The 266,969-nt window shown below is 46.5% G+C and overlaps 5 protein-coding genes across 6 annotated transcripts; 2 read left to right on the top strand and 3 right to left on the bottom strand.

Annotated features, from left to right (window-relative positions):
* Nucleotides 1-50,074: 50,074 nt before the first annotated feature.
* LOC146049424 (uncharacterized) lies at nucleotides 50,075-58,378 on the bottom strand. Its single transcript, XM_083165949.1, has 4 exons — nucleotides 56,774-58,378; nucleotides 56,059-56,158; nucleotides 52,965-53,019; nucleotides 50,075-52,364 (listed from the first exon to the last, which is right to left on the bottom strand). Exons 1-4 carry the CDS (start codon nucleotides 56,964-56,966, stop codon nucleotides 52,056-52,058), a joined length of 657 nt encoding a protein of 218 aa, XP_083022075.1. The 5' UTR covers nucleotides 56,967-58,378; the 3' UTR covers nucleotides 50,075-52,055.
* An 11,035-nt stretch (nucleotides 58,379-69,413) lies between these two features.
* Nucleotides 69,414-106,781, bottom strand: CCDC9B (coiled-coil domain containing 9B). The gene is made up of 11 exons (XM_083166532.1): nucleotides 106,652-106,781; nucleotides 96,385-96,428; nucleotides 91,367-91,409; nucleotides 85,313-85,426; nucleotides 83,947-84,051; nucleotides 81,733-81,843; nucleotides 80,158-80,298; nucleotides 77,705-77,848; nucleotides 72,740-72,820; nucleotides 70,367-70,530; nucleotides 69,414-69,622 (listed from the first exon to the last, which is right to left on the bottom strand). The coding sequence occupies exons 2-11, from the start codon at nucleotides 96,405-96,407 to the stop codon at nucleotides 69,520-69,522; spliced, it is 1,029 nt and encodes a 342-aa protein (XP_083022658.1). The 5' UTR covers nucleotides 96,408-96,428; nucleotides 106,652-106,781; the 3' UTR covers nucleotides 69,414-69,519.
* Nucleotides 106,782-115,088: 8,307 nt separating this feature from the next.
* GALNS (galactosamine (N-acetyl)-6-sulfatase) lies at nucleotides 115,089-143,957 on the top strand. The gene is made up of 14 exons (XM_083167560.1): nucleotides 115,089-115,255; nucleotides 118,498-118,621; nucleotides 119,284-119,358; nucleotides 124,684-124,786; nucleotides 125,424-125,567; nucleotides 128,075-128,141; nucleotides 131,746-131,873; nucleotides 132,999-133,138; nucleotides 133,252-133,355; nucleotides 134,555-134,691; nucleotides 136,595-136,697; nucleotides 138,011-138,132; nucleotides 141,145-141,262; nucleotides 142,834-143,957. Exons 1-14 carry the CDS (start codon nucleotides 115,094-115,096, stop codon nucleotides 142,918-142,920), a joined length of 1,614 nt encoding a protein of 537 aa, XP_083023686.1. The 5' UTR covers nucleotides 115,089-115,093; the 3' UTR covers nucleotides 142,921-143,957.
* A 1,791-nt stretch (nucleotides 143,958-145,748) lies between these two features.
* Nucleotides 145,749-257,843, top strand: TDRD9 (tudor domain containing 9). Its single transcript, XM_083167662.1, has 36 exons — nucleotides 145,749-145,966; nucleotides 169,759-169,838; nucleotides 173,539-173,630; nucleotides 175,162-175,383; nucleotides 176,236-176,358; nucleotides 184,213-184,293; nucleotides 188,548-188,712; nucleotides 189,652-189,755; nucleotides 194,864-194,925; nucleotides 216,355-216,409; nucleotides 216,972-217,056; nucleotides 217,165-217,222; nucleotides 217,589-217,693; nucleotides 222,179-222,276; nucleotides 222,730-222,861; nucleotides 224,032-224,194; nucleotides 225,356-225,419; nucleotides 226,778-226,841; nucleotides 226,927-226,971; nucleotides 227,422-227,475; nucleotides 228,139-228,252; nucleotides 229,549-229,656; nucleotides 230,215-230,315; nucleotides 231,234-231,413; nucleotides 232,223-232,328; nucleotides 233,855-234,067; nucleotides 235,180-235,269; nucleotides 237,497-237,757; nucleotides 240,789-240,938; nucleotides 242,640-242,710; nucleotides 244,001-244,110; nucleotides 246,149-246,245; nucleotides 247,268-247,403; nucleotides 247,489-247,601; nucleotides 249,816-249,888; nucleotides 257,564-257,843. Exons 1-36 carry the CDS (start codon nucleotides 145,830-145,832, stop codon nucleotides 257,660-257,662), a joined length of 4,011 nt encoding a protein of 1,336 aa, XP_083023788.1. The 5' UTR covers nucleotides 145,749-145,829; the 3' UTR covers nucleotides 257,663-257,843.
* RD3L (RD3 like) lies at nucleotides 152,282-167,048 on the bottom strand. Of its 2 annotated transcripts, XM_083166637.1 has the most exons (4): nucleotides 166,769-167,048; nucleotides 165,167-165,253; nucleotides 164,715-165,026; nucleotides 152,283-154,263 (listed from the first exon to the last, which is right to left on the bottom strand). In XM_083166637.1, exons 3-4 carry the CDS (start codon nucleotides 165,011-165,013, stop codon nucleotides 153,972-153,974), a joined length of 591 nt encoding a protein of 196 aa, XP_083022763.1. In that variant the 5' UTR covers nucleotides 165,014-165,026; nucleotides 165,167-165,253; nucleotides 166,769-167,048; the 3' UTR covers nucleotides 152,283-153,971. The 2 variants fall into 2 exon arrangements, with proteins under 2 accessions (XP_083022764.1, XP_083022763.1); XM_083166638.1 differs by lacking the exon at nucleotides 165,167-165,253 and having other exon boundaries at nucleotides 152,282-154,263.
* Nucleotides 257,844-266,969: the final 9,126 nt, after the last annotated feature.

Here is a 266,969-nt window from a genome sequence, read left to right as displayed (position 1 = left end):
CATAAACCTGCCTCCACCTCTGCACCTAACCCTAGTGGCGTAAGTAGATATTTGCAGGCCCCACAGTTAAAGTTTGTAAGGGCCGCGATGTACGAACTGGTGGTGTAAAATGTATATAGCACATGTAACTGTGACAGGGAAGGTGGTCCCCTCTCAGCTCTGGGCCCCGTAGCACCTGCACTCCCTGCACCTAACGCCCCCCCCTAACATTACTCCCCCAATGCCTAAACCCCCTACTAACCATAATCCCCCCCCTAAGGTCAAAACCTAAATTCCCCCCCCCCCACATACCTTACGATTGGAATGCCGCCTGATGGGATGTGGCTGAAGGTTGGGGTTCTGGCACTAGTATTTTTACCATCGGCTTATTGATTGTTGACATAATAATTATATCCCTCTGCCGTACACTGACACACAGTTTTATTGGATGCCAACGTTTAGTATACATACACCAGCTGTGAGGAAGGATGGGAATGTATACTGCACATACACTAATGAGGCAGCGTATGTATGAGGCAATAGTGAGAATCAATTTTTAATTCAGTGATTTACAATTAGAATATTACATAATAACATTATTAATGGTACGATCTAGCAGGTTTCCCTACATTTAGTGCTTTTCAACCGGATAACAAAACCTATAATACAGCACATTGCAGTGTTAGTACTCAAGTGTGTAGATGACTTAAATAACATATCTGTCAGGTAATCCTGCCCTCTAGTGGCCACTCAACAACATGCACTGTACCAGAAATCCAAAACTATGGGGAAAAAATACTAAGATCAAATGGTTACAGCTGTACAAATGCACATATTTGTACCCATTTGATGTAAAATACGAGATTAGCATTAGATAATCTCCTATCACTCGCTAATTTACATGGGCGCCTATGGTGGGAACCGCCCATAGACACCCATGTTAAAAATTCATAACATGCGCGTCTAAGGAGCCACACAGGCATCAATCAGATGCAGAGCTCCCAGGGAGCCCACTCCTGATTGGCTGAGGGAATTCCCTATGACTTCTGCTACGGTGAATTCCCCCAGTCTCGGAGATGGGTTGCTTGTGTAAACAAGCAGCCTCTCAGTGTCCGCTTGGATTCGGATGAGATGGTGAGTAGGATTTCTTTTCACAGGTACACTATGGATTCTACAAGGAGAAGAGGACAGGTCTACCCGCCACCCACAGCCCTGCTGATTCTCTCAGCCAATCAGCGTCCAGCCAGTCTTTTAAAAATCGATTACGCTAATGCCTGCCCCGCAGAGCATTACTTGGAGACTCTGGGAGGGGATGCTGCGGTTGCACCAATGACTTGTGGCAGGAGGCGGGAACCCAGCTTCCGTTCTGCTGTTTATGTAGTGAGCAGTGGCGTCGGATTAGTGTGTCCCGACTAGCCTTCGCTGTCACTGTCTGTGTCCGGCAGCAGTGCAGCATCTTAATTCAAAGTAAGCAGAAGGGACGGGGGAGGGGGTTGAAGTGGACTGGTGAGCGCACAAGGAGGGCTCTTACCAGGACTGTGCGGAGAAATCACTGTTCCTCCTGCTGAGCTGCTCCTGGCTACATTGAGCAGGCAGCCTGACCTGACCAACTTACAGCTACTGAGTCTCGATCACTGTGGCCAGCCAGCAGTTATCAGGCAGCCCCTAGCAACCTCAGGCTCACCACACCAGCAGCAGGGTGGCCCAAAGGGGGGGTTTCTGAGTCCTGAAAGACCAATTTTAAAATGTTTTAAAGTCCCCTGCCGTGTCCCGTGAATAAGCCCCGCCTCCTAAACATTAGCCCCGCCCCTCAAAACACCCTGGAATAGATAGATACTGATTATTGCATGGCCCCTTCCCTCCTCCACTCTCCTAGCATCCAATAATCCTGCTGCTGTTGCTGCTGCCCACACATCCTATAGGCACTTGTGTGACAGGAGCCCCTGAAACGGTGGAGTGAACGATGACCTACCTGAATCGGGTGACGGAAGTGGATTCTGGGTTTCTTCACGGCCCTTGTTAGCTGACGAAAGACACTGGAGGCAGGAGATAGGACACCCCGGGGAGGACCCACAAAGAAAAGAGGGCAACCACGGCTAGCAGCAATGAATATTTATTAATAGGAGACATAGTGCAATTGCTGCGATACTTTGCAAGTATTTGTGACCACATCAGTAATAGTCAATGGCCAGGCTGCAGTGGTCTTTTACCACCTCTTACCACGAGATAACAACATACACCTGTTGCAAACCAGATGATATAGCATAATGACTTCAGAAAGATATTACAATAGAACGAAATTAAAGAAGACGATCTGAGAAAGAATGATATCAAAGAAGATAAGACTGTTACTTAAACACTACTGTAACTAAACTGCTTTACCACCAAATGTCCACCAGGTGGCACTACACCTTATACATATACATGCTACACTGTAGTCCCAGATGCAACACAGTTCCTGAAGGTGAATAAAGGTCCCAAAAAGAACAAGTCCTTACTAGTGAAGGAGGGCCCTATTTTTAGTGTGCACACTACTATTAAATAGACCAATAAAGTTAATGGTCCTCTCTAAAGAGGGGCAGGTGAGTTCCCGTTACCTAGGGTAACTCCCTGATGGAAATGCAGCAGGCTGTAAAGGAAGTCTAAACAGAACAATAACCTCAGGAGAAGGACAGGCGAGCACCCGTTACCTAGGGCAACTCCCTGTGGGAAATGCAACAAACGGGCCGTAAGGGGTAGTCTTACAGCAATACCCTGGCAATGGGGTCAATGGCCCTGCAAGTGGCTGGTGGAAGTGATGGGGTAAGGGTGCCCGCGTAACTGGAGGTACTGGGGAGGTTTTCCTTGGATGGGGCCACAGGATTGCTGGGTGGAAGGCAGGCCCTTAGTAGCAGGTTCCTCTGGGCGTCAGTGTCTCTGGCTGAGGTGGCAGGGGTGTGGGACAATCGCTGGGGTATAGGCTGCCCTGTACCTGGTATACTGCTGCAGGTGCCGGCTCCCGCCAGTCGTGACTCTGGTCCTGCTGGTTTCAGGGTGTGCCCACTCCGTTTCTCCTCTCATCCGTGGCTCCCGCTGTAGTGGCAGGCTGGCTCCTCTGTGGTGGCTCTCGGTGATTGTGGTAACGCTGCCCGGCTGTCTGGGAGCTTGCGCAGCCCACTCCCGTCCTGCCGCTTCGCTCTGCTCACTGACATCAGCCTCCCTTCTCCTTTGCGACTCCCAGTGGCAAACGCAGGATTTTCAGAAGGGGGTTTCCAGAGGGGCGGAGCAAAGCACGGAGATGGACACTTAGGTGACCCAGTATATGCCGGGTCAGTTAAAGTATTATAGATAGACCAAATGTATATAAATAATAATACACACACACATATATACGTACATAACAACAGTGTAGACCCCTGGGCATAGCAATGTATTGGGGCCCCTACCTATCCTCCAGCGGTAGGGGTGGGGGACATCAAAGTTTCATATACTGGGTCACCTAAGTGTCCATCTCCGTGCTTTACTCCGCCCCCCTGGAAACCCCCTTCTGAAAATCCTGCGTTTGCCACTGGGAGTCGCAAAGGAGAAGGGAGGCTGATGTCAGTGAGCAGAGCGAAGCGGCAGGACGGGAGTGGGCTGCGCAAGCTCCCAACCACTCTGCATGTAGGGCCTGGATCAGTAATTTCCATTAATTGCCCATTTACTGCACAGATGGTGGGAGAAGGGGACATTGGGCTGAATGAAGGGGCCCTGATACATAACTTCCAGGGTGGTAGAGGATGTTTAATATGCAGAGGAGGGGTGTATAGTGGAGTGGGCTTATTATTCATAATTTTCTGGTGGGAGGACAGCTTGCTTGACTGCAGATATCTCCAGTTCCCAGAAATAGATTTATTAGATTTTAATGGAATTAAAAACTAGAGAATCCCACCTACCAAATGGTATTGGGGACTAGGGGATCAGAATTCAGGAGGCAGAGCAATCTGCCCACGAGTATATAATACTACATACCAGGTGTGTGGAGCTGGAGCAGTAACCAGCTGCTGGAAGGCTGATATCTCTGGTTTTGGGAACAGTAGAGACAAGCTACTAGTGTCCATCAAAGGGGAAGAGTCCCAGCTTTTGGAATATACCCTCAGAAAAACTCTAAGTCAAACAGAACCTGAAATATCTGACTGGGAAGAGCAATTAACAGGCTTGGATGGGGACCACTGTTTTGAAGTCAGATATCTCCGGTTCCCAAGGGCCAATTTTTAAAATTATTGTACCCATGGAAAGAGGGGACCCTCAGCTTTCAGGCTAGAGCCCTTAGACTCCTGGGGGGGTTTCTGGGTACTCAGAAACCCCCCTGTGTGCGCTACTGGCTCCCGCGGTGCACTGGCTGTCAATCACCGCTGCTCACTCTCCGCCACCACGCACGTGGGTCCTTGATTTGTCACCTTTAAAGAGGCTCAAGAGCCTGTAAAACAGGGGCACAGCTGCAGTGGGGTGCAACACTTGTGTAACGATCAGATCAGGTGATCGATCAAATTAACGTATGCCTCCTGTTATGATTATCTGTCCGGTCAATGTATGTCTGATATTGGTGTAATAGTTATGTCTCCTGTGAGTATTGGAATCAGGACATGTCTTGTATGTAAACTGTAGGTGACCCTGGTTTGAGTTTGAGGCCTGTATCCCCTCAGTGTGACATCTGTGGACTCCTCCGGAGTCAGGATGTAAGATAAGATCTGAGCCCCTCATAAACCATGGTCCAGGAGAAGAGGTTAGAGTTTGTCCCCTTCCTTCACATCTCTTATCAGTGGGTCTGCTATGCAAGGAAAGAGGATCAATCACTTTGAAAACAGCAGACTGTAAAAAAAAAATTGCCAGGGACCTTCCACACTCCTTCAGCATGGAAAGAGTGGAATCCCAAGGGTGGGAGGGAGGAGGGAGTCTGCAAGGTATAACTAAGACTTCTCCCTATAGTCAGTGTCACTACCTGGGGGTCTAGCAAAACAGGCTGTAGGCGACGAGAGATTTCTTGTGGAGGACCCCCCCACGTCAGGATCTGTATTTAAGTGTAAGATAGGTTCTGTCTTTTTTCCCTTTTTATTTTTGAAATTGCATTTAAAACTCGTGTGTACTTTTAAAATCACTGTAAAATCTTGTAACTATTTTTGTCTAAAGCTCTGTAGTATTTCTAGGAATAAATAATACATATTCCCAGTTCTGGTTCTGTGTTCCTAAGACTCATTAGCCTCGGAAGAGAACGGCTGAAAAACGTTACCATTGTTATCTTGTATTGTGTGGTCAGGGGCGAGCCAAGCCGCCCCTTGCGCAGTTTCAGGCGCTAAAATCAGGTTTTGGCTGGTGGCAGTGTACCTCAAGGAAAGGACCCGAGTGTCCTGAGTGAACCCCAGTCACGGCCGGCGCTGCTCAGATTGACGTATCGGAGCAGGCGACCGGTGGGTCCGTGACATTTGGTGGCAAGCGGTGGGGTGGAGAATTCATTTTTCTCTTTAAGAACTTAAGTGAGTGTGGGTAGAATTTTGTGAGAAATACCCACATCACCAGAATCAGAACTCAGAGCTTTACTATAGTTTTAAAAGTCACACAGTGGATGCAATTTCTGTTCCCTCCCTTCTCTTGTTTTTCTTTCCTATCATTTTATTTGACAAGTGTGAGACTCCGGATGGCTGATTACCAGCAGATGAGGAGAGATGACCTGGCGGTCGTGTGTGTGCAGAGGAATATCCCTTGGTCTGGCCAGAGTAGAAAACGTATGATTCAGGCACTAGTGGATGCCGATCGGACTCTAGCTGCTGGAGGAAACCAGTCCATGGACAATCCTACCCCAGGGGCTCAGTCAGCACTGGACAGTACAAACGATTCCGCGCCAGGGTCAAACACTTCTGCTGGACCCAGCAAGTCTACACTGCAGAGCGACCTTCTAGCTGCTAGCAGGCAATTGAAGGATGTGAACCCCGTATTCGCTTTGCAGCTGGTGCAGTTCTGCCAAGGCATTGTCGACAGAGAGGCTGCGGAGTGCAAAGCCGTACGAGAGGCTGCAGAGCGTCATGCCGAGCGTGAGTACCAGTTGGAACTGGTGAGGCTCAGGGGGCTGATCGCTGTTGGTGAACCAGTGGAGGATGATACAGGGCATCATGATGGCGAACCTTTACGTGAGACTTTATCTGCCGTGGCTACTGAGTTAGCAGGAGATGGGCTTCGTACTGAACTTTTACTGTCTGCGGAAGTAAATAATGTGTTGGATCATGGTGTGGACTCTGTTATCAATCATGGGGAGCCTAACAAGGGACAGAGGTCCCAAATGACCGCTGACGCGAATTTCACCGGACCGCGTCATGCACAGTTCCCTGTCTTGGAAGCAGACAGAGGAAGCCAAGTGAGTGTCAGCTTGGTTGTGAGTAATGAGCTGGCCCTGGACACTACAGCCGATGCTCAGAGAGGTGACATCTCTGCTAGCACCAGGGAGACTGTAGGATGTGTGGCAGTCAGGGAGACTGCAGAGTACCAATCCCCTACAGCACCAGAAGAGCCCAGTGAGTATTCTGACCCATATGGTGATGATTATCCGTTTAGGCTTATGAGCCCAGAAGAACTCACTACAGAATGTCAGCTGCAAGGTATCTCCTGCCCCAACAATTCCCGCTGGGAGATGATCAAGCGGCTCACCCGTGCACGAAATGATGAGCGCAATGTTTTCGGCATGTATCGCAGTGAGTTTCTAACCTGGGGTCCCGATGCGACTCCTTGGTTACTGCTGAGAGACCTGACGGACTGTTTTGAAATAGCGCAGCAATATGCTTATGATTGTAAAAAGCTCGATACTCCATGGTGGAAAGAGCAGTGCCGCTGGGCAGAGGCAGAAAGGAATCGCCTGGAACAGCTTCTATCACCAGCTATGGATCCAACGACACAGCCTACCGGGGTTTCCCTCATGGACATGGTACCCGGGCCTGCTACAATCGGTGTGGAACCTGTTCCAGAGACCTCACATCACAAGGTCCAGTTTAAACTGCTGGAAGATGTGAGCAGCATGTTCCCTCCCGTTGCTCCAGATTTGTTGCCGGAAGCGGCTGGCTGCATAGTGAAAGTATGCAGGGGAGAGACTATGTCGGAAATAGGAATGGGACTTTCTGACTGTATGCACACAAGTATGTGTGGGACTACTGATGTGGGACTTTTATTAACTCCACACATATCTGTCGCTAACCCTTCTGAACCATATGATGCATCTCAGGTAGTATGTAACCATGCTGAACATTGCAATGTTGTTATTTTGTGTGAAGCCCCTGGGATGATCTGCGATAGTGCCGTACCTTCGGTACAGGTGGAGGGTGAGTTAGAGACAGGTATAGTGGGTACTCCTTGCCAGTTTGTGGGGTTAAATGAATGCCCTAATCTAGTTGGGAATGAGACACCCTCACTCACCAGTGGTAGGAGTGCTGATGGTGATGTCATTAAGGTTGCTGTGCTAGAAGTTAACCCTGTTCCTCCAGTGATGTCTGGTTGTGACATCGGGCATGGGGTCGCTAACTGCACGAATGGGACCGATCTGAGTTGGTTGCAGGCAGCGCATGTACCTGCCAATAAGTTACTGGTGACAACATGCTCAGATAACCCCATTCCTGCTCAGAGACAATGGGATCCAGATATAGTGGTTTTGCCATGGTGCAATTGTAAGCCAGCAGGATGGGCCCCATGTGTTGTGGAAGACGCACAGGCTAATTTGCAGGTATTGCAGGATGTCTCCCCAGGTTATGATAGTGATGTTGCTGTTGATAATGTGATGTCTTGCGCTACTGTGGGAACTGTGGTACCAGGTATAATAAGTGACCTGGTGGGCCCTGTGTGCACTGTAGACCTGTCAGATAGGGAGAGAGTGTCCCTTACTGCAGCTCTCCCCCCAAACCCCCCTCCTTACTGTAGCCACACAAACACATATACAGGAACACAGCAGGGGTTCCCTCCAGACACTGAGAATCCTCCAGAGAGTGCATTTTTCCAGCATCACTGGATAACGGATGCCTCTCCTGAGAACCTCAGTGGCACCACCCCAGCCACAGAACCTGCGGGTCTGGGAGGGAAGGTCAGGCTCAGGAAGGTGTCCTGGACTGCCATGGAAAGCTCGGCTTTCCACGCAGAACTGAGAATCGACCCTGCACAGGCTGCCCCATACCTGGGAAGTGGGAAAGATACCCCTGGGTACAGTGAGAGGGTTGTGTCAGGAATAGAGCCAGTGGCTAGTAGGGAAGCTGCTGTGTGTAACCAGAAGGGTGGGAGGGCCCGTGAAGCACAGGTAAACTCAGCTCCATTAACCTCAGAAAAGCTGAGCTGGGATGTTCCCAAGACAGGGGACAAGGACCTGCTGGTATTCCCCCTTGCAGAAACGTGCCCCCCTTCACAATTCACACACACAGACACAGAGGGCGAATCTCCTCACAAAAGGATGAGGTGTGAGGTGTTGAGTGAGTGGACCTTCCCCCCAGTGAAGGGGAGGGGGGGTCAGTCAGCTCAGGAGAGGTGCTGGGAAGACATTTTTAAGTCTGTATATAGTGCTGGGAGAATGCCCCACACCTGTGGTATAGTTAAACGTGCCGAGTTACGAGTCCCAGGGGGATGGCCGTTTGGGGTGTGGAGGAAGGGTCTGGTACTGATCTCAGTGAGTAAGGCCAAACTGCCAGCTGCAGGGGAGAATCCGTGCCCAGGAGTCCGACGCACAGCTGTGGTGGGCTGTGTCAATATCAGCCGGGATGGACACAGCTCCCACTATATCAGTGTGCTCACAGACTATGGGTTCGAGGACACCTGTGTGCTTTTAGTTTGCCATCTCCTGCGAGAGGGACAGGGACTATGCCCATTGCCCACCCTAGCCACGGCTATGGCGTCAGGTGGTGCCATGACAGACGTCAAGTATAGTGAAGTGTTAGTACAGATCCCGCAGAATCAGTGGCAGTCTGTCTCAGCACAGAGACCACTGCTACCTGTCCAGGTGATGTAGTTAATAGCGCACTGATGAGACGGTGACGTGGGTCACCGCCTCTGTGCGCCATTTTAAAAGGGGGAGGTGTAACGATCAGATCAGGTGATCGATCAAATTAACGTATGCCTCCTGTTATGATTATCTGTCCGGTCAATGTATGTCTGATATTGGTGTAATAGTTATGTCTCCTGTGAGTATTGGAATCAGGACATGTCTTGTATGTAAACTGTAGGTGACCCTGGTTTGAGTTTGAGGCCTGTATCCCCTCAGTGTGACATCTGTGGACTCCTCCGGAGTCAGGATGTAAGATAAGATCTGAGCCCCTCATAAACCATGGTCCAGGAGAAGAGGTTAGAGTTTGTCCCCTTCCTTCACATCTCTTATCAGTGGGTCTGCTATGCAAGGAAAGAGGATCAATCACTTTGAAAACAGCAGACTGTAAAAAATACATTGCCAGGGACCTTCCACACTCCTTCAGCATGGAAAGAGTGGAATCCCAAGGGTGGGAGGGAGGAGGGAGTCTGCAAGGTATAACTAAGACTTCTCCCTATAGTCAGTGTCACTACCTGGGGGTCTAGCAAAACAGGCTGTAGGCGACGAGAGATTTCTTGTGGAGGACCCCCCCACGTCAGGATCTGTATTTAAGTGTAAGATAGGTTCTGTCTTTTTTCCCTTTTTATTTTTGAAATTGCATTTAAAACTCGTGTGTACTTTTAAAATCACTGTAAAATCTTGTAACTATTTTTGTCTAAAGCTCTGTAGTATTTCTAGGAATAAATAATACATATTCCCAGTTCTGGTTCTGTGTTCCTAAGACTCATTAGCCTCGGAAGAGAACGGCTGAAAAACGTTACCATTGTTATCTTGTATTGTGTGGTCAGGGGCGAGCCAAGCCGCCCCTTGCGCAGTTTCAGGCGCTAAAATCAGGTTTTGGCTGGTGGCAGTGTACCTCAAGGAAAGGACCCGAGTGTCCTGAGTGAACCCCAGTCACGGCCGGCGCTGCTCAGATTGACGTATCGGAGCAGGCGACCGGTGGGTCCGTGACAACTTGTAAGAGCTTTATTAAATTTTTTATTTGTTATCATTCATTCCTTAAACATATATATGTGTATACTGTACATACAGTATATATCTATATAGATATATGTATATACACACAGTGGTCAACAGTGGGCCGGTATGCGGTAGTGTGGCATACCAGTACTTCTTCTGCTGTGCTGTAAATGTTGTGCAGCGTCCTGTCGTACATCCAGGACTCTGCTCTGGGGTACCGCCGCCGGTCCTCTTTATGCTCCCTTTGCTGCCGGACCCCTGCATCCATGTGGGACACGCCCGGCAGTCATCGCCCCTGCCGCGGGGGCCACTGCTGGGTGGCTCTTATCCACACTGGACCCCTCCTGGTCGCTCATGGGGGGTGTGCCCAGCTGTCATCCCCGCTACCACCACACTCATGGTATTGTATCTGGCTCTCATCCTTGATGTTGCTGGAGCCCACACCCACCACTGCTGGAGAACCACTAAACCCCTGCTGGAGTCAGGTAGGTTTGCACAGTAAATTTGCTGTAGTACTTCGCCCCATCGTCACTGTCCCTGCATCACCCCACTGTCTGTCCCGGCTTCCCTGCTGTCTCTGTGTCACCCCACTGTCTTTTTTCCTGCATCTGCACTGTCCCTATGCCCCCCCCCCATCATTGCCAATGTCCCTGTGTCACCCCGCCATCTCTGTCCCTACATCCCCGCCATCACTGTCTCTGTCCCTGTGTCCCCGTCATCACTGTCTCTGTCCCTGCGTCACTCCGCTGTCTCCGTCCCTGCGTCACTCCGCTGTCTCTGTCCCTGCGTCACTCCGCTGTCTCTGTCTCTGCATCACCCTGACGTCTCTGTCCCTGCATCCCCGTTTTGAAAATTACAGTTTTTGATTGCTTCTGTAGGTGGGGGGCCCACTGCACTGCTTTGTCCGGGGGCCCATAAAACTGTTAAGATGGCTCTGCCGCCACCGGCAATGTCCCACTGCGGGAGGGGGGGCAGTTGGGCATCCCCGTTAGTTGCTGGTGAGCGGAAAATAGACGCTGTGCGCATGCACACAGTATCTATCCCCCGCATCCAGAGGGGCTGGGGGCTTGGCTAGAGGCTCGCAGAGTCTCAGGGCTATGCCCCCACAGCGCAAAATTTCAGGGCGCAAGTGTCCCTCCTTGGACCAACTGAAAGTTGGGAGGTATGGTATTGGGGGGGAGGGCTTAATTTTCTGCCCAGGGGCCCCCGCCAATGTTAAGACGTCCCTGGTTTTAACCTCTAAGTAGAGCCCTTATCACCATTTTTCACCCTTCGCACTGCGGGATACTGGTAGGACCGCAGGACAGACCCCCAAAAAACTGGACTATTCCGCGAAAATTGGGACAGTTAAGTTATGTGAAATGCAACACTCTTCGCAACACAATTCCCCTCCAAACCTCCCACCCCAGGATCGCTCAGAACTCCAATAATACAATTTAGTGTCAGCTGAGTCAATATTCAGTCTGCTCCACTGACGTGTCTATAATGGGTGCAGGCAGCGCGCGCACCCAGAACCCACTGAATATACCTTCCTGCAATTAGCCTAATGACTGCACTAAACGCCTGTGTGCTGTGCAAGCTTTATAGAATGACTGCAGTAAATGCTTCCACGTCATTGCCCCTATTTCCTGTTACAGTTGTGCATCGGTGTAACTGCGTCACTGCCTTGCAGCCTGCAATGCTCACAGCTCACACAAGTGTGCTGGTTAGTGCGTACAGCTGCTGGGAAGATGAGGACATCGCCACTTCCTTGCTTTGGCAAGTTGTCAGTGTTACCATGACAACGATCTTCCACCTCACAAAGATCTGGATGTGCATTTCCCTTTTAAGAGCGCTCATCTTTGCTTCTTCCCCACCCTTTGTGAGCTGTCAGTTTATATTCTTGGGGGCTGCCCACATCTCATCTCCGAAGGAAGCAGCTTTATTTCCGAGAGACAGGCAGACGGGTGAGAAATCCATTGTAATCGGCTCAAGATAATTTGTCCAAGCGGAGAGAAAGGAGAGAATTAGCTTGAATCGTCTGAATCTTAAGCAGCAGCTGACGTGGATCTTGGAGAGGCAGGATGAGGAGGATGAGGAGGATACGGCGTCGGTGATGCAATGCATGAAGTCTGCAGGGAGATGATTCTGCTGGGAAGTGCGGCAGCTGTATCAGGAGACTGAGCTGCTCATTTCTGCCTATTGTCCATATAAAGTCGGTGCCGTAGACTGCCATAACAACGGACGGCACAGTGGAGCACAGAGTGAAAGCCCGGGGCGCTATGAAGGAGAAAGACTTCATGCCCAATACAGAAAGGGGTAAACCTGCGACATACACCGGTGATAAGAAAGCAAAAATGGCAGCCAAGACCAACCAAAAATGGATGAGACTGGCAACAGTTTTTGCATACGTACTGTCTGTATCGATGGCCGCCATCATTTTGGCTATTTATTACAGCTTGATATGGATGCCGGTGAGAACCAGTAGCGGCAACAGCAGTAATACCAACCACAGCCAAGCGGTTCCTGTTCTTGCTCATAGCGAAAATGCGTCCCACAGGCCTCAGGCCTCGGTGATCGGCAGCACAAGTCCAGCCGCAGAGACCATGAGTGGACCCAGCCGCGTGAGGAGGTCACATGAGATCATACTAGGCCACAATGGAGCAGATGGAAATGACCTGCCCATACAACCAGTCGTGGAGATGGCCTATGGCGAGCCAGACCTGCAAATGAAGCAGTTTGTGGGGGCACCGGATAACTTCATCGCTGAGGCGGCTCAGGGTCCGGCTACGGCGGTGGAAGCTGATTTTGAAACACGACCAGAGAGGAGGTCCACAGATTCGGGGCAAGGCCATCGCGGCAGATAACCAAAGAGACATGACGTTATCTATGAGGCATCTTGTAGCCATGTATGCATGGGAATATGGATATTACTATCAGCCCCTGTTGTACCAGAAAGGTCCGCAGCGCATTATATTCCTGGATTACAGTCACAGACACCTCTTTGCACCAAAGTGAGCTAATGATAACACTAGGCCAAGCTCGTTGTTTGCCTTACATCATGTCAAGCCTTATCCCTCTTTGTATTACCACTTGCCCTGCCGGCTTAGAGAAGGCGTTCATACATACACTACTGTGCAGGGGAACGGCAGTGGTAGGCAAAAAACATATTATGCAACATCACCCCCCCCCCCCCCCACATCTTACATCACTCTCCAGAGACGGCATCGTACAGCAAAGAGGACACTAACCTGCTCTATTCACAATAATACCGTTAATAATACAAATTTGCTTTGTAATGTCATTAAGAAGCCTGTGAGCAGATAGGGTAGAGATGAGATTACGATCAGATTTATGTTACAGTTTGTTGTTTCTCTAAAGTGGAGAGAGATAAAGTATCAGACAAACAACTCCTACCTGCCTTTTTTACAGGCTGCATTTAAAAAAATGGCAGTTATAAGATGATTGGTTGGTACTAAGGGGCAGATGTATAAAGCTTCTAAAAGTGATAAAGTGGAGAGTGATAAACAACCAGCCAATCAGCTCCTACTTGTCATTTTCCAAACCCAGCCTGTAGCATGGCAGTTAGGAGCTGATTGGCTGGTTGTTTATCACTCTCTATTTTGTCAAGATTGAACAAATGGCAGTGAGCCGTTTACACAGATGCACCTAGCCTTGGAGAGTGATAAATTGTGGAGAGATAAACTACCATCCGTTCAGCTCCTGACTCAAACAGCCTGTAACATTGCAGCTAGAGGCTGTTTGGCTGGTAATTTATCTCTCTCCAAGGCTTTAGTACATCTGCCCCACAGGGAACATTTGTTGTATTTTGAAGATCTTAGTTGTAGGAAAGGAAAGATCTACAGTTGGGGTAATTTAACCAACGTTTCTGTGAGAGATCCTCAAAATATCCGCAAAAAATGCCAGCGACGGTTCTTATTTGGGTGCAATATTTAACTAAACGTCAATGAACTGACTCGGCTGTATGTGTATTTAGTTATACTAAAAGAACAGTCACTGTGGGCGGCGCTGGCATTTTTAGCGGATATTTTGAGTATCGCTCACAGCAATGTTGGCACTGAAAGGGTTAAGAACACCATGTAAGTACTGATGTGCAGTAACCCTTGGTAACCAATCAGGCTTTTGCAGTAAATAAATCAAAGGCGATAGCTGATTGGCTGCAAAGCATTTGGCATATTTGCACTTTCTTAGTAAATAGCATTCGGCGTCTGGATGGCTTTTTTGGGTGGGGCTGATGAGGGGCCCTCCAGCTGTTGTATAACTACACATCCCAGCATGCCCTGCTACAGTATTTATTTTTGGCCATGCTAAGTTTGTTGCATGGCATGCTGGGATTTGTAGTTTCACAACAGCTGGAGGGCCAGTTATTGCCCACCCTGCCTAAAGGTGCTTACAGACTGGCCGATATATCGACCGTTCTATTGAATGGCCAATAAATCGATGCACTATCGGCCAGTGTGTACAAGCGATATATCTGGGAATGGCGTCGTTGACAGATATATCGCATCGGCTGTGCAACATAGCCATAGCCCGCTAAATCTGCCATCCGCCCGTACAGCCGCGCCGGAAGCTGCAGGTGATTGACACCTCAGTGGGTGGGCTCTAGCAAATGCGTCCGCCCATTTGTGATGTCAGTAGGGTTACCAACTCATCCCTTTAATCCGGGACACATATTAATTAAACAGGTTCTGTGGCAGTTTAAAACCAGGTGAAAGCCAGCCACAGAACCTGTGTAATTAATATGTGTCCTGAATTAAAGGGATGAGTTGGTCACCCTAGATATCAGTCCCGCGTACGGAGAACACGCTGCCCGATCCGTCTGTAGATATGTCTGCAGATCTACCTTAAGCGCAATGGAATATGCTGCGCTATGTAAGACACTGTTAATAAATAAATACATAGTATATACCCAGTTTTACACTGACATTATACAGCAGGCAAAAAAATCTGTTCTATACAACCTTCACACAAATATAATCACATTATTTTAGGTTTGTTTACGTAATAATCATCCTTTGTATAGACGGCACTTCTTTCACTCAAATCTAAATATTTTGTCCCCTGATTGGTTGAATCTATGCAAGACTCTGTTCATCCCACTGAGTGCTGGCGAGACCAGGCCTCCCCCCACCATGGCTGTGCACACAATCTAATTGCAGCAGCTTGCTTTCAATGAGCTTGCTAACCCTTTCATCGCCGGACGGCCCATCCTCGCTTTTCTACCTGAAGACAAAGGGTGCGTTAAACAAGCGTTACTGCTGGATGACAAAACAGTTTTCATTTTGTACAAAACTAGAACGATATAAAAATCGCCCAGAAATGTTATGTTATTTTTTTTTGATACAAATGAATTTCTACAGGTTGTGGAGCTCAGGTATTTAAACAGTTAACGTGTACACGTGTATACAGAAAGTGTATAGTGTATATACTTTGCATATACAGTATGTAGAAACGGTTACCTTTTTATCATATGTGTCCAGTAATAAATGAATGATGAAATGAAGCGAATGATCTGTGATCGATTACTGGATATTGTATATTTTATGTATAAGGAAAGACAAATAATCACCGTGTCTAATATGGCAGAATTATTTGTGGGGTATGGCAGCGGATATTGGGACTAATTCCGCATGGATCGCGAATTCAAAATAAGCAAATTGAGCGATTATCAAACAACTGCGCATTGCCTACCCCTCACATTGCACATGTGTAAGGCATACTTGACGACTTCTTCAAACTCCTCTCCGGGAGAAGCCCGGAGAGGAGTGAGAGGGAGGCGGGAAGAGTCTACGTTTTGGGGGCGGGCGAGGCTGACGTCACTGAGCCCCGCCCCCATGACTGGCAGCTGCAACAATTTGCGGGTCCGTGGATGGTGGGAGGGGATAAAATGACACGAATAGCCCCGCACCCTCCCCGCGGACCCGCAAAATTCGGGGGTTTCTATCGCGGGGAAGGGGTGAACCAAGGCTGTGGGTAAAATGCGGGAGACTTGCCCCCCTTCCCAGGGGGCCGGGAGGGGGACCAAATTTGCGGGACCCTCACGGCCATTCTGGGAGGGTAGGCAAGTATGGTGCAAGGGGAATTGCGGCTAAAAATGTGTATGGATTGTAGCTGCAGTTTGACTGACAGGGAGCCGGTGTTTAGGCATACCTCGCAACTTTGACTCTGATGCTCCTGCGAGGCCACACCCTTGTTTTGCCACCTTGAGGGTATGGCCAGAGCTCTGTGAGCTGCTGGCCATGCCACCAGTCCCCCTGCCTGCTGTGAATAGACGCTGTGTGCATGGGCTGTTCCCTGCTGTTCTGCTTAGCAGGTGGGACTCCCAACTGCCCCCCCCCCCCACAGTGGGACACAGCCAGCCCCGGGCGGGACAGGTAACATCACAAAAAAAAAGGGGACGGTGATGCGAAATATGGGAGGGTTGGGAGGTATGGTTCAGAGGTGGTAACATGCCATTTTCTGGGCAGGTGTGCCTCACTTCCAGCCTGTCTCAGTGATCAGTGGTAGCCTAAAACGGCAAAGTCTCTTCGATGTTTCCGGATTTCTGATTAGTTAGCAATCTGCGATCCGGATGATTCTTCTTTCTGTCTGGTGGCGGCTTCCTTCTCGTAGTCAACTGCAACTTCTAAGATTAGCGGCCCATGTTGAATTAGGCCCATAACAGGAAACCTCCATCAATGTTTTTTCTTTGTCCTATCAGTGCAGAGACCGAGAGCTTAGCTCCGCCCCAGACACCTACAAACCTTCATTCTCAGTTTGCGCTTGGTCTGCGGTCAATCAGTTAAGATCAGGGATGACAATCAGTGGGGCGGCCCATGACACGGGGGGGGTGAACGCAGGGGACCGCTCAGCATTTCATGGGTGTCCCCCAAAAAAAACGGCCATGTCCAGCCAGAATAAGGGGGTTGTTCTGGTTGATTTGCTCAGATGCGAATTTGCAGCCTTGCGAATCAAACAAATCCCACCGAACGAATGATTAGCTGTCGCCACCCATTCGCAAGGGCGACTCACTCGCAGGGGCCTGGATGTGATACAGTAATATCCATTCGCGGCCTGCGGGGTAGCACCCTCATCATTCGATGTAATCATCAGGTAATTTACCTATTCGCTCGGCTGTGGATGTACTCAGCGTAGCTTACAGGTCTGAATCAGGCCCTTAATGCAGCATGTACCAGCAATGAAGGCTTTTCTTAGAACACAAACGGAACCCTTTCTCCGCACCTGCATCTCTGTAATGCCGCAATGGGTTTAGATTTGTTTCTCAGTAACGTTTACCTGTCATCCTCATTCTCCGAATGTTAACATAATGGGGTCATTCAGTTAGCTGCGAGGAGAGCACCGCCCCTGTCTCTCCGTGCGGTCTGATCTCACCCCAGATTTGTAGATTTGCGTAATCAGCGCTATGGAGTTGTGAAGAAAAATCTGCACGTCTGGAAGTAATGTAGAGTGAGTACAGGGCCATAACTTGGGTGGTGCGGCACAAAGCTCAGCTAGTCAGGGGGCTTAGTTCTGCTGAACTGGTCATTTTGTGTTATATTTTTACCAGTCAAATCTATGCAATTTGGTGTTTTTAATATATTGTTAGTTATCTGTATATACTTGGGCTGTTTATTCTGAGTTGCATGCACAGTGTACAGTATGTCTTGAGTCGCCTGATTTTAAAAAAAAAGACAGTTATGGAAAAGTTCCGTCTTACCACTTGTGCCGGTGCACAGAGATCCGTCCCACTCAGAATCAGCACCACTGGAGGCAACTTCTGATTCCAGAAGCTATGAAGAACCACGGGTCGTCCAAGCCAGACATTTGTCAGGCAATGGTCATCCCAGATGTTCTCTAGTAGAGACCAGTGGATGGTTCTATGGCCGGGTAACATATGAGTGGTAACAACCGTTTATTTAGCTCTTCGCAAAATTGCATGAAACCCATACAAGCATTAGGTTGACATGGTCTAGGACGACAGTCAAAAGGTCGACAGGGGGGTTTTCACTGTTTTTGCAGCCGACACATGCCGACAGGCGGTATTTCATGCCCTACCATCCACTAGGGCATGGTGGGAGAATAAAATAGTGTGCCGAGCGCAGCGAGGTACCGTGCCCGAAGCATGGCGAGCACAGCAAGCCATGCAAGGGGTCACGGTGCACTTAAAACTGTGTCCATGTTGACTGTGTCGACATTCGGGTCAAAAACAGTGAAAAACCCCATGTTGACCTAATGCTTGCGGCCTCCTGTAGCATCCTCAAAAACTCCCATATGGGGGCGGACATTTTGTGATGGTCCGTTTTTAGCAGGAGCCAGGAGGGGAGCCGGGACCTCAGACAAGATCTGCGGGTCCCTGACACAGAAGCGGCATGTGGAGGGGTAAGGCGGGTGAAGGGGGTGTTTAACTTTACTTTAGGGGGGCCCTGCTGAAATATTTGGTGGGGGTGCAAATCTAGTAGTTACACCACTGGACCAAGTAGTCCCCGCGAAGGAGATACTGAGTTCTATTAAAGATTAGATGTTGCCCATAGCAACCACTCAGATTTTACTTCTTCTTTGTTTAGCTACTTCTAGAAGATAATAGATAACATCTGATTTGTTGCTATGGGAAACATCCCATTTTCAATAGACTGTGAATGCGGGTGAGAAATTTAAAGTAAGTCACCCTTTCACTATCTATACCCTTGACGGCTGACCTTGACACTCCAGCTATTGTTGAACTACACATCCCAGCATCCTCTGCTTTAGTTTTGCTATTTGGCCATGCTAAATCTGATGCAGAGCATGCTGGGATGTGTAGTTCAACAGCAGCTGGAGTGTCGAGGTTATCCATCAAGGGTCTATACCAGGGCTGGGCAACACCGGCCCTCCAGATGTTGATGAACTACACATCCCAGCATGCCTTACATCAGTTTCAGCATGGTCACAAAACTAATGCAAAGCATCCTGGGATGTGTAGTTCATCAACATCTGGAGGGCCGGTGTTGCCCAGCCCTGGTCTATACTGTACCCCTGATGTCTGGAGTTACAGCGGGATAATAAAGATACCGTTATACCGTATGTATACGGGTCAGAGTGCAGCCGTCATTGTTTCTCCAGCTCTGCAGTATTTTCCAGAGACGCAAAGATACCATTACGTACACACGCGGGTGAATAACCGTAATACGAAAGTGTGGTGCCGAGAGGTGCCGTTGCTTATTTGACCACCTACAAGCAATATACCATTCCAAGCGCAGCTTTTTCCTAATATTTTTTCTTGTTTGCCACTTTTTGATCTGAGTTTGATGGTCTCTGCAGGAATCCTCCAGCTGCACGTTATTTATTTCACCCCACGGGCGCTAGTTTTGAAGTATTCTGTTTGTATATGAGTTCCTGTGTGACGTATAGAATTACATTGGCTTTATGTAGGTGGTACAAAACTGTCTGTAGGCCTGGACAACACAACACAGACGTTATCAGTAGGCCAGACATTGCATCCCCCGATGTAGGTGCAGTCCCAGCAGTGGCAGGTAGCGCATGTTATACGGTACAGTAATCACACCGATCACACAGTGGGTGAGTACATGCATCTGTTACCTGATTACATGAGTAACGCGGCTTAGTCCAGCCGCAAGCAGTTCCCAGGCCTAGTACTGAAGTGATAGTAGGCCGCAGACACCAGGACATTGGGCCTATTGTTTGTAAATATTGCATCTAAATATCAGTTTGTAAATATTACATCTGCCCCACTGCAGGTGGGGCAGATGTAACATGTGCAGAGAGAATTAGATTTGGGTGGGGTTTTACTTCAAAGTGAGATCTATATTGCAGTGTAAAAATAAAGCAGTCAGTATTTTCCCTGCACAGAAACAAAATTACTCACCCAAATCTAATTCTCTCTGCACATGTTACATCTGCCCCCCCTGCAGTGCACATGGTTTTGTCCATCTAAGAAGGATTTTGTCAGAAAGAATGAACCAAAATAAGGCCCATTGTTACTATCACATTGATCCCAGCACTTACTGTATAACAACAATACAAACAAACTGCAAAACCAACATATTTCCGGTCATATTACTACTTTCCACACCGTCATAATGCATCAAAGGTTTATTACTAATGCAGTTAGTCAGTAAAAGTGATACAAGTCAGTAAATATGGCTTTCCTTATGTCCGTCAGCTACTGGGACTCCATGTTCTTGTACACTAGAGCTGTATTCAGTGTCCCCGGTGCTGCCTCTGTGTCATGGCCGTCTTCCCTAGATGTACCCGAGAAGGGGCGGTTCCTCCTCATACGGAACATAACAGCCCGTGCGCAGTATCGGCTTCCTCCTCCGGCCGCTGAGGTCGGTATCAGAGGGATCCGGAAGTGAAGGCTGTTGGTTGTCGGATGTCCCGGATGCCTGTGGTCCTTCTCTGGGGTTTGGGGGTTGTGGCTTAGTCCAAGCCATGTGTCTGAGCTGCGCGGTGTCCACCAGAGAACTGTAGGAGCTGGAAATGGCGTTGTGCGATGTGAATCTCGCTGCATACTTTGTCAGACGTCTGGTTATTATGGCGTTTGCAATGTCACATACACAAGTCTTCTCCCGTACTTCCGTGTGGATCTCCAGCAGCAGACCGTAGGCATGGGGTCCTTTTAAATTTTTCATCATAAACATCAGTGATGGGCAATCTCTATTTCCAGGGCAAGATCTGAAAGCAACGCTCTCAGGTTGGGTGGGCCCCCACTGGATGGGCCCCCTTCTTTTCTCCATGTTCAGTGTCCTCTCAGCTACAAATTCGGATAATTAGTAAAGCTGCTCCTCTCACACTTCCTATCTGTCCAACAGACAAGAAACTCTGGAACCACAGCAAGGCCTCGTGTTCCATAAGCATTATGATGTCACAGCAGCCTCCAACTGCCACTATGACCACATCAGGCCATGCTGGGCTGTTGCTGTGATATGTGAAAATCAGCTTAAAATGTCTACATCCAGTATTAAAGTTGTTTTACAATATAGTAACTAAAGGGCCCCATATATCAGCAATTGATTGTGACAATTTTCAGATATGGAGATGATTGCCACAATGAATTTTAGATGCGTGGGCTCCCCCTTTTGGCAATCCCAATCAAAATCGCCAATCGATTGCTTAATCAGGTTTTTAAACATGTTTAATAATCTGGTATTATCTGCAGATCTTTTTTATATGTGTGGGCATTCCCAATTCGTCTTCTTCATCTATTTACATTATGAACAGCTGAAATGACAATCGATTGGGGCAATTTCCAGATATGAAGATGCAATCTTTAGATGTAAAAATCTGCCGATCACTGAAATAAATCTGTAATGTGTGGGCAAAGTCAGATAGATTGTAAAATCCATTTATCTGGCCAAAATATCCCTATATCTGAAAATCCATAAATTGTGATTGCTGATGTATGGGGCCCATTACACATTATTATTAGAATACAGTCATTTCCAATTATTTCCCATCAGTACAGTATACAATACATAGTTGTGAATTCATTGTTTGTAAAGGTTTCATTGTTTTTTACAATTTCTTTATAGAACACCATCCACATTACATTACACATATCTTATTCATTTTTTGGTACTTGTTTCCTAGCACGGCACCAGCGATTAAAATTGTATCTATCGGATCAAAAAAAATCGCGTCGATCACATCGCATGCAACCAAATCGCATGCGATCGACACGATTTTTACATTGGAACCAATGTAAAATAGTCCCTGAGACCCGATTTTACATTGGCCCCAATGTTAAATGCCCCCCAGACCCCAATTTTCATTGTATCCCCACCCTGATGGGTCAAATGCCCCCCCATTGTTAACGCCACCCCACGATGAAAGCCAACCTGAAGTGTGGCGAGCGCAGCGAGCCCACGAGGGGCGGCGGTACGCGTCCTCCGACCTTTTCATACCCCCACTATCCACGTCAGTGTGGAGTTGATGTGTGGCGAGCGCAGCGAGCCACCGAGCCCGAAGCGCGGCGAGCGCCGCGAGGGGACGCGTAATACCTGTGAAGTAATGTGCGTCCGCTCGCCACGCTTCGGGCTCGGTGGCTCGCTGCACTCGCCACACTATATACCATCAACTCCACGCCGACGTGGATAGTGGGGGTATGAAAAGGTCAGAGGACGTGTACCGCCGCCCCTTGGGGGCTCGCTGCGCTCGCCACGCTTCGGGTTGGCGTTCATCGTGGGGTGGCGTTAACAATGGGGGGGCATTTGACATACAAATTACCCATCAGGGTGGGTATACAATCAAAAATCAGGTCTATTGGGCCATTTAACATTGTTCCCTATGTAAAATCAGGTCCATCACATCGGTCGCATTGTATGCAATTATAATGGCATACAATGGACCCGATTTTACATAGAAATTTAACATTGAATACAATGCATTCAATGTTAAATCGCATCGGTCGCGACGCATACCTTAAGTTAAGGCATGTGATGGACGCGATTTCTTAATTGTCGTGGAAAAGGCTAAAAATAGCCCAAAAATCGCGTCGGTCTCATACCTTAACTTAATGCGATGACCCACGACGGGCGCCGTGCTAGGAAACAAGTACCAATTTTTTTCCTAAATAAATTACAAAAACACCAAAATGAAATACACATAATATACAACATTCATAACCAATATGTTATTTTACTTTCCATTTCAATCCATGTTTTATTTTATGATTATTTAGGTTTTAACAATTTCAGCTAGGAATTTATACCAATTTATATCAGAGCCAGCCCTAACCAACTTGATGCCCTAGCTAGATTTTGGTAGGTGTCCCCTAGATTGGACCTTGTTTTGTCTCTGTCCCAGCACAGAACCACATAATCATCACAGCAGCAGCCACTAACACCCATCACCCCTCACCCAATAGCAATCCCAATTTTGGTGCGTGTGTCAGCAAGAACATTAGCACCCCCATCATTCAAAACATGTGTTCTTGCTGGTAAGGGGAGTGGCCCAGTGGTGTAGCTAGGTGCCATGGTGCCCGGAGCAAGGGCATGTTTTGCGCTGCTGGTGGTGATCTGTCTCCGGCTTCTGTTCGGCCGCGCTGTGCTAACTTGCGGCTGAGATTTCTCCCGGCAGGTGACGTCATTTGGCTTCTCCATCTACATCGGAGATGGGCAGTCAGCTGTCGTGCGAGTCACTGTCTAAGGAGTGATGGCTGACTGCCCATCTCCGGAGACGGAGAAGACGAATGACGTCACCCGCCGGGAGAAATCTCAGCCGCAGACGGAGACAGATCACCATCCAGCCGCTCCCACGCTGCAAACCACTATCACGGCAGCAGTAACGGAGCAATCCCCAGCATGCGCGGACAATCTGCAGTTATATCTATAATCTCCCCGGCAAAACTGTAGGTAGGGACAGCTCTGCGGTACCCAACCTCTCCATAAAGGAGCTGGGCGGGTGGGGGAGCAGGCACGACTCCGGTGCCCTGTACTCCCCAGGAGTGGCCACACATCAGTACCCCCAATTCAAATGCTGTCACACTGTAGTGCAATCTTATTCCCATTATATTCTACAATAGTGTTCCCTATTCAGATTATGCCACACCATAGTGCTCCTTTTTCACATTACGCCACCCCATTGTGCTCCTTGTTCACATTTTACCACCCCGCAGTGCTGCTTGTTCACATTACACCACCCCGTAGTGCTCTTTGTTCACATTACGCCACCCCATAGTGCTCCTTATACACTTATTGCTACACAGTAATGCCCTGATATCCATAGTGCCATGCAGGGAAGCCCTTATACTCAAAATGCCACAGTATGTGCGTGTTCTGTATACACACAATTTCTAAGCATGAGCAAACACCTACTTTTACATGTATTAAAGTGTATATGTGACTAAGTACTTCTGATTCTGTGCTTGGCTCTAGTTTGCCCCTATACTGTTGCAGATGTTAGGAGGGAAATTGCTCACTGTATATATTCAGACTGACTCCATAAAGAGCCAAGCTAAGAAGAGCCACCGCCGAGCATGCACAGCGTCCCTCCTCCAGGACCAACGGACGTATTTGTTAGGGAAATGCCCACCACATCGCATCACCGGCAGCACCAACCATAGGGTTATCCACAATCCACCAGTGTTATCTGAGCTAACCCCTAGGAATAGGCAAATACCCTAGACCAGTGGTTCCCAAACTGGGTGCCTCAGGACACTTGCAGGGGTGCCTTGGGTTAGTGGACCAATATCAATTCATATTATTTATGGTCAATGTACCAGGCAAAACCAGTGCTGGCGGCTGCCAATCATAATATAGGTGGACAAACAGAAGCAAATCCTGTCCCTCACCAGATAACTGTGACATATACACACAATGCACTGACTTTAATATTTTTGTTTTCTGAATTTCTCTATAAGAAGCATTTGGCCTAGGGGTGCCATGATTCAAAAAAGTTTGGGAACCACTGCCCTATACTCTACATACAGTACACTACTTGGGCTAATTAAGAGCCCCAGCCCATCTGGGTACAGTACATATACAGCATAGCTCCCAAACGGTCCCAATATACAGCGTGACAGTCCCATTAATTGGATACTATCCTGCTGTCTGGACATCTGTTAAAATTTTCATGACATTGACATTTTTTGCTGTCAACATTTTAGCTATGTCGGCATCATAAATGTCTACAATAAGACTTAAAATAAGCTAGCCATGCACAGACCAGCATCGGGCCATAGTGTTTACCTAAATCAAATTTTGCCCATTAACGGAGACTGCTTTTGGCTTGCACAATATTTTGCTTTATATTCAACGATCTGTAATCCGGAACGCAGAGAAGAGGAATGTTTTTTCTCATCCACTGATTACGGCCAGAGGTCCCTGCGCCTCCTCCTCCTCCTCCGCTGCTCCACTGCAGGACAGGAAGCCGATGATTACATACAGTACAAATGTAGCTTTTAGGTTAATGTAAAGTTACACAATACCATTTACATTATGCAGCAATAGGTTAATAGCCTCAGCAGCAACTGCCTGTAAGGAGCTTTATTAGACAAATGTATTGCAGCTGGTGCAGTCCGCGCACAGATACCTTTGCAGATTCTGTGCCCTAGAGGATATTTAACAACATTTGGACATGATTTTCATCCATTTGTTAATGAAAAACGGCACTTTCCCATGTTACACACAGTGGGCCTGATTCGGGACCAATTCGCTAGGCTACGTATGTTTGCAGCCTACCGAACTTGTAAACGCGCCCCCCCACCATCTAACGTCTCCACATTTGCATGCGAGGGGATGCGTACGCTTACACATCCCCTCACATGTGGCTGCAAGGAGGAGACATTTTTATGGGCACACCCCAGTGGCATAACTACACAATGTGCCCCCCCCCCCCCCCCCGCGCCTTACCCCTCCGCTTGCCGCCACCGTGTCTGCGGACCCAGTGCTCCTCCTGGCTTCTGCTAAAAAATGTCCGCCCCCCTTACAGCAGACAGTTTTTGAGGTTGCTAGAGGACGGGGCCGCGGACATTTTGTGAGGGCCAATTTTCATTAGCTGGAGCCGGAAGGAGCCCCGGGATCGCAGACAGGTAGATCTGCAGGTCCTGGCCACAGGCGCGGTGGCGGCAAGTGGAGGGGACGCCAGCGGTGCAGAGCAGCGATAGTCCCCGCAGACCCCCGCCACCTCGGGGCTATTGTTATGCCACTGGCACACCCATAAAAAATGGGGTTCTCCTGCTCCTTCTAGCACAGCAGCCCCTCCTGGAGCAAAACTTTCAGTGGTGGCATGGCCTCATGGTGAGGGGCGTGAGCTTCAAATTGCGTCACTTGGGTGAGGCTACGTCCCCATTTTGCAGCCACTGCCCCTCTGCCTGCGGGGCATACGCACATCGTATATTCACCGCTGCCCAGTGTGGACTTCCAACTGCCCCCCTCCCCCTGAGCCACGGGACCCGGACGGGATGTGGGAACGTCCCCAAAAACTGGGACATTCCCACGGGAAACAGTACAGTTAGGAGGTATGAGAAGGTGCTAAATAAATAATAAGAAAAATCTAATTGGTTGCTATGGGCAACTCCCATCTTAGTAAATTTACCCCAATTCTCCAGGGACTCTAGACCTGGCCTCTGTGGCTCTGTATTTGGGAACATAACAATGCTCATTTGCATGCAAGTGTCACCCCTAGGCATGTCTCTAGCTGTGACACTTGCTGGGGGGGGGGGGGCACAAAGTGCCAGCTTGCATGAGAGCCCTTCTAGGCCAGGTGAGCAGGAATCCTGATGATGGGTCACACTAGTATTGTTGTATAATTTGTCATTCATTATTTATTTGACACTTGGCTTCCCTGTATTGCAGTATTTGCATTTTTACAGCAAAATGTTACACACAAACTGATTTTAAGAAAGGTTCCTTATCCTATAATGGTAACGTTCATTTCCCCCACAAGGACAGCCTCATATAACAATTCAAATTTCCCTCCAACCTGTCAATTGCATGATTAATAATGAATACCCATTGAATTGGTGTATAAACACGCACAATACAAAGTGAATGCAATATACAGTTCTGCACTGTCACTGCATTGTCTGTGCACACAAATCTACAGCCCCTGTCCTTCCCATAATTAAAGGATTGGAAGCAGTGACTCGAAAAGCGTCTTCCTCCCCAGGGCCAGCTCTGTGAATTATATTCCAATGTCAGATGACATTTTTTTCTCTCTATATAGAGCACTTTAACCACTTCACTGCTTGTGGCTTTAGGGAGAATACAGGAAATCGTACATCCTAAAAATCATTGTTGGGTTATACAATGCCTTTTCTAGGCATATACAAAGTGGCATTGCTTTTGCGGTAATGCTGAAGAGGTCAATTGCTCAGGGTCTAATGTTCTGCTTACACAAGTGGTAATTATCCATTCTGTTCTTGCTTGAAGGTATACATGACAACAAGGGAGATGAGCGGAGACTTGAACAATAAAGGCAATCATCCGCACAGGTTATGGAAACATAGAAGCACTCTATGTAAGTGAACATTAGCGTCTGCAGTATGTGTGAGCAGATTTTAGATTAATACAGAACTGCAATAGAGTGAAATATAACTTTTATTGTTGGTGTATAATGCCAACCTTTACCATGGAAGATGTGTGGAGCAGAATTTCCCAAACTATGACATTACAGTCCAGGTGCCAAATGTAGTAGTGTCCGAGTTCAGCGGCCGTGTGGGTTGGCGGACAAACTTGGATGTTTTTGTAAAGGGGCAATCATTTACAAGGCATGGTTTTGCTTGAAAAGAGGACAGTGCTTGAAATCCGCGTTATTCCTCTCTTAACTATGATTGCCTGCAAGGAAATGTCTGCAGTCATTCTCACTTTGCACAAAAAGGGCTTCAAAGGCAAGGATATTGCCGCTAAAAAGATTGCACTTCAATCAACCATTTACCGGATCATCAGGAACTTCAAGGAGAGAGGTGCAATAGTTGTAAAGAATTCCCAAAAATGTCCAGCCAGCGAGGGGTGGGCGTATTGTTGACAGGACTTCGACCTTTAGGATGAAACTCATTCATGTAGTTAAAGAATTTTCACACAAAGCATAAACAGAGCATTTACCCACAAAATGGCCGCCTCCACTGTACGAACATGTCCATTCGGGGAATGTTCCCAAACTGCTTCAGGCTGTCCTTCAAATTGGTGACAAACACAGCTTGGGAAAACCAAAATCATTTTATTTCTAGATTTCTTAATTTCTACCATATGACCTGAATGTAATCTAAAGCAGGATACAGCAGGCGGCAGATGGAGATATTTTGGATAAGTCGTCCCTGGAGGAGTAGACTAGTACTCTATGGACCCAGCCTGTTATTCATTATCTGCTCAGTCGCATCGTACAGTTTGCAAATAGAACGGAAGAATGATATATATTCTATTTTCGCCCCTGATCTTAATTAGTAATCATAATCAAAATTACATTTTGGCATCTGAGACAAATCTGCTGTTATCTGAACGGATTAAGTTTTGTGCATTCCCTTAAGTACTATTCCGTGTGTTTTAAATACACACAAAATGTGATCTCGCTGACAGTTAGGCACTGCTGGCTCTGAACAGGAATTTTCCCTGGGTGCCCATTCTGATTGGACACTCAGGAATACGAGGTGTAACAATTAAATAACGAGACTGTACTTGTTACATAGCGTTTGATAAAGTTGCGTTTCTCCCGTGTGTTGTCCAAATAGTTATTTCAGAAGTAGAGCAGAGCAGTGGCGTAACTACTGTAAGGCAGGCCCAGCTGCCGCTTGGGGGAGCAAGCCACAGTGGGGTCTGTGTGGGCGCTGGCACCCGCTTGACGCACTGATATGCTGCTGCCTGCCGCTGCCCACTGTCTGAGTACCGGAGGCTAGTCAGCCGCAGCACGGGTGCGGCCATGGTAGAGATGACAAATCCCTCCACTGATTCAATTTTGACTGTACACAGAGCCGGCTATTGGCTACTGTGTACAGGATGGGCTGGCGGATGGATGTGTTGGGGCGGCCTGGGATGTGTCGGAGCCAAGGGAAGCACATCACACACTGGGGAAACACGCTGGAGAGGAGTCCGGGGGGGGGGGGGGGGGGGGGGGCGCCTCAATTTTTTGGGCATGGGGGAGCAAAATTTATAGTTAAGCCACTGGAGCAGAGCAATGTGTTAACTGCAAATTATTAAACTGAAAATAGGCCTTGGTATTTAAAGCAAACATGCCACTTGTAGACTCCTCCCCTTACTGTTCCTGACTCCTCCTACTTAGTCCATGCTCCTCCAAATATAAATATTAGAACAACATACAAGTCGTACATCATATACATGCGAACATTTAATATCTCCTCTCCAGGAGAAGCCTGGAGAGGAGACTTTCAGCTGACATTAGGGGGGCGGGGACAGAGCCCAACAGAGGGAGCAGCTCTCATCTGAGCGGCTCCCGGTGCTCCAACCACCAGCCAGCGCCAGCAAATGGGGTGCGCATTTACCGGAGATGCTTGCCCACCCCATTCTCGGCAATGGACGCGCAAGAGATTCCAGCTCGCCCTCTGCCAGCAGCCGCCAGATACCGATATCTGGTGCACTGGCAGCAACAGGGAGAGTATAGAAAATAATTAGGTGTAGGGTAGGGATAAGAGGTGGTTATAGTAACTGCTCAATAACGAAATCTCCTGTGAGCATGACTGTCACTCCTGCTGTGATATATACTGTATATATAAAAATATATATATATATATATATATATATATATATATATATATATATATATAGATATAGATAGAGAGAGAGATTTCAGGGAGGGTGTGTGACGTCAGCCTGACCCTAACGCTATAGATTCTGGGTTACGCACAGAAAGAAAAAAATCATTTGATGGCCAGTGAGTTGTGAATGGATTTAAAGGTAGCCGCCAATCACAGAGACATTCGCAAGCCATGTTTTGCTCTTGCTGGGCTCTGCAATTTCACAGAACAGTGATCAGAAGTGGCGTTAAAAGGGTGGGGGAATCGGATACTTTTTACATGGGCCCTGGCTACTGGAGGGGCCCAGGTCCCGCTCCCCCCTCCCCTGTTGCAGGGAGCCGAGCAGTGGGGAGAGAGAGACAACAGGCTGCTGTCGCAGCACAGCCTCTCTCCCCACCCAGCTCAGTGGCATGTGTTTAGCTGGGGAGAGAGAAACCTGCAGCGGGCAGCCTGTCATCCCTCTCCCCCTTGACCACATCCCCTCCCGGAGGGGCCCAGCTGACCTGTTGGCGCCCCTGGCGATCAGGTCTGAATGACCCCTGTGGACAGAGCTATGGAACACTAGTATTGCCATATAAATAAAAGCAAATAATAGATTATTTTATATACAGAAAGCTCGGTGCATTATTTCCCTTGAGGAGAGGCACTTCAGTAATCGCCTACTTGGCCACAACAGACATCTTGGCATCAATACTGAATGCTATATTCCTCTTATCCATATCCATTATGTACATATTTATTATATCAATTAGAAACCATTTAATTTCACCAGAATATCAATGTATGTGATCTCTGTAGACAATGATGATACTGTAATATTGTGTCCTGTTTAAGCTGCCATTGGACTGCTGCCAAAACTTCATCGCATTATCGGACTCAAACAAGTGCATCCGAGTCTGACGCAGCAGCATTTAGGCAAACCTTGGCGCACTACAACTACCATCAGGTCACATTAACTTGACGTGCTCACTATCATTATGCATGTATTAAACAATCATCTTAACATAAAAAGACAACAAAATGATTGGATAAGAATATTAATGAGGAAAACATTTGTTATACACAATAAGCAAAACAACACAATCCAGTTAGTCAATGTTAAAATTATTCTCATAATCCTGGGCTGTCATTAGAAATTAGGGGTGGGGGAATTATGGGACGTCAACCGCCCGCCCTGTGCAGGCTTCGCCAAGCCTGTGATCACTTGGGGACGCCCAGCTTTTGTCTGCGCACACACCGTTTTTGCTGGGCATCCCCATGTGCCAGCCTCCTGCCCGCCTTGATGTGTGCGAACCCCTCAGCGACTGTGATAGCATAAACACGCATGCGCAATCCCCTAAACATTGGATTGAAGCCCAATTTGTAATAAACAGAATGAAGCAGAATCACCCCCTAGGTGTAGTTGGTACCTATGCCAGGGAATAGTATGGGGAAAATGTAGTTGGTTTCCCTCTGTCCACCACTAGATGGCCCCAGTTCAATTATTGTTGCTTGGGCCCCCACCATTTAACTGGCAGCCTCCAGGGGTAATGAGCTGAAATGTACAAAAAGTGACCCTTTTCTATATACTGTATAAAAGTCCAGTTTATTTCTTTATCCTCACTTAGGGGGTTATTTTGGTTCACTCTTTCTGACAAATCCCTTCTTAGATGGACAAATCCATGCTGCACTGCAGGGGGGGGGGGGGGGGCAGATGTAACATGTGGCAAGCTACCTCTGGAATTGGAGTGCCCGGGTTTACCCACTGTGGTATGTAGGTATATATTTATATACATACCACATGAAAAGCCTGTAGGATACCTCACAAGCTCAGCACTGCCTCTGATTACAAACCCTCCCATGACAAGGCTGCTGCTGTCCTCCATGGTTCTGAGAAGCGTGTAATAAGCTTTTGTGGTATGATCGGAAATCTGCACTGCCGACACTGACCACCTCGGACGTTTTCTGTTCATACCACTTTAACTAGTTGTGTGCCAGTAGTGACTTGCCCACAGCACATCTGCACTGTGGGCGCATCATCTGGCAGCACCACCCGCACTGCCAGTCCCTATGATCACCTCCGTTGCTCGCCGCTGATTGCCCGAAGGCTTAAATGCCCACCGCTCAGCTTCAGCTGACACACGTTTCAAACATGGCGGCTGCTTGTGGTTGCCATCGGCTGCTGGACCGCGAGCTCCGATTGCCTGAAATGTCATGTGCCAATTTAGCCTCTCCTCTATACAAATTTGCCCCAATCCCCTAATTTCCCTCACCCTGTCGCCTACCACCAGCTTCTCCTTTCTCGGCATCTCACGGAGAGAAAAGTGTTCTTGTAGGTAATTCAGAAGAATATGTTCCAGGGCTTCCATGTTAGTGTTTCTTACTCTAGTATAGAGCTATCAAGTCAATACAAAATGTCAATACATAACTGGAAACAGGTGAAAATTATCATTGTGTATATTTTGATGCAAACCTTAAAAAAAAAATGACAGATCTTGCATCCTGAGTGCAGGCAGGGACATCACTATTATGTACATATAGGACTGGAAGCTTTTTTGAGCGTTATTATTGGACCCATGAGGTAATGGGTAAATGATGAAATCGCACAATTGCTTTAGACGCCCTGTGTGCCGCACTGTGGGAGATGTTGGCAGTTCGCACGTCCGTGATAATAACATAATAACACTATGGAAATAGCATACAGCATGGGTGTATATCAGACAATGCAGTCAGTGATAATATAATAACACTATGGAAATATCATACAGCATGGGTGAGTCAGTGAAACAGGTTTCAAATGTAAAGTGGAAAAATTACTTTATTTGAAAGAAAACTATTTAATCTAGAGTAGTTTCTTTAAAAAGTATGATGTGGCCGTAATTAAGGTTTCTTTATTCAAAGCAGCCTGTAGCGCTAATAGGTGGAATGCAACCACATTATTGTGATACTACTGAAGAAATGGGGAGATCTATTAGGGCATTTATCGTGCCATGTACGGTGCTCCTGTATTTCCCCTCATCTGGACAGAGCAGGCAGCAATGAGTTGTATCCGCTGCCGGAGTGGGGGAGAGAACGCTACAAACCGCCAAAGGTGACGTCAACCGGAGGCGAGGTCTGGTCGGTGCTGGGAGATGAGAGCATCTCACAGTGGTGGCTTCTTTATTGCAGTGAACGGGACCTTGGTCACATGGATACCCGTTTCCACTGCCCCTGGACTAAGGACGATCCCAGGTTGAAGTCCCGGGTCAGTCCCCATGCATCGACCCAGGTAATTTTTGCTAGTGGAAAAGGGTTATGAGTGATGCGTGTACTTTTATTTCAACATGTGTACATAGTCTTTCATAGGCTTTTAGAAAATGGATCAGTGGTGAAGTTGCCCGAAGCAACCAATCAGCTTTGAGGAAGCATTTAATCAAGTACTTGCTATAAAAAGACAGGTACATACTAGTTGGTTGCTATGGACAACTACTCCCACTCTATGCTGTATGCTGTATTCATTATTTGTTATTGTTACTTAAGGCACATGTATCCAACTCGGGAGAGAGACCAAGTACCAGGTAATCAGCTCCTAACTGCCATGTTAAATATGACAGTTGGATGGCTGGTATTTATTTCTCTCCAGCTTATCTGGTCCCAGGGTTTGATGCCATAGCACCAAAAACCTAAAAAATAAAAATAAACATATACTGTATAACATATAAGAAATAATTGTAGAATATTTGGGGGATAATGCCCAGTGGTAGGTAATGTACCAGCTAAAGGGCTGGCAATCTATCAAAATCACACTCAGCAATATTCTCAAATCTCACAGAGCAGATAAAGAGATCTGTGGGATATGATGAAGAGATTCACAAACAAAAGATCATGGTCAAGGGATGGCCATCGGTTGTCAAACCATCAATGGCAAGAAACATTGCTGTCAAAAAACCATCATCCAGGTTGCCCAACCCTTGTGGAAATCGTTTAGACTCAACAAAAACTTGTGAGACTCACAGATATAACGTAAATAAAGGGGGGGGGTGAATACATTTTTATAATGCAGGGTAAATACTGGCTGATTTCGCATGTAGCTAACAAATAATGTGCAGGCTTGATTCTTGCAGCACAAGTTAGAAAGGAATGTTCTGTGCAAATTAGATTTTTTTTTTTTACTGCGACGTTTGATTCCTGGCCACTCCTCTTCCTCCCACTGTGCACAGATCTGTTCGATAATCTGGTGTGTTTTTTTACAGCATTCAACACAATCGCATTCGATCATGCGATCCCGCCCGATTATTTTATCACAAGGGGCATTCGATGAATCGCATAATTGTATGCACAATTGCACCCCAAAAATAGCATTTTCAATGCTATTTATTGAAAGGTGAGCTTCAAGGGAAATCCCACCCGATATTGCGTCGAATGCAAATCGCACAAGTGTATGGGTAGCATTACGTGGATATGCGTTTGTTAGACATTAGACACACACAAAAAGGTTAATGGCCAAATGTCGACACCAGCAAAAGGTAGACATGCAATTGGTCGACATGAAAAAAGGTCAACACAAGTTTTTCACATTTATTTCTCTAAAAAACTACTTGTTCATACTTTAACATCCCAGTGGACGTGGAGGGGAAAATAATAGTGCCCGATGCAAGGGGACGCGGTACACTTACAGTGACCATGTCTTCCTACGTCAACATCACCAATTGTTTTTTAAACCTCATGTTGACCTACTGTTGACCAACAGTGGTCGAGCTAACAATCCATACCCCTTATATGAGCACGCCTTGGTGACCCTCCAACGCCACAAGCAATGCCAGAAATTCCTGCAGAGAAATGGTATCATCTCTGCACCATGTTCACTATCACCAAAATAAATAGGAGACCGTAGATGTATACGTAGATTTCCAGCACATTTCTAAGCCAAAAACATTATATTGTAATTGTGATGAAGCGGTTGTTACAATGAAAGATCCCGAAATCATGTTGCGTTAATAAACGAAGGACAATTATATAACCTGTGTTAAAAATGTCATCAGCCCTCTGTGCTAGATCATGACATATATACAGTATGTACTTATACACTGGCACCAGGAGGAAACCATCTCGGTCTCAGCCTTTGTATTAATGATACAATTCTAAACTGCTGAAATCTGACGGAACATCACTGTAGGCACGACAGGTAAGAGAACGCCTGGACTTTATCACATGGTCACCAACCAGGAATAAAGCGTTATTTACTGTACTACATTTGATAGATTGAGTGAGGGATCTATTTACTAAGCCTGAGAGAGAGATAAAGTGGAGAGAAAGAACCGGCCCAAATTTTTTCCAACAAAACCTGTAACATGGCAGTTAGGAGCGGTTTGGTTGGTACTGTATTAGAGAGAGATAAAGTTCCAAACAGTCCTTCTGCCATGTTACCGGCTGTGTTTGAGAAATGACAGGAGCTGGTTGGTTTGTACTTTATCTCTCTCCACAGCTTAGTACATTTGCACCAAAAGCCCGGCGTTACTTGGGACACGCATCATTTTGAGGCTATTATGCCATTACGGCTTCAGACTCAGCAAATCTGTGTATTAGTAATAATTATTACTGTTTTCTGCAATCAAAACTAATGGGATTAGTGTCTGCACAATAACTTGAAACTGTCCTGAATTAGCTGTAAAGATGGTTTACAGCAGGCATGTCCAACGTTGGCCCTCCAGATGTTGTTAAACTAGACATCCCAGCATGCTTTGCCACAGTTTTGCTATTAGTGAATGCTAAAACTATTGCAAAGCATGCTGGGATGTGTAGTTTGAAAACATCTGGAGGGCCAAGGTTGGACATGTCTGGTTTACAGGAACATCACCTGTACGCTTATTTTACAGGGTATAATATAGTCACTAGGTCGACATGCATTGTGTCAACCAATGATGATCAACAGGGCCGAGCGCAGCGAGCCATACGAGGGGACACCGTACCTTTTCCTTGACTATGTCGACATTCTGGACACAAAAAAAAACACATGAAGAACTCAGGTCAACCTTTTGACTGTCGACCTTTCCATTGTCGTCATAATGCTTGTGTCGAACTTCCAGCCATGTCGAACTAATGAATGTCGACCTAAATGGGGGTCGAGCCAATGGCCCTTTTGCAGTACTTGTGTATAGAAGAAGGGGAGGAACACGTTTCACACTGATCAGCCCAATAATGTCCTCAGACAGCAATAGAACCAGTTCCACCAGCGCGCGATAAATGTACAACTAGGGGTATACATGGGGTTGCATTCAGTGAAGCATTCTTCCACAAACCACTGATATACAGGAGTTTATTACTAAACAGAATAAGGTTTTGCCTTTTGAAAAACATATAAACCATACTGTACTTGCCGACTTTTCAATGTCCCTCCCAACCTTTCACAACAAAATGTGCAGGTCGGGGGGCGGGGACAGGGCTGCCGTATCAAAGCCCTGCCCCCAATCCACGCAAACGCTGCGATTCGCGGTCCGCGAGTAGGGGGCAGGGCTAAAATGACTCAATTTGCGGGTTTTTAGTGCCGCCCCCGGACCCGCGATTTGCGGCACTTCTTTCCCCAGCTCCGGGGGGGGAGCGGGGGCTCTGGGGGGAACGCGGGAGCTTTGCCCACCTTTCCAGGGGGCCGGGAGAGGGACACGATTTTCGAGAGACTCCCGGCCATTCCGGGAGGGTAGGCAAGTATGATCTAAACAAATAACTGCATAAAATCCTGCGGCAAAACCACCAAAATGGACAGTTTCTAAATGTGCTGTATAGTAATTAAACTCCATAGACACATAAGCCCATTCGGAATGTGGTGCGGACTACTGCCCTCTAGTATACAGCTTACACCAACACATGTTCAGCTTAAGCCAAAGAACAGACCACAACCATACAAACATCACAACAGAAGAGGACGGCTGCAGTTATTTGAAAGAAAATATTTAATTACTAGTCATGCTGCGTGTCAATAGCCCTTAAAATAATATGTTCTTATGCATCAAACCCTGATTTAAAACAAAGTAACGGACATTTATACAGCGGTTGTACGTGCAATCTATTAACATACCTGAGGCCCCTTCCTGGTGAGTTTTATGGTCACATAAATACGTCATATCTGTAGCTATTCTAAGCAAACTCCCATTCCCAACAACACAAACCTGCTTTATTTTAAACAAAAATAAATATATTTAGTTTAATCTGATAAAGTGTACAAAGTCCCCAGTTCTTCGAATGCTGAATATTAATCCCAGAGCCAGTTAGAACATGATTTGAGCAGTAAAACAAAGGGAATCTAAGAAAATATTCCTGCCCTACCACTAGGACAACATATTTGGCTGTAGTAGAAGTATACGGAGTTAGAGGAAAGGGAAGTGGCAATAACCAGACCTAGAACTAGCATTAAAAGGTGCACAGATCCCCTCAGTCTTCCATTACGTAAGAAAAAAGGCTTTGTACGTTCCCTGAAGAGTCATTGTTCCGGACTCCTATAGGCCCCCCGCAACAGACGTATGTGGGGTGCTGTCTGTGTAACCTGGGGGGCCATGGCTGGTTTCAGCTTCACTGATTTGACGCTTTAATGATTCCGTACTCGTTCCCTCATTGGCATGAGCAGTCAGTGAGTGGTCTACGGGATCTGTACTGTCTTGTGCAGAAGCGAATGCTCGGGAATCTTCAGGAATTCCTGTTGTATATGTGTCCGTCTGAATAAGTGGCACCTCCACAGAGGGTGGTGTGACTGTTTTTGTGTGGAGTGAATGTATAGAGGCAGCGCTGTCTGGTGCAACGTCTACAAAGCCTGCTGTTAAGGCCTCCGTTCCAGCACCGGTGTCTATGTCGGTAGATGAAGTCACAGTCTCTCTGTTGCCGAAGATCTGGGCCTTCGTCGACGGTGTGTCACTTAAGGTTCCCACAGATACCTTGTGCTCAGCAGCAGATACGTCATGAGCTGCAGGTGTTGGGGTACCTAGGTCATCGGTGTTTTCGGAAACCATCGCCGGCTTTGCTGGATCCAGGCCGGCCCTGGCACTCAGATTTGTACTGCTGTTGGCTAGTGTTTCATCCGACAGAACCGTTGCGTTGTTGGAGGCAGAAGTGAAGGGTGTTACGGGGCTTGGGCTACTATGAGCCAGCTCTCCGCTTGTTCGTACAGGCTTCCATATCAAACTGTAATAGACAGCTAGTATTATAGCGGCGAGAGAGACCGACAGCACATAGGCAAAGACGGTTGCCAGTCTCACCCATTTCTTGTTGGTTTTGGCTGTCATTTTTGCTTTCTTGTCCCCAGTGTACGTAGCAGGCTTCCCCCTCTCTACACTGGCAACGAAGTCTTTGTCCTTCATAATGGCCCGGTTTTTCCCTCTGTGCTCCACCGTGGCCTCTGCTGCAGGGAGATCACCACAATGAACACAATCCTACAGCAGGCACAGGTCTAGGAATCGAAGGATTACTCCTGGTGTCTTTGCTTTAGGTCATAGCTGTGATGTAATGTGTCACAGCATTTCATCGCAGCAAATGCAGGTTCCCTGCGACGTGCCAAATGCACCTCTGTGCAAGCAGCTCTCCTGTGTCTGTTTTAGCAAATGTCAAATGAATGTCAGTTCTGTGCCTGGGTCCATGACGGGCGGATTCTTGCCCGGCTGCTTGTGAAGATGCGAATCCATCTCTATGCTGGGTCTCTTCACTCCTGGTCTGAACGATGCTGCTTACTTCAGCAACACACACAAGAGAACAGCAGATGAGGAGGGGCAGTGAGGTGCTTCTTAAAAGGGCAATCAAAAGGATGCTGGGATGAGGTAGCAAATTGTTGCTATAGCAACAAGCCTATGCCAAACCTCCAAAAAGGAGTGATACAGGCTAAGCCACACTACGGAATGAAAGGGAAAGAAGTTTTTGTTGCTTTTATACTGAATGAATGTTTTGTTTGCTTTTTTTTTTAGATTTAGTCTATTTGCAGCATCAATTAAAGATGAGATTTGCTCAAAGTCATGCGATATGATGAAAGGTGGATTTGACTGATACTATTATGTAAATATTTATAGATCGCAGACAGCCGTCAAGACAATCAGTAAGTGCAATAAAATATATGACGGCACATTGGCATGCATGGTAATTGCCCAGGATAGCCAGAACCAGCAGCGCAGCCCGGAAGTTTTGCAGACATACCACTGAATGGGTGAAGAGCCGGATACATTACATCTAACTAAATAGCTCCGGACTCACTGCCGGCACTTTGCAATAAAGCATTTAATAGAATTCTCCTTCAGGAATTTAGGTCTGGTCGGAGGCTCTCGCTGCCACTGAGAGGGGAACGGGAACACTGACGTATAACTAGAATCCAAGGAAAGGGTTAAATCACATGCAAACGGCAATTTGGTCGTGATAATAAACAGCGGGGTTATATAATAACCTAACTATTATATTGCAGATAACACATGGGACTAATTAGTATCTGGCTGCAATCCCCATGATTAGGATTATTGGAATCAGGGTCATAGGGTCGATAGTCAAAAGATCGACCACTATTGGTCAACAGGTCATAACTCAACACATGAAATAGGTAGACAGACCTTAGATGGTCAAAAGGACCGAACACGTAATAGTTCAAGGTCAGAGAGTTTTTCACGCTTTTTTTGGTGTCTGTCAACATGAACATGATAAGTGAGCCGCGTTTCCTCGCTGAGCTTCGGGCACTATTATAATCTGACTCTGGGGTGTATTCAGTGATTTCTGTGAGCTGTGACAGTGAGGAGTGCTGACCGCTCACTGGGTATTCAACTGTCCCCCTCACTCGGTTTTTGAAGCGATGGTAAACGGCGCGTGTGGCCGCTAAAACAGTGAGGCTCGCGGCTAAACGCAGCGGCCTCCCTGCATTAGCCGCGAGCCTCGCTGTTTGGGGGAATCCTCACTGTTCTCTGACAGCGAGGATTCCCCCGGAACATGGAATAGGGTGAGCGACCGGCACGGGGGTTATACGGCGAAGATCGATTGTTGTTCTATGTCCACTTGAATGGTAAAAGTAGGAAGTCACCTTATTTAGAAAAAAAATGCAAAAAACGCAGGTCGCCCTTTACCATGCTATGGCCTGTCGACCAATTGACTGTTGAACAAATCCCTCTTCAGTGCTTTGTGCATAAGGAGATATTCCCCAATTCCTCTTCTGAAGACTCGAGCTTCACAAGACAAGGACAGGAGGGACAGCCACATGCCAGCTAAAGCACTAAATCCCCGTACAAACTGGACGCCATTCCCCAGGAGGGTGCTCCTGCGACCAGCCGCTTCCACTGGCAAACTGTATTGTTTTCATCAGCAACCACCGCTGGTTGCTGATGACAACAGGACACTGGGTGATCTGCTCTTTGTGTACGGGGTTCAACAGTCTCTGCTTTACAAATTTGCACGATACCAGGCACAATATCAAGTTTGTTTTACCTGCAATTTCGGTAATCAGTTGAAGCAATCAAGCACAGAAAAAAGAACCCAAATTGCAGGTGACTGCACGGCCCATGCGCATCGCACCGGACCCTCTGATTCGCCTCTGCTGCAGAGGCAATCTGTCAGATTGCTTCTGAGCCGTGCTGGGTTGGCTGGGATTGCAGGTGCTATATAGCATGCAAAAGGACCACATGCGATCCTGCCACCCGGAAGGTAATACACCGCATTCCGACTGCGCCCGCCCAGTTGAGCTGTCTATCTCCGACGGCTCCTGTGCAGGTGTAATAAGAATTTGCGTAGCTAAAATGATGAAACGCCCGATTTTGCTTTTAGTATTATTGCCCGATTCATTTCTGGTGGCAAAAACTGCTGACAATTGTGTCTTTGAAATGACACTGCTAAATAAACATACCCATCAGTTACGGTCCATGGATTCCTGCGGAATATTTTTGAATTCACCAACCCAATTCTGTTCTTATGGTACTGGAACATAGTTTCTGAATGCCACCTTATACCCATAGACTAGGTATAAGTGGTAACGTTTGGGGATACGGTCACCAGGTCGACATGCATTAAGGTCTACATGACTGAAGGTCGACATGGGGTTTTTCGACAGGCGGTATTTTATGCCCTACCATCCACTAGGGTGTTGTGGGAGAATAAAATAGTGTGCTGAGCGCAGCGAGGGGGCGTGCCTGAAGCACGGCTAGCGCACAGAGTCATACGAGGGGACGCGGTGCTACGTTTCAGTGTCCATGTCGACTGAGTCATCATTCGGGTAAAAAATTGTGAAAAAAACCCATGTCGACCTTTTGACTGTCGACATCCCATGTCGACCTAATGGCCCAGTCAACCTAACCCATGTCGACATTCAGTCATGTTGACCTTAATGCATGTCGACCTAATGGTGTCGAGCTAATGCTCGTCGACCATCATGCTGTAGCCCAATGATCCATACCCACAGTTTGATGCCTCTATTGAACGTACTAGAGCCAGGCTGCTATTCTTCCCAAGTCATTCTGCCCTCCAGTCAGCAGACTGCTGTTGGTTATATGCTGTTTAGCTGGCATTGGGGTAGGGGCACTGGTGGTCGGGAATGCGGCAGTAGTAATACCAACTGCGGAATACAAACACTTATCAGAAAACCGGGATCAGGATCCCACCCCTGCTCAGAATGCCAACTCTAGGACAGCCCAATGGTTAGTATGTTTGGGAGGGTTATGCGGTGGGGTTTGGTGGGGGGGGGTCAGCAGGTTTGGTTCGTAAGCACCAGAGCAGGCATGTCCAAAGTCAGGCCCAGGGGCCAATTGCGGCCCGTGCTGTTATTTCAAGCGGCCCTCAGCCTCCAGCTGGAAGCGGGCAGAGCATCAGATGTGGGAAGCACAGCACAGGACACTAAAGGTGGGGCCCCGGCGAGCGCGCCTTTACCTTGCTGTCTGCTGCAGTGAGGAGGTGCCGGCCGCCACAGTCAGATGTTTGGCGTCCTACCCCCTGCTGCTGCAATCGTATATATCACCCTACTCCACAATCACAGTGACAGCAGTGTTTGGGGAGGGGGGCAGCAAGGGGAAAGCTTGCTCCCGTAACATGCAGAGGAGAGGAGGGCAGCAGCGGGAGCCCAAGCATCTCCTGTCCTTGCAGTGCCTGCTTTGCCTCTCCTTCCTCTGGCTAACACAAGGGGCTGGGAAACATACAGAGAAGGGAGGGGGCAGAGTGGGGGACATACAGTGAAGGAGGGTCAGGCTGGGGGACATACAGTGAATGGAGGCAGTGATGGCCATTTAGAGAAGGGGGAGCAGGGGCAGGCTGGGGGACATACAGTGAATGGGGGCAGAGTGGGGTACATAGTGAATGAGGGTAATGCAGTGAAGAAGGGTCAGGCTTGGAGACATACAATGAATGGAAGCACTGATGGACATTAAGAGAAGGGGGCAGGCTGGGGGGCATAGTGAATGGGTGCAGAGTGGGGAACATACAGTGAAGGAGGGGCAGGCTGGGGGACATAGAGTGAATGGGGGCACATTCTGATGTGATTAATGATTCAAAGAATGTCAGACTGAATGGTCGGCCCCCACACATTTACACTTCACCAAATCTGGCCCTCGTTGCAAAAAGTACGGCTGCTGGCAGTAGAGGGTAGGGTTAACATACATACATACCCAAAAGGTGTAGGAATACTGACCATTGGGATACCGCTGTCTAATGCTGTGTACACACGGGGGCGATAGGGGCTAGAATCGCTGGGAATATGGTCGCAGGTGACCATATTGCCAGTGATGTAAGTGATAAATCGCCGGGTGCGCGCTCCTGTTTCTGCCCCATTGTAATTGCTGGTCGCAGCAGCTTGCTCCTGCGACCAGCTAATTACCTCTGCGGCTCCCCAAGCAGAGGTTCCTTTTCATCAGCGACCATCTCTGGTCGCTGATGAAAAGGAGACACTGAGTAATATATCTCCCCCCCCGTGTGTACGCACCTTTACTTCCGACAGAATCCCGATAACATCCCGTTTAGCCAATAGATTAATATTTATGCTAATATGCCGACATATTGAATTATTGTACATTCACAATCTCTAAATGTAAAAACACTTTTACTTTCTTGACAAACTTTATTTAATAATGCAAAAGATACCTCTTTATTGCTCTGCCTAACTTATGTACTTGGTTGGATGCACCCTCCACATACATACAGTACATAGTCTCTCACCTGGAGGATTACACGCAGCGCTGTGCATATTCCCAGCCCACACCACTGCAGCCCCTGCCCACTGTACGTTGGCTGCCTCGCCTCCCCCAGACCTGAAACACTTGGCTGTGCACTCTAGGTGAATTACGCACACAATCTACAGTATATGTAATGGCTTCATCCAGCACTTACTAGACACGTGACGCGGTTATTGATTATGCAGACAATTACTAAGGGAAGACTGTTTTATCCAGCAGCAAATGCACAATCATAAAATCATATTGAATTTACTTAAAATGTAATTGCAGTTCTGAAATATAAATATTTAATTATTCCGGTTCCATTTACAAATGAAACACAGACCATTGCCGAAGTTACAGGAACACTTACACATTTTTAAAGAGGTAAATTAGGTTCTAGAGCAGGGGTAGGCAAGTAATTTTTGATGGAGTCCGGAATTTTGAAATGATTTTGGTCGAGGTCCAAAAAATGCTGCCAATACGGGGACAATGCTGCCAATACGTGCACAATGCTGCCAATACAGTCACACTGCTGCCAATACAGTCACACTGCTGCCAATACGGGGACACTGCTGCCAATACGGGGACACTGCTGCCAATACGGGGACACTGCTGGCAATACAGGCAATACGGGGGCAATGCTGGCAATACGGGGACACTGCAGGCAATACGGGGACACTGCAGGCAATACGGGGACACTGCAGGCAATACGGGGACACTGCAGGCAATACGGGGACACTGCTGGCAATACGGGGACACTGCTGGCAATACGGGGACACTGCTGGCAAAACGGGGACACTGCTGGCAAAACGGGGACACTGCTGGCAAAACGGGGACACTGCTGGCAAAACGGGGACACTGCTGGCAATACGGGCACACTGCTGGCAATACGGGCACACTGCTGGCAATACGGGGACACTGCTGGCAATACGGGGACACTGCTGGCAATACGGGGACACTGCTGGCAATACGGGGACACTGCTGGCAATACGGGGACACTGCTGGCAATACGGGGACACTGCTGGCAAAACGGGGACACTGCTGGCAAAACGGGGACACTGCTGGCAAAACGGGGACACTGCAGGCAATACGGGGACACTGCAGGCAATACGGGGACACTGCAGGCAATACGGGGACACTGCTGGCAATACGGGGACACTGCTGGCAATACGGGGACACTGCTGGCAATACGGGGACACTGCTGGCAAAACTGGGACACTGCTGGCAAAACGGGGACACTGCTGGCAAAACGGGGACACTGCTGGCAATACGGGCACACTGCTGGCAATACGGGCACACTGCTGGCAATACGGGCACACTGCTGGCAATACGGGCACACTGCTGACAATAAAGGCCGGCATTGTCCCTGTATTGCCAGCATTGTCCCTGTATTGCCAGCATTGTCCCTGTATTGCCAGCCTTGTCCCTGTAATGAATACAGGGACAAGGCTGGCAATACAGGGACAATGAAGGCACATTCTGCTCACCTTTTTAAAAATGCCAACTCTGCATACGGGTGCGGCGTCAGGCAGCTCCTTCAATCAGCGTGGGAGAACGGCCGGGCAGCTCCTTCATTCAGCGGGAGGGAGGGCGGCCGGGCAGCTAGTTCATTCTGCCGATGGGAGGGCGGCTGGGTAGCGCCGGGCGGGAGGTCGGGCAGCTACTATAATCTGCCGGGCGGGAGGGAGGGCGGACGGACTTGGCGCGCGTGGCGTCTCTAAAGGACGCTGGCCGCATCTTCAGCCCCCGCCCACGTGAGGCGCCGCGATAGGATGCTCGCTAGTCAGGGGAAGGAGACGTCACGTCTCCTTCCCCTGGCATATTTGGCGAAAACCTGTGAGGTCCGGAACTCTGGCTTCTGCGGTCCGGAGATGGACCGCGGTCCGCCAGTTGCCGGACCCTGTTCTAGAGCTTACAATCTCTCATGAGCATGTGTGGGTCTTCACTGCGGGCGCCCTCGGAGACCTGCATAGCATCCGTGTCGCCCCCGAATTTCCTGGGCATACCCACAAAAATGCTGAATGCGCCCAGGAAAACGCTGAGCGTCCCCATATGAACAGGGATGTCACTGCTCGCCCTGTTCTTGGAGCGGAGCACCGCTAAACTTAGACACCAGAGAGTGACTTAGATATCATTTGCTGGATGGAGAGCATCAAATAATGCCTGTAAGCAAACAAGGGGGGTTAAAATGGCACGGCGGGTGGGCTATTTTACACTACCAGACCGGTTGTGAACTTGGAGGGGATCTCCAAGCCATTTGTTTTTGTACACTTTTAATGATTATTACAATTTTCAACATAATATCCTTCACGGCTACAGTATATGTGACTAACAGAGGCAATGCCACGAAGCACCATAAAGATATTGGCAACCATCAGGTGCGAGATGCTGTCTGATTTTTTTGATACCCGTTTCCTAGCACGGCGCCCCCGATTTTGATCGAAGTGCATCTTATCGCATGCAATATAGCGGCATGCAATGCGATTTTTACCTGATGGGTGCTTACAATGTTAAATGCACCCCCATTGTCAACGCCACCCCCAGGGTTCGCAAATACTCGGTATACCGCGTTTTTTACCCACTTTTGATGTGCAGGGACTCATTTTTTTTAAATGGCTGCGTCCCCTGGGACGCGCTCCTCCCTGTATGGCGTGCGCAGTATTCTTGCATATTCTCTGTGCAGGGATACTAGTCACAGTGGTGTGATGCGGTGCGCGGAGGGCTAGACCATATAGCCGAACAGTGAGGCCAGGGCGGAGTCAGTGCAGCACGTGAGAGGAGAGTGAGACCTTCTGCTCTTCTATCTGCCGCGGAGGACACCACCCAACCCGGCTGGGAAGCAGACAGACCGTGTGGATGATACAGCTGCCAGACACCTTGCTGCCACCGTGACCGCCCGTCGCTGCCAGAAGGAAACAGCTGCCGCCGGGGAGGACATCGCGACGGATGCTAAATGCATTACACCCGCCTGCTCCAGATCGGGATCATATGTAAGTGCATTGCTGGGGGAGAGGAGTGGCACTGTGGGACTCTAGTGAGGTGCAGGCTGAGGTGTGCAGCATGTCGGGAGAGAGGCGCAGGTGGGAGATAACTAACTAACTATGAGCTCTTCACAGCTGACAATATGTGAGTCAGCAGTGCAGCCGCCTCACCTCATATTGTCATCGAAGGTGACTAGTAGCACAGTCACAGCGGCACCTCATGTATTACATAATTTGTACTGCATGAATAAATTTCTGCTCCGATGCTACTAACTAATCCCGCCCCCTGACCTGCCGCCGCTGTGCTCTCTGCCGTTATTACTCTGTAACGGCAGAGAGCACAGCGGCGGCAGGTCAGGGGGCGGGATTAGTTAGTAGCATCGGAGCAGAAATTTATTCACATACCTCCCAACAGTCCCGATTTTCAGGGCCTGTCCCACCCGCGGGCGGCAGTGTCCCGCGGTGTGGGGGGGCTGTTGGGAGTCCCCCATGTCAGCTGCTAAGCAGCAGGGAATAAACGCTGTGTGCATGCGCACAGCGTCTATTCCCGTAGCCAGGGGGCTGGGGGCATGGCTAGAGGCTCACAGAGCCTGTGGGTCATGCCCCCATAGCGGCGAAATGGGGGCGTGGCCTCGCGGGAGAGCCGCGATTATAGGCCACGCCCCCTGAAAATTTCGGCGCGCCTGCGGCGCGCAGCAGCGTCCCGTCTGCTGGTCAAACAAAGTTGGGGGGTATGTATTCATGAAGAACAAATTATGTAATACATGAGGTGCCGCTGTGACTGCAACTAGTCACCTACGATGACAATATGAGGTGAGGCAGCTGCACTGCTGACTCACATATTGTCAGCTGTGAAGAGCTCATTGACAGCGGGCCAGCAGTGAACAAGTGTGCCCCCCTCCCCTCACACCCACCGCCGGAACACCCCCACTGCACAGTGACCCTGCTGCCAGTACGGAATAGAGTGTAAGCTTGCAGCAGGGCCCTCTAACCTCCAAGTCTGTCTGTCGTTACCCAGTTTGTCTACCATTGTAAAGGCGCAACGGAATCTGCTGCACTTTATAAGAATGATAATAGAACCTTCATTTCTGTTGGGACTCAGAAAAGGTCAGGTAGGACCCCAAATTTTAGATGTGAAGGGTCCCCGGGACCCACTTTTTTGGCTGGTTTTCGCGAACACTGCACCCCCACTATCAACGGGAACCCGAAGCGTGGCGAGCGCAGCGAGCCCACGAAGGGGGGCGGTACGCGTCCTCCGACCTTTTCATACCCCCACTATCCACGTCGGCGTGGAGTTGATTATAGATAGTGTGGCGAGCGCAGCGAGCCACTGAGCACGAAGCGTGACTACGGGACACTGATTACTTTGCATGTATTCCGCGTCCCCTCGCTGCGCTCGCCACGCTTCGGGCTCGTATTCCGAGTGTGCTCACCATGGTTCGGGCTCGGTGGCTCGCTGCGCTTGCCACACTATCTAGAATCTACTCCACGCCGACGTGGATAGTGGGGGTATGAAAACGTTGGCGTTGACAATGGGGGTGCATTTAACATTGTAAGCACCCATCAGGGTGCTTGTACAATTAAAAATCACATCGCATGCAATGCCATTTGCTGGCATGCGATATTTCATTGTACAAGCACTCCTGTTAATTTAACGGGAATATCGCATCGCATACCACTAAATACGGTATGTGATGGGCGCCGTGCTAGGAAACAATTACCTTTTTTTTTTTTTTTTTTTTAAAGGGCCATTAATAAACAAGGTAAAACTATGACTAACACTTTAAAAAGTCATCTGAAAACATCCAGAACCCTGCACGCACCTCCAGCAAACTCAGACCCATTATATTGTGAATTGCTTATTTTTGTACTTTTGGGACATAGTTAATATGCTGACAGTTGGGATCCAGGCACACAGGGTCTATCCTCCCTCCTGGGGGTCCACAACCATGCACGCAGCATGGCAAGCGCAGATCCGGACTGTTGGTAAAACACACTGAGCCCGTTCTTTCCATTGCCATACAAAAGCCACTGGTCAGTTCACGTTTGTACATGGAATACTGTTCAATCGTACGAAACTGGAAGCAGATCACTTACCGGCATCGAATGTTCTGTGACAGGACCTGAAAAGGTTAAACAAGCCGCGTGTTGCTTAGAATAACTGTACCCACCTACACACACAATTATCCAACCTGATCTTTTGTTGAATTCGACCCTCCTAACTAGTTATTTGGACTAGGTACACAGCGTAGTTTAAACAATTTCACAGTGGTACCCAACTTTGAGAAAGAACGGCGTAGGCTTAAAGAGCACAGCGGAACAATTTGCACACACATAAACCTTCCTGAAGTATCTCTTGTCCTGTTGCTACAAACAATGGCACAATGTTTCCAGCCTTCCCTGTGATGAGTCAGAGACGCTCTCTGCAGACTCGCTTAATCTATCTAGGGAATTATGACTCTGCCAGTTCCAAAGCACAAGGCCACATGTATTAAATTTTCCAGAGAAGTGCACAGCTGGTAAACTACAACCTCATTTACTCCGGCAGAAGTAGCGACATAGGGCAGCGGCTGGCTGGAACGTAAGGAGGCCAATTAGTGTGGATCTTATTAGTGCCTTAACATATGCGGATGCGTTCCACATTAACATGTGCTGCATTGTTTTCCAAGCTGGATCACTGATCAGCTACCGTGTATCAGTTCTGTAAACGGCAACGTGATGAGAAAACGTTACAGAAGGACCTTTCATTTCTGTCCATGTTATACATTATAATTGCACATAAGCATTCCACAGACACATCTGATTGGCTGATTTTACATTAAGACTACCACTAGCTGGGAGTAGTCACAGAGAAAACATCACATGAATCATTAACGTCTGTGCAGATAGCACTGCGGTTAGGATACACTACAGGGATAATGGGCCTTATTCTAGTTCACTCTTTTTGACAAAATCCTTCTTAGATGGACAAAACCATGTGCACTGCAGGGGGGCAGATGTAAAATGTGCAGAGATAATTCGATTTGGGTAATTTTGTTTCTGTGCAGGGTAAATACTGGCTGCTTTATTTCTACACTGCAATATAGATCTCACTTTGAAGTAAATCCCCACCCGAATCTCACTCTCTCTGCATAAGTAACATCTGCCCCACCTGCAGTGCACATGGTTTTGTCCATCTAAGAAGGATTTTGTCCATCTAGAAGGATTGAAGAGTGAACTAGAATAAGGCCCAATGTGAGGAAATTTTACCTTTATCATTAAGGCGCCGCTTTCAGTTCCAGACAACTGAATTCCCCCCCGTCCCTTTATGTTCTGAGGCTCCATGTTGCACAGAATCACATGTATAGTCCTCTTAAGGAATAAAATACCTGTACTATCTGAGCTGGAATCATTTTATTAGTGGCCACTGGGATGGCTCAAGGAACGGCACCATATTTTGGGAGGGGCTAACACAACTGTAATTAAATAAATATACAGACTGCTTTCCCAGTTTCTAAACTAAAGGTGCATACACAATGACAGATTGTCACCCGTCTAAGCAATGATCAGGAGGGTGGCCGGCATTCCATAACAGGACGCTATGGAAAGCTGTTCACCCCCGTAATACCAGCAGCATTGGCGGCCATCGATGATGCAAGAGCGGGCATCAGCGCTCAAGACAGGCCGTACACACTGGGCGGATTTTGAGTTAAAAGCAGCTTAAACGACAAAACTGAGCTGCTTTCAGCTCAAAGTCGCCCAGTGTGTGTGGGCCTGAAGTATAAACTCTTCAACCAAAAAAAAGGGCACCGGGGACGAATTTGGATCCAAGCGAATGGGCCTGAATCGACCCCTTGGTTAGGATTAGTGCTTTGGATCAGTGCTGTGTTGCGCAAAAAAAAACAGCTATTGGCGTCTGTATTTAACATTATTGGCGTCTGTATTTAAAGAACGTATTTCCATTTCAACATTAAAGCAATAAATAATCTACTATGAAACATGAGCATATGTAGGTCTGTATTTATTAAGTCACACATTAATTAATCTGATAAAGTTGTTGCCAGGACGTCCGCACCGGGATGGCCCAGTCAGCCAATCACAGAGGAAGGTTATAGCACTTGGACACGCAATATGCAGAGGGGATTTACCAAAACCTCTTTCACAATCTGTTGCCATTTCCTTGCAAACGTCATTGTATTCCTGGGGCACGCAAATACTGCACATGTAACAGATGCAGCCCTATCACACATACAGAGATATCATTATCGGTCAATAAAGTTAACAAACAAAACAGAGGTCTGGTGGCGTTAAATACAATATAATCTAGTTCATAATAAAACTGAAAAGAACGCAAAGTAAAATAAATATTTTATGTAATTGAAAATATATGTATATATATATTTTTTTAAATATTGGGCTAAAGTGCACATAATTTCCAACATCAATCACATACAAACATACTATAGTGCTCTGTAACTTAAAACAATGTGTTGAAAATAGTTTTATGATGAGATCACATTACAGTACTGTGTCTCCTGAATAAAGTCCGGGATTTTGCCAGCCAGAGATTCATATTCCTCAGTAAGGGCCTTATTCAGATCTGAGCTCAGTACAAATTTGTTTGGCAAATGGGCAAAACCATGTGCACTGCAGGTGGGGCAGATGTAACATGTATAGAGAGAGTTAGATTTGTGTGAGTTATTTTGTTTCTGTGTAGGGTAAATACTGGCTGCATCATTTTTACACTGCAATTTAGATTTCAGTTTCAACACACCCCACCCAAATCTAACTCTCTCTGCACAGGTTACATCTGCCCCACCTGCAGTGCACATGGTTTTGCCCATTTTTCAAACAAATTTATACTGCAATCAGGTCTGAATAAGGCCCTAAGTGTAGTTTTGATCCTTTTGCTTTAGTGGTTAAAGCCCCATACACACTAAACGATGGAGGCAGTGGCCGATATGATTAATATAGGCTGAGGCCACAGGGAGCGATATTGCGTGTATCTACTGAACAATATCGGCTGCCAATATCGTTAAGTGATGTTACCAGGACCCGCTGAACAGGCAGGTTGTTTGGCTATGTAGCCAAATCGATCTGCATGTTCAGAAGACATCAATCATCGTCAAGGTTAGCGATATTGAGTGTAAACACTAGATCAGTGATGGAGAACCTTGGCACCCCCAGCCGTTAAACTACACATTCCCAGCATGCCTTGCAAAAGTTTAAGCATGGCCAAATAAATGTTAAAGGGGATGCTGGGATGTGTAATTCAACATCTGGAGTGCCAAGGTTCTCATGCCTGGTACACAGAAGGTGGTAAATCTGCCAATATGATAAAAGCCGGTGCAATTATCGATGAGTGTGCACTTGTACACACTCAGCACATTTTCACTTCGGACTCGGACCCCCACCTGGCGTCAGGAAGTGGGGATCGCATGCGATGTATCGCAATACGTTAGCAGTAATAATGTGTCACTTGCTGCTTTCAGACCGCAAAACTGGCTTTGACCCGGTATTTTAAAACGTTTCTAAAAACGGGTCTGAAACCCCTCTCACACCGCATGTCTTTAAATGGTATTTCAGTGCAGTTTTTGTTCCTTCACAACACTGATCCCGTTTTAACCCATAGAAAACAGTGGATGGAAAAAAAAAAACGGGTCTGAAAGGGGTAGGACCCTGCTTTATTACCCTTTAGAAATACCAGTTCTATAGAACCGGTAAATTCACTCTGACCTTTCAGTTTGCACAAATTACCGTTATAACCTGGCAAAATAACAGGTAAAAAGTGCGGTCTAAAAGGGGCAACTGTTACTTTTGAAAATAACGACAAGCATTTAGCATCATTTTCTGGGGACCAACCAACATGAACGCAGTTCGACCGGTCAGTTCGCTCACAATGCTAACTTCACACACAGCAGATTTTTTTTACCCTGCCTACAAAAAAACTGGGCCCCAGTGGAAAAGTCAGCGCATTACAGCCCGGGGGGGCCATTTATTATGTAATATTTGCAGCTAAATCCCTGAAAAATCCTGTTTTTGGTGGTTAGTCACAAATATTAAATATCATCTGAATGTATCAGGAGGGACCGGAGCAGAAATCTCCAATTCCTGCCGCGCTCCCTCCTGCACCGCCTGCCGGCCGCATCCTCCATAGGTTACTATGGGGGATGCAAAGCTGCCCGTTGTATTAACATTGGGCAGCAGCACTTCACATCCCTGGGCTACCGGCAATCTGAAATGGCAATAGCCCATTGTAGTCTATGGGTACATATTGCACTGCTGCGGTGCAGTGCGTTCAGCGCTAAGCATGTGCAGACCCCACGGCGCCTGGCTCAGCACATCGCAGGGACAGGCTCCTTACATGTGCACGGTGGTACATCCGTGCGATATCATATCGGATCGCATATTACAATGTGAGCCATTGTAAATGTGATCCTTAATAAATGGGCCCCTTACCAGGCGGTAAAAATAACTAACACAGGGCAATAATGCCACCGGCAGAGACAAGTTTGTATGACAAATATTCTCATCGCAATCAAGACCGGAATTCATGTCCAGAGTGCTTGCACCTCAGACCCCTGTAATCTCCCGCTGGCCTTCACATCAACATCGCGATTCCCTTACCAGAATCTATGCAGCCAGAACCTTCATTATTTTTACCTTTTACAGTTTCTACACCGTAGCAGGAGATCTGAAAATCTACATTATGAGGGTAGGACCTGACAATCACACAAACCCATTGCTCACATTGGATTACAAACTCGCACCCAATTATTCTCATGTATGTATTTTTGTTCTGACACTTCTGCAGCAGAACTTTGTCACCAGGATCACGCATGTTCTGTGTGCGGCTCAGCGGGTATGGTCACCTGGCCATCATAGCGCAGCACAGACAGATATTCCACCGTCTCCGTGTCCTCTGAGGGTAGAGCGCCGCGGGCGGCTTCCATTTCTCCCAAACAACAGGGAATATCCAGTTTATTTTTCAGCAATTCACTCTCATTTGCCAGCAGTCCAATTTCGTCTTGATTGTCCAAGGACCTATTTGGTTTCGATCGTTTTGGGTTTTCTATATTCAAAATCGGATGCTTTGAGCTTCCTTCTGACAGTCTAGTTGTGTCTCTGTAATCTACGGCTTTCTGGGGGAAAAAAAAGCCAGACTCAGTCTAACATTCAGTCAAATTCTATTCTATATAATAAAAGTCTAATATTGCTCCTCACCTCCATGGGGGATATTCAAGCATTGTGCGTGCTGTCAACCACTAGAACAATTTTAGTGGCCGCCAACGTTACTGTTATGCTGTTCTGTCAGTTTGATTGTCTGGGAACCAGTTTACCAGTAACCATAGTACTGGGATTACTTCCTTAGAGGGTTAGCAATAGGAAATGCGTCAATTCCTCAATAAACGCCGGAATCTTGATTACTACACGAGCTGAACCGCAAAGGTTGCATTTACCGCAGATTACTGCAGGCAGGTCCCGAGCCCGTGATATTGTACGGGGTTTGGGGAGAACCTCATTGAAAAGGCTGACAAGCTGCAGCGGAGTAAGCCCCATAGCTATTTGTATATGCCCCTATCTGTATAATTTACTAGTTATAGCTACCAAATCCATTACTTGTACGAGAGTCATTTTTTCATACATGATGTTAATGAATCTATTACCACCATCTCTTGATAGCACAACACTTTTATAGTGAATAAACTGTATATTAATGCCGTTGATATTGTTCGGCTCACCAGCATGGGAAAGTCCTGGGATAAATGAAATTCAGCATCCTCTACGCTATTCCATCTAAAAAAATAAAATAAAACTCCATTGTAACAATTAATACAGCATACTACAGTATAGAATCCTCACTGTGCCCAGCGAGCGGAGCAGAATCCCCCAACATGTTCGGCATACAGAGCATCACCCCCCCAACAATTCACAATGTCTTTGCTTATTATCCCCTGGACAGTGAACCCAGAAGCTACAAGCCAGCAGTAAGCACCTCAGGTAAGTGAATATGGCCCTTTCGTGTAGATTTACTAATACTTCTAAAAAGGAGAAAATGGAGGGGTTCATAGCTACTAGTGGGGTCCTAGATATCATTTGGTAAATGTGCTGGATAAATGATAGATGAAATAAGACCGGTTGAAACAGCCAACAAATAGAATTGCCTTTTGAAAGCTTTATTAACTCTTCGAGTGCCAACATCTCTGAACATCTCTGCAGGAGATGTTCACAATATCCACTAAAACCGCCGGCGTCACTCACATTTGTTAAATAAATTCAAATAAAAAAATGTTGGGTAAAAAATAATAATATATGTCCTATATAAAAAAGGTAAATATTACAGGTCATTGTGATGAATACAAAGGTTTGCTTGGCAATTTTCACACCTATTTTGATAAATTCACTTGAAACTCAAAGGGTTAAAAAGGCTTCCTCTTAGGATTCATTCACACCTGTCTGAGGTTAATGCAGGCAAGCCTATCATATTTAAGTTCTACACGCATAACCCTCTGAGGCCCTTATGTGTTATATAGCTTCCCTTCTGGACTTGTAACTTGGTGGGACTGCTATGCTATTACTGGTGCCTGTCCTTGTGTTTCCCTCCTATATCCCTATAGATTGTAAGCTTGCAGCAGGGCCCTCCTACCTCCAAGTCTGTCTGTCGTTACCCAGTTTGTTTTATCACTGTCTACTATTGTAAAGCGCAACTGAATCTGCTGCGCTATATAAGACACTGACAGAATCTGCTGCACTATATAAGACACTGTAACGGAATCTGCTGCGCTATATAAGACGCTGTAACGGAATCTGCTGCGCTATATAAGACACTGTAACGGAATCTGCTGCGCTATATAAGACACTGTAACGGAATCTGCTGCGCTATATAAGACGCTGTAACGGAATCTGCTGCGCTATATAAGACACTGTAACAGAATCTGCTGCGCTATATAAGACACTAACAGAATCTGCTGCACTATATAAGACACTAACAGAATCTGCTGCACTATATAAGACACTGTAACGGAATCTGCTGCGCTATATAAGACGCTGTAACGGAATCTGCTGCGCTATATAAGACACTAACGGAATCTGCTGCACTATATAAGACACTAACAGAATCTGCTGTGCTATATAAGACACTGTAACAGAATCTGCTGCGCTATATAAGACACTGTAACAGAATCTGCTGCGCTATATAAGACACTAACAGAATCTGCTGTACTATATAAGACACTGTAACTGAATCTGCTGCGCTATATAAGACGCTGTAACGGAATCTGCTGTGCTATATAACACACTGTAACGGAATCTGCTGCGCTATATAAGACGCTGTAACGGAATCTGCTGCGCTATATAAGACACTGTAATGGAATCTGCTGCGCTATATAAGACGCTGTAACGGAATCTGCTGCGCTATATAAGACACTGTAACGGAATCTGCTGCGCTATATAATACACTAACGGAATCTGCTGCGCTATATTAGACGCTGTAACGGAATCTGCTGCGCTATATAAGACACTGTAATGGAATCTGCTGCGCTATATAAGACACTGTAACTGAATCTGCTGCGCTATATAAGACACTGTAATGGAATCTGCTGTGCTATATAAGACACTGTAAATAAATAAATAAATAAATAAATAATTAAATAATGCACTTTTCCAATGCAAAAAAATAAATAAAATGCTTTCCTACAAGAGCACCCACAGCATTAAAAAAAAATTGAAGACTTCTATTTAAATAGGCTTACCGTACTACTAGAGAACCTGTGTCATTTGTTACCTACTGTACATTTAAACCTTTTACTGTGTGGCGCTGCTTATTCTCCATGCATGGTGCACCGGTGAAAATCCAGCACATGAAAGGCATGGGGGACAAAAAGTGACTTTAACATGTTTCTACCCTTTTGCCCTGCGTGTATGTGAATAAACCCTAAATATCCTATGGGCTTTGCTAGGCTAAAACAAGTATATATAAAATAATTATGGAGAACCCGATGCACTGCTAGCAGAACACAGAGTTCTAGCATAAAAATATTTCAGCATTCAACAGATTTAGCATTTAAAAAAAATGGTTCACTCTGCGCCCAGTGAGGGGAAAAAAGTCGACTTGTTTGTTATGTTCAATGCACTTGCACCCCGAGGAATTCACATAAGTCCCACAGAGACTGAAAGGTATTCCGTTGTGAGCTCGTCAGCTCCGTGCAGCATGAAACGTATTGCTAATTATCTGTGAAGTGAAAAACGACATCTTGCTTCTGCCTTCTCAACACGTAATTTAATTTCAACTGAAATGTACGTTCCCAACGTCAAATAAAAGGGGTGATTAATAAATCAAGTGGAAAAGGGACATGCAGCATTTTATGACTGGTCTAACATAAGGCAAAGGTTCTAGAGCAAGTGTTTCCTGAGTGTCGTTGTAACTGCACGTTATACAGATTGCTGAGTTGGTGCACAGGTGTATTACGGTCTGACACTTCATAATACACACAGGTGGTGCAAATTCTGTCACTTGTGCTCCTGAGTAGGACATAAATTGGGGGTGGGGGGCTTGTAGCAGACACTGCCTCTTCCCTATAATGAAGACTGGACTTGGATCGCTCAACCCTGGTTACCCGTTCACACTGCACAGCAACCCAGGCCTGACCCGGGTAAAAATATTTTTTCAACCTGGGTCGGAATGTTGTGAAACTTCAAGTCCCATCATGCCTTGCCACAATTTTGCTATTAGGGAGGGCTAAAACCATGACAAGGCATGCTGGGATGTGTAGTTTCACAACCGCTGGAGGGCCACAGTTTGGACATGCCTGATCTAAGTACTGGAAAGGCGTTTACCTTTGGGCTCGGCCGGTCAGGCGTTCCCTTCCCATTGCCCTGCTGCTCACAGTCTGTACAACTCTCTGGAGGTTCTCATTGCGGATCGGTTTTCCAGAACCTAGGAAGACGTCGGAATCATTATTTCTTGAACTGTAGAGTTAAATTCCATCTTGTAGGTTTTTATAGAATTGTACGCTGGGAAGTCTGAAGTTCGCAACTTCATGGTTATAAAATATGTATGAAATACTTTCACACTGGTTGATAAATCTTTAGATTGCATACTTTATTGGAACGTTTATCCTGAACCTTTCCAACCAATGGAGCCGAGTCAGAGATAGCAGCAAATAGAAAACGGAGCAGTTTGCACCTGGAACAAACCATATTGCAATGAAAGGGGTGGAAAGGTGTTTATGTTTTTAAATCTCTGTTCACGTGTTATCTCCCCCACACGCATTGTAAGATGGTGCTACCAAGGTGTACCTGTAAACTGCTCCTTGGTGTGATATTCTCCACAATCAGTACCTACCTGCATGCCTGGCCAACCTATGGCTCGCCGTGTGTTGTGAAACTACAAGACCCAGCATGCCTTGCCACAGTTTTGCTATGTGTTAATGCTGAAACTGTCGCAAGTCATGCTGGGATATGTCGTTTTGTAACAGCTGGAAAACACCAGTTTGGCCAGACCTGAACTACTGTGTTTTATAGCTGCCATTGTGATCTGCAAGTTGCTCACCTTTATGGTTGGGGACATTTGCGAGAGTCTGCATCTTCCTTCCATGGTCGCCTGAAAGACAGAGAGATCGCAATATTTGATTGGGGACAGGATTACCATGAAGGGTCTGGTTCTGAATCACGCATACTATATCTTGTATACAGCACATTCTATGCTTCTTTATGTCCGATGTACCTCGACCACTTCTCTCCATGGGCCAGAAAAGTGATAAAATGGAGAGTGATAAACCACCAACCAATCAGCTCCTGCCTGACATTTTTCAAACACAGTCTGTGACATGACAGGTAGGTGCTGATTGGCTGGCTATTTATCACTCTCGAAGCTTAGTGCATCTGGCCCCATATGTAAAATGGGTGTTTATGGAGGGCAATCCAGCAGAAGAGAACAGTCTCATGGACTATGCGTATGCCGACGGACACCTATGTCAGGTAGACAGCATGAGGTCGGTGTAAGGGGCAGCAGGAGAACAGTGGGGTACTTTATACGTAAACACGCAGATGCGCATTTAATGTCATTACGAAGATATCTGACTTGGAATACATACAGGACTGTATGTGCCGGAGTCAGGCCCAAAAGGTTAAAACAGGCATGTCAAAACTATGGCCCTCCAGCTGTTGTGAAACTACACATCCCAGCATGCCTTGCAATAGTTTTACCTTTCCCTAATAGCAAAACTGCGGCAAGGCATGGTGGAACTTGCAACAGCTGGAGGGCCATCGTTTTGCCATGCCTGGGTTATAATGTCCACCTTCAGCTGGCCTACACATACTCTTTTATACACTACATTGGAAAACTATTCAAACAAGGTAAATACTACTTACATTATCCATGCTTACCTGGACTTCAAATCCCCAAAATGCTTTACTCTGCCTACTGGGAGCGGCCATATCTGTTCCTGCTTAGAATTAGCTGTCCCAGTTCCTTGATTCTATGCTGCAGTAACTACAGTATATGATCAGGTCAGTGATCGCTAGGGAAGAAGGCTTAATGTAATAACAAAGAAATACTCTAGAAGTGAAAACTATTTTAATCAAACAAGTAAAAAATTCAACCTATTAAATAGCTTAACCGCTGTGGGACACTGTGCCCTGCCGGATTTTAATTATTAAATCACCTAAGGCAGTGCCTAGTTGTACTCTCGCTGACCTTCGCATGACCAAGGTGCTCCGCCTACCATATGTCGCGGATATGGGGGGGGGGGGGGGGGCTTGTGCACCTCTCCAGGTTCTGCACACGGAGAGCTTGTTGAGCAGCCCAGCATCTCCGGGAGTGTTAGGAATGGAGGTGTGCGACGAGGACAGGCAGCCTTTGCAGACGTGAATGCAGAGGTACCCAGTTGTTCAGCACCCTAATTAAACCTTGGAATGAACATGACTAAATTGTTTTTGTACTGACTGTTCCGCTCAGATGTGTACTTTCACGAAACTGCGCAAATAAGTTTTTACAAGCTTCAAAATTGTACCCACAAATGAACATAAGATTTTGTTTTTGCAACCCTGGGAGGCATATTCAATTAGCCTCAGTGCTTGCCTTGCGGTTAATTACGGCACCAGGCCGATTCAATTAGTGGGGGCAAACCTTCAGCAGAGATGAAAAGTCTGGGCAAAAAAGTGGTCAAAGCACAGAGGGGGGGGGGGGGGGCAGGAGGAGATAGAAATATTTTCGTTCTTTCGTGAATTCAACGTCACTGAAGTTCATTCTCAAAAAAAGAACTCAAAGATCTCGAGAACCCAAAACATGCATTACAAGCTTACAGATAAATCCTCCGACATCCAGCATCAATACGCCATGCAGCGCCGGATGTCTTCTTTTCAAGATATTGCGTCAACCACAATGCAATGAAGTCGCATGATGAGACTGTGCTGGGAACTGTGATATATGACACTTGTAAGAAAGCTGCGGCTGCTACATTCTAACACTCTGTGCACAGACTCAGATAGAAACGCGTCATATGAAGTTAATGAGTAGTCTCCTTGTGTTGCAATTAAGATGTATTTGTCCGTCCCCCCCCCCCGCAACACTATAATATTGTTAGGCAACATGGTGTGCGAAGAGGGCTGTTTGCAGTGTACGCGGGCACTTGTAAGTTGAACGTGTCCTTGTACATTGTTACTGCAGCGCTTCTTTACCCGCCAGGTCCTGTGAGACAGTTGCAGATTTTTTCCCTCTATTTAAATGTAAAATGTATATTTGTCACAATAGAAAGTGACTAGGACGCACCAGGAATCTCTCTCTACGTGTGGGCAATAAGAAGCCCTCCAGCTGTTGATGAACTACACATCCCAGCATGCTTTGCTTTAGTTTTGCTATTGGCCATGCTTAAACTGATGCAAGGCATGCTGGAATGTGTAGTTCATCAACAGCTGGAGGACCGCTTATTGCCCATCTCTGCTCTAGAAGAACCTGGTTATCACTTCCACTTAGGGTGGCAGTCTAATGTCAGGCAGCATCTGAGCACCCGCTTCCAGCTGTTCTGAACCCCAGCGTGCGTCCTGTGCAGCGTGACCTCTGACTGTCACGCTGCGCAGGCTGCAATGCCGTATCCCTACTCCCGGCAGCACCTCTCGCCCTGCTGATGCTGCCGCCACTCGCCCAGAGGCACCAGTACATCGCTGCTCTGTGCCCTGCTCCCGGCTGCCCGTCCATGTTAGTAAATCTGCGGGGTGTGTTTTTTTTTTAGGTATGCCAGGGATTGAAAAAATGCCCTGAGATTGGCATCCGTACTTCTACTGATGAAAGACCAAATAGTGAAGGAAACAAGCTAGGACATTCTAACCCAAGAACCTGATTTGGAAGGAGAGACACCCGCTTCCATCTCCGTGCAGCTGCAGCCGTGGATCGAGTGCGGCACAGACAGCTCCGTCTCCCAGCTGGTGAGTAACCGCGGCTTATGTCAGAGTTCCCGTCAGATCTGCGCTAATCCTACGGAACAGCACTGCAAAGTCTGACTGGTGCCAGTTAAGGGGAGCGTTCCCAATCTATACATATTTCATCATTGGGACACAGCAGCAGCCTCTGCTATTTGGGCATTTTTAACCCTTTATTGTTTTAACCTGGCTAACGGTGTGAAAAAACCCCCAATAGTCACAAACTACTGATGTCTGCTACAATTTAACATTTGATGATCACGTTGCAAAATTGTTTGCCATTCTCAAGTCACTAATATCCCCTGTCACACCGTACAAATAACCCAGGTCTGACCCGGGTCTGTGTGTGTCGTGAAAGGGCCTTTTGAAAAATCCCGGGTCCAGCAACCTGGCAATCCAACCCGGGTTAAAAGAAGGGTTTTACCTGGCTCAGACCCCGGTTACTGGGCAGTGCCAGTTCACACTATAGGTAGGAGGCAACGTCAGCTCCAAGTGCTACCTCTTCACCAGCCACCCGATGATGTGCCGCCGCTCCATCGCACCCCCTTACTGCCTGGTCGCTATGGGGAGCCGGCATTTGTGATGGGAAAGGAGTATAATTGTGCAATTCTGGGCCACAGAAGTGCAGGAGGTTCTGCATCCTCCGTAAAGGCTGCCTTTGGGGTAATCTGCATCCACCTATACAGCTATTTACCAGTGAGGCCAGACAACAAACAGAATACCACCGCAACTCACAAAAACCAGCTGGTTCAACAATACAGTATCCTATGGACCTGTAAGATCAGTCACAATAGTTTATATGTGCTTTGTTTTTCTTTGTCAATTTATTACTAATTATTTTATTAATATTAACCATTAAATTACCCATTATTGGTACTGGCAATACATAATTATTTCTTCCATTAGTGCAGTCACTTTCTTTTTTTCTTGCGGAATTCTGCAAAATGTGCCAACATCTGGAACGTGTACCTTTAATACCCCTTTCAGATCGCAACTATAACCCGGTTATATATTTTGTGTTTTGCAAATTATTCTTTTACTCCTTATTAATTGCTGATTTATCTCCGTGCTCCCAGTATTTGCGTTTCTATGTCGGTCCCATTAACCCTTCATTAGCTCTCTCCCATGCAGCTCAGTCCTTTCTCAATGACACAAGAAGACGAGTCCCTGTCTCCTACAAATGTGTCCTCCTACACCAGTGGTTCCCAAACTCGGTCCTCAGGACCAACCAACAGTGCACATTTTCCAGGTCACCCAGCAGGTGCACTCCGTATTCGTACACATTTTAAAAGATCCGCAGGTGAAGCTAATTATGTCACTTGTGATTCTATGTGGGGACCATGACTGGGAACCGCTGTCCTACACCCTCTTCCTTTGTCGGCGTGACCTGTACCATGTGACTCTGCTTGTGGCTAAGTGTCTTTTTCACTCCAATGTGTATCTTTATCACAAAGTGATGTGACAACTCCACTTGACGAGACAACGGATTATATTAGATGGGCCAAGTGGTTCTTATCTGCTTTCAAATTCTATGTTTCTATTTTTTATATCTGCGTGTGTCCGAGTCTGACGTTTCTTCCTAGGTCAGTGTGAGTATGGCAGATATAGGTAGGTATGTGTGATGTATGTATACAGTCACGTCAGTGTGTTTGTGACAGATTTATGTATGAGCAGTCTCATTGGGCATGCTTTGTTCAACATATAGCTGTCCCCTTGTCACCGCCAACACTCGGGGGAGACAGCTTAATGTTGGACATGGTTGGAATGGGTTGTAAAGCATTGTAACATGTCGGCTTTAACACTTTAAACATGATGCGGCACAAGCAGGTCCGTGTTTGAGTTGAGTTACCAAACCATGGGGCATATGTAATGGTGTCCTCGTTTGCCGGAGGCCTGGATTGCTGGCAGAACTCAGGAGCTTTATACACTGGCAGTCATTTACAACGCATGGTTCTGCATTAGTGGCGGTGGTATCATGCGGTGATAGTGGGCATACCGGCAGGCCCGGATCTAGTAGGATCCATTCTCTACCAGCCATTCTTCAGAGTTTGGCAGCTCGAAACATTTCAAAAAAGAGGGTGCCTCGGAGTCATTATTAAATATAAGATGGGCACCGCGAGCCAATTACAGCTTGCTATGGCTGGTGTATATGAGCCTGCACGGGACAATGCTTGGCATTCCGCCATCAGGGAAGGAGCATTCAAGAACACTGATTCTTGGATGGAGGATGCCCGGAAGTCCTGGTGGGTGGGGGCCAAGAAAAACAGTTTAAAGGCTGTCACCCCCCAGGTGAAGACACCAGAAGCCCTGGTGGAAGGCAACCTTGCAAAACAGCTTAATAGCCACCGCCACTGAAGATGCTGTATAATAAACTCTTCACACATCACGGGTGGTATTCAGTTGTTATATCGCGCACAGATCTCCTGTCTAAAATGACAGGAGATCGTGTTGTGATATTCTGCCTGGCATTCTCTGGTACCAACTAGTGAGAGCATTCTATGGCAGGGCTGGATTTGTCCGAGACAGGTTACTTGTGCAGTATTTGGGCAAAAAGATTTAAACACTAAACGTCATTTTGTTGCAAAGACCCTCAACCTGGCTACTACTTCATGCCACCCAGCTGGAAAACGTTTCTGGGGAAAACATTTTTTTTTATTTTTTATTAAAACACCTGTCAATGCAATGAAAATGGTTAAATAATATATTTTTGAATGACCATATACATCAATATACATATATGTCATTATAAAGGATTTATTTTATTTAGGTTAACTTTATTTAACCCCTTCCCGACATTTGACGTATATATACGTCATGGCCGGGATGTACTTCCCGACACATGACGTATATATACACGTCATGACTTTAAACTGTCCCCGCGTCTATAGACGCGGTGACAGTTTAAACATGTCTACTGTCCCTGACAGCAGACATGTCCCTGCATGCCCAGGGGGGGTGGCGATGCCTCCCCCCCGTCGGCGATCGCTGTGATTGGCTGTTCAATGTGAACAGCCAGTCGCAGCGTTTTCCTGTGTTACCGGCGAATCAGACGCTCGGTAACACAGGTGTCAATCACCGCCGGGTGTGAGGGGGCATGAGGGGGTCACCGGTGATGACCACACCTCACCCCACCTCACCCCACCTGCCCCCAAGGCTGTGATTGGTCCGTCGGACCGACGGACCAATCACAGCCAAGGCGCGTCATTTAAACTAACGGTGACTGCGCTGCAGACGCCATTCCGGTCTGGAATTGCGTGCAGAGCGGTCACCGGCCACTCTGTCGTGCTATACATACCTGAACCTTGCCTGATACTTACCTGATCACCGCTGGTAGCGTGCTGCCAGCAGCTGGATGCTTCCTGGATCTTGTGACTTCCTGTGTCCTGCTGCTGCAGTGTCATAGAGTCACAGATCGTGAGAGATAGTGACAGAGAGTGATAGAGAGTGCTATATTTTGTGTCTGCTGCACCCCTTTTGTGCTGATCAGTATATCTGTGCTGATCAGCAACTTTTTGGGTTTTTTTTTTTATATATATACCTGTCAGTTGCACCAAAGGTTGTGCTGCCTGTGCAACTGACTGCTGCCCCCCCTTTTGTGCTGATCAGTTTAAATTAATTAACTGATCAGCAACTTTTTGGGGGTCCAGGGTTTTTTTTTTTATATATACCCTGTCAGGTTGCACCCACAGTTGTCTGCCTGCTGCCCCTCACTGCTAATCAGTGTTGCATCACTGCATCACTGATCTGCAGTTTTTTTGGGGGGATTGCAGTGGGGTTTTGTTTTTACACCCACGTTGCTTTTGTGGGTGCTTTTGTGGGTGTCCTGTGGCCGCTGATCAGTGACGTACATCACTGAACAGCATTTTTGGCACAGGGTTGATATTTTTTTTCTGCAGTTTTTTTAAATTGTTTTTTTTTTTTTGGAGAGTGCTGTGGTTTATTACACCCACGTTGCTTTTGTGGGTGTCCTGTGGCCGCTGATCAGTGACGTACATCACTGAACAGCATTTTTGGCACAGGGTTGATATCATTTTTTTTCTGCAGTTTTTTTTAATTGTTTTTTTTTTTGGAGAGTGCTGTGGTATTTTTTTTTTTTTAAATTGTTTTTACACCCACGTTGCTTTTGTGGGTGTCCTGTTGCCTTTGAGCGCTGTTCAGTGACGGACGTTACTGACCAACATCTGTGCTCAATTTTTGGCGCAGGACCTTTTTTTTTTTTTTTTTTTTAACCCCTTCAATTTTTTTTTTTTTTTATTGGGATCAAATTCCTGTATAAAGCATTTTTTTTTCTGCACTACATACACACTACATACCCCCCGTGTTGAAATAAAGTTTGTACCCCCCTACACTATACACGTGTTGAAACATTACACTTACAGAAACACAAAAATAAAAATGTCATCCCAAATGTCATCCCAAATGTCATCCCAGTCATCCAGAAGAATGTATTCAGCGGAGGAGGCATATGCCATGCTTGCCTCTGACTCTGACACAGCCAGTGATGCAAGCGGGGAATTTGAAGGATTCGTCTTAAGCTCCTCTTCCTCCTCTAGTGATGAGGGACCCCCTCAAAGACGCCCCCGTAGAGCAGCTGAGACCCCCCCCCCCCCAAATGATTGATCCCGTATGGACCCCACCACCAGACAATTTTGAGCCCCAGGTTCCTGAGTTTTTGGCCATCCCAGGAATCCAATTTGATTCAACAGGTCTCAGAGAAATTGACTCTCAAATTATTTTTCTCTGATGATTTTATAAATTTAATGGTGGACCAAAGTAATTTATATGCCCAGCAGTTTATTGCTCAAAACCCCACGTCATCATTTGCTAGGTGGACCCCTGTAGATGCAGTAGAGATGATGACGTTTTGGGGTCTGGTGTTACATATGGGCATAGTAAAAAAGCCAGAAATTAGGCAATATTGGAGTACAGATGTTCTGTACAGCACCCCATTTTACCGTATGGCCATGACTCGGACTCGTTTTGAGACAATCCTTAAATTTTTACATTACACCGATAATGCACAGTGCCCACCCAGAGATGATCCCACCTTTGACCGGCTATTCAAAGTCAGGCTGGTCATTGATCATTTCAGTGCCAAATTTGCAGAGATGTACATCCCTGAAAAATGTATTTGTATCGACGAGTCCCTTATACATTTTAAAGGAAGGGTTAAATTCCGCCAGTACCTTCCCAGTAAGAGGGCAAGGTATGGCATAAAAATGTATAAACTGTGTGAAAGCACCTCAGGGTACACCCACAGGTTTAGGGTATATGAAGGGAAGGATTCAAGAATTGAACCGCCAGAATGCCCCCCCTCCCTCGTAGGTGTTAGTGGAAAAATTGTCTGGGATTTAGTGCACCCCTTCCTGGATAAAGGTTATCACCTCTATGTGGATAACTTTTACACTAGCATCCCCCTGTTTAAGGCCCTTGGTTCAAGAGGTACAGCAGCTTGCGGTACTGTGCGCAAGAACCAAAGAGGCCTCCCAAAAACGCACATTGCCCAAGTACTGAGAAGGGGTGAAAGCAGGGCACAATCCACCGAAAATATGTTGTTGGTCAAATATAAGGACAAGAGGGATGTCCTTATACTGACAACAATTCATGGAGACAGTACCACCTCCATCCCTGTACGAGGTACCAGTACCCACACCTCAAAACCTAATTGTATCCTAGATTACAATAAGTACATGGGCGGAGTGGATCTTTCAGATCAGGTACTGAAGCCGTACAGTCCCCTGCGGAAAACAAAAATCTGGTACAAGAAGCTGGCCGTGTATATCATCCAGATGGCACTGTATAACGCTTACGTGCTAATCCGTTCTACCAGCCAGAGGGGGACATTTATGCACTTTCAAGAGGAAGTCATAAAGGGCCTAATATTTGGGAACCAGCAGGCAGAGGGCCCCAGTACTTCTAGTACTGGCCCCCGTATTGTACCAGGGCAGCATTTTCCTAACGAAATCCCCTCCACTGCAAGAAAGGACACAAAAAAGGTGCAAAGTTTGCTATAAAAAGGGAATAAGAAAGGATACTATTTTCCACTGTGAAACTTGCCCCGACAAACCCGGCCTATGTATAAAGGAGTGTTTTAAAATATACCACACATCTATGGATTATTAGGTTCATCATTTCACCGTGCTTCGGGGGTCTTGCTAATGCCACATAGCACCCACCATTCATTCCACCAGAATCTGAGCTGCAAAATCCAAAAATCACTCCTTCCCTTCTGAGTCCTGCCATGCACCCAACTGGTATTTTTTGGTCACATATGAGGCATTGCCATACTCAGGAGAAATTGGGGCACAGATTTTGGGGTGCTTTGTCTTCTTCATTCCTTGTGAAAATGAAAAATTTTGAGCCAGAACTGCATTTTTGTGTAAAAAATGTAATTTTTCATTTGCACAGCCCAGTTGTATCAAAATTGGTGAAACCCCTGGGGGTTTGAAATGTACACTATACCCCTAGATGAATTCCCTGAGGGGTGTAGTTTGCAAAATGGGGTCACTTGTGGGGGGGGGGGTTCTACTGTATTGGTGCTTCGGGGGTCTTGCTAATGCGACATAGCACCCACCAACATTCCACCAGAATCTGAGCTGCAAAATCCAAAAATCACTCCTTCCCTTCTGAGTCCTGCCATGCACCCAAATGGTATTTTTTGGTCACATGTGAGGCATTGCCGTACTCGGGAGAAATTGGGGCACAGATTTTGGGGTGCTTTGTCTCCTTCATTCCTTGTGAAAATGAAAAATTTTGAGCCAGAACTGCATTTTTGTGTAAAAAATGTAATTTTTCATTTGCACAGCCCAGTTGTATCAAAATTGGTGAAACCCCTGGGGGTTTGAAATGTACACTATACCCCTAGATGAATTCCCTGAGGGGTGTAGTTTGCAAAATGGGGTCACTTGTGGGGGGGGGGGTTCTACTGTATTGGTGCTTCGGGGGTCTTGCTAATGCGACATAGCACCCACCAACATTCCACCAGAATCTGAGCTGCAAAATCCAAAAATCACTCCTTCCCTTCTGAGTCCTGCCATGCACCCAAATGGTATTTTTTGGTCACATGTGAGGCATTGCCGTACTCGGGAGAAATTGGGGCACAGATTTTGGGGTGCTTTGTCTCCTTCATTCCTTGTGAAAATGAAAAATTTGGAGCCAGAACTGCATTTTTGTGTAAAAAATGTAATTTTTCATTTGCACAGCCCAGTTGTATCAAAACTGGTGAAACCCCTGGGGGTTTGAAATGTACACTATACCCCTAGATGAATTCCCTGAGGGGTGTAGTTTGCAAAATGGGGTCACTTGTGGGGGGGTTCCACTGTATTGGTGCTTCGGGGGTCTTGCTAATGCGACATTGCACCCACCAACATTCCACCAGAATCTGAGCTGCAAAATCCAAAAATCACTCCTTCCCTTCTGAGTCCTGCCATGCACCCAAATGGTATTTTTTGGTCACATGTGAGGCATTGCCGTACTCGGGAGAAATTGGGGCACTGATTTTGGGGTGCTTTGTCTCCTTCATTCCTTGTGAAAATGAAAAATTTTGAGCCAGAACTGCATTTTTGTGTAAAAAATGTAATTTTTCATTTGCACAGCCCAGTTGTATCAAAATTGGTGAAACCCCTGGGGGGTTTGAAATGTACACTATACCCCTAGATGAATTCCCTGAGGGGTGTAGTTTGCAAAATGGGGTCACTTGTGGGGGGGGTTCTACTGTATTGGTGCTTCGGGGGTCTTGCTAATGCGACATAGCACCCACCAACATTCCACCAGAATCTGAGCTGCAAAATCCAAAAATCACTCCTTCCCTTCTGAGTCCTGCCATGCACCCAAATGGTATTTTTTGGTCACATGTGAGGCATTGCCGTACTCGGGAGAAATTGGGGCACAGATTTTGGGGTGCTTTGTCTCCTTCATTCCTTGTGAAAATGAAAAATTTGGAGCCAGAACTGCATTTTTGTGTAAAAAAAGTAATTTTTCATTTGCACAGCCCAGTTGTATCAAAACTGGTGAAACCCCTGGGGGTTTGAAATGTACACTATACCCCTAGATGAATTCCCTGAGGGGTGTAGTTTGCAAAATGGGGTCACTTGTGGGGGGGTTCCACTGTATTGGTGCTTCGGGGGTCTTGCTAATGCGACATTGCACCCACCAACATTCCACCAGAATCTGAGCTGCAAAATCCAAAAATCACTCCTTCCCTTCTGAGTCCTGCCATGCACCCAAATGGTATTTTTTGGTCACATGTGAGGCATTGCCGTACTCGGGAGAAATTGGGGCACAGATTTTGGGGTGCTTTGTCTCCTTTATTCCTTGTGAAAATGAAAAATTTTGAGCCAGAACTGCATTTTTGTGTAAAAAAAATTAATTTTTCATTTTCACTGCCCAGTTGTACCACAATTGGTGAAACCCCTGGGGGTTTGAAATGTACACTATACCCCTAGATGAATTCCCTGAGGGGTGTAGTTTGCAAAATGGGGTCACTTGTGGGGGGGTTCCTAACTTTTAGCATCTTATGGTGCCTAGAAACCTACATGGTGCCTAAAAAATAATCTCATAAAAAGGAGGCTCCAAAATCAAGTAGGTGCTCCTTCTATTATGAAGCCTGTGGTTTGGTCAACGTGCACACTACGGCCACATATAGGATATTTATGAAAACAAAAGAATTGGGGGAATCAATTTTTAGTCACATTTCTCTAGTAAAATCTACTGTGTTCCTTAGAAAAATGTATTAAAATTGCAAATCTGCAAAAAAAAATGAAATTTTGAAATTTCACCTACACTTTGTTTTAATTCCTGTGAAACACCTAAAGGGTTAACAAACTTCCAAAATGCTGTTTTGAATACTGTGAGGGGTGCAGTTTTTGAAATGGCATCATTTATGGTGGTGTCTCACATACAAGTCCCTCAAAGTCACATCAGAACTGAACTGGTCCCTAAAAAAATCAGTGTTTGAAATTTTCTTGAAAATTTGAGAATTTGCTATTCATATTTTAAGCCTCCTAGTGTCCAAAAAAATTAAAAGGAGGCTGAAATAATGATGGAAACATAAAGTAGACATATGGTCTATGTTAGTTATTAACTATTTTGAGTGGTATGATTATTTGTCTCACAAGCAGAAAATTTAACATTTTGAAAATTGCTAAATTTTCCATTTTTTTACGACATTTTGGTATTTTTCACAAAAAAACAGACTGTATCGACCCAAATTTACCACTAACTTGAAGTACAATGTGTCACGAGAAAACAATCTCAAAATCACTGGGATAAGTAAAAGCAAAAAAAAGTTATCCCCACTTAAGTGATACATGTCAGATTTGAAAAAAGGGCTCTGTCAGGAAGGCAAAAACATGCTGCGTCAGGAAGGGGTTAATCCATAGGTGTAGCCAAGAAAAAAAAAAAGAATCTCTTAGATAGACAATGGGGGTGTGGGGTTTTTTTTGGAGTGCTTATTTCGCTTTGGTACATTATATAAAAAGGAAATTCGTTCAGAATGAAACCCCAAAAATATGAAAAAGAAATTGCACACTGTGGTACTCTACAGAACATAAAACTCCGCATCTGTAGTTGCGCTCACCTTTTTCTTTTGGAAAATAAAGTATTGACCAGAATTACACCAACTGCGCTTGTGGTGATCTTGGGCTACGAAGATCACCCATCAACAACTTGTGTAATCTCTTTTAAAAAATGGTTATTGTTAAAAATATAAAGATGTAAAAAAAACACTAAATGAAAAAAAAAAAAAAAAAAAAAGGTAACAGTGACCACTTGAGTTAATTAGAGAAAAAACACATTTATTGCTGAAATATATAACCTTTAGTATATTAACTATTTTTAACAGTATTAATGATATTGCGGGGTGAAGATATTCTCAGTCGCTCAGTTTCTAGATGGTTTCTTTAAGGCCTGCTTAGGGTTCTCACCTCTCCTGGCGCAGTATCGGCTCGGGCCTGTATCAGCAGGGACGTCGCAGTCTTTAAACCTACAATAGCACAGGGTAAGCGATGGAACGCGCCAACACATCAGGGAAATAACTACACGGCCCAATCATCTGCTTCAGAAAGAAGGACTAGAATTTCCCAATCTGGTCTCTCCTCTCTACGGGGAAACGTATCAAACCTACATAATAATCGGGAGGAGTATCTTCCCCATCCACTTGTAATAGGATACGGTCATTAAGTCAGCACCTGAAATAGGTCAACATGGGTAAGTTCGACAGGGTCGGAAATTCGACGCAAGCAAAGGTCGACAAGTTTTTTTTTAACTGACATGCAGTATTTCACGAGAGAATAAAATAGTGTGCTGGGCGCAGAGAGGGGACAAGTAGAAGGTGTACATGTTGACTATGTCGACATTCAGAACGAAAAGAAAAGTGAAAAATGAATGTCGACCTAATGCTTGCGTTAACCTTCCGACCCGGTCGAACTTACCCATGTCAAGCTATTTCAGGTGTCAACCTAAGGCCCGTCGACAGTCAGTGGCCGACCCAATGACCCATGCCCCACTCCATAAGGGTATCATCCAGCCTTCTCTATTCTCCCCTCATTTCCACCCATTTCAGATACAGATTTATGTGCTTGTCCCAGCAGGTTTTCTAGCCGTGGTCTTCTCTACATCGGTTACGCTAATTGCTCAATATAATTATGGATTAAGGTCACATTCTTTACATATTTGTATTGGTCTATTTATGTAACTTCTGGTCAATTGCAAAAATTGTTGGCCTTACATATCCTCAGTCTTCTCAAAGTCCCAGGGTCGTCGCCATTCCCCTTTTGAATTCTTGTGTCGCGCTAGACGTTCAAGGTCAATTTGTTCACGCTCCTTCTTCCACTGTAGGTACTCGTTACGCTCAGATCTCGGCTTCGCCAACGGTTGGTCTGAGCAGCTCTCCTGACATTATTCCAAAACAAGGAGAAAATTATGAAAACTCAGCCCCCCCAAAATAAAACTAGCATTGAAAAGGTGGTAGGAAATCCCGGGGGCTCCTATACAAAGTTGTTTATACCATGTTTTATCTCTTTATAAGTCATCTAAATAATAGAGGGATTGGCTAGGACATCCCAACAGTCGGGATTTAGACACGGAGAAGACCAAGAGCAGGGACAGACTCATCCCGATAAGAATTTTTACCCTACCTGTAATCTTCCTCCTCCCAGTTTTACCACCCCCCACACCCTCAGATATCTGGGTATGTATTATATTTCACTTATATTGGATAATGAATTATCACTTACTCATCAATGCTCTTATAGATTTACAGTTTTTGGTTATAAAGGGGAGTATTCAATGATTGATTCAATCTGTCGGAACATTCTACAGTCAGAATCACGATCAATTCGACCATCGGTAGTCAATGTTTGTCTGAATAAATGTGGATTGTCCAATTCCACATGTATTTGGTCGAAAACCGATGTGGATTCGCCAAACCATCGGCCGTTTTTGACCATGCAGATGAAACTTTTTAGAAAGTCTAATCAGACAGGCTACATGCGCTCAGAAATGGCCACATTGAATAGATGTGTGATCAGCACACATTGAATAACCCCCAAAGGCCTGAATGTCCCCTTATTTGACGGCTGACAATGAATTTGTATAGTACCATAGCACCGGGTCTTTTTGTCTTTATAGCTGGGTCGTCCCTGTTTACACAAGTTGCTTGGAGTTGCTCCTGAACCTGCCAATCAGCAAACTGGACCATGCTTATCAGACTGCAGCTGACCCGGGAATAACCCTGTTGGTGACCTCAATAGCCGACCCAAGGTTCACGACCCAAAGCGACACACACAGAGCTGGGACCTAGGTAGTGCTGGCTTGTCCCAGCAATAACCTGGGTTCTCCGCTCGGTGTGAAAGGGGTATTGGTTACTAGGACAGGACTGATCACAGTGGACAGACATGCGGGCCTAGGGTATTTTATAGAGGCTTGGTTCTCTTGTGCAGCGAGCAGCAGCCATGTCTATGGTCATCCCCATGTACAGAACACAAAATCAGAGCTCTTACACACACGCGCGCGCGCGCACACACACACACACACACACACAGCACCAAAAGCTGCTGATACGGTCTAGTGAGGTACATGGTAATCATCCCATCCAACTCCATTGTAAAATAGTAAATGTATACATAATTATGTAGGGTCTATGGAGACCTCTGGGCAACAGAATAGCAAATGCACATTTGTATACAGCACTTAAAGCTATATATATTCATATAAATGTAGAACAAGAACAATAATTGACAAGACTTGCACTGAGCAGTGTGCGTGTGATAATATAGGGATATCTGGCAATGTGGCGGGTTGGTGAAGTGTCCTGTTAGATAATGTAATACCGTATATAGAGTCGTTTAAGATATAAGGAAACGTGCCAGTGATATGTCCGCCCTTATCGCTGCTGCGAGCACGGTCACATGACTAGTTCAGAGTGCGTTTACCAGTACCGAACGGCTTCCTATGCCATTTCCCCCGAAATTATGTCACACAAGCAGATTAAAATATGCAGCAAGCGTATATTGGTCCTTATTCAGATCTGATCGCAGTACAAATTTGTTCTCAAAATGGGCAAACCCATGTGCACTGCAGGTGGGGCAGAGAGTGTTAAATTTGGGTGGGGTGCATTGAAACTAAAATCTAAATTGCAGTGCAAAAATAATGCAGCCGGTATTTACCCTGCACAGAAACAAAATAACTCACCCAAATCTAACTCTCTCTATAAATGTTACATCTGCCCCACCTGCAGTGCACATGGTGTTGCCCATTTTGAGAACAAATTTGTACTGTGATCAGATCTGAATAAGGGCCATTGTGTGTGCAGCTGTATCTGCGTATGAAATGCTATGTTACGGTGTTTTGTGCTGACATTGTAACTTAGTATTACGTAAGCAGATACAGCTACATTTAGAAGTTTAGGGTAGTGCCCTGTTTGCAGCAACTCAGGTGTAAAGGACTGACCAGGGAAGGGTGGGGTCTGCGTCCGTGTAGGAAGTGTGGGGTGTGCGTCCGTGTGGGAAGTGTGGGATCTGCGTCATATCACTTATGGACTATTTGTATTAGGCCGGGTTCCAATACTAGTACACTGCAGACACATAATCTTACAGCTCACCTGCTTGTTTTGTTCTCCGGAAGAGCTTTTCTCTAGTCCCACTTTCTGCGGCTTACTTTCTACCATCCGCATGGCGCCTTCCTACGATAACAAAGGAACAATGTATACGACTGGGCAATCTCCACGTCTGTGCCTAAAATGTACACAGATCTGTCCTGGCGATTTGCATAATTTGCAATGGGGCAGATTCAAAAGCCTTGTAAATGTCCAAATGTATTTGGCGCCCAACGGGGTTAACCAATTGTTGACCTTGTTGCCCGTGAATGCCTGGTATGTGCGCCTATTAGATACCGGATGTTCAGGCTGCACAGCCAACTCCATACCTGCCTAGGCAATGCCCGCACCTTCCACACGATTACCAGCGATGGCTGCATGTGTGATCCAATGACTGTGTATGCGCAGTGGCCCCTACATCAGTGGCTCCTACACATAGTGGGGGCCCTGCTGTTTTCATTACATGCCAGCGATACTTAATTTCTTATGGCAGCAATTAGAAACGGTGATTACTGGGATTAATTAATAAGACCCTAAAAGCACAATACACACAACAAAGTCACTGACCTAGAACCCAATTGTCCCATATTCTATTCTATTCTCAGTACGCAGAACAGGAAAACAGAATCCTATGGCTGACAGACAATGTCATTAATAGGTCGACAGCACATGAAAAAGTTGACATTTGTGTTTTTTTCTTCTTCATTATTTTAACTTTTTAGAACTTTACCATCCAAGTGTATTCCAAATGGGAAAGGTAAAGTGGCCCTGGCCGGAAGCATGGCGAATAAAGGGATGAAGTACACTTATTGGGGCTCCATGTGCTCAGGTGTCGACACTGACACCAAAAACCATGAAAAAGTCATGTCAACCTTGTGCATGTGACCTTTTGGGGTGAACCTAGACTGTGAACCTACTATTTGTGGCACCAGGGGGGGGGACAGGCACTTTTTACCTGGGCCAGATGAGGGTCTGGGTTCCCCCCTTACTAGACGGGCAGTGTGAGTAGAGAGGACAGGCTGCTGCAGCACGGCATCTCCCCCTAGCCCGGCAGACGGCATCTCCCCCTGGCCCCGGCACCTCCCCCTAGCCCCCGCACACGGCATCTCCCCCTAGCCCCCGCACACGGCATCTCCCCCTAGCCCCCGCACACGGCATCTCCCCCTAGCCCCGGCATCTCCCCCTAGCCCCGGCATATTATGTTTTAAAATAGGTGTGACCACGCCCCCTCAGCTGGCCATGTCCCTCCCTAATATACCACACCACATGCACAGAGGGGAAATCTTCCTAGCCCCTCCCTTTTTTCTTAGTTGTATCAATTACAGCGACCTATAAATGTCATACATTATGTGTATCCTCTAATAAGCTGGAATCAGGGGGTGCAGAGGTGTTTTGTGAAGTGTACATGTGTCAGCGCAGAACCATACCCTGGAAGGCGACAATGCCAATGTGCGCAATGGGGTGATCCGGCCACAAATATCTAAACATCTCAATATACAGAGTTTGATCCATGCATGCAGTTGGGGACCAATCACGTCAGACTTGTGTTCACCTCTGAGGTTTCCGTTTTTAGTCCTTTTAGGCCATTTGTTCGGTACACAATTGGGTAGTAAGCTAGCCAATACACCCCCCAAGCTACAGATCTTACTAGTAAATACGTAACAAAGCTAAGAAATGATTAAGGGATTCTAAAATAAGAAAATGCCCCTCAGTCGCTGGGGGGGGGGGGCATAGCCAATGACAAGAGTGCTTAAGCAGAGGCAGCTGCCCATCCCCCTAGCAGTGTGACCGCGGAGTTGACCAGTGGCAACATAGAGCCGGTGCCAGGGGAATGCCCAGTGTATTGTGCCCACACTGAATTCAGCCATCTCCAGCCAACATAAATGTGTATACACTGACTTATCTGTAAACTGGAAAAAAAAAAAATCATGATTTTTCACCCGTGCGGACGCATGCGAATGCGGTGATTCGTCCGGGAGGTGTTCGCCCAGACGGGGTTAACCTGTTCGCTAGGCCTACCAAACACAGACGAACAACCATGTCTGAATCAGGCCCTATCTGTAATAACGTATCAGGAGGCATTTAAAAAAAAACAAAAAAAACCACATTACATAAAAAGCAAATCTGATTTAAAAAATGATGGCGCAGGGGGCCACCTGCTGGCCATTACTAACATTACAGCCATATTTATGTATTAGTAACTAGGTGATTCATCGCGCCCTGCGGGCGCTCTTCACACCGGCGTACACCCCCTTAATTTGTGAACGTTTGTATTGTGAGAAATATGGTTAGAATTGTATGAAAGATGCCTGTATTGCAACTTGAGTTATAGGTGAATAGCATATGATTGGAAGGGGGTGTGTATTGTTTTGTTTAATTAAAAAGCAAATACAGAGTAAGATGTACATTGATAGTGTGGCATTTGTGGGTGTGTGTGGGGGGGGTGCGTGCGTGTTGTTTAGGTGTGTGTGTAATAGTATAGTAGGGTGTTTTTGAGTCAGCGGCTCCCCACTGGCGGAGGTCACAACACAGGAAAACAGGAGGCTGGGTAGTGATAGGGGTGTGTGGGCATACGGGGGACTAAAGAGGAGGGTGGGGGACACTGTGCAGCTTCTGCCAGTGGGTGAGGGTCCAGCATGGCAGCACAGGAGTACAGGACGGTGCCCCTGAGTCAGTGTCTCCTCCTACTGGGTGGGAGTTCGGGTGCATGAGAGCAGGAGGCTGGGCTATGAGGCATGATAGGGGCATGTGGGCAAAACAGCGTCAGCGACTCCCCAGTGGTGGAAGTTACGGTTCAGGAGAGCAGGAAGCTGGGTAGTGATAGGGGTGTGTGGGCATACGGGGGACTAAAGAGGAGGGTGGGAGACACTGTGCAGCTTCTGCCAGTGGGTGAGGGTCCAGCGTGGCAGCACAGGAGTACAGGACGATGGCCCTAAGTCAGTGTCTCCTCCTACTGGGTGGGAGTTAGGGTGCATGAGAGCAGGAAACTTGGTGGTAAAGCATGATAGGGGAATGTGGGCAACACAGGGTGAGCGGGTCCCCACTGGCGGAAGTTACGGGGCAGCAGAACGGGGCAGGGCAGTGATAGAGGTGTGTGGGCATGAGGGGTAGTAAAGGTTTTTGCCTGTTGCAGAGTAGGGATGGGCATTGGTGCAGACGCCATCGATGGTTGGCATTGATGGCGATTTTGCACCCTGCCATCGATAGTAGTAAAATATTACTTGGATAACCATCAATTGTTGTAGCTATCGATGGTCATCCATTATATCTGACTGAATAGGCCGTGGGGCAATCAGAACTCGTTGCGGGACTGTTGGGTGTGTGTGTGTGGGGGGGGGGCGTGAATCGGGGGGGGGGTTTGCGGGCAGACCTGCCGCGCACCTGGTGGCTGTGGAGTAGCAGTGTCTTTGCCTGGCAGCATGGGGAGGCAGAGGGTGTCTGGCATTGTGGGCTGGTTCTCTGTCACTATGTGAGTGTGTGTGGGCGGAGTCAGAGGCTCTGATAGGCTATTAGCCTATGACTCCACCCAGCGTTATAGACACACTCACACATTGAGTGACAGATGTAGCCAAATATGTAAGAGATTGGGGAAATCAGGCTAGCTATGGCATTTTCAAGCTAGCAACAGTTTTCGCATTTGTATTCTAATACTCCAGTACACTCCGTTATCAAATACACCTGTAACACGGACTAGTGCCCCACATAGGAGGATATTTGGACGTTACGGATTTTGTTGTGCAAGTATCATTCTATTTGCATACTCAGACTTCCTTTGTTCTCTTTTCGCTACACACACACACACACACACACACACACACACACAGAGCTTAAAGGCAAAATATAATATTTGATCATTAGAAAAATCCTTGTGTTTGCATTAAAAACAAAAATGTACTTTTGAACTTTCTCCCCTTCACAATGTACAGTGAGTTGTGCCGTGTGCTTGCAGTCTGTGGACAGGACACTGTAGGTGAGCTAGCATTATTTATGCCGGGGTTGCAGTTCCGTGTGCTCACTGCTGTAAAGCCTCTTGTTCAGTGTTACTGTGGAAAGCTCCTGCCTCCTGACATTGCATTCTTCTGGTCTGTGTGCAGCCATAAAAGGAAACAGCGCAGCTCTGACACTGTAATCTAACATTCATCATGAGAAACGGTACAGGCCAAATACATAGTGCAAAGAACGAGACCTCGCCGCAGCGTAACCCAAGCCCATTGTACGGAGACATATGTCTGATTACATAGTGCACATATATTCTGCAGCGCCTTACATAGACTGTATCAGGCACTCACATCGTTATTAGTCCATGAGATGTTTCTGTGTGTATAATATTATTATTGTCCTCCTTTATTTATATGGCGCCACAAGGGATCTGCAGCGCCCAATTGCAGGGTATATAAACTAACAAGCAAATCAGGAAACGGTGACTTAAGCCGGCCGTACACTACTGCAGTGTATAGCGTCAGTGTATGGCTGGGACCTTCCCAGGCAGCAGGATCGCATGCAGTCCTTTTGCATGTGATGTATCGCGTGCGACTCAGTTCCCTGGTGCTGGGAGGGGGGTCCGAGTCAGAGGTTGTGGGTCCAACCTCCCGATGCACACAGAACCGCATTGGATTGAATCGGACATTAAACACATCTGATTTATTGGCCTAGTGTATGGGGGGCCTCTACAGCTGAAGACAAAGAACAAGTACAGGTCGAGTATCCCTCATCCGTATATCCGAAAATCGAACTGTCCAGGCTTTTGTTTTGTGTGCCCCCCCTCTGGTTCCTCAGTATCCATCTTCAGAGGCATTCCGGTCCCAATGATGCATCGCACAGGTGCGCCAGTGATTTCACCCACACAATGCATCATTGGGACTGGGGATTCCTCCCAGGATGGACGCGAGGGATGCCTGGAATTTTCGGATTTGGGAACTTATTCCCAAATCCAAAATAGAGCTATTCAATACAATCTTACAATATACTCACTTTCTCCATTTCTATTAAAACCAGCCGACGTCGCCCTCGACCAAACGTGTACAGGTCATCGATGTCTGCCATGCACATACTAGTCACTAGATCCCTCAGCGACAGGGATTCCGAGGTCATCTTCTTACGGACCGACCTCTTGTCCTATAGAAAAGAAACAAGAGAGTTTGAGCTTACGGCACTATAGAAAAACCATAAAGATGGAAACATTTTAGTGGGTACAAATGGCTGTATACGTTACCGCCTATTATAAAACATTGGCGGGCAGTGGTGCTTAACTAAATATACATTGGTGGCAGTGGTGCATATATATATACATTGCTGGCATATATTGTGGGCAGTCAGTTACATTGGTGGCAGTGGTGCATATATATACATTGCTGGCATATATTGTGGGCAGTACATTGGTGGCAGTGGCTATTCAATTGTACCGACTGCCTTTAGGGGGGAGGGGGGAGGTGGGCCAGCGGGCGGGGCGGACTGCGTGAGAAAGCTTCTTCTCCTCCCTGCTCGGTGCAGTGTCACAATACGGAGCAGGAGAAGAAAAAATATACTTCCCATTCCAGTAATGCTCTTCTTCAGGACTTGAAAACCCCCCAAAAAAACACCTTACAGTACAGGCCATTATAATAATGTCCATGTGCTATTGATGATGATGTCCATCTAGAACACGGGTGTCAAACACAAGGCCCGCGGGCCAAATCCGGCCCGCCAGACCTTGTCATGTGGCCCGCGCGAGGAGATAGCACGCAGGGCAGTGTGTCCAGGCTCCTGCCTAGGCCACCTCCTCTCACCCACCCCACCGCGGCCGCCTTACCTGTTCCTCCACTGTCGGCGGCCATGTTCCTGTAGGCACATATGTATGCGGCTACAGAAACATGGCCGCCGGCCTCCACGGCTACGTGAAGGAGGGCCCGGCCGCCTGTTCCCTCTGATGCCCGGCAGTGACAGACACTGGGTGGGGACGTCATGACGATGACGCCGCCCGCCCATGCGTCTGTAGAGAAGTAGGAGCAGGCAGGGAAGCTGGACCAGGAGTCGGGGACAGTGTGGCCGCAGCAAGCAGTGAAGAAAAGCTGGAAGCCGCAGCAGCTGCAGGACAGACGGAGAAACAGTAAGTGAGGATGAGGATCACACTCACAATAAAAAAATATATATATATCTGCTGTTTCCTGAGGTGTCCCCGTGTATAATAATAATGCCATGACACCACAGGCTGCTCCTCCTGTATAATCATTTATGTGTCATGGCATTACTTTTATTATACAGGGGGAGCAGTCTGTGGTGTCATGGCATTATTATTATACAGGGGGAGCAGCCTGTGGTGTCATGGCATTACTTTTATTATATTATACAGGGGGAGCAGCCTGTGGTGTCATGGCATTATTATTAAACAGGGGGAGCAGCCTGTGGTGTCATGGCATTATAATTATACAGGGGGACCTACAGATACAACCGGCCCTTTGAGGGTGACCAAACTGCTGATGCGGCCCCCGATGAATTTGAGTTTGACATCCCTGATCTAGAACAATGAATGAGAGACCTGATGGCCTTCTTCCAGTAACCTACATTAAGGATCTTAACACTTCCTCCCTCGTATGACACCAAGGGTGTGCCGTCACTGGGTAGACAATGTCTACGTTGACCACTAACGGTCGACCAATTGAAGGTTTCAATCTACACATGGTCTACTACTTATACCGACACCAAGTGGGTGCGCTAATAATACAGTAAGGGTGTTTTTGCTTTTTTTTTCACACAAGCTGAATATGTTCTTCCTATAAGGAAAGTGTCATCTGGAGGAGCGGCTCAGAATATATAATCATGAAATAGAGCTTGTTCCTGGCACACAATAGCACTAGTAGAAGTGGTTCCTATTTCCTTGCTGGAAGCACCAGGCTTCTCTGAAGTGATGGGAATAATCCATCCTTTTTTTTTTAAAAACATGCGACTAGCGAGCCATGTCCAAACTCTTCTAACGAAAGTCACGAGCGCACTGAAATGCGCTGCGCCTCGGTTCTTTACTGAACGCGCACCGTGTCACAGAGGTCTCATGCCACATTGAGACCATTACGAGCACACGGTTACCATCACGTCCTGTAAAAAACAGAGCATTACAGGGAACGATATATAACCAGGACGAGGCATCAGAGACAGAGGGGGAAATGTATTAGGAAGAGAGATTCGGAAAGTGGGAGATTTGGTAAGAGATCTCCACTTTTTCAAAACCAGTTTGATTTTGTAGTGTAAATGATGATACTTTATAATCTCATGATGACACACAATGGGGTTTGGTTGGATGGGATGGAACGGACGCAGTACTTACCCCTCCCTGTTGACATTAGCCATGTCGACCTTCATGCAGTTGCCCCTCTGACCCATACCCCCTGGTGCTAAATGAAGCAATCTCTACATGATCTACTTGATCCAATACAGACGGATATCGTACTCACTTTCTCAATGTCAACTAAAATTTTGTTACGCCACCCGCGACCGAAGGTGAAGAGGTTATCCATGTCCTCCATAGATGTATTGGACACTCTACTTCTTAGTGAAAGCTTCTCTTGTTCAGACCTGATGAGCGACTTATTGTCCTACATAAAAAGGGAAATATTAGATGATAATAGGGTTAGACACTTAGGGCTATTTCACACGCTCCGGCTCCTGCTGGACGGCGAAACCCCGCACGGCCAGGAAGCCGTGCCGCACACTGTAGTTAATAATGGACACAAATGTGTCCGTTCACACGGGACACCCACGGCCCGGCCGCCCGGTTGCAGCCGGATCCCACCACTGGAAGGGACAGCTGCTGGGCTGTGGCCATCCCCACCATTGTAAACTATGTGCGGCACGGTTCAATGTGGTGGCCGCAGGTATCAGGATCACAGCTGTATTGAACACGGCTGTACATGTGCGATTCAGGGACACTTTCTATTCCATTTGGATTATATATAGTAGATAGACTAATAGAAAGTGACCCTTAATCGCACAGTGTGTACGCAGCATTAGACGGAATTGACACTGTGCCATGTTGCAGCGCTGAGGTGGGAGGCCACGAGGAGACAGTTTCAGTCGGCACAGGGGAATAGGAGAGCAGAAGAGCTGGGAGGCCAGCGCTGGTCAGCGGGAGGTCAGTGTCCTCTCCCACCCACTCCTCTTCCACCATCACCTCACACTGCCCTTCACCTCGCCCCCCATCACCTCACCTCCTCTCACCCCTCCTTCAACTCCCCCCATCATGCTCCCCGTCACCTCGCCCCATCACCACTCCCACTTTTGCCTTACCCCCTCATCTCACCTCTCCCCCACCTACATAGTTTCCTCTTTTTTGCTCCATCTCTGCCCAATTTTCCCTGTCCTCTTTTTTATCAGGGTCCCTCATATTATGTGCTGGGACACAAACAGTGAAGTAGGACCCCAACTTTATAAAATGAGGGTCCCCCAGTACATTTTGTAATGAAGCGCGATCACTGTAGGCACACGTATGTGTGTGTGTGTGTGTGTCACATCGTTACAGAGATACTGGATTTATCAGGAGTTAGTAGGATGCATAATGCATTTATGTGATAAACAGGAGTACCTACACCAGACACAGGCCCGGCAGCTGCATCCTGGTACAGTACACAGTGTAGGTGTTCTCTGCATTTTTCTGACCATTGGAACAAATAACTTGTCCAGCTACCAGTCTTCTTCATAACACAATAAACAAACATCAGCGCTGCCACCCTGTAATGTCGTACTTTCCTTTTCATGTCTATTGGTACGAGGACGTACAGATGTGTCCTGTCTACTGAGTAGAACAGCTTGCTGTAGCAGAATCGCAGCCGGCTCCTATTAGACTCAATGAGAGACAGATGCACGCACACGCGGCTCCCATTGCGGGGAATGCAGACGCCAGCTTCCTTGTTATGCCGCGTCCTGTGTACTGCAATGCCGTACACATCACCGTTACACCAGGAGAGGACACATCTGTATCTTACAGGTTTCAGAAAGTCAATGCTAAAAAACATAAAGCAATTAACCCGTACTTTAATATTCACTGGTTCGGCCTTCGGCAATTCTCGTCCCTTTATCATAGTTGGCTTCTGCTCATTATCACCAGCAGCGATTCTGCGACTCTCGTTTACGATTCTCTTCTCCTGAAAAGAAAAAAAACTTAAAAATCCAATATACAAAACCGTTATTCTACTCACTAGTACCCCTTTCACACTGAGCTTCTGTCACGGGATACAACCCGGGCCAACCTGGGTCCAGTCCCAGGTAATACCCAGGGTTAATTTCAGGATCGACCCGGGTAACAAGGAAGTGTTCCTGGGTAACTCAACCAAGTCTATGTATAACGAAGCTGAAAGATCTCCTCTAAACATAGACCAGGAACCCCCCTTTAGGCTCAGATATAACGTATCGAACCTTTCACTGACATAGGAACTGGGTTATTCCCAGGTCTATGCCTTAGTGTGAATCTGGTTAAAACACTGTTCTGTATTCCAGGTGAGAGCCGGGATGTCAGTAAAGGAGTCTAAAAGGCCATGTGTAATGTGGGCGTATCTTGTACTTTTTTCAAACTCCTACAGATTCCCACACAAGTCAGTCAAATCCCCATTTTTGCATGAAGGGGTAACAGTAGTAATGGGGATTTTGTATAAAAAATAAAATAAAGATTTTCTGATAGAATTGCTGATTCGGACTGTGCAGTTGTGGATACGAATAAGAATACCTGTTTACAGATCATTCACACCAGGCACATGTGCCCTTATAATGATAGCTGCCAGTAACCAAAAGTGCCCAGATAGAGGCGGCACTCTGGCTGCAGACACGCCCACAACGCTGCATAGAGAAGCAGATGTGCGCATGCAGCGTGAAAGCAACCGCAGCCAACTTGCATTGAACTATGCATCAGGCCAGAATCTTAAGCTGGGCAAACACTATACAATGATTGTTAGAAGTCAAGAAAAACCAGAACACTACGCTATAGAGCAGGCATTCCCAACCGAGGTCCTCAAGGACAACAGCAGCGCAGGCTTTAGTGACATCCAGTCTTTAGCACAGACGGTTTAATCAAAGTCACTCAGGTACTAATTAAATCACCTGTGCTCAAGCCTCGATATCACTAATATCCCTTTCACACCAGCCTAATTTCCCGGGATAGGCACGGGAACAACCTGCGACTAGCGCTGGTTTGTAAGGCCAAAATCTCGGGAAAATTTGCCAGGATTTCAACCCCACTCTGGAGCAGGGTTGTTCCCTGGTTCAACTCAGGGTCCTGGCCCTGTGAAAGGGGTAGGGGGTATTTACCCGGGTTGCTGGTCCACAGTGCGGGTGGTCAGGCCGGGGATCCATACAGGCGGCGGGCGCAGATCGCAGGACAGGCGGTGGATGAAGAGGACGCAGCTCTCCGGTGCCCTCAATCCTGCCGGAGAGTTGCCTCATCTGCACCGCCGTCTGACCGGTCATCTGCGCCCGCCGCCTGTGTCAATCACCGGCCTGCACCAAGGACCAGCAACCCGGGGTGAGTACTGTACACTGCCTCCATCCCAGCTCCTGCCCACACCAGAAAATGCAGGGACTTTTCTGGTGTGTAAGGGGTATAAAACCTGCACTGTAATACCCCTTACACACAGAAAATTGAATTCTCGGGTGAAGCAGTTTTCTGTGTGAAAGATTCAATCCGGATCTTAAACTCCGGGTCCCCGACCCTGCAAAAGACCAGAGTTTAAGATCCAGATCAAAACTTTCACACAGGCGAAGACCCCGTGTAATAGAGGAAATCTCCGGGTCTAAATTTAAGACCCGAAGATTTCTTCTCCTGTGTGAAGATTGCCTGCCGCTGTCTGACCCAATAACTCGGCACTTTAAAAGCCAGGTAATTACAGGGTTAATCAGCCATCGCTGTCTGGAAGCGGTGTTAGTGTGCCTTGAGCACCGAGGCTGGGAATGCCTGCTATAGAGTATTCACATTATGCCATCTTCCACAAGAGAGTGAGGGGCAGATTTATTGGTGAAGTGATAATGTGGCTGGTACTTTATCATCGGCCAATCAGCTCCAAGCCTGAAGTTACAGGCTTGGTTTGAAAAATGACAGGTAGGAGCTGATTGGCCGGTGATCAAGATCTGACACTTTATCACTTCACCGAGCTTAATAAATCTACCCCTGAAAGACAGAAGCACACGTCCTTTCACCGTATGACAATCCCAGGCCTCCGATTCATCACTTGCTACAGAGAGAAGTTCCATAGCCTTACGTTAGGAGACTTTGTAATGGTAATAGTGAGACTGTCCTGCTTCGGTCGCTGAGAGGGGGCCGCGATGACCGTTTTATCCGCATTGCGCCGATCTTCTTCAATTTCCTAAAACAAGAAATTCTTCAGTTATTTCATCAGAAATACAATGCAGCTAGGCAGCAGCCCCAGGACGTGGAGAACACGGTACGGCTCCGGAGAAGACAACATCCTTAGGTAAACAATCTAGAAGAAATGTAAAAAGCCCAGATCGAGCTTCCACTAAGCGACTATATAATGACGGTGGTAGATATACAGTAGGCGAATCAGCCACCAAAGAAAAACTCTTAACCTCATGGATAAAAACTTAGAGATGTGCAGGTTGCTTGAGACATCTTAGGGCTGACGGTACGGATATTTGCACTGTATCGGTCGAGACTTGAAGGACTGGATAATTTGGGAAGGGTCACGCAGACTTCAGCAGCCCAATGGAACACTTGCCCCGTGTACTAGTGATAGAGAAGCAAGGATTTCTAGTTTTACTATTGTGTGGCCAACCATTTCTTCAAGATCCGTGACATAAAATGTAGATTCCCTGAGATGCATGTGAATAAGACCCTTTAACAGAAGATCTAACGTAAAAGAAAAAAAAGCCCTTAGTACTCAATTGGACGCATGAGAGAGGACCCATGTACCACCCTTGGATTGCACCGTATAGAGTTAGTAGGAAGCTCAGAATTTCTAGTTGTTTTTGTGGACCGATTAAGAAGAGCACAGGAAGGGAAGACCCCACAGAATCGAAGGACGAAGGGATCATCATGGTGTCAGTCCCGAATCGTTTGTGGACCTTAAGATGAAGTTAAATATATAATAGTGGAACCTTCTGGTTCATTCAAGGTCATAACATGCTGAAAGATTGCAAGCACACTTAGAGCAGTCTCTAGACCTAAGCCCTATTCATCAAGTATGGGATGATATGGACTGAAGTAACCTAAAGCTGGCCATGCGCTGCTACTATACATCACAGCCATATGTGGCCTGCCGAGCCTCACCAAATCACCCTAGTGTATGAGGGTCTTACGGTTCTCCCAACTTCTGCAAAAGTTTCCTGAAGAACAATAATATTTAATCTCCAAAAACAAAACAAAAAATGCTTCAAATAAGTTCAGTGGTTACATTTGAAAATGTTTTTACTTTGAGGATTAAACATTTTAAAAACAAAATAATTCTACCTTTTCTTTACCTACGTCATAATCGGCTGTGAACGACGCCATTCCCAGACATGTCGCTTGTACACAATGGCCGGCAGTGCATTGATATATCGACAATTCAATTGAACAGCTGATGAATAGGCCACTGTGCACGTGGTCTTACTTTATCTCTCGCTTACCTGGTGTCTTCGCAAAATAGCTTCATTTTTTATCCTTAAAGCTTCGATCCTTTTATCCAACTCGGCGTCCTTCTGCTCTTTCTTCCTGATTTCTTCATCAGAAAGGGAGGCCTGCTACAGCAGTACAATTATAAACATGCATTACGGCAATGTGCTTGGTGCGGTAAAATCAATACACACACACACAGACACTTTGAGTATCCCTTGTCTGAAATGCTTGGGACCACAAGCATTTTGGATAAGGGATTTTACGGATTTTGTAATATACAGTACATCGTCGGACCCACTGCCCCACTGAATACATTAAAATCGAAAATTTGCAGAATTTTGTGAGAAAACTAGAAATACAATTGTAATACCTATGCTTTATGGCTGACAGCTTGGCCAGCTAGGTGGGTGGTTATCATCCTACTGTGAGGATTATGGCCTTAACTCTATCTGCACCATTTTTAACCTTGACCTGACCGTTGGGTGTCCGTGAGGACCGAGTTTGTGAACAACTGCTCTAGATCAGGGGTCCTCAAACTATTTTGCTCTGGGACCCCATCGGACAATAAAAATAATGACAGGACACCAGCAAGTTACTGCAGAAGGTCATCACATCACACGTGTAGTCAGCAGACCGCACATACATGGCAGCATTGTGGAGGCACAGAGTGATGGGAGGAGTCTAATATACCATAACCCATCACATCACACGTGTAGTCAGCAGATAGCACATACATGTCAGCATTGTGGAGGCACAGAGTGATGGGAGGAGTCTAATATACCATAACCCATCACATCACACGTGTAGTCAGCAGATAGCACATACATGTCAGCATTGTGGAGGCACAGAGTGATGGGAGGAGTCTAATATACCATAACCCATCACATCACACGTGTAGTCAGCAGACAGCACATACATGGCAGCATTGTGGAGGCACAGAGTGATGGGAGGAGTCTGATATACCATAACCCATCACATCACACGTGTAGTCAGCAGACAGCACATACATGGCGGCATTGTGGGGGCACAGAGTGATGGGAGGAGTCTAATATACCATAACCCATCACATCACACGTGTAGTCAGCAGACAGCACATACATGGCAGCATTGTGGAGGCACAGAGTGATGGGAGGAGTCTAATATACCATAACCCATCACATCACACGTGTAGTCAGCAGACAGCACATACATGGCAGCATTGTGGGGGCACAGAGTGATGGGAGGAGTCTGATATACCATAACCCATCACATCACACGTGTAGTCAGCACATACATGGCAGCATTGTGGAGGCACAGAGTGATGGGAGGAGTCTAATATACCATAACCCATCACATCACACGTGTAGTCAGCAGATAGCACATACATGTCAGCATTGTGGAGGCACAGAGTGATGGGAGGAGTCTAATATACCATAACCCATCACATCACACGTGTAGTCAGCAGATAGCACATACATGTCAGCATTGTGGAGGCACAGAGTGATGGGAGGAGTCTGATATACCATAACCCATCACATCACACGTGTAGTCAGCAGACAGCACATACATGGCAGCATTGTGGAGGCACAGAGTGATGGGAGGAGTCTAATATACCATAACCCATCACATCACACGTGTAGTCAGCAGATAGCACATACATGTCAGCATTGTGGAGGCACAGAGTGATGGGAGGAGTCTAATATACCATAACCCATCACATCACACGTGTAGTCAGCAGACAGCACATACATGGCAGCATTGTGGGGGACACAGAATGATGGGAGGAGTCTAATATACCATAACCCATCACATCACATGTGTAGTCAGCAGACAGCACATACATGGCAGCATTGTGGAGGCACAGAGTGATGGGAGGAGTCTGATATACCATAACCCATCACATCACACGTGTAGTCAGCAGACAGCACATACATGGCAGCATTGTGGGGACACAGAGTGATGGGAGGAGTCTGATATACCATAACCCATCACATCACACGTGTAGTCAGCACATACATGGCAGCATTGTGGAGGCACAGAGTGATGGGAGGAGTCTAATATACCATAACCCATCACATCACACGTGTAGTCAGCAGATAGCACATACATGTCAGCATTGTGGAGGCACAGAGTGATGGGAGGAGTCTAATATACCATAACCCATCACATCACACGTGTAGTCAGCAGATAGCACATACATGTCAGCATTGTGGAGGCACAGAGTGATGGGAGGAGTCTGATATACCATAACCCATCACATCACACGTGTAGTCAGCAGACAGCACATACATGGCAGCATTGTGGAGGCACAGAGTGATGGGAGGAGTCTAATATACCATAACCCATCACATCACACGTGTAGTCAGCAGATAGCACATACATGTCAGCATTGTGGAGGCACAGAGTGATGGGAGGAGTCTAATATACCATAACCCATCACATCACACGTGTAGTCAGCAGACAGCACATACATGGCAGCATTGTGGAGGCACAGAGTGATGGGAGGAGTCTAATATACCATAACCCATCACATCACATGTGTAGTCAGCAGACAGCACATACATGGCAGCATTGTGGAGGCACAGAGTGATGGGAGGAGTCTGATATACCATAACCCATCACATCACACGTGTAGTCAGCAGACAGCACATACATGGCAGCATTGTGGGGGCACAGAGTGATGGGAGGAGTCTGATATACCATAACCCATCACATCACACGTGTAGTCAGCAGACAGCACATACATGGCAGCATTGTGGAGGCACAGAGTGATGGGAGGAGTCTAATATACCATAACCCATCACATCACACGTGTAGTCAGCAGACAGCACATACATGGCAGCATTGTGGGGGCACAGAGTGATGGGAGGAGTCTGATATACCATAACCCATCACATCACACGTGTAGTCAGCACATACATGGCAGCATTGTGGAGGCACAGAGTGATGGGAGGAGTCTAATATACCATAACCCATCACATCACACGTGTAGTCAGCAGATAGCACATACATGTCAGCATTGTGGAGGCACAGAGTGATGGGAGGAGTCTAATATACCATAACCCATCACATCACACGTGTAGTCAGCAGATAGCACATACATGTCAGCATTGTGGAGGCACAGAGTGATGGGAGGAGTCTAATATACCATAACCCATCACATCACACGTGTAGTCAGCAGTCAGCACATACATGGCAGCATTGTGGAGGCACAGAGTGATGGGAGGAGTCTAATATACCATAACCCATCACATCACACGTGTAGTCTGCAGACAGCACATACATGGCAGCATTGTGGAGGCACAGAGTGATGGGAGGAGTCTAATATACCATAACCCATCACATCACACGTGTAGTCAGCAGACAGCACATACATGGCAGCATTGTGGGGGCACAGAGTGATGGGAGGAGTCTGATATACCATAACCCATCACATCACACGTGTAGTCAGCACATACATGGCAGCATTGTGGAGGCACAGAGTGATGGGAGGAGTCTAATATACCATAACCCATCACATCACACGTGTAGTCAGCAGATAGCACATACATGTCAGCATTGTGGGGGCACAGAGTGATGGGAGGACTCTAATATACCATAACCCATCACATCACACGTGTAGTCAGCAGACAGCACCAGTGGCGTAAGTTCATATGAGGCGCCCGGAGGCGGATTAGATAGTGGTGCCCCCAAACATCCCCCCCCCCCAACCCAACAGCATTTATGACATACATTTCATACTGCAACTTAAATAAAAGTCAGCCAGTCTTACTTTACATTTGGCAGCTGTGACAGAGTGGGATCTGAGCTCCAGGGATCCTTCCTGCCTCTGGGCAGCCTGTGCACCAGCCAATCAGGGTGCCGCAGGCTGCAGCGTCACATATCATTGGACGGCTGAGCCGTCGCTCACTGGCCAGAGACTAGCTCTCTCTGCAGCAGGCACCTGACGTGAGCTGTGGGAGGGCAGCCGCGCGGATCGGATACATTATAGAGATCCGATCCGTATTGGTTGGCAGCCGCCAGGGGCTCTATTGGTGTCACCCCAGTGGAGGGTGACACCCGGGTGCTCGCTGAACCCCCCTAATGACGCCACTGTCACACACTGACATAAGCTAATATACCATAACCCATCACATCACACGTGTAGTCAGCAGACAGCACATACATGGCAGCATTGTGGGGGCACAGAGTGATGGAAGGAGTCTAATATACCATAACCCATCACATCACACGTGTAGTCAGCAGACAGCACATACATGGCAGCATTGTGGAGGCACAGAGTGATGGGAGGAGTCTAATATACCATAACCCATCACATCACACGTGTAGTCAGCAGACAGCACATACATGGCAGCATTGTGGAGGCACAGAGTGATGGGAGGAGTCTAATATACCATAACCCATCACATCACACGTGTAGTCAGCAGACAGCACATACATGGCAGCATTGTGGGGGCACAGAGTGATGGGAGGAGTCTGATATACCATAACCCATCACATTACACGTGTAGTCAGCAGACAGCACATACATGGCAGCATTGTGGAGGCACAGAGTGATGGGAGGAGTCTAATATACCATAACCCATCACATCACACGTGTAGTCAGCAGACAGCACATACATGGCAGCATTGTGGGGGCACAGAGTGATGGGAGGAGTCTGATATACCATAACCCATCACATCACACGTGTAGTCAGCAGACAGCACATACATGGCAGCATTGTGGAGGCACAGAGTGATGGGAGGAGTCTGATATACCATAACCCATCACATGTGTAGTCAGCAGACGGCACATACATGGCAGCATTGTGGAGGCACAGAGTGATGGGAGGAGTCTAATATACCATAACCCATCACATCACACGTGTAGTCAGCAGACAGCACATACATGGCAGCATTGTGGAGGCACAGAGTGATGGGAGGAGTCTAATATACCATAACCCATCACATCACACGTGTAGTCAGCAGACTGCTCTAGATAAAAATGTGGCTTCAGGTGCGGCTTAAAAAAGGTAAATACCAAGCGACTACATTGTTCTCTCACATATGTAGTCAAAGTTGCACCCAGGGGCGAATTTAGGGGTCAGGCCGCCCCTAGGCACAACATTTTTGTCGTCCCCCCCTCCTATTTTAATGTAATCATATATGTATATACAATATTATTTATATATTTCATTAAAATTTAACTGTAGCCCACCTTAATATTTTTTTAAGCACTGTGGACTGCTCACTGTACGGAGGACTCGGATGGAGGGAGGCACTTATTAGTACAGTGATTAGCACAGTGTCTCCGTCAGTCTCTCTCACACTGTGACTGACTGAGCGCAGGGAGGATCTGCGCGCCGCTCAGCTGCTGGATACACAGCAGCCAATAGACTGTGGGGGGTATTCAATGTCAGGGGCACGGCTGTCGAGCTAGCGCGACAGCCGTGCCCCTGTCCCGTTCTCGGTGAGCTCGCCTGGAGCTCGGCAGTCGGGATTCAATGTCCCGGCCGCCGAGCGGCGAGAAGGGGGCGTGGTCGCGAGTTGCGGCCGGGAAGTGACGAGCTGCAGCCGGCAGCTCGTCACTTCCCGGCTGTTCTCGGCAGAACGAGCCCGACAGCTAGAGATGTCGGGCTCGTTCTGACAGGAAACCCTGTTCAATGCTGTCGGGGAAGACAGCATTGAATAGGGCCCGTCGAGCATCTCCCCCACGGGAGATGCTCGACGGCGATTGAATTTCCCCCTGTGTGTGTATAGAGTAGCCAATGGGGGGTGCCGGCAGCAGTGAGTCTGAGACATTTCCGGACGCGCAGGGGGACCCTCGGACCCAGCCACTAAGAGATGATGTAATGTGCATGGCACAGCGGGTGGGCAGTGGCGGATGACTAGCGGCGCTGCCGCCTACACATGAAAATTCATGTCTGCGGCGGCGGCGCTCGTCACTCGCTGCTGCCCACCCGCTGTGCCATGCTGCTATTTAACAGAATGTCAGCCTGCCTGCCGCCCTTGATTGGTGCCGCCCTGAGGCCGGTGCCTCACGTGCCTAGGCACAAATTCGGCCCTGGTTGCACCCCACATATGAAATATTTATCACCGTCACTTACCTTTTGCTTCCTATCTCCCATTGAAAAATATTCAGATTCCACACTATGAAAAAATACATCTTTTTAAAATGAATACAATGTAGCGGTTTCCTTTATACAGTATAGCTCCTACCACTTACATAGAGCTAGATAGACAGTCCCCCCCCCCCACACACACACACGTCTATATGCCTTATTCTAACTAATGAAGGGTTGAGAACCAACAAAAGTTAATTTAGTTATATAGAAATACAATGAACCACCCATTATTGTATGGACAGTACAAAGCCGCACTTATGGCAACAGGGAATTTACTGCCCCATAGGCAGTGAGCAGTGAGAGGCAAATCCAGCATTCAGACGGCAGGAGCAGCGGGCGAATTGTGCTGCTGTTGCCGGACTTCAAATGCTGACTTGCCCCCTTGGCATATAACTGAATTCTCCTGGTATGGGTCCACTTGACAGTAAAAAGGTTGACAATCCTTAGGTCGAGAGGCTAAAGGTCGATGTGCATTAGCAAGCAGAGGCATTAATAAGGGGGGCAGAGACGAGTATGGCCAGTGCTTCACCAGCCTAACAGCTTAATGTGACCGCAAATGCAGGCAGGGGGTGGTGGTGCAGGCGATGGTGGTGGTGCAGGCAGGGGGGGGGGGGGTGGTGGTGGTGCAGGCAGTCGGGGGGTGGTGGTGCAGGCAGGAGGGGGGGGTGGTGGTGGTGCAGGCAGTCGGGGGGTGGTGGTGCAGGCAGTCGGGGGGTGGTGGTGCAGGCAGTCGGGGGGTGGTGGTGGTGCAGGCAGGGGGGTTGGTGGTGGTGCAGGCAGGGGGTGGGGTGGTGGTGCAGGCAGGGGGTGACAGGTGGTGCAGGCGGGGGTGGCAGGTGGTGCAGGCGGGGGGGGGGGTGGTATGGCAGGCAGGGGGTGGTGGTGCAGGCAGGGGGGTGGTGGTGCAGGCAGGGGGGGGTGGTATGGCAGGCAGGGGGGGGGTGGTATGGCAGGCAGGGGGGGTGGTATGGCAGGCAGGGGGTGGCAGGTGGTGCAGGCAGGGGGTGGTGTGCACATCTTTCTGCATTTGTACTGCTAAGAATCGCATATACTAAGCTTCTGCGGGCAGCTTATCATGGGCGATCCTTACTGAATCAGGCCCGTTATGTGGAAATTGGCTGCCCCAGGTGGAGATGATAAAGTGTCACTGCTGCCTTCTTATGTAATACAAGCCAAGGCTGCAATTTAATCACTGCAGGGCATTCACCAGAGAAGACCATCAGTCACGCCAGGTGCCGGGTGGCTGTCGCACAGTCTCGCTCACTTATCAGCTGTGATTTATTCGCGTAGACAGAACTGGGAGAAACAAATCACATTGATCAGTGTAATCCTGCAAAGTGGTTGTGTTACATGTGTACATCGGTGTGCGGTGGAGCCGGCATCTGTGTAACGGGGGGTATGATGTAAACGGCCGCGGGGGCTTAATCTGCTACCACCAGTCCCTGTGCAGGTTGTAGCCTAGTACTATAGGAGAGGCTAGGTGTGTAAAGGCACATCTGTAGGGGCGACAAAGCCGACAGAGAAGTAACAATGGGGCACAAAGCAATTACTCTTCTGTCAGCAAATAGGCAATACATTGTATTGGTGTAATAACCACAATTTTTCATTTCTCCTTCTACAAGAAGTATTAAAGATGATGTTTTACACAACAACTTGGGGAGAATTCAACACAATGGGCCCAATTCAGACCTTATCGCATGGCAGGGAATTTGCACGTCCACAATTCAGTTAAGATGCCGCCTTGTGAATCAATGTGAACGCTGTGCGAATGGACGTATACGGCTGCACATCCATCTGTAGCCGTGCGGATTTGTCCAAAACCCATCGTAACAGGCTCACCGGCGAATGATTCTAACACTGGGCACGTCATCAGAGGCGCCGCGTCACCTACAGTAGGACATACTCAGCGGTGTGATAGATAAACCACAAATCCGGGCTGGAGCCAACGTCACACCCTCCTCTAACATGCTCAGGCACGCCTAGCGGTTTCCCAGACACTCCCAGCGCGGTTTCCTAGACACGCCTGCGTTTTTCTTAGCAAATAGCGCACAGAAATACTTGCAGGATCGCCACGCACATGTGTACTGAGAACTCTACGCATACAAAGTGTTTTGATTCACAGCAGTGCAATCAGGTCTGATCCGGAACAGCGCAAATCGTCCGTCAGTGCCACAAGTTGTACGGTTGCCTTTAACGTATGCGCGCTGAATTGAAATGACCCTCACCACCATTATCCTCATTCTATGTGTGCTTATATTGATAACTGGTTTGAGAAGGAATTTGCCTTCGCGAGTGAACCAGAATAAGGGCCAATATGTATTAATTCAAGAAATGCAGATAAAGGAAGATGATTCAATGGCACCCACAGGACCTCTGCCTTTATCTATACACTGGTATTCATGGTTTAATCAAAGGAATTTGATGACAAAATGAAACTACAACAAATGAAGCAGCGATTTGCTTAACCCTCTGAGTGCCAATGTTGCAGTAAACGAGCCCCAAAATATCCGCTAAAAATGCGCCGCGACTGTTCTTTTAGTATAAATAAATAGACATACAGCTAAGTCAACTCATTGAAGTTTAGGTATTGTACCCAAAAACAGAACAGTGGCTGTGAGCGGCGCTGGCATTTTTAACAGATATTTTGAGGATCGCTCACAGCAATGTTGGCACTCAAAGGGTTAATAAACCAGTTTGCTTGGCACTTCACAGCTATTTTGACAAATTTCACTAGGCACTCGAAGGGTTAAGCTGAGACGCTCGTGTTCCCTCATGTATAACCTTTTGCTGACGAGCGTCCATCTCCGCAGCAATGCCTCTCTTCAGGAATAGTAACACCATGTGCAGGGCTGAGCAGCCTTCTCGCAGAGTTTAGATTTTAAAGGGCAATCCGGGGAAATGCCAGAAGTACAGTAACAAGCAAATAAAAACTGCGAAGGGAAAAGAAATCCGCAACAATGCGCCAAAAAACTAGTAGCGTATAAAATACCGTCCAAGAAAACTTTACACACTTTGTGAACAAAACAGATTTGTGGGAACGTAAGCGAATGGGGGTACACGGCCCACACAACAGGAACACTCACAGTTTTGTGCATATTGGGACAGCGGCAGAGAAGCTGGGTAGATTCCAATGCGGAGCGGAGGCAGGAGAGACATCAGACAGCTCCCCCCTGCACTGGTCGCATCGCGTACAAAGCCTTTCCTGGGCTGCAAGCCAAGTGCACAGACAGCCCAATATACCGAGCACGGACACCACTAGGACCTGCCAGCACGGACTTGTTACATCGGCTGTACACGTGCACCGGACTGGTCTCCCCAATTAATCAGAACAGACAGGCAAACTAAGCGGAGGTCTCAAAACTAATTGCTTTAGAAAAAACAACTTCCCTTGAGATATTATGAATTCACTGTGGATTCCAATTGGGACACATAGGAGGCTATTGGAAGAGGCACAAGACTTACCTTGGGCTTAAAGCAACACCTGAGACCTTGAGCTTAAAGCAACACCTGAGACTATTTCAGCTGCAGCCCACAGACTCCATCTGCTGCAGATTTCTGTTCACATCAACTTTAGGTGCAAAAGAAATCCGTGGTTAACTTAAGGCCCCCCATACAATCAAAAAGTGATAAGTGGAGAGTGATAAACAGCCAGCCAATCAGCTCCTACCTGCCATGTTACAGGCTGAATTTGAAAAATGACAGGTAGGAGCTGATTGGAGAGTGATAACAGCCAGTTTTATACATCTTGCCCTATATGTGCTATTTTTTAAATTTTAGTATATTTTAAAAATACTCCCGGGGAGCTTCCGGGGGAGTTAAAGTGAAATAGGATGTGTTATATAGCAGGTGCTACAAAGCACCCTGATGTGCACCTGACGCCTCTGAATCAATGCACACAGGAACGCGCATCGGATGTCAAACAAATGCAATTTGGCCACTTTTCATCCGATTTCTCAGCCCGATCCGTCAGAATCAGATGAAGTGGCCAAATCACACCAGGGGTATGGGCCGGATTTCGGCGGATCCCATCCATGGTCCCCCGATACCACTGCCTGTTTTCTTGGGTTGATCCCTTTTCCTTTGTCAAGGAAGGGCACTGCCTGAGGTGGGGGAAGGGGGGGGGGTGTCAATGGTGGGCTGGCGGGCTGTCAGCGACATCTGCGTAATGGCAGCCTCCCCTGCCTGGGTCAAAAAGTCTGGGTAAGCAGTTTCCAAAAACCCTGCTTGGTTCTACATTGTGTCCTACACATCAGATTTTGTCAGATAAATTGACTCAATCCACCTGAATTGGGTCAAATCTCACAAGTGTAAGGGGCCAGAAAGTATTCTCATTGGTTGCCAGAAACACTATGTAATACAGCACAGTGTAATGAAGGTGTCAGAAGTGTCTCCAATTATTTCTCACTTGAAATGTATGTTACTTTATTTATTATTTTTTTAATTTTGTTTATGGAATAAAAAAAGAAAAATAAATTTTAGAAAAAAAAAAAAAAAAGTAAAAAAAAAAGTAGCGACTCCAATTGTATATAACATTCAAACTCACTCGTGTAGGTCAAGTTCCATAATATATTAATACAGGTGGAATATCGCTTATAAGAAATGCTCAGGATCAGAAGCATTTTGGGTAAGGGATTATTCCAGTATTTCGACGTCCCACACGTTACATTGTAAGGGTCACAATAATACACATTACGGCTGGGATTATGTACAGTGTGTAAAACATTCCACCTGTAAAGCAGGTTACACATAGCCAGCGAGACACCACCACCGCCAGGATCCAGCATCGGCAAGGAGCCATGTGTTCCGCAGCGTGGCCCTCGCTAGCCCTGTCCTCTGTCATCCTGCGTGTACAGAGGAGGTGGCTGAGGACGAGCGGGAGAACACACACTGCTATTTCATCGGTCTGTTGTTCCAAATCTGCCAAATCATTCAAACCATCATCAAGTGTGGGCCAAGCGTAAGGGGTGCACATTAACTAGAGCTCCAACCGCATAACTTACCAAGAACTATCTTTGTCAGTCATTTTGTAGCTTGATCTTGTGGCCTGAAAAATAAAAAACATTAAAAAACATTTTAATTAAAGCAAACACAGTTCTATACATTAGAAAATGGACAAACATTGCCTTTGGGCTTTTCATGCAAGTTTCTCCGGCTTAGCAGTTGTCCATTCTGTTGTAAGAGTGGAATAAAGTTCCCACATCCAACACAGGCGGCACCAGGAAACATTTAAAAATAATGCACCCAGATAACTTTCATCTCTTCTGCCCAGGTATCACTATAGAAGTGTAAATTCCTCCCCATAACCAGGTCAACAGCGGATATAGCACAAGCCTATCGGAGGAAGTGTACACCAGATAGGTCACCTTGATCAAGGACATATTGCATTGGCTGTGCAGCGTAACCGGTGGTGATATATCGGTGCATCAGGCTGCAAGGACTGAGTGGACAAATTCAAATGCCCGCCCAGCTGGGTGTCCTGACAGACGCATCGAATGGCCAATCGGGAAGTGTGTATACTTGAACCATCTTCCCTGACTGTCTGGGGTAGAAGTATGAAGCAGTGATAAGGGAGAAGTGATAAAGTGCCTGGTACTTTATCACTGGCCAATCACCTGCTGACTGTTACGTTACAGGCTGGGTTTAAAAAGGGCCAGTTAGTAGCTGATTGGCCGGTGATACCAAGTACCAGCCGCTTTGGCCAAAATGATAATTGCACGTCACTGGATGGCTAAAACGGGACCGGTATTTTTAGAATGGATCAATTTAGTTAATACAATATATGAACATGAGAAATATTTTTTTGCCTCCAAGGGGGAGCTCCACAAATTTCACGATATTTGGCACCAATGGCACCAATCTAAATGGTATAAATTTACAGGAGTATAGAGAAGCATCCTTAGATAAAATAAAGTAGTTAGAGTAGGGGGGGGGGGGGGGGGGGGCGGGGGAGGGTTGAAATAACAAGTATATTTAAAAAAAAAAAAAACATTTCTTATATATATTCACTTTCACCGTCAAAGAAGTTGTTTTCATAACGGTTAATTAATTAGAGGTGATTTATGCAAATTCTTTAAGAGTTTGGAACAGGGAGAGTAAACGATGCACTGATAAGTAAGGTGTTCAGTTCAGTTAAAATCAAAATTATATATAAAATAGAACCATGTCCACTCCATATAATATCCCACTCCTATGAATTCTGGTTGCACTTTCCGTATAAACAGTTTGGAACACTACACCCACCTCCAGAAAAAAGCAGACGGGGAAACGGGATGGGATAATACATTCTATCCTTATATAATGTCCCCTGATATCTCTCGGTCGCCAGGTTTGGCCCCCCCCCCTCCCCCTTCTCCATACTCCCCATCAAAACTCCCTAACAGAAGAGCTATAGTATCTTAAGTAGGATAAGCAATGTGCAGTGATTGTAGAAAATGTTGTTATGTATGTATGAAATGTAAAGTCTGTCTTAAAAAGAATGTCATCATTTTGTTTTGTATAATGAAAAAATTAAATAAAGACTCAAATAAAAAAAGTACCAGCCACTTTATCACTTCTTCTCCATTATCAATGCTTCATACATCTACACCTCTGTGTGGTGTGCCCCCAACCTAAAAAGTAAAATGTTTATTTACTTACAGCCCCGTACACATGAGGTGATCCCCGCTGACGCTGATATTGGTTTGTAGTGGTGATCCGACATTGGCAAATGCATACACACTTGGCGGGGGACACGGATGAGGGCCATGCTTAATTCCCACCCTTTAAATTACTTTATTGATGTCTACATCCCAGGAATCCATAGAAGACTAGTAGGTTAACAGACTACAGCTAATCTGACAGAGAGACAATGACAAGGAGGAAAGAGCAGTCATTTTCCTTATAAAAGATGTCTCTGGCGGAGATTAACGAACTCGTAAAATCTATTGTATGGACGGACCGGGAGCTTGTGGAATGAATGTAATTCACCAGCCGCAATTGTCTACCACATCGGACTGTTCAGAGCAGAGCAGGAGACAGCTACGGACAGCTGTCAGTAACCTGATCCAACCCACGGATCGCTGTTCTATGTTTGTCCCATACTGTAAGGTCAGAACATTTTGTTGAAAACTCCCCTTTTAAAAAAAATCTACTGATGCCAAATGTCATATTACAAAAATAAATCAATAACCAAAGGGGCCTACACACGTAGCGATGCTGAAGCGTTCTGACCGATGCTAGATCACTCAGGATCGCTCAGTACACAGCGATGTGTCAGCGATGTGTGCTGAATACCGCTGTGCGTAGGCCCCATTGAGATAAAATATACCGGTAACATGAACTTAAAAAATGTCTGCAGGTAGCAGAGGAATCACGCCAGACTAGTCTTAAGGCCTGTTAATTGTTTATGCAAATCTCAAAAAGTTTTGGTGAAGTGAAAATGTTCATCACTAAATGGACCCTTATAGGCCTTTAACCCCTTCGGTGGTATGGCCGGAAGTTTCTCTGCAGCTGCCCCTTCTGTGGTGAGTATTTCTGGGGCAGGACTTGTCCACTTATGGGAGTCGGTTTATTGTGTTGCATTTGGGAGGGGGGGGGGGGGGACATTTGTATATAGATTACAACATCTATATACAAATACTCTATTCAGGGCAGTTTAATTGTCGGTGATGTGCTCAGCATTACAGAAGCGCTAAAGAGCATCTCCATTACCAGCGAAGGAAAAATCTGCCATGTTTTCAGCCAACAGTCCAAACGACAAGGTCTTAATAAATTAAAATGTTCCTGTATTGCTTTAATTGCTTAATTGGTATTGATTGAGAATAACTCTCTTTAGTGAATTATTTGCAGTTGCCAGATCTATAGCGCAGCAGATTAAACAACAGAATAAGCAATTATCAGCCACTCGCTAATTTTCGGGTGATGCAGACCCGGACGATATGGCTCCGGACCTATTGCATCCACAGAAAACATCGGAACCGTCCCTTTTTACACCGCACGGTGCCGCATGCATTATCATTCGGTTGCCCATACAGCATGGGCATCTGTAAGACAACTAGCGCAGGAGCGGGCAGTTTGGCCATGCACACTGGACCATCTGGTGTACTGATTTGGGCGGATTGTTCAGGCTATTATTGCCCCAGTGTGTAGTAAACTTTAGAAATGGAAGATATTACCATTGATGTTATGCTATAGACAAACTCCCTGGCAGCCATATTGCACTGGGTGATGGTACTCAGCTGAGTAACGTCAGAGCAGTCTGTAGCCCATAGGTTTAGCCGCACATAGTAGATTTGCGACCGCTTAAGAAATAATTTGATTGTCGGCGACCATGGAATGATTTCAGCCCCGCATCTGCAATGCAAGCGGAGGCATTCGCCGTGTGAGGGGGGGGCGTTTGTGCGGGTGGCGTTAAGTTGGCTCGCAAAGCTGCAAATCACAACTTGAATCAACCAGAATTACCCCCATTGTCACCAGGTGGCGCTGTTGCACAACAAATCATTTCAAATGCATTACAATTGTCCAGTGTGTCCGACAGTTCTCATTCAAAACCGCCTTCTGTAGAACAGATTGTAATATGTCGGGTGGAACAGCCAGCACAAGATATCTAAGGGGCGTACACACAGGCAATTGTCCCCTATCTGTTGAGATCACTCCGAAATTAAGCACACATTGCCCCGTGTGTATGCACAATGGCGATGCGCGGTACCGACAAAGTGTTCAAATCGTCCAGTGTGTGTATGCTCTATATGGCTGACAATGTGCACTACTGCACGTTGTCAGTGGCATCCTCAGTCGGCTGTACGCGCAGCTCAGAGGACATCGCTACAGAGGGTAATTCTGCAGAAAGCGCTCCTGGTATCTGCAAGCCTGCATGCAATTGCCAATGCCAGTTCCCGGCATGCATGACCTCGCTGAGTACACATGTAGTCTAGTATGTACCCATACCAGGGTTGCCGACTTTATAATTCTCCTCTCCGGGAGAAGCCCAGAGAGTAGAGTTCCAGCAGCCGCTCAGGGGGCGGGGCTTAAGTGTGACGTCACTAAGCCCCGCCCCATGATGGCAAACTGCCGAATTCACGGATCTCCGTGGAGGGGGCGGGGCTAAAATCACTTGATTGTGTCCTTTAGCTCCGCACCCTCCTGAGACCCGAGGATTGCGGCAATTTAATGCCGCGATCCGGGGTGCAGGGGGGTCCCCCTGAATCCGGGAGGGTTGCCCACCCTTCCGGGGGGCCGGGAGGGGGGCCCGTTTTTCGGGAGACTCACGGCCATTCCGGGAAAGTCGGCAACCCTGACCCATACATGTAACTTCTCTCCCATCTCTGCCTTTGACAGATCCTGCTCACACTTTGCTAAAAATGCATTATGGGATTGATTTAGGTTGGTTTCTAAAAGCAAACTCCTTTAATGGACAAAACCATGTGCACTGCAGGTGGGGCAGATGTAACATGTGCAGAGAGATTTAGATTTGTGCGAGTTATTTTGTTTCTGTGCACGGTAAATACGGACTGCTTTATTTTTACACTGCAATTTATATTTCAGTTTGAACACACCCCACCCAAATGTAACTCTCTGCACATGTTACATCTGCCCCACCCTCAGTGCAGCATGGTTTTGTCCATTAACGAAGGAGCTTGCTTTTGCAAACCAACCAGAACCTCCCCCTATATGTACTGTAACAGGCCCTCTCTTATTCAGTCCTCAATGAACACTAACAGGTTTTAGTGATATTTAGGCTATATCATGGGGAAATGAAAATAACTCAAGTACTAATTAAATCACCTGTGCTCAAGAATGGAGATCAATAAAACCTGGACTATTAAGTGCCCATACATAGTAAAATGATTGTATGCGTTATGGACTAGATCGCATTGTATGTGCAGCATATACTTTTTGAGCGGTGCGATGGGATGTGCCCGGGAGCATTTTCTCATACCCAGCAATTGTATCGTGTATGGCAGGGATGGGGAACCTTTGGCTCTCCAGCTGTTGTTGAACTGCACATCCCAGCATGCCTGCTACAGTTTTGCTCTTTGGCCATACTAAAACTGTTTCAGGGCATGCTGGGATGTGTAGTTCAACAACAGCTGGAAGGCCAAAGGTTCCCCATCCCTGGTGTATGGGAACCTTTATCCTTGAGGACTGAAGGTGCCCATACACGGTACAATTGCCGGCTGTGATGAGATGCGTGCTCCCCGCGCACATATTGTATCATCGGACAGTTCAAAAAGTATATGCTGCACATACTTATTGTACTAGATAGCATCCCATTGCATTGCAAAAACATATGCAATCTACTCCAAATTGCATACAATAATTGTGCTGTGTATGGGCACTTAAGGACAGGAATGTCTGTACAAAAGTCTACTACCAGCACTGCCTGTCCTTAATCGTTTGGTGTATATTGTTCATTCTAATGGTGCTCTCATACACTAGGGCGATATTGCATTCAACCCTTCGATTTTGACCACATCTGTGCGATAAACGGAAGGATTGTATGCACGTCAAATGTGTCACCCAACGCAAAGCGCAGGTCTGCCCAGTCGAGTCTCGCATCGATAGATATTATGTGCTGAACATAATATTTATCGGTTTGCATGTGATTTCTGACTACATGCGATCACTCGCAATGCGATTGGCGGCATTTTGGGGAGCTTGAGGCGGTGTCGTTTAGCAGGAGGGCTGCGGTGCGTCGCCTGCCCTCTTCCAGCACCCGATGTGACATTGCAGGTGCTGGAGATAAAAGCACTTGAGCACCATAAGATGTGATTGGACATCGCATATGTGTATGGGCACCATAACACTCTGCACCTTGTAAATGCCTTGCAGTTCCTATTTCCTGCCTGCGGTGTCCCTCTCTGCTTTGTTGTTTCTACAACAGACTGTGCTGAAAGTACCACAGCAGACAGTAACACCCCAGCAAGAAGGTGGAACTGCAAGTGATTTCACATGGAGCAGAACCCCCCCCCCCCACACACACACACAAAATACACTTACCACTCTGTCCACAAAACACCTACATCCAGGTAGTAAGTATATCCAGGAATGGCTACAGGGGACGTGCTTGGTGCCTCTGCCAATTTGATTAAACCATCTGTGCTAGGATATGGATTTACTTAAACCCTGGAACGTGTTTTAGAACATCTTGCTTAAGACTAGGGACGAGATGTACTAAGCCGTGAAAAATTATAAATGGAGTAATAAACCACCAGCCAATCGGCACCTAACTGTCATTTTTCAAACACAGCCTGTGACATGATAGTACGGAGCTGATTGGCTGATAGTTTATCACTCTCCATTTTATCACTTTTCAAGCTTAGTGCATCTGGTCATCGGTGAGACAATTATCCTGTGACAGGAAGCCTGAGTATATGTAATAATGGGAGAGAAGTGCAACCCAAATATACATATAAGGGGACTTCCGGGAGCTATAAAAGTGATGCCGGTCTGTAGCACTCCTCACACCCAGGATATAGGTCTACTCTGCACAGCCATGTAACACACACACACACACACACACATTATAGGAGCACAGCCATGTAACACACACACATTATAGGAGCACAGCCATGTAACACACACACACTATAGGAGCACAGCCATGTAACACACACACACACACACACACACACACACTATAGGAGCACAGCCATGTAACACACACACACACACACTATAGGAGCACAGCATGTAACACACACACACACACACACACACTATAGGAGCACAGCCATGTAACACACACAAACACCAGGGACACAATATAGGAGCACAGCCATGTAACACACACACATTATAGTAGCACAGCCATGTAACACACACACATTATAGGAGCACAGCCATGTAACACACACACACATTATAGGAGCACAGCCATGTAACACCCCCACACACACACACACACACATTGTAGGAGCACAGCCATGTAACACACACACACACACACACATTATAGGAGCACAGCCATGTAACACACACACACACACACACACACACACATACATACATTATAGGAGCACAGCCATGTAACTAACACACACACACACATTATAGGAGCACATCCATGTAACTAACACACACACACACATTATAGGAGCACAGCCATGTAACACACACACACATACATTATAGGAGCACAGCCATGTAACTAACACACACACACACACACACATTATAGGAGCACAGCCATGTAACTAACACACACACACATTATAGGAGCACAGCCATGTAACACACACTATAGTAGCACAGCCATGTAACACACACACACACCAGGGACACAATATAGGAGCACAGCCATGTAAACACACACACACACACCAGGGACACAATATAGAAGCACAGCCATGTCACACACACACACACACACACACACACACACACACCAGGGACACATAATAGGAGCACAGCCATGTAACAAACACACACACACACACACACACCAGGGACACATTATAGGAGCACAGCCATGTCTCACTCTCACACACACACACACACACACCAGGGACACACTATAGGAGCACAGCCATGCAACACACACACACCAGGGAATTATAGGAGCACAGCCATGTCTCACACACACACACACACACACACAAGGGACATTATAGGAGCACAGCCATGTCACACACACACCAGGGATACATTATAGGAGCACAGCCATGTAACACACACACACACACAATATAGAAGCACAGCCATGTCACACACACACACACACCAGGGATACACTATAGGAGCACAGCCATGCAACACACACACACCAGGGACATTATAGGAGCATAGCCATGCAACACACACACACCAGGGACACATTATAGGAGCACAGCCATGTAACACACACGGGACACATTATAGGTGCACAGCCATGTAACACACCAGGGACACATTATAGGAGCACAGCCATGTAACACACACACACACACACACACACACACACACCAGGGATACATTATAGGAGCACAGCCATGTAACACACACACACAGGGACACACTATAGGAGCACAGCCATGTAACACACACACACACACACACACACACACACCAGGGACACACTATAGGAGCACAGCCATGCAACACACACACCATGGACATTATAGGAGCACAGCCATGCAACACACATCAGGGACACATTATAGGCGCACAGCCATGTAACACACACACACAACAGGGACACATTATAGGAGCACAGCCATGCAACACACACACCAGGGACATTATAGGCGCACAGCCATGTAACACACACACACACACACACACACACACAACAGGGACACATTATAGGAGCACAGCCATGCAACACACACACACAGGGACATTATAGGCGCACAGCCATGTAACACACACCAGGGACACATTATAGGTGCACAGCCATGTAACACACACACGCACCAGGGACACATTATAGGTGCACAGCCATGTAACACACCAGGTATACATTATAGGAGCACAGCCATGTCACACACACACTCTATAGGAGCACAGCCATGTCACACACACACACACTATAGGAGTATGCCCGGATAAGGGGCCCGTGTGTCCCCGGGCAGCCCTGCTGTAATGCACAGGACACCCCATGCTGCAGGGACACGGCCAGTAACGCGCCCGCTGGTAACACACAGCACATGGGGGCCGCATGTATCACAGCGACCCTCCGGCCACAGGGTTCGGACTGTAAGCGGGGCAGGTAGTTACTGGACAGTACAGGGACCGGGGCAGCTCACACTTACAGGCGCAACCACCGGGACCGGGGCAGCCGCAACCACCGGGACCGGGGCAGCTCACACTTACAGGCAACTTCCTCCTCCAAGCGCAGCAGCAGCAACCGCCAGAGAGTAGACGGTAGAGTAGCAGCGGAAACTACGCGCGACAGCTCTGCCCTCCCCACTGGGCGCCCCCTCCTCCTTCACACCCACTGCGCGCCCCCTCCTCCTTCACACCCACTGCGCGCCCCCTCCTCCTTCACACCCGCTGCGCGCCTCCTCCTCCTTCACACCCGCTGCGCGCTCCCTCCTCCTGCCCACCGCGCGCCCCTTCCTCCTGAGTCCTGCACACCCCACTGCACGCCCCCTCCTCCCTCACACCCGCTGCGCACCCCCTCCCCACTGCGCTCCCCCACCTCCTTCACACCCACTGCGCACCCCCTCCTCCTGCGCGCCCCCTCCTCCTTCACACCCGCTGCGCGCCCCCTCCCCACTGCGCGCCCCCTTCTTTTTCACACCCGCTGCGCGCCCCCTCCCCACTGCGCGCCCCCTCCTCCTTCACACCCGCTGCGTGCCCCCTCCCCACTGCGCGCCCCCTCCTCCTTCACACCCGCTGCGCGCTCCCTCCTCCTGCCCACCCCGCCCACTGCGCGCCCCTTCCTCCTGCACACCCCACTGCGCTCCCCCTCCTCCTTCACACCCTCTGCGCGCCCCCTCCCCACTGCGCGCCCCCTCCTCCTTCACACCCACTGCGCACCCCCTCCTCCTGCGCGCCCCCTCCTCCTTCACACCCGCTGCGCGCCCCCTCCCCACTGCGCGCCCCCTCCTCTTTCACACCCGCTGCGCGCCCCCTCCCCACTGCGCGCCCCCTCCTCCTTCACACCCGCTGCGCGCCCCCTCCCCACTGCGCACCCCCTCCTCCTTCACACCCGCTGCGCGCCCCCTCCTCCTTCACACCCGCTGCGCGCCCCCTCCTCCTGCACGCCCCCTCCTCCTGCCCACCCCGCCCACTGCACGCCCCTTCCTCCTGCACACCCCACTGCGCGCCCCTTCCTCCTGCCCACCCCTCCCACTGCGCGCCCCTTCCTCCTGCCCACCCCTCCCACTGCGCGCCCCTTCCTCCTGCACACCCCACTGCGCGCCCCCTCCTCCTTCACACCCGCTGCGCGCCCCCTCCTCCTGCCCACCCCTCCCACTGCGCACCCCTTCCTCCTGCACACCCCACTGCGCGCCCCCCACTACCAACAGCGCAACGTGGTGGCGGTGCAGTCAGTGTTTGAGAGTGTGGTATGTACAACGGGATAGTACATAGGGCATCCCAGGGGCCTTAGCTCAGGATGCTGGCGATCACAGGACTTACCCCGGCATCCCAATAGTTTAAATCCAGACAGGAGCCCCTACTGCACAACCTCTTTCCCCGCAGCCTGACCCTAACCCTAAAACACCCTAACCCTTCTTGGTGCCTGACACCACCGTACCCCACCCCGCATCCTAACCCCTCTTCTTGGTGCCTAACCCCATCACTCCGCAGCCTAATCCTTAGCACCCCTTCTTGGTGCCCAAACCTTCGGACATTAGCGTTCACCTGCCCTACGCCGACACGGGTGGAGAAAGCAGCGGCATTAATCCCACAGGCTTTAATGGAAACTCCAGAGACAGCACACAGCCAGTGGGTAGACAGCCGGCGAGGGCAGAGGGACCGGATTCCTGACCGCAAACTTCTCCTCCGCTACTGATTAGCATAAGGACACGCATACCGCACAGTGGACCTATAGAGAGAGAGAGAGAGAGAGAATAGAAAAAGGTGGAATAAATCAGTGCTAGATTGCAGTCTCAAACACCAATTTGCAAAGGGGTATGGCCAGGGGCTGGCTGGCAACTTTCAGCCTGAGTGGCAACACAAGCAAGTGGCCCATCACCATCGCCATCATTTCACCACCCTATCCTCTCCCCTCTAGTATGCAGCAAGGATTAAACAATCCTTCCCCCCACACATACAACAGAAACGGGGAAAGTGCGCGCCGAATGCGCGTTACAAAAATTTACACTGTGATGCCCATTACACATAATGCCACACACCGTAATGCCCATTACACATAATGCCACACACCGTAATGCCCATTACACATAATGCCACACACCGTAATGCCCATTACACATAATGCCACACACCGTAATGCTAATTACACATAATGCCACACACCTTAATGCCCATTACACATAAAGCCACACACACCGTAATGCCCATTACACATAAAGCCATCACTGTAATGCCCATTACACATAATGCCACACACGGTAATGCCCATTACACATAAAGCCATCACAGACGTAATGCCAATGAAACATAATGCCACACCGTAATGCCCAAACATAATGCCACACACCATAATGCCCATTACACATAATGCCAACACCGTAATGTCCATTACACATAAAGCCAACACCGTAATGCCAATTAAACATAATGCCACACACCGTAATGCCAATTAAACATAATGCCACACACCGTAATGCCCATCAAACATAATGCCACGCCGTAATGCCCTTTACACATAATGCCACACCTTAATGCCCATTACATATAATGCCACACACCGAAATGCCCATTACACATAATGCCAACACCGTAATGCCCATTACACATAATGCCATCACCATAATGCCCATTACACATAATACCAACAACGTAATACCCATAAAACATAATGCCATAATGCCCATTAAGCATAATGCCAATAACGTAATGCCCATTAAACTAAATAATGATACCATATTAATGCTGCTTACCTATATCGCTTGTTGCCAGGGGTTACATGCTTCTTGCCAGGTGTTTCTTTCTTACCATGGGGATTCTTTGCCAGTGGAGAGCCAGGGTACATGCTCGTCGCCAAGGGGTTCCATTTAAATAGCGCGCCAGCGCTACCCGAATCAGCACTTCCGGGTAGCGCTGGCCGCACTGTTCTCTTCTGACAGACACTAGAGGTATAGCAGTACCTCTAGTGTCTGTCTCCTATAAGGCGGCGGCCATTTTGGGAGAGGCCGTCACCTTACTTCGTGCGGCCAGGAAGCTTGTGCTGAACACACGGAGGTGGCTGACGGCTGCGGCGGTGATGGCCGGCTGGGCTGCGTCAGCGTGTGCAAGATGCACACAGCGGCCCAGCCAGTAGCTAGTCATACCGGCCTGGGGGGCATGTGGCACTCTGCACGCCTCTGGGTATGGCCGACCCTTAAAATGTACACCAAGTCCCAATCTACACCACACTATTTTATTCTCCCTCTATAGGTGTCGTGGACCATAGAGGTACAAAGTGCCGGCATTGCGGCAGTCGGGATTTCGACAGTCGGGATTTTGACCTCATCCCAAATAGACGTCTGTTAAAATAAAGCAAAAGAGGAGCGCTCCATATTGTAAAACTGAGAGTTTAATAAGCACACAAATGCTCCGGTGCAACTAGTGTGGCCAATCCCGGGATCGGGATCGGCGGGATCCCGGGATTTGGCCTAAAAAAGTCTGGGATTTCAATCCCGGGATTGGAGTATCCAATCCCGGGATTTCGGGATTAGACTGCGCATGCGCAGTCTAATGCCGGGCAGCGTCTGAGCACTCGCTCAGACGCTGCCCGGCTGTTCCCGCAAGCTGACCCGGCGTGCGGCCTGCGTAGCGTGACAGTAGAGGTCACGCTGCGCAGGCCACACGTCACCAGTGACCGCCCGCCTACCCGCCGGCCTGCCTCCGCCTGCCCGCCTCTTCTCCGCCGCCCGCCTGCATGCCAGCCTGCCTCCGCCCACCTGGAGGTGCACTTGCCGGGAGGCACCGTGCACCTCCAAACCCACTCCCGGCCGCCCGCCGATTCCTTATGTAAGTAGATGTGCGGGTCGGCCGGGGTGGGTCCAATGCTAATAATGGGCTTTTTGGTTTGGATGCCAATCCCGGGATCCCGGGAATCCCGGGATTGAGCATTTTTCAATCCCGGATCCCGGGATTGAAAAAATGCCCCAGGATTGGCATCCCTAGGTGCAACCAATATGTACTCGTACTGGGAATAAAACAGCTGTGGGCTGGTTACCATAAGGTGCAATAATAGCAAGCCAGGCAAATCTCCTACCACCAGCCGGGGCACTGCGGACATACACAATCAACCGCTGGACTCACAATAGCGGGACATGGTGTATCAATGGTCCTGACAGGAACAGAGGCGGCAAGGGGAGGCCGGCACACAGCAAGCTGACGTCACCAAGCCCAGCTCTAAAGCGTTTTGTAAAAAAACTTCATCAGGGGGCTGGCTGGTGACGGACAGCTCTGGACTTAAGACAGAAACCAGTGACCAACAGAATTTGTTCAGACCAGCGGGCGTGAACATAACAATAAAAGGTTACATATCAATGCGTGTCATATAATAACATACAAGCGGAGATAATAAAATACACAATATATACATATCTCCTGCTAGAGTCACTGAGGTGGTGGTTACATATTACGGGACATACCACATTATTATATCGCTGTATTTTGAGTTTATGGTAGGAATTCAATTGCCAGCGAGAAGTATGCCAGGTAGATTTGTCCAGGCAAAGGATTGCCTAATGGCACCCCGTAACGGTGGTCCCCCTCCTCTTCGTTGAGGGGGGGGGGGGGGGGGGGGGATAATGCAGGCAGGGGTTACATCAGCCACTGGTTGCATAGCGGTGTTTATTAAGGCCATATTCATGTAGATTTAAGCAAAGTACAGCGCTCCCATTTTTACATTTGATGCAACCCCCCTGAATGTAACAAAGATAACTACGTCCCCTTATTTCCAGATCCAAAATGTACCGAACTCCATCCATATTAGGTTGGGTGTGGATCATTTGGTCTACAGCAAGTTGGTCGACATACTGAAAGGTCGACATGGGTCTAGGTCAACATGTCATTGGGTCGACACAAGCATTAGGTCAACATGGGCAAGGTCGACATGGGGTTTTTCATTTTTTTTTTACCCGAATGTCGACACAATTGACATGGACACTGTAACGTAGCACCGCGTCGTTACACACTATTTTATTCTACCTCCACGCCCTAGTGGATGGTAGGGCATGAAATACCGCCTGTTGGCACATGTTGGCTCAAAAAAAACGTGAAAACCCCCATGTCGACCTTTTGACTGTCGACCTAATGCTTGTGTCGACCTTATGACCTCTCAAACTAAATTACCTAGATTCATGTCGACCTAGACCCATGTCGACCTTATGGTGTCGACCTAATGACTGTCGACCAAATGACCGTTTCCCATTAGGTTTATAAATATACCAGATAAAGGAAATCCTTCTTGGGGATTCTGTAACTGTGTGATAGTGATCATGAGTTAAAAACACCGTAATGTCCATTACACATAAAGCCAACACCGTAATGCCAATTAAACATAATGCCACACACCGTAATGCCAATTAAACATAATGCCACACACCGTAATGCCCATCCAACATAATGCCACGCCGTAATGCCCATTACACATAATGCCACACCCAGGGCCGGCGCTACCCACTCAGCAGCTCCTGCAAAGCAGGGAGGCGCCATGCTGAAAAGGCGCTGTCTCCCTCCTTGCTCTGCTAAAGCTGCCTCAGCCCTCACTGTCACTGCCTCCTGCACGCCGCCCGCAGCGCCTGTTTGACAGCAGACGGCAGTATGGAGAAGCTGAGCAGCTCCCTGCACCCCGCACACACTGTCCTCCTCCTGCAACCTGCCCCCTCTTACTTCCATACACTTGCGCTGAGGCATGTAGCGCTGTCTGCGAATGCTTGGATGACATGTCATGTCTGGATTCGCCCCCTACCCATTGCTCCCTGCGCCTGTCAGCTGCCAATCAAATGATGAACTGGTAGCAGCACCACCTCCCCTTCCTTCCCTCTTCTCAGTGTCCTGGGCCAGTGCCGCTGCCAGTCCTCAACACTCCGCCCCCTCTATCTCCTCCCCTCTTCTTTAATCTCCTCCTTCTCTCCCCTCCTTTCCCCCTCAGTCACGAGTGCTGCACATACTTTTGTACTGCTTTTGGATCACATCGCACACACATTGCATGCATGCCGTGCGATGCGATCTAGCCCATAACGTATGCAATTCTCGCAGCGTGTATTGGCACCTTTAGTGCCTGCAACATTTTGTGGACACAGCACTGAGATGATGTATGCATACATGTACATGCACCCAAGATCCTCCATAGGATCGCATGTTGCATATGCTCCCACAATCGGGCTGCAGCTTGTTGCAATGGCAATGTGAAAGGGCGCAAAAATGATGGTTTGCAGGAGGGCGCCGGACACCTTAGCACCGGCCCTGGCCACACCTTAATGCCCATTACATATAATGCCACACACCGAAATGCCCATTACACATAGGGCCTTATTTTGGTTCATTCTTTCTGACAAAATCCTTCTTAGATGGGCAAAACCATGTGCACTGCAGGTGGGGCAGATGTAACATGTGCAGAGAGCATTAGATTTGGGTGGGGTTTTACTTCAAAGTGAGATCTATATTGCAGTGCAAAAATAAAGCAGTCAGTATTTTCCCTGCACAGAAACAAAATTAATCACCCAAATCTAATTCTCTCTGCACATGTTACATCTGCCCCCCCTGCAGTGCACATGGTTTTGTCCATCTAAGAAGGATTTTGTCAGAAAGAATGAACCAAAATAAGGCCCATAATGCCAACACCGTAATGCCCATTACACATAATGCCATCACCATAATGCCCATTACACATAATACCAACAAGGTAATACCCATAAAACATAATGCCATAATGCCCATTAAGCATAATGCCAATAACGTAATGCCCATTAAACTAAATAATGATACCATATTAATGCTGCTTACCTATATCGCTTGTTGCCAGGGGTTACATGCTTCTTGCCAGGTGTTTCTTTCTTACCATGGGGATTCTTTGCCAGTGGAGAGCCAGGGTACATGCTCGTCGCCAAGGGGTTCCATTTAAATAGCGCGCCAGCGCTACCCGAATCAGCACTTCCGGGTAGCGCTGGCTGCACTGTTCTCTTCTGACAGACACTAGAGGTATAGCTGTACCTCTAGTGTCTGTCTCCTATAAGGCGGCGGCCATTTTGGGAGAGGCCGTCACCTTACTTCGTGCGGCCAGGAAGCTTGTGCTGAACACACGGAGGTGGCTGACGGCTGCGGCGGTGATGGCCGGCTGGGCTGCGTCAGCGTGTGCAAGATGCACACAGCGGCCCAGCCAGTAGCTAGTCATACCGGCCTGGGGGGCATGTGGCACTCTGCACGCCTCTGGGTATGGCCGACCCTTAAAATGTACACCAAGTCCCAATCTACACCACACTATTTTATTCTCCCTCTATAGGTGTCGTGGACCATAGAGGTACAAAGTGCCGGCATTGCGGCAGTCGGGATTTCGACAGTCGGGATTTTGACCTCATCCCAAATAGACGTCTGTTAAAATAAAGCAAAAGAGGAGCGCTCCATATTGTAAAACTGAGAGTTTAATAAGCACACAAATGCTCCGGTGCAACTAGTGTGGCCAATCCCGGGATCGGGATCGGCGGGATCCCGGGATTTGGCCTAAAAAAGTCTGGGATTTCAATCCCGGGATTGGAGTATCCAATCCCGGGATTTCGGGATTAGACTGCGCATGCGCAGTCTAATGCCGGGCAGCGTCTGAGCACTCGCTCAGACGCTGCCCGGCTGTTCCCGCAAGCTGACCCGGCGTGCGGCCTGCGTAGCGTGACAGTAGAGGTCACGCTGCGCAGGCCACACGTCACCAGTGACCGCCCGCCTACCCGCCGGCCTGCCTCCGCCTGCCCGCCTCTTCTCCGCCGCCCGCCTGCATGCCAGCCTGCCTCCGCCCACCTGGAGGTGCACTTGCCGGGAGGCACCGTGCACCTCCAAACCCACTCCCGGCCGCCCGCCGATTCCTTATGTAAGTAGATGTGCGGGTCGGCCGGGGTGGGTCCAATGCTAATAATGGGCTTTTTGGTTTGGATGCCAATCCCGGGATCCCGGGAATCCCGGGATTGAGCATTTTTCAATCCCGGATCCCGGGATTGAAAAAATGCCCCAGGATTGGCATCCCTAGGTGCAACCAATATGTACTCGTACTGGGAATAAAACAGCTGTGGGCTGGTTACCATAAGGTGCAATAATAGCAAGCCAGGCAAATCTCCTACCACCAGCCGGGGCACTGCGGACATACACAATCAACCGCTGGACTCACAATAGCGGGACATGGTGTATCAATGGTCCTGACAGGAACAGAGGCGGCAAGGGGAGGCCGGCACACAGCAAGCTGACGTCACCAAGCCCAGCTCTAAAGCGTTTTGTAAAAAAACTTCATCAGGGGGCTGGCTGGTGACGGACAGCTCTGGGCTTAAGACAGAAACCAGTGACCAACAGAATTTGTTCAGACCAGCGGGCGTGAACATAACAATAAAAGGTTACATATCAATGCGTGTCATATAATAACATACAAGCGGAGATAATAAAATACACAATATATACATATTTCCTGCTAGAGTCACTGAGGTGGTGGTTACATATTACGGGACATACCACATTATTATATTGCTGTATTTGGTACTTATGAGTTATCCGGGCGCCCGATTTCTAAATCGGGTCGGATCGGGCACATCGCATCGCATCGCATGCGACCATCGGATGCGATGCGATGCGATGACCCGATTTTTCCATAGGAATCAATGTTAAAATGGACAGAGTCCATTTTAACATGGAATTCAATGGGAAAAAGGGGTCCTTTTCATACCCCTACTATCCAAGTGGGCATGGAGTTGGATATAAACCTGTGGCGAGCGTAGCGAGCCACCGAGCCCGAAGCGTGGCGAGCGTAGCGAGCCCCGCGAGGGGACATAGAATACCGTCCCCTCGCGGGGCTCGCTTCGCTCGCCACGCTTCGGGCTCGGTGGCTCGCTACGCTCGCCACAGGTTTATATCCAACTCCATGCCCACTTGGATAGTAGGGGTATGAAGAGGACCCCTTTTTCCCATTGAATTCCATGTTAAAATGGACTCTGTCAGGTAGATTTGTCCAGGCAAAGGATTGCCTAATGGCACCCCGTAACGGTGGTCCCCCTCCTCTTCGTTGAGGGGGGGGGGGATAATGCAGGCAGGGGTTACATCAGCCACTGGTTGCATAGCGGTGTTTATTAAGGCCATATTCATGTAGATTTAAGCAAAGTACAGCGCTCCCATTTTTACATTTGATGCAACCCCCCTGAATGTAACAAAGATAACTACGTCCCCTTATTTCCAGATCCAAAATGTACCGAACTCCATCCATATTAGGTTGGGTGTGGATCATTTGGTCTACAGCAAGTTGGTCGACAGTCATTAGGTCGACATACTGAAAGGTCGACATGGGTCTAGGTCAACATGTCATTGGGTCGACACAAGCATTAGGTCAACATGGGCAAGGTCGACATGGGGTTTTTCATTTTTTTTTACCCGAATGTCGACACAATTGACATGGACACTGTAACGTAGCACCGCGTCGTTACACACTATTTTATTCTACCTCCACGCCCTAGTGGATGGTAGGGCATGAAATACCGCCTGTTGGCACATGTTGGCTCAAAAAAAACGTGAAAACCCCCATGTCGACCTTTTGACTGTCGACCTAATGCTTGTGTCGACCTTATGACCTCTCAAACTAAATTACCTAGATTCATGTCGACCTAGACCCATGTCGACCTTATGGTGTCGACCTAATGACTGTCGACCAAATGACCGTTTCCCATTAGGTTTATAAATATACCAGATAAAGGAAATCCTTTTTGGGGATTCTGTAACTGTGTAATAGTGATCATGAGAGACATTGAGGGGCCCATTTATCAGCTTGTCCCGGCTCACATGCCTTCATTCAGTGTATGGCTATGCCCCCCACCTGTCACCTGAGACTGGCCCCCAGTGCTCCCTTCTGATACAGTACAGTACATACAGTGTACACACAGGCAGAGCAGCAGCAGCCGCCTCAGTCAGGATGTGCAGTCATGTGACCGCAGCAGCAGTCACATGACCTGTTCCTGCTGTGAGAGAGAGGAGGGGGGAAGCCTGCGTAGAGCTGTAGTTGCTGTCATGTCTCCTGTGTGGGCTCTGGCTGTTCTCTGTCTTCTCACACCCGTCCTGGGAACCAACGGGACCCGTCCCAATATTATCCTGCTGCTGATGGATGATGTGAGTGCACTGGGAGGGGGGCTGGGGTGCTGCAGCTTGTCAGTGCTGAGCCGCAGAGCTTACACCTACTGTATGTAATGTCACACTATATTGCATTTCACCCTGTTATGTCTGTGTCACCTTGATTTTGGAGGGGTGTCGTATAGCTTACGGACAATGTCTGGGTCGACAGGCACATGTTGACACAAGCATAATGTTGACATAAAAAGGTCGACAAATGAAAAGATCAGCAGTAATTTTATTCCCCATTTTTGGGGTTCAGTGTGGACACCTGACGACATGGACCCCCGATTAGTGTAATGCTTCCACTCGCCCTGCTCTGGGCCAGGGGCGTTGCTGCGCTCTGATCAGCACATTCTACCGCTCAGTATAAGAGTACATGGATGGCAACGTAAGAAAAAAGCTAGGGATGGCCATTGATAATTTGTAATATCGATGGTTTATGGTCGATGTCGAATAGTTTTGACATCGATGGAGGAGAACCAAGATGGTTTCCCACCATCGATGTCAAGCTTAACTGAATAGTTTATACCCCTTTTACACCAAAAACCCTGGTCCGACCCTGGTCTTTGAACGCTGGAGTTTCCAGGGTCTGACCCTGCTTTATACTGCATTTACACAGCACTTCGACCTGGGTCTGCACCATTTACACTGAACCTGGGTCAGCCCTGCCTTTCCTTGTTGATATCTATAGATAGATATATATATATATATATATATATATATATATATATATATAAAAGAGAGGGTACCCCTTCAATGCGCTGATTACAGATAGGTTATCTGGGCAGCAACTCTGTTATGTCCCCTCTGTTAGTAGGGGAAGAGTGGGAATGGATAGATACAAAGAACAGAGTGCGCCAATATCTTAACTTTCTACCACCTATGTACAAACAATGTACAATAAAAGTACAATAAATGTGCAAAAAAATGACACTTGTCACAATTTTCAGTGATTTAATACATAATAAAAAAAGATAAAAAATTTCTGTTTGAAGTTTGATTCATTTTCACACGGTACATTGAAACACCCAACGCGTTTCGTCACACTGACTTCATCAGGGGTGACTATCAATGAATAGTGCGATTTTAACACATGGATCAACTTCCACTTGGTAAAAAGGACCTCAGACGTGTCCTACTAAAGTGTGCAATTATGCCGCATCAATTTTTCATAAAAGTCTGTAAAATCAAGTTTTACCAACAGGGAGAAGGATAGAGGGGTCACTTGCTTCCCAAGCTGGGCCTCAAGCCTATTGTATAGGAGCTCACAGTCTATCATCCACTGCTGATGACAGCTATTGCAGACTGACTGGGTTTAAAATGCTATTACTACAATGTCTGGAGTGCTACGTCCACACCCGCCACAGTCCATATATATATATATATATATATATATATATATATATACTGTGGCGGGTGTGGACGTAGCACTCCAGACATTGTAGTAATAGCATTTTAAACCCAGTCAGTCTGCAATAGCTGTATATATATATATTTCGGACGAAGGTGCGGCACTCATCAGTTCCTGATGACAAAACATTAAAGTTTTGAAACGTTGATCGAACCTCTGTGGCAGCGTACTATTTATTGTTTGATTGATCGTGAGTGCCGCACCTTCGTCCGAAATATTACAGCATTTATTTGCAGTGAAGGCACCGATCGCCGAGAGGAATTGTTACTGGGAGTGCCGGACCCTCTACCCTATAGAGATATCTATATAGATCTATATATCTATATATATATATAGATATATAGATCTATATAGATCTATCTATATAGCTTGGAGGGGGTAGAGGGGGGAAGCTGTCCCCGGGTGCTGTGAGGGTAGAGGGGGGAAGCTGTCCCCGGGTGCTGTGAGGGTAGAGGGGGGAAGCTGTCCCCGGGTGCTGTGGGGGTAGAGGGGCGAAGCTGTCCCCGGGTGCTGTGAGGAGGAGGGGGGTCCCTGCGGCTGCTGAGGGGAGAGGGGGTACCTGTCAGCCTGACACTATGATTGCCGGCGCTGCCGCTGCTGTATCTCCCCCCGGCGGCCGGTCCTTGCGGCGGATGGATAGTCAGTGTCGGCGGTCCCTCTGGCGCAGGGGAAATAGTACTATTTCCCCTGCGCCAGAGGGACCGCCGACACTGACTGTCCATCCGCCGCAAGGACCGGCCGCCGGGGGGAGATACAGCAGTGGCAGCGCCATGTCAGGCTGGCCGCTGACAGGTACCCCATCTCCCCTCAGTAGCCGCAGGGACCCCCCTCCACCCGCAGCACCTGGGGACAGCTTCCCCAGCGCTGCACACTGTGGACCCGCTGCGGGTGCCTGGACCCGCTGCGGGTGCCTGGACCCGCAGCGGGACCATTTACACCGCCATTTACATGGGTCCCATCTGGGTTCTACCCAGGTCAGGACCTGGGTAGAGGACCCGTGTAAATGGACACGGATACCCCCCATTTACACCGCCGAGGATCCGGGTCTGACCCGCCGCTGACCCGGATTTTTCGGCCGTGTAAAAGGGGTATTAGTTTTTCTTTTTTCATCAAGGGGCCAGGACACAGACCATAGCTCCGCCCCAACATTTGTTAAGCCCCACCCCTGTATTTTAATTGGCCCAAAGCAAATGGATGACCATCGATATGTAAAAATATCAATGGTCATCCATTGCATACTTATACACCATCAATGGCCTTTTGCACTTTTGCCATCGATGGCAAACATCCATGGCAAAGGCAATGATGTCAATCCCTATTCTAAACCGTGACACACTTCTGTTTTTACAAATGGAGGCCGTTGCTGCCCCCTTTGCATCCTCCAAATGTCAGCAGTCTGTCAATCACTGACCGTCTGCTGCCCACCTAAATCACAGGACCAGTTTGCACACACGGGCCCTTATTCTGGTTCACTCGCAAAGGTAAATTCCTTCTCAAATGGACAAAACCATGCTGCACTGCAGGTGGGGCAGATGTAACAGGTGCAGAGAGAGTTAGATTTGGGTGAGTTATTTTGTTTCTGTGCAGGGTAAATACTGGCTGCTTTATTTTTACAGTGCAATATAGATCTCACTTTGAAGTAAAACCCCACCCATGTCGACTATGTCGACATTCATGACAAAATAATAATAATGTAAATTACTCATGTTTCATCTGTTATTATAACATAATTGTAAATATAATTTCTACCTGTTTAAATGCATGATTGACCGAATGTTTGTCATCACAGCTGAATAAAGGACACTGATATTTTACGCTCTCGTTATAGATGGGATGGGGAGATCTCGGCGTGTTTGGTGAACCATCCAAAGAGACCCCTAATTTGGATCGGATGGCCTCGGAGGGGATCCTGTTTCCAGATTTTTACACCGCAAATCCTCTATGTTCTCCATGTTAGTATATTTACTATAAACGCTTCAGATGATAATTGACTTTCGCTTTATATTTGCTATATGTTTTGTATAGTATGTACCATGCAGACCATAGACTTTCATTGAATGCAAATAGCAGTATGAACAGAGCATATGGGAGGTTATTTTGGTTCACTCCATCTGGCAAATTCCTTCTTAAATGGACAAAACCATGTGCACTGCAGGGGGCAGATGTAAAATGTGCAGAGAGAGTTAGATTTGGGCGAGTTATTTTGTTTCTGTGCAGGGTAAATACTGGCTGCTTTATTTTTACATTGCAATATAGATCTCAATTTGAACTAAAGCCCCACCCAAATCAAATTCTCTCTGCACATGTTACATCTGCCCCACCTGCAGTGCACATGGTTTTGTCCATCTAAGAAGGATTTTGCCAGAAGGAGTGAACCAGAATAACCCCCTTAGTTCATTAGATAGACTGAAGACAGGACTTATTAAATCTTCTACAAATGAAAAAGTTGTGGTGTTTCCCCTAGCAACCAGTAAGATTCTGTCTGTCATTTTTTAGCTAGATTCTGATTGGTTGCTGGAGATATTTTTTTGCCATAATTCCAAGTAATTTATTTTCCTGAAGCCACGTGTGGAGTCTCTCCAGTAACAGTATAATTATTCTTTGCATTGTACAGCGAGAGCGGCCTTACTAACCGGACGGCTTCCCATACGGAACGGATTCTATACCACAAACAGCCATGCCAGGAATGGTAAGTAGAACTTCTATTGCCATTGCTCCCTTTGGATTCTAATACTCCTTTCACATCGCAAATGCAGGGTCACATGCAGGATATCGACATGGGTCTGTCCCGGGAGCGACCTGGCATTTGCTGTGTTTAGCTGCTCACTGCGACCTGGCTTATTGCCGGTTCGCTGTAGTCATCTGGAGCGGCGGCACGTCAGGTGGGGGAGGAGGCAGCACTGAGGTGATGCTGCTGCCTCCTTCATAGAAGTGAACGGGACCAGGGTCGCTGGTTATCTGTCCACACTGCCCAGCAACCTGGGGCCGTCCCGGGAATAACACTGCTTTTATCCAAGGTCAGGTTGCTGAACCTGGGATATTCAAAATGGCTCTTTGGTACTTGTGGAATATCACGGCTCCCACGACCTTGATCGTATGCTAAAAAATTGCACCCGATTTTGCACTGAAATGCATCAAAATGCATTGAAATGTGTAGTAAACTTGTGAAATGCCCCAAATGCCATTTTTCATAGTGTACCACCCCCACTATCAACATCAACCCGAAGCGTGGCGAGCGCAGCGAGCCCACGAGGGGCGGCGGTACGCGTCCTACGACCTTTTCATACCCCCACTATCCACTTCGGCGTGGAGTTGAGAATACAAAGGGTGGCCAGCGCAGCGAGCCACCGAGCCCGAAGCATGGCGAGCGCACGCAGATATCTTCACAGCTGTACGCGTCCCCTCGCGGGCTTCACAGGTATCCGCGTCCCCTCGCGGGGCTCGATGCGCTTCGGGCTCGGTGGGTCGCTGCGCTCGCCACACTTTCTATTTTCAACTCTGCGCCGACGTGGATAGTGGGGGTATGAAAAGGTCGTAGGACGCGTACCGTCGCCGCTCGCCATGCTTCGGGTTGACGTTGATAGTGGGGGTGGTACACTATGAAAAAAAGCATTTGGGGGCATTTCACAAGTTTACTACACATTTCAATGCATTTTGATGCATTTCAGTGCAAAATCGGGTGCGATCGCATCGCATCGTATGGCATCCGATGCGATCGCATACGATTTTTGACCAGAAATGCTCAAAAATCTGTAAAAATCGCATTGCATCGTATACCATCGTATGCCATCGTATGCCACTACATATGGCATACGATGCCATATGATGGGAGCCGTGATACTCCACAAGTACCGGCTCTTTCACACCGCACACCAACCGGGATCAACCAGGGTTATTTGAGTGGTGTGAGAGGGGTATTATTGATGTAGTTCTAATGCTGAGTTGGTATATAATGATTTGCCGCCTGTAAGGTCCACGTACCAAGGACAAATAAAATGGTGCATGGCCTACATCACCGTACCAGGGACGATTTAATATGTATAGTTTGGAGCAGAGAAGGGAAAGTGTGCGTGCGTGTGTGTGTGTGCGTGGGGGGGGGGGGGATGATAGAAACGTACAAATATATCAAGGGTTTTAACAAAGTCCGGGAAGGAAACATTCTTCAAATAAAGGGAAGTATTAGAACACGAGGACATGAACTGACACTGGAGGGAGGGAGGTTCAGGGAAAATCTGAGGAAAAATGACTTCACAGAAAGGGTAGTGGATAAGTGGAATAGCCTCCCATCAGAAGACAATGCCCCACATCGTGCCGTGTGTAGGGGCCATAGCGGTAGCGATATGTAGCCCCGCGTGTCGCTATCGCCTGGTGATTAATATCCAGCATGTTGGATAAATCTAGTTGACCGCCGGTCAGGGACGTATTCTCACCGGAGAACACTGGCCCTGACCAATCGCTCAGCACACAGCACTGACACATACGGTAGCTGTGCAGCCAGGTGTGCTTAGCAATCTATATTACTCAGTTTGCTCAGCTACATCTCCCAGTGTGTAGGCCCCTTGAGTCTGTACACAAAGTGCTACAATGTAGCAGCTGCAGCTTTTTTCCAGTACAATTTCCGTTCTGTTTCGTATACAGACTCTCTCACACAATATACAAATGTCCGATGTCACATGAATCAGCAAAGTCTCCCGTGGGCATTGCTATTGAGATGCATTTTCAGCAAAAAAAGATGCTAGATCAGGCATGTCCCAAAATATGAGCCTCCAACTGTTGTAAAACTATCATTCCCATCATGCCTTGCCACAGTTTTTCTATTAGGGAATGCTAAAACTATGACAAGGCATGCTGGGATGTGTAGTTTCGCAACAGCTGGAGGGCCACAGTTTGGACATGCCTATGCTAGATGTTTGGGGACACACGTTTATTTGTGGTGACAGAGAAATCTGAATATAATTTATCACGTCGGGAAAATAGAACAGGGTGTACATTGCAAAATAAATAAAGTACATCTAAATAAAGCAAAGAACCTTATGTAAGGGAGATGTTAGTGTAGCAAGGGTCGAGTGACGAGTTCGGGTAGGGTGAGTCCGCTCTATAAACCTTTCCCAAACAGTAAAACTAGCTTAACAAGAGATTGTTTATGTAGTGACACCTCCACCCAGTTCATGCAGTACCCACAGTGAGGTCTCAAAGGAAAAATGCTCATACAGTACATGGGGGGGGGGGGGGGGTACCCCTTAATCCGGAAGTGCAGGATAGACCTATTCGATAGATTATGCAGGTTACAGACTATTAGAAGTAGAGAATATTCTCTTTATTAATTATTGTTGTTAATGATTCTGTTATTCTGACTTTACCTGAGTGCAGTCTGTTGCATACCTCCCAACTGTCCCGAGGGATCGTCCTGATTTCTTTGGGACGTTCCAGCATCCCTACCGGGGCTGGCAGTGTCCTGTGGCGGGGGGGGGGGCAGTTGGGAGTCCCCCCATGTCACCCTGAATAGCCGCTGTGCGCATGCGTCTATTCCTGCAGACAGAGTGGCAGGGGGCAATGCCAGCAGCTCACGGAGCTGTTGGGCATGACCATACAGTGTCGTAAATGGGGCGTGGCCTTGCGGGAGAGCCGCTGGTGTAGGCCACACCCCTTTCATTAGACCACACCCCTTACATTTTTCACTGTGCATGTAAATGTCCCTCTTCCTCCTCGTCGAAGGTTGGGAGGTATGCTGTTGCCGAGAGCATTCATATATATGGCATTACTGGAGTTCTCATTTACCCACTTCCTATTTAACAAGGCTTTCCACCTGCAGTCCGCTTTAATTCCTGAACTTGTAAAGCACCATTGTATTCCTAGATTAAATATAGTAATTTTTCCACTGCATGTGTATATGTTTCTTGTTAGCCACAGTATACAGTATTTCTGATCAATGGAGGCTGCAGTGTCAACCACATAGTACAAGGGGGAAACGCTAAAGGCCCCCATACATTAGTCCGACTTGTCCTAGGGACAAGTCGGACCTGATTTCACCCTGCAGCTCCCCGGGAGGGGGACACACGATTAGGCACTTGATGTGCCAAGGTTTGCATATGATAAATCGCATGGATTTATCATATGCAGTCCCCGGGGAGCTGCAGGTGGAGGGAGCCATGCGGGGGACATCAGCGGGCGGGGGATGCCGACTAATAGAGAGCCGAGCAGGGGGAGGCTGCATAGCGAGCCGGGCAGGAGGAGGCTGTTGTGGTGGGGTGACAGTGGGAGCAGGGCACCGGGCAGGGAGGATGACGCTGGCAGCGGCGGGAGCCGGCCCGGGAGGAACAGATAACTTGAAAAAAAAAATGATGACTAGCAAGCCATTGATTGGCTGAGATCTCTCTCAGCCAATCAGCGATTGGCTGAGAGAGGTCTCAGCCAATCAATGGCTTGCTAGTCATCTGTAAGGGCTTTTTTTTTCAAGTTATCTGTTCCTCCCAGCTCCCGCCGCAGCCAGTGTCATCCTCCCTGCCCGGCGCCCTGCTCCCGCTGTCACCCCACCACAACAGCTTCAAGTGCCTCCTGCCCGGCTCCCTATGCAGCCTCCCCCTGCTCGGCTCTCAATAGCCGGCATCCCCCGCCCGCTGTCATCCCCCGCATGGCTCCGGGGCTGGGCTGCACATAAGATTTAGCAAATCTTATGTGCAGCCCGTCCGACCTCCCGATCCGATGCGCACAGGACCGCGCATCGGATTGGACGGGGTGTCTGCAAGTGCGATTTGGGTGAAATCGTGCCCAAATCGCATAGTGTATGGGGGCCTTAAGTGCATATAAACATACATGTTCTGACTTATATAATATATGTGCTGGCTGGTTCCCCCGGTGATTGGTAGCACTGTATGTAACAGGTGCCATGCTGCACTTGGGACTCGACTATGGAGGCCAAAAACCCATTTGTTCCCTGTAGAAATTGTGCCGGGCAGGGTGCCGGGGGGCGGTCCGGGGCCGCCGACGGCACACTTGTGGGCAGTCCCGGGCCGCCGGCATCACGAAAGTGGGCGGGCCGGGCCGCTGGCGTCACGAAAGTGGGCGGGCCGGGCTGCCGGCGTCACTAAAGGGGGCGGGCCTGGCCGCGCCGAAGATGCTGTCACCACAGGGGGAAGGTGCCCTGATGCCGGGGAAGCTCCGGGCATCACCGTCTAAGGCGGCGCTGGGTTTCCCCGTGCAAGGAGTCGGGCAGGCATCAGGTTGTTTTAGCGGGGCGCTGCTAGAGGGGCAGGGCGCATTTTGCCCTTTAAAAAACGGGCAGGGCGCAGCTAAAACAGCCTAGCGGGAACACTACATTAATTCGTGTGAATCCCAGGATGGGCTGGTGGACGTGGCAGAGTGGGGAGAGGATGTTGGTGTGTGTGTGTGTGGGGGGGGGGGCGGTGGACTCGGCGGAGAGGGTGTGCAGGTGTGTGGCTGCTCAGCATGACCTCTAACATCACGCTGTACAACATGTTTTCCGGGCAGCACCAGAGCCGAGCGCTGCTGGTGCTCAGCACTGCCCTACAGAAAGGGATGAAATGTGGATACACATTTAATTCCCAAAATCCCAAAATTGGAGGCTCCAATCCCAGGATTGAATATGGCCAAAATCTCAGGATCCTGCCCTTTTTGGCATCTCTACACTCAGAATAAGGCATCACACTCCTTCTAAGCCTGCCCGCAGTTTCCTGTAAAACTAGCCAATGGGAGTCTGGGGGCGGGCTTAAAAGTGTAATGCTTGATGCGGAGTCCCTGGTTCCATATGGTGTCTGATACATATAGCTGTGTGTGTGTGTCTGCAAAAGATTATGTGCAAACCAATAAATCAATACTGCATGAAGGCGAAATCCTCATTGTACGGTCTTTGTACTGTTACCTGTTATTTATTTGTATAAACCATTCTAATGTTTTTGGACCTGACCGTTAAATAACACAAATGACTGCTCCCGCTGTATAGCAATATCTTGAGAATCTGCACATGACGGTAATAGGACTGACTCTCTGTTCACAGCTTACACCCCACAGGAGATAGTGGGCGGAATCCCTGATTCGGAGGTGCTGCTTCCCGAGCTGCTGAAGAAGGCTGGATATGTCAATAAAATCATTGGCAAATGGTAAACGCTCTGTTGTATTTGGATGGTTTCAGGTTACAGGATGGTAGATTGGAGCCGTTACATCCGGCATACAGTGGAAAGTATCATGCCTTCTAAACAGTGGGGAAGTATAGAGGTTTCCCATAGCAACCAGCATTGTATGCTATAGAATAATAGAAACTAGAAGCTGATTGGTTTGATTGGTTTGCTATGCTATTGCTATGAGCTATTGTCTACTTGTATACTGACACATTTCCCCTGAGATAACTAAGAAATGTTACTTACAACTATATACTGTTCATGAGTTGATATTTTATTTATATTTGTGTTGCCCGGTTGGCACAGTGAATAGCATTGCTACCTCACAGCACCGAGATATTGGGAACAGGCACTAGGGGAATAGTTAGGGTAGGGTTCCTCCTAGTCCCACAAAGGGCCCATCTGTTTAGAATTTGTACAGTTGCGGTATAATCGGTCAACAATTATCAGAACAAGGTGTTGACATGGAGCATGTCGGCATGATCATGCAGAGTTGTTGTGTGATGTGAATGATATTCTCTGTAATAATATGTGTGCATTACATAAATAACAAAATGCTAATATGTCTGATCTGCGACATCTTATTGACCCTTTCTGGTCATAATCTCTTATTTTACAGGCACTTGGGACACAGACCCAAATATCACCCCCTCAGGCATGGCTTTGATGAATGGTTCGGATCTCCTAATTGTCATTTCGGCCCTTACAATAACAAAGTGCGGCCAAACATTCCGGTGTACAAAGACTGGGACATGATTGGCAGGTAATCTCTCCTCTCACACTCTAGTACAGTCATGGCCCTCCAGCTGTTGTGGAACTACACATCCCAGCATGCCCTGCCAGATTTTATGTAATGGATTGCTAAAACTATGGCTGGGCATGCTGGGACTGGGCCACAACAGCTGGAGGGCCATGAGTTTGCCACCACTGCTCTAGTAGAACTGAAACAACAAAAAATAAAACTTACTTTAATCCGTTATTTAATAATTATTTTCAACACATTTGGGTTCAACCGGCGCAGCATAGTTTTTAGAATTGTAATGCCGCAATGTTTATGAATTTCTCTGTTGGACACCGCACTATGTCGTCCCTGGGCAAGTCAGCTAGAGTTCCCCTTTTACCAGGCAACCGGGACCCCGGATCACTACTGCGTCCCGTTTTGCTTAGTTTCGCACTCTGCATGGCTGCAGCAGGGCACCTACATCCAATCACTAACCTGTCTGCAGCTAGAGCCCCTGTGATTGGAGAGTGTGTGTTTAAAAAATGTATCTGTCCCGCACATTCCCGCCGGTGATAGTCTGTTGGTGCGTGCACTCTGCAAATTCTCTGGTCCTAGTTTTGTCCTCCAATACCCCTTTCACATCGCAAAGCCAGGTTAGACCTGCTCCGACCTGGGTCCGGGGCTTTCACATTAAACCCGGTTTGCCCATTATATAAATGGCAACCAGGGTATAACCCTTCTTATAAACCAGGTCAAATTGCCGGGTTGGTTGACTCTGGTTTCACACCGCACTTTGACCCGGGTCCATACGTCACCAACCTGCCAATAACCCTGATCCATGGTGCAATGTGAAAGGGGTATAACATTCAGTGGACACTCTGACCGTGGGTTTTCTGCCTGGATATACTCTCTGCTTATTCTTCTACCAGTAAGCTGACCTGCAATCTTTCAGCACCTGCACAGTGTAATACGGTATTTGCAATCCTCTACTTCTGCTAGCCTGAAGAGCTGACCTGCAATCTCTCAGCACCTGCACAGTGTAATACGGTATTTGCAATCCTCTACTTCTGCTAGCCTGAAGAGCAGAACTGCAATCTCTCAGCACCTGCACAGTGTATTCCGGTATTTGAAATCCTCTACTTCTGCTAGCCTGAAGAGCTGACCTGCAATCTCTCAGCACCTGCAGATCTTTTGTCGCACCAGATAAATAGAGGGTAATAGTATTCTCATACTGCCTGCCCCCTTCCCTCAGAATGTACACGCACATCTACGGTTACTCTGAGCAACCTTAGATCTGTGTGCACCGTCGACCATCAAATGATGCGGGTGTTCCCCCGCAGGCTGCGGATGGATGTTTATTTAAAACATCCATTTGCATGCCGTGGGAATGGTGTGCCAGCGTACCAACATTAGCAAGGCGGGATCTGGTTGGCTCGCATCCGAGGGAATCAAGTTGCACCCTCCCGATCCCATGGAAGCCGTATGAAGGAAGTACACATTGAGCTAGTAATTGCTGAGTGTGTACAGGTGTACACTGATCTGCTGATCGCTCTGTTGGATCAGCCTGTTCATGGTATCAGCAGAATTTAGCTGAGCTCGGTATCGGTCTGCCCACCTGCCTGAGCACCAAACACTGTATAATATCCCGGCCAGTATGCTGGGGCTGTACCAGGGGCGGATTTAAGGGGGGTGAACGGGGCGGTGACCCCCCCCCCCCCCCATGCCAGTGGAATCACTGCGGGGGGCGAGGGGTATACTCCTCACTGCCGCCAGACGCATCTGCACCCGCACCTACTAAGTAATGATTGTAGTGATGATGGGGAGGTGATGACGCCGCCTCTCTCACCCAGTAGCTGATATAGCTGGGCTTTGTCTCCCATCCTGCCGTCCTATTGGCTGGTGGGCTGTAAATTAGGTGGTTTGCCACCCTGATTGCTCACAGACAGTGTGGGGTGGGCAGTGTCTGCTGCACGGTGGGTGTGTGCCCGGTTTCAGGATGAAGTCACATGATGAGTGGGAGCAGCCACAGCCTGGAGCTCCCTCCCTGTCCGGCTGCTGGTGTGTCCGGCTGCACATACAGTGTGTTTGCAACGCAGACCCCCCCATGCAGGGTTTTTTCTTTGACATTTATTATTGTTTTTTTTTTATTATTATTATTATTAGGTTGGGGGACAATCTTACAATGGGAGGAATCAGGAATAGGAAGGGGAGGAGTCAGGACTGGAGGGGGAGGGTCATGTTTAAACAGTAAACCGGCCCACCCAGAACAGAAGTCTAGATCCGCCACTGGTACCCGCTCAGCACTATCTTACTGTATCAAATGATTCAGGTTGCATTATTATCTCAGTAGTTCAAGCTTCATTGTTATGGAATCCAGCCAATCAGGTCCCACTTGATTTCATTGGTCCAATGAGGTTTTGGAAACCTTAATACCCTCCCATTAAATGTATCATTTTAAATGGGCTCTATTTAGGAACCAGCTCATTGATGATATGTGACTGATTATTGCATTGAATATTATCGGTACTATTGTGTCATTATCTCTCCAGGTATTATGAAGAAATAAGTATCAACCTAAATACAGGAGAGTCCAATCTAACTCAGATATACTTACAGGTACTGACCGCTCCATTCTCTTCTCCACTAAAATGACTTCGGCGCAAAATCGTGTATGTATTTTCCAGGTGTTTTGCGGGTTATTTATTTTATTTATTTACGGGCTGTCCAATTTGGATGCTTAACATTCCCCCCCCCACCCCAAAACACACAGTTTCCGTGCAGTGTTGGATGTGTGTGTGTGTTGGGGTGGGGGGGGGGGGGGGAGGGAGGGAGGGTAGTTATACCATAGAAACTTACCTGTAATTTTGTATGTAATATATATACTTGCCATTTGGACCTTGAGGAGTACACATGCACCTAGCACTAGAAGGAGTGGTCTCCTTCTGATTTTCTATCGATTTGAACTCTAAAAGGTGGGAATACATATCCACTATTAGAGGATTTAAAAAGGATTTTTATTCCAAACTGGGTGATATAGATGCTTATGGAATCATTTATGTGAGCATGAATGAATAACCGCAAAATCCTGTCAATATAACCCGTTTGTAAACGGTTCGGAAACAAACTTTACATATAAGGATTCGCATCCAAGCTACTAGACATTAGGAAGGCGTTAAGGAGCTTCCAATAAAGGAAATACTAAAAAGACACCAGAGAGTTTACAAATAAACTGAGAAGACGTATCCAGTTTATATCACTATAAAGATTCTTCCAGATTACTGCAAAATATTTGGCACACCCCTGATGAAGTCTCTTAACCCCTTCCCGACATATGACGTACATTTACGTCATATGTCGGTTGGGGGTGAATCAAGCCAGCTCACGGAGTGAGCTGGCTTGATAGAGAGCAGGTAATGGCTGTATATTACAGCCATGTCCCTGCTCTCACGGCCACGAGCGGCGAGTTCGCCGATCGCGGCCGTTTAACCCTTTAAGCACCGCGGGCAAAGCGCCCGCAGTGCTTAAATAGCTGATCGGAGGGGGGGGCGCCCCCCTCCGGCGCCGATCGGGGCCCCCCGCAGCGCGATCGGAGGGTGCCGATCGGTTGCCATGGTAGCCAGGGGTCTAATGTAGACCCCTGTGCTGTCCGTGTATTCATACCTATTACATCCTGCCTCAGGCAGGATGTAATAGGAAGTGCAAAAAATCACTACGTTCAGCCATAGAGCTCTATGGCTGAACCTAGTACAGGCGATCGCGCCCCCTAGTGGTCAAGTACACTAGGGGGCCTTGTAGTAAAAGTAAAAAAAAAAAAAAAAAAAGTTTAAAAATAAAAAAAAAATAATAAAATATTAAAAGTTCAAATCACCCCCCTTTCCCCATTTCCCAAATAAAAATAAATAAATAATAAAAAAAATAAACATATTTGGTATCGCGCGTTCCTAAAAGTCCGATCTATTAAAATATAACATTAGTTATCCCGCACGGTTAAAGGCGTAAACGGAAAATAATCCCCAACGCCAAAACTACGCTTTTTGGTCGCATCGCCTACCCAAAAAAAAATAGCTAAAAGAGATCAGAAAGTCGCCCATATCCCATAATGGTATTAATTAAAAAGTACACTTCAGCCCGCAAAAAATGAGCCCTCACCCAGGTCCGTAGGTGGAAAAATAAAAAAGTTATAAGCCGCAGAACATGGCGACGCGACGCAAATTCGAAAAACCGTAACATTTTCTATTTTTTTTTTAGTGGTAAAATGTAACGAAAACTATATAAGTTTGGTATTACCGGAATCGTAACGACCCATAGAATAAAGATAACCCATCATTTTAAACGAACTATGAACTCCAAAAAAAACGTAACCAGCGCAAAATTGTGGAATTGCGTTTTTTTTTTTTTTTACCCCACATTGAATTATTTCCTGATTCCCCAGAATATTATACGGTATAGTAAATGGTACCATTAGAAAGTACAACTTGTCCCGCAAAAAAAAAGCCCTCATGTGTCTATATAGCCGGAAAATTAAAAAAGTTACGCTTATTTGAACACAAGGAGGAAAAAAAAAAAAAAAATTACCTTAAAAGGCAATGTCGGGAAGGGGTTAAAGGAGACGAAACGCGTCGGGTTTTTTGATATCATCCATAATCCAAGGATAATACCAAAGACAAGAATTAACTGCAAAAAAAGTTTGGTTTTAATGTTTTTATGTATGTGTCAATAAATGTATTTTACATGAAAGAAAAATCTTAGTGTGTACAAATTGGACAAATAAGGATTGGGAAAAACAGAAATTGGTTCAACTCAAAATTTATGTAAGGGCGCCATATAACACTACTGTAGGGAAGGGTGATTTGGATTGTAGGGGTTCTACTAGTAGAGGACCAAGTGTCAGCATTTAGCGCAATTCTAGAGATTTTGTGTATATATATATATATATATATATATATATATATATATATATATATATATATATATATATATATATATATATGTACTGGCTGCCTAACCCCGACCACCATCCTTTCTAAGTTCTCCCCTAGAAACTAATTGGTTAGTGTCACCAGGCCACCCAAACCTTCTGCTTTGAATTGCACAGCACTGCTGATCCCCAGGATCAGACAGCCAGCACATATATTACATTTAAGATTACAGGTATGGTTATATGTTTAGCAGATTCTCCCTCCTCCGATGCTATAGGCAGCTTCTATCACTGATTATGAAACAGTTATTATTGTATAGAAATATTGAGAATTACAGTGGAGGCAGATGTGTTTTTGTGGCGAATAAATAGGCATGAGATTACACCCTATAAATTAGAAAGAACCAACATTTTACACCTGGTTTTACTGGATAAACAAACATGCTGTATATAGGAAAAAATTGTTGCAATCAAAGAGCTGACAATCCCAAAGAGCTGGGCGGTACCGTTTAGTATGAGCTTGAGTTGTATGCATGTCTACAGGGCTCAGTTTGGTGGGAGAGTATCATGGGAAGGGAGAATCCAGATAAGCAAGAGATGAAACCTGGATCTGTGGGCACTGTGATGTGAGCAGGGGAAACAGAGAAGGGGGCGGTGTGTTTGAGAATTCCCGTTCAGCTCTCATAGAGCCCTGTGTCTTTTTTGTTATTGTTGTTGCCGAAAATGCACCAGGAAACTGTGCTGATTTTAATTTCATATCTGACACGTATATATATTGTGAGTCTGTAAACTGATTGGAACAGAAAAAGATGCAGCTGCTACATTTTAGCACTGACTCAGAGACTCAGTCGCACACAGATCTACAAGTGTCATATATCAGATTAATCGGCAGTATCCTGGTAGGTCCTAGCTCTATCACCACTAATATGTCATTTTGGCAGTAAAAGACGCCCGACGGTAGCGGATTCTCACGTGACCTGGCATGCCGAGAGGGGGTGCTTAGCGTGACTGCAGCTATGGTTTATGAGGTGACATCTGTATGTCTCCTGCCTGATAAGGAGCCAGTGTAGTTACAGAGGGAAGTGGTCACAGGGGGAGTAAGAAGAGGCTGAGATGCTGAATTGATAATAAATGAAATAACTGGAGTTGATCTGTTCAGCAGAAGAAGCAATTGTTCTAAATATAAGCCCAGTTTTACTAATGCTGTGTGTAGGTAATGGAGTCTCTTGAAGTTACCAAGAGAATTGCATAGAATTGTTGTACTTTGTCTTGTTCACTTGCTGATCTCTTTTCTGTTATTAGGAAGCCTTGAATTTCATTAGCGGTTATGGAGTTGGCAAGCAGCCGTTCTTTCTGTACTGGGCGATTGATGCCACGCACGCTCCTGTCTACGCCTCCAAACCCTTTCTGGGAACTAGCCGCAGGGGCCTGTAAGTTATGCAGCACAGAATTGAAACATTTGGACAAAAGTTTTGCACTATAGTCTTAATGATCTTACAAAATTGTGGTCGGGGTTCTGAGTTTTTGTTATTTTAATGATCTTTGGAAACTGTGGTCGGGGTTCTGAGGTCAGAGGTCATGCATTGCCTTTCTCATGTACACATGTGATTAAGGCCTCTCATACTGATCTGTAGTCCTAAAGAAGAAGTGTTACAAATGAGATAAGTTAGTGTCTTGTTAAACTCTAAAGGGCCCGATACACTATGCACTTTTTGACTGATTCCATGTGATTTCGGAACTTGGGCCGCTGATTAGCTGAGAGTGCTCTACCTCAGCCAATCAAAATCTGGGCAGTCATTTGACACATTATTTTAAAATTCTAATAGCCGACCCTGCTCGCCCGCTGCACTGATGACCACCACCGCTGCACCCGAACCACCACACGCCCCAGTGCTCCTCACAGGAAACGCCACTGTCCCCCGCCTGCTCCTCACCAGCACCGGCGCTGTCTGCCCCACTGCTCCTCACTGCCCTGCAGCTCCTCGTTTTTTTTTTACATGTGATAAATCGGACAAGTCGGCCTAATGTATGGGGGCCTTAACACTAGTGTGGCCGGAGACCTGTCCCACAAGATAATCATGTGGTGTGTTCGCCATTATCTAAATGGATTAATCAGCACTTGGCGCCATGTACTAAACCCGGGTTTATGTCTCTTGGACCCGGGTCAGCATCGGTCAGGGCATTTTTCTGGGAATCCTACCCAGGTCCTGACCAGGGTGGAACACAGGGAGGACCCAGGTAGTGAAGCAGTGTAAACGGGTAACCTGAGTCGATGCCACCCGGGACCCGTTCTCTGCAATGGAAGAGCGACACTGGGAGATGTTCTTAATTTGTCGGTATAAAAGGAGTATTACTGGCATGAGTCTGAAAGGTGCGACCCGGGTCTTGGTGATCCGGGTAACGCCTAATGTGTGAAAGATCTGCGCTCTGTGTCTCGGGTCTGAGCTGGGTTGGATTTGGGATTGGGTTGACCAAGTGGTGTTATTTATGTTTATTAATGCTATACTGCTGTCAGGATGTTGCTGAGTACAAACTGTTCATTTTGTCTAACCCAGGTATGGAGATGCGGTACGCGAAATCGATTTCAGTATAGGGAAGATCCTTGACCTGCTTAAGACAAGCGGAATTGCCAAAGACACCTTTGTGTTCTTCACATCCGACAATGGGGCTGCACTCATCTCTGCTCCGAACCAAGGTAACAAACTGCAGCATTTCACCCCCCCCAATACAATTCCTCTGCCAGTCTCTGTTTTGCGGAGGTTTTTTTGTCTGACCTTTTTTGCGCTATAACCCAGAACTCTCCTGTAGGTGGCAGTAACTCCCCCTTCCTGTGCGGGAAACAGACCACATTTGAGGGTGGGATGAGGGTTCCTGGCATTGCATGGTGGCCTGGACATTTGGCTGCAGGGCAGGTGCGTATGAATCTAATGTTCACCATTAAGTGGGGACTATATTATATTCTTACATTAGGGCATCATTTTGTTTGTTCATTTTGACATCATTCCGAATGCGTATACAGATACTGTGCAAAAATATCCAAATGCAGCAGCTTCATGGATTTGTATTGAGACGCCCACTGGTGGCTTTACGAGTAACAGCGAGTACACAGAGTCTATGGGGGCAATTCAATATGGGATTCCCGACATTCGGAATGTCCCAACATTCGGAATCCCAGGTTTTTCATTTCTTCCGACAGTAACTCGACAGTCGGAATTCAAGGTTCTGGCAGTCATGAATTTGACACGGTTTCCGACAAAACAGATTCCACTTTGAAAAAAGTCGGATCTGACCTCCTTTATTTCTGTTGTTAACGGCAGCATTGAATGGTGATTTCCCCGTCAGCAAATACCGGCACAGATTGATTTCCCTCCTGTGAGGGGTATTTAACTTCCGCTGCTATTCACGACGGGGGAAATAGCGGTGGGCCCTGTTCAATGTTGTCTTCTCCTGACCACATTGAACAGGGATCCGTGCCTGACTACAAGCAGGGGATACGGTCGATGGACCGACCATAACATGGTCAACAGTCATTATGTCGACACCGTTGGGTTGACATACTGGAAGGTCAACTGGGGTCTAGGTGGACATGGGTCAAGGTCGACAGGGGTCTAGGTGGACAAGGTTGACAGGGGTCTAGGTCGACACATGCGTTACGTTGACATGGCTTAGGTCAACAGTCAAAAGGTCGACATGGTTTTTTTGACTGTATTTTGTCCGCACTGGCTGCGAATGGATGCGTATGCACATGCGCAGAAATCCGCACATCGGAACCATCGGACGGGCTGCGAACATATTCTGGTTCCCTTGTGTACCCCACAGCCATGGAATATTCCACCAGGTGCTCATGGCCGAGTTCTGCAGAATTGGTTTGAGGAGCCCTCTGGAGAGTTCCACCACGTTTGCCTGACTTGAACCCAGTGAAGCATTTATGGGATGTGGTGGAGAAGTCCGTTTACACCCAAGGTCCTGTGTTGGCAGCAGAGGACAGCAGCTTTCAGATAACCAGACTGCAACATAACATACAGTCTCATAGTACATTGTTATATTTATTATATTGCTGCAATTTGTTGTTCTATTTGTTCTCACGTGAAATGTATTTGATTACTCTAAGGTGAGCTACCAGCTGGGCAACATAATGGATCTATTCACAACCAGCCTGGCCCTGGCAGGAGTAGACCCCCCTGGAGACCGGACCATTGATGGCATTGACCTTTCTCCTGTCATTTTGGATGGCAAACTAATTGAGAGGTGCGTTCCAAACAAAGTGCCTAATTCAGACCTGTCGAGTGGAGTTTACCTGTTAGGCTGTCCATGTTTGTAGCCTAGCTAACGAACAGGTAAACTCCGCTCGACTGAATGCCTGACACCCCCCCCACCATGAAAATCCCAACATTTTGAAGAGAGGGGTTGTGCACGCTGACCATCAATTTCCCCCCCCCCCTGTTCTATCTTGGTCGGAGATGGGTGAATTTGGGGGCGGGCGCTGACGTAGCTGACGTCTGAATCGGCCCCAAAGTCCACATCTGTGTTTCTTCTCAGTCCTTGCCCATGATGTATCAGTAGGATGCTGGAGACGGTGTTTGCCATATTTATAGGATCCGTCACTGTGTCTCGTACATTGACGGGAAACTTTATTATGAGAACTAAGGTGACAAGTATTTTTGGAGCCTGAAAACTATTTAAATTGCCCTTAAGGCTCGGTACATACTTGGCTGAGGGATCAGCCTTCCAAACAATGTAACTATTGGTAAGTGTGTGCACAAACGATCCTGAGTATACACACTAACCGATCCACTACCCGACATGTCTAGCAGCGGAGTCACCTGAATGTGCCCGCAACGTGTGATATTAATTTACTGCTGGAGACGACCTACCATGTGGTCTTCCGATGTACCGATATATCGGTATGCGTTATCAGCAGTGATGTTGCTACAGGGCTGTCCTGATCTGTCTGTGACCGTCGTCATTCACAGACACAAAGATTTGTTCCCAAAATCTAATCCTGCTGCACCAAATAGCCGCCCTTGGGGCTCCTGGTCCTGTGAGACTTTGCTTTTTAGTCGCAATGTGAGGCGACAGGACGCACACGGAGACTCCGCTGATTAATATGCGACACTTCTATATCTTTATGCGACAGAATATTTATATGCATTGCAATGGGGCTTTTTTCTTAGCAAGTTCTGTTGTGCTTCTTATACAGACACAGACTCAGTTGCATATAGGGCCTTATTCTGATCGGTGCGGCCGGATCCGAATATGCGGCCAGGACCGTGCGTGCGAAACCCCGCCTTCCATACGGATCGCCAACTCCGTTCGTACGCGGTAAGAAGCTGTCCGAACGGACCGCACGTGTATTTCTCATGGAATACGCCTCCTCCATCTCAGGGAACCTCCCCCATCATTCGATGGTCGCAGACCATCGAATGCAGGACCGAGTGCTCCACCAGCTCCCGCAACCTCAGACCACACGGGCATTTTTCCATGCAAAAGCAGGGATCTGGGCGGGCAGCTGACATCCGGTAATGTCATATGTCCGCCCCCTACACGTGCGCCACGACTGCATTACCATACGTACACCCAGCGTTTGCATGGGAACGCCCATGAAACGCGGGGCATATGCATATGGTAATGAGCCCAAATAGCCCTTCACGCCCCTCTCCACCCCCTGTTCGGAGTATTCACATTTCATGCGGGATTTGGCCGTACGCCCCGCTCGCACATGTGCAGAGACGCCTCTGCACATGCGCAGACACAAAACATCGGCGGCGCGAACGCACGCAGATATTACCACACCAACCAGAATAAGGGCCATAGTTATACAAGTGTTGCATAACAAATCAATCAGTGCAGTCTTCTGGTGCGTCTTAGTTGCATCATATTGTGTTCTTTGTTGAAAAAAGTGCCAAGTACAAGCAGAGTCACAAGGGACCTGGTGGTTCACTCAGGAGCCGGTTGACCTCCTGACAGTCGAGATTCTGACGGCCACTATGCTGACATCGGAATCCCGACTGTTTAATGACTGACAGGCGGGATCCCGACTGACAGGGGCTATTCTCCCTCGATGAGTTCCATCTCTAATTTTTTTTCATAATATTCTATTCCTTTTGTCTCTTTGTTGCTGATTCATGGTCTGTGGTGATTTCTCCATCAGGCCTATATTCTATTACCGCGGCAATGAACTGATGGCGGTCCGTCTGGGGCAGTACAAGGCTCATTACTGGACCTGGAGTAACTCATGGGAAGAACTGTCTGAGGTAAATGCCCTGACTTGTCCTGTGATAACATCACCCCAGCCCTGCTTCTGACATTATTATTTGTTGGAGGATTCCTTGCACAATAATATACTAGGTAGCGATACGTCACAATTCTGCCTTTCAAATGTTAAATATGGCCTCCTGCACCTAGAGTGAACGATATGGCGTGAGGCGCCTGGCAACAGTGAGCACAGCCAGTCAGTGCAGAGCAAGGCCTTTAGTTTACGTTAAATGTTTGTCTTATTCGCCCCGCAGATGCAGCGACACACAACTCCTCTGTACCAGCGGCTCCGGGGTGGGACTTTAACTGCACATGTGTTAGTTTTAAATATGTACAAAGTCACAGATGAAGCCCAATTCAGATCCATGCACTGGCGATTATCGAAATACCGCGTATGTTCACGCTTTGCTTTGCGCATGCCTGAGGTCCCCTTGTGAACGGACCATGCGAAGGCTAGGGTGATTGAGGATGTGATTTCTGTATTTTCGGCTGCAGTCCCTCTCCCCTATGTTTATTGTAACTTTTCCATTTTTTTTTTTAGTTACAAAAAAATCTTAAATGCAGCCCTCTCTCACTACCCACTTAGGGGTTATTCAGTCCTGTTTGCTGTTCTTCCACGTTGCAGAGCCCAGCAATTATGTGTACGCCACCCTGCAAAAGTGAAATCCCACGAGCTCAGGACTTACTTGGCGGCTGCGATAGAAATAGTCGGATTCATACGCATGTGCAATCTATCAATAATCTATCGACCTGTAATTTCGCCACCCTGTGATCAGGTCTGTAAAACCCCCTTATTCGGTACTTGTTACCAGCCGTCAAAATGACTATACAAGAAATGTTACAGCCGAACAGAGCACCATTTAACTCGCTCTGTCCGTGCCATCTAGTGTCCACCGGCAGGCGAAAACACTTAACCCCCCCCCCCCCCCCCGTAGAGGAGGGGAGCAGAGTTAGCCTTTTATCATATAGGGTTCTCACTCCTACAGAGTTTATTTATGCAGAGTCCAGGTAATCTATCCACAAAGTATACTGTACTGTAGTCATTCTATTAAATCACTTCTGTGGGGCTTGAAGGTGGTCCAGCTTTGTAGCACTACAAGTTCCAGCATTGCATACCAGATGTTTCTTGACAAGGCATGCTGGTACTTGTACTACACATCTGTGGGCGGGTCAGAGGTTGCCTTATAAGCAAACGTATATTGAATTCCTCGTTCTAATGTTTCCCTGTATGATATTGTCTTCTGCAAGTGTTACATCCGTTTCGTTCTATGGTTGGTATGACACTGACAGAGGGGAGGGGGTCTGTTTGCAGGGCATTGATTTCTGTCCAGGTCAGAACATTACTGGTGTCACAACACACAACCAAGTGCAGCATGATCTCAACCCTCTCTTATTCCACCTGGGGCGGGACCCTGGAGAAAAGTATCCCATAAGGTAAAAGGTTATTTTCTAGATCTATATTTAATACATATCTAAGGGTGGCACATATGCAGCAGTGTCCTATGGTGATTATAGTCTTTTGGATAAAGTCGCAGATGGCATCATGAGGTGAGAGGTGGACATTTAAGGAAAAACTAAATGTATCAATTTTGCCAAACTTCTTGTGTTAAGTATGTGCCCATCGTTGCAAAGTACTGATGCCAGTACGGGTCCTGCAACAAAGGACGCAGAGCCGTTCAGGGGGTGGGCAATGGCCTGTTAGTAATAATGGAGGTGTAGAGGGCAGGGATCTGTGTCGTAGGACGAAGATTTTCCAGTGGCTGCCTTGACATCAGGAATGTCACCTTGGTCACTGGTAGTGCGGCCTATCTACAACAGAAGCTCCAGCAGATCACCAACGGGGCAGACAGAGTAAATGAAGCAAGTATACAGCATACCTTTGCTCAAGGTGCCTACGGGACTCCTACTTCTCAGTAGAACACTTCATATCTCCTTGTGCTTGGGAACTGTAGCAGTGGAGGGGTAATTCTGACTTGTACCTGAGCCAGATAACACAGCAGCTGACACACACACGGCTCCTGGTCTCGTTCCCTCCTCCTCGTCTCTGTATCGTCTCCATTTGGGATCCATTGAGGTGTGCACCCAAGCTTCCACTGCACGTGCACTGAGAAGAGGGGGACCGACCTTACAAAGTTACTATGTTAATATATGCTCCAGGGATGTGCAGTCAGGGGAGGCAAGGGAGGCAGTGCCTCCCCAGTCAGTAATAATTTACAAAATAAAATAACACAAATACAATACTTATGACACATGTGTCATAAGTATATGCTTTGTATTATTCTAATAATTTTAGCCCCCCCCCCCATTTTTTTTATTTATTACTATAGAGGCACCAAGAGCAGTGCCTCCATCTGTCAATTTAAAATGTGCAGAAACGGGGGCGGGCTGGGGACGGCTCCAAGCTGCAGGCTGTAAAAGCCCATTAAAAAAGCTTGTATAGGAGGCACCTATAGAAGTGCCTCAGCGACGTGCTTTCTGACCATATAAATGCAGTCCCCTGTCACTGGGGCAGATGTGATTGGGCAGCCCAGAATGCCCTGCACCAAGTGTTTTTTTTTTTTTTTTTACCACTGCGGGGGAGGCAAGCATGCCGGGCCCCAGAAGGAGCAACTACGGGAGGTAGTGTCCTGGACACAGGGACAGTGGCAGCATGGCTATATCCCCCCCCCCTGCCTCAGTGGGGACTACAGCAGTAAAAACCCTGACTTCGCCTCCCGCAGTGGGGACACTGTGCAGCAGCAGCAGGGATATGGGCAGTAGCTGCAGGGCAGAAACAGCTGCTGCACACAACCACCCCTCCCACCTGCCGGCAACAGACAGCAGCGGCACCTGCTAGCAGCAGCATCGAGTGGCAGCACAGAACTGCCGGCATCTATTTTGCCCCTCTCACCAATATAGATCTATATTTAATACATATCTAAGGGTGGCACATATGCAGCAGTGTCCTATGGTGATTATAGTCTTTTGGATAAAGTCGCAGATGGCATCATGAGGTGAGAGGTGGACATTTAAGGAAAAACTAAATGTATCAATTTTGCCAAACTTCTTGTGTTAAGTATGTGCCCATCGTTGCAAAGTACTGATGCCAGTACGGGTCCTGCAACAAAGGACGCAGAGCCGTTCAGGGGGTGGGCAATGGCCTGTTAGTAATAATGGAGGTGTAGAGGGCAGGGATCTGTGTCGTAGGACGAAGATTTTCCAGTGGCTGCCTTGACATCAGGAATGTCACCTTGGTCACTGGTAGTGCGGCCTATCTACAACAGAAGCTCCAGCAGATCACCAACGGGGCAGACAGAGTAAATGAAGCAAGTATACAGCATACCTTTGCTCAAGGTGCCTACGGGACTCCTACTTCTCAGTAGAACACTTCATATCTCCTTGTGCTTGGGAACTGTAGCAGTGGAGGGGTAATTCTGACTTGTACCTGAGCCAGATAACACAGCAGCTGACACACACACGGCTCCTGGTCTCGTTCCCTCCTCCTCGTCTCTGTATCGTCTCCATTTGGGATCCATTGAGGTGTGCACCCAAGCTTCCACTGCACGTGCACTGAGAAGAGGGGGACCGACCTTACAAAGTTACTATGTTAATATATGCTCCAGGGATGTGCAGTCAGGGGAGGCAAGGGAGGCAGTGCCTCCCCAGTCAGTAATAATTTACAAAATAAAATAACACAAATACAATACTTATGACACATGTGTCATAAGTATATGCTTTGTATTATTCTAATAATTTTAGCCCCCCCCCCCCCCCATTTTTTTTATTTATTACTATAGAGGCACCAAGAGCAGTGCCTCCATCTGTCAATTTAAAATGTGCAGAAACGGGGGCGGGCTGGGGACGGCTCCAAGCTGCAGGCTGTAAAAGCCCATTAAAAAAGCTTGTATAGGAGGCACCTATAGAAGTGCCTCAGCGACGTGCTTTCTGACCATATAAATGCAGTCCCCTGTCACTGGGCAGATGTGATTGGGCAGCCCAGAATGCCCTGCACCAAGTGTTTTTTTTTTTTTTTTTACCACTGCGGGGGAGGCAAGCATGCCGGGCCCCAGAAGGAGCAACTACGGGAGGTAGTGTCCTGGACACAGGGACAGTGGCAGCATGGCTATATCCCCCCCCCCTGCCTCAGTGGGGACTACAGCAGTAAAAACCCTGACTTCGCCTCCCGCAGTGGGGACACTGTGCAGCAGCAGCAGGGATATGGGCAGTAGCTGCAGGGCAGAAACAGCTGCTGCACACAACCACCCCTCCCACCTGCCGGCAACAGACAGCAGCGGCACCTGCTAGCAGCAGCATCGAGTGGCAGCACAGAACTGCCGGCATCTATTTTGCCCCTCTCACCAATCACTGTCCTCACCTCACGCCACTCATATGCTCTTCTAATGCTTCATGATTGTGCAATCACAATGGTGCAGTTTGTCCTCCATTAATACTATTGCTTTATTGTAGTGTGTTAAGTAGTGAGTACCAGTCTGCAGTGTCCATGATTTCCTCTGCGGTCCGTCATCACAAGGAAGCCTTGGTTCCAGGGGAGCCGCAACTCAACGTGTGTGACCTTGCTGTTATGGTGAGTACAGATGCTTAGCGCTTGCCCGCCCAGCTCACAGAATGCCATGTAGAAAGTGACAGAACCTTTTCCCATTACATTCACACCTGTGATTCTTTTGTTGATGTCCTTTATCTCTCCTGTCTGTCTTTGTGTATATGAGATCCTGGATCTGTGATCCTTTAGCACCCTCTAGTGGCATCAACCGGAACACACGCATCAAAAAATTACCAGTCAGGGATTCTTTTAAAATGCTCCTTATCTGTAATAGATAACGACCTTTTCATAACTGATTATTAAAACCTATTAATATTAAAAACTTACAAATATACATAATTAGTAGGTCTTTAGGTTATGTCATAAGGCCGCATAGCAGTACCCTGCATTACGCCGCACTCACCTTTACAAAATAAAAATTGAAAGTCTAAATATAGCATATGACCAGAAAAATGGGCAAAAAAAAATTATGTCAATATTATCATCTCATTAAACTAAAAGTTACATGTACCACTTTTACACCAGCCTAAATAACCTGGGTTTTTGCACGGTAGCGTGTAAAACTCTGGACTTGCAGGCGGTGTAAACGCTCCTATTTGAAATGACCTAATTTCACCCCTGGTAGCGAACAGGGTGGTTCAACCTAGCTCCCTGTGCAGTGTAAATGGGTAACCCGGGTCCCTTCACTACAATAGCAGGCTCTCATCTTCCAGCACTCCCTCTGACCCCCCCTCCGGTGAGATCACCTGCCTGGCATTATGTAAAAGGAGTCACCCAGGTCTAAGATCCTGGGGCGACGCGGCTTGCTGGAGTATTGCCTGCCTGTAACCGTTATCTGCTATTTTATCACCATGCGGATGACGAATTTCAAGACATAACTTGGTGGCTTTAACCTGTTTTGCGCTCCCCAAGACCAATACTTCACAGACTTCCTCTTGGTCCTCACTGGCAAAGGACATTACGTGAAGATTGGCACCATTGGACATCATTTAAGAGAGATGTTCTACTTTTTTACTCAGTACTTGTTGAATCCTTATTTATGTATAGTACTGTGGGCCTAATTCAGAGTACGCTATGCCGATGTTTTTGCAATTGGGCGATTATCAGCAGACTCTGTATTCACGCTGTGCCCTTTGCAATAATGCTCACAGTGACTTTATCATCACAGAGTGATTGACAGGAATTGGTCATTTGTAGGAGGTATTGGGGAGTTGCAGTTAAAAAAAGCAATCATTTCATGGATGTTCTTGGGGCGTGTATATGACGTCCGCTGCAATCATGTACGCAGGTAATCACGTACTTCTGTATTTTTTATTACTGGATTTCTATTTGCCTATTTAGTGTGTGTTAAAAATATATCTTTCCTTTGAACCTTTTTTTTCTTTTTGATTGCATTCCTATTAATATGCAATAATATACGGAATTTATTGTTTATCACTTGGCCTGTTATCTGTTTTATAATGTCCAATGGAAATGATGGCAAACATTCTATTGTCAGGTGGATTTTAATTTTGTAAACGCAATAAACGTAAAAAAAAAGTAAAAACATGTCTTTATTTCCTGCTTTCTTTAACCTATTTCCGTGTTTCTAACAGAACTGGTCGCCTCAGGGATGTGAGAAACTCCAGAAGTGCCTGTCCCCCCCGGAGTCCTCACCTTGGAAATGCATCTGGCCACACTGAGGGGATCCTGGTACCGCTGACATTTGTTTTATCATCAGGCTTTTTAGCCAAAGAAACAGTGATTTAGTTTAACTGATTGTGGATATCAAGACTATAACAGGGTCATCTGAAATCTGACTGGACCTTAATACTTGCTTTGCCTTACACATCCCAGAAGTCAGTCTGGTGCTGAACTGTGAAAGTGGACTGCAGGAACAAGTGTAAGAATGACAGTACTTCGTCTGCTTGTACGGACAGCAAGTCTGTCTCTTGTGACAAACACACATTTACCATGGACAATGGCGTAGGTTGTTTAATGTAAAACTCCCAACACAAGGGCTTCGTTTTGGAGGTGTGGATGTAAAGGTCCTTGTTAAGAGCCTATGAGATCTGTTTGTCTGTCTTTGAGAGGGATCGTATTGATATCCCAGCTGTCAGAATGCTGACAGCAGCACTATATTAACCAAATCCTCCTGCTTTCCCAGAATTCCCTTGAACCACCCAGGAGCTTCACTGGTGGCAGGAATCTCATGCGGTCTTTTTTCATGCAATATATCACGTGATCCCATTCCCCGCTGCCCGTGTCCGAGGTGGTCCGATATCCAACGCACATGGATCGGATGTCAAACGCATCCAATTTGAACAATTCACCCGATTTCTCAGCCCGTTCCGTTGGAATTGGGTGAAAAGTGGGTAAATTGGACTAAAGTATGGCCAGCCTTACCCTCCCGCTAGTGCCTAACCCCAGTACTTAGAATCAGGATTCTGACCACCAGGCTGCCGCTGTTGAAATTCTGACCTTTGGGATTTTAGGGGATCATCGGGATAATGACCGCATCCTCTTTGGGGGTCTGTTAGTGAAGGTGAATGAAGACCACACACTTGGGGCAATAGTGGTCATCTTCCAGGGGCGTCTTCCGATGGAATGGCTCAATGTTGGGCTGTGCTTTATTGACACGTTGCAATACCAGGCATTCTGCACAATATGATGGGTGTCCTAAAAACTTTATTGATTCAGGCAGTTACAATGTTTATGTGAATAAATCGCCTTATTTGTCTTTATGTGCAGCCTGAGCGTCTTGTGTGATTATTTCTAAAAATGTAAAAGTTAATATGTTTGAGATAAAAATCACACGTGTTGCCGTGACCAAAAATCAGCACATTAAAAATCGCATCCAGATTTTTTCACATTGAAAACATACAAAATTGCACATGTAATATGTAATACATAACTAGCCCTGGGCTCTCTGAGCTTTTTTTTTTTCTTTTTCACTGCCCTGAATGCTCCTGTTGCTCCCTGCCTGCTATCACTGCCACTATGTCACTCTCTCTCCCTGCCTGCTATTCAGTGCAGTGCTGGACAGCCAGCCTATGGTATGGGCGTGTGTGCACTGTGCCCCTTTCCATAATACGATGCACCCGTCCCCACCCCAGCACCCTCCCAGTCCCAGGTGCGTGCATGCACAGAAGAAACTTTAAGAGATCACTCAAAGGTACTTCTGCGCATACGCAGCTATTCGATGGCGAGAACCATCAATGGTAGATGATAGAATACTTTATCACTATTGATGGTTCCTGCTCAAAAGGCCACTGATGGCAACCATCGATGGGGGTTGTGTCAATGGGCATCCCTACCCCTCCCGTGGGACACTACGACCCGTGGGTGGGGCAGTGTCCAATTGGCGCGACTGCCCCGCTGTAAGTGGGACAGTTGGAATGTGGGAACTAACCCAAAAACTTGAGAGGGTAGGTAAGTATGACACATGGGTCTTCTAGGAGAAAGAATTACCTCAGTACCGCAGGGTAAGTTTAATGTTTCTTTCCATTGTGGACTTTTATCAAGAACACGTTATCTAGATAAAGGCCCTGATTCTGGTTCATTCGCAAAAGCAAATTCTGTAATGGACAAAACCATGTGCAGTGCAGGTGGGGCAGATGTAACATGTGCAGAGAGAGTTCAAACTGATATCTGTATTGCAGTGTAAGAATAAAGCAGCCAGTATTTACCCTGCACAGAAACAAAATAACACCCAAATCTCACTCTCTCTGCACATGTTACATCTGCCCCACCTGCAGTGCACATGAGGACGACAGGCAGTATTTCATGCCCTACCATCCACTAGGGATGGCCATAGACTATCGATGTTCCCAAAACATCGATAGTTGGGACCTAGTGCTCGATGTTTTGGGAATCGATAGTCAAGGATCGAATAGTTTTGTGCCATTGATGGATGGCTTGGGGGCGCGTGTGCACTAGGTGCGCAGCGTTGCTGTATTCAGCAGTGTCTTCTGCGCAGAAGAACCTTATAATGGATGGATGGCTAGTTAAAGTTTCTTCTGAACATGCGCGCACATCCCGGCCGGGCAGGCTGCCGCAGCTGCCCGTCCCGCCCGGGCACATCGATAGCAGGAACCATCAATGGTAGGGGATAGAATGTTTTATAGCTATCGATGGTTCCTGCTTTAAAAGCCATCAATGTGGATGTGCTGATGGCCATCCCTACCATCCACCACAGCGCGGTGGGAGAATAAAATAGTGGGCCGAACACAGCGATCCGTGCAAGGGAACTTGGTACACTTAGATGTTGTCCATGTCGACATTTGGTACCAAAAAAAAGACGACGTGAAAAACTCATGTCAACCTTTTGACTGTCGTGCTTTTGTCGACCTTCCAACCCTGTTGCAATGTTGACCTAAGACCTGTCGACCTTATATGACCCATACTCAGTACAAGGCCCTTAGGTGTCACTGTCTGATTATAGACTGCAGAGAATGGATGTGACGCACTGCGCATGCGCCAACCCCGCCCCGCCCACACCGGCCCTGACTGGTAGAAGCGGGTGCAGTAGACTGTAGACTGAGTCACGTGACCGCGCTTCTCCCGCCAGCAGTCGGTCAGACACTCCGTGCGGGAGGGACGCGGCGCCGCCATGCTGAAGAAGCTCACCGTGGAGCAGATCAACGACTGGTTCACCATCGGCAAAGAGGTGTCCGGTGTGACGATCCTGGGCACCTGGGCCGATGACAGACCTAAGCAGGCGGCGGAGGAGAGCTCCAGGTCTAAGCGGTACGTGCCCGGTGCTGGGTGGGTCATTCAGGCCCGTGCGTGCAGCGCTGCGCCGCTCTGTGGGTGGGCGGAATCTAGGCAGTAACCTAGGGGGCCTGATGGAACCCTTCTCCATGCACCAGGGGTGGGCAGCCGCAGCTGGTGGCAGTGCGTTCCAAGTCCATGCCAGGTTTTGGGTATTGCCGCCATCATTTGATGCCAATAGTCTGCTCCCCTGGTGCTCTGTGGTCTAGTGTTCATTCTAGCACCCTGCACCTTAGTTCAACTTCCCAGCCTGGGGGAGGGAGGGGGGGGGGGGGGTCACTCTGCTGCGGTGCTTCTAGCACATTTCTGGTCTGTATATCAGTGCTGAAATACAGATCACACTGTGCTAGAAGCAGTACAGCAGAGGAGAGTGACCCCTCAGGAATTGCATGGCTTTTGTAAGATGCAGGGTGCTAGAATGAACACTGTGGTCCATACATTGTGTGTGCAGTAGTAACGTCTACTGATTCCGGTGCCCGTCATTGGCAGGTGCCTCGCAGTGTGGTTATGGATTGGCTGTGTGTGTGGCATGCTGAGGTCACGTGACCTCCCGCTTTTACTGGGCGCACACTGGATGACACAAGTGTACACACAAGAGGATATACTGTAGTAAAAGATAAGGCTCCATAAGCCCTTTCTGAGCCATAGCCTTTTGTGTTTATGGGACTTTAGGATCCTCCGTTAATTTAAATGGTTGTACCTGTAACAGTATCGCAATGGGAGGTGTGAGTGTGTCAGATGTGGCATTTACACTTCAGTGTGAGTGCAGCTGATCGCACATTAAAAGCTCTTTTGGAGGGAGAAAGGGCGCTCACCTACCAAATTGCATAATGATACCAGGTGTACCAGATACCCCTTTCACACCAGTCGAAATTCCTGGGTTGGCTCCGGGAACAACCTGCGACTAGTGCTGCTGTGAAAGACTCCTGGGCCAAAATCCCGGGACTGATGTGCCGGGATTTCAACCCTGCTAGCTAGCAGAGTTGCTCTCAGGTCCAGCCCGGGATACCGGCTGGTGTGAAAGGTACTTACCGACCGGTGACAGCTGGGGTCAAAGCTGTGCGTCAGGGGATAACTGGTGATGGCGGTATGTGTTTTAGGGGCCAGAGTCAGTCAGGGAGACGGCGGCAGCCAGGGTACCGGATCTGGGGCATCCCGTCTGTGAGAGGGTGGGACGAGTGCCGGTCAGAGAGGTTAGACCTGTGGGAGGGGGGGGGGGTTACCAGTTCAGCCAATCCCAGGCTCACGCACATCCCACTCAGTGTTTAGCCAATCCTAGGCCGGCCCCACCAGTATCATCCCACTCAGCCAGCCTCCGCCAACAGTGGTGTGAATGAGTGCCCAAGAAAACAATAACATTTCCCTATAAAGTACCCTCTTCTGTAGTTCGTTATTGTCTGATAACAATCATGACTAGATATGTATCAGGCCTTGTTGGACTACCATTGTAACCATTTCAGTTGTGATGGAGAAATTAGCCCAGGGGTAGCCAACTCCAGTCCTCGAGAGCTACCAACAGTTCACGTTTTCCAGGTCTCCTCACAGAATCACAAGTGAAGTAATTGGCTCCATCTGTGGATCTTTTCAAATGTCAGTCAGCAATTAATGCACCTGTGTGGTGAGCTGGAAAACGTGGACTGTAGGTAGCTGAGGACTGGAGTTGGCTACCCCTGAATTAGACCATGAAAAAATAATGTGCAGGTTTTTGTAGTGAAAATCTCCCGTGTAGAATCCAGCGAGCCGCAGATGAAGTATCTGATTTGTGATGTTATTAATAAAAACAAACAAAAAAGATACATTGTGAGTAATGATTTAATGCAGTCAAGGTGCCCATACACGGAGCGAAGAACTCTATTTTTTGTACTAGTTTGCATTGTATCTGGTACAACAAGCATATAATGTGCTACAGCCGTGTGCATTTTGTACTACATATGATGGCGATCTAGTACAATAAGTGCGGGCTGCACAGACTTTATGTGCTCGGGAGGGTGCAACACACCCGAAAAACGTACCGTGTAGGAGCACCTTAAATACAATATTGTATAATGTATACGCATGATCTGTTGTAAGGTGCGATCTCCCATGTATCTTATGAGACATCGGTACTTATGTATTATCTGGTGCTCCCATGTTAAATGCACCCCATTTTTTCATACCCCTACTATCCAACTACGCATGGAGTTGATTTTATATAGTGTGGCGAGCGCAGCGAGCCACCGTGCCCGAAGCGTGGCGAGGGGAAGCGGTCTCATAAGAAAAATGGGAGCCCAGATATTACATAAGTACCGAGACATCTGATATTTCTGCATGCAGGCATTGATGGTGAGATATTGGGTGATGCTCTGTACATATTATAATCGTTGATGTGTTATCGTATAAGATATCACTTGTCCGGGATAGTGAGGGTAAATGTATACAATATCTTATTGTATCCCATCGTTCTAATGTGTACATAGCCTTAAGGGGTGTACACAAGCTTCGATCCATCGGTCGGCGATACCGATTTGATATCATTGACCTGGATGGATGGCGGGGGAAGGGGGGTGCTGCATTGAGCAGCATGGGACTGTGTTCGATCTGCTAAATCAGGCATCTCCCTCCAGCTGTTGTGAAACTACACATCCCAGCATGCCTTGCCATAGTTTTAGCATTACATAATAGCAAACCTGTTGCAAGGCATCATGGGACTTGTAGTTTCACAACAGCTGGAGGGCCATAGTTTCTGCTTTCGATGCCATGGGCCGTGCATCGGGATCGAATCTGCAGCTAACATAGGGGCAGATGCATTAAGCCTTAACAAGAGATAAATGCAAGGATGATAAGGAGAGATAAACGTCCAGCCAATCACCTGCTAACTGCCATGTTACAGGCTGTGTTTGGAAAAAGTCAGTAAGGAGCTGATTGGCTGGACTCTCCTTATCACCCTTGCATGTATCTCTTGTTAAGCTTAATACATCTGCCCCACTGTTCGATTCAAGGTTCATTTTCGATTCGCTTTGGACTATATAGTCCGAATCGAAGCATGAGCTTTTTTTTTTTGTGAGGTGATTCAATTGTTATGGGTGCCCGTCAGAGCAATTCCGTTATCTGGGCTCCCATTATTTATTTCTCTTGTCATGCCCCAATAGACTGGGGTATAGGCACGCGAACCACACAGTATATGTATGCGAGCATGTCCTATAACAGATCTGTTGGTCTGAGAAGTATTTTAATATTTTGGATTAAAAAAGGTCAATGTTGTTTTCTGGAAATGCAATGTCTGACAGAAATGTGATTCCAGCCTCAATATCACTAATTACACAGTCTGCTCGATTTTAAAGTGTTTAATCTAAAAGGCAATCCAACCTGTTGTGGATTGATGGATCTACAGGAGTCAATTTTCTAATGCAGGGTACACACCAGAACGACAAAGGGCCCTTTTTTGGCTGTTTCTGGTCCGATCCCGATCCGATGCGTGGCCCCGCGGGTTGTTATTCAGATCCTACCTGCAGCAGGTAGGATCTGAAAATGACCATACACTCGGGTGCGGGTCTCGATCGGATCGGAACCCGCTCACCGTGCACATTGTGAGCGGGTCATGCGTTCCACGTGATTGTGAGCAAATCGGACAACCTGCTCACAATGTGCATCGTGGGCGGGTTGCCCTGGTGTGTACCGGGCATTAGAACGGAATTATATGAAAGTGTTTCTATAGGCAACATCCCAAATCAGATTCTATCTTGTAGAAAGTGCTAAATAAGTAGAATCTGATTTGTTGCTATGGGCAACATCCCATCTTTAATACAACTCCCATCTTCGTGAATGTACCTCACTGTGTCTAGATAGACAGTCAAAAGGGCAACTTTTTTCAAAATTTTAATGGTGTCAATATCGACATGGACCCCCAATTAGTGTAGCGCATACTCTCGCAATGCTTCAGGCGCACTTATATCCCCCCTCTATGCCGACGTGGACGGAGAAGTATGGAAACGTTCAAATAATAAAAAAAAAAATGGTACTTATGTAGTATCTGGGCTGCCGATTTTTTGATTGTATGCCTTAAGTTAAGGCATACAATCAGATGCGATGCGATGCGATATCGCATCGCATCGCATACGATGCGATGCGATGCGATGACCCGATTTTTCCATAGGATTCAATGTTAAAATGGACTGAGTCCATTTTAACATGGAATTCAATGGGAAAAAGGGGTCCTTTTCATACCCCTACTATCCAAGTGGGCATGGAGTTGGATATAAACCTGTGGCGAGCGTAGCGAGCCACCGAGCCCGAAGCGTGGCGAGCGAAGCGACGGTATTCTGTGTCCCCTCGCGGGGCTCGCTACGCTCGCCACGCTTCGGGCTCGGTGGCTCGCTACGCTCGCCACAGGTTTATATCCAACTCCATGCCCACTTGGATAGTAGGGGTATGAAAAGGACCCCTTTTCCCATTGAATTCCATGTTGAAATGGACTCAGTCCATTTTAACATTGAATCCTATGGAAAAATCGGGTCCATCGCATCGCATCGCATCGCATGCGATTTGGTCGGGTGCGATGCGATGCGATGGACCCGATTTCAAAATCGGCAGCCCAGTTACTACATAAGTACCAAAAAAATTGTCAGCATTTTGACCATGTTGCCCTCTTCTTGTCGACCTATTGACTGTCTGTTTAGAGCAGGCGTGTCCAAATTATGGCCCTCCAGCTGGTGTGAAATTACCCATGCCTTGCCACAGGCAATGTTAAAACAATCCCAAGGCATGCTGGGATGTGTAGTTTCACAACAGCTGGCAGACCACCGTTTGGACATTCCTGATGTAAAGCAGGGGTGGGGAACCTTCGGCCCTCCAGCTGTTGTTAAACTACACATCCCAGCATTTCCTGCAACAGTTTTTATTATGGCCAAATAGCAAAACTGGAGCAGGGCATGCTGGGATGTGCAGTTTAACAACAGCTGGAGGGCTGAAAGTTCCCCATCCCTGTTTCTAAAGTGATGAGAGCTATTCACCTGACTGCCAGTGGGCACCCAGTAGCTTGTACATGATTAGCCACTAATACGTGTGCTAATACCCATGGGCGCCCACTGCACTCGGACACTGGTTAAAAATAATAACATAACTCCTAATGTGCTACTTTCCCCGGGGAACAGTCATTTGGTCGACATGGGGTTTTTCACTTTTTTTTTCTGAGCCGACATGTGCCGACAGGCGGTATTTCATGCCCCACCACCCACTAGGGCATGGAGGGAGAATAAAATAGTGTGCCGAGCGTGGCACTGTGCCCGAAGCATGGTGAGGGGATGCGGTGTACTTCAAACTATATACTATAGATTGCGAGCAGGGCCCTCCTACCTCCATGTCGGTTTGTATCTACCCAGTTTGTTTAATCACTGTTGTTTCATTGTCGGACATTCGGGTCAAAAAACTGTGAAAAACCCTTGTCCTTTTGACTGTCGGCCTAATGCTTGTGGCGACCTAGACCCATGTCAACCTTGCTGCATGTTGACTTAGTGGTGTTGACCTAGCTGTTGTAGATCAAATGATCCACACCCCCTCCCCCCCCCCCCCCCACCCACCCACCCACAATGTCATGAGTGCAAACATTGAAAATGGTCTGTGCATAGAAATTATGCTGGCCATACACTTGACCAACTTTTATTCTCCCCCCACCCCCCCGCCCCCCCCCCCTTTGGTTTTTGAGCAAATTGCTAACTGTCATTTGTTCCGATACTGGGGCAGATGTATCATAGCAGCGCTTATCGCGCCGCTATGATACTTCCTGCTTCGCCTCAATAGCGAGGCGAAGAAGGAAGGGACATCGACAAGATGTATTAACATCTTGTCTGCCGAAGCGGGGGAGCGTTAACTCCCCCCTTCGGCGATGTCCCTTTCTGGAGATAGCGCATCAGTATGATGCGCTATCTCCTGTCCCCCGGCCGGCCGCACTGGGCATGCGCGGGATCTCGCTGTTCACGCGAGATCCCCAGCGCAGCCCAGACCTAACAGCAGGGACAGCGCTGTCCCTGCTGTTTAGATAGGGCTTCGCCAGCCTGATGCTGGCGAAGCCAAAACCGGCTTCGTGCGGAACGGTCAGCGATGCTGACCGTTCATACATTCGGCCTGCTATCATTTTGATAGCAGCGCCGATATGGACAGGGGCGCATAGCGCCCCTGTCCATTACCGCATCCCGGCCGCATCATACATGGGGGAGAAGTGGTATCAGTGCACATAACGTGCGCTGATACCCCTTCTCCCCCATAACGACACATCATACATCTGCCCCACTGTAACATATATTCAGTCCAATCATCCAACTAGAAAATTTGGCCTAGTGTATGGCCAGCGTAAGAATCCTTGACCGCAAAGGGGTCAATTTTGTAATTAAGATTTGTAAGAGAAATGTGGTCCAACTGTTATGCCTGTCTATAGTGTTTATTTTTTATTATTTTTTAATACCATTGATCTGTTATTTTTAATATACAAATATCTATTAAACAGTCCTCTTTATAATAATACATTATGTTTACATAGTATAAATATATAATTTTTAAAGCCGGTTTTCTTGGGTACAATGCTAATGAAGCCTGCAGGGGTCAGTGTTGCTCTGCCAGTTGTGAGCGTCACTGTTACAGGAATCGCACCAATCGTGCCTAAATTATTACAAACAAATCGGTCCTCCTTTTCAAAAGCTACAATGTAATTTAAAAATGAAACATCAATTTAATTGCAATAGCTAAATTGAGGTATATGGTTAACTTTTTACAACCTATATTCGCTGGATTGACCTGTGTTGTTTTTTTTTTTTTTTGTTTTTTTTTAAGAATCTCAATACATGTAAAACCAAAAATTATGATTAGTTCTCCTTATGAAACTGGCAATTGGCTGTACTTTCGCACATTATACTGCAGGGAAATGTTCTACAGCTGAGGTTTAAGGATAGTCCTAAGAGCAATTGACTGCAAGCTCTTCTACAAGAGGAATGAGATCTTGCTTTAGTAGTCGTTGTTCTGATGTTATTGAATAGTCCGTATCTTGACGTCACTGTTTTGGGGCGTGCCCGGGCCGCCGCCGTCACAAAAGAGGCGTGCCTGGGCCACTCCGTGACGAAAAGGGGCGGGCCCGGCCGGCTGCGTCACGTAAAGGGGCGGGCCTGACCGGTGGCGTCACGCAAAGGGGTGGGACCGGCCGGCGACGTCACGCACAGGGGGCGCATCCTGGCCACCCGGACGGCTGTACACTGCCGGGGAAGTGCCGGGCATCGCTAAGTACAGCGACGCCGGGCTTCCCCGGTCACAACAGAGGGGACAATGCAGGCTGTTTTAGCGGGGCGCTGCCAGAGGGGCAGGGCGCATTTTGCACTTTAAAAATCGGGCAGGGCACAGCGCCTCGCTAAAACAGCCTAGCGGGAACACTTCCAGCTCTTGCTGGTGAAAACCCGGCGTGCTGCGTATCAAAATGCGGTAAACTGGGTTTTTACTGCATTTTTTGTTTAGTGCATCTCGCCCATAGCCTGTAACATGGCAGCTTAGAGCTGTTACCGCTCCTCTTGAGGGGTAATTCAGGCCTGCTCGCTAGGTTGCGTATATTCGCCCCCCCTGAATCCATATGCTTACACATCCACTTGCATGTGGCCGCACAGAAGAAAAGTCATTCTATGGTTACTCATTAATTTGGTTACACCCCTCCCCCCCTTATATAAAAAGCCAAGAATTCCAATACTATGTACATAGCATGGGTTGATTTAGTGATGATAAAAAAATAATTTCTCTATAGGGCCATACAATGTATAGAATCTATCTTTCATAAAAATAGCCAGAATACCTTACTAAAAATTATTGCTTGTAATTGTTTTTTCCTTTATCTATAAATTATGCATAGTTATCTTAAATGCATATGGCAGTCACAGGTAAGAAACCTACACTGTTGGGAAGCAAACGGTACTTAACCGCTGTGATTTTGTTTAATGTAGGAGAACCCTCCCCCCCCCCCCCCCCCCCCCCTCTAACTCGATGGATAGTAGTAGGGCAGGTTCCAAATCCGGTGGGAGAAAGTCGGGAACAAGCTCTGAGTGTTCCTGTCGACATAACTGGACACTGTGGGGATCTCTTCTTTGTGCGAGTTTGCGTCACCGGCTGATGCGAAGTTGACGGGACAGTTTGCGTTCCACATGTCCAGCAGCGTCACCTGTTGGTTCTCTCTCTCTATGGAACTCAGGAAATCCTTCAGGACTTGTTTGAATATATATACAATTTCCCACGGTAGCACGTCATTCTCGGCCAAAACCTCCCGGAATCTGGCAACGGAAAGAAAACCAGTTTTAGAATTGTTCTATTTATTTTCAAGAGGAAGAAACAAATGGGATGGGGTTTAGGGGTCAACAAATAACGAAAGGAATGACACCAGGGGGGAAATGGACAGGATCCTGGAGAATGATTATGGGGTGGATGTATTAAGCTAGGTGAAGTGATAAAGTGTCTGGTCTTGATCACCGGCCAATCAGCTCCTTCCTGTCATTTTCAAACCTGTAGCTTCACAGTTAGGAGCTGATTGGCCGCTGATAAAGTACCAGCCACATTATCACTTCACTGAGCTTAATAAATCTGCCCCTCAGCCACACATTGCTCACGCTGCCCAGACTAGCATAGTGTTTCCAAAGAAGTGCTTATGTCCAAGATTTGTAACCTGGTACCATGGCCCTATAATAACAGATTTGTTTGAGTATATTGTTGCTACAGTATATATTGTGACTTTTGCTGGGAATGCAATGGATGATTACCGCGGCCAGCAATATAGTGAACTATATTGACGGTGCCGTGGGAGAACTTTATAGCACGTACACACTGACAGATATCATTCATGATGTCCCCCCACCCCCTGTACATGCAGTCGCTGGCGATATTGTCAGATTGAGCTGCATGTACGAACAGTTTGGGGTTTGTAAATGACACCCAGCTGTGCACATTGTTAACACTGGGCATGTGATATCGTTAACCGTATATTGCCCAGTGTGTACCCAGCATTTTATATCCACAGGGAGTTTGCTAATAATTGCATTGGCACTGGTGGAATATCTTCCCGTTCCTGACTGCTTTACGCCTGGTCCAGAGACTTAAGGATATCAAATAGTTGCTCCATAACTCCTAGACCTGGTGAGGCCTGGAGTGTCGGTATGTGGGCCATCCAGTTATACAAGCAGTGGGATTGTCACACCCTTGTGAAAGTCGTTCAGATCCATTTACTCTCAATCTGCTTAAGGGGAACTATTACTGCATAGATTTCTGTATGTACTTGTGTCATCAATCCATTCTACATTGACACAAGCTGCGGAGCACATGGTCCTATACAAGTGCAGCAAACAAAGTTCTCTGCCTGATTTACATGCTGTAGGTACATGTGTAGTTTGGAAGATTTTGCACAGACAATAATGTAGCCGGAAGGGTTACACTGAGATCAAAGCTAACCAATTCCTCTATAGGAGTACAGGTATATAGCCCTGGCGCTACCATGAGCCCTGAGCAGAGCCGGATTAAACCTTCGGGGGGCCCGGGGTCACTTTAGACAGGGGGGCCCCCTACCACTTATCAATACTGCCCGCAAACTGCAACACAGATTAGAGGCAGTATAAACTTGATCAATGGGTAACTGCAGAGTGGGGGGGGGGGCGGGGGAGAGAGATACAGTGTAACCCCTGATGAAGTCTGGTTAGACGAAACGCGTAGGGTTTGGATGCTGTGGTGTGATCTCTACCACCACTTTGAGCTGAACAAACAGACATGGATGTCAAGATTTTATAATCTTTAAAAGATTTCACTTGATGTTTTGCATATTACAATTTTTTTTTTTTAGTCATTGAGGTGTGATTCTACAAGGTGGTGGTACCATTCAGCGCTCTCTATTTCTTCCTTTGACAGGCTCAGCGCTGCCTCTAATTAAAAACCCTCCCATGATGAGACTGCTCCTGCTGCTGTCCTCCATGGCGCTGAGAAGCATATGAGCTCCACCAAGCAGAGCTCAGCACAAGCCTCCCAGCCTCTGACCTCTTGCGCAAAGTCTCATGGGACTTGGTCAACACCCAGTAATGCACTGCACACTTTGTGCATCATTGGCAGATAGCACTACACCACTCCCATGCACAAAACCTTTAGCTAAAAAAATAAATGTTCTAAAAAATACATACTAACCACAGGTGGCCCCTAGATAAAGGGGGGCCAAGAGGTACTGACCTCCTTTGCCGCCCCCCCCCCCCCCCCTTTAATCCTGCCCTGAGTACAATATGCAAGGGAGAAGAAAAATACTCTTTTTTTGCTGAGGTACGTACTGGGGTTATTCTTCTCCGTTTCATACCATAGGTGCATGGACAGAGAGGTGGCTTACGGCAGTGAGTTTAGATTACATTGCATTTGTATACAGGTCCATCCCGGGAGCGACCTAGCATTTGCGAGGTGAAGCTCCCCTCTGTGACCCGGTAATAAACATGTGTTGTGACATCACACGGGGGCGGGTAGATCGGCGGCGTGTCAACGGGGGGGGGGGGTGGTAGCGCTTGGAGATGACTTTACCTCCTCCTTATAGTGTAAATGAGACCCTGGTCACTCGACCCAGAATACCTGTTTACACTGCCCAGCAACCTGCGTCCGACCCGGTTAAAACTATTCTTTTAACCCTGGTTGGAATGGCGGCTTGCTGGATCCATGTTTTTCCAAATTGCCCCTTCAACTGCACAGAGACCCGGGTTGGACCCGTGTTATTTGTGCAGTGTATAAATAGTGGTATTACAGGGATTTGGGATAGAAAGAAAAATGCTTTTTAATTGGAGTTTAACTTTTTGCATTTTTATTCTTTTGACATTAATCATGTACTAGGTGAATACAATGATGCAAATATATCGAGTCACATTTTATAAAAACACAACCCAAAGAACAATGTAATCAGAAACCAAGACTAGGGGGGGGCGTGGCCTAGCAGCCATAACGAGCAGACGTGCTTTCAGAGAGCTCCGTCTGAATCCACAATTTTACCAGCTTTATACCCTCCATTCCCCCACTAGAAAGCCGGACCTGCCCTACCTATCCACCGGACAGCACTAGGACACCGGTTGCGGAGCCGGGGAGGGCCTCCTGCCTTCCTGCGGGTTGCGGCCTGGTGTACCTTAGAAGCCGGGGCCTCAATTTTGGAACAGCCGACGGCAGCGCGCGGACGCCCACCATCTGATCCGACCAGCGGCGACTAGGACAGCGGTGAGAGGAGGCTGGGGCAGCCGACCAGCGGGTAAACAGAGAGGCGGAGAGGGCGCTGCAGGAGAGAGACCAGGTCACCGTCCAGAAGCAGCGGCCGCCATTACAGAAGGCGCGCTGAGGACGCGCTGCACAGAGAGGTAAGGTGCCGCCAGAGAACTGCAGCATCCCCTCTCCCCAGCCAGACAGCGGAGATACCGCTCAGAATAAACACAGCTGAGCCCCGCACAATACAGTTAACAAAGCGGAGAGGCGTCTCAGCCTAATAGAAAAATCACCTTGCCAGCGTCATCTCCACATCTCCCCCCAGCCAGTGACAGCCCTGCTACCAACGCAGCTCACAGCCCACCTGCCATTACCTTCAGAAGCAAGGGGAAGCACGTCAGAGGTGACCCAGTGTCCCCCCTACATCGCAGGGACCTAGCATAACCCTAGGTCTCAGAGCTCACAATAAAGCCTCACCCATAGACCCCATCAGCTTAATAAAGTGAAGACATATGATCCTGGGGCTCCATCTAGTGGACCAAAAAAGCAATTGCACCACCAGAAAAATTTGGAGTTAGGAAAGTTAAATAACATCCCCAGTGAGGAGCTCTAGCCTCCAGTGTCACATCTTCACTGTCAAAGCAATCTACCCGTCGCACAATACCACTATCAGGAAACGGAGAAAAGATAACCACATTGGTACCGGTGAACTCTGTCGCCCCAGTTCACATTCACATACACGCGAGACTTTCTCTGAGACACGCTGAAAATATCATCATGAAGTAATTATACAAGTTGGCCTCTGTCATTATGTAAAACAAAGATTGTGCACAGAACGACCACCCACTGGGAACAAGATCGTGAAGGCACCAACTTAGCGACTGCCTACACCAGGAGATCCCCAAAGCTTAGTATGCCAGCTAAACGCCAAAAAGAAGCTCCTAGCACCCCACAAGGGAGTTTCTTCAAAGCTCAAGCCTCCCCGACGACCACAAAATTGTCAGCCCCACCTGCGGCGGCAAACCTAAAGCAACTCTCGGCTCTTTTAACCCCATTTGATCCTAATCGACACTCTCAGACAGACGCCTCGGACATGGGAGATGATGCCCCCCTGACGGTGGGCCTAATGAAGCAACTCCTTGCCTCCTTTAAGACAGACATTTCGGCAGAATTTAAAACAGCCTTGCAGACCTGCCAGCAATCAATCGATGATATTGGGCAAAGAACGGATCATCTGGAGACCAAATGTGAGGAAATAGTCGGCTCTCATAACGACCTACTCACCTCACACGACGAGCTACAAGCTGAAGTGGCATCCTTACGGAATAAAGTAGGGGAACTTGAGGACCGATCAAGACGAAATAATGTCAAAATAAGGGGAATACCGGAGTCGGTGTCCAATCAAGAGCTAGAAGATTATGTAACGAAAAAATTCAAACAGTTACTACCAGAAGCAAGCAGTCAAGACTTACTATTGGATCGCGTACATAGACTCCCTAAACCCAGATCGGCCCCGCAAGATGCGACAAGGGACACTATCATGCGTTTCCACTTTTACCATATCAAAGAAAAAATACTGCTGGCTACGAGATCCAAGGACCTAGCGTCACCAATACTGGGCCCCCTCCAAATCTTTGGAGACCTATCGGCTACTACCATAGCCCACCGACGCACATTTCTGCCAGTAACCAGAGCTCTACAAAAAGCCGAGATTCAATACAGATGGGGATTCCCCACCAAGCTGATAATACGGCGCAACGGCTCTACAGATGTAGTGACGACACCAGAAGATGGCATAAAACTTCTCGTCAAATGGAACCTAGATGGCATCGCAGCAGCAACTTCAAAACCCCCCAGACTAAATAATGACTGGCTTACGGTGAAATGAACCGGGAGCACTTCGGTGTACAGTATATCCTTTGAATTTAGCCATGTTTAAACGCTGAAAGTTTGGCAGTTTGCATTTAAAAGATGTGTAGGGTATCTGCGCAGTTGGCCTGCACCCGACGAGCATGCGGGGATATATCCCGACTGTCACATCCCACGATTGATTAGTAATGGAATGAGGCGAGCTGACGGTGCAGATATCTTTTTCTTATTTATGTTCTTATTTATGTTTCCTTTTGATGTGCTCCTAGTCAATGGCGTTACCTGGAAAGCCACCCAGGAAAGCTACACAGGAATATTAGCGTTATAAGAATGTTATACTAAAGTTCTATAATTAGTACGTTATACTAAAGTTGTTTAAGTTTCTGAGTAAACCAACTTGCACTAATCTTATCCAATACAATCTAACCAACCAGAGAATGACAGAGGCGCATTCTCTATCCACGCCTCCTAAATGTGCCACCCCCTAAGGTGGCCCCGTCTAGCAGTACCCACCGGGTACTCTCAAACCCCCCCGTACTACCCCTGTATTTCCCCCCCACCTAATCCAAAGGTACGGTCCCTACTATATTCCATCGAGTGGCCCATCCCCACGACTTTACACAGACAAATAAACCACAAGCTAGATGACAGCATCCATCAAGTCCAACTAAAAAATGGTTAATGTCTTATCTTTAAATGTTAAGGGTCTTAACTCACCGAACAAAAGGAAACTAGCACTGCATCATTTCGCTAAGGTGAAAGCACACGTGGTGGCGGTCCAGGAAACTCATTTTATGGCTTCCTCCGCACCTCAGTTCACTAACTTTAAATTTCCCACTACCTACACCTCCAATGGCCCTAAGAAAAAAGCAGGAGTAGCGGTCTTACTATCCTCAGCCTGCAAATTCGTATTAGAGAAACAAACAACAGACTCAGAGGGTCGCTACCTGATTCTAAATGGTAAATTGGAAAATAAACAAGTCACGATAGCGAATGTATATGTACCCAATTCCAAACAGATTCCCTTTATACGAAAATTCTGCACAGTATTACAGGCTAACTGCTCGGGAAGTCTATTGCTCCTAGGTGATTTCAACCAGGTGTTGGACGCTCACATGGATAAATCATCCCCACTTCGAACCCTAACCAAACCCACCCCTAAAGATAAATCTAACCAATTTAGGAAAATTTTAAATGAATATGCCCTATATGATATTTGGAGGGCCAAGAACCCCTCGTGCAGAGACTACACCTTTTACTCCCCGGTGCATAATTCTTATTCCAGAATTGACTTAGCCCTATCAGATAAATGGACTCTCCAGCAGATCAAAAAAGCTAGTATAATCCCCATACCCTGGTCTGATCACTCTGCCTTGACACTTAGGTGGGACTTGAATCATTACCATCCAGGCTCGAGACAGTGGCGCTTGGGCAACTACCTTCTAGACATCCCAAACGTCAAAGAAGCTATACAAAAAAACCTGCAGCTATTCTTAGATACAAATGATCCAACAGACACAAATACCTTTAACTTCTGGTGTACCCTGAAAGCCGTGATTAGAGGGTCAATTATACAAGCAGCAGCTAGACACCGCACCAAACAAAATAAATTGATGAAAGATGTAGAAACCCGTTTAGCTGAATTAGAATCCAAACTTAAACTCTCCCCCACTGACAAATCAATATATAAAGAGTTACTTAAAACTAGGGAGGAATGGAACGTGCTTACCCTGCAAGAGGTGCACAAAAACCTCTTCAAATTGAAGCAAAAATTCTATGTCCAAGGTGATAAAGCCGGTAAGCTATTAGCACGAAAACTTAGGGGCAAAGTAGCACAAGAGAGAGTAAAGGGAGTGGTAAACTTGAAAGGCTCAAGTCACGGATCCATCAGAAATTGCGAATGCCTTCGCTGAATATTATTCATCACTGTACAATTTAAAAAAAGACCCTGGAACCCCCCAACCCACGACAGAAAGTATAACCTCATTTTTAGAAAAGATCTCCCTACCCTCCCTGGACCGGGCCACTCTTCTTTCCCTGGAGAGCCCCTGGTCGATAGATGAAATTGAGAAAGCAATATCGGACCTTCCACTAGAAAAGGCACCAGGCCCAGACGGCTACACCAATAAATTTTACAAAACCTTCAAAAATTTACTTTCCCACCCAATGCAAAAAGTATATGAGGAAGCCTCCGCAACAGGGTCCTTCCCAACAGAAATGTTAGAAGCGCGAATAGTCGCATTCCTCAAACCGGGGAAGAATCCCTCTCACCTGGCCAACTTTTGACCCATTGCACTTCTAAACACGGACGTAAAAATATACGCAAAGCTCATTGCCAACAGGCTTGCGCCGCTGCTCCCATCCCTCATCTGCCACGATCAGGTGGGGTTTGTGGGTGGTCGCCAAGCATCGGATAACACTAGAAGACTGATCGATGTCCTAGACGCCTTCTCCGTGTCCCCTGAGCCGCTGCTCTTGCTCTCGTTAGATGCGGAGAAGGCGTTTGACCGCTTGCATTGGGGCTATTTGCGGGCAGTACTGATTAAATTTGGTATTAAGGATAGAGCCCTATCATCAATATTAGCCTTATACTCAAACCCTTCGGCTAAAGTCTTCATAAACGGAATGCTCTCCGCGGCATTCACCATATCCAATGGCACGCGCCAGGGCTGCCCCCTTTCCCCCTTGATGTTTACCTTAGCAATTGAACCACTGGCCGAAACTATTAGGACCACAACTACAATAACAGCCCCCTCACTGTTTGGTCACTCGCAGAAAATTTGCCTATTTGCGGATGATGTGTTGTTGGCTATTACAAATCCTAGAACCTCCCTACGCGACCTACACAAAGTCCTACAAATATACTGTATGCATCGGTTTCCTTTTATAAACTAAATTGCTCCAAAACAGAAGCCCTCCCGATCCACTTCACCCCTACCTTGCTAGACCAACTTAAATCCAAATATTCCTACGCATGGCAGGAAAATAGCATCAAATACCTGGGCATACAAGTCCCGGCAAAAGCCCAAAACATTCTTTCATGTAATTATCTCCCCCTGCTAGCTAACCTTAAAAAATTAACACAGGAATGGATGATGCAACACGTATCATGGATGGGCCGCATAGCGGCGCTAAAAATGATGCTGCTCCCAAAACTGCTATATCTATTTAGAACAATTCCCATATTACTGCCAGACTCCCTACTAGCTAAATTCAACAAACTATTTGCATCGTACATCTGGAAAGGCAAGAAACCAAGGCTAGCAAGGAGGATAATGGCTCAACCCAAATCCTATGGAGGCCTGGCGTACCCAGACCTCCAAGCGTACCAAAGGGCCTCGTTGCTATCCTCTATAGGGGCGTGGATGACAACTGATAAACCTAAACCTTGGGTTATAGTGGAAAGAGGTCTGGTGTCCCAGTTCCCCCTCATGGATTTACTATGGCTTCCTCCATCAGAAATAAAACAAATTACCCAACCTTCTATAGTAGTTCAGGCGGTATGTAAAACATGGAATACGCTGAGGTCCCGCATGCTAGAAGGGCCACAACCCACGCTAGAACTGTCACTGAGAGGACTGGCACGCCTGATCCCAGATTTGTCCCTCGACCTGTGGACAGCTAACAATATAGTCACACTGAATGATATAATAGATTCAGGAACAATACTTTCCTTTACCCAAATTCAAGAAAAATATTCCATACCCTGGAAAGAGTTCTATAAATACTTACAGGTGCGACACTGGCTACAGGCTGTCTCCCCACCCTCTCAGGCCCTGAAGCCAATACCCAGTACAACAGGGGTTCTACTTCATAGGACAAACAGCAAAGGTGCAATATCAAGATGGTACACCTCTCTAGTCACTCCTCAACATTATACAAAACTCTCATCTCAAATTAAATGGGAAACAGATATGGGTTTGACTATGTCAGAAGAGGAGTGGCAGTCCGTCTTTCAGATGTGCTTTAAAATGTCTAAGTGTGTATCCCATATAGAACAATTTTTTTAAACCATTACATAGGATGTATATGACCCCCGCCCTTCTCCACAAAATAAGCGCATCGAACCCACGGTCATGCTGGCGTAACTGTGGCGGAGTGGGATCAATATACCACATATTTTGGTCCTGCCCTCTAGTAACTGACCTTTGGAGGAAAGTATTCCGATTAGTCGCCAATATACTACATTACCCTATTGACCCACGGCCGAAGGTTGCATTGTTTCACGTCCTCCCAGACTTAACCTCATACTCCGATAAGTATGTAGTTAGTCATATATTGGCTTCAACTAAACGTCTCCTAGCCCGCAACTGGAGGACAACTACCATACCTAGCCTTAAAGAGATAGAAGAGGCAGTACAATCTCACTTTGAATTCGAAGTAGCGGGCACATCTTTTAACTCATTGACATCATCCTCAGCAACTAAAGTATGGCAGACTTGGATGGAATATAACCAAAACTAGAAATGTAGAAGTTAAACAATGTATGTACTTTCTAACTCCGAACACTTTACTGTATTAATGTACTTCCACACTATGTTTTTTTTTTTTTGTAATATGGAACTGTAACCGTACCCCCCCTCCCTCCCCACCCCTGTCTTTGTTCTGTACCATTTCCCCATAAAACAGAAAAAATCAAAGTCATAAGAAACGCTTGCAATGTTACACTGGTTATTTTGATATGTGACTTCAATAAAAAGTTAAATTTGAAAAAAAAAAAAGAAACCAAGACTAGGGCCCTTATTCTGATCGGTGCGGATATATCCGCGTGCGTTCGGCCCGCCGATGTTTTGTGTCTGCGCATGTGCAGAGGCGTCTCTGCGCATGTGCGAGCGGGGCGTACGGCCAAATCCCGCATGATATGTGAACACTCCGGAGAGGGGCGTGAAGGGCTATTTGGGCTTATTACCATATGCATACGCCCCGCGTTTCATGGGCGTTCCCATGAAAACGCTGGGCGTACGTATGGTAATGCGGCCGTGACGCACGTGTAGGGGGCGGATATATGACATCGCCGGATGTCAGCTGCCCGCCCAGATCCCTGCTTTTGCACGGAAAAATGTCCGTGTGGTCTGAGGTTGCGGGTGCTGGTGGAGCACTCGGTCCTGCATTCGATGGTCTGCGACCATCGAATGATGGGGGAGGTTCCCTTAGATGGAGGAGGTGTATTCCGTGAAAAATACACGTGCGGTCCGTTCGGACAGCTTCTTACCGCATACGGACGGAGTTGGCGATCCATATGGAAGGCGGGGTTTCGCACGCACGGTCCTGGCCGCATAATCGGCTCCGGCCGCACCGATCAGAATAAGGGCCTAGATCAGGGCATTAAGTAGACAAATGAAACAATATACAAACCTACATATAATCAAAGCCCCAAAGTATATGCCTAATACCAAAAGGCCCTGCACCCGGATATAGCTAAAGAGAGACTTTGCCTCATTCCAGCTGCTGATCATTTAGATCAGGCATGTCCAACGTTGGCCCTCCAGATGTTGTGAAACTACACATCCCAGCATGCTTTGCAATAGTTTTAGCATTCTCTAATAGCAAAACTGTGGCAAAGCATGCTGGGATGTGTAGTTTCACAACATCTGGAGGGCCAACGTTGGACATGCCTGATTTAGATAATAAACATTGAGTATTGGGCAGTCGGTACCTGCTGAGCACGGTCCCTGTGTGACAGGGCTGAATCTGGGAGCACAGCACCTCCAGTTGTTTCTGCTCGGTAACCGGAATACTTGGCTTCAAGCTGTAATCATTTCTCAGCCAGTTATAATCCACTCCCGGCTTCTGGACCTTCTGCTCGTTCTCAATCTCATGCAGTAACCTCTCGCGCTCCCCCAGGTGCCACTGCAGTTCCCTCAGCAACGTTTTAGTCACCACCTCCGAGCCGGAGTGTTGTGTCGACTTTTCGGATTCACTTCTTGACCACTTGATCCAGCCAAAGAATGGCATCTTTTTGTCTGAGCTGAAATGGGTGTTTTTAGTTAGAAATGGTTTCAACATGTTCACATGCTGGAATTATAATGCGCGTAAAACAAGCGGTACAGTATGCAAGTTTTTTTTCTGCAAAAACTAAGCCACAATAAAAAGCTTGGTATGATTTACCTGGCAATAATTTATTTCAACTGCTGAATGTTTCCTTGTGCTCCACTTGCCTGTAAGACTAGGTTCTTTCACGTCTTGAAATAATGCCTGTAAAAATATATTGCGTTTCATTAGAGGCTTTCCTCTCCCAGTACCCGCACTACTGCTGCCCTGCTGGTGCCACGCTGATATGGAAGTACCAATGGAAGCTCTTCTCCAGGCATCTAGCAGTATAGTGGCTGTCTGTGTACTAACCACATCGGCTAGTGTGCCTGCACTTAAAGTTCAGCATGTCACGTGACATTGTTGTGCCTAGCTGCACGTCTGTCATAGTTGTCATCACCATAGGTAATCTAAAACGGAAGTCTCCCCTTATTCCCTCCCATCACTAATAATAATAAAGAAATAGCTGCAAGCTCCTGTTGGAGAATTCTAACAATATGTTTTTGTTTCGTATTCAACCCAAATTGACATTATGCTTTAGACTGTGTGTGTGTGTGTAAGACACTGTGGCTGCAAGTATTGCCAGGATAAGGGACACACTGGCTGCAAGTATTGCAGGGGTAAGGGAGACACTGTGGCTGCGAGTACTGCAGGGATAAGGGACACACTGTGGCTGCGAGTACTGCAGGGATAAGGGACACACTGTGGCTGCGAGTACTGCAGGGATAAAGGGACACACTGTGGCTGCGAGTACTGCAGGGATATGGGACACACTGTGGCTGCGAGTACTGCAGGGATACGGGACACACTGTGGCTGCGAGTATTGCAGGGGTAAGGGACACACTGTGGCTGCGAGTATTGCAGGGATAAGGGACACACTGTGGCTGCGAGTACTGCAGGGATAAGGGACACACTGTGGCTGCGAGTACTGCAGGGATAAGGGACACACTGTGGCTGCGAGTATTGCAGGGATAAGGGACACACTGTGGCTGCGAGTATTGCAGGGGTAAGGGACACACTGTGGCTGCGAGTACTGCAGGGATAAGGGACACACTGTGGCTGCGAGTATTGCAGGGATAAGGGACACACTGTGGCTGCGAGTACTGCAGGGATAAGGGACACACTGTGGCTGCGAGTATTGCAGGGATAAGGGACACACTGTGGCTGCGAGTATTGCAGGGATAAGGGACACACTGTGGCTGCGAGTACTGCAAGGGATAAGGGACACACTGTGGCTGCAAGTATTGCCAGGGATAAGGGACACACTGGCTGCGAGTACTGCAGGGGTAAGGGACACACTGTGTTTGCAGGGGTAAGGGACACACTGGCTGTGGGTGTTGCAGGGGTAAGGGACACACTGGCTGTGGGTGTTGCAGGGGTAAGGGGCACACTGGCTGTGTGTGTTGCAGGGGTAAGGGGCACACTGGCTGTGGGTGTTGCAGGGGTAAGGGGCACACTGGCTGTGGGTATTGTAGGGGTAAGGGGCGCACTGGCTGTGGGTATTGTAGGGGTAAGGGATACACTGGCTGTGAATATTGCATAGTTAGAGCACAGGGAATAATGTATTGGACTAACCTACATAAATCTCAGTCTGTGAGGGATATCACAGCTGGCATGGGATTGCAATGACACATTGTCGTGGACAAGCACAACACACATTAGTTGTGAAAAATAACTTACCATCAATGTGTTGCCAATGTTTCCTCTTTGTCCCATTTAGTATTATATGTAGAGTCCCTACTTCATGTTCTGCCGATAGTCTGTGCTGTAAAGGCTGAAGCAGTCCTTTCCTCCCTCCTGTTTTTCCTTCCGTTTCAGTTATCTAGTCTCTTTTTATTAGTCTGAACCCCGGGCATTAGGAGACAGCAGCTCCTCTCCTTACTTCCTTCAGAGATTACTGGTTTTACAGCTCGGAATTCTCTCTGCATTGTTGCATGGCTTTTTGTTTTGTATTATATCCCCCCCCCCCCCCTCCAGAGATGCTGAATTGTTGGCCAACAGAAGCTGCGTTAATGTGCCCTAGATGTCATACAACATAACACATGACGCGCATGGCGGTTGTTAAAGCAGATATTATACACTGGAAAAATTCAGATGTCAACATTAATAATGATCAGCTGGAAGCTTTTCACATTGCATTGTATATGGTACCATGAAAGTCTGAGGGAGCTGGGCGCCTAATGACAGAACTGTCTTTGCAGATTTTAAGACCGATTCAAAGCATGACGGTGTGCCACCGACTTACTTTGTGTTCCAGGACTGTAAATTCCACATGTTATGGGGAAGAGGGGGTGTAAATCTACAAAATAAAGGCAAGATCATTATAAAAGACTATCATTTAGATTAGTATTACCGTTTTAAAACTAAAAAAACGGCAAAATACCGGGTAATATGTGTGGTCAGAAAGGGGCTTTAGTGACTTGTATTGAAGTTTTTGAAGTGGGACAAATCTTTGTCCAGCCATTATGTTAAATGCTAGTGTAAATTTGCCTATCTTGGGCGAAGGGTGGAATGTAATGAAATCCAAGTTCGGCAGCCGTGTGGGATTCCGGGCGAACTCAGATGTTTTTAAAGGGGCAATCCTTTTTACAAGGCATGGTTTTGCAGTGTAAATGATTGCCCCTTTTTATATAAACATTGCACTTCTTCCAGCATCCTGCACAACTGCCGATCTTCAGTACATGCGGACTGTCCCAACTTGTCTCAAAATACAGTGAACCACAGCTGAAGGCTTACACATGCCGCTGGAGTGGAGCGATAGGAAAATCTGTAAATGGTCTCTACCCAAACATTCAATTTCAAAGTAGTTTGGATGCAAGATTTGTGCACAGCTGTGGTGGCTGTTTGGGAAAGAACCTACTGGTCCCAAATTAAGGTAAAACAACCCCGGTAAACAGTTTATTTCAGTCTGGATGATCATCTGAACAGTCTCATTGCGCTACAGGTTACATGGCGCTGGTCACCAGAGGGATATTAGGGCACAATGCTTCGTTTCAGACCATGTGACTTTTTTTTTGGAATAAATGAGTGTGTACATTCAGATAAAGAACGGGCTTATTTAGTTGAACGTTTTGGAAAGCTGGACTTTGATGTAACCTGAAGACGGTAGCATTTTTCATGCAGGGTGATGATCACTGAGGAGGGCCTGTTTGCATGCGCTGAAGGTGCATGTACTAATGGAAAGCGGTGGAACACCAGATCAGTTGTGGGATTGGCAGAGGGACAACAAAGTCAAGAATGACCTGCTGATATTGAACTTGCAGGACAGAGTAGAGGGCGATTTTTGTCTGTGGAATGAGATGGTAATGGTAGGAGCCAAAGGCAGGAAGTTTGGTTTTAGTGACGTTGCATTTGACGAAAAGTTCTACAATTTAAGACGTGTATGCCCCTTAGGAGACCCATTTGGGTGTGTCTCTTAAGGGGCATACACACTTTGAGTTTTTTATTTTACCAATATCGTGAATTTTGTCCCTTCTGAATAATTGAAAAATGCCCTTTACACATTATGCCACATACCACAATGCCCCAGACACACTATGCCACACACTGCAATGTCCAAACCTCCCAACACTGGAAGCAGAGGAAAAGGGACATCCTTGCGCGCCTGAAATTAGGGTGCATGACCTACTATCGTGGTACTCCTGCGAGGCCACATCCCCCATTTTTTCCGCTAATGGGGCCATGTTCATTTCTGAGGGAAGAGAGTCCAGTGTCCCCCTGCTGGTTGTCTGTCTGTCTGTCTCCTCCGCCACCGCTTCCTTTCTGAAGGCAGGAGAGCAGAGCACATTGCGCATCTCTCCTTCCCCTCCTATACTATGTATACTTACACACCAGAGTGAAAACACTATATAGCAGGGAGATCTCGTGCTTGCACAATACAATCTGTGGGCATTCGCTCAATAAGTGCTCAGGCTGTGATGTCTGAATCGGGCCCAGAGCACACCTAAACCTGGATAGCCGTAGAACCTGGGCCGTGGGTGTGCCATAAGGACCACCAATGTATGTACATACAGTTTGCTTTGCTTATTTGCAACATTATCCTCTGTCTAATTAGCCCTCATTTATTTCATAGTGCTGTTATTTCCTATGATTTTATATCTAAGTGCCTCTTGCCAATATCTTAATCCTGCTTTATGCCACCATCTTTTATTTTTGCCTCTTAAACTCCGCATTTCTGCTTCTCAGTTGTACCGCGTTCCTTTACGTTGTTTTACGTGGTCCTGTCCCATCCTCCTCATTTTCCTCCTTTGAGGTCCACTCTAGCTGTGCCTTCCACCCTGCTTTCCTCCTCCTTGTGGTTCTATGTTTGGGTCCTGCACGGTTTGTGTTTCTCTTCTGATATTGGTTGTGTAGTCCTTGATCTGTGTAAGGGCACAGCCGACTGTTCATGTTGTCACAGTTGCTCTTTATCAATAAGCGTAATTAAAGAGAAGGCCTGGAAGCGGTTCACTGACACTTTGACGTACGCCGAATAGACAGTTAATTTCCACAGTAGAACGTAATAATCTCTTGATGAAAAGGGAGACAATCTGTAAATTACTTCAGTTGGTTTGCTTTGTCCACTTACAGTATTGATTTTTGTTAATATTGTGTGTAACCTGTAACAGAATGGTTTCTGGATGTGCCAGTCTTCTCCTTGTAACATGGGGATGTCTGTTTTCTCTCTCCAGGTTACATGCTATAAACTCATATGTTGAGGAGTTCAGACATCTGGAAGAGCAGGAACTTCAGTTGTACGAAAATGATCAGGGTACGTGTTTCAGCACTTATAATGTATGCCGTCGATAATCAACACATTTGGTAAGATCCTCTTACAACCAGTTTATTTTTTTTATTTTTATACTTTGTGTAATTTCATAACCTGAATTAATTCAGATTTGTGTAGTATTTTTGAGCACAGTGATAGTTTTGCACTCGTGGTTGGGATCCCGATGTTCAGAATACAGTATTTTTGTAAATAAACTCTGATACTCTGTCACAACTCACTGGTGGATAGTGGATACTATACCGCGCCAAGGCCCAGTGCCGGTGGTATTCGCCAGGACCCCCGCAAGGAGATTTGGACTTAGTTGATCGCGCCCCTCTCTGGGTTCCCTGGTACAAGTGCTGGTATACACTGGAGGGGAACAGAAAGTACATTGTGAAACTTACATATTCTGTAAGCCGGATCATAGAGTACCAGGTTGAAGGCAGATTTGCTTCATAAGGAAAGTAAAAGTTGAACCAGGAAACCTTGAACACCATACCATACAATTGCAATACAAGCACACGCAACAGGGCGTCTTGTCAGAATCTAGTTGTACCTACCCGTAAGTCACGTATATGAGGAAAACCAAGCCCCAACACGAGGAGCACATACAAACTCCACACAGGCTATTACCAGGAATTGACCTCCTGACCTCAGTGCCGCTTTTCTCTATCCAACATGCTGCTCACAATCCACCGACTGCTCACACTCATTTGTGCACAATAGTGATACACTGCACATTAATTTCCGTGGAGATTCCTAGTTACTTCTAGGAAAATGACATAAAACATGAATATATTCAAACACCTCAGTGATTCTCCCTTGCTGATGAGTCCTGAGTAAGTCATAGGGGTCATTCAGACCTGATTGCCATTGTGCAAATTTGCCAGGTGATCAACTATCCAACAACTGCACATGTGCTTTGGCCAATCGACTAATAAAATCGGCAATTACTGTTTTTTTTTTTTTTTTTTCATTTTTCCTTCCCCTTTCAACTTGACTGATGGTTTGTGGGTGGTAACATCTGTTTTCTGGGAGTGTCAGAACCTAGGTGTGCCCAGGCGGTTTCATGGAAGGGTCTGTGACCTCAGCTCTGCCCTCGATCAGCTCGACGCTGGGCCCAGGGTTACGCGCACTTGCACAGACTGGGAAAATCATTTGATGATGAGCAAGTTCATATGGTTTTGCAGCTGGTCGGTGATCGGCTAGACCAGTGGTCAGGGAACTCGGTCCTCATTACCCCACGCAGTGCATGTTTTGCAGGTCTCCTCACAGAATCACAAGTGAAATAATTAACTCCACCTGCGGACCTTATAAAATGTGTCTGTGAGTAATTAGTACACCTGTGCACCTGCTGGGTTACCAGCAAAACATGCACTGTGTGGGGTAATGAGGACCGAGTTCCCTGACCACTGGGCTAGACATTCGCAGACTTGCACATGACAATGTTTTAACTCTGGATGGCGACTATCTGATCGCGGACCTCTGCAAATTTGCACCCCAATAGTCCGGTCTTAATCTTTTATATTCCATACCAGATAATCATTCTCACTTTCTCGCATCTGAGGTGAATTTCCAGAACCTGCTGGAAACACCGGTCGGCCACAGATGATCCGCGTTCCGTCGGGGGTTTGGGAAAGTTAAAAATGTCTAACTCCCTGACCTGCTCCTGCAGCCTGCACTCTATCTACACTGACGCACTCCCTCATCCCGCAGCCTGTGCTCTCAAACTGATACCCTCCCTCACCCCGCAGCTGGGTTCTGTCACACTGACGCACCCCCTCACCCCGCAGCCTGGACTCTAACACTGATGCCCTCCCTCACCCTGCAGCCTTCGCTATATTACACTGACACGCTCCCTCACCCCGCAGCCTGGGTTTTGTCACACTGACACTCTCCCGCAGCCTGGACTATATCTCACTGACCTGCTCCCTCACCCCGCAGCCTGCACTCTATCTACACTGACGCTCTCCCGCAGCCTGCGCTGTATCACACTGACGCACTCCCTCACCCCGCAGCCTGTGCTCTCACACTGATACCTTCCCTCACCCTGCAGCCTGTGCTCTCACACTGATACCTTCCCTCACCCCGCAGCCTGTGCTCTATCACACTGACGCACTCCCTCATCCCGCAGCCTGTGCTCTCACAGTGAGACCCTCCCTCACCCCGCAGCCTGGGTTCTGTCACACTGACGCTTTCCCTCACCCTGCAGCCTTGGCTCCATCTCACTGATGCTCTCTCTCACCCTGCGGTCGACCTTCCAATCCTGTCGCCCTAAGCCCCTGTTGACCTTCAGTGGTCGACACAATGCGTGTCTACCTAACTTAGGTCGACCCAATGACCCATATCCGTTTTGTGTATTAGGTGATTTGCAGGGGAGCAGTGAGATTCCTTCGGCCATCGCACCCCCTCAGGCGCTGGCATGGGCCTCTTAACACAACAGCTAGCAATGTCTTCAGTTAAGGGGTGTAAGTGTCACCTAGCACAAGCACTGCCGGTTTTTCATCTTTGCAGATTCCACTTTTTTTTTTCCCCCGTGAAGGAATGTTTATAAGAAACGTACCTGTGTAAATGCCATATGTGATGTGTTGGATGTGCAAGGAACATACTATTTGAACATTGTCAAGTCATGTGTAAATACTATAATGACATGTTGACGGTTGCCAGAAGGAATCGTAGGTATATTCCGTACATCAGGCCGTCCTGACACAACGGTGTGTGCATTCATGCATGATGTCTCCAGCATTGTTCTGTTGAAGTGGTTGGGTCTGTATGAAGGTAACTGGTTCACCAGATGTTTACTCTGAAACCATCCTTTCTCCCGGACATACAGGAAGCGTTTACTGATCGGAACCTTGACCTACCCATGGATGCAAATTGATTTACGTAATTAACTTAAATCTTTATAGGAATGCAGATTTGGTTTTAATCTGTTCTCAAATTGTGATCTTATTGGTTATTCAACACATGTTCTAGCCAATGAGATCCCGCTTTGAGAACCGGGTAAAACCGAACCCACACCTCTCTACTTACAACATTAATCCGGGAACATTGTTGCATTGGTGGAATATCGACATCCAGTGTAATTTGAATATATATGGGTTAATGATACACTGCTGTAAATGGTAATAAGTCCCTTGATCTATGGTGTTTGCACACGGAATCCAATCGGATGACAAACAAAACGCATACGATTTGGACTAGATTGTACAGATCTGTACTATGTAGTCTTGCCTGCACAGTGGGCAGGGGCCGCGCATCAGGATCGTATGCGGCAGAAAACCGTTCTATTTTTGATTCGATTTGTACTAGCAAAATCAAATAGAAAAATAGACCAAATCGAACTGTGTATGGGGCATTAAGGCGCCCAGGCGTGGAGTGATGTGCTCCGTACTTTTTGTACTATATCGCATCACATCTAGTACAAAAAGCATGCAATGCGATCTAGTACAAAAAGTATGTGCTGCACCTTCTTTTTGTGCTGTGGGTGGGAGCGCGCATCGCATGGGGAAAATACACCGTGTATGGGCACCCTTAGACGTGGAACTACAAATACGGCGCTGCACACTTTGGATCTAGGCAATAGATGTACAATGACTGTACATATTTTTACTACACGCTGCCCCATACAAATGTTATATACTTTGGTTTCAGCACTATAAAAACGTAATTCCTGTTTTATTTTTTGTTTCTCTGTAATCAGCTCCCGCTCACAAGGCCGAACCGGAGAAGATTCTGTTGCCAGACCCGAATTTTGAATATTCAGTGTTGCCAATATTGAAGAGCAGAGAACCTGTAAGTGACTGGCGGCGTTTGTGTTATTGCACCTGTGAGCCAAGTGTTTTATTGGTAACGATGAAGCTAATAAACATAATTAGTACTCGGTGGTAATCCTGTTGGTATCGGATGGAGGCAATGCTAATATACATAAAATCTATCATTTATATACATATGAGCGCGTCTTCTTAACCTGCATCAGCTGCACTTATAGGGCCTGATTCAGACATGTTGTAGCCTAGCGAACATGTCAGCGCTGCCCTGCCGAAAAGCAGCTTGCCTGCGAGGGGATATGTGGTTATGGTATTTTAGATCTACAATGTCTATGTTACCTACAGTCAGAAGTACGATCACTATTGGTCCACAGAGCCAAAATGTTGACACAAGTTTTTTCATTGGTTTTATTTGGTGTCGGGATGGGCATAGTCTAAGTGTACCGCATCCCCTCGCTACGCTCGCCATGTTTCAGGCACACTATAGTAGGGCATGAAATATACCGCCTGTCGGCACATGTTGGCTCAAATTTTTGTGTGCAATCTATCATGAATCCGGATCTGCGGATGTGTACACAGAACACATTCCCCCGCGTGCGGCTGAAGAGGAGAGAAATCTATCGATGTTCATTGACCATTGAATTATTTCTCCCCCCCCTTCGGTAAGAACTCAGGCTGAACTGACTGTTTTATTGCCGCTGGAGCTGGCAGAAAAAGGGACCGGTGCTGATGTCAGCCACCCATCCCGAGCAGGCATCGACCCGCCTGTGTTCCCATAAAGTGCTGGGCATTGTCGCGGCTGCCGCCCTCTACCCGCCTGCTTCCTTTCCCTACCCGTGCCAATGCCTCGGTGAGGTTAATATTTGCACATGCACAGACCCTCACCATCGGAAACGGCAAATTCTGCCCCTCCGATGAGGTCTGAATAAGTCCCGTAGCTGCTTATTTCAGAGAATAAATATGTCAGTTGTAGTGGCTTCCTCTCTAGTCAGTGGTTTGGCACTTGTCGGTGTAGTGTTGCCCTTAATACTTCGCTATATGGATGCCATCCCTTTTTGTTTTTATTATAAACTTCTGTCACCTAACAATTTCTGGGTTCCAGTGCTTCTTATTGAGCCGCCTCACTAAACTGCGCCGCGCTGCCTATGTGGTGGGATGGTCTTCCGTTATGTGCTACAGTATGGCAGTCTGTGTATAGAGTTCTAGCTCTCCCAGGGGCTGAGCACATTCATAGCATGTTTTGTAAAGGTAGAACTTGGCGTTACATTTGGGAGAACGGGGTGTTTTAAAAACCAATTCAATTTATGAACAAGATCAGTGATGGCTAATCTTGACACTCCAGCTGTTGTTGAACTACACATCCCAGCGTGCCCTGCTATAGTTTTACTAATTGTCCATGCTAAAACTGATTCTGGGATATGTAGTTCAACAGCGGGAGTGTCAAGGTTAGCCATCACTGAACTAGATTTGTTAGTGTCTCATGTGTGCCTGGTAATTAGGAACCGGGTAAATGTAAAACTTTCTACAGTGTATTAATATAATTTTATGTTTTACAGTTGATAAGTTTAATTGAGAACAATTTCGTTTTGGTTATACATGGAGCCACGGGCAGCGGGAAAAGCACACAACTGCCTCAGTACATCCTGGATTACCACATGCAGCGCGCTACGTACTGTAACATTGTGGTGACGCAGCCCAGGAAGATCGCTGCATGCAGCATTGCCACATGGATCAGCAAGACCAGGGACTGGCCGCTGAGTGGCTTAGTGGGATATCAGGTAAGATGGTGTATTCATTGAAAAAAAAAATATTTTGAGACTACTCTAAATGGTGTTAATGTGGCACAAACCTAAATGTATGTTCTTGTGTTGTGCGCTGATTTATTTTCTTTTCTTTAATAATAAAAACTGCACCTCTAAACCCCCATACACTAGTAAGATTTGGGCCGAGATGTGTGTGACATCCCATCAGACCTAATATGCTGTCCCTGTGCGCATCAGGTTGGACTCTACAGATTGAACCTGCTGCAGATTGAATCTATCGGATTGGACCCATCAGCGGCGCACCGTGGGGTTTTAGCACCCGCGATGTATTGGGTCTGATAGGTGTATGCCAGTGGTGAAGCACTGCTAGCATGCTGCTATGCGCAGGATCCGGGTAGTGTTGGGCAGGGGGAGGGATGTGGCAGCAGAATTAAAAATGTATTTATTTTTTTCAAAAGACTGGATGGACGCTGATTGGCTGATAAATGCTTTCGTCCAATAACCAGACGGCCGGCATCCTGCCGCCCCCCCCCCCGGCACCTGCCGCTGCCCGGGCACCGCCTCGTAAATCACTGCTGCCTGGCTCTCTTGCAACTCCCTGGGAATTTACATGTGATAAATCGCATATTAAAATGGCACATCAAGTGCCAAATCGTAAGTGAGCCTCCTGGGGAGCTGTCGGTGGAGCTCAGCGGCAATTTGGTTTGACTTGTCCTTAGGAGCCCTTTACTGTTGCCTATTATGCTTCCATGATCTTTTGTACCAGACACAGGTTTTTTAAAGGTTCCCCTTGGGTCAAGAGATTTTCAAATACAGGTGTCTAAACTGTAACGCGGACACTAATGTTAATTCTTTCCTTGCTTACAGGTGGGGCTGGAGAAAAAAGCAACACCAGACACGCGTTTGATTTATGTGACAACAGGCGTTCTATTGCAGAAAATAGTAGGTGCCAAGAGCTTGGCGGAGTTCACGCACATCTTTATTGATGATGTAAGTACCTTGTTTCATAGCAGACACTTGGAGACTGTCACAGAGCATGATTGAGTGATTGAGGCAGGAGAGGTGACCATTCAACAAAGGGGAGTGTTAATCCCTGGGTCTGCGTCATCGGACGGCTAGTTTGTGCAAGCTTCGGCTTACACAGACTATTTAAGGGTTGCGACTGATGGCCGCAGTTACGATCTGATTCTGTTTCTTTGGACGCAGAACTCCTCACAGATGTTGCTGGATGTGTAGTTTCGTGACATCTGGAGGGCCAACGTTGGACATGCCTGGTTTAGAGGGAGGACTTAGGATGGGGGCATAGATTTAAAATGGAGGATTCTGTATTTGAGAATGCATTCTTCCACTGTTTGGTGGTTAGTGAACACTCTTGTAGATATCTGGTGAATTTGGAATACCCGAGTTGAGGTGTTGGGCAGGTCAGAGAGCAGTAGGGTAGAGAAGGGAGTTGAGCAGGTAGGACATGGTCAATAGCCTCAATGTGGTGCTTAGTGATGCAGACTTAGGAGTCAGAGGTGGAGAAGCAGAAAGCAGAGGGGGTGTATGTTCAGAGCGCAGGTGGTGATCAGAGAGGAGGAATGAGGCATTGGGGTTATCCCAAGTATCACTGTGGTGAGTAAAGACCATACCAAATGAGTGTCCACTCACACAGGTAGGTGAGTAGGTCCATTGGGAGAGCTGAAACAATGATGTAAGGTAATGGGAGTTTGCCGGCAGAAGATTTGGTGGTTATAACAATAGAAGGAAGCGAGGAACCCAGCAAAGTTGTCTAGGAATTAGGAGAGAGACAGGTAAATGACGGCTACTCAAAGGGAAACAGGTTGGCAGAGACTTAAAATGTAATGTTTTGATATTTTACTAGGAAGAACTACACTTTTTTTATATATTTGATCACTGCAGTTTACAAAATTAAGTTGCAATTTTACAGATTCCCCCTGTCATGTTTTTTAATTCCGCTTTTGGGCCAGATGTATCAAGCTTCAGAAAGTGATAAAATGGAGAGTTATAACCAGCCAATGATCTCCTACCTGTCATGTTTCGAACCCAGCCTGTAACATGACAGGTAGTAGCTGATTGGCTGACTGTTTATCACTTTGAAGCTTGATACATCTGGCGCTAAATGACACTACGCTGCTCCTCATCCATGTTTAGTATGTTACTCTTTACTCTGTCCCATTTCAGTAGTTACGCATCAAGGATTTATTTTACTGCATTGAGCTCTTTACCCCGTACATTTGTGATTTAAATAGAATATATTCAGCTAATGTTTACGCTCACAAAATAGGAAATGACTTATGTGTACGTTAAATAACTGGAATGTTTTACACTATTACTATGTCCACCATGCTTAAGGGGGTTATTCAGTGCTATTTGCGAGCTGTGACAGCTAGCAGTGCTGCCTGCTCGGGTCCCAGCTCGCACGGTGAGTATTCAACTGACCCACTGCACACGCCGTTTCCACCTCGTTGGGTTTTTGCAGCGACATGGAAACGGCGTGTGCGGCCCCTAAAACAGAGAGACTCGCGGCTTAATCTGACAGCAAGGGTTCCTCCGGAACATTGAATACTGTGTGCAGCCAGTGCGGGGGTTAGGCGGCAAGGGCCGCTTGTTTCCGGCTGCATTGAATACTGCCCTATATATAGGGAACACAAGCAGGCCATGACTTGCTTCTCATAGTGACAGTATTTCTAGTTCACCCTCCTATTACAGTGTAGTTTGTTAAAGTCGCCCCCTGTGCTATTTCACATTATCCTTTTCTACAATTTATATTTTTTAATCCCTAGCTTCGAATATTAAAGTTGGTTGATTTGAGATGAGTGTTAGCATAAGCAGGGGATTATTACTTAGTAGATGAGGATAAACTGGAGATGGAGATTTATTTGTTAAATTTAAAGAGACTTTTCATATTTATCATAAGTGTAAGTGGGTTCTTGTATTAATGAGCATCTAGAACACTCCTTTTGTATAGTTAAGGTGCATACACCCTGGGGTATGAGGAGCAATGATGTGAATATCGCGGTCTGTAGTGTGTTTGTTCTACACCTGGCCCAACGAGACTCTGCAAAGTGTTTCACTCTGCTGATATAACAGGCTGATGGCTGGCAGTGGCCAGCAATGATGTGGGAACGCTCATCACCCAGCCATACACAAGTGAGCTACTGTACTCATCTCAATCGCCTATGGCAGGCCTGGCCAACCTGTGGCTCTCCAGATGTTGGGAAACTACACATCCCAGCATGTTTTGCCACAGTTCTAGCATTCTATAATAGGAAAACTGTTGCAAGGTATGCTGGGACTTGTAGTTTCACAACAGCTGGAGAGCCACATCTTGGCCAGGCCTGGTCTATGGTGTATGAGCCTTAAAAGCAGTGGGCTGAAAAATGTGTGTCAACCCAAAGACCGTTTACACTGCTGGTAATACCGGCCGCCAGTGATGATGTAGGAGCGCGCATCCGCACTCAACGCTGCCCCGTAGACACTGGGCACGGTTGGAGCTGAAAACAGCTCAAATTATGAAATTGTGCTGCTTTCTTAGTTGCCCAGTGTGTATGGCCCTTTAGACCAGCAGATGATGATTCACTTGGTACCTGGAACTTTGGGACCTCCTGGTGTGCATGCAGAGACTTGAATTTTAGGATTGATTGGAAAGACCAGTCCAGTTTCTGATGCAACAGACATTCGGGACTAGGTCAGTAACTTCTGAATTCAGTAATGATTAATGGCCCGTTGAAAGACCATAGCGTCTGATTTGTTTTTTAAAAACCTGTGTGTGTGTGTGTGTGTGTGTGTGTGGTAAGGACGCCTCTGTGTGTGTGTGGTAAAGACGCCTCTGTGTGTGTGTGTGTGGTAATTACGCCTCTGTGTGTGTGTGTGGTAAGGACGCCTCTGTGTGTGTGTGTGGTAAAGACGCCTCTGTGTGTGTGTGTGTGGTAAAGACGCCTCTGTGTGTGTGTGTGGTAAAGACGCCTCTGTGTGTGTGTGGTAAAGACGCCTCTGTGTGTGTGTGTGTGTGTGTGTGTGGTAAAGACGCCTCTGTGTGTGTGTGTGGTAAAGACGCCTCTGTGTGTGTGTGTGGTAAAGACGCCTCTGTGTGTGTGTGTGGTAAAGACGCCTCTGTGTGTGTGTGTGGTAAAGACGCCTCTGTGTGTGTGTGTGGTAAAGACGCCTCTGTGTGTGTGTGTGTGGTAAAGACGCCTCTGTGTGTGTGTGGTAAAGACGCCTCTGTGTGTGTGTGTGGTAAAGACGCCTCTGTGTGTGTGTGTGTGTGTGTGGTAAAGACGCCTGTGTGTGTGTGTGTGTTAAAGACGCCTCTGTGTGTGTGTGTGTGGTAAAGACGCCTCTGTGTGTGTGTGTGGTAAAGACGCCTCTGTGTGTGTGTGTGGTAAAGACGCCTCTGTGTGTGTGTGTGTGTGTGGTAAAGACGCCTCTGTGTGTGTGTGTGGTAAAGACGCCTCTGTGTGTGTGTGGTAAAGACGCCTCTGTGTGTGTGTGTGTGGTAAAGACGCCTCTGTGTGTGTGTGTGTGTGTGTGTGTGTGGTAAAGACACCTCTCTGTGTGTGTGTGTGTGTGTGGTAAAGAAGCCTCTGTGTGTGTGTGTGTGTGTGGTAAAGACGCCTCTGTGTGTGTGTGGTAAAGACGCCTCTGTGTGTGTGTGTGTGTGTGTGGTAAAGACGCCTCTGTGTGTGTGTGTGTGTGTGTGTGTGGTAAAGACGCCTCTGTGTGTGTGTGGTAAAGACGCCTCTGTGTGTGTGTGGTAAAGACGCCTCTGTGTGTGTGTGGTAAAGACGCCTCTGTGTGTGTGTGGTAAAGAAGCCTCTGTGTGTGTGTGTGTGGTAAAGAAGCCTCTGTGTGTGTGTGTGTGGTAAAGAAGCCTCTGTGTGTGTGTGGTAAAGACGCCTCTGTGTGTGTGTGGTAAAGACGCCTCTGTGTGTGTGTGGTAAAGACGCCTCTGTGTGTGTCTGTGTGGTAAAGAAGCCTTTGTGTGTGTCTGTGTGGTAAAGAAGCCTCTGTGTGTGTCTGTGTGGTAAAGAAGCCTCTGTGTGGTAAAGAAGCCTCTGTGTCTGTGTGGTAAAGAAGCCTCTGTGTGTGTGTGTGTGTGTGTGTGTGTGGTAAAGAAGCCTCTGTGTGTGTGTGTGGTAAAGACGCCTCTGTGTGTGTGTGGTAAAGACGCCTCTGTGTGTGTGTGGTAAAGACGCCTCTGTGTGTGTGTGGTAAAGACGCCTCTGTGTGTGTGTGGTAAAGACGCCTCTGTGTGTGTGTGTGGTAAAGACGCCTCTGTGTGTGTGTGGTAAAGACGCCTCTGTGTGTGTCTGTGTGGTAAAGAAGCCTCTGTGTGGGTCTGTGTGGTAAAGAAGCCTCTGTGTGGTAAAGAAGCCTCTGTGTGGGTCTGTGTGGTAAAGAAGCCTCTGTGTCTGTGTGGTAAAGAAGCCTCTGTGTCTGTGTGGTAAAGAAGCCTCTCTGTGTGTGTGTGTGGTAAAGAAGCCTCTGTGTGTGTGTGTGTGTGTGTGTGTGTGTGGTAAAGAAGCCTCTGTGTGTGTGGTAAAGAAGCCCGTTTGTGTGTGTGTGTGTGGGGGGGGGGGGTAAAGAAGCCTCTGTGGGGGGGGGGTAAAGAAGCCTCTGTGTGTGGGGGGTAAAGAAGCCTCTGTGTGTGGGGTAAAGAAGCCTCTGTGTGTGTGGTAAAGAAGCCTCTGTGTGTGTGTGTGTGTGTGTGTGTGGTAAAGAAGCCTGTGTGTGTGTGGTAAAGAAGCCTCTGTGTGTGTGTGTGTGTGTGTGTGTGTGTGTGTGTGTGGTAAAGAAGCCTCTGTGTGTGTGTGTGTGTGTGGTAAAGAAGCCTCTGTGGGAGAAAAGTGCTGCTAGTAATCAAAGTAGCCCATTATGTGGTACACAATAGAAAAAAATACACCTCTGTGGTCTTACCCCTTGTATATCAACTGGGTGAGGTTCAGATGATTTTGTGGAAATATAATGCTTGGTGTAATTAGAGAATGCGGCCTAATTAACTCGCTAAACAAAGCAAAAATAATGATTAATCTAAATAAACAGGATGTAAAATGCACGTTCTGTAATGAACAGTAGCGATGTCCATGCTCTGTGATGGGCGGCTATTCTATATTGATACTGTATTATGTCATTCTTTCAGGTTTGCCACCTGTTATATTAATGCAAATTGATTCTTAATAAATAAGGCATTGTAAGATATAACTTGCCGTTCATCTGATGCCAGCTGCCCGCCAGCTTCCCGCACAGGGCACTCAGATGTACAGATGGAGCCGCTGTCATGCTTGAATCGCCAGGCCCCGCCAGCCGTCAGAATGGGGCGCACAAGACGCTCACGCTCCCTGTTCCGACGGAGCTCTCCGTGCCCCCCTGCCCCTCTCCCATCCGCTGCTGACTGACTGGTACACGCGTGCTTCCCAGTCTACTGCAGTCCCTCTCCGCCAGCAAGAAGGTTCTGGCGAGTGCCGGCAATGAAAGGGGCTCAATCTGTAGCTATATCTGACACCAGAGAGATCTGCAAATGCAGGGAAATCGCCAAATGATTAATTGGCAATATTGTTTTACTGATTACAAAAGTCAATAAGAGCATTCATTTAATTTCTATTATTATTATATTTAATTTAAAGCAACTTTTCTTGCATTTAGTAAAAGGTGATCAGCAGTGTAACTAACTATGTTTAATAATTGCAGAGGCTAGTTTTCACAACTTTAAGAACATCCAAGTCCAGTTTTCCTTTCCTTTTTCATTGCCTTCATCTCCGCATTCATCCTTGCGGTGCTTCTTATTGTCTTTTCTGAAATGTCAGCAGCGGGGTGACCTTTTGGTTGCACTGAACAGGTATTTTTTTCTTCCTGTGCTCAGATACCCTTGGAGAACAAAATGACTCGCCTCATTTGTCCAATCTTCTAGTCTATTTTTTGTACTATAGAAAACTTTTTTTTTTTGCATTAATTTACAAGTATTAATATGATCGTAACTTGGTTTCTTTACACGGTGTGTTTATTTGTAAGCAGACGAAAGCTGGTATAGGGGCGGCTAGGGGGTCAGAGCTGGGAATGCCTGTTAGGTACTGCATTAGTTTGTTCTCTCCCTCGCGTATTTAGGGTTTCAGAACCTTTCACAGCCTAAAATTTCTATGTTTTCCCCATATGAAGTACTTAAACCAGTATTTCCCTTTAGGGTAGAGATGGGCAAAACGGGTCACTAAGGCGAGCCGGGATCCAGCGGATCACTCTGAAAAGATCCAGATCTTTTAGACGGACCCCTGACTCGCTTTGGGAAGAGGGATAATTTGATAATAAAGATGCATCATTTGTTTTACAATCATTTATTGCCATTATTTTTTTTTTTTTTTTTTTTAACCGTGAGCTTAACAAATAAGAACATACATGACCGAGTAAAACACTGATTGGGTGCAGAATCGCCATCGATGGCAACCATCTATGGCGTCTGCACCGATGGCCATCCCCAGCAGCAGCAGCCTTGTTATTCTTTCTTGCAGTTGCAGCTCTGTAACTCAGGGACTTATTCAGATCTGCGTGCATTCGCACGCAGTTCCGATGTTGCCCATCTGCGCAGACGGGTATCTGCGCATGTGCAGGCATATGGTGCGTGCACCCACGGTGACCTTTCGGGTCGCCGGGTGCACGCACCCATGCCGGCGTGGGGGCCGAGATGAGCGAGAGCGCCAGGCTGCCCCATTACCATATGGGAACGCCCAGCGTTCCATGGGCGTTCCCATGAGAATGCTGGGCGTTCTCATGGAAATGAGGCAGTGACGCGGGTGTGGGGGCGGGTAGCTGACATCACTGGATGTCAGCTGCCTGGCCGTATCCACACCAGCGTGCACGCATATATACGCAACTGAAAAGTCACTTATATATGCGTGCACGCTAAACATCATTCGATGGTCGGTGACCATCGAAAGATGTGGGCAGTTACCCGAGACATGCGAATGGATGTTTATGCAAAACATCTGTTCGGGCGAAGCCGCACTTTGAGGGGGCAGTCGTTCGCCGGGCGGGGTTTGGTGGACTCGCAAGGCTGCGAATTCGCAGCCTTGCGAATCAACCTGAATAACCCCCTCAGTCTCCATAGTTAGTACATGTCAGCTGCCACAGGTGGCAGTGCTGAGCTCAGGCAAATGCATTGTAATGGAAAACGAAACGACGGTTCACCTTTTTGGGATCGGCGGCTCACTCTTTTTTATGGGATCCGTCCAAAAGATCCGCTTCGTTCGCGAACGACCCATCTCTACTTTCGGGCAGTTATTCTTAGCTGCTGTCCGTCCTTCTATTGCCGAGACCTATTGTACAGTATATAATTTAATTATTATATTGTTTAGGCTCTGAAGTTCCACAGAGTAACATTTTGGCAAAGTGTATTCTGTTATTTCCTCTGTATTGATTTGGCAGCTTCAGGTTTAAGTGACAATAGGTTGAAACTGTTCCAGAAACAAATCTGTTCTTAATGTGAATATAGTGGGATACAATCTATTTACTAAACAGCAGGTTCCGGAGCTGCTGACTGTTGGCTTTGTACGGGGGAATTAAAACTGCAATAAATGTAAATGTAAATACATTTGTTTTTAAGTCCTGTGTGCAAAACTGACGGCAATACGCCGCCTCGGAAACTTGCCATTTAGTAACTTATACACCATTGTCTTTTATTTCCAGATTGGGGACTTTTATTTTGTCCGTTTTTATAAACTTGTGACACAATATATACATGACTATGGGCAGTATGCTTTCACAGAAGAAGCCGGAAGACCTTTCGCTTGCCCACGTACCTATATTGCAAATATTTTTTCTTTTCTGACAATTTCACTTTACTCGTTACTGTAGGTCCATGAGCGAACTGAAGAAATGGACTTTTTGTTGATGATTATACGCAAACTCTTACGTACTAATTCCCGAATGGTAAAGGTGAGTGATCATATCAGCAGTTTTTAGGCATGCTGCATAATTTCGGCATTGCGCGCCTGCGTATTTCTGGCCACTCCCAGAAAACGTCCGGTTACCACTCTCAAACACCGGCTTCCTGTCCGCCAAGTTGCGTAAGGATACAGGATACGATCCGCGCATGCACTGTCTTTTGATAATTGATCGGCTAGCACATTAACCGTTCTGAATAACCCCTATAGTGTGCACTGGATACGGTCATTAGGTCGACATGGGGGAAGGTCGACTGTCAAGCCGACAGGTGGTACTGTCATGCCCTACCAGCCACTAGCGCGTGGTGGGAGAATAAAATAGTGTGCCCATGTCGACATTCGGGACAGTGAAATCCCATGTCAACTGTCGACATAACCCTGTTGACCTAGTTGCTGTCTATCCAATGATCCATACCGGTGTCAACTGGGAAAAAGCACTTTAAAAAAAATCCCCCAAATACTCTCATTTTAGTCTTTATTAAGGACCATATGCTATGTTGGCTAAAGCTGGGTTAATATGATCGCGGTTAGTCTTTGTAAATAAAACTTCTGCTCCCTGAGGCTGAATGGTTTCATCTGTGACCAGTGTAATGTGTTGTGATTAAGAGTATTCTCATGTTCAGTTAAATTAATTTCTAAACTTGGCCTCAGGCTGATGGAAATCTAAAAATCATTTGCGCAGAGTTGTGGCCGAAATAACAACATTCAAACTCTGAATTCCACGTAGTACCAGTATCTCCTCGTGGAATGCTTTATAAGCATTGCTAGTATGAAGAGGTTTGCGTATTAATAAAATGTTAGTTTTCCTCGTACTCCTTCCCCAGCAAGAAATATGAGCAGCCTTGTTAGCAGTCTTGGCTGGTTATGGCATTTTACCCAGCGTCGCGGCCTTTCCGCATCAGTTTTCATTTGCTGACCTTTCATATGATTTTAGCCACAGTTCTCTGTGCATACAGTAGCTTATTATCATCTTCCCTGATGTGTCAGCGTGTGTGTGGTGGCTGTGGCAGATTCTCTTCCTTACTGCGCCCTCATGTCCGCTCCTACTGGCTTTGTTTTCAGTTCTTACATACTGTATTAACCTCATTCTTAAAAAAAAAAAAAAAAACATAGTAGTAGTAGATTTTTCTATTCTCTAATGAGGATATGGCAGAAAATTATAAAGTATTAGTCTGTTTATATTTAATAAGCATATGTCCTGGACAGTTTATGCTGTGTCATTTTAATGGGTATGGGTCATTGACTCGACCACTGAAGGTTAAGCCCGAAAAAAAGATGCTACCAAGGTAGCGGGAGCAGGCGCTTCCAGAGGTGCTCTGTCAATAGAAGCCGCTTCACAGTGGGATTGTCAGTCCCTCAAAGAACCAAAAATGAACAAAAGTGGCACTTGTTTGATGAAAAAAGGACCAATAAATTTATTAACAATGGTTAGAAGTCATCACATTTAACCAAGAAACATATATACAACATACATAATGGTATAATTGAAAAAAATAAGATAAAATAAAAATATAAGTAAATAAAACACTGTATAATTGAGACCTAGACCACAGGTTTGCCGGGGGGGGTGATGGTATTCCTTTAAAGACGGTGGTACATACCATCTTCCCTCTCCTCCCCCCCTTCCCCTTCCCCTTTGACTAAGCAATTTTGTCTAAGTAATGATAGTCTATGATCTATTCAAAATTGCCTTGCCTTCAGTCAATGTATGCTAGACACTATTGACTAAGCAGGAGAAAAGTAGGGAGATTTTGGCTAACCTTCTAGGAGATTTTGACTATCTAGTTGAAATCTCCTGCCAAAATCTCACTGTGTGTACACCCCATTGAGCAGGAGAAACACTGGGAGATTTAAGGTCCAAACACACTGGGCGACCATGCCCAGTGTGTATGGTCAGCGATTATCGCGTTCATCGCTGGGGGGGAAGCCGCTCAGTGCATACACACCGAGCGGCTTTCCCCCTGCCCGGCGCCGACAGAGGGGGAAGGACGGCTAAGCAAAACCATCCTCAAAGTTGCTCATCTGCTGGTAATACCAGCAGATGAATGGCTTTCCCGGCGATAATGCGGGCGCGCACAGCAGCGCTCATCGCCAGGCCATACACACTGGGTGGCTTTGAGCTGAAAGCCGCTCAAACCTGCTTTTGCCCAGTGTGTATGGGCCTTTAGGCTAAACTTCTAAGAGATTTTCACTATCTAGTTAAAATCTCCTGCTAAAATCTCACCCTTCTAGGTTGACACATGAAATTGCTTGACATGGGTAATGTCTACATTGTTGGAAGGTCCTAAACAACGGGAAGGTCGACGGTCAAAAAGTCGACATGAGTTTTTCACGTTTTTGTCCTGAAAGGTGTATCTCGCCCCCTCTATGCTTCGGGCACGGGGCCTCCTTCCACTTGGCACACTGTCATATACTCCCTCCGTGCCCTAGTGGATGGTGGGGTAGCAAATACTTCCTGTTGTCTCAAAATTTTTTGAAAAACTCAAGGTGAACTTTTGACTGTCTACCTAATGCTTGTGTCGACCTTCAGTTGGGGATCCAATGCATGTTGACTTAATATGGGTTGACCATACGACCATATCCCCAGTTTAATATCTAGTGCTTTACTGATGTGGCCACCGTTGAATACAGAATCGTTTCATGGACCATTACTGCCGGCACAACACAATTAAGGTTTTATCGTTCAGTTTCATTAGAAATTTTTAGGGATGTGGGTCGAGTGCAGCTTTGATTCTATTTTATCTGGTGGGTTACAAATAATGGTTTGGTCACTCAGTGTAGGACATGCTTACAGGACCTTTAGGACCTTTACAGATGTTCTAAGCAAAAATGTATTACCCCGAGCCAGAAGCTTCTGGGGTTAGGTACCCACCCCAAGAGACAACTGAATGGTCACCTTCTTTGTCTTGGCGTTGGCATTTTGGAGACCTGTGTAGTGGACGGTTTCCATTATCCGTGCTAGCTGGTGTTAGGCGACAGGGCAGCCAAAGGTTTTCGGTCAAGTCAAGAAAGTGTTAAAACCACGAGACACATCCCATTGATGTTCTGCGGAACTTTACTGTTCCTTATAGAAAGTTAAGTGACAATTGATTTATAATAAAGGGGTTTGTCTGGGAAAGTGTTAAATGAAAAAATAAAGTACGGATTAAACACTTTGGTTCCTCTGACTTTTCATTTAGGTGATTATGTTGTATGATTGTATACATTTACAGTAGTGTAAGAGTCCAGTCAAATCAGGACAGAAACTAAAATGTGTTGCGAACATGTTTGTTTATGCCGAGGCCACACATTGCGGTACAGCGGTAAAGAGCCTACACAAAGGCTCCTATGCGGCCGCCCAAACATACTGTACGTGGGGGGGACCACAGCCGCTGGATACTACCTGAGATTTCTGTGGTTTAACAGGCTGGTGGGAAGACCAGATTTCAAGGCGAACACATACTGTACATTCAAATGTATGTGTTCTCACAGTGCGGCTCTACTTGAAATCCAGTTGGCAGTGGCTGGATCCTGTTCTGCAGGATCTGGACAATAGGCCTTATTCTGATCGGTGCGGGCCGATCAGAATATGCGGCCGCAACCGTGCAGGCGAATCCCCGCCTTCCATACGGATCGCCACCTGCCGTCCGTACGCGGATATGTGGCGATCCGCATGAAATTGGACGGGGATACGCCTCCTCCGTCTTGGGAGCTGCCCCTGCATTCGATGGTCGCCGAACATCGAATGCAGGGCCGCACGCTCCACCAGGTCCCGCAACACAAGACCACACGGACACTTGTCCGTGTGAAATCATGTATGGGGGCGGGCAGCTGACATCCGGCGATGTCAGATGCCCGCCCCGTACCCACGCGTCACGGCCTCATTACCATGCATACGCCCCGCGTTTGCATGGGAACGCCCATGAAACGCGGGGCGTATGCATAGGGTAATGAGGCTAAGTAGCCCCTCACGCCCCTCTACGCCCCCTGTGCGGCGTATAAAGAATCCGTGCGGCGAAATCGCCTGCACATGCGCAGAGTGACCTCTGCACATGCGCAGACGATAAACATCGGCGGGCCGTACGCAAGCGGGAATATCCGCACCGATCAGAATAAGGGCCAATATGCTTTGTGCAACTCTACACAGCATCCTTCCGGCTAAGCCGGTCCCACTGAACGGGCCCTGCATGATCGCTATGTGTGGCCCAAGCCTTAGAAATCTACACTCTGCAAACTGGGAGAGAACCGTTTCTATCTTCCATGACAGGTCATCTTGATGTCTGCCACTATAAACTGCAAGGAATTTGCGGACTATTTTGCACTGCCCATTCATAACCAGCTGGTCCCAGCATGCATCTTCAATGTTGAAGGCAAACCGTATGATGTCGATGTGTTTTATCTGGATGACTTAAAGAAAATTCCCAGAATCAAGGTGAGTAAAAACCTTACACTGTGTAGAGGAAGTGTGGTTTACTCGAGAGAAAAAGTTATCTGTTACCCAAGGCTTAACTTTGTATAAACCTGCCTTCTGTGGTAACCGCCTACTCACTTTGGCTGTGGCATGACTTCCTGTAGTGTCATTGGCTGTGGCAGTAAAGCTGTTTTGCCTAAGCATTATGGAGAAGTGATTCAGCCCTTAAACAAATGACATAAAACATCCCGATCAGTGTCCATACTGTAGGTCACCTTTGTGGTATTCAAGCAGGCCTATGTCGGGGTTCACTTTTAACCCTTTGCCAACGTTGCTGGGAGACAGCCTTAAAATATCCACAAAAAATGTCAGTGTCGCTAATCTTTTTGGGTGCAATCTTTAACTGAACTTCAATTAATTGGTTCAGCTGTATTTTATACAAGCGGGATTCCATTGGTCCTTTCTCCAACAACTGAATCCCAACTGTCAGAATCCCGACTTTCACGGGCTATTTTCTCTCGCTGAGGGAGAACAGAATAGGTGGCGAGCACAGCGAGCCCGCAAAGGGCTTGAATGCACTCGTCGCCCCCCCATCCCCCATATCGGGCTCCTGACAGTCGGGATTCCTATGTTGGAGTAACGACCGTAAGAATCCCGACTGTTCGAGTTATACCGTGACCCTGTTTTCCTCCCAGCATTTCATTCTGGCGCTGCACCCGGGAATGCTGCTTGCAAGTAATTCTGGGGCTTGATGTTGGTGGTTAGAAACCACGGCATCACTGTCAAGGAAGGGGGGGGGGGGGGGGGGGCTGCAGCAAGGGGATGTTTCCTTCATTTAACACTTGGTGGGAAGCATTGGGCGGAGCGGACGCATGTTATGTGACCATAACCGGAGTCCTGAGTACTATTGTATTATATGACCAAAAATGGTTTCTGTAATGTCTTTGGTGATGTTTACAGAATGCTGTACAACGCTTTGATGATCCAATGATCTGTAAGGAAATGTACGATGTCGCAACATTGTTGATACAATTATTTGACGAAATGGAGACGGAGGAACAAAGGTAAGGTGTAATTTATTAACATAAGCTAATCGCATGCAAATGACTATGTCGTTATGTCATTTTTGGCGGTTTTGTTGCTAGTAGTTGAATTATAAGGCGCTGTAATGTGTTGGGATGCTGTTCTTGGCTAATGTGTATATAATCCTGGATTCTGACTGTCGGAACGTCCGGACATGGGGAATCCCGGGCTGTTTAGCCTGAGCTCCACTGAAACTCTACAACCGCAATTCAATGTTCCTGCTGTCGAGTGTTGGAAAGTGGACGTTTCTGTAGAAATGACCGCAGATTGTCTAACGTCGTCTGTGAATTCAACAATCCGCAGCTATTGCTAACAAAACTGAGAAGACTGTTTTAAAGTCCAAATCTGCCTTCAACGCTTTCGGAAACGGCAGTATTGAAAAGGCAGCGTACGGTATTTCCCAGGGTGGAAATAGCAGCCGAGATTGAATGCCCCCCTAAATGTTGCTCCTCTGTAGACTGATTCATTGTCATTGCATTAACACATATGTGTCCTAATACATCTAGCCTCAATATGCAACTTGAGATTCCTGGCATGAGTGAGGCTCCAGGTACCGTGCTAAAATTGGGCGTGTTTTATTCAGACGTGTATTGGCTGATATTTCAAGGTCACCAGTAGATCATTTTTAGGGGGAAGTAAAAATCCAATTCTTTTTCAACAAGGCAGCAGAATAGGTGAAGCATTTTATCAAGTGATGGATAAAGGCGATAGCCGTTAAAAGGTCTCTTTTTTGAGTCTTCAAACTTGGTCCAGTAAACCCAGGGCCGGTGCTACCACTAGGCAGCTTTAGGCATTTGGCTAGGGCGCCGGCCACTGGAGGGCGGCAGTTCGGAGCAGCCAGACCCCCCCCCCCCGATGGAGTGAGCGAAGTTGAGCAGAGGTGAACTCCGCCTCCCTATAGGCAGCAGGGGGGGCCGTGCTATCTGAGGGGTACCTGTGGAGCCCCCACCACAACTTAGAGCCCCGTCAGGTATTGCCTTCCGGCCAGGAGGGAGGGAGCCTCCCGCTGTACCGCCCAGCCGGACTGAAGTGCAGCCCGGTGCCGTCCATCATCATCGTCCGCCGGGCGGCGGCACAGGAAGCACTTCTGGGTTTGAAAACACTGGCCGCACACTGAGCGTGCAGCCAGTGTTTTCAAAATCAGAAGCAATTCCCGCGCCGCCACCCGGCGGATGGACGGCAGCACTTCACTCCGGCTGGGCGGTACAGTGTGCGGCTCCCTCTCTCCTTGCCGGATGGCGGCACCCGATGGGGCTCTGTAAGTTGCTGTGGGCGCTGCAGGTACCCCTCTGACGGCGTGGACCCCCCCTGCAGCCAGTGGGCACCGGGGCGCCCCCATCACACCTCGCCTTGCACCGGCCCTGAGTAAACCTTTTTTAAAGGCTCATGTTTCTACTCATCCTATTGGGTACAAAACAACACTGAAATCCCGAAGGTTAAAGGTGAAGTTGAACAGGAACTAAGATGAGAATTGGGGGGGGGGGGGCATAAACCATAACCACGCAATTAAAAATGTAGGGTTTCTGCTTTAAATTTTTCAATTTCACTTAGCATATTTCACTGATCAGAATTTTTAGATGATATATTTTTTTTTCTCCCATATTTTGAGTATTAGTATCACAGATGTACACATTAGGCTGTGAGCGATGTGAGGTTGCAGGTCGCAGAGCAGCAGCTGGATGGTGAGTGGGGAGATAGGCTGCTTCCAGTTTGAAGTCTGTTCTATTTAATGATCTGTTAGATCAACCTCTTTTTCTTCCGTGAAGCCTTCTGCGGCACAACTCTGACATTATGTAACAGGCACGTGTCTGGACACACTGCCCGCCATTCAGTGTCCTATAATAACTAAGTAAATCCTATAACTTTTGGATTTGAATTAAAAGCAAACAGCACTTGATCGTGTTGCTAGATCACGCTAACATCCTGTGCGGGACACCGAGGATCTGGTCCTGCCGTAGGATGCTGGCGCTTTAAATATTCTATTGACTTTCTCTTTCGCTTCCCCGTCTTGCTGTTCACTTTTTTTAATTACCCATAGGACAGAATTATCAATTGGCTTCTGCCCTCATTTATTTTATTGATTACTTATTTTGCTGCTGCCTGACCAGCTCTGAGTTCCCTGAGATGGGGTCGTAGGGTCGACTGCGTGATGGTCAAAAGGTCGACATGAGTTTTTCGCGTGTTTTTGTCCCGGATGTCTACGTAGTCGACTGTGCTTCGGGCATGGTGCTTTGCTGCCATTGGCACTATTCTGTTGGCAAAAGAAAAAGTGAAAAAAATAATGTTGACATTTTGACTGTCGACCTTCCCATTGTCAACCTAATGCTTGGGTCGGCCTTGGCAATGTGGCTTAGCAAGTGCCCCCTCTTTCCTGGTGCCGGATAATTTGGCACTAGACTTGACATGGATCCTCTGCTCCACTGGGTCATGTGGGGGCAGCCTCAGCACAATTGTCCCATCCCTTAGAATAATGGTTGCTTACTTGTTGGGCTGTAAAAGAGACGGCGTGTCATCACCCCAAAGACAGACTTCTGCTATGCATCTTCTAGCGCCTATACAGACACTGTGCCAGCATCTTCTAGTGCCTATACAAACACTGCGCCAGCATCTTCTAGTGCCTATACAGACACTGCGCCAGCATCTTCTAGTGCCTATACAAACACTGCGCCAGCATCTTCTAGTGCCTATACAGACACTGCGCCAGCATCTTCTAGCGCCTATACAGACACTGCGCCAGCATCTTCTAGCGCCTATACAGACACTGCGCCAGCATCTTCTAGTGCCTATACAGACACTGCGCCAGCATCTTCTAGCGCCTATACAGACACTGCGCCAGCATCTTCTAGTGCCTATACAGACACTGCGCCAGCATCTTCTAGTGGCTATACAGACACTGCGCCAGCATCTTCTAGTGCCTATACAGACACTGCCCCAGCATCTTCTAGTGCCTATACAAACACTGCGCCAGCATCTTCTAGTGCCTATACAGACACTGCGCCAGCATCTTCTAGTGCCTATACAGACACTGCGCCAGCATCTTCTAGTGCCTATACAAACACTGCGCCAGCATCTTCTAGTGCCTATACAGACACTGCGCCAGCATCTTCTAGCGCCTATACAGACACTGCGCCAGCATCTTCTAGTGCCTATACAGACACTGCGCCAGCATCTTCTAGTGCCTATACAGACACTGCGCCAGCATCTTCTAGCGCCTATACAGACACTGCGCCAGCATCTTCTAGCGCCTATACAGACACTGCGCCAGCATCTTCTAGTGGCTATACAGACACTGCGCCAGCATCTTCTAGCGCCTATACAGACACTGCGCCAGCATCTTCTAGCGCCTATACAGACACTGCGCCAGCATCTTCTAGCGCCTATACAGACACTGCGCCAGCATCTTCTAGTGGCTATACAGACACTGCGCCAGCATCTTCTAGTGGCTATACAGACACTGCGCCAGCATCTTCTTGTGGCTATACAGACACTGCGCCAGCATCTTCTAGCGCCTATACAGACACTGCGCCTATACAGACACTGCGCCAGCATCTTCTAGCGGCTATACAGACACTGCGCCAGCATCTTCTAGTGCCTATACAGACACTGCGCCAGCATCTTCTAGTGCCTATACAGACACTGCGCCAGCATCTTCCTGCTCCTCTGTGTCACTAGATGCAGCAATGTAACTGGATCTGGTGTTTGTTGAGTGATATACGTTGCATATTTCCTCTCCTGCAGTCTGTGCCAGTCTGCACTTTACTCACTTTTCATACTGTGTACTATATCTCTTTTGATTTTTCCATAATGTTGGTGAAGTAATTAATCCTGTACCTCAAGGGCTTTATCGTTGATGCCCCCTTTGCCAACCCAGACATAAGCAGTGTTACAGGTGCCGGTGCTTCCTTCTGCTGGCGCTTGGAGATGACATCATCGGGACCTGGGACACCTGATTACACTGTCCCATTACCCTGAGCCTTCCTGGGGCCACCTCTGTATAAATTAGATTTTTTTTTTTTTTACATTACCATGAATGGTTCGCTTCAGCTAGGGTGGAGGACCTTACAGCACCATTGTAATGCCACCACTAATCTAATTACAAATGTTGCAGCGTTTCTAGGCCAATTAAGAGGAGGCCTAGTGAAGCCTCTGCTTGAGTCAACAAGATGGGGAGTCCTCAGACAACAATTAAGACTTGGCCTCCCTCAGTGCAAACATATGAGTAAACATTAGAATGTTTGCCTTCAGGGGGAGCCAAGACTGAATGGTTGTTGTTTGTTGAAAATGTTTATCTCCCATCTTGACCAACTTAATGAAGGCAGGGTCCTTGCCCCAAGTGCATCCTAGGAATGTGCTCCGATGTCTCACAACGGTATTATCAACTGCCAGAAATATATCCCTACTCAGTGGGTCTTCTGTTTCAGTAATCAAAGCGGCACGGGGTCAGCCACATGTCATCCCAATAAAACCATAGGTTGGTGCGCCTCTACTTAGCGAATGGGGACCTTTTGTCGAGGGTCCATTGATATTTTTCATCTGTATACTGCGCATTCTCCCTAAAACTTAAAAAAATAAATTGATATATTTTGGCTTTCAAAATGACGCATTAAAACTTGTATAAGCTACCGGAAATCCAGGCCTATACTGTACACCTGCTGTCGGTCTCTCTGCTTTGTGATTCGATCACGCAAGGATTGCAAAACTGCTTTTAAGGTCGGATGATTCTATTCCCTTGTCAGCCAGCTGCCTATGTATCCATCCTGCACATACTGGGATTCCACACTTGTAGGAAGGGATTCAATTGAGGTAAAGCCCATGGCTAATTGAATACCCCCCGATAAGTGTCAGTGTTCTGTAGGAATCTTGTATCTCCAAGGCCGAGATTCCCCCATGGATTCAGAGAGTAGATCATTAATGTAAGTATAAAAAATCCCTTTTTTACAGCTTTCGTTGAACACATTTGACATAACTGATGTTGTGTTTATCCTGTAAGGTAGGGCTTATTTACTTAGGCTTAGGTTAAATCTTGAATGTGCTATACATGTAATAATGACAGCTGATAGGATTTGATATTTATACTTGTTTTCTTCAGGCATAAGAAGAGTACATCTAGGTCGGATGTTGAACCGAACAGTGTATTGGTGTTTTTGCCAGGTAACAAAATTTTTTGTGTGTATAATTTTTTTTTTTTTTGGGGGGGGGGGAATTTAGTAGAATGTAAAGATAACTTAAAAGAAATTATATGGACGGGATTTGCACAATATAACCATAAAATGTGTATCTGATCACTACAACGTGGCTGAATAATCCTAAATACAAAGGAGAGACCACGGTCACACCTGCTTTCTCCCATTTGTATACAGGTAACTGTGCTGAAATATGCATAGTATGTGCAACTTGAGTACCAATGTTTTAGTGAGTGATCAGATACAACTTTCTGCGCTTTACCCCTAGGTCAATGATGGACTGAGAGAGGTATTGGTTTAAAAAACCCTTTATTAAGTGCACATACAATAACTGATATGTGTCAGAAATATGCAGTTGGATTTAAACTAGCAAGAAGTGATGGAGAGTATCTTCTCCAAGTCTTAGTCACAATGTTGTGACTGTTGATGGTCTGCTGCTAATGGTCAGAGGTGGCCTTTCCCAGTTATCTGCTGCAGTCTTCCCACTAAAGCTCTCTAACTCCGTCGGTTTAGGGTGGTATACTTTCTGGACGGTCGTTAGTCTGCTATGTTGTGGGAAACAGTCAGTAGGTGGTCAGGGCCGTTGGCAGCAGTGAGAGGTAGTAATTTCCAAAACCCAGTTCCTAGTGTAGGTAACTGGGTATGGGTGAGTCTGTGCCGGGGGGCAAGACAGGGGATAAGACTGGCGGGGGCAGATGACCGTACGTTGGTGGGCGTCAGTGCTGGGTGGCACCGGAGGATGGCGTCCCTTACCTCAGGTGGTTCACTTGCACTTCTTGCGTCTGGGTCCCTCGTCGCCGGTGACTTGCTTCCTGTGCTGGGGAGCTCCAGGCGGCTCCTGCAGCTCTCGATCCACGGTGCTTCTACGCTGGCTGGTGTTACTTCTGGGTCGGGCGATCTCGCGTGATCTCGTCCGCCGGGAGCACACCAAACAAACGGAGCTCCGTGCGCTCAACTCCGAGATGGGGAGGAGGCTTGAGGAAAATGGGTGATTGCTGGCTGAGTGTCTCAAGTGTCTCCAACGCGTTTCGGCCCGGGGGCCGCCTTCTAGGGAGTTTGTGTCAGTGTTCAGTTTGGGGCAGTAGTTATGGATGGAGGGCGGGACTTTGCCGGAATAGGGTCCTCCTATTGGTTAAGTCCTGTCTCACTGATTGGTTGAAATGTCAGTCCGTCTGAGTGATGGGTCTCTGTCAGCGCTTCTGATTGCTAGAGCTGTTTCTACTGAGTACATTTGTGGATTGCCTGCTGATTTCAATTGAATAATAAACATTCTAGGATGGTGAAAAGAAAAATGGGTGCAATTTATAACTGCAAGTTAAGAGATGCTGGTGAAGAGTGTTTAAAGAGAGTTTAAGAAATGATGCTGCGTGTTTATTGCTTAGGGGGTAAAGTAAGGAGTGCTAAAGTATAATGGGAAAAGCTGGATTGACTAGGTACTCATTATTTTGTTTTCTTTTTTTTTTTTTCCACTATGGATTTAATTTCGTTATCTATATTTAGGCCCAGTGGAGAAAAGGTTTTCATTGTATAGATCCATCTAAATTCTATTTTGTTGATGCGGTGAATGTAGTCTCCTCCCCTCCAGTTCTGCGGGACTTCTTGTATACCTATGAAATTTAGACCTGCTTGGTTACTTCTGTGGTGTTCCTTAAAATGTTTGGATAAGTTGTGTTCGTCTGACCCTGTCTTGTTTTTACGGATATGTTCTCCTACGCGTGTATTGAGCTGTCTGATTGTGCGGCCAATGGGCGGTATTCAATGTGAATACCTGCGAGGTGCAGCGAATCCTTTTTAGGATTCGCTGCACATTCGCCACGTTACGGAGCCTCGCCGGCTCCGGTATTCAACGAGTCAGGGGCTCGCTGCCCCTGACCGGCGAATATGAGCTCCTGTGGCGAACGCCGCAGGGAGCCTGAGGACGGTGGCAGGCAGAGAGATGGAAGTCTCTCTGCCTGCCCCAGAGCGTATGTGGGGGGGAGGTGGGCTCCCCAGGTGCCAGGCAGCACAGGCTGCCCCCCGGGGGTGCCAGCAGGGGACCGCGTATATTCACTACACCCGATCGTAACGATCGGGTGCAGTGAATATATGAATATGTAATGAGCGGCTCGGCTCCGGCGCCCCCTGCTTACAGCACATGAATAAAAATAGCATGCCCCTCCTCAGAATAAAATTCCTGATTTTTTGACACCAAATGTAAAAAACAAAACACTTTATTTTTAAAGTTCACATTCCACTTCTCCATAAAAAGATAGCGATTGCTACTCGGTGAATCATGGCGAAAAAAACCTTCAAATGCATTCGCCATGTGGTCATTGAATAGGGTGATTCACTGTTTTAGTAAAAAATTCGCCAAACAGCACAAATTCGCCATAAAAACATGGCGAATCAGGCTCATTGAATACCGCCCAATGTATTGCTTGTGGCATGGACATTCTAATAAGTAGACTATTCCTTTACTGTTGCAGGTTATTTGGTTTTTGATTTTATAACTGGTTTGTGTGCTGGTTGATGTAAACTGCGTTGGTGCATCCTATGCAGGTGCCACAATAGTAGTGCCCTCCTACTTGGCTGCTCCTGTCAATTGTGGTTTGTATAGTCCGTTGTGGGGGGATATGGCTGTTTGTTAGTTTACTTCGTATGTCAGGTGCTTTTCTGAAGGTGATTTTGGGGTGTGTTGGGAGAAAGTCTGTGATTTGTTCATCTTCTTTGAGTAGGGGCCAGTGTTTGCGCAGTATGTGTTGAAGGGTTTTTGAGTGCTGAGAGTATCCGGTTATGAAGTGTATTTCTTGTGGTGTGTCTTGTTTTTCTTTGTATTTTAGGAGGTCTTCCCTATTGTATTGGTGTATTTCTTTGTAGGTTGTATTGTTGTTCTGTGAATTGTGTGGTGAGTTGTGTGCTTTGGGTCTGAAAATCTTCGATTCTTGAGCAATTACATCTTAATCTAATGAACTGTCCCTTGGGTATTGCCCTTAACCAATTTGGGTGGTGCCAACTAGTGGAGTGGATAAAGCTATTGACATCTACTGATTTCCTGTAAGTTTTTGTGCGTAGCTGTTGGTTTTCTATGAATATGTGTAAATCAAGGAATTCTACCTCTGTTTTGCTGTACTTGTTGGTGAATTTGAGATTATTGCTGTTTATGTTCATATTGGTGAGGAAAATCTGTAGTGTGGGTTCTGTGCCACGTCATATAAAGAAGACGTTGTCTATGTAACGTGACCAGAGCACGAGATTCGCCCCAAGGTGATCACCCTGCCAAATGTGGTGGTCCTCCCACCAGCTCATAAATAGATTGGCATAACTTGGAGCGAATCTCGTGCCCATCGCTGTCCCTGTGTGCTGGATGTAGAATTGATCCTCAAACCAGAGGTTATTGTGTCTTAAAATGAATAGTATACTGTCTGTGATGAATTTGCGTTGTTCTGTCGTCATTTTGGGGTTGTTTCTGAGGTGATATTCTATGGTGTATAATGAGGTGACGTTTGATGTGACTAACCACATGTCTTCTTCCCACTTGATGTCTTTTAATTTATTTAGAATTTGTGTGCTGTCTTTCAGGTGTGATTGTTGTGTTTGTACGTAGGGTTGTAGTAGAGTGTCTGTCTAAGTATTCTGACAGATTAGTGGTTAGTGAGTTGATTCCCGAGATTATTGGTCTGCCTGGTGGGTGTATGGGGTCCTTGTGAATTTTTGGCAGGTAGTAGAAGACTGGGATAACCGGGTGCTGTTTCTGGATGAATTTGTATTCTTGTTGGTTTAGTATTCCTGTGTGTGTAGTCCTGTTTGTATGTGTTTTTCTAGTGAGTGAGCCTTAAGTGTTAATATACCAAGGGGGGAAACAGGGCCCTCAGTTGTAAAATCTCACTAATTGTAGCAAAGATTTTGGTCATAAGAGTCTTGACTGCTAAAACTATGGCAAGGCATGCTGGGATGTGTAGTTTCACAACAGCTGGAGGGCCACAGTTTGGCCATTCCAGGTCTGGACTCAAATCTTGGTCGCCATGGCAACCTTGCCCCCTGGCATTGAGCCCTTCTGTAGAGTACATTTTATCTGCTTCGGAGTCCAATCGCAGGGCCTCATTAAGTCATTTAGCCCTTCAGTATGACCCAATCTGTTGCTGATGTTGCTGATATGTGATGGAAATTGCATTTCTGTACAGGATGCTTAAATTTTTACACCCGTTAGGAATGATTGTGGCTAAAATGGGTAGCAAACTTTTTTTTTTTTTATACCCCTTTCAGACAGAAAAGTCTGAATATCCTGGCAAATACACGGCATTTCAAATGCTGTGTCATTTTGCCGGGTGCAGCCTGACACCCCCCCCCCTTCACACAGATGAACAAATTACCGGGTTAAAAATTTCTACCCGGTAATTTGCTGAATAACACGGGTATTTCTTCTGTGTGAAAGAGTCAACACAGGTCGTAAATCCCGCATCCTCGACCCTGGTCAATTCCAGGGTCGGAGACACGGGATTTACAACACGGTGTGCCCTTTCACACAGAAGTTATTCACAAAATTACGGGGTATAACTGCTTTACCCGGTAATTTCGTTTTCTGGCTGAAAGGGGTTATCATGTATGGAGTAGCCACAAACTTTTGGCCATAATGTTATGTAGCTAAGCCAATGTGATGAAAGTTATAGGGAAGTATTCAATCCGGGATCCCGACAGTCAGAATCCCGGGGCCTTTTTAGTTTCTTCCGACTGTAACTAGACAGCCAGAATTCAATGTTCCGGCTGTCAAGTGTCGGCAAGTCTGTGGATTGGCGAAAGCGGCGGTGAATTACGACAGTCCGCAGCAGTTTACGACAAAACAGATTCTACTTTTTAAAAAAGTCAGATCTGACCACCTTCAATGCTTTCGCTAATGGCAGCATTGAATTGGTCAGTGCTGATATTTCCTGTCGGGACCCCTTCCCCCGTTTTATTGAACTGTGTGTTGGTGGGATTAAAAAATGACTAACACTTTGTCACAGTGTAAATCTGCCAGTTGGCCTTTATTACGCCACTCATCAATTGACTATAAGGCCTTAGAGGGAAAAAACGGTTCCTGACCAGTTCTATTGGACGTGTATGTGGGTGCGTTGAATCGTACTCTAATTAGACATTATTCAGGGCACTGAGCAGGATTTTAGGTGAAGTTGTTGAGGGTAATGATTGTGCTGATGCCGGGCTGCACTGTATGCACAGAGATGTTTGCATAGCCTGCAGTGCCTTGTAAAATGTCCTTCCTGTCAGTCATTTCATTTATCTGGGCCTCTCCGCCCCAGGTTTAGAAATGTCACAACTCGTTTGTTGTAGATAATGTAAGTTACATGCAATTATTCAATGTCCTGCTCGATTGTTCACTGCTGCTTCCACAAGGCTTTTTACCCCATATTCATTTAGACATTACCATTTTTTTTCTATGGCTGTCAAATCGGAACTTATTACAGGAACCTGCAATATTGTGGGCATCTGGGATTTACCTATGGGAATGAATGCTACACCTGACTATGTACTTGGCACGTTTAGTACTAGCATTTGTCTGTTGTTATGATGTAACAGGTGCTTAGGTGCAGTAAAGCATATTGCATTGTGGGAAAATTGTCATCTAGAATAAGTGCCTACATTTCTTTGTGTCGCCTCACTTTCATACCTTCAGTTATGTGGCAGAAGCGCTTGTAATTGGCTGTATTCAAAGCTAAGAAATTAGCTTCCTTCATTCTAGCAAATATCTGGGTGCTGTGTGTGTGTGTGTGTGTGTGTGTGTGTGTGTGTGTGTGTGTATATATATATATATAGCTCTTACATATTTGTGGGTAAAATGTAGTCATTTACATTGGCCCAATTTGGTGACGCGGGTCGGACTCGCCTACTGTGGTGGGGATGTGGCTCGGGCCCGCCCCCTTTTGTTCTGCCCCTGCCCACTAAAATCTTTTTTTCCTCTACCTCCCCCATGGCAGCCAACACCTGTGGGTTATCTCCCTTCTGGGTAGTACTTGGAAAGGAAAAAAGACATCCGGCCACTATATAAGGCTCCTCCTCCTGGGCCTCCTTGTCTTTTTTCCTTTCCAGCAGGGTAGTGCATGGAGCAGCAGGTGAAAAAAATCCTGCAGGAAAGGTATATGGCTTACCCCAGCGACAGGACTGCTCTCCCCGACGCCTAGAGCGCACCGGCGGGAGATGGAAGGTGATGCCGGCCTTCGGAGGTGAGAGATACCTCGGGTGCTGCATGCCGCTTCCTAGAGGAGTAGGCTCAGGCGGCGGCGTCCTCAGGCGGCACGAGTGCTTACAGTGGTGCGCGCCTGGTCCGGGTTAATCAATGCGTGAGACCGGACGGACGTCATAGGGGGCGCGGCGCTTAAAGATGACGCGGCGGCACACGGAAGCGCTGGAGGCTCTGTGTGCTGCTGCAAGCGCGCTGTCGCCGGAGGAGAAACCCTATACCCAGTACAGCCAACTTAAAAGTGAGTACGGCTGGTGTCCCTGTGTGGATTGACGCACAGCAGGCAATGTGGATGCAGTGGCTAATTACTATATGTTGTTAGCAAGCAAAAAGGTGTTATTATGGAGGAGGAAAAACGGCCAGTCGTTAAAAAATCGGGGTAAGCCAGGTGTAAGCCTGTTATCATTATGTCAGGTTTGTGAGTGTTGCTTTGGGCTAAAACACTCGGTGTGTGTTTTTGCTACAGGTCAGACTCCAGTAAGGATAAAGGGGACCTTAAAGCAAAACACAAAAAAATGCACGTGGCTAAATGTTTGATGTGCACAAAGGATTTGCCAGATAATAATAATATTGGCAGTGTGTGTGAGCAGTGCAAATCACCTCAAATACCTCTAACCCAAATGACGGGTCTGGTAGACATGCTCAGAGTGGCTCTTACTGACACATTTGTAACCAAAGAAGACCTGGTTAAAGCTACAAGCAAAAGAAGCAGGGCTGTGTTAAGTGAGGATTCTGCAGGTTCAGCAGATGAATTAGAGGCAGGAGCTATGGCTGATGAAGAGGAGGTGATAGTTGATAAATCTGACTCGGATTTCAACCCAGATATGGTGGAAAATCTTATACTACTGATACATAAGTCTTTGGAAATAGAAGACAAACAGGAGAGTATTCTGCCACAAGATCTTTTGTTCAAGGACAAAAAGAAAAAAGGGAAATGTTTTCCATTATCGCAATCTCTTAGAGGCGGTTGCAGAAGAATGGAAATTCCCAGACAAAAAGGTTTCAGTACCTTTTAAAGATTAATAAAATGTACCCATTCCAGAGTGACCAGGTTTCAACTTGGGAGGAACTACCCAAGGTGGATGCTGCAATAGCAAGAATTTCAAAGAAAACAACACTTCCTTTGGAAGATGCGAATATTTTTAAGGATCCGATGGAACGGAGGATAGAGTTAGGTTTAAGGAAACAACACCTAACCACAGGGGCAGCCTTGAAACTGCAGCATCTATGGCCATAACTGCAAGAGTCCTTAGAGGATGGTGTCAGCAGTTGGAAGTCGACTTACTGGATGGGATCAAGAGAGCCGAAATATTAAAAGGTGTGCAAAACATACAATTGGCAATAGAGTTTCTTTGTGAAGCTTCTATGGACTCCTTGAGGTTGGCTGCAAGGGCAAATGCCACAGCAGCGGTGGTGAGACGGGCACTTTGGCTCAAGCCCTGGGCGGCTGATGTACAGTCCAAAAACAAACTACTGACACTACCTTTTCAAGGTGATTATCTATTCGGAGCTCAGTTAGACGAGATAATAACAAAAATCTCGGGAGGAAAATCGGTATGGTTACCTCAAGACAGAGTGACAAAGAAAGGCACTAATAATAAGCCGTTTAGGTATCAGCCTCAGGACTATAAGGAGGCTAGAGCCTATCGTCCGGGAAGAGGATACAGAAGAGGAAATTGGTCGTCAAGATCTAATTTTCGTGGCCAAAGAGGAAGAGAAAGTAGATTTTTCTCCAAACAAATTACCCAATGACGCCAGTCCACAGACTGTGGGGGCCAGGCTACTTCACTTTGCAAAAATTTGGGAGAACTCTACATCGGACAAATGGGTCCGGGAAGTGGTAACAGAAGGTTACAAGATAGAGTTCAAAACCAGACCAGGAAGATTCTTTACAGAATCTCCAGTACCCAGAGAAAAAGTAGAAAAGAGAAGCTTTACTATCCATCCTCCAGGTCATGATACAACAGCAAGTGGTTGTGAAAGTACAGGAGTCGCAGATAGGAGAAGGCTGGTACTCCCGTTTCTTTATAGTAAGAAAAGCGTCGGGAGGATTCAGAACTATACTAGATCTAAGAAGATTAAACCGGTTCATTCATGTAAGGGCATTCAAAATGGAATCGGTGAAGACAATCCTACCAGATCTGAGACAAGACATGTTCATGACAGCCATCGACTTAAAAGATGCCTACCTTCATGTACCAATTTATACAGGACATCAAAGGTTTCTACGTTTCTCAATCAACGGAATAAGCTATCAATTTACAGCACTTCCGTTTGGACTGGCAACCTCCCCAAGGACGTTCACAAAAGTCTTGGTGATTGTGATAGCAGTGCTCAGGAGACAAGGCATAATGTTGTGGCCTTATCTGGACGACATATTGATCGTAGCAAAATCAAGGGAACAGGCAGTCGACCATACACGGAAGGTGTTGGAATGCCTAACAGACCACGGCTGGCTGATAAACTTGCAAAAGAGCAAACTAGTACCGTCAAACCAAAGAGATTATTTGGGAGTGACGATAGACACAAGGTTAATGAATGTGAAATTAACCAAGGAGAGACAACAGAAGTTGCTACGCTTCTTAAAATCGATGGTAAAAAAATCTGTAGTCTCATCGGAGATGTGCATGAAAGCCCTGGGGCTGATGTCGGCAGCACTAGAGACTATTCCATGGTCAAGGTTCCATATGAGGAAAATGCAGAACTGTTTTCTATCCCAATGGGATGGGAACAGCAAGAATTTAACACAAAGAATTGTGCTGGCAAACAGAGCAAAAGAAGACTTAAGATGGTGGTCGGATGTAAACCGATTGGAGAGCGGAAAATCTTTTGCTGTAGTACAACAAGTTGTGGTAACTACAGATGCCAGCCAGATAGGTTGGGAGGCAACATGCGACCAACACCTAACGCAAGGGCTATGGCCAGAAAAATTTCAAAAAGCACACTCAAACTTGAGGGAGATGCGAGCGGGGTATCTGGCTTGCAAGGACTTCGACCACATCCTAAAACACAAGGAAGTGGTAATACGTTCAGACAACAGCACAGTGGTGTCTTACATAAACAGGCAAGGAGGCACAAGGAGCCAACACATGATGAAGGAAACAGAGAAATTGTTAATTTGGGCCGAAAACAATGTGGAGAGCATGTCAGCAATATTTCTGGCAGGGAAGGAGAACACCCTGGCAGATGGGCTCAGCAGGACTACATGTGTCCCAGGAGAATGGGGTCTGAACAGGGAGGTCTTCGAAACCCTGGTGGAGAAGTGGGGACTCCCGGAGATAGATCTCATGGCCACAAAAGAAAACAGGAAAGTCCTGAAGTACTTCTCGAGGTTCAAAGAACAACAGGCGTCCCAAGTAGATGCCCTAACTTGCAACTGGCCGGTAGGACTGGCATATGTTTTTCCACCTCTTCCTATGATACCAAGGTTACTGAGGAAAATACAAAAGGAAGAAACAACAGTGATAGCAATATTGCCGTATTGGCCAAGGAGACCTTGGTTTCCAAAGTTACTTCAGATGGCGATAGACAAACCCTGGAAACTACCGCAAATACCAGACTTACTAATACAGGGGAAAGTACAGTGTCCACAGCCAGAGTCGTGGAACTTGACGGCGTGGCTGTTGAGGTCAGAAACTTAAAAAGAAAAGGTTTCTCAGGGACAGTGATTAGTACACTGCTGAAAGCGAGGAAGGAATCTACCTCAAAATCGTATTATAAGGTCTGGAAGAAGTATAGTTCTTGGTGTGTGGAAAATCAGCAATCTCCAGGGGAGATTCCAGGAATTCTGGAATTCTTACAAGGAGGACTAGAAAAGAGACTGTCTCTTAGTACATTAAAGGTACAGATCTCAGCATTAGCCGCAATGCTCGACAAAAATATAGCTGAGAATAAGTATGTTAAAAGGTTTATACAAGCGACAAAAAAGTTGAGACCAACTTTTAAAAACCCTTTGGCACCATGGGACCTGAATATGGTCCTAAAAACACTCATAGACAAACCTTTTGAACCTTTAACAGAGATTCCTCTAAAGTATTTGAACTGGAAAGTGGCATTCCTGGTGGCCATAACATCGGCCAGGAGGGTTTCCGAATTACAGGCATTATGGGCGGAAGAGCCTTTTCTGAACTTTTTTGAAAGTAAGGTAGTGTTACGGACTAATCCACAATTTCTACCAAAAGTAGTCTCAAATTTTCATGTAAATCAGGAAATAGTGCTCCCATCCCTCTGTAAAAATCCGGTAAATGAGAAAGAGAAAAGATTAAACACACTAGACCTAATGAGAGCTCTTAGAGTGTATATAGAAAGAACAAAAGACTTTAGGAAAGCAAAGAATTTATTTGTCTTATCTGAAGGATGTAGAAAAGGATCAGGAGTCTCAAAATTGACACTTGCCAGATGGATCAGAAGCTGTATTCAAGAGGCGTACAAAGTAAATAACCAAATGTTACCAACTGGGTTAAAAGCGCACTCTACGAGAGCACTAGCCACATCTTGGGCAGAAAAAGGAGAAGCGTCCATTACAGAGTTATGCAAGGCAGCAGGTTGGGCATCAGCTCATACCTTTACTAGACATTACAGAATAGATGTGATGTCCTCAGCAGATGCGAAATTCGGACGAAAAGTGCTAAGTGCAGCAATTTAGACCAACAAGGGTTTGTAAAAATATAAGAAAAAAAAAAAATATATATATATATATAACGAAGGGATTGGCACTCAGGACCAATAGAGAAATGCCGGGGTGCCTTCCACGTAAAGGTATACAATATTAGTATCCACAGAGATTCCCTTCCAGGTCCCAAAGCAGAAGAAGAGGCGGCACTCAAAACGGACTTTTCAAATCAAGTGAATCTTTGTATTAAATCATAAATGTAAAAGCAGTTTGACTGCTGTCGAACTGCTTTTACATTTATGATTTAATACAAAGATTCACTTGATTTGAAAAGTCCGTTTTGAGTGCCGCCTCTTCTTCTGCTTTGGGACCTGGAAGGGAATCTCTGTGGATACTAATAATATATATATATATATATATATATATATATATATATATATATATATATATATATATATATATATATATATATATATATATATATATATAAAAAGATATATATATGTATATACATTATTTATCATATGTTATTGGAGGGAAACCCACCCTAATAGTACTGCTCGGGTACCTCCCACAGGTGTTGGCTGCCATGGGGGAGGTAGAGGAAATATCAGATTGTTACCTGATAATATGTTTTCCTCTACTCCACCATGGCAGCATATATTCCCGACCCTGTGTTGTTAATTTATTGTTATGTGATAACTGTTAGTTTATATTTAAGCTGGAGAAATAAAGACAAGGAGGCCCAGGAGGAGGAGCCTTATATAGTGGCCGGATGTCTTTTTTCCTTTCCAAGTACTACCCAGAAGGGAGATAGCCCACAGGTGTTGGCTGCCATGGTGGAGTAGAGGAAAACATATTATCAGGTAACAATCTGATATTTTTTTTGTCTAGTGGCAGAACACCTCCACATGAATATTTTCTGTATTATCATTGGGGGGGGGGTCCTCTTTCCAATACGGAGTGTCTCGTGCGATTGGCACTACTTGCCATCTTGTTAAATGTAGAAACTTGAAATTGGGCTTTAGTTAGAAACAGGGGGGGGGCGCGGCAGAGCGGAGTGTCAGATAGGGAGGCAGCACTGAGGTGATGCTGTTGCGTCCTCCATAGAAGTGAATGGGACCTGGGATGCTCGACCCGGGTTACCCGTTCACACTGCCCAGCAACCCGGGTCTGACCCAGGAATATGTGTGGTGCCAATCAATTACAGACAATTGGGTAAGTGTCATTGTGGCTAGAGAATATCTCCTGCATTTTGGAGGTCCTATGCCCAGAACGGTATTTTTTTTGTTTTGTTTTTTGACTCTCCATTTATGCAAGACCAGTCAAGATGTACATCTTTAGGCACGATTACATTTGCTTTTTTTTTTTTATTATTCCAGAGACATTGTTTCAGGTAATTTTATATACTTACAAATGTTGGCTTCTTTTTGTGGTTATCAAGCAAGGCAGTTCCTTCTGTCGTCTACAGTTTCTGTAGGGACGTCTACAGTTTCTCTGTTTTTCAGTAGGGCATCTGCATTTCCAAATTCAGGCTCCTCCTCTCGTCCTGTCCACAGTCCCCAGGATTTTCACAAGGGTAATGGCCCACATGGTTTAAGGCGCAGAGGGATATCCATTAATCTTGATTTAGACGTCATGCTGGTCTTGGTTGGACAGTACCTTCAGGTAGTGGTGGACGTCTTGGCAGGCCACTGTTGAATTATCCCAATTCAAAACTGATATCTTTCAAAGAGTATGGTTTTCGTGGGACTTGTTTTCTGCACACACTTTCAGTCTGTCTTCCTGTACAGAAGAGTCAAGTCAATTAGAACGTCAGTCTTTGGTGAGATCAATCTTTCAGATATTTTAGGTTTTTGGTGGGAAAGGGTGGCTTCCTTCATTTAGAAGCAGTATAGTTTTCCAGATTCCTTTCAGACACTTCAGATACAGGCTTTGTGCAGTACAAATTCAAGACTAAACAGGCACCTGTCTGATGGGTTCTTGAATCGGCTCTGAATCCACCCTCTCCATAAACTTCCTGAAATTGAGGGCAATTATGTATTCTCTGATATGAGTTCAACATTTATTACAGAGGAGCTCTGTCGGGGTGCAATCAGGCAATGCCATGGTAGTGGCTTACATCAAGAAGCATGGTGGAACCATGGAGTCATCAGGTGATGTTAGATGTGTCTCATATACTTCTTTGGGTAGAGAATGGAGTTCCTGACATTTAGGCCATCCACATTCCCAGAGTGGATAAATGGAAGGAGATCCAGAGACCACCATGCAGTCTTGGTGGAGATCATGGCAGGTCCGTGGTTCTTAAATCTGGGTTATCTGTTTCCACCTGTGTCTGTCTTACCCCAGGGGCTTCAGTGAGTTTGTCAGGATGCCCTTACAGTGATTGTTCATGCTCCTGACTGGCCACTTTCCTCCAGAGCATGTTGGCTGCAGAGCCGTTCCATATTCCTCTTTGGTCAGACCTTCTTTGACAAGGTTCCCGCCTTCAACCTATATTGTCAGTTGGCTTTTGAAACCCAGATCTTGAGAGCTTGGAAGTTGCCGTTTTCCCAGGGTCATGCTGTTACTGTAGGATGGCTTATCACCAGGGTGTTCGTCTGTCTACCCTCATGGGCTAAGTTTTATCTCTCTGTCATTTTTAAGCAATGATTGGCTACGGTTCTGATAGTCCAGGCTTTCTTGCAGCGATTCCTTTCTGTTCAGCCTGCATGTGTCCCTTGTTCCTCCCTGTGATTTTTTTTTTTTTTTTTTTTTTTTAAACGTTTTATTATTTTCATAAGTTTTCGTTGAAAAACATTGCATATACACAAAAACATAGAGCTGTAAGTGGAATTTTACACAGATTTCTTTTTCATAAAACCTATACCAAGAACAGGTATTACTCCTCAATTATCAGCAAATAGAAGATGTAAAATAATCATATTGGTGAAGGAAACATAATCATCACATTACAGATTTTCTAAAGACATATCAAAAAGTTTGAATGTAGTTCTTCTATGTTATGAGTAAAATACTAATAAAATATATGAATATCTCTTGAAGTCCTGTGTGTTGAATTTCAATTCCGCTATCAGCGAGTACTTATCATAAGAGGATTACAAAACAAGGTAAACCATAATTCTTATATTGGCTTTTGTACCTCCTGTACTTTACACAAATCCCTTCGACAGATTAATGTTACTAATTAAACAACGAAATATAAAATTGAGCTTAGATCCTAATAAAAAAGAAAAAAGGGAAAACAAACATGAAGGAAGGGGGGACACAAAGGATAACATACCGGGGAGGGAAATGAATTCCCAAAAATCCCGCTTTGCATCATTCTTCATATCACATGAGTTTAGGTCTCAGAATATACCAATATAATACACACTCAATTATTCACAGAACTGTCATCCACAATTCGGCGTCGTAAATACCATGTGGTATTCTCAAATAATTTCTGTATGAACAGTTGAGTATCCTCGTCAAAAGTTGTTATTACACAGTCCCACTTCTTGTAAAATTTAATTACACCTTTCTCTATATCTTTAAGAGCTGACTGTCTTTCAAATAAGATTATGTCAAGCAACGCTTGTTTGAACTCCTCAATAGATGGGGACCTTCTGCTTATCCAATGACGGAGAATCAATTTCTTTGCTAACGTTAGTAAAACCGTTAAGGCTGGAAGGATCAATTTTTTATTGCAGCCCATATCCCAGTCTTTTAAGTATACAAATAAACAGGGAATTGGGAGGGCTTTTAATTTTAGTTTAAACATATCATTTATATAATTGATCAGTTTATGCCAAAACACTCTTATCTTTCTACACTCCCAGAAATTGTGTATCAGAGTAGCTCCCATCATCCCGCACTTTGGGCATGATCCATCATCATTTGGAACAAAATGGCTTCTCTGTTTTTGTGTTACATACGCCCTATTGATAAATTTCAAATGGGTTTCTTGGAGGGACGTGGAGCATAAGTATTTTAAGGTGTTTGGGCATTTTTTAAACAGGTCCTCTGGTTTCGGAAGCAATGGGATATCTGTTTTCCATTTATCAAACAATACAGCCCTTTGGGAAGACATGTCACATGTTACCAAGAACCCGTATAGATTACGTAATCTGTACCCTGAAGCTCCCTGTGAACCCAGCAAAGAGACCACCGGGTCTGTAAGATCAGTTCTAGTCCATGGCGAAGGTATAGAGCGAGCGTAGTGACGTGCTTGTAAAAACATATAGAACTGGTTTTCCGTAATGTTAAATTTTTCCTTTAGGACAGAATAAGTAAGAATAGTCCCTCCCGGGTCGAAGACATCCCGCACAGCACATATACCCTTGTGCCTCCAGTGTGAGAAATTTATATTTTCTAAGCCAGGAATAAAATTAGGGTTTCCCCAAAATGTAACAAAAGGGGAACCATCGTACCTGCGACCCATTCTCTTATTCAACGCCAGCCAAGAAGCATATGTATTTTGAAAAAGAATTGATTTAAGTAGATGCGGGGGGATAGAAGATCTTGGCAAGTGTAGAAGAGCTGCAAGGGAATAAGGGGAAGAAATAGCTTCTTCCAACTTACTGTTAGTATACACCGAGTTACCCAAAAACCAGTCCGTAATATAACGGAAATGCGTAGCTTGTGTGAAATATGAAATATTAGGTAATCCAAATCCTCCCTCCCCCTTTGGTAGACATAATCTTGAATAATTGATTTTTGTTTTTTTCCCCCCCCAAATAAAATTCCTGAAAATGGATTGGCATTTTTGTAAATCTTTTTTTTTTTAAATGAGAGGTAGCATTTGTAAGATATATGAAAGTTTGGGAAAAACTATACTTTTAATAACGGTGATTCTTCCCATTAATGAGAGTGGTAGAGTTTGCCAGCTATCTAGTAATTTAGAGATAGAGACTAAGACTGGGCAGATATTCATTTTGTATATAAGGTCAATATGGGTAGGGATATGAATTCCCAAATATTTTAATGTGCTTTGGCATATTTTAAAATGATCAAATAAAGGGTCCGATGAGAAATATGTTGTTGGGCCACTTAGGGGGAGCAGTTGGGACTTGTCATAATTAACCTTAAAACCCGTAAATGTACCATAGAAATCTATGGTATCCATTATTTTAGGGATAGATGTATGCGGGTCGGAAATAAATAATAAAAGGTCATCAGCAAAGAGACCCAGCTTCAGCTCCTCCTGATGCACCTTAATTCCCTTGAACTCCGAAGATGCTCTGAGACGAATTGCCAGCGGCTCTATTGCAACAGCAAATAACAAAGGGGAGAGAGGACACCCCTGGCGTGTACCCCGAAGTATGGGAAAATTTGGAGAGAGATAACCATTGGATAAAATCTGGGAGGAGGCACTACAATACAACAACTCAATCGTTTTAATAAATTCTTTTGGGAGGCCAAACCGAGACAATGATTCAAATAGATGATCCCAGGTAACAAGATCAAAGGCCTTCTCGGCATCTAATGATAAAAGGGCTTGTGGATCTGTGTTGCTGTTGGTTTGTACCCAGTGCATTGCCGCGAGTACACGTCTAATATTTGTTGTAGAGTGCCTCCCCCAGATAAACCCAGATTGATCAATGTGGATCACTGAAGGCAATAAAGTTTTCAATCGGTCAGCTAATATTTTTGTGTAGATTTTATAATCAGTATTCATCAAAGAAATTGGTCTGTAGGAGGCAGGTGAAGCTGGGTCCCTCCCCGGTTTCAAAAGAAGTTTAATGGTGGCTGCATTAAAATATTGGGGGAAGGGAGAGCCTTGCAGAAATTCATTGAACATTACTGTCAGGGGTTTTACAATTTTTGGAGCTAGGAGTTTATAAAATTCATTAGTAAGACCGTCTGGGCCTGGAGCTTTACTTAACTTTAAATTTTTGATCACGTTTAAAATTTCTTCCTCTGATATTGGGGTTAATAGTGTTTGCGCCTCTTCTTCCGAAATCTTTGGAGTCTGAATTGAGCTCCAAAAAGAACTTTTGTTAATCTCATTTATCTCTGGTTGTGTATATAGGGCCTTATAAAAGTCATGAAGAATGCCTGAAATAAGGGGACCTGAGTTATGTGTGTTACCATTCGAGTCCTTTAAAGCTGTGATAATTGTCGGGGGTTTCTGCCCTTTCAAAAGATTAGATAATAATTTATTTGCTTTATTACCTAAGTTATAAATACGGCTTTTCGTTTGGAAAGTTTGCCTGGACTCTTGTTGTGCCAATAAATTGTCGAAAAGTTGTTTACGATGTGCATAGGCAGTTTTATTCCTTTGAGTAGGATTACGTTTAAATAACTGATATGCTTCTGTAAGCTGGGCTTGGGTTTGTAAATACAGCTGAGACATCTTCTTATTAAAACTAGCAGTGTATGAAATGATGTCACCTCTTATGACAGTTTTTGAGGCCTGCCAAAAAACTTGGCTCGACCTTGAAGCCATGTCTGCATTTTCGTATTCATAAACCGTCCAGGAGTGCTCTACTGTCTCTTTAAATTTTTTAGAATTTGCTAATCTGGCTGGGTACCTCCATTGGATATATGTACCCTTATCTACTCGTGAGTCAATTTCAATCCAACAGGCGGCATGATCAGAAATGCAGATAGGTTCAATCCCTGTCTTGATCACCCTAGGGAATAGTGTGGTAGATATTAGAACATTATCAATGCGGGATAAGGTGTCGTGCACCTGTGAGTGACAGGAGAATTCCCTTTCGAGGGGATTTTGAGCTCTCCAAGCATCTGTTAAATGTAGTTGTGTCAACAAAAAGGGGATACCTGTTTTAGGAGATGAGCGGCGACCCGGGAGGGAAGGAGATCTATCCAAAGTTGAGGAGGAGGTCGCGTTAAAATCGCCTGCTAGAATAATAAAACCAGCCATATTAGGAGATAAAAGAGTCATAACACTACGGAAAAATTCTGGTGAATGGACATTCGGTGCATAGATGTTACAAAGTGTGTAGCGAGTGTCATAAACTGTGGCTTCTAATATGACATATCGTCCTTCTGGGTCTTTTACCGTTGAGTGAACAGTGATGGGAATATTTTTCTTAGTTAAAATTGCCACCCCTCTTGACTTAGAATTGTAATGGGCTGCAGCTTGTAGGGTCCAGCCCAGGGTATTTAATTTTAACAATTCAGGGGGCAACAAATGTGTCTCTTGGAGATAAATTACGTCCATTTTTAATTTGTTTAAGTAGTGTAAGATTTTCTTCCTTTTCGAAGGTAGATGGAGACCACGTACATTAAGTGTACCAATTTTCAATTGCACCATGAGGTTAATAAATAGACCGAGTATAAATGTAAGGCATAATATACATAAAGGGAATCAATTTTTTGCAGAGACCGGACCCATATGACGCTCTCTAGGGAATTAGGGGAGAGGCGGGAGAGACAAGACACACTGGGGAAAAGCAAAACAATATAATAATAAAAAATAATATAAGAGAAAACACTAACATTAACATCCTTTTGTTCATCAAAAGACATGGAGGTGTTCCTTTTGGCCATCGAGCCCAGATTCAGAACCTGGTACCAGACCAGAAGACTAAACATGAGCTCAATCATGCCCAACTCCTCCTTTGTTCCACTTGGGCCTCCGAAAAACCAGGGCCCCAATGGGTTTCCTGGTCTTCCAGTGTGAAACATAACAGAGGCAGAGACCAAGTTTCTCTTAGTCTCAGCCTTGAAGTGACGCTAACCGCCCCAGCATTTTTCTTATTTACAAAACATCAGAAAACATTGCAAAACTTTGGTTGTAATAGTCTAACAAATGGTCATTCCGTGTATAATAATATACCTCAACCTGATCACACTTCAGACCAACAAAGAAAAGAGACTTTATGAACAGAACCTCGTGAACCCTCTAGTCCACACATGTTAAAAGTCTCTACTTCAAGTTAAATCAAACGTAAGGGAGGGAGGGGTCCAAAGTTGTATAGCATTTTTTGATTGATATTTCACGGGAAAAATCTATATAACTATAGTGAACCTTAACATTTAGACCGTGCCCTAATCGCCGTAGTATAGACATCTGTCACCCATCATGGTGAATTGTTATAAGTCATTCTCAGAAGAAGAATGATAAGATTCGCCCTGAGCTTCCTCTGCGATAAATGTTTCAGCATCCTGAGGATTTGAAAAATCTTTAAATGCATCTCCCTGAAATAGGCGGAGCCGTGCTGGAAACAAAAGTGCAAATTTTCTGCCTTCTTTTACTAGATTTGTACAAATTGGGGAAAATTCCTTTCGGGCTCTCAGCACCTCAGCCGAGTAGTCTTGGAACATTAGTAAATTACTGCCATTCCACTGAAGACATTTAATTTTCCTGTATGCCATCCATAAAGTTTCTTTATGCAGAAAGTTTAAGCACTTAAAGATCACTGGGCGAGGCCTAGAATCTGGGTCTTGCCGTGACGGGCCCAACCTGTGTGCCCTCTCCACCACAATTCCATTACACTGCTCCTGCACCCCAAGAATACCAGGGAGTGTCTGTGCGATAAATGAGTACAAAGCAGGACCCCTGATAGACTCAGGTAGACCAATAATTCTAAGATTATTTCTTCTTGAGCGGTTCTCAAGACTGTCCACCTTATTCATAAGCTGAAACTGAGACTTCTGTAGGGAGTCAGTGCAAGATTTTAATTTGGCCACATCCTCGAATACCTCTCCCAGCCTTTGCTCTGTCACTTGTACCTTTTTGGCAACTTGTTTTATCTGGGATTTGACATCCTGGATGGCCTGGGTTAGTTTGGCAGAGTGAGCTTCCATTATGGGGTTCACTGTCTCGCCTACCGCGCGTACAATATCGTCATATGCCAGGGGGCAGTATGCTGAGGGGAGGGAGACACAGGTAGCAGGGGGGCAGTGGAGGCATGGATTTGGCTGAACAAGTCTGCCTGTGTATCTGCCTGTGTATCTGCCAGGTGAAACTCTCTCCCTGTACTCACTGTGCTCCCCGAGTGGTGTGGCTGAGAACGCTGCGGCTGCGGCTCCAGCTCAGGTGCGTCCGCCATCTTGGGCGCGGCTCTGTCTTTCTGTGTACGCCGCTTGTTCTCCCCTTCTGGTTTACGCTGCTCCATTTAGGCTGACACAGCGATGCGGCGGGTGTCCAGGGAGACGGGATTGTAGCTTCGGCAGGTCGGTATGTCGCGATGAGGGCACCGGGATAGCTTAGTATTGCTGGGGCGGTTGCGGAGCTCCGAGATGCACGTCTGCTCACATCCCCACCCGAACCGGAAGCCTCTCCTCCCTGTGATTTAAACATGGTGTTGCTCCTTGAATTTGTTCAACTTGTTTCTGAGATGGCTTCCTTTTAGTCTTCTCTCATTCAGAATGGGTAGCTTTTCACACAAAAGCCAGTCTGAGGATTAGTAGGGGTTAGAAGGGGACCCACTGTGCCGCTATGTGTGGCCCCAGTTTAAAGTGCCGTGTTCCCCATATGAACTTCAATGCAATGTACAGATTTTATGGTGAATAAAAAAAATCTAATGATTTTTTTTTTTTTTTCTTACACTGCATTAAGAGAACTTAACTAAAGATACTTGACATTCTAGCCGCACCATACTAGTGAGTGACCAAATTAAAGAAAGCATGTTATCGCAGAATTGGTACTTACACACAAAGGGCCAGATGTATCAAGCTTCAAAAAGTGATAAAATGGAGAGTGATGAACAACCAGCCAATCAGCTCCTAGCTGCCATGTCACAGACTGGGTTTGAAAAATGTCAGGTAGGAGCTGATTGGCTGGCTGTTCATCACTCTCCATTTTATCACTTTTTGAAGCTTGATACATCTGGCCCAAAGCCATAAACCAAACTACACCAACATACATATCTCCTCTTATCTCAAAATATCATCCAACACGACCTCTACGCTCCTCCCAAGATCTGCGTCTCTCATCCACACTCATTACTTGCTCCCATTCCCGACTGCAGGACTTTCTTCGGGCTGCACCCACTCTGGAGGAGAGTCTTATTGTGCTTAGGAGGGCATTCCACAGTCTCCAAACCTAGAAGCGTTCCCTAAAAACTTATCTCTTCAGGCAAGCTTATCAAATTCCAGAACCAGTCATAGAACCTTGCATTCTGGTGGAATCGATGCAATAAAGAATACAGTATCTATCCTTATGTATCTATCCTTATTTCCCTATAGATTGTAAGCTTGTGAGCAGGGCCCTCCTACATTTTGACTGTCTGTAAATCCTCTGTTTGTTGTATCACCTTTGTAAAGCGCAACGTAATATGCTGCGCTATATAAGAAACTGTGGTACTTATGTATTATCTGGGCTCCCATGTTAAATACACCCCATTTTTTCATACCCCTACTATCCAACTATGCATGGAGTTGATTTTATATAGTGTGGCGAGCGCAGCGAGCCACCGTGCCCGAAGCGTGGCGAGCCCCGCGAGGGGACGCGGTCTCATAAGAAAAACGGGAGCCCAGATATTACATAAGTACCGAAACTGTTAATAAATAAAAATTAAATAGGGATTGTTTTTATTCTCCTATTAAGCAGTCAAGCAAAATATTTTGGCCGTTTTTAAGCTATGTACAGATTTTTAAAAAAAAATTTTTTGTTTTTACAGGACTGTTTGAAATTAACTACATGCACGAACTTTTCACAAACATGGTTCAAAAAAGGTAATTTATATATTACTGTATATTGTTAGAGAATTTTTGCGTCAATGATCTACATGTAGGTAATGACTATTGATTCCAGTTGGGTTTCACTAAAAGAGAAAGTAGTTCTTCTTGCTGCTGTTTAGCAAAATCAACCCCCTTTGGCTTGAGATGGTTGGCCACTCGCATCGGGACGATGAGAATAATTTAGACAGCATAGAGAGGTAATGAGCGGTAGAGAGATGAGAATGTAAAGGAGATAATCTCTCATACTCTCACTTTTAGTGTCGTATTTACTAAGATTGGCAACATCCCATCAGATTCTATCTATTTTCTAAAAGGTGCTAAATTAGTAGAATCTGATTGGTTGATATAGGCTAACACCCATCTTCAACACAACTCCCATCTTAGCAAATGTGTTTTCTGGATTTTCTATTTTTTTTTTTTTTTTTTTTGCGCATTTTCCATATTACCTTTATGAAGGAGTCTTGAGCTTCCTCATCCCTTTTGTGTATTTGTTGGCCTTTCTTGTACAGACCTCGCACTAATGGTATTGGTTTCACAATGTTTTGTCTTTTTATAGACTACATGTGTACCCGCTGCACTCCAGCATCACTCTGGATGAACAGAACATGGTCTTCATGGCTCCTGTTTGGGGGTACAGGAAGGTATCTCCAGCTTTAATCTGCACTTGTTTCAAAGAAAATTCTGAACTTTTTTTCTTGCTCAGAGAATTGTGTTCTTTAAATCTACGTTCCTTTTCTGCATCTCCGTAGGTTATTTTATCCACAAACATTGCGGAGAGCTCTATAACCGTTTCCGATGTGAAGTACGGTAGGTGGTATCTGATTGGGGTCTCCTGGTAGATAAAGCAACTTCCTCAGACCAAGTCTTTTTTGACTTGCTGTTAATTTACTGGTTGTTTTTTTTTTTTTTGTGGGCTGCAGTGCACTGTTTAAACTACTTTGTAAAGATTGAGTATCTACTTGCTTAAATTAGCCTGCGGTAATAATTGAGGTTCCCCTTAAATGTTTGCCCATGTTTTAGGCATAGCTGTGAAACCATTCATATATTTACTGGAAGGAGTCACTGTAAATTGAAAAGGTGTTTTTTGCAGTTTGGTTCTTTTAAAATAAAATCATTTTCTTCTAAATTATTTTAAATTTTCTTACGGTCGAATTGTGTTTGTTTAAATTTCAGTTATAGATTTCTGCTTGACAAAAATACTGGTTTGTGATGAAGAGACCAACTACCAGAGCTTGAGGCTCAGCTGGGCATCGAAGACTAACTGTGATCAGAGAAAAGGTGCAGTATTCCGGTGTTTGCAGTGACTCTAGATTGAGTTGGTCAGAATCGCCCTGCCTTGTGTGAACATAGTGGAATCACCAAGTAATCATTTTGAAGTCCAGTTCCTTTTATCTTAACATCTGAATAGGACTATATCTTTTGCCCACAGATCAGCCCATTTCTTAAGCTGGGTACACACCTACAGATTTATCTTTCAATACCATCTGTGGTATTGTGTGGGAGCATATGAGAATCGCTCACGCAACACTGGAAATCAACAAATCTGTTCCATTTAACAAATTTATCTGAACAATTACTTTTATCCATTTTCCAGTGTTTGGGAGCAAATGGTTAATTGCCCATAGATTACCGGATTTATGTTCTCACCAGACAGATTGGACAGATAAATCTGTAGGTGTGTGCAAAGGCGGATGCACAGGCACACCCTAATGCAGTGCACAACCTTATGAATAATGCTGCTTTCCCACTGCCTACACGGGTAATGACCCGTTTTTTTTAAACGGGTCTTTAAACGGGTAAGAGCCATAAAGACTCTTTCCCACTGCAGCTTTTAAACGGTAAATTACCGTTTAAAAGCTGTTTTTGTCACATTCCCACTTACCCGTTTAAAAACCCGTTTAAGCAGTGTAAAGATAGGGGGGTCCCCCCCACTGCCGTAACCAGCACCAGGCTGAAAGAGCCGGGGCTGGTAATAAAAAATCAGGAAACCCGACAAATAGGGGTTCCCTGATTTTTTACAACCAGCCCCAGGCTCCAGGTCCGGGGCTGGTTCCCAAAATACGGGGGACAAAATGACTAGGGGTCCCCCGTATTTTAAGAACCAGCCCCAGGCACAACCAGCCAGCAGGGTAATGCCACAGCCGGGGGACACTTATGATATAAGTTCCCGCGGCCAAAGCATTAACCCTACCGACCAGTCAGCCTGGCCAGGGGCCCTGGGGGAGTGGGGACCCCCCCAATAAAGGGGTCCCCCCCCTCCAGGACTTACCTGACCAGGCTGAAGCCTGGTGCTGTCCTCGATGCCCCTGGGCGGTGGGCATCGAGCTGATGGTATGGTGTAAAAAATAGAATAAAAACCATTGTCTTTTACTGGTGAACTATGAGTCCCAGCAAGCCTCCCCCGCAAGCTGGGACTTGGAGAACCACAAGTCCCAGCCTGCGGGGCATTAAAGGGCCCGCTGGGTCTTGTAGTTCCACAGTAAAAGAAAGAGTTAAATAAACACACTGACACACGTGAAAAATAAAAGTTTAATACATACATAACACATACATACTGATACTTACCTATCTTGAGCCCGTAGGTAGCCCTGGTCCTGATGTCCTGGTTCGTTTCGGCGTCTGTATCCATGTCGGCATCCCTGTCGGCGTCGGCGGTCCGGAGTCCGAAGAAATCCATTTGGGAAGCTGTGGAAGGAAACCATACTCGCCTGTCCCAGCGCGACGTAGTCCAGGTAAGGTCTTTGCAAAAAAACAAACCGACACCCCGAAACCAGACCGGACTGACGGAGACGCACGTGTGTTTGTTTACATCGTGCGGCTCCGCCTCCCGAATGCCGCTATTGGCCGCCTTGCGGCCTAGCGGCTCCTGATTGGCCGCTAGGCCGCAAGGCGGCCAATAGCGGCATTCGGGGGCGGAGCCGCACGATGTAAACACACCGTGAGGCTCTCTGCCTGTCCGCTTGGTTCGGGTGTCGGTTTGTTTTTTTTGCAAAGACCTTACCTGGACTACGTCGCGCTGGGACAGGTGAGTATGGTTTTCTTCCACAGCTTCCCAAATGGATTTCTTCGGACTCCGGACCGCCGACAGGGATGCCGACATGGATACAGACGCCGACACGAACCAGGACATCAGGACCAGGGCTACCTACGGGCTCAAGATAGGTAAGTATCAGTATGTATGTGTTATGTATGTATTAAACTTTTATTTTTCACGTGTGTCAGTGTGTTTATTTAACTCTTTCTTTTACTGTGGAACTACAAGACCCAGCGGGCCCTTTAATGCCCCGCAGGCTGGGACTTGTGGTTCTCCAAGTCCCAGCTTGCGGGGGAGGCTTGCTGGGACTCATAGTTCACCAGTAAAAGACAATGGTTTTTATTCTATTTTTTACACCATACCATCAGCTCGATGCCCACCGCCCAGGGGCATCGAGGACAGCACCAGGCTTCAGCCTGGTCAGGTAAGTCCTGGAGGGGGGGGGACCCCTTTATTGGGGGGGTCCCCACTCCCCCAGGGCCCCTGGCCAGGCTGACTGGTCGGTAGGGTTAATGCTTTGGCCTCGGAAACTTATATCATAAGTGTCCCCCGGCTGTGGCATTACCCTGCTGGCTGGTTGTGCCTGGGGCTGGTTCTTAAAATACGGGGGACCCCTAGTCATTTTGTCCCCCGTATTTTGGGAACCAGCCCCGGACCTGGAGCCTGGGGCTGGTTGTAAAAAATCAGGGAACCCCTATTTGTCGGGTTTCCTGATTTTTTTAATACCAGCCCCGGCTCCTTCAGCCTGGTGCTGGTTACGGCAGTGGGGGGGGACCCCATGCCGTTTTTTTTTTTTAACGTGTAAAGGGCTACCCCTTTCCCACTGCCGAAAAAACGGCTCTTACACATTAAAAACACTGCTTTTTACACTGGTAACAAAAACCGGTATTTGTTACCCGTGTAAAGCAACCTGGAGCTTTCCCACTGCAGCTCTAGCCGTTTAAAAAGGCTAAAAAAACGGCATTTACACGTGTAAAGCCTGCAGTGGGAAAGGGGCATAAATCCCACTAGCAATACCTTTTTATCAGACTCTTGCTTTTTTAGAACTGTATTCCATTAAATGAAGCGCCCATCAATCCATTGTGTGTGTTTTGCATTAATTGTACTAGACCATTGTCATATCACTACATACCTGCGTCACCCATATATGTCTTTGACTTTATTTTCATGTTCTGTTACACAGTAGTTAGATTAAAACTGAAATAGGCCGGAGATTATGGTGTGGCTGAGGGCCTTATTCTGGTCTGTGCGGACGGAGCCGAATATGCGGCCAGGACCGTGCGTCCTAAACCCCGCCTTCCATACGGATCGCTCACTCCGTCAGAATGCGGTAAGAAGCTGTCCGAACGGACCGCAAGTGTATTTCTCATGTATACACCTCCTCCATCTCTGGGAACCTCCCCCATCATTCGATGGTCGCATACCATCGAATGCAGGACCGAGTGGCCAGGCAGCTCCCGCAACCTCAGACCACTCGGGCATTTCTCCGTGCAAAAGCAGGGATCTGGGCGGGCAGCTGACATCCGGCGATGTCATATGTCCGCCCCCTACACGTGCGTCACCATACGTACGCCCAGCGTTTTCATGGGAACGCCCATGAAACGCGGGGTGTAAACATATGGTAATGAACACAAACAGCCCTTCACACCCCTCTCCACCCCCTGTTCGTAGTGTACACATTTCATGCGGAATTTGGACGCCTCTGCACATGCGCAGACACAAAACATCGGCGGACCGACCGCACGCGGACATTACCACACCAACCAGAATAAGGGCCTGAGAGACGTATTATATCGTAGCGAGTGCCAATAGATTTTGGTAGACACAATTGACTGGCGGTGTTAGACGCACCCGTCTGATGGTCACCCCTTAATAAAAATGTGCTGCGCACGCCTAAGGGTGTGTGCCCAGCTTAAGTAGCATGGCTTAACAAGGTTTTGCCAATAATCCTTTTGAGTTCTCTGTGCAGGCGGACTTGATGGCATCATGCTTCAGATTTTTCAGACGTGAATCTACTTTTTCACGACATTGCGGTTGTGGACTTTTGGAGTGTAATGTGGTGATTATGGGAGAACACAGATCTTAGTCATAATCTTACGGAACCTCTTTGGAAATGGTGTGTGCTTTTGTTACACTGCACACTATCACACTGGACAATGGTAGATGGGTGGCCTGTGGCCACAAACTGAGGATATATATAGTCAGCAATTATACAATGGTGTCTGTATGTATATGGCTAACTACTCCTCACCACCTATGATGTGCAGTACCACTAGTGGCCACCATAAACATAGGCAAAACACTGCTCAGTACGCATCACATGTGTTCTGAGCAATCTGTGCTTGGGCAGCTCGCTCCACACTGGCACCCGTCTCCCTGTGGGTACGGTGCTTTAGCCCGATATAGACTGTTTTGTGGTTTTAGTTACAGGAGTGGATCTCGATGATATGCTGTAGTTGTAGCCGCTCAGGGACCTTTGCTTATTAAGCGTATATGGCTGTACGATGCGTTTCAGCTTGATGAGGTAAGAAAGTCTACTGTGATATAAGAGAAGTCCCCGTCTATACACCCGAATGGATTAGGTAAATTTATGTAACCGGATGTATTCAGTACCTGAAGTAGAATCTGCCCTCAGCGGTTTTATGATGAGCATTTCATCATGCAGCCTACTGTATATTGTTTACTTCAAAATTGTGTTGCTCACGTCTGTCACAATTTTACATTTTCAGGTCGAGCTGGGCGCGTTTCAAAAGGATATTGCTACAGACTTGTGCTGAAGGAGTTTTGGGATAATTTCATGCCTGAGAACATTGAACCGGAGATCCTGGTATGTAACACAATGGAAACGAATTTACGGTGAACAGAACTTTTACACACTCCCTCGCCTCTGTGTCATATGATGGGGTTCCCCTGCTAGGTCGTCATCTCAGCGTTGCACCTTACTGTAGTTTGCCCGTTTACGGCCTGATTCCGCCCCATCAGTCTCGCAAATGTCTCCAGGACTGCGCACGTACTGTGGCCTGCTTGGGGTAGGACACTGGGACTGTTTCACAAAACGGGGAAATTATATCAATGCTTATATTGCCTGTATGTAAAGTATAACAAGGGCAAATTTCTGATTTCAAAATATTCTGATTTTGTTTACCAAGCCTAGCAAACTATAGCCGAACAATTGGTAAAAAAAATTATATTCAAGTCTATTTTTTTTATTTTATTTTTTCAACTATAATAATCTGTTGAAACCACTTTGACCGCTTCTTGTCCTTGTTATGTCCTTCAGCGAACCCCTTTGGGAAGCACAATTTTGAAGGTGAAAGTCCTTGACATGGGCGAGCCTAGAGCGTTGCTGGCTACAGCTCTCTCCCCTCCGAACGTCTATGACATTGAACGCAACATACTTTTGCTCAAGGAGGTAAGTGTCTGTTTATGTCAAGAGATTCCCGAATCAAAGACTTTCTTAGAGTTTACATTCTCAGAAACCATGACAAAATCTGATCTGTACAGTATTACTATGCGTTCTAATTGTGATAAACATGGACATAAATTATGGAAGTGGCTCCAACCAGTTTGATGATCTCAATGTGTCATTTGGCTTTTTAAAATAAAAAAATAAAATAAAAACTAAAAAAAAAAAAAAAAAGACCCACTGCGCCGCAAAGAGCATGCAAACAGGTACGGTTCCTATGCGGCTGGCCATACATGCAGCCATTGCATCAGGACCGGAAGGCGGGGTGACTGCATTTCAGTGCATAAATGCGGTCAGGAGTGGGTGGATCCTGTTCTGCAACATCCAGCCACACACCGCCAACTTGCGGCTCAGCCGGTCCTGTTCTCGCCGCGACGTGTGGCCACTGCCTAAAGAGATGAAATTGCTAAAATATCTAAACTCAACTGACTTGTTAACTTGTAATTGAATTGGGTCCCTCCTTTTGCCACTCACACACTTACCATGATGTTGTGCATTGTGATACTTTTTATAACCTCAAATATCTGACTAAACTTAATTGTGTTCTTCTCCAAAGCTTTCCTTACCCCTTTTTTCTCAGTTATTATTTTTTTTTTCAGATTTACTTTTATGCGTGCATATTTAAAAGTTAATGCAAGATTATTTCCTTATTTACATTACTATTTTTGTGCAAACTTTCCAATCTGCACCGTTAAGAGCCCATGAACAAATACTGACTTCTGTTGCGCAGCAGCTGGTGATTGGTAGCAGTGATAATTCAGTCCTTGTTGCGATTTAGGCCTTTTGAGACTAAAACTTGCTCATTGACAGTTTCCAAATCATGACCGTTGTCGTACCTGCAGTGTGGCGTAATGATAGTACTCCTGGTACAGATGGAGCCGGCTCCATCTGTTCCCGGCGCCCGGCAGATCCCTTTCACTGGCGAGCGCCGGCGATAGCGACTGGGCAGCGTCACCCTGCCTGTCTCCGCTTCAGGGAGATGCTGCCCAGTTCGGGGGGGGGGGGGGTTGGGCGGCGAGGGGGACCGGCGGCAGGCTCCGTTGCCACGGGGCGCGCAACAGAATCGACAGTCGCTGCAAGGATGAAGAGGACTACATCTGTATGTTCTTCTTACAGATCGGGGCACTTGCAGTGAGTAGAAACCAGGAGGATAATCCATACGATGGGGAAATCACATTTTTGGGGAGAGTTCTCGCGCAGTTACCGCTTGACTTGCAGTTCGGAAAACTCATTGTTTTTGGACATGTTTTTGGCTGTCTTGACGAATGTCTTATAATGGGTAAGTGTTATGGTCCGTATTTTAAGATTCCTTCTATCTTCTACTAGCAGGAGGTACCCCGCGATGCTCAGGTTTGGTTGTGCAATTAGCATTACTTGAACTTTATCATTTTTTGTTTTAAGCTAAACTGTTCGCGATGCCCATGGTGTGACCGGCATGCACCTGTCTGTGGTGGGCCCATGGTGTGACCGGCATACACCTGTCTGTGGTGGGCCCATGGTGTGACCGGCATACACCTGTCTGTGGTGGGCCTATGGTGTGGTCGGCATACACCTGTCTGTGGTGGGCCCATGGTGTGGCCGGCATACACCTGTCTGTGGTGGGCCCATGGTGTGGCCGGCATACACCTGTCTGTGGTGGGCCCATGGTGTGGCCGGCATACACCTGTCTGTGGTGGGCCCGTGCTGTGACTGCCAATACACCTGTCTGTGGTGGGCCCATGGTGTGACCGGCATACACCTGTCTGTGGTGGGCCCGTGGTGTGACTGCCAATACACCTGTCTGTGGTGGGCCCGTGGTGTGACTGCCAATACACCTGTCTGTGGTGGGCCCATGGTGTGACTGGCATACACCTGTCTGTGGTGGGCCCATGGTGTGACCGGCATACACCTGTCTGTGGTGGGCCCGTGGTGTGACTGCCAATACACCTGTCTGTGGTGGGCCCGTGGTGTGGTCGGCATACACCGGTCTGTGGTTGGCCCGTGGTGTGACTGCCAATACACCTGTCTGTGGTGGGCCCATGGTGTGACTGCCAATACACCTGTCTGTGGTGGGCCCATGGTGTGGTGGGCCCATGGTGTGAACGGCATACACCTGTCTGTGGTGGACCCATGGTGTGAACGGCATACACCTGTCTGTGGTGGACCCATGGTGTGAACGGCATACACCTGTCTGTGGTGGACCCATGGTGTGTACGGCATACACCTGTCTTTGGTGGGCCCATGGTGTGAACGGCATACACCTGTCTGTGGTGGGCCCATGGTGTGGCCGGCATACACCTGTCTTTGGTGGGCCCATGGTGTGAACGGCATGTGGTCGTCTGTAGTGGGCTCCCGGATGTGACCACAGTTTTTTTTTTTCTTAAACACCAATTCCTCTACCCCCTCTATGTTATGCAACTGTGCCGTTCTATCTGTTCACATCCTTTTTGTTCTTGCACAGCTGCAGCTCTGTCACTCAGGAACTTTTTTGCAATGCCCTTCAGACAGCTCCTTGATGGATACAGGTATGTAATAATTGGCAGTTAGTTGTATAATGCATGCATATTCCCCAGCACTTTTACAGATCATTTACATTCAAAGCAGTCCCTGCCCCAGTGGGACTAACTATCTAACTTTTTTTTTTTTTTTTTTTGTAGTGGTTTTCATATTGTATTTTATTTTTTGTGGTTATTTTTTACTGCCATTGATATTTTTACCTGTATTTGAATGTAACTGATCTTTCTCATACACTGGTGTGTGTGGCAGTAATTTAGACACATTTACTATTGAAGAGAATGTTGGAAGAGAAGACATTGGGAAGGACGGGGGACCCGCTGCTTCAGCAGCATCCTAAAAAGAGTGCGCGGCTATGCCTGACGTTAAGATGTGAGCGTAACCAGAAATGCCAGTTAGTAATAACTTGGGAAATTATAAATTGTACCTTCATAGATGAGATCAGAACAGACAAACGAGAGTCAACAGGGCAAGGCATTTTGGAAGCAAAACCACATGTCCCAAAACTCTAGGAGTCAATCTGCGCAGGAAAATCCAGCAGTGGCGAAATCCGCGTGGATCGGTGAATTTGCCGGGAATCAACATGGTTTTTGCGAATTTGCAGCAGTTTTCGGCCATGCCGATGTGACCCCCCCCAAAAAAAATAACAACGTGAAACAGCCACAAACACGAGCAAAAAAAAGACCCGTCAATGATTGATCATCTCCATACTTGTCCAAATACCAATCTTTGAAGTTACCAAGTGAAGAGGAGGGGCTTCCAGCATTGCACAACTCGGCATCTGGCTGCATTTAATATTTGGACTACTAATTTAATTTTGGTTATCTCTAATGATGTAATTGGCAAACCCAAGAGTAAAGACCCAAGGTACCTTAACTATGGGGACGTTGACCACCATGCTAATCAAATTCACAATTCTATCCACGAAAGAAGTCTACCGTACATAGGTAAAAATGCTCAATGTGCCACAACGGGGCAGATTTATTAAGCTTGGTGGAGTGATAATGTGGCTGGTACTTTATCACCGGCCAATCAGCTCCTAACAGTGAAGTTACAGGCTTGGTTTAAAAAATGACAGGTAGGAGCTGATTGGCCGGTGATAATCACTTCACCAAGCTTAATAAGTCTGCCCCAACCTCTCTAGCAATGAGGGGAGACAGTGGGGAACATTGTGTGTAACGTAGTAGTGACCAAATACCACCTGTAACACATTATAGACATCTTCCTGAACCAAGGTTGAGATAGATGCCTTTGAGTCTGACCAAGCTTGTGCATCTGGTGCTGGACCCATTTCCCACTGAAGTATATTTGATGTAGCAGGAAGATGCCCAATACTGATCTTGCTTTTGTCGTTTCTTCTATTTTATAGGAGCAAGCTAAGTTACGCTGGTAACAGTGGAAGTGACCTCATCGCACTTGTTGATGCCTTCAGGGTAGACTTTCATGTTCTAGTTTTTAATTAGTTATTGTTACAGGTTAGTCCTGTGCTGTAAATGTTATGTTTTTCTGTCTTTGCAGTTTTGGCAGGAGTGCAAGAAGCGAGGTGATCTTAGATATCCTAAGGTGTGTTAACAAAGGACTAAAAATGTTTTATGGGGTCAGGATATCCTGATTTACCCAGTAAATTTTTGTTCCAATCACCCACAGCCTTCTCCCAACGGCGGAGCTGGCAGCCGGGCCCTATACAATGCGGTCTTCCCCGGCAGCATTGAACAGGGTATCTCGGCAGAACGAGCCTGACTTCACAGGCAGTGGGGCTCATTCTGCAGAGAACGGCCGGGAAGTGACGAGCTCCCGGATGCAGCTCGCCTCTTCCCATCCGCAGCTCGCGGCCACGCCCCCCTTCTCATACCGCTGCTGATGGGACATTGAATCCCACCTGCTTTTTCTCGGTCGAGCAGACAGAGAACGTGACAGGGTCACGGCTGTCGGGCCAGCTCGACAGCCGTGGCCCAGGATAGAAACCCCCCCAAAAAAAACTAACCTGATAATATTTTGGTACGTCTTATTTAGGAGGAAATGGAATGGGGAAAATCAAATTACATTCAGATAAGACGAATACGAGAGGTGAGTGTGAATCTGAAGTGATCTACCATAATGAGTATAACACGGTCCTTTCTGGTGCTGATTGTGATAAAGATGATTGAACCCAGCCTGGGGGGGGGGGTTAAAAGAAGTATTGGTTAAGTTATAGTCGAACATGGATCACTACTGCTTTTAACTTAATTTGCAAATTGAGTTGTGCATATCCTATTTGGCCAGAAACACAATAATAAAGGATTACCACAGCTGATGATGATTTTACAGGAGGGCTCTGGGAAGATATTATGGGATTATGGAAAAGAAAAGCCAAACCAAATCCACAAAGGGTCAGATTCAATGTAGATCACATGCTAGTCTGCGGTAACACACGGTGCGGTTCCTTTTCTATTCAATTAAATATAATTGTGATCAGGATTTAATCGCACGGCGCGGTGTACACGTTCGATCTGTACTATACAGTCTTGCCTGCACAGTCTATTTTTCTATTCCATCTTGTTGTCGCGCATCGGTATCGAATGCGTTAGATTTCATTTTCGGTTCGATTTTTGTTATATAAGCAAAATCAAATAGAAAATAGACTGCATCGAACCAAGTGTTCACACCCTATTACTAGGATTTTGTAGTGCCTGCTTATTTTCAATACATTTTGTGAAGAGGCTTTTATTTATTTAATTTTTTTCACATTAGGTGGCTGCTCTATATGATGAACTTAAACAGCGCATGGCCCATTTCAACATGCATGTAAATCCACAGCCTCCTATGGATGATGTTTCCAAAAACAAGCAGCGCTTTTTACTCCAGGTACACGCCTATATCCCTCCAAAGTACTGACTTATTACTGTGTTTATTAATTGTCATTTGTTCCTAGAATAAAGCTTTATTTCTACAGTCTAAAAAAACAAGTAAAACACCTAAGCACAGGTACACGCTGTAATGACCATCAATTGTTGCCGGATCCATGTTGATGCCAGATCCATTTTGCCGGAATGGATCAGGCATCCATTATTCATCGGCCGAATCCGGGTGTCGGATTTGGCCGATGATTGACACTCGCCGGGCCGGCGCTCGGACCAGGTGAGCGCGGGAGACTGAGAGGGAGCCTGGATGGAGCCGGTGCAGCGGCGGGTATGTACAGGAGGGTGCGGGCTGCGGCGGACAGGAGGACGGCGCCATATAAGCTGCTGCTGCTCACCCGGCACCGTCCTCCCTGCCTCAATCCGGCATTGAGAATGACGGAAACACAGCAGTTTTGGCTGTGTTCCCGTCAAAAGCCGGTGAATTAGCGGCTATTCCGTCAATCCACCTGCTTTTCGGCATGTCGAAACATTACGGGAAAAAAAAGCTAAGATTGAATAGATCGGAACCCCTTCCGATGTATTCATGTCGAAAACTGCCATCTTTTCGGTAAGACGGCAGTTTCGACACTGATTGAATATACCCCTATGACACTAGAACATGGGTCTTCAAACTGCGGCCCTCCAGATGTTGTGGAACTACATGTCCCAGCATGCCCTGACAGCTTTGGCATGCTCTTATAGGAAAAAATGTGGCAATGCATGCTGGGACATGTAGTTTCACAACATCTGGAGGGCCACAGTTTGAAGACCCATGCCCTAGAACAACATTCATGCCACTCCATTCTAGAGAGTTGTATGAAGGTGAGGTGTGATCGATCTGACAATGTTTGTGGTCCGGTTTGCTGTAAGCACAACACCAAATTTGCTTGTGCTATCTCTAGGTTTGATCTGCAGCACATCAAACCCGATAACATTGCAAACGAGCGCAGGAGGGCATATATTGCGTGTACGTATTGAGCAATGAAGACAATTTGTTCAAAAATGGTAAATCTGCCAGTCAGCGCTCCAGCGTGTAACCGACTTCAGGTTTTTTCAACACTGATTTGATTTATTATGAAAACAGAGGCGAGCTGATAAGACTACGTCACAGCCACACAGATTTAATGGCAACATGTGGTGTGTTTGTACATTGGCTTGCAATTCATTGTGTCCATCTCATAGTTACTACACTCTGATTTCAGTTGTAACGCTCTCTGTATATTATCTCAAGTATATAATGTGTATCTCCAACATTTCTCAGATTGTGATCGCCGGGGCTTTCTACCCAAATTATTTCACTTACGACCAACCATATGAAGATCTTGGTGTTCGAGAGCTAGGAGGCATGAACCCCAAAACAACAGTGTTGGTAATGTCAAAATCATGCACACAGTAACACTTCCTAGGCCAGCTAACGGAATATGTTCTCTACAGAATCGGTTAGCTCAAACTGCCAAGAACAACCAATATTGCAATGTCTATTTAAAACCGATCTCGATATACCGTTAAATATAGACGTACGTATCGCCAGAGTAGTGTTACCATCCAATAAAATAAAACACTTTTGCCCCTTAAAGCCCAATTCATGCCTGGTTGTTTGCTGAGCAAATGAATCGATACGATGCGCACGTGTATAGGCCGCAATGCGCATGTGCTCTCTGCACTCTTCATGCGTCAGGCACCGTTATATTTTCCATCTATGCCCATTTCGTTCCTGAATTAAGAAAAAGTTGTCAAAAACAAACACAGGAAGAACTTCCCGACCATTTCCTGTGTTGATCAGTGACATGTCGGCCTTTTGTCAATTGCTCCTTTTTGTTTTATGCGTTGTAACACCTATGTGTTATAAAAACAGATTAGGAAATTGCGGAGTAGATCCATAAATCCAGTTTTAATTGGCCTAATTCACTTTTCATTTTCTGAGCAGCTGAAGAATGTACCAGCCTACGGATTTCTGTACCACAAGCAGATACAGTCTCTCTTCCGACAGTGTGGGCAAGTGAAAGCGATCATGTTTGATGGGTCAAGGTGAGTACTCCTACCATTAGGGCTTCATACGTGAACCGTATTCTTTTAATGTCTCCTTCAGCGAATGTTTCCGAAAGTGGTCTGTTTTGCAGAAAACCGTCCTCACGGTTCTAATAATTAATAATACTTCTTATATAATTTAATGCACAAAAAATATTCTGTGACTCCAAAAAGGCTCTAAAATCTGATTTTCTCATAGGACAGACACTTTAAAGGATTGATTCTTAACCATTATAGCTTAAGTTCAATGTGTCTGTTGCCATTGTCCTAGAACCCCCCAAACAAGGAATGGATGGTACTTGGGATTTCAAAAAAAGTTAACTTTGATGCCACCCATACATGGTGCGATGAGCACTGTGTGTTTTAAACTAGATTGCATCGCATCTAGTTCAAACCGCGCGCAATTTGCTTAAGCACTGTGTGTTCTGAACTAGAGGCGATGCAATCTAGTTCAAAATGTACCTGCAGCTCATACTTTTTGGACTGTACGATGTGACGTGCGCGGGAGCGGCATCGCCCCGGCAGCCCAAAACAAACCAGGTATGGGCAGCATTACTGACATGACAGGTGTGATTGTATTCCTGAAACACCCCCACTATCCACGTGCGCCCAAATAGTGGCGAGCGGACGCGGTACGCGTCCTCGCGACCTGTTCATACCCCCACTATCCACATCAGCATGGAGTTGATTTTATAAAGCATGCCGAGCCCGAAGCGTGGCAAGCTCAGCGTGCCCTGCGAGGTGAACGTGCTCGCCACGCTTTTCAGGCAAAACTTCCTCCTTAAAATCAAAATAGGAGGGCCCTGCTTGCAAGCTAACAATCTGTATAGGATTGTCAAATTACTGTAGCAATCATAAGGTTGCTGCCTCATGTATCACTGAGGAGTTATACGATGTTTGTTCACATTTTCTTTGTAGAGCTTTTGTCGAGTTTTCTTGCCACTCCACTGAAAGGTTCAAGACTCTTAAGGCTGTCCACCTGGCACTTAAGACAGCGCAGCTGAGAGTTCCTCTGCCGCTCAATTTCCACTCCGATAAGACGATTGAGATGTCTAAAGATAATGACGATGAGGACATTAGTTCTTCAAAGTTTACCAGGTAATACTGTATGAATTCTAGAGCCCATTACAAACTTCTCCGCTGTGACTCTTAAAATATTATCTGTAATAAGTTCTTTGTGTGCTGTAATTTTATGGGTACGTAGTAGTCATTACTATAGACTTGTACTCTGGTTAGGAACCATAATAACCACATTCAAGAACTTTCTCATTAATCATTTGTCCCGGAAATGTCTGCTGCCACGGTGTAGTTGTAATTGACTGATCAATATACGCAATTTTTGTTTCTGAACTAGACTATACTTTCCTGCAATAAAATGTATTAAAGGCCCCCATACACTACTGCGAGTTATTCCTTTTTTTTTACCCGATTCCGACAGATCGGTTTGATAAATCGGGGTGTTTGACATGCCATCTGACCCAATGCGCGGTCACGTGCACATCGGGTCGGACCCTACAGATTGAACCTCCTGCACAAAGGTTTTATCGGTACTGATCCGCAGGGGTGTGCCAGCGGTGAAGCACCACTGGCACACACCTATTTGCAGGTCCGAGTGGTGGCGCTGGAATCGGGCGGCAGCTAATGAGCGGGGAGGTGGGCAGCAGGCTTGAAAAGAGAAAAGAAAATCTGGGCAGCCGCCGATTGGCTGAGAGAGCTCACTCAGCCAATCAGAGGCTGGCCAGTCTTTTGATAGTTTTTTTTTTTTTTTTAATTCTCCTGCCACCACTGCAGCTCCCCGGGAATCTGGACAAGTTGGTCTAATGTATGGGGGCCTTAACCTGAGATGCAGTTATAATGTTGCATACGTTTTGTATATATATTTTACAAATCATTTTTCTCTATTGTAGAGTTATAGTTGACTTCAACAACCAGACTGTGGAACCAGTATCCCTTTCCCCATCTTATAGGGAACGGTTTGGAACCCAACTAATTCTGTCTGTTACCGTTACTGAGGTAGGAACTGAATTTCAGGCTCAATGGCAGCCCTTATTAGTGTATTAACCCCTTGGGTGGTATGCCTGGGCTCAGCTGCGCTGCCGCAGCGGGCTGTCCCGAAAAATGTCCAGGCATGCCACAAATATGAAATAGGTGCGCGCCAGTGGTGTCCAGGTGTGCACCACTGGCGCAGCACCTCTAGAGCCCCCCCACCCTCCATCACCTGTGCTCCGTCAGTCACACGCTGGAGCTCTTCTAACACCTTTTAGTAGCAGTGACGTCGGCGGCAGGCTCTGGGATGTTCGAGGCGGCTCGGGGGGACTTGGGAGCGCTCAAGCACCAGAGTCCTCCTGAGCCGCCGCAAACACCCCCCAGCCTGCCGCCGACGTCTCTGCTGAATGTGACAGGCCGGCGGCTGTGGCGGCAGGGAAGCTTCAGCGTACTAACGCCGGAGCAGAGGTGAATGAGGGGGGCTTCCCACTGTGGTTGGTTTTGCTGGGGCAGGACAAACCTGCCCTGGTAGAAGATACATCACTGCTGATGTTCTTTACTTTTATTCTGTATTTCAAGATATTTTTTAGGTACTCCTTTACCTAGAAGGGCGGGCATTGCATGCACTAAAAAATCGGGTGCTATGCGACCGCCGCGATGCCCGCGATTTCCCATAGGGAACATGTTAAATGTCTCAATTGACCCGATTTTCCTGTTCAATGCCTCAATTGACCCGATTTTTCCATAGGAAACAATGTTAAATGGGCCACAGAGGCCAAATAGGCACCCTGAAGTGTGAAATGGCCCCCACAATTGTTAACGCCACCCCACGATCAACGTGAACCCGAAGCGTGGCGAGCGCAGCGGTACGCGTCCTACGACCTTTTCATACCACCACTATCCACGTCGGCGTGGAGTTGAGAATAGAAAGTGTGGCGAGCGCAGCGAGCCACCGAGCCCGAAGCGTGACGAGCGCACGCGGATACCTTCACAGGTATCCGCGTCCCCTCGCGGGCTTCACAGCTGTCCGCGTCCCCTCGCGGGCTTCACAGCTGTCCGCGTCCCCTCGCTGCGCTCGCCACGCTTCGGGCTCGGTGGCTCGCTGCACTCGCCACACTTTCTATTCTCAACTCCACGCCGACGTGGATAGTGGGGGTGTGAAAAGGTCGTAGGACGCGTACCGCCGCCCCTCACGGGCTCGCTGCGCTCGCCACGCTTCGGGTTCACGTTGATCGTGGGGTGGCGTTAACAATTGTGGGGGCCATTTCACACTTCAGGGTGCCTCTTTGGGCCATTTAACATTGTTTCCTATGGAAAAATCGGGTCAATTGAGGCATTGAACAGGAAAATTGGGTCAATTGAGACATTTAACATTGTTCCCTATGGGAAATCGCGGGCATCGCGTCGGTCGCATCGCACCCGATTTTTTACTAACGATGCCCACGATCAAAATCGTGGGCGCCGTTCTAAGTAAAAAGTACCATTTTTTTTTTTACACCCATTCTTTTAACTCTGCTTAATAACTTAATAAGATGTTTTATTTTCCTCTTAAGGTGGTTGAAGTTGGCCATTTCTGGGGTTACCGGATTGATAAAAAGAACTTAGATGTTCTCGGACAGTTAGCTGAAAAAATCAATGGACTTTCTTTGACGCCTTTGTCCGGGCGGCCTCATCCAGATTTAGTCTGCTTAGCACCATTCAACAATATTGATTTGACAAACTACAGTAGAGCCCAGATACTGTATCTTTCTGGAAGAGAGGTTGTGGTAAGTCTGATGCAACATCCACTGAGAGACTGTCCATACCTTACTGTAAATGCATTGGTGTTTCTACAATACTGTAGGTACGGAGCACCTGGGACCAGGGGGAGGCCACATTGCATGCAATGCCCCCATGTTTAATTACTTTTCCAGCCTCCTGGAGTTGAGGCCCATACACACTGGGCAATTTTGAGCTGAAAGCAGCTCAGTTTTGCCGTTTGAGCTGCTTCCAGTTCAAAAGCCGCCCAGTGTGTACGTCCCATCGGTGAGCGCCAATGTGCGCTTCCGCGTCGTCGCTCAACTGCTAGTATTACCTGCAGATGAGCAATGGGGGTGGACGGCTTTCCAAAGCAGGCGAGATTCGCCCATTGTGTATGCAAATGCAGCAAAAACATCCCTGGGGAAAATTGCTGCTATGCACAGTAGATATTTAGAAAGCGCCATGTTTCCAGAGGCCTACACATGCAGAGTCTACTGTGCTGTACAGCGGACAGGGCCATATGGTGTCTACACATAGATCACCCCCCCTGCTCATTTAATAGTCCCCTGGCTATATGTCATATTGTGAATATAGTTTGCTGCAATGTTCTGGTGTGTTTTTTAATCTTTTGCAAAACAAGTTGAGGACTGCTAGGATCGTACTTCTAGAACATAATACTTGTGTGCCCATTACAGTTGACTGACTGACTTTAATTTTTATAAGCGGGACGTATTATTTTGCTTAGTAGCAAAGTTGCATTGTATGGTACTGTGCTGGTTGTGTGAATTTTGGACAACAAAAATGTATACACAGATTGTTCAAATATAAATTTTTGTTTTATCGTTCAACACTGCTTGTATTGAGGAGGACTGGTCTTTTTTTCTTTTCTTTTTTTGGGGTGGAATATGAAGTTTTATCAAGTTTTGTCCATCTAGACAATTGTCAGGCATTAATGGATATCCTTCTTGTATGTTCACTGTAAGGTAACGGGTCATTCTGTAATTAGGGCAAGGTCATATTCTTTATTTTACTGGAAATGACATCGCTAGAGTGGCTTGTCTAATAAATCTCAAGCATCATTTTTGCATTATTTCAGTTTTTTTATTTTTTTTTCTGTACATTTATTTCTGTTACCAAGGTTTTCTTTGTGGATTATGGAAACCAGTCAAAAATTGAAGTAAACCTTTTGAGGGAAATTCCCACTTCTCTAATGGATCTTCCATTTCAGGTAAAAGTTTTAATCTCTCCTCCGTCCCTCTCCTAAAAATGATTACTTCCAACATAGAATAAGGGAGGTAACCCAGGTCACACAGGTCATCGAAAACATCAAGAAATCTTGAAAATTAAAGGTGTTTTTTTTTTTTTGGAAAGCTCAGTAGGGATCCTATTTACCTCTGGGGCCTTACCACATGGAAAGGAGGAAACTGCCACTTCGTTGTCCTCTTTTTGGCTAGTGGTGATTCTATAAATTCCCTACTGTCCAGGAGGAGGGAGGGGTGGTAGAGACATTTACATATTTTAGGTTTACATTGGAATACAGAGGGGCTATATAAATGGCAAGTATATACATTGGGGAGGAATGAATAGAGACGGGGATACATTTTATATCTCCCAAAAGGGTCTGTCTGAACTTCCTGATGGCCATACCAAGGGATCTACAAACAGTTGATACTCCCCTGGGAATTCCCGCACAGGGTTTGCGCAAAACTAAAACCTTCACTAATACCCCTTTTACATTGTCGCAACCGGTATTCGGACACGGGTCAATCCCAGGAGCGATTCGACATTCGTGGGGTGATAAGTCAGGTCGCTGACATCATCGGGGGGGGCGTGTGAACCGGACCCAGATCGCTCCACCCGGGTTACCCATTGCTGGACCCGGGATTTTTCAAAAGGCCCTTTCACACTGCACAGTGACCTAGGTGAAAGAGATGCAGTAAGAGTACCCCAAAGCTAGTGTTCATTCTAGCACCCGCTATGTGTGATAACCCATGCAGTTCCTGTTCCCTGCCTGGGGTGTCGCTGTCTGCTGTGGTGCTTCTTGCACAGACTCTGGTATGCATATCAGTGCTGATATACAGACCACGCTGTGCTAGAAGCACCACAGCAGACAGTGACACCCCAGGCAGAGAAGAGGAACTGCATGGGTTTTCAAACATAGCGGGTGCTAGAATTAACACTACCCAAAGCATTCCAACCCCCACTCAAGCACCCAAAAACTAAACAAAGTTGTTATTAATATAGTGCTAAGAGTGGGGGGCAGGTTTTACCATTGCCCAGGCCCAAGGCAAGAGTGTCCATCCTGACACCCAGGATAACAACATAAAGGTCACACAATTCAAAATGAATATCTGAAAATAAAAAAGGTAATACACTAATGCTAAGAAACATGTACACCAAGCATGGGATATCTGTAAATTTACTCAAATCATTTAGAACCTCAAAAAAAAAGTATAATAGACTAAGGCATCGCTCAAAGGTAAACACAAAGGAAAGTCGTCCAAGTTCAGTCCCTTGGAGCATTTTCCGCCATGGCCCATGAGCTCCTCGTGGGGAAGGAATCAAAGAATTGAGATCTTTCATTATCCACCAGCTTGTTCATCACTTTGACATACTGAAAGATGAACGGCCTGTTGTGCATGGAGTTGCGAACATCGTTCAGTGTGTGGACATGATGAACAGTGTGGTAATGATGTGTTATATGATTTAGAGTCCTTAAACAACCCATATAATCATCTGATCCGTTACTCAATCCATCTGTGTGTGTGTGTGCATGATATTGTTTGGCCAGGAGTGTTCTGGATTTCAAGGGGAATTGCTTACTGAGCAAACGCCTCAGCCATTCACCGAGCATCAGGGACGAATCCTGTCCCTACTACATTCATCTAGAACAGGCATGTCCAAACTATGGCCCTCCAGCTGTTGTGAAACTACAACTCCCATCATGCCTTGCCACAGTTTTGCTTCTAGGGAATGCTAAAACTATGGCAAGGCATGGTGGGATGTGTAGTTTCACAACAGCTGGAGGGTCACAGTTTTGACATGCCTTATCTAGAAGTTACAGTAAATAGACCTACACAGTATAGCAGGGCCGGGCAACACCGGCCCTCCAGATGTTGATGAACTACACATCCCAACATGCCTTGCATCAGTTTCAGCATGGCCACATAGCAAAACTAATGCAAAGCACCCTGGGATGTGTAGTTCATCAACATCTGGAGGGCCGGTGTTGCCCAGCCCTGCAGTATAGGCATGGACAGGGTTTGTAAGGTCTCTACCCCACTGAATAGTAACTGTGCTGTAAAGAAGCCAGATTATTTTGATACCATGCAGGCGAAGTCTTGTCTCTTTCTGGGTCTTGCTAATTTTTCAGAAGTATTCATACTAAATACAGATTTTTTTAGGCTTCACGCCTGCTTTGGTCTCTGAACACTTTTTTTTAATTATGGAATTAGGCCCTAGAGTTCAAGATCTGCAAAATGAGGCCATCGGTGAAGTCAATCATCTGTGGAGGAAAGTGGAGTCGTGCGGCTAGCATGAAGTTTAACTCTTGGGTCAACGGAAGTACACTAGTGGTCAAAGTGTTCTCAGTCGTACACGACATTTTCAATGTTGATGCCTTCAGAAACAATGAAGATCCTGAGGAACCCAGCATCAGAGACATGCTTATTGCAGAAGGTCATGCTGAGCCTGCTGAGGAGTCTTATGAATCAAAAGTATGTACGCTGCTTCTATATACTAGTATTGGTGGCTACTCGTATAATTCTATGGTTCTATAGTGCTTGGAAATCCATCATGTAAATGCGAACATCAAGCGCTTCTGTCATTTACACTATTAGCTGCCTAGAAACGCCAGTTTACTTGCAGCCTCTGATATGTAATACCCCTTTCACACTCGCAGAGCCGGGTCATACCCGGGAATGTACCCTTTCACACTGCACTCAGACCTGGGATCGACCCGGGACAGCCCCATTCACACTGATCCTGGGAAATCCCTGCAAATACATATGCATGTCATTAGAAATGGACTCCAGGGCTCTGAAAGATGACATCAGCATTTGTGAGCCCAAGAAAGCTCCAATCAGCAGCTTTTTTAAAGTCCCGCGTACCCAATCCTGGATATGGGACCATTCACACTGACCGCATCCCGGGTCGATTCCAGAATCTACCCAGGTCAGGACCTGGGTAGCAATACCGGGATATTCTTTCAAGACCCTTTCACACTGAGCTACATCCCGGGTTGATGCGCGTTCATGTTTAAAAACCCGGGATATTTTTGCAAGTGTGAAAGGGGTATAACATGCTTTTCAACTGATCTAAAATCTTTTATTCAAGTATTGTAAAACCAGACATACACGACACACATACCTACAAACAAGCAACATATGTTTATGATTGTGTAATGTAATCCCAAAATGGACAATATTGGAATTATCTGTTGATTGGACAAGTCTTAAAATTGCAAATATTTAAACCGATATATGTCACTGCATGAGGAGAAACAGCGGCAGAAATCTGGGACATTTATTGTGAAAATTCTATTTTTGCGCCCCTTTTTTTTTTATTTTTTAGTATCCTTCACTGACAAAGAATGTACACACGTATTCTATGAGCTATCTCCGATATGACAAAGAAGGAATCCGTCACAGATGCGATACATCTGAGCTTTAATTCACGCTTTCCCTATAATTCTATTATAATTTAGCATTGAGACTAGATCTGATTAATAAGATATTTTAAAGTGTCCTACTATATCTTTTGGAGACAGCAATTACTTTGAACGAACGCAATTATCATCTCTAATGGGATGTGACGCTGCAAGTGCTGGAATCCACACCTTTGTGCAGAAAGATATAGAATTTTGCAGGCTAAATGAAGAAACCTATGCAGATCAACACCAATTAATAGTTTGTTTGTATATAAAATACACTAATCCTCAGTGCTTGCCTCTCCTAATTTTGGGGTGCCCTATGGCTTGTGACCACATTGTTTAAATAAAAATTGCATTGACTCTGCACTCACTAAATTAATACTAATAAACCGTGGAGATTTAGGGGTTTATTCTGAGTCACTCGGAAAGGCACAATCACTCTCTAATGGACAAAACCATGTGCACTGCAGGTGGGGCAGATGAAACGTTTAGTGAGTTAGATTTGGGTGATTTATTGTTTCTGTGCAGAGTAAATATTGGCTGCTTTATTTTTACACTGCAATTATAGGTATCAGTTTGAAGTACACCCCCACCCAAATCTCTCTGCACGTCTGCCCCCCCCCCCCCCTGCAGTGCAAGTGGTTTTGTCCATTTCCGAGTGAATCAGAATAACCCCCTTAGTTCATGTATTGATCAATGCTTTTAAGCCTGCAGCCCCCTCCACAGGACCCCACTTTTCTGCAGGGGTACATGTGAATTATCCGGGCTGCCGATTTTGTCCTTAAGTTTAGTTAACTTAAGGACACCCGACCGACGCGATGCCCGCGATTTACCCCCAAGTCGCGGGCATCGCGTCAGTCGCGGCCGTTTATAAGGGGCCGCGACGCGATGCCCGCGATTTCCCATAATCGACGTGGATAGTAGGGGTATGAAAAGGTCGGAGGATGCGTACCGCTGCGCTCGCCACGCTTCGGGTTGGCGTCAATAGCGGGGTGGCGTTAACGGGGCCATGAAACTTTTTTTAAACATATCCATATTGGCCCATTTCACATTGTCATTTTATTTTGCACATCATTTAACATTACTGTAATAATTTTAACATTGCTGTCTATGGGAAATCGGGTCCATCGCGTCTTTTAACATTACTGTTTATGGGAAATCGCGGGCATCGCGTCGGTCGCGGACCCTTATAATGGCCGCGACCGACGCGATGCCCGCGATTTTTCGGGCGCGATGAAAAAATCAGCAGCCCGGATAACTCACAAGTACCTCTGCAGGTCCTAATCTATTGCTCATTAATAAACATAACTATTACAGTAGTGTTAGATTCCGGGCATGTGATCTGGTCTAATGCTCACAGCAGACTATGCTTTTAAAGGTAAGTCAATTACCAACACACCTGTTACTAAGCATCTAGGGAATAGTTAACATAAGCTATGATAAATACGTTAAAACAGGGTGCATGAGCACTTGTCTTCAGTGGGCTAGTGAAGGGATGGATAAGGCTATTATTGTCACTTGTTGAAATTTGAGAGAGGGCCTCATTGTTTTTGTTTTTTTAGCCTGGGTGCAGGTATAGGCTAGTATTCACTGCCAATATTCACCATGTGCAGCGAATCCTGTTTAGGATTCGCTGCACACTTGCCGGCATTCGGAGGGCTGGAAAATTCACAGCCAGCCCTCTCCCCCCCCCCCCCCCCCTCAAATTCAACGCATCAGGGGTTTGCTGCCCCTTACGGAAAATTTGTACCCCATTGAATACATGGGATACAAATTGACGTGTTTTTTTTTTTTATTATTATTTACCCTTATACTGACAGTCAACATGAACACTAAAGCATCCTCTCACGTGGCTCGCTGCACTCGCGATGCTTCGGGCACACAATTTTATTCTCCCACCACGCCCTAGTGGATCGTAGGGCATGAATACCGCCTGTCGGCTCAAAAAAACAGGAAACAAAAACAAAACATGTCAACCTTACTGCATAGTGGTATCTAACTAATTCTTGTTGACCTACTTGGTGGTGACCCAATGACCGTGTCCCAATAAAAGTAGGGCTGTTTTATTTAGAACTCGCAACATCTTTCTTTCCCAGCAAAGCCACGATGAACTGACATCAGCGTTCTTTGCCAGTAGCAGCGACCTTCAGCCCTCGCACTGCCCTTATCAGAAGCACCACCAAGATCTGATCGATAAACTACTGGAAAGCTACCAAAATAATCGGTTTGGAAGTGCAAATTGTAAGGTACGAAACACAGATTTTATGAAATATCGATCTGTATTGTGACCACATTTCCATTAGTGCAGGTGTTCAGCCTAATTGGTCAACTGCATGTGCTTGTCCCACTGCCATTGGAACAGTCAGTTGTCATATAGTGGGTCGATCATGTGTACGTAGACATTGCCGACGCAGGGAGTGGATACCGAAACAGTCACTGTACACATTAAGCTCTGGGTGTTGGTAATGACTAGGTTGTAGTGTTTCCTGAAGACAACCTATCAGACTCCTTGGATTTGGGTGCAAAGAGATCTCTTCGTACTGTGGAAGGGTTGCCCTTAGAAACTCAGTTGGAAAATGTTGCATTTGATTTGCATATGAATACAGTACAGGTTGAGTATCCCGTATCCGAGTATCCGTTATCCGAATTATTCCGAAAACCATACATTCCAGAAAGTGGAAAAAAAAATATTTTTTTGCTAAAAACTCACTGGGGACATTTGTAACAGCACTACTGGTGACATGATATGTAACTGGCACTATATATGTGCAAGAAAATGATTGCTTGGCATTCAAATTCAATATCTGAGATAGTACACAAATTTTGTTTCATGTTTTGAAAACTTGTTTTTTGAACAAATAAAATATATTTGTGTGTATTTTATGTGGTAATAAAATATATTTGTGTGTATTTTATGTGTTTATACAGCATACATGCAAGATACTTCAAAATACATAATTGAAATATTAAAATATTCCGAAATACGGAATAATCCGTTATCCAAAATTCTCCTGGTCCCGAGCATTTTGGATACGGGATACTCAACCTGTAGTAATATGGGCCTGTGTACGCTGACTTACGTCCGCATGCTCCTGTTTAATTCCATCACTGTACGTGCCAATCATGTTCACTCCTGCAGGATGGCCGTCAAGGCAGTGGGGGACCACGCACTCCAACGGCAGGTGTCTGCATGGTATCGTTGTTACAGTATACAGTTGCTTTTACGGACACTTTAGAATGTGTGAATGAGCTAGATCTTGTTTAACAGGTTACATTTCTTTGTTTTTACTGTGCTTTTGGTTCCGTTTTCATGTTTCTCGGGGGTCCAGTTTAAAGGTAAAAACATTCAACTGCAAGTTAAGGGGGTAAATAGCGTGCAGCTTTCAGGCGTCAGCATATTCCCGAGGAGTTGGCACGATGGTTTAAAGAAGCCTGGTTTTGCCTTACATGATTTCATTGAAAAACCTGGACACCACCACAGAATCTGGGATCTCGCCCATGCCTGCAAGTTGCAGACTATTGTAATCACCCCATAGTGATGGAGGATGAGAGGGGTGATTTGTACATACATACATACATACATACATACATACATGTGTGACATGTTGTCAAGTCAGATTTAGTGGTATTCCATCACCCCCAAGTACAAGGCAAACTACAATTCAATCTGAAGCTGCATAATGAGTAAATAGAACAGATTATTGCAGGGGATACATAAAGATGACCATGTGGCATTCTGGTGGTGGGTATCCCAACAGGGGAAGGTGTCCTCACCCTGCTGTGTGCAATCCAAACATTTTAGTGAGAGTAGCGTATATCCTGGCGTGAAGGGGAGGAGTCCAAGCCTCCACTTCGCTGCTTTCGGAGTTCTTACAGTATTGCCAGCAGATGTGTCATTTTGCGGTTGTATTTATTTACTGTTACCCATATCACACCCTTTTTCTCAGGTTAATCTTCATGGGCCTTTCCATCCTTATACAATCAGATTTTTTAGTATGACAAACGTTGCCAAATTCAGGTAAGTAGGATTGAAGAACTCAACAGTTTTATCCTAATAATTCTCTCAAACATTGTGGTGATTTTATATAGAATGAATGCCTTTTTAGTACTCCATTACTTAAGTGAAATGACACTTATGTCTGTGGTATGTTTCCCGTCTAATGGAGTCCCAGCGCACATGAATTCCTCCCCACACACACACACACTGTAGCGCCCATCGCACATGATGGCCGCCACACCGTAGCGCCCATCGCACATGATGGCCCCCACACCGTAGCGCACATCATGGCCCCCACACCGTAGCGCCCATCGCACATCACTGCCCCCACACAGTAGCGCCCATCGCACATCACTGCCCCCACACTGTAGCGCCCATCGCACATGATGGCCGCCACACCGTAGCGCCCATCGCACATCACTGCCCCCACACCGTAGCGCCCATCGCACATCACTGCCCCCACACTGTAGCGCCCATCGCACATGATGGCCGCCACACCGTAGCGCCCATCGCACATGATGGCCCCCACACCGTAGCGCCCATCGCACATGATGGCCCCCACACCGTAGCGCCCATCGCACATCACTGCCCCCACACAGTAGCGCCCATCGCACATGTTGGCCCCCACACTGTAGTGCCCATCGCACATGGTGGGGGGGCGCAAAGTCCCACACAAAGGGCATGGCACATAAAAAAAAAAAAAGAAGGGTACTTATGTAGTATCTGGGCTGCCGATTTTTTGATTGTATGCCTTAAGTTAAGGCATACAATCAGATGCGATGCGATATCGCATCGCATCGCATCCGATATCGGATGCGATGACCCGATTTTTCCATAGGAATCAATGTTAAAATGATTCCTATGGAAAAATGGGTCCTTTTCATACCCCTACTATCCAAGTGGGCATGGAGTTGGATATAAACCTGTGGCGAGCGTAGCGAGCCACCGAGCCCGAAGCGTGGCGAGCGAAGCGAGCCCCGCGAGGGGACGGTATTCGTCCCCTCGCGGGGCTCGCTTCGCTCGCTACGCTCGCCACAGGTTTATATCCAACTCCATGCCCACTTGGATAGTAGGGGTATGAAAAGGACCCATTTTTCCCATTGAATTCCATGTTAAAATGGACTCAGTCCATTTTAACATTGATTCCTATGGAAAAATCGGGTCATCGCATCGCATCGAATCGCATGGTCGCATGCGATGCGATGCGATCTCCCGATCCGACCCGATTTTGAAATCGGCAGCCCAGATACTACATAAGTACCAAAAGAAGCTTAGAGGAACACCTAAGTGTGTGTTTTTGTTCTTCCCTAGGTCCGTTTTGATTGAGAAAGACAGTGTCAACTCTGTGTTGGTCAATAACACACCAGAAGCCTCTCACCAGAGAATGTTTGTTGCTGCATCGCTGTCTGTAAACACGTCTGGTATGTGTATAGGTAGAACGCCTTAATGTGATGTTTACGCTGTGATTGTGTTATGTGGATTACATGATATATCGGGTTTTTTTTTCTGCTTTCAAACGATCTATAGATTGTACCCTTATTTCTGCTGGCAGGCTGGCGCTGATTCAACGTTTGTTCATAAAAAGCTAGAGGGCAGTTGGAAGGCAAAACAAATTATCCTTAAAAGGGCTGAATCTGGCCAGTGTTCTGCCATGTGGATAAATCTGCGTTACACGGGGAGTTGAGGACACAGTACAGTTCCTGTTCTAAAGCCGGTCTTTACTGTGTATTAGTACTAGTTAAAGGCCCATCAGTGACTCTTCTGCAATGTACTTTCACTTTGAGCTGTGACTGTTTACTTTCACTTTGAGCTGTGACCGTTTATAGACCACAAACTCTCCACCCACCCCAGTCCCTATCTGCTCCTACCTCCAATCTGTTTTTACAGCTCCCTCTCTCCATATCCATCAATTTTGACAATGACCAGTGTCCCTGCACAAATTGCTTTCACTTTCTGGTATGACCTCTTCATCCATCCATACTCTGCCACTCGCTTTCTGACAACTTTGTGCATTGTACTTTGTTATAAAAAATTAGTAATACTTAACTGTGTAGCCTTCACCACGTGTGTCTAAGGCTGGGTAGACAATAAGTGACATATTGGATGATATATCGCCCCAACGGGGTTCAGAATGATTTATTGTTGTGTACCAGCAAATGTATGCTCAAAGCCTTATCTGATCTCTGTCAGATGGTGCAACCCTGTGGGTGTTGAGATGCAGTTAAAATCGTGATGTACCAATATAGTGCACCAACGCACAATATATTGTACAGTGTGTGGGGCGGCGCTATATATCTGTCATGTTTAGATACCCATCCTAAAACTGGGTACACACTATACAGATCATCAGAAAACGTTCTGATTGCTAGAGAATTGTGTGCTGATGATTGAATACATGTTATAATATTTCACACATCTTAAGCTGGATACACACTACATGATGTGTGTACCATCGATATTGGCGGCGGCATGGACCCAGCGCAGTGCTGTCATTGGCACGTTGCATACAGGATTGCCAATAATGGGTGTGGGAGTGGGATCCATGTTGCGTTCTACAGCATGGCTTTCGTTAACAATGCGCCCCCTTATCTGTACATGCAGGACAACAGAGGACTTCGGTAAGACCCGCGGGAGAGCGCATCGTTCCAGATTTTATTTAGCGTACAAACAATAAAGCAATAGTGCTCAATTAAAAGATCGCTTGGTGTGTTCAGTCTGACAGTAGTTGTGGGCGTTCTACTGATCTTTTCCCTTTGGTCATTGACCACTAAATAGTGAAGGTCGCAGGGAACAATTGTATAGGGCAGTGGTGCTCATCCTCTGTGTTCAAGACCGCCGCAGTTCATGTTTTCCAGGTCACCTAACTGGTGCACAGGTGTATTCATTGACACATTTTAGAAGATCCACAGGTGGCCCTAACTATTTCTCTTGTGAATCTGTGAGACCTGGAAACCATTCAATGTTTGGTGTCCGAAGAACAGAGTTTGAGACTTGTGGTATGTTGCAGTCCTGGCCAATCTGTGGCTCTCCGGCTGCTGTAAAACTATTTGTCCCAGCATGCTTTACTAGCTGATGGAGGGGTCAGCTGGAGAACCGCATGTTGGCCAGTAGATATAGAACATTGGGGCAGATGTATGAAGCAGTTATAAGGGAGGAGACTTGAGCAAGAGAAGTGGCCCAAGGCAACCAATCAGCACTGAAGTAACATCTATAATTTGCATAATATAAATTATACAGAGCAGCTGTATGATGCAGTGACTTCTCCCGTATCACTGCATCATACATCTACCCCATTGTACCAATTCCATCCTTGTCAGCGAGTTAAACAGATGTTATAGGAATCAAAACAGAGTTTGTGGTTGATTCACGGAGGCCTTTGCAATTTTTTTCTATGATGGTTTGGTTGATTTTTAACTGATTTTGTTTATTTTTTCCTAATGGTTTTCTTTTTTTAATCAGGTTCTCAGCTGTTGCTACGAGAGACGACGCTGCTTCCTTCTATTCCAGGGTTACCAGCTCTTGTCAGCATGTTATTTGCTCCAATGATAGAGCTGAGGTTAGTGGTGTCACTGCATGTTCTCAATAGTAACAAGGGGGATACATGTGGGTGGCCGGCAGTGGGGATGTGGAGTATCATCAGCATAGAGATGATCATCAAAATCAGAAGAGTTTATGAGCTCGCTTATATATATGTACAGGAAGAAAACCGGAAAGGTCCAAGAATAGAACCTTGGGGGGGGACACTTACTGGATTAAAATGAGTCTAGAAGGTAGAGGGAGGAAAGAAAGGCAGCTGTAGACCATATGCTCAAGTTTGGAGGCAAAAAAGATGTGTTGGTAGTTGCAGAGTCTTCGGATCTAAGGCTGTGTTTTAGGAATGGAGGAGACAAGGGCATGCTTGAAAAGAGGAGACGTTGCCTGATGAGAGAATGGAATGAGGAGAGGGTAAGATGAAAACAGGCAGAATTAGAGAGGTTGTGGAGGAAGGCCCAAGGGGATAGGGTCTAGTCCAGGCATGTCCAACGTTGGCCCCCCAGATGTTATGAAACTACACATCCCAGCATGCTTTGCAATAGCTTTAGCTTTCTCTAATAGCAAAACTGTTGCAAAGCATGATGGGATGTGTGTTAGGGGGGAGGTTACCGGATGGGGTGCTCCAGTTAGAGGAAAAGGAAGTTGGGTTGTCAGGGAATGCATGGGAAGGGGTTGTTGAGAGTCTGAATGGGGTGTGATGTCCTGAAGTATCAATTTAATTTTGGATGTGAAGTGGGTGGCAAAACTAAGGAGGGTAGTTAAGGTGGGGGTGAGCAGAGGTGGGTGATGAGGAGATGCCGGGGTTTTGAAGACTTGGAGGCTATTGAAATAGGACGGTATAAATTAGAAATGGAGGAAGCCTGCCATAGGGTGATTGTCACTTGGCAGTGCACAAACATTTTTGCACCTACCTGGTTAGTTTGGAATACCAGGGTTCCCCACAGATGCTTGGCATATACTGTACATCCAATAACGCTTGTATCCTACTAACCAAACATAACTGCCCTTTCCAGTCTATTATGGGGTTGTCTATTTTATGATCAGGGTGGATGACAAGAGACGGGAGTATACAGGTGTCCTCTGTGGTTTGGGTTGGCTCTACAGAAATGCTGCAGTCTGGCCAGAGCATGATCTAGAACTTGCTTTCGATGTTCGCATTGATGTTGATGACCTAGTGAAGGTAAATCGGTGGAAAACGATTATTCCGTTCCTAATCTCTGGGGGAAAAAACATGTTGATCATTTCCTTTTTATAACACTTTCCAGATCAATTTGATAAGGTCAACTATTAACAAGATCGTTTGCCACAGTCACGATGATCATTCTGGACGCGAGAGGACTGCGCGGCTTCAGGATGAGGTCCGTGATCATCTGATAAAGTAAGGAAAGAATTGATTCGTAGCTCAGTTTCTAGCGAGGTAAATTGTACTGAATTGGTAATATGGAATCTATTCAGTCTCCGGGTAACCGCCCCCTGTCGGTCTGAAAACTGTGATCACCGTTTCAGGGTTCGTGTACGCGCGTGCGCAATCCTTTCATTGATTTGTTAATGGGTCTGAATTACGACCCTAAGACCCAATGAAAGTGTTCCCCTTATTGAAGGCCAACTTTTAGGATAGTTCATTTGTCTGTTGCAATGAATTGATTGTTGCTTCCAGCGAAGAGTTTATCACTTGCTTACTTTGGAGCCTTGTTGAATTGTCTCTGTTCAAAAATGATTCTATTTCTCGTCTAATATCGTGTTAATAACTCAGTCAAAGGGGTAAACTGAGATGGTCTCTATGCTTGACTGTTCTAAGCTGGGACCAATGGGTTTGTATGGTTGGCCTGGTAGTATTAGTCCTGCATTGTCTAAAGTCTTCAGCTTCCAAAGCTGGATTGGCTATTTTAGTTTTGTGCCAGTTTACCTCCATACAGAAACTGATCCAGCGCTGTACAATACAGGCCAGGAAGTGTTTTACTGGAGGCTTCTGGTTCCCCTTTCTCCACTTCCGGTGGCACATCTTGTTAAGCCAGGACATGAGTGGTTTGCAGCCCTGGCCCAAATGCGCTGAGCCTCTGAGTATTCTCTATAAGGAATAAACATCAAAGCCAGGTCTGGTTATATTCTCTGGTGGCTTAGATTGGTTTTATTGGAGGGGTATATGTGTCTTAAGCTGCCCATACATGTACAGATTTATTGTTTGATCTGGCAGGTTGGAACAAAAACCTGGTAATATCTGAATTGGCAATTTGTCAGTTTCCCAACATTTCGAAGGAAATGCTCAACTGTCATTTGCTCTCATCCGTAACCAGGTTTTTGTTCCGACCAGCCAGATCGGACAATAAATCTGTGTGGCCAGCTTTAGTCCTTATAGCCCCCTTCAGTCAGACCTATTCCGGCTACTGCTTGCACAGCCGTTATGAAAGAGGAGTTTTGTAGTTGAGTCACCATGTTTCCCTTTATGCATAAGTTGGACCCTTGTTTGACTACCGTTTTCTTTGTATGTTCCTACTCTGTACATCTAATAGGTTAGTTCTGTTGTCTTGTCCATTTTTAGCCTTGCCGGCATTTTAGCAGTCTAGTTTGGCTGATTTTCCCTATGTATGTGTTTCCCGTGATAGCAATGCGACAGATTTCAGTCAGATTCCATTCAGCTCACTTTATATTGAGCGGTCCATGTTTCTTGGTGCCTGTGTCGAGCAGATGTAGGACAGCTGGCTGGACATCTGACACGTCTTACCAGTTTCTCTGGGTTGCTGGATTGGGCGATATGTTTTTACGCTGTACTTTATCAAGTTGTTACTGCAGATGGCAAGAAAAAGGGGAATTTTGTGCTCACCATAAAATGCACCTTATTCCTTCCCTGGTGGAGGGTCTTGTGCTGGTTGCACCTTGTGTTCTCCATTCGGCTTTGATAGATAAATAACTGTGGCTCCAGTGGAGGTGGGATGGCTCAGATATATGGGTGGGAGCGTTCAGCTGCAATCCTTATTAACTATTTATTGCCTACAGCTCAGTCTCCACTCTAGGCCCCACAGGCTTCAGTGTCCCCTCAGAGGGGTTGTTTTTACTGGAATACTCAGCTGCCAATACCATGGCAGCAGTCATGAATGGCGGGTTCTGGATATTTATCTATAGCACTATATATCTCTAACACATAGTTATCATATTTTCACTAATAGTGCAGTTTAGAAATATCACTAAGGTCCCTGGTTCTTCTGTCCCATTGATCAAAAACATGCATCTTCCCTGGTTGCTTGTCCACGTCCATTACTGTTCTGAAGTGCAGGCGTATGAGCGCTGAAATGTGCGCGGATATCGCTGAACGCAGTCAGCTGTGATGCCCAGAGTCTATTTTATACCTTTCTATCACCATTATTATATCGCTGCAACTGGGAAAGAATAGATACCTCTTGTATCCAAATAGATCTGGCACTCTTCTCATTGGCTGGGTCGGAGAATGGTCCCTTATGCTGCTACACCCGTACATCGCCAAATATAGCCCCTCACATTATAGTTACAACTGTGCGCCAGTGTCTTCTCGCTGGAGACTTTCTGTGTGTGACCAATAACATGTGCCTGTTACTAACACGTACTTTCTATCGCTAAGCTTATTCCAAAAGGAGAAATCCCGAGAAGTGATACCTGAGAAGTGGTGTGGTAACCTGTACAAGTGGAATGAGGTGAGGCCGGCTGCTGCTTACTACTGTATAGTGCTGACATTCTATCCGATAACTTTGGGGAGGGGGGGGGGGGTTTATGAAAATTACAGATATTGGGGCAGATGTATTAAGCCTGGCAAAGAGATTTAAACTGGAGATAAAGTGGAAGGAGAACGCACCAGCCAATCAGCAGTGTTTGAAATATGACAGTGACTGCGTTCTCCTTCCACTTTATCTCCAGTTCTTCTCTTTGCCAGGCTTAATACATCTGCCCCACCAGGAGGACTTCTGTATAGCCTTGATGACTAAGAGGGGTTCTTATGTTTACTGATACTATGGGCCCAATTCAGGCCTGCTCGCGAGGCTGCAAATTCACACAGCTGATTATCGATACACGGCGCATGCATATGGGCCACAGTGCCGCCATGAAAGCATGTTACTTTTTATTTCTTCGCTAGTCATTCACAATGTGATTGACAGGAAGTAGGCCTCTGGGGGTGGAAACTGGACATTTTAGTGCAAAGTAAAATGCTAGGTGTTCCAAAAAACCACTGGGAGGGTCTGGGGAAAAAGGCTGGTGCATTCCAGCGTTTTAGGGGAGGGTGACAGTAACAGGCCGGATATAACCGTTCCCATGCAGCCGATAAGTCCCAGGCTACGTGGCGCCTGCGATGACTTTTGCCCAGTGTAGAAATCGTTTGAGCCTCTTACGATGGGTTTTGGATATACAAGAGTGGATCAATCCGTACCTGTATTAAGAAGGAAGACTAACATTTTTCACAATTTTTTAATTTTTTATTTATTTTCCAACATTATCTCCTTTCACGGCGATACACTTTACCCAACATCCCAGACATTTCTTTAAACCCTCTAAAAAATACGATTTGACACTCGCGTAGGCTTCTGCCTCGACATAGACCTCCTCGTTTGAGCTGAATTGTCAGGTTAGGGAACAGAAATAATTTGCAGGGAGCCAATTCGGGCGAGTACAGTGGATGCGGCAACAATTCATAGCGCAATTCATGCAATTTGGCCACAACAATTCCGGATGAGGGAGCTGGTGCATTGTCGTGGTGGAGAACAAAACTAACCAATGAATCAATCTGAAACTTGGTATGGCGTTGTTTGAAATATGGTAGTACACAATAGTAATACCGACTTTCCTCAGCAACGCCACCTGTCTTCAAACACAGGTACTGATTGATCAACCCTCGTATTTGCTATGATGCAAATGAATGTGTAGCCGTGTACATACATTTCCAAGGCGGGATTTCAAACTAGCGAGGGGGGGGGGGGGGGGGCGTCTTAACTAAACGTGAGCTGTTCGAATTTGTTCCCGTGTGATCAGGTTGGAATCGAGCAAATCTGTTGCATTGCTTTTTTTTGGGGGGGGGGGTAAAAAAAAAAGGCATTGTATGTGCAAACACAAAAGGTCAAAAACCTCTTTACAATCCCATAAAAGGGTACAGGAATAACCGGAAGTCAGGTAAGTAGCCAGCAGATTACATGCTAATACCAATGCGTTTTTATGTTCATCAAGGTTGAGTCACTGAATGATAGGTCGTGCGGTTTATAACCTAGTAAAGGGTTGCCTACAGGAAGTGAAGTCCTGATTGGTAGATACACATGTATCTTGTGGAGATCCAGCCGCTTGTGCTTGTTTGTCGAATCCAATTTGCACCTGCGGCACAGAATCGCCATGCTGAAATATTGCTGCTCAATGCATTTCATGAACCTTGGGAGTGAAATAGACACGCGCATTGTGCAAATTGTCACGGGAGTCACACGTGGCAAGGAAGAGCATGGCAACGTCTGTATTTACGAATAGTACAATCCGATTAAAATTAACAATTGGGTGCACACATTGAGATCTGCATAAATGTTCAAAATCGATCTGGGCTCAAGCCATTCACATCTGCGGCTGGTAATATGTAAGTACTCTATACTTTTCTTTCACCCAGACATAACAATGCTGCCTTGATTCTATTGTATACTATGTCATTGTTGAACATGGGGTTGACTTAGGATGTAGAGGTGTCCGCTTTAAAAACCTATCTCTGGCTAAAGTTCAAGCTGTTCTTCCTTTCTCAGTGACTTCCCACTGGGACTAGGCATTTGTCAAGGTCGCCCAACATCTCCAGATCTATTTGTAACTCCTCTAAAACATTTAGCTCAATTAATATGTAACGAAGGATAGAGGGAAAATCTCCTTCTATGCTAATGACCCACGATTGAATCACTCTTTTCTTCAGCATGTGCTGGAAACCGCAAACTGATTTGGATGTTTTCCTACCTAAGAATGAAATGTGATAAATCCGTCTTAAGGTGGCCTTACATTACTGCGATGTATCGCATGTGGTCCTTTCACATGTGATCCTGTTCCCTGCTGTCAGGAGAGGGACAAGTTGGCGGTCAGGCAAGCAGCAGGTCTGACCTCCGGCCCAGGTCCATTTGCACAGGGATGTGCATCAGACCGAAGGAGGATGTCCAAAACATCTGTTTTGGGCCGATTTCTTGGCCTGATCTGTTGGGATTGAGTGAAATTGGACTAGTGTATGGGCACCTTTATGCCCCAGTCAATATCATCCCTAGGCTAAACAGGGTGACTACACAACAGGTTTTTTTTTGGGGGGGAAACACCATTTAGATGTCATCACTTTACACAGCTATAGCATTTCTGAACTTCCATTGTTGGTAAAATAGACGCAAGACTTTGATGCTATGACAGAAATATTTTATTTGCACAATTAAATTACAATGAACTTTCCTACTCGGATGGTTTGGAGTGGCTCCTACCAAACACAGGTCAGGTACTCAGCCGCTCAGACTTAATGGCTATGGTAGCAAGCTAACCCTGCTGCGGAAGTGCGGGAAAGCATGTTGCTACAGATGCGTACACACGCGGTGGAGTCTGCATCTAATCGATTATACAAAGTATGTGAACGTGCGCACTCCCTGCAGAAAACGAGTTGCGTGTTCGATTAATCACAACATGCGTTGATGCATCTGTAGATCGATCTACAAACTGGTGGAACCTTTAGTTATGAGCACCATTCCCTGTTCATATCTCTATCACATTAATTTGGAAGGTTTGGTGACTTGTACATAGACCAGTGTGTGGATCTCATTACTAAACCTCACTGTAGAACTATCAGGATTTTCAGCATTTATCAAAGAAGGGATGGTGGGAAGAGGTATACGTCCAACATGTAAGCCATGGCATACGGATATACAGTACTTGCTGATCTTGTGGGGTCCAATCGTATTATGGGGGGAAAGTGCAGACAGCCATTGGGTTTGTGCCGAGGGAGATCTCAAGGAGGAGATAAGGGGCAAGTAGGGTGTCACGGACCTACCGGTCGCTTCTCCAGATACGTCAATCTGAGTAGCATCGGCAGTGACTTGGGGGTCCCTTTGAACACGGGGTCATACATATACGGTCCCTGTCACCAGCCCAAGCCCAGTTTTGGCTTTCCGCTTGTGCTCGCACCTGATCAGAAGATACAATATAGATATAAAAAAGGTATAACGTTGGCGAATAGGCGTTGAGTCATAAGTAACACAGATTTCAGAAATAGAAATTATTTGTTTCCAAGAACACTTCAGAGCCTTAGTTACAAAAATGGTTACAAAGATGGTTAAATATATTTTAAAAATAGACACCGAGTAGTACAATCTCTCAAACCGAATAAAAGGACCTAAAGCAATGGGCAGCATATCCTGTTGGGATCTGATCAAGTGATGGATCGTGACATAGGGTGTTGGGGGCAGACTTTTGTACACAACAGAAAATAATTGCTAAGCATGAAACTTTTGGTGATGACATTCCCAGCCTGCAGCATCAGTAAGACTGTCAGTGTTGGCTGTACGTGGTGGGGGTAAATCAACCCTCTTCCCATAGGTTGCCTGACAAATGGAAACTTCCAGGTAAATATGTAGCTACACCACAGACATATGTGCTGATTGGTTGGACCCCGTTGTCATGCTTGTGCATCTAATTCACTCCCAGGTCTCTGAAACGTATTGAGCGGTGATGGAGGGCGGTGGCAATTCCACACCACGGATGCGATATTGGTGCACCAAACAGCCACCAGCAGTAGAGGAACGGTAGCATTGAGAGCGGCAATATCTGTAAAAATAAAGTTCCGCTTCCAGCGATAATGCCTTCATAGCCACAGAGCGGTAACGCCAACTGGAAATAATGATTGTTTATCGAGCTTGGCAAATCCACGGTCGCCATCCATAATAATGAGTTAATTTAGCCACAGGAGACCTCATACAGGGCATTGGACCCATGGTTGACAAGTCCATGCCACACAATACACTTAACAAAGCAAATATGCGGTACACTTTCTTTCACATAATTCCTGTTACATACATTGCTATATTCCTAGACCAGTAACCCACTGATACAGAGACCACGGACATATAACCCATGATGTCTCTTCTTTTGTAATCCTGTGAGTGTATGCAGTCAGAACGTAAGCATTTTAAGGTGGACATTGTTGGCAATGGTTAAAACATCATAGTTGACATGCTGAATGACTCCAATGTCGGCATTACAACCATTCTGCTGTCGGCATAATCAATATTCACAGTGTTTCAAAACAAAAAAGATGGACAAAAGGATAAGTGTTTTTCCATGATCTAATTGTGGCCGCCTGATTCAGGGAATGTGCGCAGCTATAACGTGTTCGCCTGTGGGGGCGTTGGAAGCCGGATCGGAAGTGATTAGTGCTTTCCCAAACCCTCTCTCCTGGCTGACTTTGAGCGGCACTCAGTCCTCATTTAGCTTTCCTTAACTGGGGTCATTATTCGCTCTGAAAGGCTGTTGACATGCCTTTCCCTTAATAAAACAATTGTCCTCACACACTGTCACTTAAATTTGTGTAGAGATATAAAGGGGGGGGGGGGGGGGTGTTGTGTGCCAGCTAAGTGTTGGGGATTTTTACATTTATGCTGCGAAGCACTTTATTTTGAAATAGAGAGTATTTGTCAGGCTAAACCAGGTCATCAGGCCGGATTATATGTGTGACACTTGGATTTGGCATTTTGTATTTTAATCTTCAGCATTGCTGGGAGATGCTGTTATCAGAATTCATTCAATTTCATAAAGTAATCCTCTTTGCTGGGTTAGCATGTCCTTCCAATTCCCTGGTAAGTCAGGATTAATGCGGTGCACAGGCAGACCTGATCTTTCATACATAGCGAAAAGTGTTTGGAATATGGATTTTGTAATTATCTATCACACAACTCTATTTGCACACATAGCCAAGTGTTTATATAGTCATCCAGTATAGTCCCAATGCCGAGGGATATCACGGAAAGGGGTGTGACGCTTGCCCTGTAAGACGTGTCACCGCTACACCGGAGTAAGTTGTTCATTAACAAAATACAGTTTTCAGATTTGTAGCAGTTCATCCTTTGTATCCGAGTCTGTTCCTATTGTGATTAACTACCTGCACTTGCTCTTGTTACATATCTACAATAGGGAAAGTGATGCATCTTATCTGTCCTGCAGTCTCTTGCTGTATTCTGCTACTAACAGTACCTGGGGCTTCACTCAAGAGGATTTTCTATTTTATTTGAAAAATATAGGCTGGGTTTGGAGGAGGGTTTGATTGGCTGATGCGTTGTCAACTTGCACTTTATCACCAATGTATCTCTTCTCCAGGCTTAATACATCTGCCCCACAGCATGTAACATGGCAGTTAGGAGCTAATTAGCTGGTATTTTAACTCTCTCTACTGTATTTTAAGGCTTAGTACATAGACCCATAAAATGCTTTTAAAGCTGTTTCCAAACTCTGCCATTACATCTTCAGCTCCTGGCTGATTTAATTAGTACATCTTCAGTATATTTGTGTTTAACATCTGGACTCGAACATCAATATCCTTAAAAAAAAAACAACAACTCTACTTTAAACCAATTAAACAGACTAAGTGGGGGATTCAATTAGCTGCAAGAAGGGTGGATTAGCCCTTGGCACAATGTTTTTACCACAGCCCAATTCACCCCCTTCGTATGGCCGGCCGAATGTGGAGCTCTCCCAAAAGTGCTTGCATCCTATGAGTCCCATCATAAAGTGTTTCAGTGTCACACTAATCTGCCAACACCTAATTGAATCCCCTCCTATAAATGAAACTTTAGGAATGGACGTTTCCAGCAATTCCACCATAGAAAGAAGCAAGCTCCTGGTAGCCACCAAAGTTCCATCGGTAGTTCAGAAACCAACGCATTTCGTTGCCTGCATAACTCATTAGGGATATGCTTTATATAGTGAAACGGTACTTGTTTCCTAGCACGGCGCCCATCTCGTTGATTGTATGTCTTAAGTTTAAGGCACTTAAGGCATACAATCAACGCGATGGACCCGATTTTGTGTCAATCACCAGCTAATTTGCCGGTGAAAGACAAAATCAGGTTGATCGCGGCCCTTAATAAGGGGCCGCGATGCGACCAATGCAGTCAACCCGATTTTCCCATAGGGAACAATGTTAATTTTTTTTTTAAGTGAAAATCGAGTTGATCACGTCGGTCGCGGCTCATTATAATGGGCCGCGATGCGATCAACCCGATTTTACATAGGTGACAATGTGAAATGGGCCAATATGGCCCATTTCGCATTGAATATGGTTAAAAATGATGTTTAATGCCCCCCCCATTGTTAACGCCACCCCACTATTGACGCCAACCCGAAGCATGGCGAGTGCAGCGGTACGCGTCCTCCGACCTTTTCATACCCCTACTATCCACGTCGGCGTGGAGTTGATTTTATATAGTGTGGCGAGCGGACGCGGATACCTGTGAATCCCACGAGGGGACGCGGATACCTGTGAAGGTATCCGCGTCCCCTCGCCACGCTTCGGGCTCGCTGCGCTTGCTGCACTATATAAAATCAACTCCATGCCGACGTGGATAGTAGGGGTATGAAAAGGTCGGAGGACGTGTACCGCCGCCCCTCGCGGGATCGCTGCGCTCGCCATGCTTCGGGTTGGCGTCAATAGTGGGTTGGCGTTAACAATGGGGGGGGGGGGCATTTGAAACATGAGGGGAGGTTTTGGGGCTTTTTGCATTGAAATCAATGTAAAATTGGGTCTCGGGGACCATTTTACATTGATTCCAAAGTAAAAATCGGGTCGATCGCGTCGCATGCAATTTGGTTGGCATGCGATGCGATCGACCCGATTTTTCTGACCCGATGCATACAATCAAAATCGGTGGCGCCGTGCTAGGAAACAAGTACCAGTGAAACAATGAAAATCTTTGTGACACCTATGTATGATGTGTACGTTTAACGGTCTCATTAGATGTGAATGGGAGTCTGACACTTGTTCAACATTATTTGAACCTCTCTTTCACACACGCTTCTTCACGACAAAACACTTAATACTATGCCCTGCTCTTATTTCATGCAAATCACAACTAGGGCAGTAATATTTTCTTGCGCTGCATTCTCAAATAAACTGATGTTACACGTTCAAACCTGTACAGAAATGACTGTGATGACCGCAATCTAGTACGCGGAGTGTTGGTAAGACGTGTGGCCAACAGAACTTTTTATATAACTGGAGTGCGGCTCATTTTTCACTTACCGTTCGTGCTTGTGTTATTTATTAATCAACTAAAGTTTGAAGTCTAACATCATTTTCTGAAATGGGTCTGTATTTAATTATCATTTTTATGTTTTTTGTAGGTGGATCCAAGATACCTCATGGACCAGTCAGGAAATTCTGGAGTAGAGGCAAATTCCTATATTTACCAGTTACACAAACTTGTCATGTTAAATCCGTGAATGCAATACCTGTTTGAAATACAGTGTTCGTTCTTTAAACAAAAAAAAGTGAACATTTTGATGCTTAAAAAAAGTTCACGTAAATACTGTGTGAGATCAGGTTTGTTTTTGGTTTATCTTGTTCTTTTGTTGTTACCAGTGACTGAAAAACTGCTAATAAACGCTTGCAAAACATGTTAAAGGTTTCTCAGAATCCTTTGTGTAACTGTTAAAGATTTATTGGATGACATTATGAGCCTCCACTGCTCACGTAGTAGGTGCACTGTAAGGTGGTATTCCAATAAGCGCAACACAAACCTTTCAGGTGATTTTTTTTTTTTTTATGACTTAGGAAAAAAATTTAATCTCTTAACCCCTTCCCGACATTTGACGTATATATACGTCATGGCCGGGATGTACTTCCCGACACATGACGTATATATACGTCATGACTTTAAACTGTCACCGCGTCTAGGGATGTGGTGACAGAGGGACGATGTCTGCTGTCCCTGACAGCAGACATGTCCCAGCATGCCCGGGGGGGCAGCGGCGATGCCTCCCCCCCGTCGGCGATCGCTGCGATTGGCTGTTCAATGTGAACAGCCAATCGCAGCGTTTTCCTGTGTTACCGGCGAATCAGACGCTCGGTAACACAGGGATCAATCACCGCCGGGTGTGAGGGGGTCACCGGTGATGACCACACCTCACCCCACCTGCCCCCAAGGCTGTGATTGGTCCGTCGGACCAATCACAGCCATGGCGCGTGATTTAAACTAATGGTGACTGCGCTGCAGACGCCATTCTGGTCTGGAATTGCGTGCAGAGCGGTCACCGTGCCAATCTGTCGTGATATACTGACCTGATCCTTGCCTGGTACTTACCTGATCACCGCTGGTAGCGTGCTGCCAGCAGCTGGATGCTTCCTCGATCTTGTGACTTTCTGTGTGCTGCTGCTGCAGTGTCATAGAGTGACAGATAGTGAGAGATAGTGATAGAGAGTGCTATATTTTGTGTCTGCTGCCCCCCCTTTTGTGCTGATCAGTATATCTGTGCTGATCAGCAACTTTTTGGGGGTGCAGGTTTTTTTTTTTATATATATATACCTGTCAGTTGCACCAAAGGTTGTGCTGCCTGTGCAACTGACTGCTGCCCCCCTTTTTGTGCTGATCAGTATAAATTAACTGATCAGCAACTTTTTGGGGGTGCAGGTTTTTTTTTTTATATATACCCTGTCAGGTTGCACCCACAGTTGTGTGCCTGCTGCCCCTCACTGCTAATCAGTGTTGCATCACTGCATCACTGATCTGCAGTTTTTTTTTTTTTTGGAGAGTGCAGTGGGGTTTTGTTTTTACACCCACGTTGCTTTTGTGGGTGTCCTGTGGCCGCTGAGCGCTGATCAGTGACGTACATCACTGAACAGCATTTTTGGCACAGGGTTGATATAATTTTTTTTCAGCAGTTTTTTTTTATTGTTTTTTTTTGGAGAGTGCTGTGGTTTATTTTTTTTTAAATTGTTTTTACACCCACGTTGCTTTTGTGGGTGTCCTGTGGCCGCTGAGCGCTGATCAGTGACATACATCACTGAACAGCATTTTTGGCACAGGGTTGATATAATTTTTTTTTTTATTATTGGGATCAAATTCCTGTATAAAGTATTTTTTTTTCTGCACTACATACACACTACATACCCCCCGTGTTGAAATAAAGTTTGTACCCCCCCTACACTATACACGTGTTGAAACATTACACTTACAGAAACACAAAAATAAAAATGGCATCCCAAATGTCATCCCAGTCATCCAGAAGAATGTATTCAGCGGAGGAGGCATATGCCATGCTTGCCTCTGACTCTGACACAGCCAGTGATGCAAGCGGGGAATTTGAAGGATTCGTCTTAACCTCATCTTCCTCCTCTAGTGATGAGGGACCCCCTCAAAGACGCCCCCGTAGAGCAGCTGAGACCCCCCCCCCCCCCCCAAATGATTGATCCCGTATGGACCCCACACCAGACAATTTTGAGCCCCAGGTTCCTGAGTTTTTGGCCATCCCAGGAATCCAATTTGATTCAACAGGTCTCAGAGAAATTGACTTTTTCAAATTATTTTTCTCTGATGATTTTATAAATTTAATGGTGGACCAAAGTAATTTATATGCCCAGCAGTTTATTGCTCAAAACCCCACGTCATCATTTGCTAGGTGGACCCCTGTAGATGCAGTAGAGATGACGTTTTGGGGTCTGGTGTTACATATGGGCATAGTAAAAAAGCCAGAAATTAGGCAATATTGGAGTACAGATGTTCTGTACAGCACCCCACTTTACCGTATGGCCATGGCTCGGACTCGTTTTGAGACAATCCTTAAATTTTTACATTACACCGATAATGCACAGTGCCCACCCAGAGATGATCCCACCTTTGACCGGCTATTCAAAGTCAGGCCGGTCATTGATCATTTCAGTGCCAAATTTGCAGAGATGTACATCCCTGAAAAATTTATTTGTATCGACGTGTCCCTTATACATTTTAAAGGAAGGGTTAAATTCCGCCAGTACCTTCCCAGTAAGAGGGCAAGGTATGGCATAAAAATGTATAAACTGTGTGAAAGCACCTCAGGGTACACCCACAGGTTTAGGGTATATGAAGGGAAGGATTCAAGAATTGAACCGCCAGAATGCCCCCCCTCCCTCGTAGGTGTTAGTGGAAAAATTGTCTGGGATTTAGTGCACCCCTTCCTGGATAAAGGTTATCACCTCTATGTGGATAACTTTTACACTAGCATCCCCCTGTTTAAGGCCCTTGGTTCAAGAGGTACAGCAGCTTGCGGTACTGTGCGCAAGAACCAAAAACGCACGTTGCCCAATTACTGAGAAGGGGTGAAAGCAGGGGAATATGCACCGAAAATATGTTGTTGGTCAAATATAAGGACAAGAGGGATGTCCTTATACTGACAACAATTCATGGAGACAGTACCACCTCCGTCCCTGTACGAGGTACCAGTACCCACACCTCAAAACCTAATTGTATCCTAGATTACAATAAGTACATGGGCGGAGTGGATCTTTCAGATCAAGTACTGAAGCCGTACAGTGCCCTGCGGAAAACAAAAATCTGGTACAAGAAGCTGGCCGTGTATATCATCCAGATGGCACTGTATAACGCTTACGTGCTATTCCGTTCTACCAGCCAGAGGGGGACATTTATGCACTTTCAAGAGGAAGTCATAAAGGGCCTAATATTTGGGAACCAGCAGGCAGAGGGCCCCAGTACTTCTAGTACTGGCCCCCGTATTGTACCAGGGCAGCATTTTCCTAACGAAATCCCCTCCACTGCAAAAAAGGGCAGGACACAAAAAAGGTGCAAAGTTTGCTATAAAAAGGGAATAAGAAAGGATACTATTTTCCACTGTGAAACTTGCCCCGACAAACCCGGCCTATGTATAAAGGAGTGTTTTAAAATATACCACACATCTATGGATTATTAGGTTCATCATTTCACCGTGCTTCGGGGGTCTTGCTAATGCCACATAGCACCCACCATTCATTCCACCAGAATCTGAGCTGCAAAATCCAAAAATCACTCCTTCCCTTCTGAGTCCTGCCATGCACCCAACTGGTATTTTTTGGTCACATATGAGGCATTGCCATACTCGGGAGAAATTGGGGCACAGATTTTGGGGTGCTTTTTTTCCTTCATACCTTATGAAAATGAAAAAATTTGAGCCAGAACTGCATTTTTGTGTAAAAAAATGTAATTTTTCATTTGCACAGCCCAGTTGTATCAAAATTGGTGAAACCCCTGGGGGTTTGAAATGTACACTATACCCCTAGATGAATTCCCTGAGGGGTGTAGTTTGCAAAATGGGGTCACTTGTGGGGGGGTTCCACTGTATTGGTGCTTTGGGGGTCTTGCTAATGCGACATAGCACCCACCAACATTCCACCAGAATCTGTGCTGCAAAATCCAAATATCACTCCTTCCCTTCTGAGTCCTGCCATTTTTTGGTCACACATGAGGCATTGCCGTACTCGGGAGAAATTGGGGCACAGATTTTGGGGTGCTTTGTCTCCTTCATTCCTTGTGAAAATGAAAAATTTTGAGCCAGAACTGCATTTTTGTGTAAAAAATTTAATTTTTCATTTTCACTGCCCAGTTGTACCACAATTGGTGAAACCCCTGGGGGTTTGAAATGTACACTATACCCCTAGTTGAATTCCCTGAGGGGTGTAGTTTGCAAAATGGGGTCACTTGTGGGGGGGTTCCACTGTATTGGTGCTTCGGGGGTCTTGCTAATGCGACATAGCACCCACCAACATTCCACCAGAATCTGTGCTGCAAAATCCAAATATCACTCCTTCCCTTCTGAGTCCTGCCATGCACCCAAATGGTATTTTTTGGTCACATGTGAGGCATTGCCGTACTCGGGAGAAATTGGGGCACAGATTTTGGGGTGCTTTGTCTCCTTCATTCCTTGTGAAAATGAAAAATTTTGAGCCAGAACTGCATTTTTGTGTAAAAAATTTAATTTTTCATTTTCACTGCCCAGTTGTACCACAATTGGTGAAACCCCTGGGGGTTTGAAATGTACACTATACCCCTAGTTGTATTCCCTGAGGGGTGTAGTTTGCAAAATGGGGTCACTTGTGGGGGGGTTCCACTGTATTGGTGCTTCGGGGGTCTTGCTAATGCGACATAGCACCCACCAACATTCCACCAGAATCTGTGCTGCAAAATCCAAATATCACTCCTTCCCTTCTGAGTCCTGCCATGCACCCAAATGGTATTTTTTGGTCACATGTGAGGCATTGCCGTACTCGGGAGAAATTGGGGCACAGATTTTGGGGTGCTTTGTCTCCTTCATTCCTTGTGAAAATGAAAAATTTTGAGCCAGAACTGCATTTTTGTGTAAAAAAATTTTATTTTTCATTTTCACAGCCCAGTTGTACCAAAATTGGTGAAACCCCTGGGGGTTTGAAATGTACACTATACCCCTAGATGAATTCCCTGAGGGGTGTAGTTTGCAAATGGGGTCACTTGTGGGGGGTTCCTAACTTTTAGCATCTTATGGTGCCTAGAAACCTACATGGTGCCTAAAAAATTATCTCATAAAAAGGAGGCTCCAAAATCAAGTAGGTGCTCCTTCTATTATGAAGCCTGTGGTTTGGTCAACGTGCACACTAGGGCCACATATAGGATATTTATGAAAACAAAAGAATTGGGGGAATCAATTTTTAGTCACATTTCTCTAGTAAAATCTACTGTGTTCCTTAGAAAAATGTATTAAAATTGAAAATCTGCAAAAAAATGAAATTTTCAAATTTCACCTACACTTTGTTTTAATTCCTGTGAAACACCTAAAGGGTTAACAAACTTCCAAAATGCTGTTTTGAATACTGTGAGGAGTGCAGTTTTTGAAATGGCATCATTTATGGGGGTGTCTCACATACAAGTCCCTCAAAGTCACATCAGAACTGAACTGGTCCCTAAAAAAATCAGTGTTTGAAATTTTCTTGAAAATTTGAGAATTTGCTATTCATATTTTAAGCCTCCTAGTGTCCAAAAAAATTAAAAGGAGGTTGAAATAATGATGGCAACATAAAGTAGACATATGGTCTTTGTTAGTTATTAACTATTTTGAGTGGTATGATTATTTGTCTCACAAGCAGAAAATTTAACATTTTGAAAATTGCTAAATTTTCCATTTTTTTACGACATTTTGGTATTTTTCACAAAAAAACACAGACTGTATCGACCCAAATTTACCACTAACTTGAAGTACAATGTGTCACGAGAAAACAATCTCAAAATCACTGGGATAAGTAAAAGCAAAAAAAAGTTATCCCCACATAAAGTGATACATGTCAGATTTGAAAAAAAGGGCTCTGTCAGGAAGGCAAAAACAGGCTGCGGCGGGAAGGGGTTAAAAAGACTGCTTAAATCCCTAATTTCTCTTTCAATGGTCCTGGTGACAGCTCAACATTGGGATGTAGGAGGGTCCGTAGGAGCCAGGCACCTATCCTAAAGCTTTTGGAGGGTAGGCTCCTCCCTTCTGCATCCCAGACTCCTCAGTCCGTGTTAGGTGCCCACTGGAGTGGGTGCTATTCTAAAGGGCTGCCGGAGCAGCCGAAGGATTAGAGTTAGTTAGGAGTTTTTTATTTTATTAACTTTTACACTAGCTAGGTAGGCACAGTGTGAGGATTCTCACTGAATCCTCACACTGACAGCGCAGCAGGAGCTGACAGAAGCACGTCCTGTCAGCTCACTGCGCACAGGGGAGACACTGTCTGGTCTCCCTGTGCGGCGCTTACAGCTTCTCTTAAGCTGCCTGGGCTCCGGAGCACTCTGAAACCGGCTTCACGCTAGGTGGGAGTCATGGGGGACAGGCGCTCCGTGATGGCGGCGGCCATTTTAAGCTGCGGAGCTTACAAACTGAGCTCCTGTGTGAGAGGACAGCAGTGTGTTACAGGCATGTTCCAAGTGGTCCCCAACAGAGGGGGAGACACTGGAACTTGGAGATCCTGCAGTGGGAACGGCTGTCTGGGGGTGGTTGGCGCCAAAAGCCACGGACCCCGCAGCAGCAGGGACATGGTCTCTTCCCTCACTCTGTTTGGCGCCATTCGGAAGACGCTTGCAGCGGAGCTGAACTGGCTGACAGATTCTGGCAGAGTGTTTTGATTTCCTGGGCATCGTTTTCCCACTTCTGAAAGCTTCAGACAGATAAGTGACTGTTGTGCATTGGCTCTGTATTTAACGCCTGTACATTGTGCACTGTGACTGTTACTTTTTGCATCATGTCTGAGCAACAGTCTGTGGCTTTGGGGGAGGGAGCCCAAAATGCATTGTGCTCTTGTAGTGTGTGTACACTAAAATTTGCCCCTGAACAGATGGCCAAGGGGGGCTTGTGTATTACTTGCGCTGGTGTGACCCATGGGTAGTGAACCCAGAGGGTAGAGCAATCGGAGCCTGCGTGGGCCAGTGCCCTGGGCAGGTCTGTGAATGCCTTAGTGCAATTACTGGACAGGCAGAGTGATGTGTTAGTATCTTCCTCTAGACCTATGTCATCATCTCAGCAGTCCTCTGGCTCCTTGCCTCTGACCCAAGCAGATCCTGGGTTCTTTCAGGTCATGCAGGATACTGCAAAAGGGATCAGCAGATTTAATAATTTGCTGGACAGATTTGATAGTGATACTGTGGGGACCCCTAAAAGGTCTTATTCAGTGCCATTGCTTGTTGCTGAAGAGGAGGGAGAGTACACAGACATCCCCTGGGATCAGGGTGATGACTCTGAAGATTCCTCGGCCTCAGGGGTGGAGGATTTGATTACTGCTGTAAAACAGGCTTTGAATTTGTCTGTGGAGGATAAGACTCCTCCAAAATGTGTGTTTAAACGGCAGCGTAAGGAAACTGTTACTTTCCCTGCTGATGAAGGTTTACAGGATTTGTTGGAAGGGGCTTGGAAAACACCCGATAAAAGGCTTCAGATGCCTAAGAGATCTTTAAGTCTGTACCCCATGCCTGAGGTTCATGCGGACCTCTGGGGAAAAGTTCCGGTGGTAGACGCTTCTGTGGCACGGCTTTCTAAAGCCACTGTGCTACCTGTCCAGGGGGGTGCAGCCTTTAAGGACCCCGTAGACAAGAAGCTTGAGGGTAACCTCAAGGCAATTTTTGAAGGGGTAGGTTTCACTTTATGCCCTCTTATAGCATCAGCCTGGGTCTCTAAGGCCATGATTGTTTGGGTCAATGACTTATGTACAACTTTGCATGCTGACCCAGGTGTGTTACTGCTAGCTGAGAAATTGAAAGCAGCTGCGGAGTATGTGCTTGAGGCTGAGGAGGAAGCACTTAAAATGGCTTCCAGAGTATCCACGGTGTCCGTCAATGCCAGGAGAGTGCTTTGGCTTAAAGCCTGGGAGGCGGATAACGAATCAAAAAAGTCCTTAGAGGCGTTGGCTTTTAAAGGAAAGCTGTTGTTTGGTTCCGAGCTGGAAGAGATTATTAAGCAGGCCACGGGAGGCAAAAGTACTTTCCTGCCGGCTCCTGCAGCAAAACAGGCCTCAAGATTTTCTGCTTTTAGACTGTCCTTTGGGCCCTCCCCTAGAGGGGGTGCTTCCTTTCAAGGACATTCATTTAGCGGAAAGTTCCAGTCCTCTAGGGGCAAGGCCCCAAAGTCAAAATTTGGTTCTTTCCACAAGAAACCGAGCACCAAAGGTGAGAGAAAAGCCCTCAGCATGACTACCTGGGGAGTCTCCCAGCGGTGGTCAAGGTTGGGGGGGGGGGGTCTGCGATGGTTCAGGGACGCTTGGGCGTTGTTGGACCGGGATCCTTGGGTGTTGGACATCGTATCCCAGGGATACAGGATTCCCTTCAAAGGTCTTCCTCCGACAAGATTTCTACCCACACCAATGCCAAAGGAGTCACGGCTCCGTTCTGCTCTTTTGGGGGCGGCTCAATCTCTGTTAGAAAAAGGAGTGGTGATCCCGGTCCCTCAAGCGGAGTGGAAGAAAGGCTTTTATTCCACTCTGTTTTTGGTGCCCAAGCCAGACGGTTCCTTCAGACCGATCTTAAATTTAAAGTCTTTGAATCTCCATCTGTGGGTAGACCATTTCAAGATGGAATCTCTGCGGTCTGTGCTGCTAAGCTTAGACCAGGGAGAATTTTTGGCGTCCATGGATGTCCAGGACGCATATCTTCATGTTCCTATCCACCCGGAACATCAGGTTCTCCTGAGGTTTGCTATAGGAAACCTGCATTTTCAATTCCAGGCATTGCCCTTTGGTCTGGCAACAGCACCAAGGGTATTCACCAAAATGATGTCAGTGATGCCGGCTGTTCTCCGACTGAGGGGAATCACTGTGATTCCGTATCTGGACGATCTGCTGTTCAAAGCAGAGTCGGCGGAGATCTTGCAGAAAAACTTGGAAGAAGCCATCAGGTTTTTGCAAGTTCACGGTTGGCTTTTAAATTTACAAAAGTCTCAGAGAATCCAGTTCCTGGGGGTCGTCCTGGATACCCATCTACATTGTGTATTTCTGCCAGAGACAAAGGCCAGGGACATATCCATCTTGGTTCGGGAGATTCTGGGGCCTCAGAGTCCATCGGTTTGGAGGTGTCTCAAGCTGCTGGGGAAAATGGTGGCGACTTTCGAGACGCTACAGTTTGCCAGGTTCCACTCTTGAGTATTACAGTGGAACATTCTGACATCTTGGTCAGGGAATACTCAGACCATAAAGTCAGAGCGCATAGTGCTGTCTCCAGAAACCCGGTCTTCCCTGGAATGGTGGATGGAGGTGGATTCCCTTCAGTGGGGTCGGTCTCTGCAGTCCTGGGACTGG

Source organism: Crinia signifera, chromosome 12, assembly GCF_055691185.1.
Source record: "Crinia signifera chromosome 12, ASM5569118v1, whole genome shotgun sequence".
In the NCBI taxonomy this organism is placed as follows: domain Eukaryota; kingdom Metazoa; phylum Chordata; class Amphibia; order Anura; family Myobatrachidae; genus Crinia; species Crinia signifera.
Note: the sequence above shows the minus strand (reverse complement) of the source record. Positions and strands in the feature narration are given on the sequence as shown.

Excerpts from the sequence above, each read along its gene's own strand:
- LOC146049424 (XM_083165949.1), bottom strand. The coding sequence starts at position 56,966 with ATGGAGAGAAGTGGTCGAGGTACATCGGACATAAAGAAGCATAGAATG. Across the intron at positions 56,159-56,773 it reads AAATGTCCCCAACCATAAAG|GTTCTGGAAAACCGATCCGC; the intron begins GTGAGCAACTTG and ends ACGTCTTCCTAG. Across the intron at positions 52,365-52,964 it reads CCCAGGACTTTCCCATGCTG|AAAGCCGTAGATTACAGAGA; the intron begins GTGAGCCGAACA and ends TTTTTCCCCCAG.
- CCDC9B (XM_083166532.1), bottom strand. The coding sequence starts at position 96,407 with ATGACTGACAAAGATAGTTCTTG. Across the intron at positions 91,410-96,384 it reads ACTGACAAAGATAGTTCTTG|TGTGGAATCTGAATATTTTT; the intron begins GTAAGTTATGCG and ends ATTTTTTCATAG. Across the intron at positions 69,623-70,366 it reads TTTGAGAAGACTGAGGATAT|GTTTAAAGACTGCGACGTCC; the intron begins GTAAGGCCAACA and ends GTGCTATTGTAG.
- GALNS (XM_083167560.1), top strand. The coding sequence starts at position 115,094 with ATGACCTGTTCCTGCTGTGAGAGAGAGGAGGGGGGAAGCCTGCGTAGA. Across the intron at positions 128,142-131,745 it reads TAACTCAGATATACTTACAG|GAAGCCTTGAATTTCATTAG; the intron begins GTACTGACCGCT and ends TTCTGTTATTAG. Across the intron at positions 138,133-141,144 it reads GGAGAAAAGTATCCCATAAG|TGTGTTAAGTAGTGAGTACC; the intron begins GTAAAAGGTTAT and ends GCTTTATTGTAG.
- TDRD9 (XM_083167662.1), top strand. The coding sequence starts at position 145,830 with ATGCTGAAGAAGCTCACCGTGGAGCAGATCAACGACTGGTTCACCATC. Across the intron at positions 235,270-237,496 it reads TAATGGATCTTCCATTTCAG|GCCCTAGAGTTCAAGATCTG; the intron begins GTAAAAGTTTTA and ends TTATGGAATTAG. Across the intron at positions 246,246-247,267 it reads GCTCCAATGATAGAGCTGAG|GGTGGATGACAAGAGACGGG; the intron begins GTTAGTGGTGTC and ends TTTTATGATCAG.
- RD3L (XM_083166638.1), bottom strand. The coding sequence starts at position 165,013 with ATGCCATTCTTTGGCTGGATCAAGTGGTCAAGAAGTGAATCCGAAAAG. Across the intron at positions 154,264-164,714 it reads ACAGGGACCGTGCTCAGCAG|ATTCCGGGAGGTTTTGGCCG; the intron begins GTACCGACTGCC and ends TTCCGTTGCCAG.